This window comes from Eublepharis macularius, chromosome 3, assembly GCF_028583425.1.
Source record: "Eublepharis macularius isolate TG4126 chromosome 3, MPM_Emac_v1.0, whole genome shotgun sequence".
NCBI classification, from domain to species: Eukaryota; Metazoa; Chordata; class Lepidosauria; order Squamata; family Eublepharidae; genus Eublepharis; species Eublepharis macularius.
Window position 1 is genome coordinate 41,462,399 of NC_072792.1, and position 288,358 is coordinate 41,750,756.

At 42.4% G+C, this 288,358-nt stretch overlaps 8 protein-coding genes across 15 annotated transcripts in view; 5 read left to right on the forward strand and 3 right to left on the reverse strand.

Annotated features, from left to right (window-relative positions):
- Positions 1–21,864: 21,864 nt before the first annotated feature.
- On the forward strand, positions 21,865–69,867 carry TPP2 (tripeptidyl peptidase 2). 3 transcript variants are annotated; one of them, XM_054973474.1, is made up of 30 exons: positions 21,867–22,152; positions 26,053–26,181; positions 27,490–27,585; positions 28,007–28,111; positions 31,292–31,416; positions 32,813–32,976; positions 35,577–35,731; positions 36,378–36,454; positions 37,861–37,988; positions 39,813–39,912; positions 40,217–40,365; positions 40,593–40,708; positions 43,282–43,450; positions 43,624–43,781; positions 44,535–44,611; positions 45,608–45,714; positions 46,051–46,205; positions 49,054–49,170; positions 52,618–52,718; positions 53,646–53,742; positions 54,239–54,376; positions 56,005–56,249; positions 57,054–57,132; positions 59,962–60,000; positions 64,261–64,412; positions 64,550–64,646; positions 65,569–65,699; positions 67,448–67,655; positions 68,768–68,887; positions 69,135–69,867. In XM_054973474.1, the coding sequence occupies exons 1-30, from the start codon at positions 21,991–21,993 to the stop codon at positions 69,222–69,224; spliced, it is 3,786 nt and encodes a 1,261-aa protein (XP_054829449.1). In that variant the 5' UTR covers positions 21,867–21,990; the 3' UTR covers positions 69,225–69,867. The 3 variants fall into 3 exon arrangements, with proteins under 3 accessions (XP_054829452.1, XP_054829449.1, XP_054829450.1); XM_054973475.1 differs by lacking the exon at positions 59,962–60,000 and having other exon boundaries at positions 21,868–22,152; XM_054973477.1 differs by lacking the exons at positions 68,768–68,887; positions 69,135–69,867 and having other exon boundaries at positions 21,865–22,152; positions 65,569–65,710; positions 67,448–67,613.
- A 1,096-nt stretch (positions 69,868–70,963) lies between these two features.
- Positions 70,964–108,055, reverse strand: METTL21C (methyltransferase 21C, AARS1 lysine). Of its 3 annotated transcripts, none has more exons than XM_054973480.1 (5): positions 107,894–108,055; positions 76,243–76,367; positions 74,681–74,820; positions 72,504–72,621; positions 70,964–71,550 (listed from the first exon to the last, which is right to left on the reverse strand). In XM_054973480.1, exons 2-5 carry the CDS (start codon positions 76,355–76,357, stop codon positions 71,156–71,158), a joined length of 768 nt encoding a protein of 255 aa, XP_054829455.1. In that variant the 5' UTR covers positions 76,358–76,367; positions 107,894–108,055; the 3' UTR covers positions 70,964–71,155. The 3 variants fall into 3 exon arrangements, with proteins under 3 accessions (XP_054829455.1, XP_054829454.1, XP_054829453.1); XM_054973479.1 differs by lacking the exon at positions 107,894–108,055 and adding an exon at positions 79,550–79,624; XM_054973478.1 differs by lacking the exon at positions 107,894–108,055 and adding an exon at positions 76,708–76,817.
- A 22,090-nt stretch (positions 108,056–130,145) lies between these two features.
- TEX30 (testis expressed 30) lies at positions 130,146–136,867 on the forward strand. Its single transcript, XM_054974275.1, has 6 exons — positions 130,146–130,187; positions 131,085–131,148; positions 131,758–131,988; positions 133,419–133,470; positions 135,063–135,265; positions 135,918–136,867. The coding sequence occupies exons 2-6, from the start codon at positions 131,131–131,133 to the stop codon at positions 136,077–136,079; spliced, it is 666 nt and encodes a 221-aa protein (XP_054830250.1). The 5' UTR covers positions 130,146–130,187; positions 131,085–131,130; the 3' UTR covers positions 136,080–136,867.
- Positions 136,868–138,446: 1,579 nt separating this feature from the next.
- POGLUT2 (protein O-glucosyltransferase 2) lies at positions 138,447–158,892 on the reverse strand. 2 transcript variants are annotated; one of them, XM_054973811.1, is made up of 10 exons: positions 158,368–158,892; positions 153,499–153,704; positions 150,543–150,748; positions 149,372–149,449; positions 146,850–147,022; positions 145,094–145,331; positions 143,176–143,385; positions 141,623–141,712; positions 139,883–139,987; positions 138,447–138,604 (listed from the first exon to the last, which is right to left on the reverse strand). In XM_054973811.1, exons 1-10 carry the CDS (start codon positions 158,550–158,552, stop codon positions 138,587–138,589), a joined length of 1,509 nt encoding a protein of 502 aa, XP_054829786.1. In that variant the 5' UTR covers positions 158,553–158,892; the 3' UTR covers positions 138,447–138,586. The 2 variants fall into 2 exon arrangements, with proteins under 2 accessions (XP_054829786.1, XP_054829787.1); XM_054973812.1 differs by lacking the exon at positions 138,447–138,604 and having other exon boundaries at positions 139,881–139,990.
- A 2,495-nt stretch (positions 158,893–161,387) lies between these two features.
- On the forward strand, positions 161,388–178,120 carry BIVM (basic, immunoglobulin-like variable motif containing). 2 transcript variants are annotated; one of them, XM_054973670.1, is made up of 10 exons: positions 161,388–161,475; positions 164,928–165,528; positions 166,934–167,060; positions 168,938–169,033; positions 169,145–169,249; positions 169,857–169,951; positions 172,389–172,521; positions 173,532–173,615; positions 175,036–175,132; positions 176,759–178,120. In XM_054973670.1, exons 2-10 carry the CDS (start codon positions 165,045–165,047, stop codon positions 177,050–177,052), a joined length of 1,515 nt encoding a protein of 504 aa, XP_054829645.1. In that variant the 5' UTR covers positions 161,388–161,475; positions 164,928–165,044; the 3' UTR covers positions 177,053–178,120. The 2 variants fall into 2 exon arrangements, with proteins under 2 accessions (XP_054829645.1, XP_054829646.1); XM_054973671.1 differs by lacking the exon at positions 164,928–165,528.
- A 3,903-nt stretch (positions 178,121–182,023) lies between these two features.
- ERCC5 (ERCC excision repair 5, endonuclease) lies at positions 182,024–205,208 on the forward strand. Its single transcript, XM_054973669.1, has 16 exons — positions 182,024–182,072; positions 184,291–184,414; positions 185,079–185,254; positions 185,852–185,967; positions 186,078–186,170; positions 186,294–186,354; positions 187,352–187,495; positions 189,503–189,710; positions 191,326–192,270; positions 193,423–193,652; positions 194,242–194,361; positions 197,175–197,388; positions 199,726–199,870; positions 201,433–201,633; positions 202,895–202,979; positions 203,687–205,208. Exons 2-16 carry the CDS (start codon positions 184,327–184,329, stop codon positions 204,206–204,208), a joined length of 3,348 nt encoding a protein of 1,115 aa, XP_054829644.1. The 5' UTR covers positions 182,024–182,072; positions 184,291–184,326; the 3' UTR covers positions 204,209–205,208.
- Positions 205,209–211,538: 6,330 nt separating this feature from the next.
- Positions 211,539–231,563, forward strand: LOC129325987 (protein-lysine methyltransferase METTL21E-like). 2 transcript variants are annotated; one of them, XM_054974034.1, is made up of 6 exons: positions 211,544–211,624; positions 212,487–212,558; positions 213,604–213,711; positions 219,567–219,724; positions 226,126–226,243; positions 227,283–231,563. In XM_054974034.1, exons 3-6 carry the CDS (start codon positions 213,639–213,641, stop codon positions 227,702–227,704), a joined length of 771 nt encoding a protein of 256 aa, XP_054830009.1. In that variant the 5' UTR covers positions 211,544–211,624; positions 212,487–212,558; positions 213,604–213,638; the 3' UTR covers positions 227,705–231,563. The 2 variants fall into 2 exon arrangements, with proteins under 2 accessions (XP_054830010.1, XP_054830009.1); XM_054974035.1 differs by lacking the exon at positions 212,487–212,558 and having other exon boundaries at positions 211,539–211,624.
- A 50,220-nt stretch (positions 231,564–281,783) lies between these two features.
- The window catches only part of SLC10A2 (solute carrier family 10 member 2), an 11,416-nt gene continuing 4,841 nt past the window's right edge, over positions 281,784–288,358 (reverse strand). Inside the window, exons 4-6 of the mRNA XM_054974233.1 lie at positions 287,501–287,676; positions 285,309–285,466; positions 281,784–282,198 (exon numbers count right to left, since the gene is read on the reverse strand). Coding sequence (XP_054830208.1) covers positions 282,026–282,198; positions 285,309–285,466; positions 287,501–287,676 — 507 coding nt within the window. The 3' untranslated portion in view covers positions 281,784–282,025. The remainder of the gene's footprint in view (positions 282,199–285,308; positions 285,467–287,500; positions 287,677–288,358) is intronic.

Consider the following 288,358-nt stretch of genomic DNA (forward strand, 5'->3'; position numbering starts at 1 on the left):
GTTGCGATGGAAAAGGGCCATGGGCTCCTTGGAGGACGCATGGGATCTTCAAGACTACTATAATCAGAGCAGCTTGTAAAAAAAGCCACGGGAAGCAGGGATTGTCTTGAAAATCTTCAAGCATTCACGTACTGCACCGACTGCATAGAAGAGATAGAGGATGTGTCCAGGGGTTGTTAATGCAGAAAATGGCTTTTTTCCCACTCTTGACTCAAGACTCTGCAGTATTTGTCCACAAAGAGGAAATAAAACCTATGTGGAACCATCATGTTGAACAACAGACTACAAAAGATACCTTTACTTAGGAAAAATAATGCTGCCCATATGAAGCAAATTAATTTCTAGATTTGAGAGTTGCCTGGGGGTAGAAATTTGCTGTTGATTGTTCCAGGAAAATACAAACGTAATGGAGATTTGATAGGAGACGGTTTAGCTTCTCTGACCTGCACATTCCTTTTCATGGGGGAAAAAAGGGCCAGATCCAAAGGTATTCTGCGATGAGCATAACGGCATATGGTAACACTAATGGAATGCTACTCCCTTCCCACTTCAGAGCCCCCCCCCATGCTCCCCATTGCATTGTAACGAGGGTCCCTCTGCCCCCAGGAGAAGAGGGGCTCAGTAGAAGACTGAAAACAGGAAACTCCTATTCCATGAGTTTCATTCTACTCACAGTACTATGGATCCAGCAAATAGGCTCCCACCTCGACCTCTTGCTTTATATCTGAAAAGGCCATATATATGAATAAATACATGTGAATATCCCAGTCACCCAGAATCTGGCCTTTGACCATCAAGCAAGCAAGAACTACATAAGAAATGCTGTTTTATCAACAAACACAAGAGGGCACAATTGTACAACAGTACAGGTATTTCAGACACTAGAGTCTGTTTGGAGTCTCAGAATGTAGAATCTAGAAAGAAGGATGGATAATCAAAAACTACAACTTTTTCTCCTAATCTTTAATTCAAGGGCCTTATTCTTGTGAAGCCTGTGAATACTTCTATAATTTTTTAAGACAGGGATTGTGCACTACCATAAAATGGCTGCCACGCGAGATATCACAAAACAGCTGTCACAACAAGGTGCTGGAGTCACTCACAGAATACTGGCAGTTTCTAAGGGACAAGTTCTCCAGACTCACCCAACTCGAGTTCCCTGCAGCTACACAGCAGCTTTGGGGAGTTGCTATTAAAAATAATGGAGACCCTAAATGGCCTCAGAATGCTCAGCAGGGGGAGGAAGGGCTCCCCCCTCAAGCTGTTTCCCCCTGTCAAAATAGCAGGGGAGGGAGTCCCCCCATTTTTTCTGCTTTACATGGAATATTCTGCTCCACATGGAGCAGTAAAAACAGGGGGGGGGGACTCCTCCCATGCTATTGTAACATGGGAAAATGGCTTGAGGGGAGAAGGAGAAGCCCCTCCTTCCCCCACCAAGGCATTCTGAGGCCATTTGGGCTCTTTTTATTTTTTAACAGCCATTCTTATTTAACTGCTGTATGGCTGCAGAAATGTCAAGCTTGGCCCTAAACCAAGCATCTTTCCAGTATGAAGACATACATTTCTGAAATTTCTCCTTTTAGTTCTTGGTCAAGGATGTATCTGAAACCTGCCAAGGTTTTCCCTCAGGATCACACCTGGAGGTATATATGTTCAAAGGAATGTGGGACAAGAGGAAGGAGCGTTGTTGACACCAACAATGTTAGTATCATCTGTTGGCAGAGTGGCAAATAAGCAGCAGTAATGTTTAAAGAGTATATTTAGGAACTACATAGCAGATAGTAAAGAGTAGAGACAGAGATAGCTCCTGTCTATCTAACTACAAATCAAGAGAGAGTGGGGCCAGAGAGGAGAGAGAAGGAGGAGGATATTGCCCTGTTTAGCCTAATAGGAGACGAGATGAAATGACCTTTGACAGAGAAGAGAGGTGCTGCCCTCACATTCCTATCTAACTGATCTTTGCTGCCTCCGGTATGGCAGGGTCTTCTTCTCTTCTTCCTTCGTGTACACCAAACACTGCTATTTCCAACGTCATCCTGCTTTCTTTGGCTGGATCCACTCCTCAGAGGAAATAGTGCTATTGTAATCATTTACTACCTGTATTTGCCACAGGATTTTTTCCAGAGGATTTTTTATTTAGTAATGATGAAAATAAATCTTCAGTACCGTGAACAGAAGGACTACCATATTTCTCTTCTGCTATCAGCCATTTAGAAACCTGCTTGGTACTAGAAAGTTCACCACCAGCTTTTATATTCGCAGTTGGAAGCTGCCAGTATTCTCACCCTCTTCCTCCCAGAACGTCAAAGGTGCATCCTGATGCTAGCTTCCACACACTTCAGGCCCTCATTGTGGAGAAAGGCAGGGCATTAAATACATAAATACTTCCATAATTCCTCCTAAGCTTAAGATGATACAGAGGACAACAAGCTTAAAGTCTAATTTATGAATACTATTTTAAGTTTGTTCAGGGGTCATTTTGTAGAAAAAGAGCTGGAGGAACTCATTAGCATAACTCATTAGCATATGCCATGCCTCTTGCCAACACCGGAAGTGTGTCATTAGTATAATTGATTTGCATATGCCGCACCCCCTGACATCACCTATTCTGGCTGTTTTGGACCCAATCCTGGCTATTCAGGGCCGAAATTGGGCCCAAAATGGCAAAAGGGGGCTGAAAATGGCTGAAAAGGGGCCCAAAATGGTCAGGATCGGGCCGCTGATGAGCGGGACAGTGATCCACCACGTGTCAGAGGCCCGATCCAGGCCGTTGTGGCTCCAATCTAGTCTGAAACGGGCCCAAAATGGCCAAGAGTCATGTGGGCAGGACCACCTGACATGTGACCTCTTTGGGGAACTGCCAGAAATGCGTTCCTGTGCGTTCCCCCTTGAAATGAGCCCTGAGTTTGTTAGGAAACAACAAGATACAAATGCTTTTGATTAGAAAGATATAGAATCAAGTTCTGCTAATTTTAGTAGCACCTATGTGGAAAAACACCTCTCAAGAAAACCTGTTATGGAATCTACACACACTAATTTTCCAAAACAAAAGATTACACTTGAACATGTGGAAAGAAAACAATGTCTGCAGATCTTGGGTTTGTGGGGCCACATGTACTCAGGGAGATTCCAGGTCCCCCTACTCTGAATTTTCTGTTCTAGGACATATTTTTCTAGTCCTTTTATTTTCCTTCTCCCAGTGCTTCAGCTGGTTAGTGCAAAGGCACTGGCAAAGGCATTGTGTTAGCTGATCAACAGCACCAGGCAACTAGTTCTGAAAGTATTAAAATTAGTTTTTATTTAAGTTAATATTTTGATACACCTATTAGGTTCTGCCCTTTTTGCAATGATTTTCCATTATTATGCTGTAATCTTAGGGCCCCTCATCAAAACATTTTTTTTTATTTTATTGAAACATTTGTTGCAACAAATAACTTTCAAGCAATAAACATCGTTACAAATTTGATTGAAACAAAAATCAGTGTACAATACATAATTAGTCTTGTATCCTTATCAATTGTCGTAAAAATATCCATGTAATTACACAATTATACTACTAGCTTAATAGAAAGAGAGGTATCCATTGTTTGTTATAACTTGTAAGATTTTTGAGTTAGGCTGCAAATTATTTTCTTCTATGTATTCCAGAAATGGGAGCCACTTTTCAATAAAACCAGTATTTTCTGTAAAGTGTTCTGCATTTTGCATATCATTGCTTATTTTTTCTAAAATAAAATGATTCCAAACTTTAGAGAACCAAATTTCAATTGTTGGTAGTCTTTTTGATTTCCATACTGTCGCTATGGCACTCTTAGCTGCTATAAAGAAAGAGGCAATAAGCTCCTTTCTGGGTTTGGGGATGTGTAAATCAAAACATTTCTTGACAGTAACAAAAGATTTTATCGGATGTCATTACTTGCATGACTGGAAGTGACTCTATTCAGATGTAAAAGTAGGGTTTTTTTCTCCCCCTATTAGTAACATAGGAGTGTCGTTGGCATGTGTAGATAATCGATGATCCTCAGCCATATAGGATATATTGGGGGGTGGGGTAAGCAGCAAATCATAAGCAAATTGCAGAGCTGTTCTTCTTCAAAATAATGCTGACAAAATAATTCACAAAGCTATATGCTCAAAAGAAATATACACTTTACTGCTCACTGCGCTGTGGTGAACATGGCTTGAAAAACTGACACTTTTACTAATATTATATCCTATTAAAGTGGGGCTTGAAAAAAATCAATTCATTTCATTAACAAGGATATGCTGCAGTTACACATGGAGGCTCTGTGAGCAGGGAAGAAAAACTGTCACAAACGATGTCCCTTACTTCTGCAATCCACCGCACCAAAGGACTCGAGCTTAGCCCTGTTGAAGCACAAAAGCACCAGAGTAAGCTGCCAAGCACTAGGGCACCTCTCTTGTCAGTGAAGGAGACTGAGTAGTACAGAAGAACATGCTGTGACTGCCTTTTTAGGGAGGCTCAGCACCAAGTTAGCACAGACAGCAGTGTACATGAAGTTGGAGGACTTTCAAGAGTGGTTCCACATACTGAAAGACAGCATAGGCTGAAGAGTTCAGAGGCAAGCAATTGTTCTTACAAAATAAACAATGGGGGGAAACCTCTTGTGCTAGGAAAATGTGCCTGTGATGACGAAAGGGATCACCACAAGAAGCAGCAAAACTGGTACAAAAAGAAACAGCCTTTTTTGAAACGCCACCGAAACACATTGTGGAGTGATGAGTGCCTTAGAACATGTGCAGAGTGCTCTTCCAAAAATGCAGAGTAATCACAGGCTACTCTAACTGGCAAGCTTATGGTGTTAGCAGAGTAGCTTAGTCAGCACAGGACCAGGCTATAATGCATTTCCCAGGCTTTTCCCCTCTATCTAAGCTCTACAGCTCACTTGGAAAAGGGGAAGAATTAATCTGCTTCTTCCATGGCTCTTTCTTTTTTTCTCAGGATATTAGGACAGGAAAAAAATGAAAGGGAGAGGACAGAATTAATCTGTATTTTCTCCAGGTCCTCCTTTTTTCTTCTTAGGACTGGAAAAGGGGTCGGGAGAATTTACTTTCACTGCATTATTTAATATTGGGTTTAGTTAAGGCACGTTAACTAAACAAACTGCATGCTGAAAACATCTCATCCAAGTTAGAGAACCAACAACTGTTTATTTGTGTAAAGAAATACATTCACTTAAGATTAGTGGAGAGAGAACTGATCTAACTAGCTAAGGATGGCATTAGATTGAAAGTAGGCCATCTCTCTGAGGAGGAGACACCATGCTGCCTCTCCTGGTGCCTGCAGGGAAGAAGAGAGAGAGGAGGGGGAGAGAAAGGAAGGAAGTTAGTTCCCCTGGCAGGAAGGAGACTGATAGCAGCCTATCTATCTAACTGCTTCTATGGTTGTTGCCTTCCTTCTTCTCTGCTGGCAGTCCCAAAGGCCTGAGCAAGAGACATCGACAGTCCCTTCTTCCAACACCCCCTCTAAATGGATCTTGGCTCAGTGTACCAGGCCCATCGTCATTTGGAGAGCTTCAAAACGTTCTCTCTGGAGAGGTTTAGTTAAAACATCAGCAATCATTTCGTTGCTAGGACAGTAGACTAATTTAATAGTCCCATCTTTGTACAGATGCTTAACTATGTGGTACTTCAGGTCAATGTGCTTCGAAGATGTACTGACGTCTTCAGTTTGTGACATACGAATGCATGTTTCATTATCCTCATATATGATGACAGGTGTAGGTATAATTAGGCCTAGATCTTTAGTTATTTTGAGTATCCACTGAATTTCTCTGCATCCTAATGCTGCTGAAATATATTCAGCTTCTGCAGTGGATCCAGCAGTGATGGTCTGTTTCTTACTTGCCCAGCTTATGGCTCCACCACCATAGAAGATTATGTTGCTGCTTGTAGACTTCCTGTCAGATTTGTCCCTGGCGTGATCTTCATCCACGTGTCAATTTAGACATGTTGTGTGCTGGTAGCCCGAGTTTAAGGCTTGCAGTTTGCTTAAAATATCTTGCTAAAGCCATTAGGGCTTTCCAGTATTTCTTTGTGAGTTTGATAAAACTTTCTGCGCAATAGGCCTACTGCTGAATTAATGTCTGGTTGTGTCAGGGTTGAAATGTATAAGATCTTACCCAAGATTTCACAATATCTGTTCTCTTTGGGTAGCTCTTCAGATGCTTCAGAAGCTTCCATTATCTTTTCTCTGTATTTGAATGCCTAAATAGTTAGTCATGTTCCCAAGCTGTTTGATTGTGACTTCCTTACTCAGATGATCTACAACTTCTTTGCTGTCAGTAGAGTTCTCGTAGGCCAAAATTAGAGCATCAACATATACTAGAATATACGTCCATTGTTTATTTTCACATTGTGCGTATAGGCATGGGTCAGACTCACTTCTTTGGAAGAGAACAATGCCGTCCATTCAGCGAAACAAGCTGGGAATGATGCATTGACTTTTGAATTGGAAAATGGAACCTTTACACTACACATTATAAAGGCTTGTGAAGAAGCGAGGTACAGCGAAACGGGGTACCATCGAGGCTGGCATACCCGTTGCCATCCTCCCGCCGGGAGCCTCCTGGGGGAGCAACTCGGCGGCTAGAAACATCGTTTGCCGCGTGCAAGCGTCTTTGCGGTTATGAATGTTCTGTGTCTGTGAAAAAGAAAAAAGAAAATAGTGTAAATGCTGTAACTTTTGGTGGATCAGATTCTTATAGTGTACACCAACTGTTTAATGAAATTTGTATGACTGTGAAAAATAAGTACTATATGGTCTTTTTGGACTGGTTGTCCTTTCTTGGTATTGTCACTTCTTTGGAAGCCTGCCTTTAGAAGGATGTCATTTAGTTTGTTGTTCCAGCATTTTGCACTTTGTTTTAGGCCATAGGTTGGTTTCTGAAGTTTGCATACGAGATCTTCCTTGCCTTTTTCGATGAAACCTGGCGGTTGCTTCACATAGACTTCTTCAGTTAGGTCACTGTGTAAGAAAGCAGTCTCGACATCTAGGTGCTCTACTTGCATCCTCTTGCATGCTGCAACACTAAGGAGTGTTCTTATCGTAGTGTGTTTCACAACAGGTGCAAATGTCTTGTAATCCTCACCTAACCTTTGTGTATAGCCTTGGGCAACAAGTCTGGCTTTGTAACGTTGGATTTTACCTTCATTGTCTCGTTTCAGATTAAAAATCCACTTGCTCCCCACAGCTTTTTTATTTCTAGGGAGTTCAGTGAGTGTCCATGTGTTGTTCTTGTAAATGGCATTTAACTCTGTTCTTGCAGTTTGCTTCCATTCCTGTGCTTGAGCGGGTGGCAAGCTTGAGATGTCTGTCCAGGATTGGAGCTCCAGTTCTTCCTCAGCCCTAATCATCAGGTTTAACTTTGGGGCTGGGATACCTTTGCTGGAGCGTTCTGACTGTCTCAGCATCTTCTGTGTGGCTTTTTCGGGTTCCCTCTGCTCTTCAGGTGCTGTTGGTACATTTGGTAGAACATCTTCACTTTCCCCCTCTGGTTCAGGCACTGCTTGTTGGGCAGTTCATCTGTCAGGATTACATCTGGATTTCCTGATTCCCTCTCTTCTCTTGTTTCTTGGACGTTGGGGATGGCAGGATATTGGCGCTGCATCTTGGCTTCGTCTGGAGTTACCCCCTCTGAACCGTGAGGTTTTGCGTTCTTTTCGAAATGAACTGAACTGCTTACTATCACTTCCTTGGTCTGAAGATTCAGGATTTTGTAACCATTGCAGGTGGCAGCGTAACCTATGAATATGCCAGCCACTGCTCTATCATCTAGCTTGTGCCTATTTTCTTTTGGAACATGTGCATAAGACTCATTCCTGAACATGTAAATTTTTATTGTATAACAAACTTACCAGAACACAGCTTCTGTATGTATTCTCTGTAACACATGCACACATCCATACTTTTGCTAATGGTTAGGGCTGGAAACTTATTTATTACTTTATAACATGTATAGTGCAGAAAGAAGACTCATACCCACCTGGGAAAAGAGCAGAAAGTGGGTATTATCAGATTGGGAATGGTTTCAATGTTTAAGGGTGAGGCCTTGGTTTGCTGTGAACTATGTCATCTTTTCTAGCAAGGCTCCATGAGGAACTGCTGAAGCAGCATATGAGTATGGGGTTGGGGGAGATATGGCTTTTGTGATTTATTGGCAGGTACTTAGAGGATTAAGCCATAGTACAGTGGTTAGAGTGTAGGACTAGGATCTGGGAAATCCTACTGTGCTATGGAAACTTTCTGGGCAACCTTGAGTCAGCTACACACTTAACCTAACCCACCTCTCAGGATGGTTATTATGAGGACAAAACTTGAGGAGAAAAAATTACGTAAGCCCCTTTAGATCCCCATTGGAAAGAAAGGCAAAGTATACTTGAAGTAAATAAATAACATTCTCTGCATCTATATCTGTGTGATCAAATAGTTACCAAACTGATGAGTTTATTAGCAAGCTGCCACCTATATGGAGTGACAGACTATCTGTGATTGCTGGATTTGTTTTCATGTTGTGCTACTCAGGGTTGGTTCTCCTCAAAAGTCTGAGAAATCATGGCAAATGAAGAAGGTCCTTCCGGCAGTAGGGAAGGTCCTTCAGGCAGTGGAGGAGCAAAAAAGAAAAAATATCTTGCAGTATTTAAATATGAATGGCTGACTGAAAGTCAGTTTAAAAGCTGGCTTTGTAAAAAAAGACTCCAAAACAGCAGAATGTGTTTGGTGCCACCGAAGGATATCTGTGCGTTATGAGGAGAAAAGTACACTCATAAATCATGCTAAAGGTGTGAAGCACAAAGAGGCGGAGAAACTATATAGACAGACACCCCTAATGAGCACTTTCTTTGATAAACAAGATTCCTCTCAAGCAAATCAGGTTACTGCAGCTGAAGTGGCGGAAGTGTACCATAGCATCATGCACCATCACAGTTATGCGAGCCAAGACTGCACAAATAAACTGCTACCTAGAATGTTGCCTGACTCCAGTATAGCAAAAAAGATGTCATGTGGACGGACAAAAACCACCAGCATTGTGGAGAATGTGTTGGCACCAAAATCAGTAGAAATGTTGGAGGAGCTGAACGCAGCATACTTTTTCTCAGTTGTCTGTGATGCCTCCAACAAAGGAAACAGGAAATTCTTTCCTGTGACAGTTCGCTACTTTTCTTTAACAGAGGGAATTAAAGAAGGGTTGCTTGATTTTTATAATGATAATGAAGAAACCAGCGAAGCGATTGCAGTACAGCTCTGCAGTGTCCTACAGGACAATGGACTCACTTTAGACAGAATGACAGCTTACGTGGCTGACAATGTCACTAATGCCTGCTGTTGAACAAGTTCTGAAGTGCTGGTTTGCATTGAGGGCATACTTCCTGTCATGTGGGCAGGAAGACTGTGAAAAAATTGTGTGGGAAGGATTCAGTCCGGAAGAGGAGTCATCTCTCCCTCTATGTTATATATACTTTTTACATAATCTCATGGCATTGTTCTATCCTGTGGTGCAGAAATTGGAAAGTGCCAGTGTCAGCTGCATGAAACTCCATCATATTCTGCATATTCACCAGGAGAAAGGCACAGTTTTATGGAAGGTCTGCTGCTGCTATTCTGGTCAACATTTCTGCATCCCACAGGGCAAAATTCCAAAGAGAAGCAAACCAGACATTCTCACGGTGCATTGACTACCTTGAAAAATGGTACAATTTTGAAACATCTTTTTTCAAGGACATATCATCGCTTAACACTCCTGTGACATGGCAACCACTAGAGAAGCGTGTCGAAGCCCTTGATATTGACATAGATTGTGACAAGCTTTTCAATGATTTTTTTCATTTTGTCAAAATGCCAGGAAGAGATTGTCTCAGAGGAAGAGAAGATAGACCAGAGATGGGTCAAAGTTTTGAGGAAGATTCCAGACAGTGGTAACAGCCAAATGTTTAAGTTGGTCTCATTTGCACTTTCCATCCCTGTATCCAGCGCCTACTGTGAGAGAGTCTTCAGCTTAATGACACAACTCTGGAGCAAGGAAAGAAACCGATTGAGTGACAGCCTTGTGAAAGCAGAACTCCAGGTAAAAGTCAACATCAGAATGTCTTGTGAGGAATTCTGTGAGTTTGTAAAGACAAAACCAGAGTTGCTGAAAGCAGCAAGAAGCCAAGAAAAATACTTCTCATCCCAGAAGCAGAAAGCTGTAAAGCCATGACTGTTTCTCTTGTTCCGTTCATTTGTTTCTGTTGTTTCAGCTGTTCTAATTGTTAAATGTTTAAGCTAATTAAAGTATTTGATCTTAAAGCCATTTGTTATCTTTGCAGTGGAAGGAAGTTTAGGTTGTATAGAAAGCTTGTAAGTAATGTAAGATGGAGAAAAAGTGAGAGTGAGAAGAGATATAAGTGGCGGAATTTTAATTTTAAAAGCAGGAAGTGATAACAGGAAAGGGTGGGTTTGAGGGGAGTTCCCCGGAAGTGACATCACTAGATGGGGTGGGGTTTTGATATGGCATCCTGGAAGTGACGTAACAGAAAGGGGTGGAATTTAGGAATGACTTGGAAGTGACATCACAGGAAGGGGTGGGATTTAAGAATGACCTTAACGTGACATCACAGGATATGATGTCACACAGTGAGGTCACATCCATGCTAAGCACCGCCCCCAAAATCTCCAGGTATTAACCAAGTCGGACCTGGCAACCCTAGGCTGGGCCCATAACCATTATTGGGTTTAGTTAAGGCACGTTAACTAAACAAACTGCACCCTGAAAGCATCTCATCCAAGTTAGAGAACCAACAACTGTTTGTGGAAAGAAATACATTCACTTAAGATTAGTGGAGAGATAGAACGAATAACTGATCTAACTAGGTAAGGATGGCATTAGATTGAAAGTAGGCCATCTTTCTGAGGAGGAGACACCATGCTGCCTCTCCTGGTTCCTGCAGGGAAGAAGAGAGAGAGGAGAGGGAGAGAAGGGAAGGAAGGAAATTCCCCTGGCAGGAAGGAGACTGATAGCAGCCTATCTATCTAACTGCTTCTATGGTTGTTGCCTTCCTTCTTCTCTGCTGGCAGTCCCAAAGGCCTGAGCAAGAGACATCGACAGTTCCTTCTTCCAACATTTAATTGCTTCTTATTCCTTTTATACCATATTGCAAAGGCCATGGGTTGCAATAAATATGACCAGCTTCATCTTCAAAAGCCTCATCTTTTTGATTTTTAGTCCACTACTTCGCAAGCAGGGCCAGATCGAGGGGGGGCAGGGGGGTAGCCTGCCCCCGGCGCTGCCAAAGAGGGGCCGCCGGGCATGGCTGCCAGCTGCCCGGGAGGCTGAGTGCAGGGTTGGGAGACCCTCGCCAGCCCCGCCGATCAGGCGGCTGGCTGGCTTGCCGTGCACGCAGGACCTTCCAGCCCTGCGCTCAGCCACCAGAGTGGCAAGCCAGCTGCCCCAGCACATGCCCTCGCCGCCACCAGCTCCGCGGTTCACCGTGCGCTGGGGTGGCTGGCTTGCTGCACAGGCGGCACAGGGCAATGGGGCATGCTAACTGCGTGGAGGACCTCCTAGCCCTGCGCTCTGCTGGCTGCGTGGCAAGCCGGCCACCCCAGCACCTGGTGAGCCGCGGAGCTGTCGGCAGCGAGAGCGTGCGCTGGGGCAGCTGGCTTGCCGCGTGGGTGGCTGAGCGCAGGGCTGGGAGGTCCTGCGCGCACGGCAAGCCAGCCAGCCGCCCCAGCGCACACCCACGCTGCCGCCAGTTCCATGGCTCACCTGGCACTGGAGCAGTCGGCTTGCTGCACAGGCGGGCATGGCTGCCACCCTGCATGATGATGTCACAAAAGTGATGTCATCACGCAGTGCCGGGAGCGCGTGCGCTGTGCGCGCGCGCAGAGCACCCAGGCAAGGTTTGCCCCCAGGCACCTGCGTGCCTGGATCCAGCGCTGTTCGCAAGCCATACGTTCTGATGTCACAGAAGCACAGGGGGGCTCAGAAAGACTATATAAATCTGAAATTTATTGAGAGGAGGAATTAGCTGGCAATAGTGAATCTGATTGTTGGGAAATATATAATTCTGAAGAGGAAAGTATCTCAGAGCTGCCAGATGCTGGTTAAATGGTTGAGTTAATGCCTTCCTTTGCTTTATTTTTTTTTAAGAAAAAAGTTTCTGGTTTAAGTAACATTCCACATTCTACAGAAGAAAGTCCAATTCAGCCAGTGCTAAAACGTTTTTCAGCAACAAAATATGGCCAGTCATGGAGCCACTTTAACCCAACATGGTACAGACGCTGCTGGTTGGAATATAGTGTAATAGAAAATGCTCTGTTTTGCTTTGCTTATCCCCACTTCTCTGGAAAAGATGCCTGTACTGGTGAAAATGTTTTTACCCATAAAAGGTACAGCAACTGGAAATGGCTACTGATGATGATTCAGGACTGAAGCTGCATGACAGAAGTTCAGTCCACAAAGACTGCCTAGTGGCATGGAACAGTTACAACCACAGAGATTCAAAGGAGTCTCAGTTTTAGCCAGGGGTTTATTTCTGAGAAAAGAGTTGGTGGAACTCAGTGAGTTGCCAGCACAAGAGGAAACTCCTGGCGGGAGGTGGTGCCCCTGGTACCACATGCACGTGAGCAAAGTGTGCACATGCTCCCAGGACTGCACAATGAAGTCACTTTGGGTCAGCTGGAACAAGGGGAGAGTTTTTAAGGGGAGGGTAATCTAAAACCCCCCATCTGGAGATCAGGGGGCGGGGCCACTGGCCATGTGACCATTTTCAAGAGGTGCCAGAACTCCGTTCCACCGTGTTCCAGCTGAAAAAAGCCCTGATTAGCACAATTAAGTGATGTTCATAAAGAACTTATCAAAGAAGATTGACAGAGCGGTTCCTCAGTGGAACAGGCTTCCTCGGGAGGTGGTGGGCTCTCTTTCTTTGGAGGTTTTTAATCAGAGGTTAGATGGCCATCTGACAGCATGCTGATTCTGGGAACCTAGGCAGATCATGAGAGGGAGGGCAGGAAGGGTTACATCAGTGCTTAGTTCCCGTGGCCCCTTCTAACTTGCTTAGGGTAATGCCAATCACCACTTTGGGGACAGGAAGTAATTTTCCCCAGGCCAGTTTGGCTAGAAATCCTGATGGTGTTTTGCCATTTTCTGGGCATAGAGCGGGGCGGGGATCACTGGAGGAGGGATATTTGTGAATTTCCTGCACTGTGCAGGGAGTTGGACTAGATGGCCCTGGAGATCCCTTCCAACCCTATGATTCTATGATTCTTGCATCTAGTTGCAAAACACAATCCCAGAATCCAGTCTAAAATACTCTTTCTCCCAATGAAAAGTACACACATCATTCCATTCAAGATGAATTGTTAAGCATTGTGAGCAGAATGGTTCCGAGTCAACTTCTCATGAAGTAAAGGAAGCTGGATTCTTCGCCTTAACTGATGATGAAACTAAGGACATACATAAGCAGGAACAAATGTCACTACTAGTTCTTTGTTATTGCTACAGCAGTAATATATATATGAATGTTTTGTTGGTTTCACCATGTCATTCACGGGACCTATAATGGTGCCAGTGTAATAAGTGGAAACTAAACAGGGTGCAGGCACTGCTCCTGAAAGGTGTCACAAGCCATTTATATTCATTGTTTCAACCACAGGCTAAACTTAATTATTGTTGTTGTGTGTAAGAATATAGTTGTTGCAAACTTCTTTAGACCTCAACAACTGTCAGTGCAATACTAAGAAGAGTTCCTCCAGCCTAAGCCCATTGATTTCAATGGGTTTAAATTGGAGTAACTCTGCTTAGGATTGCATCGTGTATGTATTTGTATGCTGGTCTTATGTGCATCCACGTTTCATTGAATTGCAAAGACAAACAGAATTATTGAATTAAAAAGATTGACACTCGCTGGGTGTGTCAGATTGCATCATCTTTAGCTGTTAAATCAACACTTCCTCTAATTTTATTACTTCTGAACATAATCAGTAATGAATCAAATTCAGAAAGAAGTGTAGAGGCTTGTGGCATTCTAAACCAAACAGATTTTGGTTTTGTGTTTTGCCTAAACCTTTTTATAGTAAACTGCTTCTTGAGCTAAAAGTGGTATCAGATTAGTTGCAAAAGTCAGATTGCGATGTGGCTCAAGCTTGTGTCCTTGTTAATTCTCTTATTGATATATTGCAGGGTTCAGAAGGAACATTTCAGTAAAATTATAGCACATGTCAAGATGCTTAGTGAAAAAAATTCAATCAAAATGTGTAATAAAGAAAAGAGAATAAGCTGTATTCCGAAACAATTTGAAAGCGATGTTACTGAATTAAACACAGCAGAACGTATTTATACAAAAACTTACCGTGATTTTGGAATTCAAGTGTTTCTTCCTGTTGTTGATTACACTAGAGGAGATTTACTGACAATTGCATTCATTTGAATGGGGCTAGTGCTTTCAGTCCTCAGTGCTATTACTTCCTTGATCTAGAAAACCTCAGACCATTTGCAGGGCATTATAGCAGTGACAGGGACGGATTCGAAGCAGATCTCAGAATCTTTCACTAACTTGACCCCTATTTTCATTACACAGGGAGTCTACATGTTCTTCCTGCACTAGTTCAAAAAAAGTAACTATTTTCTAAAGAAAGTGTTCTAATTTTTATTTCAAGAAAATGTTTGTGTAATGATTCTTGTTTGATAGCCTTTTTCTTTCATAAACGAAATTTCAATTTGATCAACACATGCTATATGAAAACATCTTACCTAAATTGATCAATATATGACTTTTCATAAAAATGTGTGTAGGGTGGCTGTTTTAGCATGAAATATATTGTTATTTCTGTTTCAGAGGCCTTAACATGTGGGACACAGCTCACTCACTCACAGCTCACTTTGCCCCTTCTGTGCCCCTCCCGAATTTTTTTTTCTGGTGCCACCTCCACTCCAGGAGTTTCCTCACCCAGAACTGGCAATCCTAGCTACATCTCTGCACTTTTCTGATACAATCTGTTTATTATGTTTGACCCTGTACTTTCTTGGACCTGATTTTTAATCCCACTCTGCCTATTAGTAGCTGGGAGTGGACCTCACCCATTCTGCCCTAGATTGATTACTGTTTTTTTAAAACATTTATTAAAATTGATTTTAACTTCTTATAAACAATGATAATATTAAAGATAAACAACAATAACATTAAATAAAACCAGCTGTTGCAAGGTACAATATTGACATTCCTATATTATATATCTGTTGAGTCAGTAGCTCAGGTTATCTGTGCGGATTCTTTCGATGTTACATGAGATTGAAAGCTTTGTTGTCAGTTGTTCAGGAGGATAAGATGTATCATGATGAACCAAATTATTGAATAAGTTGTTTGTGCATGTCATTTGTTGATCTGTGAGGTCCAACTAAGGATGTACAGTCATGAGTGTTCATAAGATTTGAAATTTTCGTAACATCATGGTTTGGTACACTGGATTTCTTGGTTGTATGTCATTCTTGGCTATGTGCTCAATTAAGGGGAATTGATTACTGGTTTAATTGGATTGTTATAAACAGGCTTCTCTTTGTAACATTCCCCGCACTTTCTGTTGATTGTAGCTTTACATATATGCCTAACGAATGTATACTTTATGCTTCTGAAGATGTTAACTCATGAAAGTTTATGCTGGAATAAATTTTGTGCCACTGGACTCCTGATTTGTTCCGATGCAATAAACGCAGCTATCTGTAAGCCAGTACATACTTCTTTAAATAAACCATCCACTCATTTCTTGATTCAACTTCAGCATGAATTGTAATGCAAAGTGAATTTGCAAAGTTAATAATAAAACCAGAAGACATTAATTACTATGAGTATTCTTGCTCACATAAATTAAAGAGTATTCCCAGTAAGAAAATATTTGCAATAATTAGATAATGTGACCATTCTTTTGACTTTGGCTCAGGCTGCCCACAGGGGACAAACCCACAGCAACCAGACTCCAAACCTATAACAATGAACACATTCCTATACCATTCTACGTATGCATTATGATTCCATTTTAAATAAATGATTTACTGTAGTGCACTCTTCTCTCATACTATGTCCATCACAGCATATGAAAAAATTCTTACTCCTGACTGGATGCAGAATATCATGACTCGATATATTTTTTTTAAATAACACTATGTATTTCCTACGACAACTTGCTACGTCTGTTGTTTATGTATTGAAAGAGGGGTCTTCTAGGAGATCTCTAAGTGCCCTTGGAGTCTGGTAACCCTACCTATCACCCCTGGTTGCTCTGAGGGTGAAATGGAGAGGAGAATGATGTACATGGCTCTGAGCTCTAAAAGGACAAAACAAAGTTTGTCAAAACACAGCCATGTACAATTCAGGATCCTTAAACACAAATCAGTTTTACATAAACAGTAGCTTATTTCCCGAGATGTACTTGAAGAAGCAGCTGATAGGGATAAGGTGCTTTCAACCCTCCCTCCCCTCTGTCAAATTTTATGCCAATGCTAACTTGACCCCAACTGTGCTTTGTTTAAAGACTACAGTGTTGATGGTATGTGTGCCAAATTCTATCACCGCTCACAAATTTTATGCCATCACTTTTATTAGAACCAGCCAAATGGGGGCCAACCCCATTTCCCACCCACCGCCCCACCAAGCAGTAGCAGAAAACAGCTGCTGGCGGGAGGCCTCCCAGCATTCCCGGAGACCAAATAGCAGCCCTACCATTTTGGGTGAGAAAAACGGGATAAAAATGTTTAAATAAATCTACTGAAATCTAACATTCTACCCAGGATGCAGGAAAAAGGCCCTCTGATCTGGGCCTAAAATTTTTTTCTTCCTTTTCTTCTCCTCTTTTCTTTTTAAAAATCCAGCCTCATGAAGCCCAAGGCCACCTAGCAAGCTTTCATGAGAAAGTGGTAGTTTGTCCCTGGGTTTCCCCAATCCTAGTCCAACATTAACCACTACACCACACTAGCTTCATAATCCTCAAAAGAAGTAGTGTGTTATTTATCTTTCTGATATATTTATATGTCATTGTCTTTATTAGGGCAAACAGCAGCTTGGAAAAGGAGATATTTACATAGTAAAAACGGTGCAAGGGAAAAGGGTTCAACTTCCCTTCCACAGCACTGCAGTTCCATTTCTATAGCTGTTATTAAAAGAAATTTTAAAAGATGGAAATGCAGTCACAAAATTGCAATGTGTCATCTGGTTTGACCCTCTTATAAACCAATTCTCAGCTGCTTTAGGATTACAACTAAAAGTAATATATTAGAAATGCTTTAAGAGCGCAATGCAGAAAATAGTCAGCAACAATCCCAGCCTTTTATCTATTAATGTGTGCCTGCTACGTGCATCCAAGGATCAGCTTTAACTCATCATTTTGAACTGAGCACATGGCTCCCACCACTCCACTTTAAGAGTGGAGACTGTCTGAGAACATAAACAGTCATTTCCTGAATTTCAAGTATGGCTCCTTGATTTATGATGTGCTCTATGTTTTATACGCTGGGAGTTCTGCATGATTGAGTGAGACTAAATAGTTAAGTATCCACACCTCCAGAAATACTTTCGACTGAGTGTGTGTGACTGGCCCAGCAAGCTTCCATGAAAGAATGAAGATTTGAACCTGGGTGCTACCAGTCACAAAATGGCAAGCTTGTTGGATGGATCCCCTCAGTGTTTGAGAGCAAGTCCGCAGTACTTGGATGGGAAAACTTCCCCCCTGTAGCTTCCCAAACAAACCAACACCCAAAATGAAACTTCCCCTGCAGACCTGAGGCCTCTCTATGTCTGTCTCCCCTATTTCTGTACAAAACATCCAGCCTAATAAAGCGTTCTGGGGAACCTGAAAGCTTGCACATGATATTTTAGTTGATCCTAATAAAAGATATTGCATAACTTCCGTTTTTGGCATTTATTCACATGCTGTTATTGTTAGTGGTCAGACCTGCCCTCACATTACTAAGAAGACTTATGACTATGGAATATCATGTCCCTCTCCTCATGTGCTTTAAGCACAAGCAAGCTGCATGACTAAGATGGAAAACTACTGGAATGTAATCATGAGGTCAGACTAGCTTCAGCCCTCACCCTGGAGCTGTGCAGAAGTGAGTAATAAAAGGGTCTCCAGGAGCTTAAATTAACCTCGTCATCCTCCGTTCTGATCTTTCCTGATCTAATTTCCCCACCTGAGTCACTCAGGGACTAATGAGTAGGAATGCCCAATTCAGGTTTCTGATTCCGGTTTTTAACCTGAATCAGGCCCAATTTGTAAAGATTCGGGATGCCCGAATTGGCCCCAGCATTGCTGAGTCGATTCGGGAATCTTGAAGCAAAGCATTCTGATGTGACCCTCCTCCTCACATCAGGTGAAGAAACTGGCAGGGTGTTTGAAAGTGACCCTTTTCTTGCCACTTACAAGCAGCACAAAAAGGGGCACTTTTAGCTTCGGTGTGCTCCGAATCTTTACAGTGCTTAGCAGTGATTCAAATATCTGAATGTTTTCCCACTTTGGGTAATCCCGAAGTGGGAAACCTGAACATTTTTCAGGTGCACACCTCTACTGATGAGCCTCACCCGTCCAGCCATCAGGTGTCATCAATTATCTTTTTACACCTTTAGTTCCTCTCATGAAGGCATAATCAAGCCTTCTCAGTCCTATTTTCTCCATTCTGGAAACAGCTATCAAGCTATTGATTTTGGAAGCAAGATGTTAGTTTTGCCTCATATATTTGCTCTATAATTAGATTGTCTTGCCATGTGCTCAGTGTGTCTTGGGACCTCCCACAATGCACCCTCAGACTGCACATCTGAGTCTCCTCTCTCCCCTTTCATGAGACGCTGGCCAGCCATGCAGGTCCTCCATGGAACCTTCTCTCAAATCTCTTCTGCAAATGGTAACCCAACCCTTGAACTTCTATTCCCACTTTCCTCACTGTTTCTCTAGTTAGCTGTGTGTGTACTGTGTATTTTATGCCATTGATCTTTGTTATTTTATAAATTTAAAAACTCTTTTGGTCAAACATCTGCTTATTTATTGAAAGAGTTCTCTAGAGGAACAGATCCTCATATACATAGGTGCAAAAGATCCCTAAGTTAACCCTCCTCTCATAGGCTTCTCCTTGTTGCTAATTCTCCCAATTTACAAGGAGACCTTATTGGGTAACAGTATTTGTCTGGAAAAGTTGTATTTAGGCAATCAACACTAGGAACCTAAACAGTGAAATCATCATACTGAGGGAAGAAGAGGCAAAGTGTCTTGTTTATGTGGTAGAAAACAATAAACAAGCTGGTTTCACTGTGCAAGACAGTGGATACTGGATTGCTCCACAGATTGCAAAACAAAAGAAAATTGGTCCTAAAATGATAAATTCCACCAAAAAGTTCACCTTGGGTATCATTCTTTCCTATCTTAAACTACTCCACATGATGAATGTGAGGATATCCTCGAGGGTGGGAGAAATATGTATGCTGCCTTAAGGTCTGTAAAAAAAAGAATAAAAGTATGATAGGTAATTATAACATATACACATGGTTATTAAATGTATTTAAGCTTATTTAATTAAGGGTTAATTAAGGGTGTCATTTGATCACCATAGAACATTCACCATGCAGGTAAACAGGCTATTTAAATTCCTATATTAACTATATGTTTCATTTTATTTTGGCTATTACACTTTATTAAATGTGTCTCCCAAAACAATCACACAGAGCCAGAGCAGAGTTTTGAATTAGTAAACCTGCCAGAGTTTTGCTACACTGAGGCATGCCATGGTTTTTAAAACACCTTTAAATTTTCATGCACTTTAATTAATTCAAAATGAGGGAGTGTTTACTGGGGCAGGGTGGGTGGCAGTCATCAGCACGAGAACGGAAGTGGCTATACTATTCTCTTTATAGTCTTATGAGTTTTTTGTTTTGTGGGCTCTGTTGTAAAAAGCTCAAAATACATATGAGCATTTTTATTGTTTTTATGTCATTTCCAAGTAGGCAAACATCTTATTATTGGCAGATTGCCTATTTTATGTCTGGGATGGCAGAACTGTGGATCCAAGAATGGTTACAATATAGGAGCACTAGCTGAGTGTCTAAAGAGTTTTTAAAATGGGGCTGAGGACTTGTTTTACTGTGACAAAACTAACCTAAAGTATTATGATCTTGCTTTATATGGAACAAGAAATGACAAATGTTCAAACTGAATTCAGAAACTGGAGACACTAGAGATCATACTGCAAGTTTACAATGGTCACAGAAGCATAACCAAGACTTTCAGAAGAAAATCAGTTTGTGTCTTATAGAGTTCAGCAAAGTGAATCATGTAGCGCTATGGACTGTTTTAAAAGAAATGGGGGTGTCACATCATCTGATTGTTCCGATGCACACAACCTATACTCTAGACAAGAGGCTCCTGTTAGGAAAGAATATGGGGAAACAGAATGGTTTCCAGTTGAAAAAGATAAGAATGTATGTTTCTTGCTATCTGTTAAACCTATATGCAGAACATATCATAAGGAAAGCTGGATTAGCTTTAGAAGACAGTGCAATGAAAACTGGTGGAAGGAACATTAACAATTTGAGATATGCAGATGACACCATGTTACTGGAAGAAAACAGTGAAGACTTGAAAGGACTATGGATGAAGGTTAAAGGAGAAAGCGCCAAAGTAGGATTACAGCTGAACATCAAGACAAAAGTAATGACTACTAAGGAATTACAGCGCTTTAAAGCTGACAATGAGGAAATTGAAATCATTCAATATTTTCTATTCCTTGGCTCAATCATCAATCAAAAGGGAGATGGCAGACTGAGACTTGGAAGGGCAGCCGTGAGGGAATTAGAAAAGATCCTTAAGGGTAATGACTTCTCACTGGGGACTAAGATCAAGATAATTCAAACTATGGTATTTCCCATTACTATGTGAAGGTTGGATATTGAAGAAAGTTGACAGGAGGAAAACTGATTCATTGTGGTGCTGGAGGAGAGTTTTGCATATATCATGAACAGCCAAAAGACAAGTGGGTTCTAGATCAAATCTGGATTCTCCCTAGAATCTAAAATGACAACACTGCGGCTTTTCTACTTGGGTCACATGAGGAAACAAGACTCTCTAGAACAGTTAATAATTCTAGGAAAGGTAGCAGGCAGAAGAGGAAGACCGCACATGAGACGGATTCATACAATAAAGGAAGCCCCGGCTTCCAGTTTACAAGATCCGAGCAAGGGTGCCGAAATGTATAGAGATCGCTATTCCATGGGGTCTTCATAAGTCGGAAGAAACCTTACGGCATGTAACACGCACAAAATGAAAACAAGCTTTCCTTCTCCGTTGAGGTCGGCAACCCCCTCCCATTTCTCCCTCACCCCCCCCCCCCAAACTCTTCCTATATATATATATTGTTAAAAGCCTCTACCCCACCCTTCCCTCCTCAATCAGCACCGAAGAGCAAACAATAACCAAATCTCGCGCTACTTGACGTGGGCAGACGCCAAAAATCAAGCGCGGGAGGGGGGGGGACTGTATTTCATAAACGGCTGCAACCAACGGAGATAAAGATTTTGACGAGACATTCTCGTCATCCCGAGCCTTTCTTTCGCATTGGGGCGCGCCAAAACCAATCAGATTTCAGCTCCTGGCCGCGCCGCACCCGGATAGGTCGTTCGGTTTCGTTTTCGGCTGAGCTGTCTCTCTTATCCCTCTTGAGGGACAAGTTTGCGCTTGCGTGTGAGCTGTTCGAAGAGTTACTGTAAGAGCGTGCCGCTCCTGTTTTATTATTGGCTGAGACGGCGAAGGGGGGGGGGACACGCATGCGCCTGTGCTGCCTGAGAAGCACAGCCTCTTTCCCGTTCTTTTCATAGAGTAGCGCTGTTTCCTGCGCTTGGTAGAGCCGTTACGTCACTTGGATCTGAAGAGCCTCTCTCTCTCCCCCCCGCCCTTGTCGCTGTCGTGCTTGTGCCGTCGCTCGTCCCTCTGCCTCTCTCTCTCTCGGTTTTCCTAACATGGCGGCGGCCGGAGACGAGCAGTTCCCATTCCAAGGGCTTCTGCCCAAGAAGGAAACCGGCGCTGCCTCCTTCCTCTCCCGTTACCCAGAATATGACGGAAGGGGAGTCTTATTGGCCGTCTTAGACACAGGGGTGGACCCCGGAGCGCCGGGCATGCAGGTAAGGGGGGGGGGGGGGCGGGAATGAATCTGCTTCCTTTATTCTCATGTTTTGTTGAGGCCGGTAGCAAGGTTGGGGTTATCAAGGATGAGAGGTGGAAAGTAGTCGGTGACCCTGGAAGATGTGTAAAAAGTTGGTGAAGGAAATGAAGTGTATGTGGGGTGGGAGGGGGAGATGCCTAAAACGTTTTGGAGATTAAATTGTGAGGAAATTTTTATCTGGTATTCAGATTTGGTATGCCAGTGGGGGGAGTCAGAGAAAAAAAGTCCTCAAGGCCCTTCTTAGTGAAAAATAGCAGTCCAACTCCACCAGATTTATTGGTGTACTAGCTCCTTAAAGGCCACTTTGATTTCCAGGATACAAGCTTTTGAGAGTCAAAACTCCCTTCTTGAGATACATTTAGAAGTGAAACTTTGATTCTCAAAAGCTCATGCCCTGGAGATCTAGTAGTTCTTTAAAAGTGGTACTGGACCTGAATCTTACTCTTGTACTACAACACGGCTGCCCACCTGACATTATCTGATTTGTGGCAACCTGAAAGGTGAGCAGATTCACAGTGTCATTTTATGCAGAGTGACTTCAAGTTCTGTTCAGTTCAGGCTGAAGTTGGTCTGTGTAAAGAGTGCATTGGTAGCGACTACTGTTGGTTTTATGGCTAGCAAATGTATCTGGTGGCTTGTACTGAGTGCCACAGGAGTATCACAGGCCCTTAGCCCAAGGAGCATACAATTTGTATTTTGGTGTGTAAGAGGAGTGCAGGAATGAGAGTAGTAGAGAGAGAGGAAAAATTTGAGCAAATATTTCTGTTTTCACTAGGAAAATGTGAGGTACATGGGCTTTCTCTGTGGTGGCCCCTACCCTATGGTACGGCCTGCCTGAGGAGGTCAGGAGAGCCCCCACCCTCCTGGCTTTCTGCAAACAATGCAAAACTGAATTATTCAAAAAGGCCTTTTTTCTCAGCTAAGAGGGTGGTATTGTAGGAAAGGGATCCCAGATGTTTCGCTAATGAGTTAGAAACCATAGATTTCACCATTATGTTGCCTTACATATTATCTGTTGCTTTAAATATGTACTCCTATATCCTACCTGTGCTTTCTGTTGTTCAATGTAAGTCCTAGAATTGATTATGTTCTGTTTCAGCAGTTCCCCAACCCCATACTGGATCCTTGCTAATACTATATCTTTGTAAGCTTATATTCTTTGTAAGCTTATATTCTTTTACTCCATGGCATTGTTTATGGAAATGTTCTTGAAACTGAATGGAAATACCTGCCCTTGTCCTTGCCACTAATTGTACTAATCTCACACTATGTAATCCGCCTTGAGTTTCAGTGAGAAAGGCGGAATATAAATAAACAAATAAATAAATTTTTTTTATAAAGGCACATTAATTTTCTACTAATACATGTGCCTTAAATGCTTTTGAGCATTTGCTTGTGTTGAAGAGTAACATGTTCCTATACAATCAGAAATTTCTGAGAGCATTTGGTCAGGCAAGCTGAAGTTTGTCCAGTTTGTTTATTGGGAGAGTAGCATTCTGTACTTTGTGTATTTTATAAACATTTGCAGGGCTCTGTAGAGGAAACAATTCAGAGTGAAAGAACTTAGAGCCTGCAGCAGTCTGAGAGGAGGAGTATCATGGATCCCTTGCCTTTGAGGGTGGAAGCAATTTCATACACATGTAGAATTGTTCTCAGTAAAAGGTGTAGCATTATGAAAATAGTTGATATAGCTGTACAAAATGCAAGCAAGAACGAAATGCAGTTCTCCAAAATCTGGGTTTAATCACATACGCACACACGCACGCACGCACACGCACACACACTAGTAACTTTAATCAGAATTACATCTTGAGGGAACGCCTTAATTTATAATGGGCAGGAAGAGGATAGACCTTGTTCTGTGTGAATTGCGGGTGCAGTACATTTCTTGTCCCTGACAAATCAGATTAAAGCTAGTGCTCATGATGGAGCCCAGTGTTAGAGCCCATTGCTTTTAATGCTTTTTACGGTGTGGTCCTGTACAGGGTTGCTCCAATTGAAGCCCACTGAAATGAGTAGACTTCAATTGGAGTAACTCTGCATAGGAAGTGTACTGCTGGTGTTGCTGACTGCGCACATAGGTATGACTGCTGTTTTTATAGAGAACAAACTTGGTTATATCTAATTAAAAATAAAGCTTTTGGTGTTCCCATTCAGTTTTCTTTGTGATAATTGTTCCCAAATACAAGGACACTTCTTTCTTAAATTTTAGATCATTGGTGAAGAAACTGGCATGTGAAAATCACCAGTTCAGCAAACAAAAGAATGGGTTGGGCGTAGTGTAATTTTGTATTGTTAAGTCTAACTCTTGGGAAAACCTGCTCCTTATCAGATAATTAATGAGCTCTTATTCAAGTGTAGCGGGTGGATTTGGTGTGTGTTGTAATTACAGGTGATTTTTTTTCATAAGCATCTGGGTTTTCTGAGGGAAATGATGGATTTATGAAACTCCCTTCTTCCAGATTTTGATTCATTCCTTTGGGACTGGCTAAAATACATTTTTATGGAGGGAAGTAGGGTCTTAATGGACAGGATTAGGAAACGGTCGCTGTGAAGGTTTGGTGAAAATATACTGTTGCTACCAAAGAAGGAAAGAGCCCTATGGCGCAGAGTGGTAAGCGGCAGTACTGCAGCCCAAGCTCTGCTCACGACCTGAGTTCGATTCTGGCAGAAGCTGGGTTCAGGTAGCCAGCTCAAGGTTGACTCAGCTTTCCATCCTTTACCTTATCCTCAAAATTAAAATTACTATCATATTTTTTTTTATCTACTGATACACAAGATGTAATTTCCCTAGTCAAACTAGAATACTATTAGACTTTAGATTGGTATCCTCTTAGTTATCATTCTCTTCTCTATATAACATTTATTTTTAGCATAAATAAAATAGATTGTGGTCATATGGTGCAAATACGTGGAATTGGGGATGATGCACAAGTTGTTTATGTTGTTTAGTCCCTGTTCCATAAATAATTTTACTCTTGCTTTGTATTCTACACATTTCAGAATAAACCATGTGTACCCATCTATTGGGCTGATCAGTAACTAATGGTGACAGGTTTGGCGCTGTCTTCAATTTCCACCCTTATCCATTTGATAATAAGTAATCTCTCCTTTTTATCCTCTTGTTCTCTTAGAAAACTTTGTTATGGTATTACCCTTTCTGTCAAGGCCTGCCTCTGTTCTGCCATGATACTGGTCCTCATGATGTTGATGTTTGTGTCAGTGTCCTCGTTGCCTGTTTCTCAGAATGTTACCTCACTTCCTGTTCCATCTTTCTTAAATTTAATACCTGTTCCAAATCTGTAGCCATCTCATTATTAAGAAATGCTTGGGAAATTGTGCAGGTGGAAAATATTTTTGCTGTTAATTAATACTCCAGGGGAAATCCATCATGGGCATTATTCTCAAGTATTATTCTCAGCTTCCTCCTACGTAGAAACTACCTGGACTTTGCTGTCAGAACCATGCTACATTCAGATGTAATGGCGCACGCGACTGCGTGCACATACTTTTAAAAATGAGAACAAGCTTTGGAAGTGCTCCATCTGTCTATTTTGCCATTTGTGGCTTGGAAATGAGACTTTCTGGCTCACAATAATTCATAATATGTTGTATATTTGAACCACAAATTGTGGTTATATCTTCCTGCAAACCAGAATTAAACTATGAGCCTGAGAAATTCCAAGCCTTGCTCTTACAGCAACAAGCCATGATTTGTCATCTCTGAATGAAGCCATTGACTACTTTCTTCCCAAATCAGTCAAAAGAGTTCCCAAATGCTTTCTTTCAAGACTTATCATGAATATACATCATTCATAGTCATGTTAGATGAGTCTTCTGTGCTTTTATTTTTTTTTAGGTTACAACTGATGGAAAACCCAAGATAATTGATATAATAGATACAACAGGAAGTGGTGATGTAAATACCTCAACTGTTTTAGAACCTAAAGATGGTGAAATCATTGGCCTTTCAGGAAGAACACTGAAGGTAAAGGATATTTGGAATTAAATCTTGTGACCTCTTTGGTGTCATTCTCCGCTTTAAAATCCAACTACTTGCATCTGTATTAATAGAATGATAAGAAGTGACAGAACTGTTCAAAATCTTTCATTTTGCTGATATTTATTTGTAGATTTGTGATGATTAAAAATCAGGTGAGTGGGATGCAACCGAGAAAACAATTTAGCAGTATCTTCAGTGAGACAAAGATAACATTGCTAGACTAGAACTAACATTGCAACAATATAATAGTTCTACATAGATACCCTTGATCTCATTGATTTGTGAGCAGTGTTTGCTGAAACCAAGTACAGAATATAAATTTGAATTTTCTGCATCACTTCAGAAAGATGCTAAGGCTACAGTTGTAGAATTCTTACATCAGACTGCGCCCCGTGGCACTTCAGGCTTCTAAATGAAAGTGCATAGGATTGGAATGTATGTGCATTCATAAGAATATCTGAAGCAATGATACTTAGCGGCTTGGGAGGCACATGTGGCTGTTCTGGGCTTTGTTCCCCAATGTGACACCCACCCCATAGTTTAGGAAAATGAGCGCGGCTGTTGCCCCTTGGTAGGCAGGTGACCTCCTTCCCTACCTTAAAACAGCTGCTGATGCAGGAACTGCAGAACTGGTAAGCTGCAGGCTACAGGACATCCCTGGGATGGAAATAAAGGGCCTGTCCTGACCAACAACCCTCACCCATTTTCACAGCCTCTGTTCTCTCATCCCAGCACCAAGGCAGCTTCTGGAAGGAGAGCTCTCCGGCTGCATACCAGAAGAGAGAACAGTCACTTAGGCAACCACCTAGACAAAGAACAAGCTGACCAAAGTGGGATACTGGTGCTTTTACTCCCCTTTCTTGACCATCTTGCTCTACTCTGGGAGCCTTGGCAATCTTGTGCTCTTACCTGAGCTGCTGTTTCTCATACTGAAAGAACAGCGAGAAGGCAGAGAGGGAAGTCCTTCCCCTCAGTCCAGGTATGCCAGGACTGATTAAGGTTCAGCTGTGGTGGGGAGAGACAATTCTACATTCTCAGAAGTAATCTGGTAATTTGAAAAGTTATAGTTACAATAGAATACAAATTACAAAATATAACTATTAAATGTATGCGTGTATTTGGTGAGGTGGTGCTCAGTAGCCATGTGGTTCTTTTGGTTGATGGTAATTGTGATTGTGGCTCCCCAATGCTGCAGAGTGAGTACCGCTCCTCTAAAATCAATTGTTTATGGTTAATTGATACAAAAGGAGCAGACAAAATAATGGATTTCTAAATTGTACCTTTTTTTTCCAGATCCCAGCAGACTGGATAAATCCATCAGGGAAATATCATATTGGTTTAAAAAATGGCTATGATTTCTATCCTAAAGCCCTTAAGGAGAGAATACAGGTAATATTTATTTTCGAGATGGTGCCTTGTCTTAACTCTTTTATTCTTGGTTCACAAATAGACTATGCACTTGATGTGTTGTAGGGATTTCTTTGTGATCACTGTAGTGCTTTTGTCACTACTCTCTAATGGCTTTATGTTATTGTCCCTTAGTCTTGGTTCCAGAAGCTCTTTCTCTGTTCCAGTAGTCGGAGAGAGGGTCGCAGCTGCAAATGTGACAGCGTTCTCCAAGCTCTTGTGTGGCACCATTTTCCTTTCTGCATGACCTTAGCAAAAAGGGATGTTGAGGGGCTTGAAGGGGATTTTAAAAGCAAGCAGGGCTTTTTTCCTCCCATAGGGGTGAGACTTGTGGTATGAGACTTGTCTGTGCTGGAGAGCATGAGGATATTCACATTTAGAATCACTTTATCACCTGTTTTAGAAAGAGCGCAAGGAAAAGCTTTGGGATCCTGTTCACAGGCTGGTGTTAGCCGAAGCCTGTAGGAAACAAGATGAATTTGAGGCAGCTCACAACTCGCCATCGCAGGTTAGTGCTAGTTACTGCTTTAAAGTAACCATTGTATTTTAAAGTGTTCTTCAGTAGTTACCATAATGGCTTATTACATAGTCTTCTGTAATAAAAGTATGTATTTGTGTGTTGACTGTTACCTTTTACCAAATGTTATTCTTTTTAAACATACTTTGAATCCTTAATCTGTAGTCTGCTTCCGTACAAATGTATTCTTAGAGTCATAATGATATTTTATCCCTTTAATCATTACAGGATATAGGTTGAATAGAGTAAAGAATTCTAATGAAGTTGTTTTAGTAACTTTTCAACTTCATTTTATCTTGAGTATGGGTTACTCCTTGCTTTAACTGTGCTCCTAGATGCCCCAGGTCAAGGGTTCCTTCTGCCAGTTGCATATGGTATATGAGGATATGACAAGTGCATTTTTTGGTAATTATCTTAAGATCAAGTTACCCTTGGAGGCTGTTCTTTGCTAGTCATACAGAGGGCATTACATCTATTTCCCCTATCATGTACCTGCTACCACTGATTTCTTAAGTAACACTTCAAGGTCCTATTTTTGACCTACAGAGGCATTAAACAGCTTGTGCCCAGTATTACCTTGCGGGTTACCTTCTCCCTTACGATGCACACAACTATTCCTCAACATTATTCAGATGAACAGGTGAAGTTCTTCTCTTTAACTTTCTTCCTTGATGAGCTAACCTACTCTAATGGTACAAGAACTCTGGGACTTTCTCCTTAAGGAGGCAGTCTGACTCAATTTTTAAATCCTTTTTGAAAGATAGTGGAAAATTTTTAGAGACTGCTATGAGATGCTGCTGTATTACTGTGTTTCACTTCATATATTAATGCTTAATTTTATATTCTGATTTTTGTCATGAACTGTTTAATATTTGAAAGTAAAGTTCCTCCTACCCGTACACGTTATCCAGAAAAGTGGATGGAACTTTTAAAATAAAATATAAATTGTTTATGCATTGAGTAAGAGTTCAAAATAGTAGGACTTCCTTCTCCCTAATAAACAGGATGCTGAAGATGCATGTACATAAACGCAGTGTCCACATGCCAAACATGTTAGATTTAATCAAGACTGGTAGCCGTGTTAGTCGGTCTGCAGCAGTAGAAAAGAGCAAGAGGCTCAGTAGCACCTATGAGACTAACAAAATTTGTGGTAGGGCGTGAGCTCTCGTGAGCCACAGCTCACTTCTTCAGGTACAGCTAGACTCTGAAGAATACAGCTAGCTGTATCTGAAGAAGTGAGCTGTGGCTCACAAAAGCTCATATCCTACCACAAATTTTGTTTGTCTCATTGAAGTCATTGTCATGACCAGGGATCCTCTGCTTCCATCCCCAAGCACTGACCACAGCCATTTAGAACCCCTAGAAGCTTCCTGGAGGGCTCTCGCATATTTGTTGAGACTTTTCACTCTTCGGGTTTGTCCTGGGTGAATGTGCACACAGATAGTAAGCGCTCTTGACACAGGCTGGTAAAATATATTTTAAGGTTTATTCAAGAAAGTTTCAGGGAGCGAATGCCAGGCAGTTGCCACTCCAGACAAGCATAAAACAAATGACAGCTAATGTTTGCTGACTAGGGACTGACTAAAATTACTTAAGCTAGGTACCTTGCTTCTCTCACTGCCTGATATTCTCACCACAGGCTCAAGAAAGTCCAGTCCATGCCATGTACTTCTTATTACTCCGGAAGCACAGGGCACGAAGCAAACTTCTCACATACTGATGGAAAATAGTGAACAGAATGAGAGAGAGAGCAAAAAAACAGTCCCAAGCAGGCACCATTTCAGGCCTAATCCATGAGCCAGTGGCCAGTCAGAGCTCCGTCGCTTAATAAGTGTTGCTTGACTGCAAACTAGGTAGGGGTGTTTTGTGCCAGGTTGTCCCAAGGTTTCCAGGTGCATGTAGTTAGTAACAGTAAGTCTTCTCCTTAGAGCTGTAGTCTTACTTAATGGACAGGTGCACCTTGAATTGGACCTGGAAACAAATCCGGAGCCAGCGTAGATGAGGCAAGACTGGAGTGATAGAGCATTATGTTCTCACCACAAGGAACAGTTTGCTGTTTACTGCATCACATGTATGTCCCTGAACCAGCTCTAGTTGCATGGAAACAAGCCACTTATGTGTGAGTACTCGCGCAAGAATGGCAGTGCACATTTAAATGTACATACGGATCAAGGCAATGTGGTGGAGATACTTGTTTCCTTTCTTTATGAGCTATACGCATCTTTCCAAAAATGTAGGCTTTCAGGATAAACCATCTACTCATGTAGATGTGCATCAATAGAAATAGGAGGGCTAGAAAAAACTGAGAATATTTTATAGGGGAAAAAACACATGTTTTTTCCAATAATTTGTTATCCAGTAGAAATACTAGAATTGTTGATGGTGTGGGGGGTGGGGGACTCTCCCAATACAATAACTTGCCTTTCGGAATGCAAATGCTTTGTGTTCTGTGAAGTATATAAGATATTCAGCAGCATTAGCTAATGATAATTTTTTGCACACACATTGTCCGGTGGTGCTGTCCTCCTGCCCACACACCTCTCCCACACCAGCCCAGCCAGCAGCAGGCACCATCCTCAGGCTCTGCAGCACCACCTCTGGCAGTACCTCAGTTGCAGGTGCCTCTACAGACCTCCAGGCATCCTTCACACTTAGGCCAGCAGCAGCCAACGCCCAGGCACAAATCTAGGGAACAGCCTGTACCGACCCGGCAGACTCACCCTTCTGCTGCAGCTGCCCAGACAGCTCCACCTCAGCCTGGCCCACACGAGATTGCCAGGAGCACAAGCCAGGCAGGCACAGGCTCCAAGCTGCCAAGGGAGCCAGCCCCAGAACCAGCAGGGGCGAGCCAGGCAGAGGACAGAGCAAATGCCCCTCCCTGGGCTGGGATGGTGGGGCCAAGAGACTGCAGAGTCTAGTCAGCCCTCCCATCAGATAAGCTGGGAGAAGGGCCACTCAGTGAGGCTGGATGGCGATTGGGAGAATATCTAGTGTGGATTCCCAAGAAAGGGGGGGAATGGACTGGGATTTTTCCCATGCCTTCAGATTGTCTACAAAACTTGCATGCCAATTATTCCTGTACTTGCCTGTGTAGCAAACAATTCATGTGTGTGGCTCTCCTCGGCTGTGCAACTGTGTGCAGCCTACTTTACGGAGCTCTTCATCTTTCAGGAAAGCAAATTAATGAAGGAAGAGCTTCAGAGTCAAGTGGAGCTGCTGAATTCCTTTGAGAAAAAATACAATGACCCGGGTCCTGTTTATGACTGCTTGGTGTGGCAAGATGGTGAAACCTGGAGGTAATTTTTTTACGCTGTCTTGCAGTGTGCTTTTGACTGTAGAGGCTTGACATAAATAATGAACACTTGAGCAGGATTGACTTCTGCCCTACTCGCTTCTGCCTTTGCATGGGCCAATGAAGAAAGCATCTTGCTGCCGAAGTATGATAACTTCATTATGTACAGGATGCCTGAGGCAGGAGGAGGCTGTGTGCTTTTGTCATTCCATGTACTTTGTGCAAAGTGAAAGAATCAGGGTTGAAATCCTCCTCTTCCCTACATGTTACAAAGTAGGAAACGGGAGGGTGCTGATTCTTTTCTGTACCCCAAAAGTGGAGATGTTGGATGCCTGGGCATAATGAACGATTTCTCATTATTCTCCTCTGTCAACTTTTCGGCAGTGTATATTGGATGGGGAAAGGGAAGTGGAAGCTAGTGAGTGCATGTTCACTCTTAACCTCACCTGGTTGCTTTACTCCCGTCTTCCTTTCAAATTCTTCGGCGCTAACAAAAGCCACAGCCATGAAAGGGGATGAGCTGTGCCTATCAGTCAGAAAGAGCAGCTTTCAATGTTTCCTCTTTGCTAGATGAGGAAGACCTTGCTGTTTCTCCCAATGAAGCTCATCCTTACAAATGTTTTTACTAGGGAGTATGTTGTAAAGTTCAGTGGAACCTCTGCAATCCTATGCAGAATAAGTCCTGATTTAGGAGGACATGCATCTGAGCATGCGTGCATAGGATCATCTTCTAAATGTTCTCTGTGGTTGCAAAAGAACAACCAGCAATTCCTTCCCTCCTGTTTCCAGGCAGTCCTTTTATTGCCCCTCTGTCAGGCTTCAGTACTCACGGGAAATTAATCTGGGATTCGAGGCTAGGGATGGACTGTAGCTTTGGGGTCTGCTTATTGATTATAGACCAGCCAAACTGTGTAGGCCTCTAGTTTCAGTCTATAGTGTATTTTTTTGCTTTATCTAATGAACATATTCTCTTTTACTACTGCATGGTATGTCTGGGAACACTGCTGAGTCCTCCCTTGAGTTTGCTGCTTGGTTGCAATTCAAAGAACTCATCAGAATGCTGATTGCTTGTATGTTGTAATTGGCTTGTTCAAGCAGTGTTGCCCATTAGCCAAAGTGCACATTGGTGGAAGGAAGTGATTATTACCTTTTGTGTTTTTTCCGAATTAGGAGCATGGGCATTTGGGGACATGCCATAAAATTGGCCATTTCAGTCTAGGGGTCCGAAAAAGTACTAGGGACAGGGACAGACATGCCTCTGTCCCTAGGGACAGGGGCATAACTTGGATTCCTGCAAGCCCCCGTTGTGACTGAGTTGCAGAAGATGGATGCAGACGTCTGAAATCTTCTAGGAAAAGGAAACTGGTAATTGGGGGGGATGGGTCTCTTCTCTTCCATAGAGCTTGCATAGATACAAGTGAATCTGGTGACTTGTCCAATTGTACTGTTTTACGGAACTACAAAGAAGGTCAAGAATATGGATCTTTTGGCACATCAGAGATGTTGAATTACTCTGTCAATATTTATGATGAAGGGAACCTGCTCTCAATTGTCACCAGTGGAGGTAAGCGTAACTCCCTAAAAACACAAGCTACCTTCATTTTCTTAGATTAATAAATCTATAGCTTGGCCTACTGTGAAAGGTTACAGTGGGTTATGTTTAACAATGAGAACATTTTTTAAAAAATCAGTTGTGTTAATCAGTTAAAATAAATTTGTCTTAACTCTGGGCTTCAGGAGTCCACTCCATAAATGAGGTGGTATGTTAATAGGTGGCTTCACAAATGGTTCAGACACCTTTTAAGTACCCCAGCACATTGTTTGTAGTTAGTTAAATATGCCCAGACTTCCAGGGGGATTGCTCACAAGCCCCTTAACATAAGGAGCTTGACCACCACCACTCCCAGCACCTCCAGTGGCATTAAAAGCATTTGCATGTCTGCACATAAGACACAGACCAAAGACTATCCAATTCATAAGCTGTCTTCGGGAAGCTGTAGGAATTTCTACTAGCTACACATAACACTTTCTACAGGTCTTTGTCATGTTAATCATGAAAGGATTAGTTTCCTCCTTAGAGAGATTTTCTCCATAGAAAGCTTAGTTCTCAGAGAGGTGTAAAGTGTCAGAAGAGAAATCATAAACTGGCAAATCAGACTGGGCACTTCCTTTTCCCCAGGGTTGCTTTAGAAGTGGCCGATCCACAATGCACCAGTGCCTGCTTTTGCAGCATTTGATAGAGAAATACACAGCTAGGCCATCAGGAGCCTTGTACGCAGCTTTTGTTGATTACAAAATGGCGTTCGATAGCATCTCGCGCAACAGACTCTGGGTAAAACTTGAGCAGTCTAGAATAGATCGCAGATTGTTGGCCCTTATAAGGGCCTTTTATGAGGATAACCAACTCTCACTAAGATGCAACCCACAAGGGCACTTATCTCATAGGGTGCCAGTTAAGAGGGGTGTGAAACAAGGCTGCATACTCGCTCCCTTATTGTTCAATTTCTTTATCAATTCCATGACACAGTCCCTATCTAATCCGGATTTCCACCCTCCAGTCATTGCAAACAGACCCATCTCTACACTCTTATATGCAGATGATACGGTTATCCTGTCATATACCGAAGTAGGGCTAAGAAGAGCCCTCCGAGCACTTGCATCATATTGCAGTGATGAACGTCTCACCATAAATTTTACCAAAACCAAAGTACTTGTCTTTGGCAAAAGACCCACCTTACACAGGTGGCAAATAGATGGACATAAGATTGAGCAGGTAAAGGTATTCAGGTGTTTGGGAGTCGCATTCCAATACTCAGGTTCATGGGCTGCGCATCTCTCTCAGGTCACAGAATCTGCCCATAAAACAGCCTCAGCCATTTTGAGATTTTTCCATACAAAAGGAGGTGCTTACATTCCACATGCCTTGAAGGTTTTTCAAGGCAAGACAATACCTCAGCTTATGTATGGTGCTCTGGTATCCCTGTACAAAGATCACTCCAAGCTTGAAGTAATCCAATCAAAATTTTTAAGATCCTTATTAGGAGTGCCAAGATGCATCCATAATGCTTTGCTCAGGCTAGAGGCTGGATTAGTAACATTGGAAACCCGGGCCTGGTTCCATGCCATCTGTTTGTGGCTCAAGATAAAATTTCCCCCTTCAGGATTAACTCCTCTAATTTTCCTAGACAGTTTCCGTTCAAGCTGGATCTCAACAATAGAACATAAATTGTCACTACTGGGCTTCTCCAGCACAGCGCTGATGCACCTTGGCCATCAAGAAGCCAGAATGATGATCAAACAGAGACTGTGGGACACTTCTCTCCAAGTAGATAGAGCACGGGCCTTAAATGTCACGTTAGTGGGGAACAGAAAACAAAACTTTACTCCACCTAGCTATTTCTTTTCATTGGAGTTCCCAAAACATGGCAGAGCTTTCACCTTAGCACGTTTTAATGCTCTCCCATCTGCTGTCTTGGAGGGGAGATATGCTCATACTCCATATGCAAATCGCCTCTGCCCCTGTCAATCCGGGCAGGTAGAGACAATAGAGCATGTCCTTCTATACTGTAAGTTCTATCAGGAGATTCGGACCAAGAATATCTTACCAGTTATTGCTGCCTACCCAGGCAGACCAAGTCAGTCTTATTCTGCCTTCCTTCTAACTGATTCCTGCAAAGAAATTACTGCTAAGGCCGCAAGGTTCTGTGCCTTGGCTGGTGTAATCAGACAGAACATTATTACTTCCTCTAGAAATTTTAATTAAGGTTTTAACTATTTTACCCATTTTAGCACACTGATGTACTTAATTTTTAGACATGTGTAAACTTAACATTAATGTACTCTTACAGTTAATTTTATTCTGTTATCCTTTTAGCAGTTTGCTGTAATGAAATCACTGCTGAGGTAGCAAGATTCTGCACCCTGATTAGTTTAATTAGATAGACTACCACAACTCCCTTAAGAAATTTTAACCAATATTTAACAATTTTATGTATTTAAATATATTGCTCAGTTTCCTAGATATGCTTAGACATGTAATCAATGTATTTGTTATATATTATTGTATATGCTGACTCGAATTCTGATCCTAGATCGTAATAACAATAAAACTGAAACTGAAACTTCCCCAGGGTTGTCAAGCTCTTTTGAACGTTTGTATTTTAGGTGCACATGGAACACATGTTGCTAGTATAGCTGCTGGCTATTTTCCTGATGACCCCGAACGAAATGGAGTGGCACCTGGTGCACAAATTCTTGCAATCAAGATTGGTGATACAAGGCTAAGTACAATGGAGACAGGCACTGGCCTCATAAGAGCTGTAAGTACTGGCTGATTAGATAGATTAGTAGCTAATCAGGCTGCTCGGGGGATGGAACAGAGTTACATACATCAGCTTTGTTGTCACTTTCTTGTACCCTGTGTGTTGGCCAGGGAGAATCTAGAACCTCAGGCTGAAGCAGTGTGGTTAGATGCTACAGAGAATTCTGGTTTATATTGATGCATCTGAAGTGACTTTGCATAGCACTAGGATGTCATGTGAAGTGAAGGGGAGTTGGGGTACACATACAGTGCTGAGAGCAAGCCTTGGAAGTAGAATGGCAATGAACTGGGAGAGGAAAACTGGGAATGTTACTGGCCAAGCATGCCATTGATTGACACCTCTCCTGGGTGAAATAGAGGCACCCAGAAAAACAGGCCAGGAAGCAGATACAGTGTAGGAGCCATTGGCTGGCCATTTCTGACTTGAGTAATGAATTTCTGTGTAGCTTAAAATACAGAGAATGCACACAAGCACTTTTAAATGTGTCCTGTTCTAGACAAGTAGTGGCAAATGATCTTGTCTCCTTCTTTAACAGTAATCTCTAATCCTTGTCAGTCTTAACAATATTGTGGCTCATTGTAAGCAGATGATGTCATGGAACACAGTGAAGTGATGAATGATCAAGTCTAACCTTTTTAAACAGATGATAGAAGCAATAAAATACAAGTGTGACCTTGTGAATTATAGTTATGGAGAGGCAACACACTGGCCAAATGCTGGGTGAGTAGACTCTGTTTTTATTACTATAACTCTCTTCTTTATCAGGGATGGCCAAATCTTTCAGATTTAGTATCCACTTTGGATCTTTTGGGTAGGAATTTATAGGGTAATCAAGGGCAGTTGTGAGATAGTAAGTTAAAGAAGGAAGTGTAGCAAAGAGGTATGGATCTCCCCGACAGATATGTCAACTAGCCAGAGGTGGGTGCGGGGGGGGGGGAAGCCTGTACTCATATAACTGAGGATTTGGGGCCTACAGGATTGTTACTGGACTGATTCAAAACCTAATAATACTGCTCCTTTGGCTTGAAATGCTTTGTGTAGGAAATAACATCGTGTTTAAATCTTGTATTTGTGTATAGTTCAAAATCTTCTTGACAGTACAACTTTATCTAGTAGCTGATTCATGGTTGTAGATTTGGTTCAACTCCTACTCTAATCAATTACTTCTGGGTTGAACAATGTTTAAGTGTTGGACAACTTGCTGAACAGGATTTAATTATATTCCCAAATGCTTCTGGATTAATAGACCCAGTCTGGTTGTCTGGCATCATTTTCCTGAAACTCTCCTACCCATTGTACACTTTGTAGTGATGCCACAGGGCTGCGTAGATGGCATTAAGTGCAAAGAAATAGGCATCAAGCTACAGAGTTAGCCAAGTGCAAAGAAATAGGCAACAAGCTACAGAGTTAGCCAGTTAGCTATGAAATGATGTTTAGGAAGGCCACAGCACAGCATATGAGATTAAAGTTGTCCACTTACTTATAACGTATGTATATCACATCTCTCTACAGTGTGTCTGAAATTGTTTCATATAATCAGCAAAATTAAGGTTGTTGACATCAAAGCTACAGTCAGCAGCAAAAATCATTACAGTGTGCGGTATGCACAAGTCTAAAGGAAAATAAAAATAGCGGAATGCTTGTTCAAATAGGTGCATATTTTCACTGCTGCCAAAAGAAGGCAGGGAGGAGGGGACATTCCGGAGACGGGGGGCAGGGGGGTTGACAACAGAGAAGGATCCCTCTTGTGACAATTCTTCTCGCTTCACGTAGAGCAGCAACACAGACAGGAGACTGTGGTGCATACCTTGGTGTCTGGGGGAGGTAGCCAGCTAAGTGCCCTGGTCCGAGGCTGTGTAGAGCTGTATAAGTTAAAAACAGAAGTTTGAACTGGATCCTGAAACTGTTAACCAAGATAGGTATTTTTAAACTGGTGTGATACATTGATGATCACTTCAGCCAATAAATAGGCAGCTGCATTCAGAAGTAGCTGAAGCTTCCGTGCTATCTTAAACAGCAACCTCTCCTAGAGCACACTGGAGTCATCTGCAAGTGTTTTTTCGTAGGTGGGGGAAGAATAGAACTGTTGGACCACCTCGTTCTAGCATCTTTTTTTTTTTTTTAAGGAGAATATGTGAAGTGATTAATGAAGCCGTCTGGAAACACAATGTAATCTATGTTTCAAGTGCGGGGAATAATGGACCTTGCTTATCCACAGTTGGATGCCCTGGTGGGACTACATCTAGTGTCATAGGCAAGTAAGCTGCATATGGATCAAAAGAAAGTAGTATTTTTATTAAGATACATCTTTCTAATAGAAAGCTTAACTAAAACCGTAAATCTCTGTAAATCCTGCTCTCAGATCACCTGTTTCTTCTCTAAAATCTTGTGTGTGGGCTTAGGTTATGGCTGTCACGCTAGGAATTGGGTGGCTAACTTGCCCCCTTGGAGGTACTGTTTGTCCTAGTTGTGGGAGGGGGGAAAAGGTTTTTTTAAAACTAATGGGGCGAATAGCACTGTCAGGGAGTAGGGACAGTTGCTGAGAGAAACAGTCCTGGCTCATCACAGCTGTAAGTGTCCCACCACAGTAGCTATTTATAGAAGCTTAGAGATTGGAAACCTGGTCATTGATCGATGTCTTACCTGTATATAGTGAATGTAGTGAATGAAAGTCATTTTAATTAAAATGCTGGTTATTCCCCCCCCCCCCCTTAACCACGGCTGGAAGTATAGGCATACTGTTGTGCTTATAGATGCAGAGGAGTTAGCCGTGTTAGTCTGTAGTAGCAGAATCAAATAGAGTCCAGCAGCACCTTTAAGACTAAACAACTTTATTGTAGCATAAGCTTTCGAGAATCACAGTTCTCTTCGTCAGATGCATCTTTTTGTTGTGCTTATGAAATTAAGAATCTCATATTTGCTATTGAATGCCAAAATTCCTCCCCAAACAATCAGTTTTAGCTGCCAGGTAGAACAAACTGAGAAACTTTACCAATAAGCAATATAGTCAGAACTGCCAAGAGCTGTGGAAGAAGCCAGTCATCTGCAGTCAGGTAACTGCAATTCATGTTCAGGAATGGAATTGGGGCTAGGAACCTTTAAAAGGTGCATGTTTTTAAATACTATTCCTAAATCTTTCTCGAGGGCCTCCCACAGAATATAACCAGAATAAAAACAACCATGTGTTACATGTAAGTGATAATATAAAAAAAACTGAAATCTTCTGCTTGCTTATTCCAGATGCATGTAGTGCTAAGGATGTGGCAGAACACAAGTCATAACTTAGCATCTAAAATTATTCACTGAGGCTGTAATTCAGAGAAAGTGAATTCTATAGTCACATTGCCGCAGGCAAGGTCCTGCCCTGACCAACCTTCTAAAGTGAGATCTATAGCAAAGCTACTGAGGTTGAACAAATATGAAGGCTTATATGGTAGAAAAGATTCTCTAATTAACTCTGGGTCAAGCTGTTTATAAGTCGTCATGATAAGATTTAGTTTCACCTGGGAGCAAACTGATAACTAATGTAGCTGGACAAATTTGGTGTAATGATCCCTGTAACTAACCCCAACCAAAATGCGTACAGCTAATTGGAATCATCGTTTTCCAGGGCTGACTGTCTCAACAAATTTTTTGCAAAGGAGGGCGTATAGTAAAAATATTAGGTATAACTCATAAAATGCGACCATCCTGGCCACAGCTGCTAACTGAGCATTTGAGAGCAAAGCCAGGTCCAGGTTCAAATGACCTTTGGTTTTATGTGTAGGTACCACATTTTTAAAAGCCCAAGAAGTAGCTATATCACATAGGCCCAAATACATGGATAATTTAACAATAGTAATGTTGCTTCTGTTTTCTACAAAACAACATATAATGTAGTTCAGTATAATACTTAAGTAGAAAGAAGCCACTCCGTATAACTGATGTATAAAATTAAACCAGACTTCTTGAACTGTTTTCAGAACTGTTGACAGTTTTTAATGTCAAAACTCTGACTTGAATCTATAAAGAGAGATCCTTGAACTGACTGTAGCAGATGGTAGATAGCTTGATCTTAGAAACATATCCAAATTTACAGGTGTTGGTGCTTATGTATCGCCTGAAATGATGGTTGCTGAGTACTCGTTGCGAGAGAAGCTACCTGCTAATCAGTACACGTGGTCGTCTCGAGGACCTAGGTAAGTGATGTGAACTCACTGGCGGGATATCGCACTATGTTATCTTGCATTCCCAGCTTAACAAAGGCTTGTAAGCACACAGTGGTGAATTATTACTTGACAGAGATGATCATTTATTAACATATTAGAGGGGGATTTGGTTTATACATTTAGGAAATAACTTGGAGGTGGTACCAAATGGGAGTTAGAAGGGGATCCTGAATGTCGGCTTTCTTGGTTCTAAAGGCAACAAACTGAATAGCTTGGGAGGTCATTGGGGGTTTGTTACTTTATTAACTTTGTCTTCTTATCCTTTAATCCTCAGTACGGATGGAGCTCTAGGAGTCAGTATCAGTGCTCCTGGAGGGGCTATTGCCTCTGTTCCTAACTGGACTTTACGAGGAACACAGCTCATGAATGGCACATCTATGTCTTCGCCCAATGCATGTGGGGGCATTGCTTTGGTACTCTCAGGTAATGTGTACAGTAAACCTTTTTTAAACTAGAAAGAAGCAAGTTATGCTTCATTATGTCTGTGATGTAATGTCCCTTTAATAGGCACAGTCTCCATTGTGCTGGGAGACTGCCCCTTTTAAAGGGACGTTACATCGCAATGCCAAGGGAGCATTTCATAAGGTTTAAGGGAAGTTGATAAAGAGCTGATCTCTCTCAGTGACGTCAACCACTCATTTCTGTTGCAGGCCTCAAGGCTAATGATGTGCGTTATACTGTTCATTCAGTCAGGAGAGCACTTGAAAATACTGCAGTGAAGGTGGAAAACATACATGTGTTTGCTCAAGGTCATGGTATTATTCAGGTACTTAAGAAATTGAAAAACAGTGTCCGTCGAAGGCATGTTGCTAGCAACTCTGTTTGCTTATAATTAATAGCTATATCTCTGTCGTTCTGATCCATCATTTGGTGCCTTGAATCACTTTCTCTGCACCTCCAAACTTCTTGTTTTAATTTGTTGCTGTTTCCTGTTTTGTTTCTTTTTCAACTGGCTTTCATTAGAACTAGAGGTCGGTTACTCAGTATTGAAATTGCAAAATAAATAGCAAAACAAAATACTGAATTTAAACTGTGCTCTACACAAGATGCCTGAAATGCATATGATCATGTGAATTTGCTGTACTGGTTTGGCTTTGATAACAGCTTGTTTTATCATGTGGGTGGAAGTAGCTTCCTTGTAAGCAGGATTTGAAAAAAAAAGTTTTGTTTGTAGCAATATAGCATTGCACTATACCTCTTGTCAGAGGCAGCGTTTAAATCCTGAAAACCATAGATGGAATATATAGGATTTATTTTGTTTACTCCCCACTTGGACGGGATTCTTGGATATTTGAGACCTACCACCAGCTTGTATGACCCTTGCCCTTCCTGGTTGCTTAAATCTGCTGGGGTGTGATGGCGGACTTACATGGGAGACAGTAAATTCCTCTTTGAGAGAAGGTGTGATCTCCCCAGCCTTGAAGTGGGCAGCTGTGTGTCTGCTCCTAAAGAAACCTACTCTGGACCCAGGAGAGATAAAAATAACTATTGTCTAGTCTCAAATGGGTCCATTCTTGAGCAAGGTTAGCAAACTAGTGCTGGCTGGGCAACTTCAGGGATTCCTGAATGAAGCAGACTGTTTGGATCCATTCCAATCAGGTTTTAGTCCTGAACATGGGACTGAAACAGCCTTGTCACGCTGTTGGATGACCTGCATCGGGAGATGAAGAGTGTAACCCTGTTGATTCTCCTGAACATCGAGGCAGCTTTAGATATCATCTGTTGTGGTATCCTTCTGGACCGGCTATTGGAGTTGGGATGAGGAGGTGGTTTCAGTCCTATGTTAGAGGAAGGTTTCAGATAGTGGTGTTGGAGGACTGCTGCTCTGCCCCTTAGCCTCTGGCCTTTGGGGTCCTGCAAACTTTTGTCTCCCCCCCCCCCAAGATGTTTTAGTATCAAAAGAAAACTGTTGGGAGAGGTCATCCACAAACTTGGGCTAAGTTGTCACCAATATGCAGTTGATACTCAGCTCTGTCTTGCACTTCCAGCAGATCTCAGAGAGGCTATAGAAACCATGAACGGAGAATTGGAGGCAGTTTTGGGATGAATGAGGTTTAACAAGCTGAAACCTAAGCCTGAGAAAATAGAGGTGCTTTTGGTGGGGGTGTTTGACCTAGAAATCTCCTGTTCTGGAGGAGGTTTATAGCTTAGGGGTGCATCTGGACCTGGGCATACTGTTGGAAAAACTAGTGGCAGTGGTGGCCAGAGTTCCTTTCACCAGTTTCATTTGATGCGACAGCTGTGGCCCTCCCTGGGTGGGAAAGATCTGGCTAGTCTAGTGCATCCCCTGGTAATATCTAGATTAGTTTACTGCAGTTTAATGTGTGTGGGGCTACAGTGGAAGACTGTCTGGAGCCTGCAGCTGGTACAGAATGCTGCAGCCAGAACGTTGATGGGACTGGATTGTAAGGAGCATATCACTCCCATCTACACTGACTCCCAGTTTGCTTCTAGGTGAAATTCAAGGTGTTAGTCTTGACCTGTAAAGCCCTATATGGGTTAGGTTCAGCATACTTGAAAGATTGCCTTCTCCCATATGAACCTACCTGTTCGGTCATCTTCAGAGGCCTTGCTTTGGGTTCTCCTGCCACCTGGGGCTAGACGGGTGGCAACCTGAAAAAAAGCCCTTCTTGGTTGTGGCGCTGAAACTTTGGAAATCCCTCAATCCAGGGAGATTTCTCTGTTTTCCTGTTATCTTCCGCCAGTGAGTACTCCCAGTAACATTGGCCCTGGGGTCTTTGGTTGTGTTTTTAAATAAAATACTTTTTCAGTGAATGTATGGCTCCTAAAAGGTACTTGCACTTAAAATCCATCGTAGATGATGCTTCATCACACATTGTTCCTTAAAGTGAACAAGCCAGATGGCTCTTCCTTGTGAGAATGTAATAAAGCAGCTTCTATAATAGAGACAGACTTGACTGGAAATTGTAACAGAGAATATATCAGTGATCTCTAGGCCTAAGGGAGTAAAATGGTACCCTGAAACTTAGTTTTGCAATTGTATGCTGAGGGCAAGAGCAGGGGTATGAGTATGTAGGTGTTCTTGCTCAGAATAGGTTAAAATACGTGTTTAAAACTTTCTTCTAAAAACATGGTATGAAAAATGGGGGAGAAACCCACAAAGTTGTAACCATTTAAAAAACCCCAGTCTATACAATCTAAAAACTGACTCAAATAAGAAATACTTCCAAAAGACAAGAAGGTGTTGGTGGTCTTTCTTATCAAGCTGTATCATGAATGCCAGTTGAGGCTGATTCCATACAGGTATGATATTATGCTCAAACGAATACTTTTGATGAACTTCCAGATTTTGAGCTGATCTCTTTTTTTAAAAAATAGGTTGATAAAGCCTATGACTACCTCATCCAGAATTCATCATTCACTAACAACATAGGTTTCACAGTTACTGTTGGCAACAACCGTGGAATTTACCTCAGAGATCCTGTACAGGTTACTGCACCTTCAGACCATGGAGTTGGCATAGAGCCGTTCTTTCCAGAGAATACAGGTGGGAAAGGAGCTACTTGCTCCATGTATTTCATGTAATGTATGAGGAGGATTTGATATGAGCTTATGTACAAATGCATTGCACAGTGCAAGAAAACTAAAGTATAATTCCGTAGCTGTTTTTGTTGTTGAACTGATGGATTAAAATTCCAAATTTGCATGTTCTTGTTTCAGAACATACTGAAAGGATATCTCTCCAGCTTCATTTAGCTTTAACTTCAAGTGCATCCTGGGTTCAGTGTCCTGCTCACCTGGAACTCATGAATCAGTGTAGACATATTAACGTTCGTGTTGACCCTCGTGGTCTGCGCGAAGGAGTTCATTATACAGAGGTACTTGTATTCCGACCTTATTTATTTTATTTACTTCATTTGTACCTCTCCTTTCTCCCAGTGGGGCCTCAAAGCAGCTTACATCATCATCATCCTCTTCTCCATTTTATCTTCACAACAGATGTCCTGTGAGATAGGTTAGGCTTAGTGTGTGTGACTGGCCCATGGTTGCCCAATAAGCGGTTGTGGCAGAGGAGAAATTCAAACCTGGGTCTTCCAGATTTTAGCCCAGCTCTCGAACTACTACACCACGCTGCCTCTTTTAGTCTTGTTGATGGAACTTCTACATTTCATGAACTTTGTATCTGTCTGTCTTAACATTTTCTAAGCACTATGGACTATAACCTTCAGCTACCACCAGCATTGATGGAGCATTATACTCTGCACCATCTTCTCCTTCCTGTACAATATAGTAGTGCCTCTATTCAATGTGTTTCTTACTTCCAGTTGAACCACTTCAGGGATCTTTGTGTAATTATAAGGATATGGGGGTGGTAAGGAATTCATGCGGTATTGGTGAAGACGCATTATGACAGTACTGCGAACAGACAAAGCTCCTAGTCTGTCAAAAAGAAAAGAAGGGGAAAAGATTACATGTATTTTCTTCATAATTCATAGTTTTGACAGGTACAGCATTAGTTTATATTATTCTAAGAAGTGTAATTGTAAAAGCTCAACACATGACAGCTTAAGTATATCTTCAAAAAGTTGAAGCTTATTTTCTAAATATAATTCTTCTGTGGTTTTTTTTAGGTGTGTGCTTATGAAATATCAATGCCTAATGCAGGTCCTTTGTTTAGAGTTCCCATAACTGTTGTTATACCAGGAAGGTAAGTGAGGTTTTATTGCTTGCAGTGTTTTGTGAATGTAAATACTTGTGGGAAGATCTCACCTCAATCTTCTTGCATGAGCCAAGTTTTCTGTGTAACCCTCCAGCACTACCAGTAGAAAAAATGGGAACTGTCCTTGCTTACATCCTGTAGTAGTTGCACTGCAAAGGTGGGAACCTCTATGGCTCCCAAAACAAAGAGCTGCTAGGCCTACTTACATGAGAACAGGATTCTCTGAGCTCACTATGTGAACTTGAGCATGCCACAACATCTCAGCCTCGCTTTTCCATCTGTAAAATGAGGATAGCCGATGTCACAGGAAATAATTACTTAATAATTAACAGTGTACAAATAATTTTGCTAGATGAGACCTAATGTCCAGGCTAGTTCATCATTCAGCGTTCACCACTGGCAAGATGAATACTTCAGAATCAGGGCATAAGACAGCATTCCTCCCTTGCTGCATTTCTCAGCATCTGACTTCTAGTAGTAGAAGGAAAAGCTTTTGTTCCTGTTACATATTGGTGCCAAAAGGCTATGGTGTAAAGGATGCCACCTCCATTTTAATTTTTGGTAATAGGTAGTTCTAAGTAAGAATCGAAGTCATAAAATTGCTGTAGCTGTAATCGAAGTCCATTTTGAAAAAAGATGCTTGCTTTTCATACAGCTGTGATTTAAAGTAAAATGAAATTGCTCGCTTTAGGGCTCTTTAAAACAGTACACACGTTAAAACAAGGCAGCCTAAAACACTGAGGGAAACTACACAAGATGCCTGGGCCCGTGTCAGGTCCCACAAGGTTCCCTGGGTAATGTAGCCTTACAAAGAACAGCTGCTCAGTGTGATTCTCCTCTGGGAATTCTCATTCTCTCTTGCAAAAAGCCTCAGCAGGACCCCAACACTTGAAGAACACGTGTCTGGCATCCTGTGTAGTTTGGCTCACTGTAGATCTCTATGAGAGTTTTTTGCAGTTTCTGAACCATGTTTTTTATTCACAGGACAAATGAAGCTTCACACTATGAACTGAAATTTACTGATGTTCATTTTAAACCCGGTCAGATTCAGAGGCACTTTATTGAAGTTCCTGCTGGAGCAACATGGGCTGGTAAAGAAAATAATTTGCTATATTTTGTGGGACTTGAAAATTTGACCAGACAAAGCAATGGGGATTTTTTTGGTGGAAAGTTGTTTGCATTTAAGACCTCCATGGGATGCTTTCCATGTACGTATGGTAATCGAGTATATTGATGTTGTAGTTCTTAATATCATTAATTCAGTGCTTGTTTACATTTTAGCTTTACAAATATTGGTTGATCAAGGTGTGTGGCATGCAGTGCTTGCAAAATACCACTGGTTCTGATGATATGTGCTAGTTTCCATGGGAATGATCCAGAGGCCCACATAATTCTAGTATTAAAGTTGTGACTCTCTCCCTATTTAGAAGTAACTGTGTGTTCATCATCACCTGACGTGACTGCCAAGTTCGTTCTTCATGCAGTTCAGCTAGTGAAACAAAAGGCATACCGAAGCCACGAGTTCTACAAATTCTCCTCAGTACCAGAAAAGGGATCAGTTACTGAAGCATTCCCTGTCTTAGTAAGTTATCTTGAGTTCAGAATCAAAACAGTTACAAAGACTGCAGTGTTTAAACTAGTAAGGCAGTGATGAAAGCTAGTTTGACCCAATGATTGATATGCTAAGCTTGGGCTTAGTTTTCTTTAGTTTCAGAGGATAATGGGAAGAGTAATAATAAGTGGGTACGAGATCAAATCAAGCCTGAATTTTTCCTAGAAGCTAAAATGACAAAACTGAGGCTATCATACCTTGGTCACATTATGAGAAGACAAGATTTCCTGGAAAAGTCAGTAATGCTAGGAAAAGTAGAAGGCAGTAGGAAAAGAGGAAGACCTAAAATGAGGTGGCTTGACTCAAAAGAAGCGACGTCCATCAGTTTGCAATGTCTGAGCAATGTATTGTCGAAGGCTTTCACGGCCGGAGAACGATGGTTGTTGGGGGTTTTCCGGGCTGTCTTGCCGTGGTCTTGGCATTGTAGTTCCTGACGTTTCGCCAGCAGCTGTGGCTGGCATCTTCAGAGGTGTAGCACCAAAAGACAGAGATCTCTCAGTGTCACAGTGTGGAAAAGATGTAGGTCATTGTATCTACTCAGGAGGGGTGGGGTTGAGCTGAGTCATTCTGTAAGAGTTTCCCAGGGTGTGGAATGCTAATGGCGGGAGGCTTCACTGTATCCCGAGGCGGTTCTTTTGCATATGGATTGGTGCTTGATGTGCTAATCTTCTCTGCAGGGCTATTGTCGGGTGTGGAGTGTTTTGTTGGCCTGGTGTTTTTCAGAACTGGAGCCCATGCTCTGTTCATTCTTAAGGTTTCTTCTTTCCTGTTGAAGTTTTGCTTATGCTTGTGAATTTCAATGGCTTCCCTGTGCAGTCTGACAAAGTAGTTGGAAGTGTTGTCCAGTATTTTGGTGTCCTGGAATAAGATACTGTGCCCTGTTTGAGTTAGGCTATGTTCAGCCACTGCTGATTTTTCAGGCTGTCCAAGTCTGCAGTGTCTTTCATGTTCTTTTATTCTTGTCTGGATGCTACGCTTTGTGGTCCCGATGTAAACTTGTCCACAGCTGCAGGGTATACGGTATACTCCTGCAGAGGTGAGGGGATCTCACAGCAGAGATCCCCTCACCTCTGCAGGAGTATACCGTATACCCTGCAGCTGTGGACAAGTTTACATCGGGACCACAAAGCGTAGCATCCAGACAAGAATAAAAGAACATGAAAGACACTGCAGACTTGGACAGCCTGAAAAATCAGCAGTGGCTGAACATAGCCTAACTCAAACAGGGCACAGTATCTTATTACAGGACACCAAAATACTGGACAACACTTCCAACTACTTTGTCAGACTGCACAGGGAAGCCATTGAAATTCACAAGCATAAGCAAAACTTCAACAGGAAAGAAGAAACCTTAAGAATGAACAGAGCATGGGCTCCAGTTCTGAAAAACACCAGGCCAACAAAACACTCCACACCCGACAATAGCCCTGCAGAGAAGATTAGCACATCAAGCACCAATCCATATGCAAAAGAACCGCCTCGGGATACAGTGAAGCCTCCCGCCATTAGCATTCCACACCCTGGGAAACTCTTACAGAATGACTCAGCTCAACCCCACCCCTCCTGAGTAGATACAATGACCTACATCTTTTCCACACTGTGACACTGAGAGATCTCTGTCTTTTGGTGCTACACCTCTGAAGATGCCAGCCACAGCTGCTGGCGAAACGTCAGGAACTACAATGCCAAGACCACGGCAAGACAGCCCGGAAAACCCCCAACAACCAATGTCTGAGCAAGTTTGTTAATGATAGGACTTGGAGGTCTTTCATTCATAGGGTTGCCATTAGTTGGAGGCGACTTGACAGCACATAACACACACACACACACACAATAATAAGCTATTTTACATTTACATCTTGCAGGTTAGTTGTGGAAGACCAATCAAGTAGATATTGTAAGGCAATTATCTGCATTGTCATGAAGGTTCTTGCATGAAAATCTTACATTTTTGAAGTGATTGAGTTTTGGTGTAGTGGTTTGGTGAGCCAGTTTGGCGTAGTGGTTAAGAGCACGGGACTCTAATCTGGTGAACCGGGTTTGATTCCCCACTCCTCCCCTTGAAGCCAGCTGGGTGACCTTGGGTCAGTCACAGGGTCTAGGAGCTCCCACAGCCGCACCCACTTCACAAGGTGTTTGTTGTGGGGATAATAATAATATACTTTGTAAACCGCTCTCAGTGAGTGTTAAATCATCCTGAAGGACAGTATATAAATCAAATGTTGTTGCTATTAACTATCTTAATAATACTTTTTCAAAAAAAGTGAGAATGTTAAATGTTTTAGGTGTATTTGAAGATACAGTCTCCCCTGAAACCATCAGGTATCTGAGGACTGAAATGTGGGAGACTAGGTGTGAACTTGTGGATCACAAGAGATTCACTTACTAGCTTCTCCCGCATTCTAACGGGTGGATTGCAAGGAAGGACAAAGCCTAGACTAAAATAAGGGATAATTACTCATATCATATTATCTTCTTTTATGGATTGACATATAACAACTTGAAAACATTATCAAAATTTAGAAGGCTCATTATGTTGATGTATTTTCCCCATGACCTTTTCAGCTATACTTAACACAATTTCCTTGCTGCTATTTTAACTTTTTTTTGTTTTTCCTACACTTCATGAAAAGACAGCATATTATGTTGTATATAACTTGGAGCCCCAGGCAGGTTAGCCCTTCTTGAATAATACCTAATGCCATTAGTTATTTGTTTCTGTTTTAGAAATTGCCAGAATAGCTGAGCCAACCTAAACTTTTTTTAAGGAATGACAACCAAAGTATGTGACTAAATCTTTTTCTTCCCTGTTCCATAGGGTGAAAGAACTATTGAATTTTGTATTGCCCGTTGGTGGGCAAGCCTCCATGAGGTCAGCATTGACTACACCGTTTCCTTTCGTGGCATAGTTTGCACTGCTCCTCATCTAAACATTGTGAGTCTCATTCCCTGCCTTCCATTTTGCTTTGGTAAATGTAAAGGCTAAAAGGCTGTAAGAAGATGTACTTTGGAGAACAGTGATTTTATACTGTGCGAGTTCTGTATTCAGAGTAGACATTTCAGAGATTCTGAATTATATATGAACCACAGTGGTTTGTAAAACCAAGTTTCCTGCTCTGGTACATAATACAAATTACCTGACTGGATGACCTATTTAACCCTGCCTGGTAGACATGCAAGAAACAGGTTCTTCCATTGTTTTACTTGTCTTCCCTCATAACGGCCAACAAGACAGCTAACAGACTAAAAACATACATAGTAAAATCACATTTTAAAAACCATTAAAACTAACAAAACCCATACATTATTAAAACAAAGCAATATGCACTTACAAAACCAAAAAACAACCATTAAAATATAGGGCAGGAAGGAGGGATCATCACTAAGGGAACACTAAATGAAGCAAAAGTCTTCACCTGCTGGCAGAAAACAGCAACAGAAGGGGGTGGACAAGCGTCCCCGGGGAGAGAATTCCAGAGTTTTACTGCCAGGACAGAGAAGGCCTTCTCCCAGATTGCCTCCTGCCTAATAAGAAGGAGGCACCCAGAGCAGGGCCTCTGAAGATGATGGCAGTGGTTGGTTAGGTTCATAAGGGAGGAGTTTATCCTCAAGCCATTTAGGGCTTTAAAGGTTAAAACCAGCACCTAGTGCCCGGAAACAAATTGGTGCAGAATATTGAAGCCAGGATTTTAACTGAAGTGGGTCATAGATACCATATCAGTCCAGTCTTTGCCCATCTACACTGGCTCCCTAATACTTTTCAAGGGCAGCCCCCCCAACCAGTGCATTGCAGAAATCTAATTGAGATGTAAGCAGGGCATGCACCATAGTGGCCAGATCTTTTCTGCTCAGGAAAGGCTGCAGCTGGCTAACTAGTTGAAGCTGGTAAAAGGCACTCCTTGCCACAGCTGCCACCTGCTTATCCAGCAATAGGCCTTATTCCAAGAGCACCCCTAGACTTTGGACCTGTTCCTGCAAGAGGAGCGCAACCCCATCCGGAGTATGTGACACCTCAAATTCTGGGTCAGACCTTCCACTCACCAGTAGCACTTCAGTCCTGTTGGGACTAAGTTTCAGTTTATCACCCTGTATCCATTTCAAAACTACTTCCAGGCACTAGTTCACGCTTTCTGCAGCCTCCCTGGGATTGGCTGGAAATGTGAGGTACAGCTGAATGTCATCTGCATATGGGTGACAACCCAGCCCAAATTTGATGACCTCATCCAGTGGTTTCATGTAGATGTTGAAAAGCATAGAAGACAAGATGGAACCTTGTGGCACACCACAAGTCAAAGGCCAAGGGGCATAGCAGCAGTCACTGGTACCTCCTTCTGAGCCCTGACCTCCTGGTAGACCCAGAACCACTGCAAAATGGTGCCTTCCAGTCCCAGCTCAGAAAAGCTATCTAGAAGAACACCACGATCAGTGGTATCAAGAGCTGCTGAGAGGTCCAGAGTAGTCAGCAGTCTCTGCCCATCTCCTGGTGCATCTCACCAGGCTGTTTGTCTCATAACCAGACCTGAAATCAGACTGGAAAGGATCCAAACAATACTTCATGGCTACACCAATTAAGTAGTTTAATAAAGCTTTTGTTCACCCCTCTCCTGAAATCTCTTTGAGCCCCTGTTGGAAAGTGGAGTATAAGCTCTTCAATATGTAGGTGGTTATGTCTACTTTTAACCTGTTGTTTAGACTGTTCATTTGGTGTATAAACACACAAATCTGCCTTAGACTGAGTCAGGCTATTGGCTTATCAAGGTCAGTACTGTATACTCTGCCTGCCAGCAGCTCAGGTGGAAGTTTTTCACATCACTTACTATCTTATCCTTTTATCTAGAAATGCTAGAGATCAAAACCAGCACCTTCTGCATGCAGAGCAGGTGTTCTGCCACAGAACCACTGCTCCTCCCCATAGCAGTTTTTTCTTGTAAAGATGAACGCCGTACTTTTCTAACCATATTTTGTCAGTTTTAGGTGGGTAGCTGTGTTGGTATGCAGTAGAGCTGCAGGATTTGAGTTCACTGGCACCTTAAAGACCAAAAAGATATTCAGGGTGTAAGCTTTTGAGAATCAGTGCTCTCTTCTTCAGACACAAGCAGGAATGGAGATCCCTGACCTTTTACATCTCAGCCAAAAGGTGGGTGGGGTATTACAAGGAAGGACATCAGGATGCAAAGATACAATGTAGCTTCATTAGATGGGAGGGTGTAGCAAAAGACCAAAGGATGTACCTTTAGATTCTGACTTCTTCCTTTGCCAGACTTCCCATTTAACCATTGCATTGTACCTTTACATCCTGATGCCCTCGCTTGTAACACCCTGCCTGCCTTTTGGCTGGGATATAAAGGCTCAGAAATCTCCATTCCTGCTCCTGTCTGAGGAAGAGAGCACTGATTGTCAAACGGTTACACTTGAATATCTTTTTGGTCTAAGGTGCCACTGGACTCATTTTGTCAGTTGTTGAATCTAAATTTACTGGCTTCAGTATGAACAGATGCAGTGTTTATAAATGTGTCTGGTAATTGCATGTTTACTTGTATGTTTCTGGAATTATGTAGAAGCAAGTGTATGCAGTTTAAAAAAGGGATTTGTGTTGATACTTTGTAATAGAGGTGGGCACGAGCTGGGAAAAAAACCAACCGTGTGGTTTGTGGTTCATCCCATTTCACGAACCATGAACTTTCACGAACTTGCCCCAGTTCATGAACCGGTTCTTGGGGTTTAAGCGGCACGGAAAGGGGCATTTCACGCCCGCCAGCTTGGGTCAGCTGCTTGGCGGGGAGATCCCCAACAAGTAGCTGATCAGGGGGTTTAAATGCCCCTTTCTGTGCTGCTTTGCAGCAGCAGGGAAAGGAACATTCCCCCACCAGCTTGGATCAGCTGCTTGTCATGGAGATCCCTGACAAGCAGCTGATTGGTGGGTTTAAATGCCCCTTTCTGTGTTGCTTCGCAGTGGCAAGGAAAGGGGCATTTCACCCCCGCAGGCTTGGATCAGCTGCTTGACAGGGAGATCCCGGACAAGCAGCTGTTTAAATTCCCCTTTCCGTGCCGCTTTGCAGTGGCACGAAAAGGGGTATTGGGCTTTTACACAAACCAAACAAACTGGCAGACTAGTTCTTGGAAGTTCGTGGAAAATTGGCTTCCATAAACCTCTGGTTTATGAAGCCCGAACCGGCCCAGTTTGTGACAAATTTTAGTTCGTCTTGCAGTTCGTGCCCATCTCTACTTTGTAACTTTACTCAACAGTTAATGCCTTATCAGTTCTGCATTTCCATTATTGAACTGAAATGTCTTTCCTTTAAATGGTTATGTATAGATCACATAAAATTCACAGTTCTGATGAATAGAAAACAAACCATGACAAATATTTTTATATTTTTAGCATGCTTCAGAAGGGATTGTCCGCTTTGATGTTCAATCAACACTGAAATATGAAGATATTGCTCCTTGCATAAATCTCAAAAGTTGGGTTCAAACACTAAGGTACAGTGTGTTAGTTTTTTTTTTTTAAATTGTAGCCATTTTGGTCCACACACAGACAAGTTCTTGGGGGGACTGTATGATGGATTAAGTACACCATTTGTCAGAAATCTTTTTAAAAGTTTTGACAAACGGTGTGCATGTTGAGACCTAAGTGCATGCTATGTGAATCTTAAAGTAGTAACATCACATGTAAAGTTGAATTCAAAGCGCAGTTTCAGCTATCAGAAGACCCTTCTGTTAGTGGAGTGGAACTTCATTGCTTACCCTCCCCCCTTCACTGCAGCCTGCTGATGTTCCTCAGATGTTCTTCAGGAGGGACATGGGACCCTCAAGAACAGCCTGAAGAACTAATTATGCATATGCAATGGAAGGGGGAGCTCAGCAAAAAAACACCCTACTCTTCTGCTGGTGGAAACGGACCTTGGATCCTACGCAGTCAGAATTAAGTGCAAATAATCTTGGAGCTTTTTTCTTTATTGGTGTAAATTAAAAACTCATGCTAGGAATGATGCCTTTTTTTAGCAAAGTAAGGCTTATGCTCAGATTAATCTGATAATCAGTTTACACATTGTTGTTTATAGGTGTATAAATAAGTTTCTTAAATTGGAAGGATGTAAGTGTTCTGATGCTTCTACCAGATTTCTTGATTCATAAAGTATTTCCTATGCAATTGGATATGAAAACAATAAATTATGAATTTGTGCCAATCAGTTAAAATCTTCACACACAATGAACATGTTCTGTTATGCCCTCTAGCAACTTGTTGGACGTGGAGGGCTACATCAGAAACTTGTTAATTTAACATGTACCAGAATGACTTTGCTCGCATGCTCATGTGCTTCTTGATGTTGTGACATTTCTGAATTATGTTTAGCATTTATACCTTGAACTAGCTGTAAGACTTACCACTGTTTTGTTGAATCACAGACCACTGAATGCTAAAATAAAGCCGTTAGGACCCCGAGATGTTCTGCCAAATAATCGGCAATTATATGAGATGATTTTGACATACAACTTTCATCAGGTTAGTATCTTTTTAACCAGAATCCCAAAACAAATCATGTTCTTAAACCTTGATATGGCTGTAGTACATTTTGTTTAGCTAAAACCAGTTCAAATCTTTTCTTTAGGAAATAATACCTAAAATGTCAGTGTGTGCGACAAAATTTTTTCTATGTATTGTCGAAGGCTTTCACGGCCGGAGAACGATGGTTGTTGGGGGTTTTCCGGGCTGTATTGCCGTGGTCTTGGCATTGTAGTTCCTGACGTTTCACCAGCAGCTGTGGCTGGCATCTTCAGAGGTGTAGCACCAAAAGACAGAGATCTCTCAGAGATCTCTCACTGAGAGATCTCTGTCTTTTGGTGCTACACCTCTGAAGATGCCAGCCACAGCTGCTGGCGAAACGTCAGGAACTACAATGCCAAGACCACGGCAATACAGCCCGGAAAACCCCCAACAACCAAAATTTTTTCTAAGTAATATTACTATATAGCTGAAATGCACTCTGATTTTTTTCCAGCCAAAGAGTGGGGAAGTTACTCCAAGTTGTCCTTTGCTTTGCGAACTCTTGTATGAATCAGAATTTGACAGCCAGTTATGGATGATCTTTGACCAAAATAAAAGGCACATGGGGTCAGGGGATGCCTATCCACATCAGGTATGCAAGGATTTCTACTGCTGTAGGTGGATTCTGTAGACCATAAAATGCTTTTTTTCTTCTCCAAGTTTTATTATTTTTCTAAAGCTGAGAAGTTATGCATACCTTTTGGGGGAATAAATATCATTGAATTCAGTCAGTCTTATTTCTGAGTGAACTTGATAGAATCAGCCTGTACAACCACCTCAGTGCTTCATTAATGTCTTTTTTCATTATTTTTGAACAAAAGTAATGTATGAATGAGCAGTTTCAAAATGTGGCACAGGTTAAAGAAAACTGCTTAGTCTCACAGTTGATTGTTTATTTTAAAAAGATAAAATGGTAAAATCTGTCAAATTGCCTACAGGGCAGGACGTGTATTCCTAGGGCAGGACATGTAAATCAAACCACTTGTGTTTTCTTCTTCCCATTATCCAATGAACATCACTGCAATTCATATAGTGGGCTAAGTCAAAACTATGCCAGAGCTTCAGACTAATCTCCATAAATTGTTCAACGCTGTTGCAGTATTTCCTTGGGTTGGAATAGTTTGGAAGAATCCTTAAAGCTAAACAACATATTCAATTAAGGTGATGGCCAAGTTATGTGCTAGGACTTACTATTGTGCCACAACAGGAGCTAAAGTGTTGCTCAGAACTAAGCCATATTGGAGGCATCCCTTCCTCCAACGTCCCTCCCCCTCTCCCATCCTAAGGGAGGGAGCAGTGTACGCCTGGATTCCATAATGGCGCGGATGTTGTAATTGAAAATTGTAGAGGAATCCCCGAAGCAACCCATTACCCAAAAAGCAGTGTCATCTTAGACTGATGAAGCAGGAGGGTGGATGGGATGACAAGAGGAAGGCTTAACAGACTTGCAAAAGAATGTCTACTTGATTGAATGATAAAAAGGATTAAATCCTGTTTTGTGAGGCTTTTTTATGAATATTGTCATTGGGGCGTGCTGGGTCTTCAGATGTTAGTGACTGGCCTTAGTTGTGGCCCAAGCTAACCTGATCCCGTTAGATTTTGGAAGCTAAGTAGGGTTGGCCCTGGTTAGTACTTGAGTGGGAGACCACCAAGAAAATCCAGGGTCACTGTGCAGAGGCAGACCATGGCAAACCACCTCTATTCATCTCTTGCCTTGAAAATCTTAAGGGGCTGTCATAAGTTGGCTGCGACTTGATGGCACTTTACACACACATGGGGTGATCTACAGGCTTTGGTGGAGCATGCAAAACTTTGGGGGCAAATGGGTGTTGGGGATTCTCTGCAGAAAGAGCGGCGAAAGAGGGGAACATGCCCCAGATTTAAAAGATAATTTAAAGCGCATTGGCTCTTTAAATTATCCTTTAAAGGGCTACTATATCAATCGGTGATAGTGGACGTGGCCTCCAGATGTCCCGACTTACTGCAGCAGGTTTTAAAATTTGAAAGTACAGATGCACTGTGGACCAGCCCCCTCTCCCATCATTGGGAATATCCAGGAGTTGCTTCCATATTATTATATATTACCAATTTTATGTTGGAAATATTTAGTTCTGTATCAGGTTGGTAGTATCTAGTTGCACACTTCTAACTAGAATGTTATGCTGGCTTTATAGAAAATGAAGATGGGTCTTTGCAATAATGAATAATTTCTTTCCTTAGTATTCTATGAAACTGGAGAAGGGAGATTATACCGTTCGGCTACAGATCCGTCATGAACAGAGCAGTGAATTGGATCGTATCAAAGACCTTCCATTTATTGTCACCCACAGACTATCTAGTGCCCTGAGTTTAGATATTTATGAAAACTACAGCCAGGCTCTCGTAGGGAAGAAGAAAACAAATAGTCTGTGTTTGCCACCAAAGCACAGCCAGCCTTTCTTTGTTACATCTTTACCAGATGACAAGTGAGTAGTATTTGTCCTGTGTTCTCAAAATTGTAACATATAAAAATTTTTAAATGTAAAACATTCTAAGCCTTCAAAAATCAGGCAATAAGAGTTCAGATTATCGGTTTTCCTATTTCTTAGCAGTGAGCCCCTCTCAGTCAAAAGATGACTGGTGCTTTTCCTATTGAAGAAGTTAGTCAAAGGAAAGTAGCCATCACCGATGGCCAACGGGGACATAAATTTATATTTGAGCAAAGAAAAATAGTTTGTCAGGGGGAGGGGGATATTCGGTTCTTCTCCCACACTGGAGACTCGTAGTGGCTTACTAACTAAAATATAATTCAGTACAAACATAAACAAAAGTTGTACCACTCGACAAGCTTCCGGTGCAGACATCAAACAGGTGATGAGGATGTCCTAGGCTGGTGCAGGTTCCACCAGCCTGACTCTCATGGGACCACAGGCTGTTCACGTACCTCTAGCAAAACCCCGACTTTCGGCATCTTGCAGAAAGGGAAGGTTAGTCCCTTCATTTGTCTCGGATGTTCTCAGTTCCTTCCTCTGCAAGAGCCTCTGGCTAAGCTTAATTTTAAAAGATGTCTTGAAGTAGTACTGACACTCTCGGAGACAGATACTTAAAAATGTATACAAGTGAAAGTTTAAATTTTGATTCTAGAGATCTAGAACTATAATGTGAAATGGCTGAATTGAAGGATGCATCAGTTTGTGTGTGTGACCTGTTTATACACTAACTGGTGAAATTGGCGTTGAACCTTAATAGCATCTAACTTCCTAATTGTTCTGTACTTTCCTGACCCTTAGAGTGCCTAAAGGAGCAGGCCCAGGATGTTACCTTGCAGGATCGCTGACGCTTTCAAAGACGGAAATGGGAAAGAAAGCGGTGAGTAAAACAACATGAAGGTCAAAGTTGTGGGTTTTCCACACACCCCCCCCAAATGGTCATTTGTGAAAGTTTTTGTCATATGTTAACCAAGATGTTAGGAGGATTTTTTTGTCTATACCTTTATAAGGCTAGTCTAGAGGCTAATGCAAGTAGTGTGCGGAGGATGGGGTTTTAAAGATATTTTAACCTTCAGATTCATTTGGAAGTCGCATTTTTAGTTTTTCTAGAACTTCCAACACTTTCTATTGCAGTAAAGTAACTGCTTGTACACTGTTGCAACGTGCTTGACACATGGCTTCTATTATTATCCAACTATATATTTTTTGCCCTTGTGTCTTTTTGTGTGTGCGCATTTTGCTTAAAAATATTTTGTGGGTCACCATGGCTTAGTGAAGGAGCAGACGGTCCGAAATGCAATCCCTGACATTTCCAGTTAAGAGGGTCAGATAGTAGGTGATGTGAAAGACCTTTACCTAAGACTCTGGAGAGCTGCTGCCAGCCTGAGAAGTCAATATTGACATTTATGTGTAAGCAAGAAGCTTCCAGTAAAACAATAAAAATTGCTCAGAACACACTTTGTTCTCATCTTTCTTGATACCATACTGGCATGACATCTCCTTTGCCATACATAATAGTAGAGGCTGTATAAACTGATCTGACATCCCTTAACAACATGTAGCAAATTAGGGAAATTATTTTTCTGTTCTGAATTTTCAACATTAAGAATGCAAACTATTAAACTCTGCCATTGAACAAATGAAACTCCGTTCTCTTCAACTGTATACAAAACCAGTTTAAGTGAACACAGGATATGCAGGAAATGTGCTTTCTGGATTTTGCCTAGCTCTTTTGGTTGTAAAGTACTTTTCATTTTTTCACTTCTACATTTTTGAAGTGATTTCCTCAGCTGTTCAGTTACTCTTCCAAAATCTATTAATGCTAAGCAAGGACAGGTAGTTATTTTTTTAAAGTCCTTAAAATCCCTTCATGCTTAAATTGTTGCCTAGGTCATCCAAATGATGCATGTATTATAGAAGGTTTGTAGGAATTATAGTTGAATTTCCACTGAAGTTTGCTTAAATATAACTTCCAGAAAACTCAGCAGCTTAGCAGTAACTTCAAAAAATCCATCTGCTATCCAGAAATTCTATTAACTTCATGCTGGTCTTCTCATTTGCTGTGCAAAAGGTCCAACCCCAATCTGTGTGCAGTGGGGAAAAAGTATCACAATATCCTTTATAAAGCACTGAATCACTTACCAACTCTGCTAGCCATCCGTCTAGCCACACAGAACAAAAATAATGACCAGGGTGACAGAACGGAGAAGGAAATAACGCCAGCAGTGACTGAAACAGGGTAGTGCTTTCCCCCACTCTCCCTTCCTGTGGAGTCCAATGCTGGTTTGTCATTGCCTTCACTATTTTAGGAATGTTTGCCTGTATGGATGGAAGTGGAATCTGATGACCACAACTGGTGGCAGATGCAGTAGCAAAATTGTTCAAAGCTCTTCATTTTCTCCAGGCTTCGGATGTTTTACTTGCCAGTGTTGGTTGCTTACTTCCCTTTTTGGTGCAATGCAGCCACTAGGTAAAATGGGTCAGAGTTCTAACATATTTTTAGAAAGGTACTAGCAAGGCCAGCATCAACAACCTTACTTAAAGCAAGGGATGATCCCCTGGAGTGAGGATGCAAATTGCTCTCAAACTTGCACTTAGGACAACCTATTTACATTTGAAGAGGTTTAACTTGCTGAATTTATTTAAACTTAAGAAGTGTGTGGCTTGCCTCGTCTTTGTGCCATTTTGGCTGCCAAAGACAAGTGAAAGATACCGTCAATACTGGTGGCTAACTCCGACCTGCTGCTTGTACAAAAAAGAAGCCACTTCTACTCGGTGTGGGGGGTGGGGGGGGGTTATTTCTAGAGACCCCCCCTCTTTCAGCTGCAGCCTTCCATGCTCCATCAAATTCATTTCCAAACATCCAGTTAGGAGGATAGGGCACCGCAGCAGGAAGAGAGAGGAAAGAAAACCCTATTTTTTCCCCTCAGCGGAGGAGGGTGTCCCCCCTCCCCCCATTCTGCAGGAGAGCTGAACCAGTGATCTTGCAGAGTTCTTCCATTTCCAATGAGAGGAGGATCCTCAGGATAAGCTCTGCTTGCTCCACAGAAGTAGCTCGCTCTGAGAGTAGAACTTGGTTCTTGGATCTCTCCCTCTGTTTTGTGTGCTAAAGCAATTATAGCCCCCGGTGTTGGGTATCAGATGACTGATTATGGGCAAGTCTATGGGTGTATATAGTGGCCCGGGGAAATCAGTGAACTCAGATTGGCTTGATACGCTTCAAGTGATGCTGTAGTATGTTTAAACACAGTTGTGTTGAGTATTGTCATACGGTGGTGCGCTCTTATGCCAATCAGAAGTGATTTCAGTGGACCTTAGAAGAAAGGAAAACTGGCATTTCAATTTAATGAATGTTAACTTGGGCAGAAAAAAACAGGAATAAGCTTCATTAATTACCTATAAAAATTAATGTTGCCACAGTAACTTAATGGTCATCATCTGTAAGTTAAGCAGTCAATTTAATGTTGTTCAGTTTGTGCCTTGAGTGACTAATATTTGCCCGTTTTCTTAAAAATAACCTCTGTGCATAGGGCCACATTATTTATATTTTTAAAAAGCTAAACTTTTTGCTTTCCAAGCATGCTTTGTTAAAAGTGAGACACTAAGATAAAAATCCCTTCATGGGGAAACAAGAACGTGAGAGAAGGAGGTGTCTCCATCCTATAGAGTTTGTGCGTGTTTTCTTACAGTGTGTTGTTCTAACTCCCAGGGGCAGTCTGCAGCAAAGCGACAAGGAAAGTTTAAAAAGGTACTGAATGTCAGTTTTTGCAAGATGTACTTAAGTCTCTCTCTTTTCTTTGCATATGACTTGAAAGTATTATACAGAAATATTTGTCTTCAGTTGTCTTTAAATACAGCTTGAACAGTGTTTTGCTCCTGAACCGTTCCTCTTAGAATAGTACAGTGTATTTGATTAAGCAGATTATCGTATGTCCTATACACATGAGCTGCTTTGTGTAGACTGGGCATGCAGAGAGGGAGAGCAGGCACGAGCTTGTTGGCCCTGCCTCCACATGATCACTAGTCCGTGAGCACAGTGCCGGTGTGTAAAGGGAGTGTCCGTGTGTATACTCTCTTCCCATGATCAGCAGCATTTGGAAAGCAGTGTCCTTTATCATGGATAGAGGACGCAGACTCTTCCTCCATGTGTTCACACCGTGTAGACAACCTGGTGATTATATAGGGCAGGACCAGTGTGCTTGTGCCCAGCTCTCCGTCTCCTCACACTCAGTCAGCATGCAGAGGGGTTGTGAGTAGAGGGCTATACTAATGTTTATACTAACACTTCACCCTGCAGATTCATATTCTCAAGAAAATTCCTATCGGGTACAAACTTTGATGGAGAAAAAAATCCTTCTCTTGTCTAGTTAGTACACCTTTGCTTTGCCTTTCCTCCAAAGAGCTCAGCGCAACATATGCAGCTCTCCCTTCCTCATTTTATTCTCACAATGGTCCTGTGTTAAGTGAGGTAGAGAGAAAGAGACTAGCCCAAAGTCACCCAGTGAGCTTCATGGCAAAGCGGAGAGATTAGAGCCCCGTCTCCCAGAAAATAGAGCATCACTCTGACCACTACAGCGCACCAACCTTCGCTCCTTCTGCTTAATTTTCTGGGAATAGATCTAAGAAAAGGCAAGTAACACTGAGACAGTTTCTGTTTGAAAGCTCTGCTGTGTTGGTAGCATAGTGAATGAAAATTCATAGTGTAGTAAATTCATAGTGAATGAATTTCTGCTACCCCATCCTCTTTATGGAGAAAGCCCTATTTTCATAAGTCCTCTTCCCAGCAGTTTTGTTAAAAACTAGAAATGCTAATAAGCTTCATTGAAACGGAGAGCACAAAATACAGGCTGAACACTTCCATTTTCTTTGGCCACCTCCGTCAATGCAATCTTCAGTAATGGTTGGATGTCAATAAAAGTATAAGTGCTAACACAATCAAAGCCTTTACATTATTGCTTGGGTTAACTGAACCAGTGAAGAGAATACTGTCATACACAAAAGAACATGGAGTTAGCTCAGTTTACTGCATTTATTTCTGTGATCATTTAAAAATGTTTCCATCTCAGAATCCCATTCTGCATTATGGAACTAACAGGTGTACATCTTTGAAGCCTGTAAGATTTTCAGAGAGAGAACGTATACAAAGCATTTTTCACACCTGGTGTTTACATTTACCGTCCCTGACAAAATGTGCAGGTCTCACTCACCCTATGACTAGGTTCAGTTATGACCACCAAGAAGACAGGTTGATAGAACATCTTGCAAATGGTTTGTAGGCATTGCATTTAAAAGATGTATCTATTGGCTTTCTTTATACCACTGGAATTCTATTTGGAGAGAAATGTGGAGTCTTCTCAGGAAGCGCTTCATTAGAAAGTGGGAGGAAAAACAGTTTCCACCCACTGCATTGTGACATGTGATGATATCAGTTGTGTGATATTAACTAAGGTGACGGTAAAGTTCAAAAAGGTTAGGATGGAAGAAATAGAGGCTGATTATCTGTCTTGAGGTAGCAGGCAGCAAACTTGCTCAACCTCTAGTCATCATGAACTGGACAAGAGTCAATGTGAATGACATTAGAACTAATCATATCGTTGACTCTTGTGCAGTTCAATAGAACTAATCATATTGTGATAGTCAGTCTATGTTCTGTTGTAGGATTCAGTGGGGCCCGGTAATCTTCCCCCTCACAGTGATGGCAGTGTTGTTGGTAGTGGTAAGACTAACAGGAATAGTTTTAACTGCTTAGCATTTTGTGGTTAAGATTACTATTCTCAGGTGTAGTGTGCTAGGTGCTCCGTTGTTGAGGCTTGTGTGTTCCCGTCTTCTAATTCTAAATTTATTTAATTTAAAACGACCTTGCGTGGTCCTCCAAGTGGAGTCTTGGGACCAGATTCCTACAAACCAGAGTGGAAAAACTTGGGTTCATTGTGGGGCGAAGGGCATGCTTTCATGAGAATTCTGTTTAATCATCAGTTCAGATGTGGAGTTCATTAGGAAACAGGACTAAACTAGATGTGAAGATGGTTAGGATTTCTGATAGTGTGAGTGGTTTGTGTGCGTTGATTGGGATTTGTTTTTATTTATCCCCACATGCCTGCTCCGTTGGGATGGAGAGATGGGTGCAAATACTGTACCTGTCTCTCGTCCTCCACAAAGCTATTTACAGCTATAGTGGAGATGGAATTTATATCAGGGATGCTGCATGGAAGGAAAGGATTGATCCACCCCTCTTCTCCAACATTACTTTTCTGTTCTTCTAAGTAGCCACATTGCAGTGATTTTCACCAATGAGTAGCAATAAGGTGGGAAATCATAATCATAGAGCCATCCTTAGGCACTTAGACAAAGAAGCTGCTGCTCACCAGGACCCTGGGGTCTGTGTGGGGCACGCAGCCAAGGTGAATGAGTGGCTTGGGGCTAAAAGTGTGTCAGCCCTGATCCCCACGATAGCAGATGCATGCAGAGCTCACCACCCAGGTGATGGGAAAGCCCTACCTGTCCGTGTCTGGTTAATAGAAAATGAGAGATATCATGGGTGGGAGAGACAACAAAGTATGGGAAAACACTAGTACATATTTGAAGCTGTGTACAAGTGATCGCCAAAATTAAGTGTTAATGCATTTCTTCGTTAGCACTACATCTAAGTGGGTTGCTATTCTTGGTTGAGTAGAAAGACATTGGTATGACATTATCTCTTGCCTCCTGAATGAGTGGGCAAATAATTTCAGGAAGTGTATTCTCTTAAAACTGGGTCTGGCTCATACTGACCTTGATTTACAAAACTTCCTGTGGAACAATTTGAAATCCATTCCTCTAACTGTATGTGGACTCTGCCATAGAAGAGGTTTTAATCAATGCCTGTAACGAGCATAATTCCACACACAGGAAAGCAGGCTAAGATGGTAGCAAGTTCATCAACCTTGTAGTAGTGTTCTGGCTTGCCAAATATTGAGAAGGTTGTAGAACCTAGATTATTTTTTATCCTTTCTGCACTTGTAAAAAGTACTAATGAATATTGGTAAGGATAGTGTTTTTTTTTTTTAAAGGATTGTTGTTTATGGTACTGATGATTTGCACGAGTGTTTCTTTGGCTCCAAATATGCTGGAGGTATAAATAAAAGCAAACTAATAATAAATACTTGCTATCTAAACTGTGTAAGTAGCACAAGGCTCTCCAATCTTATTTATTTTATGTATTCACTTCATTTATACCCCGCCTTTCTGCCCAATGGGGACCCAAAGTGTTGTTGTGAATTCTTGCATTTACCCGTTTTGGTGAATTCACATGCTTCAGATATGCAGGGTTTCATTTGCCTCGTTCATTTTGTGATAGGTTGAGACCTACTTTTAATGCTTGTTTTTTTAAAAAAAAAAATTGAAGGCAAGGACACATAGAACAACTCTTCCTTTCATTGTAGAATAATATGGAGTGCAAAGATGCACCAAGTTAAGGGGGAGAATTATGATTATTTAGATTTCTTTAGGGGTCAGTTATGAACCCAAAAGCAAAAAGCATATTTTATACTATTGACTTTTAGTAAGGACAGGATTTTATTATGGACTGCTAACTCCCCTTCCTATCCAGTCATGTGAACAAAATGCTACTGTATTGATGCTGTAGGTATTTGTTTTAATTTTTGCTTTTTTCATTGGTTCTTTCTACAGTTTCTTTAACAATAGACCTGGGGTGGGGGTGCATGATCCACAAATCCAGTATAAAAGAGTGTATTTTAAACTACCTTTGGCCTTCTGAATTCCCTGGTAAACATTTCACACAAGTCTACAGACTGGTTACAAGTCTTACTTGGTCATAATTTTGAATCCCTGGATGAATGAATATATTTACTCAGACTGTCCTTGGCTGCAAAAACTAATCTTTTCTTCCTGCAGATATTGCAAGCTGTTACGTAGATAGCAACTCCCTTTCCCTACTTTAGGATATGTACATTGTGATAGAATGCTGCTGTGGGTGTTGACCAAGCGTCTGTCCTTTTTCCTCTCCTAGGATGTAGTTTCAGTTCATTATCATCTGATCCCATCGCCAGTAAAAAGTAAGAATGGCAACAAAGAAAAGGAGAAGGAGCCCGAAAAAGAAAAAGATGCAAAGGATGAATTTGCTGAAGCGTTAAGGGACCTGAAGATTCAGTGGATGACTAAGTACGCTCGTGCAGTTCCTTTGCTGTCAGATCACATCCTTCACAGAATAAACAACTACGTTAATGCAATTTATATCCCATAGTCCCCCATCCCAAAATTGGTCAGTCAGCATTTTCACCATCACTCTTCTTCTCTAGGCTTGATACCAGTGATATGTATAATGAATTGAAAGAGGCCTTTCCTAATCATCTTCCTCTGTATGTTGCAAGACTTCATCAATTAGACTCTGAAAAGGTGAGATCCCGTTCTTTTTAAAAGCGGACTTGTAGAGTTAAGTCAGCCAAACAGCTGGATTCGAAAAATAACTCTAATACTTGGACTTCATTGCCTTGAACTTTGTTCTCTCTGCAGTCTAGCCTTTTTATTTCTTCCCTTACAATCCTGTAACTTGATGGTTTGATTGCTAGATTTCAAACTTTGTGTATTGAGTTCATCAAGGTTTAACTGATCAGAGCCACAAAGCTTCACTTGTTATGTATGAACGGTGCTGGTTGCGTTCCCTCAGCAGTCCTCAGTTGATGCTGTTGTTGGCAAAAGGTCTAAAGTTATGCATGATACCAGTAACCCCATGGTTTATAGTGTACATCCTCCAGCGCACAAATTTGGTAGTTGCCTGTATTGCAGCTTCGTTAAGGGGATTTTTTCATTTCTGGTTTCTGTGCTCAGGTTGCAAGACACCTGTGTTTCTCTTAGCTTAGTGCTCTTCCCCTTAGTTTCAAATCTTAGCTGATTCCATTTGAAGGATTTGCAGTTGTGGAACACAAGAGTAATAAGATACGTTAAACAGTTGTGAAAATGTCCTCGACTTTTCCTCCGTTATTGCTGAAAATCTAGCAATAACTTACCAGTATTTTCTTGAACATCTGGGACATTGCAACGGATGCTTCAGCTAGCAGGCCAGTGTGCAAAATACAAGCTGTTCTTCTTGAAGGAATTTGATGGATGACTGTGCATTTCCCAGTATTGTGGGGCATAAATGCTGATTTGGGTGCTGCCAAAAGGTGAGCATGGCAGGCATCAAACTGAAAATTGATTTGCTGTCTTCTCAGAGAACCTTCTCAAGGCAGCTGTTTTATGTATTATGTCTTCTGTTACATGAACGTTCCTTTCCATGTATGTGGCGAGACTTTCATGTTAACTTTCTTGTTTCAATTAGGAACGAATGAAGAGACTGCCTGAAATTATTGAGGCTGCCAATACAGTTATTTCGCATATTGATCAAACAGCACTTGCAATTTATCTTGCTATGAAGACTGATCCCAGGCCTGATGCTGCTACTATAAAAAAGTACCTAACCAGTAAATACTTTTTTTTCCTCGCATCTTATTTCTGCAGTCTGCATTGACTACACTCCTCTTGTGCCTCTAGAGTTCTTAAAGCAATTTTGCTTTCAAGGCTGTTCATTACAGTAGGCCTTAAACACATTTAATTTGGTGTGGATTACTTCGGAGTTGCTTCTCAGGCAGGAATGGTTGCAGGCTGGGGATGTATTCACATGATTTGTAATGATGTATGACATTAGGCAGATCTTCTGAAGGTTTTTTCCCCCATTTTTTGTTGTTTTTTGTTGTTTTCATGCTTACTGAAATTGAAACATTCAGAATAATTAGTGGGAAAGTGAGATTAACACAGAAGCTATTTCATTAGGAATGAAGTTGGCATTCTAGTGGGAAAAAACCCAACCTGACCCCAGAAAAAGAGCCAGCATTTCAGTCAGCAGTCCCCCTGAGCTGCTCTGTCAATCATGACATAACAGCATTCAGCATTCTCCAAGTCAGAACATGGCACGTGGATGCACTCCCTGTGCTCTCACCGCCCAGCAATCACGTCTTCGTTGACGAGGGCTGCTGCCCCTGAGGGTAAAATCTGATTTAATGTTTGGAGAAACTTTGTAATTGTAAGACCAGTTGAACAGTGGAATGAATAAGGTGAAGCTAGACGGCTGCCCATTGGGAATTCTCCGGCTTTGGATTTCCCTGCAGCAAACAGGGAGTTGGAGTAGGATGGCCTCGACAATGCTTCCAAGTCTGACTCTCTGTCTCTGATCAGTCTCCTTGGAGATACTCGCTGGAGAAATATTGTTGAAGCCAGGAAATTCTTAGAATGAATGGGGTTGCTTTGGTAGTTACTAAATCGTCTCGGGGAGATTTCTCCCCAAAGGGCCCATCATTTGTTAACAGAGCAACTGCTGTAAGGTTGAAAAATTCTTGTACTGAGCAGTGCTGCTCCCCCTGCCTTTCAGTGTTGTCCATCCCAGTTTCTGCAGACTAGCTTTGACATCCTAGTCATTCCCAGTGGTGAAGGCTCCCAAATGTGCCTTACAGGGAAATCTAGAGTAAGGGCAGTGAGCCTAAGATTGTCTTTTGGCTAACTCTTGCAGTCATCAATAAGGACAACTTCAGAGGAAAAAGCACTTCAGAGTAAGCCCAGAGTGGAGATTCTGAAATGCCGTTATTAATAGTGCGTGTTCTCAGATTCCAGGAAGAACCACTGTATCATGCATTTCCCTGGGCTATACAGCATAGTGAAGGGAGTAGAGCAGTTATTTTATCACTGAATGCCCACGGCCTCCCTTATCTGTTAAGTAGCCTGCATGTTTTTGAAAAATAAAGCCATTAAAAGGAGAGGTGGGTGTGTACATTTCTTACTCTGAATTCTAGGTGGAACTGTTTACTATTCCATCTGAAGTTTGATAGAAGAATAGCATGTTCTAAAACAGTGAGAAGTAGATTCAGTTTGTGCTCACTAGAAACTGTGCTGTGTATTTTGGTTCCTTCCAGTTAAAGAGAGAGGTTTTTTTTTTTTTAACTTTTCCAATATCAGTGTCCGTTTAGACTGAAGTTGAGGGGGGGACGTGTTGTGTGTGTTTGGGGGAATGTTTAATATACCTGTCAGTTACCTCAACTGTTTGGGCGTAACGGAGGGAAGCTGTCTTCATTTAAAGGCTAGTGCGAGTTTGTGAATTTTAAGCCCGCTGACCGCAAATGAGTCTGTTGCCGTGTAAATGCAGTGGTTCTTTTCTGTTTCCCGCTTAGCGAGATGGACAAGCAGAAATCTACATTAGTAGATGCACTGTGTCGGAAAGGAAGTGCATTGGCTGACCAGCTTCTGCAGTTGCAGGCCCAAGAAGGGGCAGTGTCGAGCGATACAGAAAGTAAGGACGACATCCAGGAGAGCTGCTTGGATGCTCTGACAGAAACCTTTTGGGAAACATCAAAATGGACAGATTTATCCGACTCCAAGGTAAAGGGGCGCCATGGGAGGAATCAGAATTACAGATTTATACAGTTGAGACGAATGATCTTCCATATGCTGTTCTTGCAAAACCCATTTGCATGTGGTCTAAATGACCAGTAATTTGCAGCTAATCCGTGTATTGTAGCATCCCGCAAGAGAAGATGGCTAAAAGAGTCATTATAATATTTCATAACATGTAGTGTAGTTTGAGGTTGCTCTTGGTTTGGAAAAAAAAATCTCCCTACTGTGCCTCTGCTTGCATTTTTTCTATGATTGAAGCCTTTTTAGTTATTCTGAATTTGCACTGTCAACACAGACAGCATGTTATATGTTGACAGAAGCAAATCCCTGACTGACACAGAATCTGCCTGTTTTCTCTGCTTCCATGTTTGTTTTTGGGAACATTTTCACTGCACTGGACAAGGAGAGTACATGAATGGTATTGTGCCAAATCGTGGTTGCTTTAGTGGAAACTGTAAACATGGGAAGAGGTGAAAGTTGAATCGCAGGACAGCAAAATTTAAAAGTAAAACAAAAATGTATGTGTCCAGGATGCCACATGTCTATAATTGTATCATGATCTGAAACACTAGCTTACGCAAGCGAATTTTTACTACTTATAGATAGTGAAAGCATACAGCAAAATATGTAATTGAAGGTCTGACTTGGAGCCTATGACCAAGTACAATGCATTTTAGTCTCTGCAGTGGAATGCACCAACACTCCATTTGTGCAAAACCACACAAAAAATATGCATTGAGTGTTTAAACACATTATTATTCTTTCTCCCTCCTCCCTTGTTCCACTGGGCACCCAGCCTGATTAAAAGTTATGGAGAACTCGGAAGCTTGCATAGTGTTGAGATGTTAGTTGGTTGTAAATAACAGTATTGTCCAGCATTTTAGCTTTTGAATTTTTATACAGACCATTGTAGCTGTCTACAGTGTTTAACATAAGACAAGAGAGTCTTAAGAGCTACATGAAACATTGTGAGACCCACAATCTTGTGCTTCCAATTCTTCCACATCTTGTATAATATCTGAAGAAGAACTTAGGCATATTAATTTTGCAGGACTTGGATTCAGCTTGTGAAGCCTTTTATTTTACACACTTTCTAGGTTTTGCCTTTTGCCTATAAACATGCGCTAGTAAATAAAATGTATGGGAGGGGCCTCAAATTTGCAACAAAACTTGCTGAAGAGAAATCAACCAAAGAGAACCTGAAGAACTGTATCCAGGTAAGCCGTGATCATTATATCCTCTAAAATAAAGCTACGTGAAAATTTCACTTGCATTTTAGGAACTATAAAACCATACTATACTTACTAGTTTAGAGCCCCAGTAAATTAGACGGGTGTGTTTAATATTACTAGCTTCTGGTGTGGTGTTAGAATCCCATAAAACCATGAAAACCAACCTCTCTGTAGAGAAAATAGTACATCTCAAAATGAAAGAACTTTAATATTTTTTTCCTTTTTTCTTCAGCTAATGAAGTTGCTTGGATGGACTCACTGTGCATCGTTTTCTGAAAATTGGCTTCCTGTCATGTATCCACCTGATTATTGTGTGTTTTGAAATACCTGCAGTTGTAAATTTGAGGTGCTCATATAGACCGGATATAAAGATATATGGTGATCTTACTGGAATGCATGTTTTCATCCATTATTGAATGCTTAAATTGTGTGTATTAATCAAAGGACAAGGGATTGCAGTATCTGTGTGCGCAGTCTAATGAAATCTTTGTGGGGTTATGCTAGAACTGAAAACACAACAACCAAAACCTCTTGCGTACATCACATTGCTGGCAATGGATGTTTTAGTAAGGCCAGCACAAAGGATTAGGAAATGAAGAGTTTCTTGCATGTGTATGTGATTCTTAAGTGTTTATATTTTTAACCACAAGCCTGTACAAGCTGTTATTTTTACAATGAGCTGTGGGGTTTTAACATGTTTAAGCATAAATTTTCAATTGTATGAAGGCCTTAAAAAAGCTACATCAACAGTAGCTAAAACCTTATTTATTAGACTTAATTGTAATGAAACTTATCATTTGCAAAAGTTTACAATTTGAATTTTTTAAAAACTTTCAAATTCACAAGAAGTGTATTCTCAATTGCTAATGCAAAGGTGCTCTTGAATATCTTCAAGTTGGAGATATACTCAAATATATCCATGTGAGGCAGTGTCAGGATAAACTGATACATGTATAAAGTGTCAAACAGTTAACACTTAATCAGGTATTGTAAACTTATACATATATATATGTTTAATAATGTTTGGAAAAATGTAAAACTGCAGAATAAATGTGCAAATTTCAAGATCAAAAACTTTCACTCTCATATTTCATTTTTTAAAAATTGTTTTAAAATAAAACAAACAAAACAGACCTGTCCTGATTTTTCAGAATACATATGCGAGGCATTAGGAATTAATTGATAATTTTATAGCAAATGAGGTGGGGGGAGTGAGTCTGGAGAGAGTTTTTTCCTCTCCCTGTCTTCCATAGCTACCCAAAACACTGCTTCTGAGCATTGGGGGTGGGGTGACCTAGGAGAACAGCATAGAATAAAGAACGGGAGGTAGCTAGTCAAGTGGGAAGTTCTCTTGGAGATTGTGGAAACCTCTCCCCTCTTGTTTGAGAACACAGAGGACAGTGGTGGATTCAGCCCTGTTATCTAATACCATATTTCACTTCACGGAGGTCAAGTAAAAATGTTTCCAGCAGTGTTGCAAATAGTGGTCACAGCATATATTTTATATACCATACTGGTTAATGTTAACTAATTAGTTATGACTTGAAACGTGAGAGGTCACTGATGTAGGATATTAGTCTGTTTCTCACATGTACATCCTACTTTCAACACTCCTGAGTAAATATTTACTATTCACTTCAACAGAAACAGATTGGTTATTTGGTAGTAACTACAGAATAGTAATACCCATTATCTGCAGTTGGCTTGTTCTTGTATTTTGGAAATATGACACACACACACACACACACAGGTTTTGGCAGTCCCGACTTCTCTATACTTCAGCGAGTTTGGATTAATGCCTTTGTGCCATCATATGGACCATTATATAGAGTAAAAGTGGTCCCCCTCCCTTTCAGTCTTTCTTAAGCAACAATGGATGGTGAATGCTAGTTCAGTCCAACAATTTGATGAATATCCCAGCAATGTCCGTAATGAAAGGATGGAATTGGGTAAAGTGCATGCTTGCAAATTGTCGTGGAAAAATTGCATCCACAAGGGAAAACACTGCTAGCATCTGTTCGCTTTGTACCCAGCCCATTCCAAAAACACAGAAAGTCACAATTAAGTATTCTATGTTTATGTAAATGGTTGCAAATGGCCAATTGCCTCCTCGTTCCTTCAGGTCAGGAAATAGAGCTTCAGCGCCTCACTCCCTATCCCCCCTTGTGGATTAGGCCATAGTAAAGCAAAGAAGTTACTGTAAATTTTAAATTGCAGAACACTGAATTAAGGTTCTGGTATACCTTCCCATTTTTAATTTTCTCGCATTGTACCTTTGAACAATTTGACATTTGACTCTGGAAATTCTGCTAGTTGTGTGATATTGAATATGTTGCCGAGTTTGTCCAAAAAATCATAATCTGTGCTGAATCTGAATTTGTTTGCCCATAGCAAGCTTGTCCCTGGCTGACACAAGTAGCTTATTGTGTCTAACAGTTGATCCAGAGCAGTGTGGTGATACACAACATCAGTAGCCACAATGAAATCATAATGGTGGGTTCGCTTGGGGAAGTCTTCACTGAGGTTTTCCCCCCACGTCAGCTCTCTTACTTCAGGCTTGTGAATATTCATACCCCGTGTGTTTTTTGTAATGTTGAATTCCAGATTTTCAAGGACCTCAGGCAAATCAGTAGCTGTGACAAATGCACCTGAAAGAGAATGGAACTGTTCACAGCACGGATCTGATTTAATAAAGCGCACCCTGCTTTTCAAGCTGTGGGTCTCCGTTAGTGTATCAGAGTAATAATACTTGCTTGACCACTGCAGGAGCGAGCCACTCATATAGTATTAGTCCTTAAATGAGTATATGCCATAGCCTCTGGATAAGAATTCTACAGAACACCCCTCGGCTGAGTGAAATTAAGTAGCGTCATCCACATGTCCACTTGGTCCACATGTGAATTTGCACCTTCGAATGACAACTTCCTACAGGTCGAGGCTCCTGGGATTTCAGTTTCAAAGATTTTATTTTAAGGGTAACAATTTAGGATCTTGCTAGGCAGACTCCTACAGCTTAAGTAGATGCAGGCGTTGTGAATTTCAGTTTTCGATGGCATAATTAACATAACTCTCTGGGGTGTAAAAGCCTGCGTTAGGTAATTTTATAGCACTTACTATGGTCACTGAGAGATGAAAAAGGTATCAAAGTACAAAATACAGACTTGCAGGAAAATGAAGACTAAGTCAATTTAGCCAGGTAAAGCTGTAAAAATAGGAAGAGAAAGAACCAATCTTAATGCCGCGTTTGAGACTTGTGCAGCTATTACTTGTAAGGGCTCTGGCTTCAGGTGACAGAAACCAGCTCTCTCCAGCTACTGACTCAGCCACTGAGGTGTAACAGTGTCTCACGTCATTTCAGTTGCTGAGATCCTTAAGCTGTCAGCATCGGCATGCATTGCCTAAAATCAGTGATCTGCGTTAACGGGAAGGGATAAAGAGAAGCAGAGAGGGGAAACTGAATATTTATGTAGAGGAATATTGCATGCAGATACAGAGAATACGGAAGTGTGTAAGTGAACAGAAGTGTGAGAGAAGGAATGGACACAGCAGGGTACTACATGCAGCCTCAAAACCAGAATACTGATTTAAGGTTATCACCAACCTAATATACTTGCCACTATGGACACCAGGCCTGTCCCAGCTCCAAGTTCTATCAGTTTTTTATCTTTGAGGATGATTTCTTGTTGATCTGATTCCAGGTACTGGCACAGAGCAAGAGCCTAAGATGATAAATGCCTGTTTTAGTAATACAGTTTTAAAAATCTAGCCGTACCGTACATGGCGTGCGGTGAATGCACCGGTTTTCATATGCAGCATTACTGGCAGTACTTTTTTGGCTCTGAGTGTAAATTGAGCAAATTATTGAGGAATGCAAGATGCCCGCCACTTACGATGGATCTATTTAAGTCTTGTTAGAAATTGAACTTCCTTTTTGTACTCATCCTGTCATGAACTAGCAGCATACTATGATATAGAAAAAGGCCATTGGCTTGCTTTTACTCAAAACCATCCCCCCCGCCCCGCAAAAAAAAAAGCGGGGATCAGAATAGCCATGTTTCAACTGATGAAGCTACAGAAGTGAGTCGCCAGGAAATTTATACTGATTTCTGGAATTTCATTGCCTAGTTTCCCTTCTGTGCAGACACCCACTGCTGAGATTGAGGCTTCTGAATCTGTCTCCATTGCTTTCAGTAATGTTAGTGCCACTCTTACGAAATTTTATTTTAGAACGTTTGGAGAGGGTTGTATTAAAAACGTGGAAGAGGAATTGTGTTTCGAGGAGACAGTGGTCCCATCGTCCGTCCGTCTTGCCTAAAGAGCCATCTTTGGCCTATGTGTGCCTTGTAATATGTGCCTTGCACTGTATGTGAATCTGCCTTGCCAGCTTGTGCTAATTTTCGCTGATGCAGGCTTTTGACCTTGTGCTGGTACTTCCCCTGTCCCATTCACGGTGCAGACAGGGGTGTAAATTAGGCACCTGGCCCAAGGGTGTGGGGATTACTTGATTAAGGGAGGCCTGGGCAATCAGACCTTGAACCGGTGCCAAGTGCTCAGACGGCCTCAGACAAAACGCCTTGACCCGGACAGCATTCTGTGGCCTTGGAGCTCTTCCTTTCCTTTGATTAATCACCCTTCCCTTTAATCATCTCTCGGCTAGGGAGGTTGATGAGGCTAGGTGGGTTTATGTATATAAATCCAAGGGAGAGACAGCCCAAGCAGAGCCTCGACATGGACTCCGCTGCAGCAAGTGCTGTACAAAGCTGGGCCGAAGGAGTTCACTCTTTGCTGTTCGGGGCTCCCAGCACCTTGACAGAGTGCAGTGCATTCGGTGGTATCCTCTCTTTCCTTGTTACTCTTTCTGGGGTATGGGTGGCTTGTTACTTGGTGTATTACTTTTGGAGTACTTGTCTCTTTCTCTTGTATTGTGTTTGTGTCTTGTGGAATAAACTTTTTCTTCCTTCAACATCTGTGTGCTTATTGTGTCCAAATCCTAAAAAAAAACGACCTGCCCCTTGGCAGAACAGGGTGTTTAGAAAAACAAAACGAGTTCACACCATTTTCTCAGTTAATCTTAGTTGGGCATAAATGTGTTTAAAAGGTTGAGGGTTTTTGGAGTTGGAAAAGGTAATTCAAGATAGATGGTTGTATTTGGAATCATTGTTGCACAAAACACAAGCAGGGTAGTGGGTAACTAGACAGTTTTGTGATACAAAGTGCAAAGTAATCTAGTTTTTCCTCTTTTCTTGCCTCTTATTTTTCCTATTTCTACTATGATAGTCTAGACTCTTACCTGAACATGAGAAATCCATGGTAAAGGAAACTTGGACTTGCCACTAGAGGGGAGAGTCTGACACTTAAAAACTCAAAATAAAAGGTCACCTTGGTGGCAGTTTTTTTGGCATAATTGAGAGAAATTGCTCAACTTTGTGTTTTAAGGCATTACCACCTGCACATCTTCCTTGCATTTCTGTGCTCTGTAATATATTTAATATAGTACAATAAAGATCTTCCTCTGTTTAAGAAGACTGTGTCAAAAGGTTTCTTCCCTGTGTGCCTAGACACTTGTTCATGGTTGGAACTCTGCACAAACTGCTGGTTAAAAGGAAACCCAAAAGCAGAACCGAAGGATGTATAGCCAAGAGGAGTGTGAGGAATTGTCCTCTATTACAGTCGCAAGCACACGTCTTCCCTGTGGCTATAACAAGCTGTATCAGGCAGTCCATCATAAAGAAGCTCATTTGCTAGAGTGATGCTGATTTTTTCCCATGCAAAACTTACCCCAGGCCACACTATGGCTCCAAAGTTTTCTATGGATTCTTGAATAGTGATCTGGTGCCCAGCATAAAAATAATGTTCTTTGTCAAAATAGTGAGATGCTTTTGGAACCCATTTCTCCAACATTTTAAAAATACGTGGCCCTGGGGAGAAAGAAGAAATTACGTATGAATGCAAGAGTATAATTACGGCCTCGCATTTACTGGTATCTGACGACAGGAGCTTTGACTCTCCAGTGCTTACACCATGAAGATCTTGGTCTTTAAGGGGCTCTTTTACTGCAGACTAGCACAGCTACACCTCACCCCCCCAAAAACCTGGCTCCCAAAGAGGATTTAAACAAAATGGACTGATCCCCCTTCCTCGAAAAGCAATTCCTCATGATGTTCTCAAAGAGCTACAAACTTCATTAGGATTAAGAGAATCCCCATGTAGATTACAATGTAATAGCATATAGGAAAAATGGCTTTGCTCAGATACTGAGAATCAGAGGACCCTGGTGGGCAGTGGGGTCTTAAGGGCCTACATCTGATAGTTATAACGTGCGTGTGAGTGTGTGTACATGTGCGTATGTGTGTTAATTTTCCAAGGTCTGGCAAACCTGGTACAAATATGGAGAGAGTGATTTTGTATTCCCTTCTAAAGCTGCCCCATTACAACCTATTTGGAGCAGCTTGTCAGGGGGAATGCTCAAGTGGAAACCATTTCTTTTGGCAATTCTGCTCAGTCCAGGGATTAAAAGATCTCAGCCATGATGTATGTGAGTGAAATGAATTTGGTTCAAAGTTCAGGTTACGTACACTTCTTTTTAGACTGTTATGGCTTGGATCCATCACAGCATTTCCACAGATGGAAGGTTTTCCACCCACGGAGAATCACTTCCCTGCCTCCCTCCACTTCTTGTTGCAGTCCAAAAATGCCACCCAAAAGAAGGCTCCAGAGGCATAGGGGACTCCAGGAACAGCATTGGGGGGCCTTGGGGGAAGGTAAGAAAATTACATTTCCAGAAATCTTTCTAGCCACAGAAATGCTTTGGTGGATCCAAACCCTAGAAAGTGATCAAGGAAATGATCTATCATATAAAAATTGCTCGGTTTACAACGCAACTGCTCTAATCTCCAGTTTAAATTAATTGGACTGGAACCTTAATTTGGGTTGGACTCAGGGCCAAGCTACACATGACGAAAGACACTTGCCTGGCAAGTGGATTGAGTGGAGGGCAAGTGAACAGGGAGAAATACACTTGCCATTCAAGTGTCATTTGTCACTTGTAGCTTGGCCCTGAGCCTCACTGGCTCTGATTGGAATCCTAGGAACACTTCTCAGGAAACATGCATTATTTGGGGCTGTAAACTGCATAATACATGAACTGACATATAAAAAAGATCATGATGAAGATGACGGACGCACGTCTGTTCATTTTCACATTTGCATTAATGTAAGTATGAAGGGGGCGGGGTTCCTGCATGGGGGAACTAAAGTGAGGCTATCTCACAGAAAATATTCTAGGAAGAACCTGTGCTACCCATGCTTCCTTCTTTTGTTTGTTTTAAACAAAGCACAACCTGAGTCAGTTGCTGAATAGTCAATGCTCAGTTCAGAATCTTCTCCAAGGCCTTCCTCCTCTTCCATTATTACTTGGGTAGCTTTGGGAAACAACTGGTACTGGGTTGAAAGCATTTTGGGAATGCTGTGGAAGGAACAATCAAACTGTAAGGCATTTTGTGCTACAGAATCTTTGTTTATAGTCCACCTTTCTCAGTGAGACTCAAATTACACAGTGCAGGATTAATACAATAAACGGCTGGGAAGCTCAAACGATGCAATAGGATATGGATAGCATAAATCTGAACACAAGTATAAATCAGAATACAGAGCTGAAACAAGCAATTTGACATAACATATTAAATGATGTAGAAACTAACCAGCTGGATCGTACCTGCATCAACAGATAGTATCCAGTAGTACAGTCTACAGTCCCTTTAACACAAGCATCTCTGAACCATTTCCTCAGAACACAGCCCTATTACCTGTGTAAAAATGCTCTCCTGAATAATTCAGTTTTGAATAGTAAGCAGAAAGCCAGGAGAGTGAAGAGATTTCCTGACCTCCAAATGCAAGCCATTCCACAAGGTGTGGGCCACCACAGAGAAAGCGCATGTATAGGCAGCTGTTGATTTTGATTGGTGCCGAGTCCAGTATCACTCTTAGGCTCTTAATGAAGTCTGAGAGGGTCAGTTGAACCCCATCAAAAGTGGAAAGCACTTTCTTCAAGCTCTCCACCTTCCCAACTTGCATCACTTCAGTCTTGTTTGGGTTCAAGTTCAAGTTCAATTTCATTTCCAGCCATTGGAGCACAGCTGTCAAGACTTTCACTGCATCACCAGGACATCCAATTCCAAAGCTACAAAAGGTTGTACATAGAGGTGGAATAACATGGGAGATAAAATTTTACCCTGTGCAACTCCACCAGATTCCACACTGAAGATAGCCGGTCTCCGACCACAACCCTTGGAGTCCACTCCATAAGGAATGGTTTAAATCTGTCCAAGGCTCATACCTTATACCTACTTCTGCCTCCAAATGCCTAAAGAGGATGGCATGATTTACTGTATCAAACATTGCAGACAGTTCAGGAAGAGCAATAAAGAAGCATGGACTTTGTCTACACTCAGACAGAACTTGTCAAGTAAAGCCACTGAAGCTGTCTCGGTCCCATAGACAGCCTGAAACCAAACTGAAAAAGGTCCAAAGCTCAAACGTTATTCAAGAAGATCTAGGGTTGCTCTGTTACTGCTCTCTCAATCCCTTTGCCCAAAAGGGGCAGATTGATTGATTTACAAGAGACATCAAGGGCTCATTTACACGGTCTCTACATACTTTTAGCAGCCAAAATGGGCACGGATCCAGCGCACAAGTAGTGGCCTTCACAGATGCCAGAATCCTGTCAATATCCATTATTGTAACTCGATCAAAATGCAGACCAGACAGTGTATTGAGCATTTCTTTCCCCTCTTTGATATTACAGCTGGCATCCAGAGCAAAATGTATTCTTACTATTTTATCAGCAAAAATATTTGCAAAGGTGTCACACAGCTAATTGTGTGTTCCTGAGCCTTTAAAAGTTCATAGATCCAGAGGAATTAGCCGTGTTAGTCTGTAGTTGCAAAATAGTAAAGAGTCCAGTAGCACCTTTAAGACTAACCAACTTTATAGTAGCATAAGCTTTCGAGAACCACAGTTCTCTTCGTCAGATGCCGATTGATGCATCTGACAAAGAGAACTGTGATTCTTGAAAGCTTATGCTACTATAAAAGTTGGTTAGTCTTAAAGGTGCTACTGGACTCTTTAAAAGTTCAGATTTAGCAGTCAGAAGATGCCAAGATACCTTAAATGACTGGGATGGTCATGAATCAGCTGACGCAATGGCTGCAGAGAGATAACATTTCTTTGCCACTATCATGCCACTTCGTAGGTCTTTCAATGCACTCTACAGCAAGGTCAACAGCAAGGTCTATCCGAGTCAATGTGAGTTTTCCACCAGCATCTTTCTAGACATCTTTCAGCCCTGTTTAGTTCACCCAGTTCAGTGGTGAACTCAGATTAAGAAAAACATAGGACCCCCCCTCCCCTCCACACACTTCTTGCTATCAGATTCCCAAGGAACTGATCTCCTATGATGACCACTAGATGTCCTCAAAAGCTTATGCCAGAAGAGTTAGTCTTGAAGATGCCTCATTATATAACGCTGCTGTTTTACCCTCCAACAAACTATCAATGCAGTCCTAAGCAAAGTTACAGCCTTCTAAATCCATTGAAGACAAACGCCTTAGGAAGATGTGACTCTGTTTAGGATTGCGCCGTAAAGCAGCTTCTTCCTGGATTGAAGGCTTACTCACCTGTTCATTATCCAGACTGAAACCTGGGTTTGAAAATCTGTTTTTATTTCCATTGCTTTGGGGACCCAAAATAGCTTACGGTATCATTCTCTCATCCTCAATTTTAAACTCATAACAACGACCCTGTGAGGTAGGTTAAGCTGACAGTGAGTAACCAGACCAAGGTCACCCAGTAATCTTCAGCGGTAGAGTGAGATTTTGAACCTGGGTCTCCCATATCCTAATCTGACACTTTAACTTCTCCACCAATGCTGGTTTTCCTTTCTTTCGCTTTCATCAATGGCACATCAAACAGAAAAGCATAAGCCAACAAAAAAGAGTCTTGTGACAACTAAAAGAGCAACTGATTTATTCTTGCATAAATTCCATGAGTTAGGCCTACTTCAGCTGCTGCTCTAGCCCACAAATACTTTCACTAAAATATCTTTGGCCTCCACAAGACTCCTTTTTTTTCTTGCTGCAATAGACTACCCCCCTGCAGAAGCATAAATGACACTCAGTCCAATCTGCCTGAAAGTTTTACTGTGGAAGACCAGGGAAATGAATAGAATCTGTGAAAGCAACTTCTCAATGGAAACTTTCCAGGTTCATCTCTTCATGAGTTTCTGACTTGTTTCAGACTTTTATTTCTCATCTTTCATTTTGACTCTTATGTCCATCTGAGTGCACGGCTTGTTTCATTCTGATACTTGGAAGCTTGTATTTTCATCTTCCAGGCCTACAACTAAGAATCTTCTGTTCGCAATAAATCTTTTGAAAGAGTATCTTTCAGACCCTTTGAATTTAAGCTTAGCACCACAAGTGATACATTACTGGCTTGTTACGCTTCTTGCTTGACCTTGCAGCCACCTGTTGAACATGATACATCATGCACATTAAAAATAAGCATGCAATTTCAAGTCCCCATCACATTATGTATGCCTTGGTTTATCTACTCATCTGCAAAGAGAAAAAAAAGAATTACTGGTTTTACCTGGAAAGTGAATAAATCCAGACTCCAGTGACTCAAATGCTAAACTGAAGGATTCCCAAACAGCTTTGGTGCCTTTTATAAAGAAGGTGTGCTAAAAGATCTCTACTGGAGGAAGGAGGCGGGCTCCTGACCATGTAGGGATTTATAAAAACCTTTAAGCAGAGACAGTAGTTGCTGTGATGTCCTTTCTCTGCATTTAAACTAGCGGGAACAAATGGGATCACCTTAATGCTTCTATTTTAGCTAAAGAAGTAAATTGCTACTGTGATGTGTAATAATTAGGGGCATATTGGACTCAGGAGCACAATCCCTATTCGATCTGTGGACAGATTTTCTGCTGGTCTGTTCCACTGTGCTGCCTGCTGCTGTTAAGTAAACTGAGATTCATAACTTTTAATTCATGGATATAAAAACAATTGAGGTTTTTTTTAACTAACCTATTTCAGATAAAGTTTCCAGTGATGAGGTCATGCATTTTCTTTGTGTCTCAAGGTAGCTTATAATTCCAAAAGATACAAGATACACGAAAACCCCATTTACCCCAGCCCCAAAGATACATTTGCAGCTTATACTCAATTAAAAGCCCTCACCAATAAAATAGCCTTACCACACCTCCTAAAAACTTCTAGAGACAGCATCCCCCACCTTCTCAGAAAATAGGAGCCATTCAGCCACCTGAAGTGGACGAATGACTAGAAGGTGGCAATTGGAAGACTGTAGTTGGCCCATGAGAACATATGGGGACAGACAGTCCTTCAGATGGGTCCCAGGCCATCAAGGGCTTTAAAGGTTATAATCAGCCCCTTGAATTGAACTCAGGGCCAAGCTACAAGTGACAAATGGCACTTGAATGGCAAGTGTATTTCTCCCTGTTCACTTGCCCTCCACTTGCCCTCCACTCGATCCACTTGCCGTTCAAGTATCATTCGTCACTTGTAGCTTGACCCTCAGACACAACTGGCAGCCAATGTAGCTGTTTTAAAATTGGTGATACCTGTTCATAGTAATCAATAATCATGCTGCCGCATTCTGAACCAGTTGTAGTTGCCAAGTTATCTTATAATGACACAAAGTAAGGACATTTCAACTGCCTTCGTTGTTAATGCATTAGTGCAATTTGTAGTTTTGCTGGCATGGAGCTGCCTCTTTTTAACCAACCTCTTTGTTATTGCTATTTCTCCTTATTAGCGGAAAACCTCACATAACAGATGACACGGGCCTCCTGCCAGAACCATTGCTCTGCTTCATGGTGCTATAATGCCATGCATTATGCAGTAGCATCCATGTGAAGATGTTGCTTATTGAGTAGAGTACATGCTTTGCACAAAAAGAGAGAGAAAGAGCTCAGGTTCAGTTTTTGGTGTTTCCAATTAAAATATCCCAGAAGATGTTTGAAGTGGTCTTTGTCTGTGTGAGAGCCTGTGATGAGCAAGGACGACAGACAGAGAGCAACCAGGCTGCCACCTATGCTTTCTGTTTGCTCTTCCTGTCTCATTTATTTGGAGCATGGCTAGGAGGTGTGAGCCCTGAAGTATTAGCCATAGGGCAGGAGCCAAGGGTTCTTGGTTCTTAGCCTGTGGCCCATGCTGTGTGGCCTTGGACAACTGGCCTGTTGGATTCCAAACCGGCCCAGGGATACAGTTAGTTCTTGTTATAACTCTCATTTGTATGTTTAAATTGTAATTTTAATTTAATCAAATTGCATTTTTATTTGTCGTAAACTACTTTTGATTCTGCTAGGGAGGAAAGCAGCTAATAAATATGCTAACTGATTGATCAGAAAAGATTATACTGAGCTTGCTAGATCAGTTGGCTGAGTCAGAGTCTCTCTACACAAGACATCTTACATGGGGATGCTCAAGTGACTAGTGGAAACACACAAAATGAATTACACATGACGAGCGCTTGATTGGTCTTGCAAGCGTCCCTGGGAGTGGTAGTCTAATCCTCCCCCTCTCCAAGCGACTGGAGGAAAACCAAGCAAAGTGGATTTTCTTGCAAAGAACAGCTGCTCGACTGGAGAGATTCCCTCTTTCAAAAATCCAATCGGCTGGTTTTCCTTCAGGAGTTCAGAGATGGGGTGGGGAGGGGGGGAGATGTAACAGGACCCTGCCGGGAGAAGAAGAATGAGAGAAACTGGCTTTCTCTCTCACTCGCAAAACACCTCGGCTTTTTTCCTGCCTCTTGTTATGTCGTTCTGAACCTCCCCCATCTCCATCCCAAGCTCCCAGAGCATTTTTGAAAGAAAGAGAGGAGAGTGTGAGAAAGTTCCTCCAGTTGCAATTCTCCCCGGCTGAGCTGAGATTCATATTGTGTGGCTGGTTTTTTTTTTAACTACAATTTCCAGAGATCTTTGCATGATCTGACACTCGCCTGTGCGTCTTGTGTGTTTTGACCCTTACTTTCTGTGTGGTCTTACGTTCAAGTGTGCTCTGGCTTCCTGGCAGTGCATGTGTATCCACAATGGGAGAACAAGCGTAAGAACTATTGTCGAAGGCTTTCACGGCCGGAGAACGATGGTTGTTGTGGATTTTCCGGGCTGTATCGCCGTGGTCTTGGCATTGTAGTTCCTGAACTACAGGAACTACAGGAACTACAATGACAAGACCACGGCGATACAGCCCAGAAAATCCACAACAACCAAGCATAAGATCTTTCACTTGAGCATCCCCGTGTAAGATGTCTTGTGTAGAGAGTCTCTCAGCACATAAGGTGTTTCCTTATGAAGGAAAGTGGTGTATTTGTCATGGAGAAAGGGTGAAGTATTCTCCTGAAAGCACATTTCTATCCTTGCTTACTGAGTTGGTCTGTTGAGTAAGATGTGCTTGTAGCCAAGTCAGATACACTTCAAGAAAATCCTCAGAAGCAACAGCAAACATTTACTTTTTGCAGGAAGATTTGTAAGCAATGAAAGCACAGGGAGAATTATGTCAATCTCCAGTCTGGCCCAATGAAGTGGATTCTTAATCCAACTGTTGATAGTGGGGAGATTTGTAACCTTCATACTAAAGTTTGTTCCTGTGTTTAAATAGCTGTTTCTTTTATAATGAATTACACTTTTTATTTTATTCATATGTTCAAAAGTTTTTATTTTGTGTTTGGTGGGGGTGTTCATGGGTTATATACTGAAAGAAGTGGGGGTGGGTTGCAAGTTAAAATGACTATGAAACCTAATTTCTGCTGTAGCGTTACGGTTACTGTAGGTCAAGCTAGAAGTGACGAGTTACACTGGAATGGCAAGAGAACAGACTCACATGTATTCCTTCCTGTTCACTTGCGCTCCACTTGCACTCGAGTGGAGTGCAAGTGGAGCGCAAGTGAACAGGGAGGAATATGTGCGAGTCTGTTCACTTGCCATTCAAGTGTAACTCGTCACTTCTAGCTTGGACTTCAGTCCCACTGGGTATAGGAAATCCTGTGTTCTAGCCTTCCCTCTGTTATAGAGCTCACCGGGTGATCTTGAGCCTTTCAGCATAATTGACCTCACAAATCTGTTGCAAGAATGAAATTAAAGGGAAGAGGATGACTGGTCTCTAAGGAATGATCTCGTGGAATGAAAGGTGGGATTAAATGTATTAATGAAATCAGGAAATACAGGATGCCATAAAGAGGATCTGGAGAATTTCTGGGACTAACCCATACTATTTCCAAAAGCTTTGGAAATTAACAGTCAAGGATAGAAACGGGACATTGGAAAATAGTCATGGAACAGCAAAAGAGGCAAGCAGGGGGAAACTGGCAGGAATGGGAAGAAAATGGTAAACGTGTAATCTGAAAATAATCTGAAAGGGCCATTTCTTATTTTTTCACCAGCACATAGGCTGATTCCGCACACGTTGGATAATGCACTTTCAATGCACTTTATCCATCATTTGAGGTGGATTTTTTGTTCCGCACACAAAAAAATCCATTCCAAATCATCTATAAAGAGGATTGGAAGTGCATTATCCAATGTGTGTGGAATCAGCCAACTAAGCGCCTAGTCTAGTGTTTCAGAGTAGAAAAAAAGTTGCTCCTGGCTTCTGGTTTTTGGGTCTAGTGCCAGATTTTCTGTGAGCCTGTGGCATTTTGTTCAGGAATTCTCTGAACACCACCAACTTCAATAAACCTTGGAATCTGTAGCAGCCTGAAGTTTCCATTTATGGCACTGAAATTGGAATCCTGTCTAGAGGACCAACTTCATACCACCATAGCTTGTGCTTTCCAAGGCATTCAGTTAAAAATATAATGATGAACAGATGCTATAACGTTTTGATGCACAATGTCCTCCTTAAGGCTTTGTCTCAGCTACTTTCAACAAAGAATGTGACACTTTTAATGCTGGGGTACATGATAGGAATCAAAATGAGGAGTAGGGGGTGTGCTCAGTTTTGGACTGCAGAATGTTATGTTCCTGAAGAGCTCAGCCACTGTGCATTTCATTTTCCACATACAGCCTGGTATAGAATCTTCAGCTAGGGATTACCACTTGGAGCTACACCAGAAAATGAGTATATATCACCCAAATACCACAACTATCAATTGAGTGAGTGGCAGCTTGTCTTTGCATCTTTACTGGAGAGTATTTGTTCCTCTTGTGTGCCTCTCTATAGTCCTGTTCATAAGTTACAGTGAACACTCATACACTTGTTTTTTCTTAACAACAACAACAACAACAACATTCCATTTATATACCATCCTTCAGGACAACTTAACACCCACTTAGAGCAGTTTACAAAGTGTATTATTATTATCCTCATGACAATCCCCCCATGAGGTGGGTGGGTCTGAGAGAGCTCCAGGAAGCTGAGACTGACCCAAGGTGACCTAGCTGGCTTCAGGTGGGCGAGTGGGGAAATAATAATTTTGCTTATATATCACTCTTCTAGACAGATTAGTGCCCGGTTAGAGCAGTGAGCAAAGTCAGTGTTGTTAATATCCCCAAAATACAATCAGGGAGCTAGGACTGAGAGGAGCGGCTGACCCAAGGCCACCTACTAAGCAAATTGCAGTAGTGGGTTTTGAACCAGCAGAGTGCTGATTCACAGCCCTGCCACTTAATCACTGTGCTACAGCAACTCTCATGCCGTAGCCCTCCTTATACACGTACTGAGTAATTCTCATATTACATTCAATGCATGTTCAGCTAAACGGAATGCATGTTGGTTCTTTCTTACAAAGAAGTGTACACATGTACATACAGGATGTACGTGCATTCACTGTAACATGTGACCAGGGCTACTGCTCAACCCCAGCCTTCTGCTCCTGCATTCTGAGCATGTTTGGTGTGTTTAATTCCTCTGCTGGTGGTTCTCTGTTCAGCCACGGAATCTCACTTTGAGTGATGCATGCCACACCTACTGTGATCCTTGCCTGCTGTGGACTGGCTTCTCCTCATTTTTTACCTGAGTACCCCCACAAAGCAGCATATCTACCTATGAAGATGGTGAAGGTGGAGAGACAAGGGTTGTACTTAGCCAGATTTATGGGGCAGAAGCTGAGTCCCAAGGCTATCAGACCTGCCTGATAATAGCACTGGTTCAGAAGGCATGGATGGGATTAAGCCACAACCATTGCCTTCTCTCACACCGTCGTCTCCAAGAGTGGTGCCAGCTCTCCTCCTTAGTTGCTTGGGTGGAGAACCAGTACTGTGTGGACCAAGCAACACGGTCAGGTGTGCTGCAGATTTCCTACACTCTAGGCTACCAGGTAAGAGCCCTGTGGTGCAGAGTGGTCAGCCGCAGTACTGCAGCCCAAGCTCTGCCCACAACCAGAGTTTGATCCTGGCGGAAGCTGGGTTCAAGTAGCTGGCTCAAGGTTGACTCAGCCTTCCATCCTTCCAAGGTCAGTAAAATGAGTACCCAGTCTCCTGGGGGTAAAGTGTAGATGACTGGGGAAGGCAATGGCAAACCACCCCATAAAAAAGTCTGCCAAGAAAACGTTGTGATACAACGTCCCCCATGGGTCAGTAATGACTCAGTGCTTGCACAGGGGACTACCTTTATGTTTACCTTTCAGGCTACCAGTAGCTGCTCTGATCACCCTTAACTGCATTACATATTTAAAAGTCAGGTCATTCCCTATCCTGGAGATTTTTTTTTAATTAAGACAGCAACGATTTTATCATGTTATAGTGGTTAGTCTGTCAGATGAGATTTAGATCCAGGTTCAAACTCCCACTCTGCTATGGATGGTTGCTGGGTGACCTTGGGCCACTCACACACTCTCAGCCTAGCCTACCTCACAGGACTGTTGTTTGTTATTTATTTACAAAATATATACCCTGCTTTTCTGCCCTGATCAGGGCCACTAAGACAGCTAACAAAAACATACATGATAAAAACACATCTTAAAAACCATTAAAACCAAACAAGAACACATCATTAAAACAATTAAAACCAAACTAAAATACACATACAAAGGCCTAAAAACAACAATTGAAGCAAAAGGTCAGAAGGCGGGATCCCTGCAGAAATGCCAGATGAAACCAGAAAACTTTACCCAATGGAAGAAGATGACATCAGAAGGGGACAGACAAGTCTCCCTTGAAAGAGAATTCCAGAGGTTTGGTATCATGATGGAGAAGGCCATCTCACAGGCTGCCACCCACCTAATCTCAGAAGGCAGGGGTAGCTGAAGCAGTGCCTTTGAAGATGACCTTAGCAGTTAAGTAGATTCATAAGGGAGTAGGCAGTACTTCAGGTATGCTGGTCCTAAGCCATATAGAACTTTAAAGGTCAACACCAACACCTTGACTTATGCCCGGAAACAGATTGAGAGCCAGTGTAGATGGGCCAAGGTAAGTGATATGGTCTCTATGACCCATGAATAGCCTGGCAGCAGCATTCCTCACCAATTGAAACTTCTTCTTAAGGACAGTATCACATAGATTGTTCTGAAGATAAAATGGAGGAGAGGATAAGGATTTAAGCCACGTTGGGCTCCCCATTGGCGAGAAAAGTGGGGTATATGAAATAAATTCTACATCAACAATTTCAGTTCGAGTTTGTCAGTTCTGGGATAACCTACCCATTATATGTAATAGCCTGACTGCCTCCCCCCACACTTGCACATAATTCTCAGTTCTGTGGGAAGCACTGGTGAATTTTCAGGGCACTGTCTTTTTTGGATATGTTATTCTGTTAAGTACTACACACTTTGATAGTGAGACATAACTAAGAACTGTTAATAGAATATCTGCATCTTTCAACCATTGTTTGGCTTTCCCACGAAGATATCTGTTAGAAATTATGCACTGAAATGTCCAGCAGACATCTTAATAAAAAACACTGTAAAAAACACCGTAAAGACCACGGCTTGGATCTAGTCAAACATTTCTGCAGGTGAAAAGATTTCCACCCACTGAGCATGACTTTCTTCCCCCTTCCTCCTGCATCCCCAAATGCTCCCCTCTCCCCACATCAATGTTTTTCCTGGACTCTCAGAAACAACACTTCAAGGGACATCTTGGGCTACAGCAGGCTGGTGGAGGTGAGGAAGTCACACTCCAAGGATGGAAATCCTCCCTTGTTTTGCTGGATCCAAGCCGAACAACAACAAAAAAGGAGTTACTCCACACGAGGCCAAAAATGCATCTAAGATACAATTCAATAAGGCTATTTTCACCCTTACTATCTTTTCTTCTAGCTTTGTATACGTTGCATCATGTTAAAGTAAATTCCTAGCACAAAGCTGTAACTTGGGTTGCTGAATCAGTAGAAAGAGGCTTAGGTCCCATTCTATGTACTCAACACACAGAAGACGGTAGATTCAATTAACAGAGGCCAGCAGTGCATCTCGATAGAATTACTCCAATCTAAGCCCACTGATTTCAATTCAGCATAGGATTGCACTGAAAACCAACTACGTGTAGGGTACTTAGAACTTTGCAAGGAAAGGTAGCCAATGTAGTACATGGTTTCCATATCTGATTCCTGATTTATGGACAAAACTGGCAATACTGGCTGTGAACAAATGAATCACACCACACTGTTCTTTGTTTAAACTAACAGCCAAATGGTCTCCACAGGTAGATGCTTGAATCCAAGAATCGGGACAACTTGGCTGCAAAACACGTGGTTCTGAAAACTTGTGTAGTCACCGCCATCTTTGCCACTTTCAGAAGAAGTAGCCAGGCAAAGCCATGCAGGGTTAGCAGCCAGAAGCAGCAGGAGACCTGGTGGGTGGGCTTTTATGCACAGGCTGGGGAATTTCAAAGGGGTCAGTCATATTGGAGGGGACTGTTGCCTTTGGGATACAGGATCGTATTATTTGCTTGCTGTCATTTCTGAAAAATATTAGGACTACATGTAATTTTATTTTATGATACAATGTAGTAGCCATAAATCACAGTGTTGTTTGTCTTTTGTTTTTTTTACAGTGTGATCCCAGTTTGTTTTTCTGCTCCATTGAGGTGGTAAGCATGGGGAACTGGGGAGACGCTGCTGCTGCAGTAAGAGCCGTGGCAAAGCTCGGGGGACTTCCAAAGGGGTTGGGCGGTTTGGGATGGGGGAAAATGCTGCTGGCACCTCCACTGAAGGTGGCAAACATGGAGTTGCATGGGAGGGAGCTGTGTGGTGATCCACCGCTGCTGCCAAGCTGAAGGTTGGCCATGCTGAGGAGAAATGCTGCCTCCATTGAGAGAGCAAACATGGAGGTGGGCGAACTCCAGGGAGCAAAACTGGTGTTGGCTGGCCTGTGGTGGCAGGAAATGCCACCACTGCTATTGAGGCAGCAAGGCTTCTCGCAGGGGCCCCCACTAGTAAGCCTCTGTTGTCAACTCTTGAAGTAGAATTCATTTTGGATTCTTGACCACAATCCTCAGAAGGATTATTTTTATTATATTAAAAACATTTCCATGCTACACTTCCACCCAACTCAGGTTCTCAAGCCCTGCATTGCCTAGCCTAACACCCTTGTCATGAGAATGGCCATTGAAATCAGTGTGTCACAAGCCTAGGAACAAAGCAAGCTGAAGAAGTTTCTCCAAGTTATTCATATGCTATAGACAAAAGCAACACACTCCATGCCCTGGGAGAAAATAAAGACTTGACCCTGCATATGGGAAGTCACTCAAACCCTGAATGGCAGCAAATCCATTGGATAAGATCACGCTGTCGGTATGTTTATCGGGGATTATTTAAACCCAAATGTACGCTCTGTTTAGTTTTACTGCTGCCTATGAAAACATTTGCTTTCTGTGGAGCGTATTTCTTCAGAGGCGATGATAGACACCTCCCAGGAAAGATGTCCCAAGGGTTTAGCTCAGATCTTGGCAAGCCTCACATTGTCATGTTATTAGTGCATGAAATGAGAAACACAACATGAGCATAATATGCTAGGAATGAAACAGGCCACAACGACGTGATCTGGAAAATACGAGTATGGATTTGTATGGATTTTTCAGCTCTATCTGTCATCTTCGTACGGATGTTACCAGCTCCTCCTGGATCCTCTCATCACATTAATCAGAAAGCAGTCTGAGTCTCTTAATACAAGTTTTAATATCATCGTATCTGAGATCACCTATGGCAGGGAACACCAGAGGCTGTGCATGCTTGTGAAGCAGAGAGCGGGCACCTCTGCAAAATGCTGCCATGGCCCTGGGTGACAGATCCAACCCCAAAATGGCTGCTATTGGAGTTGGATCCAATCACAAGAGGCTGGGAGGCTCAAAGCCAAGCTTGCTCATGTGATGTTTATTTACACTGGGGTGGGGAAGGGGGGGAGCTAATAGCCTGCCAGATAGTCTGTCCTAGATGACAGCCTCCCTTTCTGCTCCTTAGACTCTCCAAAGATCCTCTGATCAATCATCTACAAAACACAGACTTGTTTCTCTTCCGCTGTCTACATTGCCTACTGCCAAATTGTTTCTGTTAGTGCCCAGTGTTTTGAGCATGAAAGGAAATGGTTGTATGAAAACAACTCCTTGAAAATTCTGTAGCCATCTTTTCTTTGGCTCTTCATTTCCTATCTGCCCATTTTCTATCAGGTTTTATGCCAAACTGCTCTGTGGATGTTCAAAGAAGAGTTGTTACTGTGATGACACCACGGCTAGGGTGAGATAAGAAAGAGGTGCCAAAGCTCTGGAGTAAAGATGGGCACAAACCAGAAAAAAACCAAACCGTGCAGTTCATGGTTTGTCACATTTCACGAACTACAAACTTTCATGAACCTGCCCCGGTTCACTAACTGGTTTGTTTGCTTCATGAAAACGTCACATCCAGGTCAGCAAATTGTCACTTCCGGGTCAGCAGAAGGTCACTTCTGGATCAGCAGAAGGCTTTCAGGAAGTCAATCCCCTGTTGCCTAGGAAACTGATTGATCGGCGCCAGGCTGTCTGCAGTGACAAACCAAAAAACCGAACCAAATGAACCAGCTTAAATTTCGTGGCGGTTCATCAGAAATGGGCTCTGATGAACCACTGGTTCGCGAACCACAAACCAGCCTGGTTTGTCACGAGCTTTGGTTTGTATTTCAGTTCGTGCCCATCTCTGCTCTGGAGCACTGGGGAAAATCCAGAAATTATCACAAACATTATCAGGAAAGGAGAAGAGTAGGTAAGTGTGTCTCATAAGACCTAGCTTTAGTCAAAACCACACCAAGAATCCCCCACATTTCAGCCACCTGAGTGGTGGATATTTAAGGAGGATGGCTATTAGCCAGTAAGGGTCACTCTAAATGTTACTTCCTTCACAAGTTTGCCACAGAGCCAACTTGGGCTTGTGCAGACACACAGCAGCTCTGGGGAATGGCTTGCATTAAAAAAGGAGAGCCCAAATGGACTTGGAAAGCTGCCATCTGGGGAGTTAAACCTCTTGCCTTTCTTCCAAGCTCTTTTTCCTATGCAAAAACAACACTGCCACATGTGCACACAATGCCTCCACATGCAGCAGACACACAGAAGCATTACCACCACCACCCCGCACTGCTTTTCACAGGGAAAAATGCTTGGGAGAAAGGCAAGAGCTTTTCCTCCCCCAGCAGCAGCTCTTTGAGCCCATTTGGGCTTTCCTTTTTTAATGCAAGCCATTACCCAGAGCTGCTTTGTGTCTGCATGAGCTCGAGTTGGCTCCGTGGTGAACTTGTGAAGGAAGTAACATTTAGAGTGTCCCTAAAGGAATTTCCACATCCAGAGATACCAAGCCTCTGAATACCACTGCTGGGGTGGGGGGGACATCAGGGGAGAGCCTTGGCCTCTATGCCCTGTTTCCTGGCCCTTTGGGGGAGCTGGTTGTCTGCTGTGTGAAAGAGGATGCTGGTCTACATAGATCATGGATCTGATACAGCAGGGCACCTTAAAAGTTTTTAAATATTCTTCTTTGAAAATAAGAATGCTGCAAGTTGTTCCAGTTTATCTGGTTGATAAGATTGTACAATGCATGCAGGTTATTGGTACTTGAACAGACATTGAAAACGCATGGTTGATTTCAGTGGTGGAGAGTACCCTCAAGTAATAGTTATTTATGGCAATTTCTAGGAGGAGGTGGTTTGCCATTGCCTGTCTCTGCAACCCTGGCCTTTGTTGGAGGTCTCCCATCCAGTTACTAACCAAGGCTGACCCTGCTTAGCTTCTGGGATTGGCTCACTTGGGCTATCCACGTCAGACCATAAACTGGGTTTTCCCCCTATATATAACAGGCTACTGAGAGTGGTGTTGGTGCTTGCTGTGGCACAAGACTGAAGAGAGCTGGGTGAGAGAGTGGGAGAGGGGAGGACTAGTGACGGGCTGTGCCCCTTGTACTCTTAATGTGATTGTGGGGAATTAAAGACTCAACACCCAAGTTTGTCAATGTGGTTTTACTACTACTAAATAGAAAAACAATGGAACGGCTACAACGGCACAGACTAAAAAGAATACAACAAAAAACAGATAGCAAAACAAAGGGATGTTCATTTGCTCTCACTCCATATTAGTTATAAACCATACACAGATCCAGAGGAGTTAGCCGTGTTAGTCTGCAGTAGCAAAATAGAAAAGACACCAGCAGCACCTTTAAGACTAACCAACTTTGCTGTAGCATAAGTTTAAGAGAACCACAGTTCTCTTCGTCAGCTGCATGGCTATACACAGCCATAGCCAGGAAAACAACATTGATCTCCTAGTTGTGGTGACATTTTAGATGTTCCTAGATGTGCTGGTGTATGTGTAGGTGTGAACGCAGAAGTAAAAGATACAATCTGTCCTGAAGAGCAAAGGGTCCACGATGGGCAATTTCCAAAAATAGTTCCAAAAGTGTAGACACAGGGAATCGTGTCTAGCTGTACTCACAAGCTGAAAAAGGTGCCTGATGAACGAGCATGGAGAGTGCACAATGTACTTTAGGAGCATAGTAAAAGAACACACACACAAAAAAGATAGGCCAAGAAGAAGGAAGGTAAAAACCATTTGTTAGACTCTGTAATTTGAGCTGGAAAAACGAGGCCAAAATGTAAGCAAAAAGTAAGGACCAGAAAGAAGGCTGAAAGAAGGCCAAAAAGTACCCAGCAAGTACCTGTTGGGATGCTATCTTTATACTCGGGAGCACCTATACTTGATGAAAACTAGGTTAATTAATATTGACACTTGATACATGTCTAAGTTCCAACTGGGCTATTTGGATTAATTTGGGACAGCACTAGAAGTTGGGTACTTGAGTGTGGTTGGACAACAAGGGGTGAGTGATTGATCAAAGGGGTTGAAAGAAGAGAGATACCAGGGAGATCAGGGTTAGCAGATTCTCTTAATGGGAATCTTTGATGGTAAATAACGTGTATTTGATCTGTGGTTCTGTTCAGGTTCTAAGGAAAGAAACAGTTACCTTTGTAGCTTTGGTATACAAAATGGATCCAAGTCCTATAATATAGGATGCATGTAAGTCACAAGGAACTGCGATCTTTATTAAATCCTGAGAGTTACCTGTCTATTTGAGGTTTTGCGTGGGAATCCACCCTACTGATATGACTTAAAAGCCATTCAATTAACTATCGGAACAGCAGGTGAAGTTTCTGTGGTCATAAAATGCAGATGCGAGGAAGCAAAACCAGCAAAATCCTTTTATTCTCAAGCCTGGACACTTTTCCTTGCATGCGGTGGGGGGTGGGGGAGGAGCCTCAGGCCATGTTTCCAGAACATTGAATTCCTCCAAGGCCCCTCAATTCTAATGTTGTGGGTCCACAGACCCAAGCTGTGCTTAACTCTTGGAGGAAGCTGGCAATGTCTACTAGATACCCCCCAAACCCACAGTATTAAAAGATGGGCTTGCCATCAGGGTATGAGCTTCCCTGTGGCAAAACGCTTGCTCAAGGTGGTGATGTTTTAATTCAGTGCTTCAGCATATTTCATAAAATGAATGGCCGGATCTAATCTTTCTAGAAAGAAGACTGTATTACATGTATACTTGATTCGTACATGCAGTAGTTTTTAGACCTTTACTCAGCCGGATGCTGCAATGTCAAATTTACACTGGGGATAAATTAATAAACAAGTCATACTACCGGAGCTTAAGTTGAATGCTTGAGACCAACGCCTAAAAAGTTTCCTGAATCAATGCCAGCATTATGGATTGAAGGCTGTGAATAGACATGGCCTGTCGATCAAGTGCAATTCCTTATTTAGACATGTGAACAGGGAACAAAACTGACAGGCAGAATAATCCCACATTATTGATCTAGACTTTATTTTCACCATAGGCATCAACATTCCTGTGACAAATTTCCAATCTCATGGTCATGAAACAATACTCACCATATGACCGAGGGATGTTATGTAATGTTGTGACTGATAACATAGATCAGAGTGGGAAAATGGACAGTCTTTGATCAGGAGGTCAGACATTTGTTCTGTGATACAGATCTTCATGGCAAAAGCGAAGTCTGAATTGGCTCATAGTAATCCCATATCTCCAATACATTCTTGAAATGACATTGAAGACATAGTCTAGTAGATGTTTGCTTATAATTATTCTAAGGACAAATGTATGTGGTGTGGAAGATCCATAATCACACTTTAGGCCATCTTTTCTTTACTTGTTTGGGGCTGCTAATTTGATTGGCAAAGATCCTCTAGCACCATTTCTCTTGTTTAAATTGCTCCCCCACAGATACAGATACAGATACAGATGCAGTTTTTCTTCAGCAGAAAGTAAGAGTAGCTGTGGAAGAGATCAGGGAAATAGCTTTAAGGGAAGGGCTCGACAATCAGCTAGCTTGCAAGACTGTAAAGCATTACGTTCAGACACGTTGCATTCGCTCTCTGACGGATATGAGAGACTTTCACACAGTTGCTAATTGAAAGCAGTTGAGAATTGTAGCTTATATGACCTGTCTTTTATCACTTGGAGCCAACAGTTTATTTGAGTTTATGTGTTGTGGTTTGTATATTCTCAATCCAGATGAATAACTATGTATAATGGATGTGATGGATTCAATAATGATGATGATGATGTAATCAATTTATTTATCACACTTCATACTGTTGTTGTACTGTTGTTCATTATTATTTTGAATTGAGATAAGATTGGCTGTATTGCTGACATAGAGAGCCTGTGTTTTTTCTTCCTAATTTTAGGATTGCCAGCATGTAGAGTTCTTGTGCATACTGGCTCGTCGTCTGCCGTAGAGACAGGGTGACAGGAAATGATGAACAAGATGAATTTTTGCATGTTATACAGGTACACAAGTCAATGAAGCCCTGCCAAATAAAAGAAGCCCATGATCCTCAAAAAATGTGGATGCTGTGTGATAAGATATTTTACAAAGACTGTAGTCTGTCTGTGTGTCTGCCTCTGCCTCTCTCTCACTCGTATACTTTTGCATCCTCTGTGGAAATATTACCAGTGCAGCGAACAGTGTAAACCAACATGCATTTCAGATATGCTGTTCCTTTGATCCTATTATTTCTAATCTGGCAAAGAACAGCAATATGGTATTTAAAGCTTATGGAAAGTGAGCCTGTTGTCCCAACAGCTGTTTAGGCAGATAAAAGGGGAAAACAGAAGTAATTAAATTACAGCATTAGCATGGAAATGCGTAAACAGAAATGAAGACTCCCTGAAGTTTCTCTCAAGGTGAAGGACTTTGAGATGGGGTGCCTGAAGTTTCACCAGTTTTATAAAGTACTTTGGGAGGCAAACATAACATGCAAATACTGAGATGCATACTCCTCTTCAGCAATTGAAAGGGGCTTCCCTATATACATTTCTTGGGGACTTGGGCATGCTTGGTGAATCTGATCCACACAAGCTGCTCTATACCTGTGCCACCCCTACCACAATACCTGCCCATGTTGGGGTTCTGGTGAAAAAAGTAAAGTATGATTCCAGAAGTGGGAGGGGCCCTGGCTCAGTGGTAGAGCATCCATTTGGTATGCATGAGGTCCCAGGTTCATCTCCGGCATCTTCAGTTAAAAGGATCAGGTAGCAGGTGATGGAACTTGGCCATTTCCACACGGCTTACCTTGTTCTGGAAAACAGCGAAATCTCACATGAAATTGCGCAAGGAGACGCTGTTATTGCATCTTGTTGCGCGATAACAGTGTCTTCTCATGTGATTTCGCACGATAACAGCGTCTTCTCGCATGATATTGTGCGAGATTTTGCTGTTTTCTGGAACAAGTTAAGCCGTGTGGAAATGGCCCAGGTCTCTACCCTGAGACCTTGGAGAGACAGAGTAGACAATACTGACCTTGGTAGACTAATGGTCTGACAATCTAAAGCAACTTCATGTATTCATGAGTAGTTTTCATATACAGCTAATATTTTAAACTTCCACCCAAAATATTGGTTAGATCTCACAGAATCCTTTAATTTAAAAAAAATCTAGCCCAAAAGGTTGCATGCAGTTAGAATCCTAAAATCATGGTCATGCATAGCAAACTATTTGAAGTTCTCCTTTTTGTATTTAGATGTGTTTACTAAGCCAAAGGTTTAGAATTTCTTTCTCCACTTCACAGGGTTCTGCAACTGAATGCCAGCTGCTGCTACTCGGTCATGTGCCTCTCATTCCATTTTATAAAATAATAATATAATATTTGATTTATATATCACCCTTCAGGATGACATAACACCCACTCAGAGTGGTTTACAAAGTATGTTATTATTATCCCCACAACAATCACCCTGTGAGGTGGATGGGGCTGAGAGAGCTCTGAGAGAGCTGTGACTGGCCCAGTTGGCTTCAACCTGAGGAGTGGGGAATCAAACACGGTTCTCCAGATTAGAGTCCCATGCTCTTAACCACTACACCAAACTGGCTTTTCCATGCCTCTGCTCTTCTCTCTGCTCCCTTTCTGTTTCTTTATCCTCTCCCTTCCTTCTCTTTCTCACCACCATGAAACCTCTAGTCTGCCATTTTCCTTCTTCAGTACGTCTCCTCCAACCTTTCTCTACTACCTTCTTTTCCATGTCACTCTGCTCCCTAAATTCCTTTTCCCTTTGTAAAATCTCCCATCTCAGCTCATGTACACTTGCCCTTTGCTTTAGACATAAATGAGACATGTATCTATTTGTTTACTTCATTTATACTCTTTCCTTCTCCCTAATGCAACCCAAAATGCCATACGTAGCTATCCTCTCCTTTCTCCTACCTCAAAGGGTAGTTGTGAGGATAAAATGAAAGAAAAGAGAACAATGTAAGCCACTTTGTATTCCCACTGAGGAGAAAGATGGTGTATAAAGGAAATAAATAATAATACTAAGAATTTTGCCTGGATAAATAAAGCAATAATCAATCAAATCAATCAGGATTCACAGGGCCGCAATTATTTTTTCTGAGTATGAACAAGAAACACAAGATGAGACATTCCTGGAATGTGGCATAAAATCCATGGTGCTAATCAGGTGTTAGGTTGCCTTGCCCTTCTTCTATATCAACTTCTCATTTCCATTCAAAGGTATACTATCAGTTTGGCACGTTCCCTCCTCCCTTCCCAGCTTTTAAAAATAAGACACTATGAGGCAAGTTGCATATGTAGCACAATTCTGTAAAGGGAAAGTGCAAAGCCCTTCTCAAGATAGCAGCAAAGACATCTTAGGTTAGATCTTTGTGATTCATATTCCCAGAGGGTTAACAGATAAATGGTTATGCCTGCTACAGCAAAATATCACCTTTTTCTCATTGTACACAGCAAATTTGTAACAGAATTTCCTTCAGAGTTACAAATCTCTATCCTCTGGTGCACAGAGAGAGAGAGAGAGAGAGAGAGAGAGAGTCACTATAAAGCTTAACTATTAGTTATGTAACATTTTGAGAACTGTATCATATACACCAAAATTTTCTACATATGACACAAGGAATGAAAAAAAGAAGTTGGTGGTAAATAGAGTTTTTAAAAGATCAGGAACAGTTGTCAAAATTAGAAGGTGCTAACATGCTGCTAGTTCAGCCTGCTTTGAGCCAGCTGTGGTGAGCAGAAAGAGGTAAAAAATGTATCTCATAGACTTCTCCCTGGGATAGCCCAGGGAAGCCTGATCTCATCAGATCTTGGAAGCGAAACAGGATCAGACTTGGTTAGTAATTGGATGGGAGATCTCCGAGGAAGACAAGGGTCTCTATGCAGAGGTAGGCAATGGCAAACCACCTCCGTTAATCCTTTTCCTTGAAAACCCCAGTAGGGGTTGCCATAAGTAAACTAGGACACGGCACTCTCAACTACCAGGCTTGTTCCACTGCTGACTGGGTACTTACAGTTCCCCTGTGGTTCGGCTTGCTCCCAACCAGTAGCAGTGAACAGGATAAGGCAACTGACATATACGGTTACCATCTTCCCACAGTGGGCAGGAAAACCCCACCAGTGCTCCCTCATCCTATGCTGGCACTCAGTGGGGCTACAGGGGAAAAATGTTGGGGGAAATGGCATCTCGTAATTAGACATGGGCACGAAATGGAAAAAAACCCGAAATGAGAGGTTTGTCTTTTGTCATGTTTCACGAATCGCAAACCACGAATGTTCACGAAATTGACCCATTTCATCAAACGATTTGTTAGTTTCATGATTCGTCAGAACTCTTCACTTCAACAGCCCCCTTCAGAGATGCCAACCTCTCAGGGAGACTTCAGCAAGCTCTCTTCCACCCACCCACTCAGTATGGCCAAGATTGAAAGAGTGTTAGCCCTCAAAAGAGCAGAGAACGAATTGAGAAGACACAAAGACGAGCAAATAAAAAAAGGGGAGGCCTAGGCCCCAGAGCCAGGCTAAGGCCTGAGGCTAGGGTGGGGTGGAGGAAAAAAGGCACCCTCACCCAAAGACCTTCCCACAGCAAGGCCAAGAGCTGGAAATAAGAGGCTTCTTTCAGTCTCTTTTAAAGCAGCAGCAGCTAAAAGCACAATTCTTCATCCACTCTCTCTCACTCCAATCCCAGCAACAGGTCCTCCCTCTCTCTCTGTCTACTAGGACTGAAACATGAGGCAGAGAGAGGTGCCTTTTATAAAAAATGCTGACATAGAGCAGAACAGGAGGTCTGTGGTTGGCTGACAGACCTGCCTAACAGGGTTTGGAGGGGTGAGATTGGTGTGCCCATGGCTCTCCAGATGGCTAGGAGAGCTGCCAATCAAGGGTAAGTGGGCTATGATTGGGGTTTCCAATGGCAACAAATGGTCTGGGCCCACTGTTGCCCAGGGATCGACACCAGCCTGTCTGAAATTACGAATCATTCACAAAGCGAATGAAACAGGCCCCAAAGTCGTGAATTTCATGAAAACCATGGCCCCAAAAAACACGGTTTTGCAGCACATGAAATGGCCCATTTCATAATGAAATTTGTTTCATATTTCGATTCGTGCCCATATCTACTCGTAATGCAGCAGCATCATTTCTAGCTGAAAAACTGGAAGTCAAACCAAAAGAGGCTATCAAAGATGCTCACCCACCCAAACTTGCCAAAAAAACACAAATGAGCACTGATGCAGTGAACTAAATTCTTCACACAATGTTCACAAAAATAATTTAGTGAATTTGAGAGTAATATACAAGAGTGAATACAACATGTGAAATTCTAAAACATCATAATCACTGTAATATCATCACAATCAATTACACACAGCAAGGTGTTACAACACCGAGTAGCATGTGTATCCTCAGAAAAGGGAAGAATCCCAAGAGTTCTCTTATGAGCTGTCTTCAGTCAGTACACTGAGGATTCCCGCTGAAACCGCGGGGGCAGATGAAAAGTCCCTCCGGACAAAGTGGAAAGGAGCTGGAAGACTGGGAGGAGAATGGAATGTGCAGGTGGAGAACAGCAACCGGGAGCCCCCGAGGGGGACCTCCCCGCCCAACAAGCCTCCGGGTATCTCAAGCTTGTTTCATGAGCACTTCTTCACGGGGCGTGGTTTCTCCTACCACGATGGTATTTCTCCGACTCTCCCACAAACTCTTTCACGTGCTGAAACTCTGCGCACTTCCAGGGACCTTGCTGTGTGTAATTGATTGTGATGATATTACAGTGATTATGATGTTTTAGAATTTCACATGTTGTATTCACTCTTGTATATTACTCTCAAATTCACTAAATTATTTTTGTGAACATTGTGTGAAGAATTTAGTTCACTGCATCAGTGCTCATTTGTGTTTTTTGAAAAACTGGAAGTGACATCACCATGTTCTGTGATGCTCTAGGAATCCTCCAGGTCTTTATGGTAAAAACACCATTAAGGTGCTTGCAGTGCCACTGGGGCTCAACTTGCTTCCAGAAAGCAGCAGCACATGAGAAGAGATAATGAGCATGGCTTATGCCCATTGTCACCTTTCAGACCTGCACCAATGTTGGCTGGGTCCAAGTGATCACATAAGACACTCATAGCACCAGTAGGAGTTGGCTTCCTCCAAGTGGGCAGCAGAAAAAGGTGACGGGCATATCTTACATACGTGGTCACTGCCTGGATTGGCACCACTCTTGGCTAGACCTGAGTTATCTCTTGTGGCACTCCTTGGGGTGACAAAATATTTTGAACCAACCCCTTAAAAGGTAAAGATAACACATTCTATCAGTGCAACATTGCATCAGTAGGAAGAACTTCACTCACCTAAAATGCAGCATTTTTAACTGAGCAGAGAGGTATCATATAACTGGTGAGAGGTTTACCAGAGCACAGAGGGGCTTGGGGTGGGGGATGGCATTGTGTGATGCTGCAACATCATTAATGCCCCAAAGCCCCAGAAGTGATATCACCATGTTCCGGATACACACTAGGAATCCCACAGATCTCTATGCCAAAACCATAGAAATGTTCGGGATTCCTAGAACATCACATCACTTTCAGTTTTTTGGCTGGAACTGATATTGTAGCATGTGCAGCGCTGGCTTTATTTCTGCCCTTTTTCCTCCCACTGCCAAATTTACCAGTGTTGGGCAATGGGTCACTGTGATGCACAACTGTCTGCAGGCACTTGGCAACTCTAGATATAACCCATAGTGTTGGATCCAGAGAAGTGTGAATGGTGTTCCACTTGTGCTGTGGGCCTTTTCCACTGTCTCCTCTCATGGTAGCTCCCTGCACCCCTCCCCTCGGCTATTTTTAAAAATTTATTTAATTTTATTTACTTCATTTATGGCTTGCCTATTTCAATGAGACTTACACCAGATTACAAAATACAGAAAACCATCCAGACGCCACAAGACAGCCCATAACAATGCATCCAGACGAGGATTACAAAAGGTAGCCAACAACACAAACAGAAAACTGACTGAGGCATGACTAAACAAAACAGGGATCTGATCATGGCTCTGTCATGAATCATGTTGTTTGACCCTAATTATGAGCTTCTGTTTTACTGAACTGATTCCACATTCAAGGATTGCTATGAAAGGGGTGCATTTCTAAACCCCAAATAAAACTGACACTCTCATCCAAACCCACAGCAGATTTTTTTTAAAAAAACACAAAAATGTTATGTTATGGTTGTAAATTAGGGTTTCCAGCCAAATTCTTCTGCAAGTCTCCTGCAACTAGCAGGAGATGCATTAAGGTAGTGGGTGCCCTCACCAGCAACATACTGACATTACCAGCGAAGCTCTGACATCACTTCCCATGCGACCAGAAGTGATGTCTGCACCTTTCCAAAGACATTCCTTAACACTTGGGCAAAATGCTATGATTTAGCCATAGAGTTTTGCCGAAATGCTAATGCATCCTTGGCAACATGCTATCACTTCCAGTCACATGGGCAGTGACAACAGTGACACTGCCCCTCTCTCATTTTCTCCTTTATTTTTCTCCTGCTGTTCAGCTGAAATGTTGCAGGAAGGGCCTGCTGGGGGCAGGGGATCCCTCACCCCCAGCAGGAACCCTTGGAAGCCTATTGTAAATTGAAATACTGATAAATATACTTTCTCCAGCCCTCTTACAAAATGCAGGTTCACCTTTGAAAGAAAGTTGATTTGCCAAAGTTTACTAAACACCTTCCTATCTGTCCTGGATCTCCTTCGCTATGTAACAAACTGCAAGTCAATCTTCAGGTTCCATGCAAGTGAATCCCAGGAAAGAGAAATGGCTTAGACAGTTTATGATCAGCAGCTCAAATGACTGTCTTAGGAGTCCAATCCAACACTACACCATTTCATATAAACAGAGTGATAGCATATTTACAAAGTGAGGACTGGTTTTTCATTTCAGTACAGCAGCCAAGTTAGACATTGCGAAGATAACTTGATGGTCTCAAGTGGGAGAAAGTGGACGGAGGCCTACCTTGCTCAGGACAGCTCTCATTTTCTCATTCCAAGTTCATTTTCTCATTCCCTTCTATCTGAACTAAGTGGAAAACAATGATCTAATCACTGTGTGCTTCTGAATCCTCAGCTGGGGACTGCCTCGCAAGAGAAGTTCCCGCAAATGTCACATAGCTTTGGTTACCAAAATACTGTTGTTGTTTTAACTGGATTTGCCCTATGACTTGATCAGCAGCATAAGCTAAGAGGACACTTTTTCCCATAATTGCATTGCCACACCCGGAAAACATGGTATTTCAGCTTCAAGTGGGTAGCCGTGATGTTCGACAGTAGAACAGCAAGACTGGAGTCCAGTAGCACCTTGAAGACCAACTAGATTAGCAGGGTATATACTTTTGAGAGTCAAAGCTATCTAATGTATCTAACAGGAATCCCATTCCGTTAGTGGGGGTTGAAGATCCCCTCTGCCAGCATGTGGGCCATGGGCTGGCTCTGGGAATGCTCCTGCGCTCCATAGGGGGCTGAATCGGGCCTGAATCAGGCCACTGCAGAGCGCGGTAGCACTGCTACGCTCTGCAGTGACCTGATTCAGGCCCAATTCAGTCTGAATCCAGCCCAAATTGGCCTGAATCAGGCCGCCATGGAGCACAGGAACTGAATCCAGCCCGAATCTGGCCACTGCAGAGCACTGGATTGTTCCCACGTGCCGTAGCAGCCTGAATCTGGCTCGATTTGGGCCAAATTGGGCCACTGCAGAGTGTACTGGGCTGCCTGGGAGTGCACCCCGGGAGGCACATTCCCCCCTGCCAGCCAGGTAAGCAGGCGGCGGGGGGTGAAGGGTGGGAGCGGGGGACCCCTTGCCACCAGTAGGAGACTGGCATCCCTACCTGGGAGTGACATCATTGCACCACCTCAAGAGCATTCCTGCGCTTCGCTGCAGGCCCCCACACCTGCACAATGACATCACTTCCTGGAAGTGATGTCATTGTGCAGGCACGGGGCTTGCATGCACTCTGCACATGTGTGAGGAAGCTCATAGGAAGGCCAGAAAGGTAAGTACTGGGTCCCTTGCCTCCCACTGGGAGGCTAGGAGGACCTGGTAACCCTATCAGATGAAGGGAGCTTTGAGTCTCAAAAGTTTACACCCTGAAAATCCTGTTAGTCTTCAAGGTGCTATTGTGCTTGTGTAATGGAATTTCAAGCTGCTTTTTCCTGCACAGGAGTAGCCAGGAAAAAAGAACAACTTGGAAATCCTTCCAGGTATCTAGACAATAAGAACAACAACAACATTTGATTTATATACTGCCCTTCAGGATGACTTAACACCCACTCAGAGTAGTTTACAAAGTATGTTATTATTATCCCCACAACAAAACACCCTGTGAAGTGGGTGGGGCTGAGAGAGCTCTGAGAAGCTGTGACTGACCCAAGGTCACCCAGCTGGCTTCAAATGGAGGAGTGGGGAATCAAACCCGGTTCTCCAGATTAGAGTCCTATACTCTTAACCACTACAGCAAACTGGCTCTACACTTGAACTGTGCCAAAGAGCATCTTGATCAAATCTTGCAACCCTCATTTTAGTAAGCCGCATTTGTGATGATATTAATTCACAGTTCTAGCTTACTCTTCTTGTAAAGCCTGGTTTACACATACAGCAGAAAAAAGTGGTGGAATCTTGAGCTGATAGAATGAGCTGTACCATTTTGGGTGATGAAGGAGGGGGAGTCATAGGGTTGCCAGGTCCCCTTATCCTCCCACTGGGAGAGGAGGGTCCTGGTACTCACCACTTTTTTGCTCCTTGTGTGCCTGCGTGATGATGTCACTTCCTATTTGGAACCCAAATTGGTTTGCTGAGAAGCCCAGGAGCACTCTCAGAACGTGATGATGTCATTCCTAGGAGTGATGACATCACGCTGCCCTGGGAGCACACCCAGGAGGCCTGTTCCCCTGCCTTTCCCCCCCACCAGCTAGGTGAGTGGTGGCAGGGGGCAGAGGATAGGAGAGCAGGAAAGTGCAGGGAATGAATCCAGGAGATCCAGAGTGTGGAGGAGTGCACTCCGTATGGAGCTCTTCCTTGTCGCACCAGGAATGATTTCATTTGATTTTCATCAAATCAGCCCCCTACAGGGTAGGGTTGCCAGCTCCAAGTTGGGAAATTCCTGGAGATCTAGGGGGTGAAACCTGGAGAAAGAGGGGCTTGGGGAAGGAAAGGACCTTGGCATGGCATAATTCCATAGAGTCCACCCCTCAAAGTAGCCATTTTCTCCAGGTGAACTGATCTCTGTGGCCTGGAGACCAGTTGTAATTCCGGGAGATCTCCAGCCACTACATGGAGGCTGGCAACCTATTACAGGGGCATTTCCTTCCTTATCATGCCGGGAATGACATCATTCCTGGCATTACAAGGAAGAGCTCTGGAAGCAAGTTCCTCCCCACACACACCCACGACCCCCCCCCCAGGTTTGGCTCCAGGGAACCCTAAGTGGAACCCTAAGCGGAAGCATGCCTACCATCAGCACAATGACATCACTTGAGGAAGTAACATCATCATTCCCCTGCTGTGCACTTGCCTGGGTTGCCTGCTAGTCACCAGACTGTTTGTCACTTCCCGCCAATTGACAGCAACTGGTGGCCTGAAAAGACAAGGCCCAGAAAGCTCCAAATACTGAATATAGGATTGTCACCATTTATTTTAACAACAGCCTTGTGAACCTGTGTAGATTGAGAGATTATTTATTTATTTTATTTACTTTATTTATAGCCTGCCGTTCTTGCTGAGACTTTAGGTGGATCACACTGGTCAAATCCACATTACTCATTCTAAGTCGCATGTTCCCTGCATTCCCCACGCAATCCCAAGTGCCGGTCACATTGCCTCATTAAACAGACGCATTTCTTTTTTTTATTTATTTATTTTTATTAACTACATTAACTAACAATACAAAGGAAAAAAAGGGGAACAAGGGAAGGAAAGAAAAAAAACCCAACAACAACATATAACAACTACACTACACAGAATGCTTTCCCTTCATACTGCCATTATTAAAAAAAATTAAAGCTTTGTATAGTGCTGATGGAGTGGTTGACCTTACAAAATGCAAATTACAATTCAAATTCAAATTAAATTTTCCTCCCCCTCCTGGGTCCCGGACGCAGTTCTCTCTGAGCAACTGCAGCCGCAGTGCTCGTTTCCTCCCCCCCCCCTCAGACTTCTCCTTTTCTTCTTGCTTGGTGCGCTGAAATTCCGGATTTTTGTCCTCAAAATCCCTTAGTTGATCTTCTGATAATATCTTGTAAGCTTGATCTTTATGACTGAACCAGATTCCTTCTGGAAATAGCCATTTGTACTTTATTCCACGTTCCCTCAGAAGAGCTGCGAGCTTTTTATACTTAAAACGTCTTTTCCGAACTAAAAATGGGACGTCTTTCAGTATCTTAACTTTGTTACCCAAAAAGTCCAAATCCGCGTTATATGAATTGTATAGGATAGTGTCTCGGATCCTTTTAGATGAAAAATCGATGATGATCTCACGAGGCAGCTGACGCTTCGTTGCATATATTGTCGAAGGCTCTCACGGCCGGAGAACGATGGTTGTTGTGGGTTTTCCGGGCTGTATTGCCGTGGTCTTGGCATTGTAGTTCCTGATGTTTCGCCAGCAGCTGTGGCTGGCATCTTCAGAGGTGTAGCGTAGAGGTGTAGTGTAGCTACACCTCTGAAGATGCCAGCCACAGCTGCTGGCGAAACGTCAGGAACTACAATGCCAAGACCACGGCAATACAGCCCGGAAAACCCACAACAGCTTCGTTGCATATTTTGAAGAAGCCTGGCGGACTTCCAAAATGGCGCTTTTAACCTCTTCTTTAGTTGCCTTCGCGGGTGTCGCCAATAGTTCCGAGACCAGACCCCATAAATCCTCATTTTCCTCCTCTTTCACGTTCTGGAGGCGCAAAATTGTCTGTGTTCGTTCCACTTGTAGCCCGATCAGCTGGTTCTCCACCAGCTTTAACTCTTTATTCGTAGCCTTCACGAGTGACGCACTTTCCCAAGCAGACTTCTCTGCCCCCCCCGCTGCTTCCTTAATGGTTTTCACTTCGCTCTCAGTTAAGCCCACCCTTTGATCTGTTTCGTTCAACTTGTCAACAAAGGGTTTTATGGCTTCGATAACCGCCCTCCGCACCAATTCCTCGAGCGACTCTCCCTTCCCCTGCAGGGCAGCCGAGATTGACTTGCCCAGAGCGGGACTTTGTTTTTTCGCTGCCATTTTAGGGGGGGGACCGCCAGCCAGATTCTGAAACTCAGCGAAGGGGAAGAACGAGCCTTCTTAGCTTCAGATCCCACCACTCCTTCGCGTGCGCTTGTAATAACAGAAGGGATTTGCTTACTTACAGGCTTCCGCCTAGTTCTGCTCTTTGCCGTTTTCCATGGCCCGGCAGCACTCGAGGCGCCGCGCACGTCTGCCGGCCTCCATAGGGACAAACGGGCAATTTACCCCCCACATTGATTTTCGGGGGGCTCTTCCCACAGCGTCCCGGACCCTGCCTCCCTCACTGGGAGTCTTGGGGGCTAATCTTCGCAGATCAGCCACCCGGTCAGGGTGCTCGGGCGCTTCCTCCCGGACCTGCGGAGAGGAGCGTCCGACATGGCCGAGAAAACGAAACCGCCTAAAAGACAAGGCCCAGAAAGCTCCAAATACTGAATATAGGATTGTCACCATTTATTTTAACAACAGCCTTGTGAACCTGTGTAGATTGAGAGATTATTTATTTATTTTATTTACTTTATTTATAGCCTGCCTTTCTTGCTGAGACTTTAGGTGGATTACACTGGTCAAATCCACATTACTCATTCTAAGTCGCATGTTCCCTGCATTCCCCATGCAATCCCAAGTGCCGGTCACATTGCCTCATTAAACAGACGCATTTCATTCGCATTTCTCCCGAATATGTGGTCACAGGTTTTTAACGGGAGTTTCACAGTGGCCGTGAACGGGCCAATGCGCAATTTACGTGGTTTTTTTAAAAACCACCCCCCTTCCTGTTTCTCCGGCCATTCCGAGAGTTCCTATTGGCTGATTCAACTTGCAAGTGCTCCGTAGTCTACAAAAGACTGTTTTTGACTTCATAGCATTGGATTTATTAATTATGCTGTTTCTGAATCAAATCTGGTAGTTTGAAAAATCATTTTGGGGTGAATCCACCCTCAGAACGGACTCGCGAAACTTCCTTTTTAACTGTTTTTTATTTTTTTTATGTTATATTACTGTAATATCGAAATTACGAAATATCGAAATAATGACACTCCAAGGAAGTGAAACTTCAGTAAAATTCAGGCACTGAACTGTCCTGCATAGGAAATGCCCACGAAAGCTTCCCACATGCTTCCAAATTTCCAAAAAAGAAACGGGAGAGAGCCATCAGTGCTGTCAGTGGGGGAAAGAGAGGCATCATTATCTTCAATGATGTTTCTTTATAAGGCAAGATCGAAATAACAGAAAAGTGCACTCAAAAAAATTTTAAAAAATGGGCGGGAAAAAAAGGTCCCGCCCCAAAAAGCGGTTTTCGAGCGGCCGTGTGACCGGAGGGACGTGCGAGAAAGACAGATTGGAAGCAGGAATGTGAACGAAGAGGAAAAAATCGCGGATTGGAGGCAAACGGAAGATATCCAGTAAACATGCGGGTAATGGGTGAATGTGAATTCGACCACTATGTACATCAATGCAATCAATAGGATGATAGATATAAGCAATGTAATAGGACTAAGAATTGCAGAATTTTGAAATGGAGCTGCCATCTGAACAAAGCAAAAGCATTCAACACAATATGTTTAACAATACAGAACATGGTATTACATCAGTAGAAATACAGTCTTTTTTGCTTGGACCAATCTGCTATAATGCAGCCCTATTTCCTTTATAATAATACCCTCCTGAACAAATCTTGTCTTTCATAGTTTTGTGGATTACCTAACCAGTCTAATGACTGAGAAGGGATCTGAATACAAGTCTTCTTGACCTAGCTCTATAGTGGCTACACCAGAGTGGCTTTTAACTCCCCCCCCCCCATGCATTTCAGGCAAGTACATAACCCAGTAAGGGCCACATCTGTTTGCCTAAATGGTAAACTTATTTCATGGTCTGAGCCAATGTAGGAAAAATGTTGTGTGTTTTGATGTAATATATATTGTAATACAGAACTGGAACATGCAACTTTGTCAATTATCCGTCCCCTACTCCCTTTTCTCCACAAAAGCATAATAGAAGTAACCACATTAGCTAGTCCTTCCCCTTCCCCACCCCCTATCAGCCACTGGTGGGTAACTGAATGACACTAGACAAAGGAATCCCCAGTGGATTCTGGGATAACAGGTGCAGTTAGGAAGGAAGCAGGAGAAGAAAGACCACCCAGTTCTTCAAGGATTTGCAGGAATTCATACAGAAGTGAATTTGTTCATACAGTAATAAGAGTGTAAACTCAGCACGAATCAGTACTGAAATATACACATACACACACACCCTCCACCGCCTGCCCTTAAACAGTGGCCTCTTGCTCAGCACAACAACAGTTTTCAGGGTAGAAATGTATTCAGAACTTTAGACTGTTGTTTTATCTCCTGTGATTATTAGCAATTCCTTCAAGCATGATTCTGAAACTCAGCGAGCTTGGCCTGCAGTAATTCTGTACCATACATGCAGAACATCACCACAAGAGGGGAAGCCAGGCCTACCTGTAGATTTCCCTTTTCTGGCAAGGGCAAGGCCTTTACACACTTCTGTAGAGTTGTACAGAACACTCGCTGGCAGCTGTGTATTTATGTCTGAGAGCCCGGCTCTTCAGACGAAGCGGCTTCCACAAACCAAGGTGGCTGCTCCGTCATCTCTCGATAGCAGCAGCTGCAGTGAGGCTAGGAGTGTTCAGCTCCCACTCCGTGCTCCCCCCTCCCCAACACATGCACATCTTAAGTGTGACTTCTCGTCCTCCTCAGTCACTACACTGAGCATCTATTTAAATCCAAGGGAGATTAACATAGCGGATCCCACTTTGCCAAGTTTGCAGTGAAATTTTACTGTCAAGAAAAGTAATCCTGTGAAAGATATTTAAGCAGACGGCATCCAGAGGGTTGGAATCATTTCTGTTTTATTGGTCTAGAGTCATTCGTGAGCTGCCAAACATAGAGGATTGCTGGGTTTAAACCCTGAAAAGGCTCCCATAATAAAAGAGTTGCAGGAAAAGAAAATCTATATATTTGTTTAGTCCCTTTCTCTGCTACATTTCAGCCGTATTTAACCATGGGCAACAGGAAATTGCAAGCAGTATATGGTAAAGTACTAATAAGATTGGTCACCCCACGAAATAAAAGAAATTCATGAGGAGTATAAAGGCTTAGGGAATGAATGGTGAGTCAGGAGGTCACTGCGCCAAATCTCATCTCAGCCACAAGCTCACAGGATGACCTAAAGCAAGATTGCCTTACACTACAGCATCAATCTGTCACCAGCAGCAGCCTTTAGAGATGGTCATACAGACTTATCCTGCAGGGTTGTTGCAAGGAGCACAGTGGTAACATACAAAAACACAGAAAGTGCTGCTCAAATATTGAGTGTTTTAAAGGGACAGTAAAATTGAGCTCAACTAGTGCCCCCATAACAACAACAACAATAACAACAACATATGTTGTGTGAAGTTTGAATAATAATAATTGTGGTGGAATGGGGCCTTTCCTCCCACTGGTAGACCCTGCTCTGCCTACCCCTTCCTTTCTGCCTCTGGCCAGGCACCTGAAGGGGCTGTCTCCCTTCCCTGTCTCCGGGTATTCGCTGCCACCACTGTCCCTGTATGGGGTCCTGGTTAGGCGGGACAGCCTCCTAACCCCCCTCCTCTGCTAGTGGGCCCAAGTGGTTGGGGGACTATGTGGAACAGAAGAGCTTTCCTCCATCATCAATTCCAAAACTCATTTATTGAACTGCTAACTATACACAGGTAAATAAACAGTGAACAGAAAGACTAATAAAACCTAAACAGAAACCCCTACTCTGTCTCCCTCATGCCCTAATTAGATGTTGTGTAGGGCAGGCCCAATCCTTTGATACCTGGGGTTACTACCTCTCCCCTCAGAGCCATCTCTCCCTCAGCTCTCCAGCCACCAACTGTCAACTTCCAACTCCCACTGACTCACTCTCCCTCCAATCACATTCCACTCCAGAACTCGCCCCTCCCCTCTGCAGCCCATAGAAAGGTAACTCCAGAAACCACAATGACGTTTCTCCACAACAATAACGATAACAATGACAATGACAATGACAACAACAATGACAACGACCACGACGACAACAACAACAAATACACCAGACATAACAGTTGTGGGAAAAAATCAAAAAGTTTGGCTAATTGACATTGCACTTCCAAGAGAAGCCAGAGTTGATGAAAAAAAACAAGAAAAAATGATTAAATATAGAGATCTGGCAATAGAAACCATCCACCTATGGATGAAGAATACAACAGTAGTCCCCGTTGTCACTGGGAACTATTTCAAAAAACTTCACAACTTATATGGAAAAACTGCAGCTTTCTGATATAACATCTACAGAACCGCAAAAGATGGTGTTACTTGAAACAGTGTACGTTTTACACCGATACCTGGCTGATACTTAGGTCTCTGGCGGAAACTTGTATCAGCTCAGCAAGGCCAGTCAATGACAACATGTGATTGTTATTATTGTTTGTGTTGTGTGAAATTTGAACAACAACAACAACAACATTCAATTTATATACGGCCCTTCAGGACAACTTAGCACCCACTCAGAGCAGTTTACAAAGTATGTTATTATCCTCACAACAGTCACCCTGTAAGGTGGGTGGGGATGAAAGAGCTTCAAGAAGCTGTGACTGACCCAAGGTCACCCAGCTGGCTTCAAGTGGAAGAGTGGAGAATCAAACCCGGTTTGCTCTTAACCACTACATCATTTGTGCAATAAACAACTACGTTGGTACAATAGACAGCCACATAGTTCATTGGGTGAAGTAAGGGTGATTTTACTTATTTATTTCAAATGAGTGCCCCAGCGTCCCAATATTCTAAGGCAACTTCCATTTCTCTAAACTATCCAAAAGAAAAAGAAAAAGAAATATTTTTAAAAGCATCATACATAAAATGTAAAATATTGATTGAAGCAGGATTCCTAATCAGACGGAGAGGCCCCAATGTCTCTGTGAGTCTCTCGCCAATTGGCAATTTTGGTAATAATATATTTTGTAAATCTCTCTGAGTAGGTGTTAAGTTGTCCTGAAGGGCGGTACATAGATCAAATGTTATTCTTATTTTTATATTATTAGCAATTAGTAATACCAGTTTTGTATAGTGGTTAAGAGTGTGGTTAAAACTCTAATCTAGAGAACCGTGTTTGATTCCTCGCCACTTGAAGCCAGCTGGGTGACCTTGGGTCAGTCACAGCTCCTCGGAGCTCTCTCAACCCCATCTACCTCACAGGGTGATTGTTGTAGAGATAATAATAACATACTTTGTAAACTGCTCTGAGTGGATATTAAATTGTCTTGAAGGGCGGTATATAAATCAAAGATTATTATTAAGATGTATTACAGCACGGGTCCCCAACCTTTTTGAGTTTGTGGGAACCTTTGGTATTTTGAGAGGGGTGTGTGTGCACAAGGCTGAAACATTTTCTGGGGGGCCCAGTACAAACTTGCAAAATGCCCCCCCCCCACATCAATATCACACTCTTATGAACCATAAAAAGTTAGTTATGAAATTACTGTTATTCTACATTTCTGAAAAATGTCCGCTTTTGCTGCTTTCATTTAATCACATTGAGCCTGAGAATCCTACAAGTTTGCTAACTATTTTGTAACCTTTTTGGTCACTACAAAGGAATGATCTTATTCATGTCTTTAAAAAATTCAAATGGACCAACATAGCTGCAAAGATTAGGCCAGTTAACGAGTCAATTTCTCTTGCAAGTACACAATAGACAAGATGACTAGATGGCTTAAATGTTCTTGCCCCGTTGTAGAACACCTGCAATTTTGGATGAGCGCTAGCTTGCTAAAACTGTTTTCATGGTAACTGGCAGTGTACAAAGAATCCATAGGGCTATGCACACTTCACTGAAAATTAGTTGCTGCAAACTCAGGTCTCTATACTGAAATAATTTTATCTTGATTTGGTTCATCTGCTTTCCTAGTTACTGTATTGTTGCCTGACTGCAGATAGGCCTTGTCTGATTCGAAAAACTGGAGGATAGATTGGCATCCTTTAGCTTCTTCTTGTTCCCGTTCTTTTCCTGTCTATGTTTCTGATTTGTATTTATAGCCACCACCAGACAGGGCAGTACGGAGCATGTGTTTTTGTGACTATGAGTGAATTAGAAATTTACATATGTTTTGGACCTGCCAATCCCACCAGAAGTAGCACTACTTGCTCTCACTTTCTTTTCATGTTTTGCTTTGCCCTTCTCATGTTTCACTTTGCCCTTCCTAGCTATGCACAAGGAACTCTGGACCTTGTAGTTCTTATGACGGACCATGGCAAATAGAGGAAAACAGAATCTTTGTGTCTGAGGGCCAAGCTACAAGTGATGCCTGACACAGGTTGGACAGTTGTCAGCTTCCCTCAAGTTTTGATGGGAAATGTAGGCATCCTGGTCTTGCAGCTTGGCTCTCCGACTGCTGTCCAATAGACTTTTCAACTGTCACTTGTCCAACATTCCACCAAGCTGCCTACATTTCCCATCAAAACTTGAGGGAAGCTGACAAGTGTCACTTGTAGTTTGGCCCTCACTCACTATCCTAGTTTAACTACATAAGCACATGCCCTCGATTCTAGAGAAAGGTCTCAGGCTGTCCCAGGCATGTTGCTTGAGACCCTAGCTCTAACACTGCTTCTGATTAGCTCCAACAAATCTCACAAAAGATACAAGGAAATAAGTCTCTCTATATATATCTTCAGGCATGATCTACAGTTTATCCTCAATTTTATCCTCATGGTAATAAGGAATTATGGCCCAGGTTGTACCGCTCTGGACCTCCAGACCTCATTAAAGTGAACCTCGCCCATGTGGGGGCCCAGGGTAAGCGCCACCCTCAAATGACTGTCACAGAAGTCAGAGGCCAATCCAAAATGGCTGCTGTAGAGGCAGAGCGAAACACATCACCTCTGTCCTCTCTTTTCAAAAGGATTGCATCATTTGCCAGGCAATGCCACTGAAGACATGAAGCTAGCTGGCTGTGGATAACAGGTTAGCTTGGCCTTTTGGCTAAGATCAAATGTATTATCTGTACTTTTGTTGGATGCATGGTCCAACCACTGGGAGGACAAGCCTCAGAAAGAGTGGGTGGGCTTCTACTCCTGAATATTTATCTCCCATCATGCAACATCCTATCTCCCTGGACTCTTAGAACAAAGCATCCTCTCTACTTTGGAAAAGAAGCTCTGGGCAAAGTTGGTTAGGCCTGAAGAGGGAATAGAACCACACACTGAGCAAGGAAAAGGCTTCCTGGTTCTCTAGTGGCTGGGGCTGCTATTGCAGACATGGGGAACCTTTTCATTTGAATGAGGGCAGCAAATAACAAGCCCACGGGTGCCATGATGGGAAATCTTGCCTTATAGGATGCTTGCAAAAAAGTTCTCTCAGCAGATCTAATGTCATCATTCCTGGGTTCCAACTCTGGGGTTTGTCTCTTTGGTTCTCTGCTTTTCCAAAGGAGGTAGAGCCTGGGAGGAGTCGAGCCAGGTAAAGATGTACTTGAGAATACTAGCATGGTGTAGTGGCTACAGTGTTGGACTAGGATCCCAGAAACCCAGGTTCAGGTCCCCATTCTGCCATGAAGACTTGCTGGGTGACCTTGGGTCAGTTGCATACTCTACTTCAAAGATTTGTTGTGAGGATGAAATGGAGGAACTGTGAGCCACTTTAGGTCCCCACTCGGAAGAAAGACAGGGTTTCAATGACATGAATATATAAATACATTTGTGCAATTTAATAAATGTAATGAAACCTAAAAACAAACAACGGCTAGGCTCTTCCCTAATATTTGTTTTACTCTCCTTGCTTGTAGCAATTGCATATCATTATGTGAATAACTACGTCTGCTTCAAATGATTTGAGATATCCTCCAGAAACATATGTTTATACTTTCCTTGATATGGATGATGAAACCGAGCTCATGATCTCATAGAAGTCATGTCTGATAGACTGTCTTTTATATTTTGCCAAATCAATATTCTAAAACTTCAGCATTTGTAAGCTCTTTCAGGTTAGTATCAGCAGGCACTTTGGATCCAAGCCAATAAGAATGGCCCAACAAATTTCTGATTTTCCACGCTGGCAGAAGCAGGAAAGCTGCCTGGCATAGTCCTTCTGATGAAAACTGATACCCAGTTTAATGAGGTCAAATTGCGACGCTACTATAGTCCATGTTATGGATCAGGAGAAACTGTGCCAGGATCTGCTTGTATCATGGCATCTCTCACAGCCTCTCAATAGTTGTTAAAATAAATACTGCAGACCAAGGAGCAAGTGATCTGGGGAGTGTGACTAGAGGAGAGCATATGTTTTCCTGTACCATTTCCAAGTACACTTAGTATTTTGGTAATGGAACAAGAAATTGCAATTCTTTTCACTAGTAACATTCGTTATTTCAGGGTGGGTAACATCTGCCTGGGCATGCAGTATTTCTTTTATTTGAGAACTTGATCTAGGCAGCGTGCAGAACACAATGTGTGTGGTAGGCAGTCAGACAGGATATAAACTGACAATGCTCCTTCCCTCATAGAAGCTAGATTGCAAATGTTCTGTTAACTTTGTTCCCTGAGCTGTTGGAAACTGTGCAACCATTCCATCATGAGTGCTGGAAGCCACAAGCTCAATACAATATGGAAGGCATAGGATGGCAGGAATTGTATATATATTCATACTCTATATCACATCTAATATACTACGCTTATTCAGAATTCAGTAATCTTCGTATATTGCCCATTAGATGATTCCTCATATTGATCGTATCGACCTACACTGTGCTTATTAGATGTCTCTTTGTATGGAATGTTATCGACTTACATTGTGTAATCCACTTTGAGTCTCAGTGAGAAAGGTAGACTATTAATACAGGAAATAAATTAATGCATTTAGAGTACTTCCTTCCTTCCTGAGACCCAAGGCAGCCTAATGTCTCATATAAGCAGGGTAGCCACTGTCCAGAGCTAGTCTACAGCAGACTGTGCAGTACTAAAATGGACAGGATTTGGTGTGTCACGTATATTGTAAATATATCTGTGCCTTTAACACTGTAGTAGATTGTGACAGGATGATATTTGGTATATGTGTGTAACTCCTTTGAAGAAAGAAAGTACTGTTCTTTTAGGAGTCATGGGAGAAAGGCAGTGCTAAAAAAGCACTTCCTTCAGAAGATAGGTCAGAGAATATAGACTTAATTGTACTTAGGGATGTTTTATAGCAGGTAGGCAATGCTAGCTGGTGCCACTTTATTAAGGAAGCCCAGAACTATATGCAACATCCTGGTGAAGTTCGACTGCTGTTAGACAGTCACAAGTTGGGAGATCTGTTCAAGCCATCATGGTCCACCTTACCACTTTTCACCCCCTTTTCCTGCCCCTTTGCCACTTTCCCTTTTCCACACTCCTATTCCACTTTTGCATTTTTCTCCTTAGGATAAAATTTTTACCAGCTACTGTTATGATCTTTGAAACATGCATTCCTGTTATCCAAAGAGAAAAGGACAATGGAAAGTCCTACACAGGGCAGAGAAGTGGCTGAAACTTGGGAGATGTCTGCTCTTACAGTTCTTGAACCCAGTTTAATCAACTGCAGCTCCTTGAAAGATCAACACAACCTTAGTAGCATTCTGTACAGTGCTCCTGCTGTGACGGTAAGTTGATCAGGCCTTTGGAAACTTTCTTACAGCCTGCCAAAAGAGGTTTTTTTCAGTTCAGGGTATACATAAAGAAGCCATCAATCTTTAGTAAGGGTGGGGCAGGCAAAATTAGCTACTTCTAATCTGCATATCTTCATTTATTTCCAACTATGGAGATCAAAACTGCTAAGAGTAAAGTTATTACTCTTTAAAAAAAATAGTAAACTCACGAGTGGTAGGAAAGGGTTGGTTGCACAAGGATTTTTTATTATGCCACTACTGTAAGACTGAGATTATCTATTTGATCGGATATGTAATTTCTGATTTACTTTTTTTGATATATTTTAATTATTATGTTTCTGTTAGTATTGTTATTATTCCCATTTATTGTAAACTGCCTTCTGTATATTTGGAAACAGAAAGGTAGGATATAAATAAGTAAAATTATCAACATATCATCTAGTCCAACACCCTGCACAATGCAGGAAATTCACAACTACCCCTCATACACCCCCAGCGACTCCTGCTCCATGTCCAGAAGATGGCAAAAAACCTCCAGGAGCCCTGGCCAAACTGGTCTAGGGAAAATTGCTTCCTGACCCCATGGTGGTGATCAGCCTTTACCTGGATGTGTAAAGAAGAGTCACGAGAACTAAGCACTGGTGTAACCCTTCCTGCCCTCCTTCTCATGATCTGCCTAAGTTCACAGAATCAGCATTGCTGTCAGATGGCCATCTAGCCTCTACTTAAAAACCTCCAAAGAAGGAGAGCCCACCACCTCCCGAGGAAGCCTGTTCCACTGAGGGACCGCTCTGTCAGGAAGTTCTTCCTAATGTTTAGCCGAGAACTCTTATGATTTCATTTCAACCCACTGGTTCTGGTTCAACCTTCTGGGGCAACGGAAAACAACTCCACATTATCCTCTATATGGCAGCCCTTCAAGTATTTGAAGGTGGTTATCATATGACCTCTCAGAGGTCTCCTCTCCTGGCTAAACATACTGAGCTCCTTCAACCTATCCTCATAGGACTTGGTCTCTCCAGACCCTTCATGATTACTTATAGCAAACAAATAAAATGTACATATGTGTTCATGCATCCTTATACATGTTTGTTGATGCATCTGAGAGCCCCTGCCTTTTCAGAGTGTAACATGCGTATTTCCTGCAACCATTGTAATCTGTGGAGTTGCCCTTAAAGTCCATAATAGACTAGCATTGAACCTATGAGAACCAATGTGATGTAATAGATTAACAATGCAGTCCTAAACAGAGTTGTGCCATTTAGCCCATGGACATTCCCATTAATAGACAGAAGGAGGTAACTACTTAGGATTGTGCTGAAAGTGGTGGACTTGGACCAAAGGGAATGAGGTTCAAATCCTGCTCAGCTGTGAAGCTCATTGGGTGACCTTAATTTGGTTTGATCTGAAGACGACCTTCATCTATGTGAGAATCTTTCTCTGATGGAAGGCTTCCTCTTTTGAAGAAAGTATCAGGTGAGTAGCCATTAGTCTGTAGTAGTAGAACAAAGATCAAGTCCAGTAGTACCTTAAAGACCAACAGAATTTTCCAGGATATATGCGTTCATAAGTCAAAGCTCTCTTCATTAGTTGTATCTGATGAAGTGAGCTTTGACTCTCGAAAGGTTATACCCTGGTCAGTTTTGCTGATCTTTATGGTACTACTGGACTCAAAGTTTGCTATTTTGGAGAAAGATACTCACTTGGAATAAGAAATAATTTCTAACTCAATGCCTCAGCTCATTCAATCTCACAAAGTTGTTTGGGAATAGAATGGGAGTGCCCCATGTATGCACCCCTAAGTTTCTTGGACCAAAAAGAAAAATAGGGAGACAGAAGGAAAGAAAGCCTTGCTCATTGGAGTGGTCAAAGTTCTGTGCAGCTGCAAAAAAAAATCAGTATGTTTGAAGACAGAGGTACTTAGTACTTACATAAAAATTTCAAAAATAAATAAAATTCCCAAACAAGATCACAATCCGGCAATAACAAAATAAAACCTCGCAGTCAAAGATACTACTCTCAGATTAAAAATCCTAGTGCAGCAATTACAAGACCACTAGCCTGGCGAAATCACCCATTCACAAAATGCAGCTTTCCCCTGGAAGACACTAGCCACCTTCTCTATGCCGTCCATCATTCATAAAGTACCAGACAAAATAAAATGCATTACTTAAAGCCAAAGGAGCGTGGAACATGTGTGAGAAAGTTAGCCGAGTTAGCGTCCCTCTGACATTAACATCAACCTTAGATCTTCTCCATGGAGCGACATGCACAAAATTTCTTGATCAGAATTACGATCGTAGACGAAGGGAGGGGTGGAGGGCTTGATCTGTTTTCTGAGTGAGAGTATCAGTTTGTATGGCAACTGCCCAGAAAACCAAAGGGTAGCTCTTTTTTTTCTCTCTTAAGCTTCTCACTGAATTGCTCAAGAGGCGAATGGTAGACATATGAGAGGCACTTTGAAATCCAAAGCATGTCTCAAGGCTTCATGCATAAGATCAACCAGGTGATCTAGGAAAGACCATGGATATTCCAGAGAAGTCAGAGGTTAAAAATGGACGTGTTTTACCCCCCATAAATAAAGAGTGGTGTGATAGTGAGCCATTTGGAGTCGCATACCTCTTTGGAAAAAGACCTGTTTCAGTCCTCTTATGAACTCGTGCTTGTCATAAAGTTCTGATTTATAAGCACTGGAAAAGGCGTGCCAGACATGTCTGATGATCCAAGCTGTCATGGGGATTCCAAAAATCCACTGTCCATGCAGTATTTTGCGGCAGGATTTTGACCTGGCACCAGACAAACTCTTGTAAATAAAGGAATACACTCAGAGCCTGACTTAAGATGGAAGCTTAATCACCCGACACAGTTGACCTTGCATAGCAACAGGCTCAGCAAAGAAATAATTATTTATTTATTTTATTTGATGTATACCTCGCCCTCCCCACAAATGGGCTCAGCGCAGCTAACAACATTCATAAAATACGTTAAAAATCACAAAACCATAAAATCAGTAACAATCTTTAAAAAGTCATTAAATCAGTCCAGGCTCAGGCTATTTAAACAAATATTTGGGAGTCCGTATATGGGCATAACAGATGGCCGAGGGCAGCCCCAGAAAAAGTGGTGGTCTTAGATGGAAGAAGGAGGATACCTGCTGGCACTCAGCTAAAGGCCCGGCGGAACATCTCTGTTTTACAGGCCCTGCGGAATTGTAACAGTTCCTGCAGGGCCCGGATCTCCAGCGGGAGAGCATTCCACCAGGGCAAATAAGTAATCTTTAGAGAAATATCAAATGGACTGCGAGAGGACAGCACATAGCCAAAGGTAATACTTTCACAAAACCTGAAAAGTTGCAAACATCAATTTCTAAAGTCTACAAATTGCACTAGGGAAAAAATAGAATAAGGAAGCGAAAGAGTAGGATAGAAAACAAGAAATGGGTTTGCAGAAGGTGTGCAATCCAGAAAAAAAACAGGTATCCTAGACACCTTTGGTGACAATGGGGTTCACTTTACAGTTTGATCCACTGTATCCATACTAAATATTCTCATAAGCAGTTTCTAGAAAGGAATGGTTTCACACAGAGACCAGCTTGTGTGGTTTTCTTGTTGCTGCCACTACAGCGCAGTGGCAACAAGGCTTCCCCATGGCAAGTTTTGCTGCGATTTTCCTGCCCCAGCAGTGGTCATCCCCTTTCCCCTTGGCCAATGGGGAGATCAAAGGGAAATTCAAACCACTGGTAGGGAAGCTGAAAGAACAACACGGATATACAGTATCTGATCAGGACAAAATATAGGAAAGATGGAAAAAATACACTGAAGAAGTTCACAGAAGAAATAGAAGGATGACAGATTCCTTCAAAGAAGAACCTTTTGACAAAGAACTTGCAGTCTTAGAAAGTGAAGTGAAATGTGGGCCGTTTCCACACGGATTACCTTTCCTCGGAACAACCTGGAACATTGTGCAAAAAATGAGAAGATCGCGTTTTCTCATCGCAAGAAAACGCGATCTTCCGCATTTTTTGCACGATGTTCCGGGTCGTTCCGAGGGAAGGTAAGCTATGTGGAAATGGCCCTGCATTCAAAGAAATACGAGTAACAAATCACCAGAGGGAGACGGTATACCGATAGAGCTATTTCAAACATGTCAATTATCAGTAATAGTAAGCTGTATAGTTTCAGTTGTGCAACTGGGTATCATGTACTGGCTTTTTGTTGACTTCTTGCTCTGAATTTTTAATTTAAAAAGGTTGCTGACCCCTGTATTAGATGCTCTTAGGTGATATTTATTTGCCATTATAAATGGCAATCTCTATTGCGAATTACTCATCATACTGTGAGTCATTGCATGGCTATGGATGTCATCACGCTTCTGAGTCCAGTTAAATGTTAAAGGTTTTGTACTTTGGGTTCATAAGGTGCATAATTTCACTAGAACAGCAGTACATTTACTTCTAATTAGCTTTGGAGGACAAGGTTGGCCCTTTTCACATTGCTTACCTGCTGCCGGAATGTCACAAAATATCGTGCAAAAACTTCGGAAGATAGCGTCTTCTCGCGAGAGTTTTGCACGACATTGCACAAAACTCTCGCAAGAAGACGCTATCTTCTGAAGTTTTTGCGCGATATTTCGCGACGTTCCGGCAGCAGGTAAGCAGTGTGAAAAGGGCCGTTGATACACCCACACCAAATGTACTGTTGCACCAATAGTGTAGGTAAAAATGTGATGTAGCAGAGACTCTGTTCTGCAAGTATGTGGAAGGGCCAGAACCTTTGCAACTTATCTTGCAGAGGCAGAAGTCCAGAAGGGGTTTGTTTACTGGCATTTACTCCACTTAGTTCACTGAGAGTACAAGAGGGAACAGCCATGAAATGCTGTTAGTGGCCAACTCCCTCTTCTCTCTAGTGCAAGGTATCAGTGAATTATAACAGCTGTTGCTTGTACACCAGTGGGTGCATCGTGTCATATAATACCACCATAGGAATGTAGTACCCTTAAATAGGGGAGTGACAAATTTATAGCAGCAAAGAGAAATCTCTCTTGCAGCACGCAGTGTAAAAGCATATCCATCACCCAGCCTAGTTAAAGAAATAAAAGTTCTTCTGTTCTGACCCAGTTTGCTTGCTCTTGAATAAATGCAATGAATAAGATAAAATCTTCTGGGCAAACTAACTTACTTCTTTTTGTGAACAGAGGTGTTTACCAAAGGATTTGTATCTGCTCTTCTGCTGCTTTTTACATTCCATTATTACAGAAATATTCTGTGCAAGCAGAAGCTATACTGTTCTTGAGGCAAGACAGCAGACTGTACGGGTTCGTTTCTATGCAATATTCTCAGATGATATTGCATTTTGAACTGCACTGAAGAGGCACTTGCTCAATGTTCTTGTTTCCCCACAATAGTAAAGGACATATGGGAGACCTGCAAGAATCACTTGCGGGGGGGGGGGGGGACATGTCCTATCTTTCCCCCCTTGTCTTGCTCACCAGCCTGCCTGCTTCCAATGCTACTGCTTCTGCCTGCCTGGTTCATGTGGACGTGGTGGCATGGGACAACAGAGGGTGCAGCAGTGGGGGAACAGCGGTAGAGGGGGGGCAATTGTGGTGGCTTCCCCTCCTATTTGCCTGTTCCAGATGGCTGGCCTGCTTGTGTGGCTGCAGCTCCCCCACCTGCCCATCTTGTTCAATTAGTGGTGGGCACAGCTCCTTCTTTTAAAAAAAATGTTGGCCATGTTCTCACAACTTAGCATCATGAGATCTAAGTATTTTTGTTAAAATGCTGCATATTAATTTGTTTCCTTTTTTATTTTTCTGCAACTGGGGGGTGGGGCGTGTATACCCCAGGTGTGTAGAGAAACACCCCCTGTCTGTACCTAGCCTGAGTGTTTGGGTTTTTTGATCAGCACAGAGGCCAGGTTCAGAGTTACATCTATGACAAGTGAGGGATGATGATTGGAATCCCATTCCTCCTTCCTCTGTACCTTCTGGGCCAGCGACTCTCTGGCCAGCCTGCTGTGCAACCACCACTAGCAATCCTGGCTCATGGGCTGTGCGGGGAAGGGGGGCAGCTCCTGCTCCTCCTCCCCTACTTGGAGATGAGAGGTGGTGGGGGCTTACATTGGTGGTGGAGGGGGGGGCAACAACTCCTCTTCCTATGTCTGCCTACTTGCCAGCAGCAGGACTGGTGTCAGTAGCAAACTCTCTATCAGCTCTGTTCAGCTGGCTGCTACCCGCCTCATTCACAGTCTGGGGAGGGATTTAACCCCCACATTCATTTTAAAAAAGGTTTTATATTTCTTTCAAACCTGGGCAGATCACCCAAGTTTGTAGGGGGAAAAAATCCTCCTCTCTACATGGCCTAGGATTGCCAGGTTCCCTCACCCTTCTGCAGGGACCTGGCACTTACCTGGGGGCAACTTCTTCTTGGCAGGCACAATGACATCACTTCTGGAAGTAACATCATCACATCCGGCAGCAGGCATGCTCCTGTCCTTTGCGCCTGGCGCCTGGCGGGAGCACTCCCACTGCATGCTGGCCCAGGAGGTTTTTTGTCTCCCAAGCCTGCTCCCTGGTCCTTCCCCCCACTGGCCATGTGGGTGGCAGCAAGGGCAGAAGCTGAGAGTGGGGGGATCCTCTGCCCAAGTGGGGGACCTGGCAGTGCTAACATGACCCCAATCCATAGATCTAATGATCTCAAGCTGGGACCGTGGTGAGAATTAGATATAACAATGGGTGAACCACAAAGATTAGCATGGTGGGTCTCATTTTCCTCTCCCCCACTATTTCCTCTTTCCCTTTCCTGAAATACCTCATAGCTTCTCCCCTTTTCCTGCTACCTTCTCTCCTTCCCACTCACCAGCCAACCTACCTTTTATGAGCTCCCCATCTTCAGCAATATTTATTATTTATTTACTTCATATATATCCCAGTAGGGAAGCGAAACAACTTATATCATGTATTGTCGAAGGCTTTCACGGCCGGAGAATGATGGTTGTTGTGGGTTTTCCGGGCTGTATTTCCGTGGTCTTGGCATTGTAGTTCCTGACGTTTCGCCAGCAGCTGTGGCTGGCATCTTCAGAGGTGTAGCACCAAAAGACAGAGATCTCTCAGTGTCACAGTGTGGAAAAGATGTAGGTCATTTGTATCTACTCAGGAGGGGTGGGGTTGAGCTGAGTCATCCTGTAAGAGTTTCCCAGGGTGTGGAATGCTAATGGCGGGAGGCTTCACTGTATCCTGAGGAGGTTCTTTTGCATATGGATTGGTACTTGATGTGCTAATCTTCTCTGCAGGGCTATTGTCGGGGATAGAATGTTCGGGGATAGAATGTACTGATCAGATGGGAAAGCTTATGAAAAAGCATAACCTTCAAGCAGTATTCAGACCCACCCGAAAAATACAACAGATGCTACGATCAGCAAAAGACAGTAGAGACCCCCTCACCTCTGCAGGAGTATACCGTATACCCTGCAGCTGTGGACAAGTTTACATCGGGACCACAAAGTGTAGCATCCAGACAAGAATAAAAGAACATGAAAGACACTGCAGACTTGGACAACCTGAAAAATCAGCAGTGGCTGAACATAGCCTAACTCAAACAGGGCACAGTATCTTATTCCAGGACACCAAAATACTGGACAACACTTCCAACTACTTTGTCAGACTGCACAGGGAAGCCATTGAAATTCACAAGCATAAGCAAAACTTCAACAGGAAAGAAGAAACCTTAAGAATGAACAGAGCATGGTTTCCAGTTCTGAAAAACACCAGGCTAACAAAACATTCTATCCCCGACAATAGCCCTGCAGAGAAGATTAGCACATCAAGTACCAATCCATATGCAAAAGAACCTCCTCAGGATACAGTGAAGCCTCCCACCATTAGCATTCCACACCCTGGGAAACTCTTACAGGATGACTTAGCTCAACCCCACCCCTCCTGAGTAGATACAAATGACCTACATCTTTTCCACACTGTGACACTGAGAGATCTCTGTCTTTTGGTGCTACACCTCTGAAGATGCCAGCCACAGCTGCTGGCGAAACGTCAGGAACTACAATGCCAAGACCACGGCAATACAGCCTGGAAAACCCATAACAACCAACTTATATCATTTTCCTCTTCTCCATTTTATCTTCACAACAGCCCTGAGTGGTAGGTTAGACTGACTGTGACTGGCCCAAATTCATCCAGTGAGTTTCCAAGAAAGAGTAGGGATTCCAACCTGGGTTCTCCCAGGTCCTAATGTAAAACTCTAACCACTATAACACACTGGCTTTTGTGGGATGGCTGCTGTTGAACAGTAGCAAGCAGCCTGGCCTGGGTAAGTCATGCAAGTTGGGTAGTAGCAAGTAACCTGGTGGTTGCCTCTGGGCCTGCCCCTGATAAGTCTTCCCTCAAAAGCCAACACAGCCTTGGAAAGGCCCTGCCTCCTCTCCCTGCCATTTATCGTTGCCTTTTACTGCCTTTTAACTGTTGTAGCATAGTGGTTAAGTGATTGAGCTATGAATAAACACTCTTCTGGTTCAAATCCCAGTACTGCCATGTGTTCAGCAGGTGACCTTGGGTAAGCCCCAGCAACACCAGGCGTATTGTGGGGTAATAATAACACTGGCTTTGTTCACCACTCTTGAGTGTGCACTAATCTATCTAGAAGAGCAGTATATAATCACGCTGTTACAATTATTATTTTTACTGGCAGAAACCAAGGCTTGAAGTCTGGCAATATTATTGAGCATTTATTAAAGCTACAGGCAGTGCTTCCATCATCATCATCATCATCATCATCATCATCATCATCATCATCATTTTATTTTTCTGCAAATCTTGAGCTTTCCCCAGCTTTGTAGAAAAATCAGTCTTGAATGTCCATGGCCCCAGTTTCTGGATTTAAGTATCCACAGATGGGGCTATGTTTAGAATTAGATATATTGATATTAATATGGCTGCCTGCTTTCTGACCTGTGTTCTAAGAATTCTGTAACAATAGGTATCGGTAATACCCAGGTAGGCGGAGTACCATACTCCCTGTCTTCAAAATCCAATAAGTATCTAGGCTCAATAATTATTGAATATCCTGGCTGCTGATTATATTGACCTAAACTGTGCAATCTGCTTTGCATCACAATGAGAAATGTATACTATAAATAATGCAATTTATTTTAAAAAAACAAGACCAGACACCTCTGTTGTGGTGCCATGGACTGGCATGATTTCTGCATGGTTAATAAATGTACGGAGAAATCCTGGTTTTCATCAAATAGTCTTAGATAGATTAGATAGTCTTTTAAATCCTTTTCTCTGTGTTTGTATGGGTTATGTCAAGCACATTATCAGTTTCTGCTGTTATGCAATATATTATTCCTAGGCAAATAGTATGCATGAAGACATCACGTTAAGTCAGCTGTGAGGCAGAGAAAGATCTACGTCTGTCATCAAAGTAAGCCCAATTCAGTTGCTTAGGAACTGACATGTTTTGAACAAGGCTGTCAATCTTGCAAGTACATGACAACTTTATATGAAGTAGTTCTGTTGAAAAAAAGGTCTGACTGAGAGATGACAAGTGCAAAACAAAAACGGTCACTTGTTTTAATTTCTGGAATGAATTCCAGTGCTTATGCCTGATTCAGAGGCTCACAGTGCAATCCTAAAGACAGTGACACCCTTCTAATCCTACTGATCTATACACCTATATGAGGTTGCGGGATGCAAGCAACTGTAATACTACAGTTGCACATGCCTATATATTAAGAAAAATATACTATTTTTTAAATGCAAACAATTCATATTTTAATCCCCACGCGAAATACATATTTTTCACAGGAAGCAAAGAATATTGAGCCCTGACCTGGATAGCCTAAGTAAGCCTGATCTCATCTGATCTCAGAAGCTAAGCAGGGTCTGCCTTGGTCAGTAATTGGATGGGAGACCTCCAAGGAAGACCAGGGTTTCAGAGGCAGGCAATGGCAGACCACCTCTGTTAGTCTCTTGCCTTGAAAACCCTTCCAGAATACTTTCCACCACCGCCAAAGAAAATTGAACAAACTACTTCACTTCCCCTAACTACCACTCTCAGTTTGCATATTCAGATGTATAAACATATTCTAGTATTTTTTAACTTTAAAAAATTCTGAAGTTAGTAACTTTGGTCTTTATTTAGCCAGGGGAAGAATAAACCTGCCCATCTTTTTTTCGTGCTGTGTATGGTATGTTAGTATTTTGATTATAATCCTTTAAAGGTGAGAATGTATATTATTTATGACTAGAGCCTGGAAACTCTTCGGGGATTGTATAAACACTCAGAACTAAATATAACTGTGGAAGCAGTCTACATATCACTGATCAAAATAGATAGCATGCATACTGGTTCAAGCTCCTTCGAGGGGACTTCACTGAAATAGTTTCTGAAGTGATGCAATACATGGTAGATAGAGAACTTCACCAGCACTCCTGTTCCTACAGAATGTACTGAGGCTGACAAAAATAAGGTCTGGCAGATTATTACTATTACTAACTTTATTTATAGCCTGCTGTCACACTTGGGCTCAACGGCACCTCAGAGGACAGGGCCACCCATCACTTGGTGTTTCTCCCTTTGTCCTCCTCTCTCACCATTAGCTGCCATATAAGTGTTGTCCCTTTAAGATGCATCTGCAGTTCCTTCCCCGGGTTTGGAGCCTGCATGCTGGCCCCACTTCACTTAGGGAGGAGGGGGCACTACCGTCTATTTAAAGTGATTTAAAAATGCCGCAATGGCTGATCCTAATTAGGGCTGAGGCGCTCTTATTCCCCTCCGAACCTTTTCAATAACTGGGGGAGAGGTGCAGCCATTTTGGCACTTGGAAAGGTGCGCGGAGGGGGGGGGGAATGCCTCAGCCCTTGTAGCGTTTTAAAATCATTTTAAAATGGTGGTGGCATCCCTGTGGTGGGCATGAGGACACTAGGGATGCCATTCCCCCCGCTGGGGGTGGGGGATCCCCCACTCCCACCCTCCATCCCCAGACTCCACTCACCCGGCTGATGAGGAAGGAAAGGTAGGGGAACGCTGCCCTGGGCACACTCCCGGGGCAGCATGAAAAGGTCACCTCTGGGAATGACATCATCACACCACCCCGAGAGCACTCCTGCACTTCTCAGCAGGCCAATTTTGGCTCTAAACGGGCCAAATTGGACTTGTTTGAGGCCCAAATTGGCCCACTGAGAAGCGTGTATGCACTCCCATGCCTATGTGATGCCACTTTCTGGAAGGAGCACCTGGGAATGCCAGGAATGCCAAGGAGCACTTGGGTACTCGGAAGCGGTAAGTATCGGGTCCCCTGCCCTCCCAATGGGAAGATAAGGGCACCTGGCATCCCTAGAGGACACCTTCACATCTAGTTTGACCCTCATACAATGGGGAAAGCATCTAAGATGGTGCTAATTATGACAAAAGCATACATCTAAAACAAACATTCTCCCCTTTTCAGAACAATTATTGTACTGAGTAGTCAAGCCATGTCAAGTTTATTATTACAGTCTGCGACCAGTACATACACGCTACTGAGTAGTTCAGAATTTTTCTATCAAAGTCAGTCTCTCTCAGAACATGCAGTAATATATTTTCTAATAGTTCTTTTTTCCCCCTTGGCAAGGTTCTTTTCTTTGATATTTCAGCCACAGCTAATTTGGGAAGGATCATTTTGAAGAGACTGATAGCAGCAGAGTTGATCTCGTGGATGAACTTCCCATAGGACTTTTGGATTTAACTCTTGGTCTTGACAAATTCCACTACTATGAAGTCAGTTGACATTAAGATCTTTGGACACGTTTATTTCCCAGCAGGCATTAAACCATGACCTAAGCAGAATTCCAATGGGTGATCACATCCCAAAATAGTTGACTCGTCACCTGGCCTATTACCTTTTACATGTTGACAAAGAAAGCTTCCAAGAAAATTCTAGAAACTCTTTCCGTGATACATAAATAGTTATATCTAAACTTTTTATCCTGTATACCTAGATTGTTGACTGGAAAAACACTATTTATTTCTATGTAAGATCCTTACAAAAAACTTCTGAGAGGCTGCTTAAACTGACCATCTTGAGGAACTCATGTTAGGGCTAAAATTTCCTTGTGTAAAGAATATATTTCTTATTTTTTTAAAAAAGGTAAGCTTAAGGCAATGGCCTCCACCTCTTACATCTAATTTCACAATCTAGTAGGAGTCAGCTGCAAAGCTCTCTTTAGCTCTGACTTGCACAAACATTGTCAAATGCCAGCAGTTTGCTTCAGAAAAAGCAGTAAAGTACATTGTTTCTGCACTGTTTACTCTGCCATCTCACTAAGGCAGGTGCCCTCAACATCGGGCCTGTTGACATCTAACCTGGCAGCTGCCAAATGTTTTGAGAAAGTGGGTGGGACCAGGTGAGACCCTTGCCCACCACAGTTTCTGATTGGCCACTGAAGATCTGATTGGTTGCGCAGATTAAAATAAAGTTGCTTTGGTGGAAGTTGCCACCACAGTGTCAGGTTTAGTCTATTGTTTAAATTACCTGTCTTCTTCTTGCACTTCTTGTGTGTGTGGTTTTGTCTCTCACAGCAGCCATTTTGTGATTGTTGGGACATGGGTGGCATGTTGCCCATGTCACCACATCACTTCTGGGTACAACCCAGAAGTGACATCAAGAAGCTCTAGGAATTGCCAGAAATGCTATTGTTTGTACCATAGAAAACAGGGGAGGAGCTGTGGCTCAGTGGAAGAGCCTCTGCTTTGCTTGCAGGTTCCACCTGCAGCATCCCCAGTTAAAAGGACCAGACAGTAGATGATGTGAAAGACTTCTGCCTGAGACCCTGAAGCACTGCTGCCAGTCTGATTCAGTATAAGCCAACTTCAAGTGTGTTCATGTGTGTGCATGCCCATTGTCACTTCTGACTTGTCCTTGGAAGTAATGTACCAGCATGGAGGCTGGCAGTATTTTTTAATATTTTCTCCTGGGCAACAGCAGCATTGGAGCTGGCAACCCTACCACCAAACTGTGTCAGAATTTCTTAGGTGCTTACAGGCTCAAAAAGGATGAGGACCCCTGCATTAAGGAATAAAATACTCTTCTTCACAGGGTTGTGATGTCCCTCAGGAGGCCAAACCACAGGGACAGGGCCTTGAGGACAGGAAGTGGCCGGTACTTACTCTGCACGCACAAAACTTAATGTTTGAGGTCAGCTTTTAGAGAATCAGCCCCCTGCACGACTCACCTCTTCCTTGTTGCACTAGAAATAACGTCGTTTCTGGTGACATAGGAGCGTGCATACCCATTTTGGTCATATGCCTTTCAGGAGGAGTGCACATGGTCAGCCAGTTCCCTGTGCTGTCCCTGCTGGCAAGGTAGAGTTTCCAATTGCTTGCTGATGGCAGGCAAACTCCTGGCAGTTTGCCCCATTGTGCGATCAGCGAGAGGTGGCAAACTGCCTGGCGATCACTTGTTACCGACAAGCAACCCAGGCAAGCGCCCAGCGGGTGCTCGCCCAGCATGGTGTAACATCACTTCCTGAAGTGACATCATTGCATCGGCCACGGGAATGCTCCTGTGTTTCGAAGGGGCTGATTTTGGCCCCAAATGGGCTTAATTGGCCCCATGAGAAGTGTGGGAGCACTCCCATCACCGGTGCGATGCTATCATGTCAGTGTCAGGAGTGTGTGTGCGAAGATTGTCATCCTGGCGACTACCAGGTCCAGGTACCCCTTCCACTGGAAGGGTATAAAGACCTGGGAACTCTGTAGCAAGGTGAGCAGTCATGGGGGTAGAGTTGCCAGCTCTAGGCTGGTAAATTCCTGGAGATTTGGGGGGTGGAGCTTAGAGGGAACAGGGTTTGAGGAGGGGAGGGAACAGGGTTTAATGCCATAGATTCCACCCTCCAAAGCAACCATTCTCTCCAGGGAAACTTATCTCTATGACTCAGAGCCAAGCTACAAGTGACACCTGACACAGGTTGGACACTTGTCAGCTTCCCTCAAGTTTTGATGGGAAATGTAGGCATCCTGGTCTTGCAGCTGTAATGGAGAGCCAAGCTATAAAACCAGGACGCCTACATTTCCCATCAAAACTTGAGGGAAGCTGACAAGTGTCCAACCTGTGTAAGGCGTCACTTGTAGCTTGGCTCTCAGAGATCAGTTCTCATTCTAGGAGATCTCCAGTTACCACTCAGAGGCTAACAACCCTAGGTGTGGGGCAGCAGCCGGCAGTGGCTGGCGGCAGGGGTTCCCTCACTGCCATCTGGGGACTGGCAACTTGTTCAGTTATTGAAATAAATTAACATCCCATGAATGAAGTCAATCAATTAATAATTACTATTGAATTAACTAAAACTTGATTCCACATTCAGCCATAAAAGCATCCTGGACAATCAGTCATTTTCTGTCAAGCCAACCTCACAAGGCTGTTGTTGTTTCCAAAGACTGGGACAGGGACTCATATATGATTCTGTGATAAAATGTAAGATTAAAATGGGACATGCTTGACTCAGTAAAGAACGGTTTAGGATGCTCATAGATAAACTTGAGACATACAAATATATTTATAAAGGTCATAAAGTCTCAGGAAATTTATATTTGAAGTTCACAATTGTTTATTAAATACTGTAATAAAGTAAAACCATGAAAAAATGCCAAGTAAGGAGTTCTGGTCTGTATCCCCCCTGAGCCTGCTGGAAATGTGGGGAGGGTTGTACAAACTTTAGTGCCATAAGATATTAAGTATTCGCATTATTTACTATGTTTATTATGATTCTGATATTTTACATGTGGATTCTATGCATAATTTTTTTAAAAAACCTGAGGCTAAAAATATTACACCACCCCTCTACCCTCATCCTTCAAAATCAAATCCTACGCAAAGCAAAAAAGGCGCGCTGCGAGGGATGGGGCGGAGCGAGAGGCGTGGTGAAGACCGAGGCAATGGCCCCTTTTGGGGCCCTCCACCGTTCCCCGGGGTGGGAAACGGGGAAGCGAAGGAAAAGCGCAAACGTGTTCTCACATCTGGACTACAACTCCCAGCGTGCACCTTATTTGGCTCTTTCACAGGAAAGGGAAGCCTAGGAGGGGGAGAGGGAATGGAAGGGCAAGAGGAGGAGGGGAGAGGAAGGTCTGCTAGCGGCTGTTCTGAGGGAAATTTCCTTAGTTAATTTTTTTACAAAGTTTTAAATAGTTTATTATGAAGGAGGTAGCACGCTGTCTGTACCTAAATTGCATAGTGGTGTTGGTCTACTTCAGCAGCAACAGAACAAAAACGTTGTAGCCTTTGAAGCACCTTAAACAAGTTTATTGAGTAGTGATGGAGTAGAGTCCACTTCGTCTGGTGCATGAAGTGTGTCTTCAGCTGGTAGATGCCAAAGGCACTGAAAGTCACAAATACAGAGATGTGTAACTTATACAGGGCACAGGGCGGGGTCTTGTTTCAACCCATTTACTTCATAAATAGGAGTATTATTGCGTCAAGGGGCGCCTCAGTCTGCCTGATGTAAAGGAACCAGTGCTGTTCCACGCATTATTCGCACTGCTTCAATTTTTGCATCACTAATTTTTTGTATCTGTTTTATGTTTTAGTACATAATATGTTTTTAATACATTATATACTTTTAGTGCATTGTTCTGATAATTTCAGGAAGATACTTTCATTCTCAAAAGGAGAAATTCTTATGCACAGGAGAGGAAGAATCTATAGACTGATGAGTAGACAGGCATTAATTGAGCCTTTGTGGAGTCTGAGACAATATACTGGAACTCCAGGGTCAAACCTCTTGAAATCTTCCATTTCGTTTAAAAGTATTGGGAGGGGAGGCTCAAGATTATGATGCTGGGCCAGAAGGACTTGGCCTTCCCTTTACCCATTATTACTTTTAAAACTGAAGACATCCAGGGGTCTGATTATGGCTTTCTCGCATCTTGTGTAATTGTGCCCCAAGCAGCCGGCCACATTTGCACATGCAGAGCTACCTTGTTGGATTACAGTCATTTTAACTTTTGGTTACTTTTATTTTAGTGACAGTGGAAGATATCTATGACATTGCAAGTTTGCAAAAAAGAAAATGGATAACTATACAGAGGTATGCTTATAATGTAGATAATATTAAATTTAAAGAACCTATTTAAAACAGTCTTGATGAAAATTATTAAAATTACTAGTACACAAAAATTCTTATTAGCTGGCATTTAAATGCATGCCAAAAGACACTAATCATCTGGGGAGCATAAAGTTGCAAAAGTATGTGATTGATGGGAACAGAGAAAATTAGATCTAAATAGACTTAAGAAACTGAGGGTCTGTGAAGAATCTTTGGAGGGAGGAAGAATCTAGAAATCTCCCCCCTCCCCCCCAACCCCCAAAATATTGCCCTCTGGGAATTTATAAGGTCTCAGGGACTTGAGACCTTGACTCCTCCCTCCCCCCCTTCTTTACCTCATTTTCAGCTGCTTTTGATGTTCTATACTTAAGGAGTATATTCTGGCCATGTTTGGGGTTTTGACTCTGTTTGATTAACTTACTAAGTAATATTTTTTCTGTATTCTTATCTTGAGTGTAGTTTTTCTTCTTTTTATTAATTAATAATAGTCTTCTCCTATGTCAAATTTGGCTCGGGATAACACCTTTAGAAGGACAGTGTGTGTGTTCTGGATAGAAATATGTTTATTGATTTCAGTATTTTTATTTCTAGGCTCAGGTGAAAATACCTTTTGGAAGCAAGTATCTAGATGCTGCTTTTTCCATCCCTGAGAAGATTCTACCACATGCTGTAATTCTTACTCATGGAGCATCTGGCGATATGAATTTTTCTCATCTGATATCTTTGGCAAACTACCTTGTCTGTCATGGATTTCTGTGCCTTAGGTTTACCTGCAAAAGCCTGAACCTTGTCTATCGAACTAAAGCATATAAGGCTGTTCTGGTACGAAAAATCCACATGTTGTTTTCAGGTCAAGAAGTGCAGAAGTTTCAAGTGTACTGATTATTTATATCAGTATCAAACCAAATAGTGCCTTATAGAGTAACAAGAAATAATAACTAGCCCCTGCTTCAAGGAACTTAAAATTTAAATCTTGACAGAAGGGAAGGAATAGGTTCACTTTTATTCTTAAAATCATAAATGTGAACATAAACCTAGTCTTTATTTCAGTTATGATTATTAATAAGAGAGCCTCTGTAGTGTTGTGATTAGACTAGGATCTGGAAGAACCAGATCTGAATCTGCACTCTGCCGTGGAAGCTTGCAGTGTGACCTTGGGGCAGTCATTTTTATTTAATTTTTATTTATATTCAATTTATATTCTGCCCTCCCCACATCAGCAGGCTCAGGGCAGATTACAACTAAGTTTAAAATCATTTATACAATTTAAAACCATAAAACCATTGTCTGTATCTCATCCTAACCTAACTGAGAGGGTTCTTGTTTGGGAGATAAGGGGGAGAAGGATTTTATAAGCTGCCGTGGGTCTGCGCTAGGTAAAAAATGGGGTAGAAATACCTCACATTTATATAATTTGTAGTCTGTGCTTTCCTTTGAGCTTGTTTATATGGCATATTCTTTAAAGTGCTTTTTACAAGTAATTGTACAATTTTACAGTTTTCTTGCATGACTAATCCTTGTGAGTTGGGTTTTAATTAAATAAGAACAGAAGCTGAAAATGAATTCTTGCCCTTACAGGGCAATCCTAAGAAGAACTACTCCAGTCTAAGGGCATTGATTTCAATTGAACTGTTAGCCACCCAGCTCTCCTCTCCTGCAGACCACTTTAATTCTTAAAATCATCCCCCTGCTTCACACATAATTGGGAGAGACCGAGGCAAATTGGTCAGGTTTTTATTCTGTGGTCTGATCTAAGTTGTTTCAGTTTCCCTGCATACAAATCAAAAAGAGTCCAGTAGCACCTTTAAGACTAACCAATTTTATTGTAGCATAAGCTTTCGAGAATCAAGTTCTCTTCATCAGATGCCTGATGATCAGGCATCTGATGAAGAGAACTTGATTCTCGAAAGCTTATGCTACAATAAAATTGGTTAGTCTTAAAGGTGCTACTGGACTCTTTTTGATTTTGCTACTACAGACTAACACGGCTAACTCCTCTGGATCTACTGCATACAAATGTGAGTGTACTGCAGGCATTTCCTGTTCCATTCTTGCATATTTGTTCAGTTGAAGGTTTGTAAAGCAGACTTGGCATTTTGCGTGTTGCCATGAGCATCTTTTAAGAGAGATCTTTACCTGCTAGACAAATGTGATACAACTTGCTTGTTTTCTTATTTACTGATAGACCTATTAGAATCTTTACCCTTCAGTTGCTGAAGCAATTAACAATGTGTGTGTTCCTCCCATTCCAGGAATATTTAAGATCTTCTAGTGACTATAACATTTCAGGCGTTTTTCTTGCAGGTAAGAAATGCGTTTAGTCTATTGTAAAATTCTACTGATTTCAAATTAAAATCCCACAGTCCACTATTCTGTTTACTTGGAAAATAAGATGAGAAATGTTTTTTGATTGAAACCAGAATACTTACATTCCAGGATCTTTAGACTTTGTGCTTATGTTGTTTTAAGGCACTGGAACTCAAACATAAACAAATAATTCGTTCCAATCACCTCCAAATTTTTAATTGATGCCCAGGCTAGCCCAGTCTGATCAGTTCTTGGAAGCTGTGCAGGGTCACCAAGAAATTCCAGGGGTGCTATGCAGAGAAAGGTAATGGCAAACCTCTTAATGTCTCTTGCCTTGAAAACCCTATGAGATCATCATAAGTCAGCTGTGACTTGATGGCACTTTACACACACAACTCATTTGCCTCCTATTTGCTAAGGGGCATGAAGAACATTGTGCAACTGCAAGCCTTAGTTTCGTTGCAGTATTTATGCTTAAATTCCTATTTAGAATTCAGTAGATAGTCATGGGTTGGGAGCGGGGGTGGGTGGGTGGGTGGAACTAGACAACCTTTGGAATTATTGGCTTGAATCCCAATGAAAACTACCATTGACGGAAGGAATTTCATCAGCAGAGCACAACTTCTTTACCTCCCCTCTCCTGCTGCAGCTCCAGATGCCTCCTCAAATGCTGCCTCCTGGATGGAGGACACCAGGAAGAGCATGAGGGGAGAGTCAGAGGTCTGCAGTGCAGGGTAATCAGCAAAATCACATCCCCCCAACACCTTTGGAAATGTTCGACTGGATCCAGCCTGTTGATTACAGTGTAGCTTATTGGATTCAGTGATCAGCTTAAAAGGCCAATACAGCCTTTCTTTTTAGAATAAACATTAGTGCCATGACCATGCAACCTCCATTTTGTTAGCATTAGTCTCTACACCTTTGGTCCATAACCACGCCACCTGTTCTGCTAAACTCCAGGAGGTCAGGTAAACCATTGTTTAAGAATTGTTGTGGTAGGTGTTTATTGAGCAGAATAGGCAGAAGCAGACCATTTTGAATGACTGAATTTTAATCATGAAATAAAATATCCAGCTAGCTTGGCTGTGGAAAGCTGCCCTTTGGCATTGTTTGTTCTGAGATTATTAAACACTTAGATTCAATTGAAGTGCTGCTGTTTGGCCTAACCTATGGACAACCGGTAATCTCAGCCTGCAACTTTAACCTTCCAGAAGTGCCCTAACCTTATCTTTCCTACTATCTAAATAAATAGCCAGTTTGGTGTAGTGGTTAAGAGCATAGGACTGTAATCTGGAGGACCGGGTTTGATTCCCTACTCCTCCACTTGAAGCCCGCCAGGCGACCTTGGGCTACTTATGGCTTTCTGGAGCTCTCTCAGCCCCACCCACCTCACGGTATTTTGTTGTGGGGATAATAGTAACATACTTTGTAAACCGATCTGAGTGGGTGTTAAGTCATCCTGAAGGGCGGTATATAAACTATTCTTATTATTAAATGTTCTTGAGTATGACTTTGACTGCTTGCTTGTGCTCCAGTTCTAATTATTCTACTAAATTCCTACCTCCATTTTCTTTCCTTATGGGATCTAGGTCGTTCAATGGGTTCCCGTGCTGCTACTTCTTTGACACGGCAAGCTGATCAAGATAACGATAGCTTCATTCAAGGGCTGATATGCTTGTCTTATCCACTGCACCGGCCAAAGCTTCAGTCCAAACTTCGAGATGAAGATTTATTTTTTATCAAGTCCCCTGTGCTATTTGTGTCTGGCAGTGCGGACGAGATGTGTGATAAAGTGAGTTCCTCTGTGCATTAGAGCAGAAGGGGAGGATATAACCTTATTTAAGTGTGCAGTAATGACGACTGAAAAAAAATGCCTTTCAAATATTGAGTAAAGGGGGTTGTGGGCAAGAAATTTTCATTTTTGAGTTACACTTTCAATTAGTGGCAAGTGAAAAACTTTTCCTTTCATTATATTCACGTTCATTTTTATTTCTCAGTACTGATTCGCCTTTGGGAATAATGTAAGTGCATTTTCTGCTTTGGAATTTATATTCATCAAGGATATTGTATCTTTAGAATTTAATTTTGACAACTTATTTAATTTAGATAACATTTAATTTAGACAGCATATTTAATTTTGACAGGGGAAGTCGTTTTTCAGAATATTTTCTTCTGTTTCTCCACCAAAACGCAAGTTTGATACTGTTGCAGGGCTCTGTCCTTACTTTTGCTGGTGTTTAAGGGGTTTTTGTTCTCCAAATCATGCCTCTTGCATTTGAAGTGACGTAGTAGTATATTTAATACTAGCATTTAAGAGGGATCTTTCCTATGTCCAGAGCTATCCTATGTCAAGAACTATTGATTGCTTCACCCATGCTGTGGAATTGAATTTTTCATGGATCTGAAAGATAACTCTTATTTTGTTCTGTCATTGCTTTAAATAGAAATTGTTGGAAGGAGTTGCAATGAAAATGAAAGCACCTCAGGAAATCTATTGGATTGAAAAAGCAAATCATAGCATGGCTGTAAAAGGACGAACTACAGAGGATGTCTTGTTAGAAATAAACATCCAGGTTTTGTCTTGGATCAAAGAAGTCATTGCATAAGAACATATACTGTTACTAGTACACAGCACCTGCCCAATGACTATTTGTAAATGTGAATGATTAATAACACCATTGGAGTAAAAAAATCCAGCAACCCAGAAATATATTGACGTAACAAACCTGCTTATCTTCCGTGATTCTACTGTAACGGTGTATACTTTTTGCCTTTGATAATGTGTTTTTCAGTATTAAATAGTTAATGTTCCACACAAAGAGAAATTTTACTCTGATTTTTATTAATTTTTTTCCTATATTTTATCCAATTTACTTATGCAGAGTAGCTTTGTTTTGCAAACACTGTACCACTGTAAAAACACTACCATTCCACTGTGTGGCAATTTAAGTTAATTTGTTTTTTGAATACGTTGTTTAACCGAGGAGCGAATGTTTTCCTCAGTTGCTTTAATAATATGACGGGAAATGATGATAACCAAACACAAGTGGTTAACATATCATAACATAATAGATATTTTACAAAGTGAATGTAAAATGAAATCAAGAGAAGATTTGATTACACTAGGATGTAGTGGTCAATGATTCTTCTATGCACAACTATTTGAAAAGTTTAAAGTTGATAAAAGGCTGTAGGGATCTTGAACACATTACCAAAAAGGATATCCTACCTTAAAACCCAGTCTATCTGAAACACTCATATCCATAAGATTTAGCTATCTTAACAGTGTAAGATGCCTAAGGTTATTCTCTGTTGTGTGCAATATTCAGCCATGGAATGCGTACTGACATCATTAGTAGAATGTTACTGCTCATATCTCTTTATTTATTGGCACTGATAATATGACTTGATATCTGTAATTCATTCTCAGTTATATTGTAACTCATATGAAATGTTAATATGATGTGTTGTAAATCTTAGAATCAAAAATAGAGCGGTGAACAAGTTAGTGTTGTTATTATCTCCACAATACAACTGGGGAGCTGAGGCTGAGAGGAGGAGCTTACTCAAGGCCACCTACTGAGCTCATGGCCGTAGTGGGATTTGAACCAGTAGTGTGCTGATTCACAGCTGAACCACTTAACTACTATGCTACTGCAGCAGCAGGGACCAGTACAAGGATAAATATGAGTTTTCAATCATGTTGAACTGTATGTGTCCTGACTAAAATGAGAATTACTCAACGCACATATAAAGAACAATTAAGTTACACTACATGGATTGTAGGTGTGCTCGCTGTAACTTGCAAAGAGGGGGTCAAACCATGTGTTTTATAGCTAGGACTGGGGCGGCACTACATACAGAAAACATGAACAATAACTCAGCTGCAAAGTAAAATAAAGAATGCTTTGCAATGGATCTTCTAAATTGACTTGAAGGAACAATTTTTCTTCCGATTGAAAAGACAACCTGCAACTGCTGGCCCTGCTTATTAGCGGCTGAGTGCTGTTGGGTAATTGGAAGCCCAGTGCAGTTTGTCAGCCATCCCTGTAAAAGAGGCTTTCTTTGAACAGCTGTTCCGAACAAAAGAGGCTTAAAAGAGAATACAGAATTAAGCGAGCTTATTATTAACCCTGCTAAACAGGAGCTAGTACAGTTTCATTACATTAGCCAATTATTTTAACATTTATTCTGAAGCACTTCCGCCTGTCAATTTTCTTAGCCTCGCAGATGGTTAGAAATGGCAGTGTTTTCCCGAGTTCCTCCCCAACCTCTTTCGGACTGTTATGGAAGACTGTTATGGATCGTCATCTCCTATGGAAGCCTTACCTGGATAATGAGGTCTTTTTTGCACATACCCTACACTGCTGGAAGTACAGCGGCCACGAGGAAGAGGGAATTCCAATGACATGGCACTGCTACAGAGAACACCCTCCCCCCCCCCCGCAAGGAACCCTGCTGCATCCTGTCCTTGTTGGCATTTCATTGAACGGTAAAGATAGTTCTTGTTGATAGGCCCATTTACTGGTCATGCTGCTAATTTTTGTGCCATGTATCCAACTATACAGTTCTGTAATCTTAATGGAAATCATCTGGAAAGAATTTTCTTCCCATTTTCCTGCTCCCACTGCAGTTTCCCCCTTGGCTGACGATGCTGTTCCTGAAGCTCTGTTAACTCCAGGAACAAAACTTCAGGGAGCTGAGTGGACTGCAGGAGGAAAGTCCTGCTCCAGAACATTAGGAAAGGCACAGGCTGCATAAGGTAAAAGGTTCTCCTCCCATGGTAATGCCTGAACAATCCCTTGTAGTTTGTGACATATGGCAATGGCACCAACTTCAACCGGAAACTAGAAATCTTTCAGAGGTAAATATACAAATCAGTGGATTGTTAGATCCACATATTGGATATTTTGGTTGTCAAACACAAGGCTCAAAGCTTTGAAGAAGTCTAACACACATTACCACACTTTTATAGAAAGTATGTTTATTTTTTAAAAAGATAAAAAAACAAGGTTTTCGTAATACTGCTCAAAAGAAGTCATCCAGACTATTGCACACCTTGTCTTCCTGTTCTCCTTTGAAGATACCTAAAATCCAAAGCTGTTTCTTTCTGTTAAAGTTCTTCTTTGACCTGTAAGAAAGAAGGCAACTCAGTAGCTGGTGCTTCCACTGTTAAGAAAGCCTCAAATAATTCTTGCTTCATTTTAATACTGTTCTAGACATGCTATTCTGCTATACAAATTAGTCCACTAAGGTTTTGTACAGACGAATGAACAATAAAATCCTAATCAATGGTTTCTGAGGATCTGTGGTTATTCCAAACTGCTGGAATGCATTATGCCCCCTTGCTTGGTTGGGGCAGAAGATAACCACTTTTTCCCCATTTGTACTTGGCTAAAGACACAGAAAACAGTTCTAAATTTGGGCTGCCGTCCGAAAGAAGGCGTCTTGGCACTTCAAGGATTCTGCTGTTGGTACGAGACCAGCAGTGCAATCCTAAACACAGTACCATCCATGTCAGCCTACTGACTTTCAGTAATTCTGCCCTATAGTTCTGCGTTGGGGGTACCACTGCCTGCTCAGCTTGTAACCTGCAAACAGATACACAAATACCAGAAGAGATTTCTTTGTGGCCTGTGCTAGCACGTGTCAGAGTCCCACTGAGCCCAACGGCCAAGCTTGGCACAATCCTCAGTCTTTTCACTATTCCCACTCCTCCTTTCCTGTCTTAACAGAAATATATCCAGATACAGGGCTTCTTTTTCCCCAGAGATGAATGTTTACTCGCACATATACAGGATAAAAACCAGTGCATTTGGGCAACATTTTTGGTATGAGAGCTAATGCGCTTCCTGCTGGTCCGCTTCTGCTTCCATGATCACATCTGGGCTCTGTTTGGTCAAGCTACAGTGCCATAAAATGTATTATGGGTATTAGCTTGATGCACAAAATATTGATTTGAATATGGGACCCTAGAGATTTCCTCTGCCTTCTATTCAGAGGCAGGGACAGCAATTTTCTTCCTAAATTGACCTAGAATAATTTTTAAAATTTGATTTTCTGGCTCACCCTTGAAACATAACTTTAGTAGTAGGTCTGAACAGCAGTCCTTTGAAAGAAACAACTGTGTTTAGTGCTAAAGCTTTTTCCTGCTTCCAAACATTATTTACCCTGCTTCCAAACTGTATCATTAGTTCTCTATCATGTCATTAGAATCAGAGGTATGAAAATCCTTTTCTCCTTCCCTCCTCAATATATGAAAAAGCAGGAAGAGACTTGGCTTTAACACCTGTAATGAAAACTGTGTTCCCTAACTTAGAATTGTATTGTAGGAGGCATTGAAAAGGAAAGCAGAGCATCCATCAGACTGTAAAGTCAGCACCCTGACATGTTAATGTCCATCCTGTACCTTTTTTCTGTGGCAGTTACAAGGGAAGAGGTCATCACTCGGCTGCTCCACTTTCTCCATGCCTTCTCTAATTTTTGGCTCATTCACTTGCCGCGTGGCATAGTCCTACTTGAAAATAAAGAGGTGGGTTTTTTTAAATCTTCCAAACAACATCTACCGTCTTATATTGATCCATCTGCAGCTGATGAAATTTCCCATGGTCCAAGAAACTTGCTGAAGAGCACGAGATACAGTATCACAGAGACCGTAAGTCGACCCGGCCCCATCTGGTGACTTGCTGAAATATCAATATCTCCGTGTTAATGCAGAGACATTTTCAGCTGTGTTCTGGGAGGGGCTTTCTGCCGCTGGGTTCTTTGATCGCCGTTGATTGCTGCTTTGAGGAACATATCCCGCTACATTAGAAAGGCATTTGTGCAATCTGGAATGTGTCTCTAGCAAAATGCTAACATGATTTTTAGGGCAGGCCTTTCTCACAGGGCTTACCAACCCAGTCACAGAGTTTGACAATTTAAATGCATCGACAGAATTTTAATAATGGCTGCCCTTTAAACAGAACTGTTTTGAATGAGGGTGGTGTACTGGTTTGAGTGTTGGACCAGGATCTGGGAGACCCAGGTTCGAATTCCTGCTGTGCCATGAAAGCTCGCTGAGCAACTGTGGGCCAGCCACACATTCTCAGCCTAACCTACCTCATAGGGTTGTGAGGATAAAATGAAGGAGAAGAGAAGGATCTAGGCTGCTTTGGGTTCCAATTGAGAAAGAGTATAAATAAAATATATAATAAATTAAGTTACAGCTTAAACAACATGTAGGCTGATATATTACCACTGTCTATCTTGTTATGTATAACAAATTGGGAACTGGGGATTGTGGATGCCTATATACTATGGAAATAAGATTTCCTGAATGAACTCAGCCAATATCTTATCCAATGACCATCTTGCAGAATAACAAAATCTCTATCATATTAATAATTATGATGTAGATGAAGAGGGAGATATATGTTACAAAAGCTCATGTATGTGAAGTATTTCTCAATGTGCTTTACACAGAGATACTGTACCTACCCCGCTCAGATTTCTGTCAGGGAGTGGCGTGACACTTAGGGTCAAAGGTAGATAGCACTCTTTGCCTTCCCTGTAAGTGTTCCTGTGTTGTGCTTTGCTTTTACTCACAGGAGGCAACAACAATCATCACGTATACAAGATAACAAAGGTTCGCCGGCTAAGCATGGTTTCCTGCCTGCTGATCCTCTCCACTGATCACAGCCGCTACACATCAACCTAGCTTTTACCTGTGGCACCTGGCCTGGATCCCATGAAAAACTTCTTTAGCTGGAAGGATTTCCGTCAGCAGACATGCAACCTTCTCACCTTCCTTCTCCTACTATAGCCCCAAATGATTCCCAAATATTGCTCTTCAAGGTAGCAACCCGACACAGGGCCTTCCCAGCTGTGGCACCACAATCAGGGAACTCTCCTCAGGGCTATTAATCTGTCATTATCTTCTGCCAGCAGGTGAAGAATTTTTTGTTTTGTCCAGCATTCCTTCAATGATAATTCCTTCCTGCCATAGGGTTTAATTACTGTTTTATGTGCTTTTAATATGTGCTTTGTTTTGATTGGTTTTAATGTTTGGTTTTAACTATTAGCTGCCTCAGCGGCCCTGACTGAGCAGAAAGCTGGCATATAAAGTATGTAAATAAAACAAGTTTTAAGCAGTCAAAGAGGGACTGACCTGGAAAAGTTTGAAGTAGTAGCAAAATATATGGTCTCCCATGAGGTTATTTCTTGCAAACTCTTGCCCCGCTTTTGCAATATTCTTTGCCTGACGGAGAGAAAAGAAGGTATTTTAATATATCAAGACGAGAGGTTGGATCCGGTGTATCGTAAGTGCAGCTGTGTATGCAGAATGCAATTGCCCCCGTATCCCCCTTTCTGCTGCAGCTTGCTGTGCTTTCAGGAATCTGGCTTCTGGGAATGGAGGGGTGAGTAGACCCCTCTAAAAAGAGCACAGGCGGCCAGCAAGGCTTCCATAGTGTGTGGGAGGGAGGAAGAAGCAGTTAGAAACCTGGCCCAAGCGGAAGTGCAGTTCATTCTAGTGGAATGAGTTATAGGTGCCAACACTTGCCTCCCCCCCCCCCCAAGTATATGCATCAGTCGCCTTGATTTATTATTGCACCTTTTGAATGTTGACAATAAAGCGACAGAGTGGATTGCCCTACTAACTGAATGCATATCTGAACTCTAGAGGAGGCACTGAACCAAGAATGCACAATTTCTTTGGCTTGTCAAGTGCATTGTATGACTACTGCTCACGGTGAAGAGCCCAATGAGTGATAATTGGTGGGTCTAGTTGTCTCGGAGCCTACCTTTGTTGGCAAGATCTTTAGATGCTATAGAGACTATCAATACAACTGGCTATTTAAAAATCTTTGTGGGAAAAGTTTAAGCAGCCATTCAACTTTGCAGAGCGTACAAGCAGGAGCCACCAGCCACTACAAGCTGCTAACACTAAAAAGCTTTCCTTCCATTTGGGTGGGGTGGGGGTGGCATGGCTCAGTGGGACAGCACCTGCCTAAGATCCCAGGCTCAGTCCCTGGCATCTCCGGTCAAGCGGACCAGGTAAGAGTTGATGTGAAAGGCCTCCACCTAAGACCCTGGAAAGCTGCTGCTAGTCTGGGTAGCCAATACTGAATTGGATGGACGGGTGGTCTGATTCAGTATAATGGCAACTTTATGTGTTCTTATTGCTTTCATTATTTCTGCCAGCACCAGTGAACTCATGAATCCAAAATGCCGGACACTGCTTTTCTGCTGCAAAACAGCATCAGAAAGGAAAAAAATTGGAAGCAGGGTGGTGGTGGTAAGCCCTCCGGCTTAGCCCTTTCCCTTCCCACCATTTTTTCCCTGCCACTCTCCTTTCCCCAGGTGTTCTCCTCCCAGCTAACATCCTAGACTCACATTTCCATGTCTTGTTTGGATCCAGAAGTTCACTAACATACAGCCTTCCAGGACTAGAAACGGGGTAAACTATAAATAGAGTACTTTCTGTGTGCTGTGTATTTTCACTCTATATTGGTGGCACATCAAGACAGAAAAATCCATGAGTGACCACTGAGTCCCCTCCCCCTCAATCTATATCTTAATGAGGCCTGGACTTTAAGAATGCTATTCAAAGGCATTTCTGCCTGGTTTGTGATCAACCACTTGCCTAAGTCCCAAATATTTTTGTGGAATGTTTGCAAATTGGTAGTTTTTTGTTTTTTTTTAAACCAAAGTATATCTTACTTCTTCATCATGATCTTTGGCCCACTGCAGTTTCTCTAAGAGATCACTTAGGTCATTTTTAAATGGAATGTAGTGTTTCCAAGGTTCTAACTCGTTATAAAAATGCTCATAGTAGATGGAATCCTGCTTTAGCACGACGCTGTTTCCTGCTAGAAGATAAGGCAGCCTGTATGCAGCCACTGTGCCATCAATATTAATTTGGTATTTATACTGCAAAATACAAAAGGGAAGTTAATAAACACACAGCTTGTCAATTTTGTAAATACCTCTTTCCTCCACCAAACACTGATAAAACCAAGTGCTTGCAGGTTGCAGACAACCCTGGGTTTATTTCACATATTATTCAGCAACAAACTCTGGTTTCCCACCAGGTGTATACTTGACAGGGAGTTGAAGCCAGTCTTAACTCCTTTATTTACTTTACACTTATTATGCTTAAAATTTCTAAATCTTGAAAAGTAAAGTCCAAAGCAGCTGTTTATTACTTTTTGAGTCAGACTAACAGTAGCCAATTTGTATAGCTCTGGGACTAAAACTCATCAGAGTTTCCTACAAATGTGGTTAAATTAATTAATTACTAAGTTTGTCCTTTAAGTGTAAAGAAAATACAGGTCTTTACATCTACTGATAACTGTGGTCTGTAATGGCAGATAAACTTATATAAAGCAATCAAGGAACAGCATAGATGAAATATGATTCAGATATTAATTCTCTAATTGAAAGGCCACCCCAAACAGCAGTGTTCTATGCAGTAACATTAATACTAAGCATAACTCAACTTAGGGGCAGGGACTATTTCCACATTAGCACTAGCCACCATCAGGGACATATACTGCAATTCCATTGCAGATGTGCAGATTCTGTAATTCCATTACAAATGTTCTCCCTGCAAGTGGACCACCAACTAAGAAGAAGGCATGAGCTTCACCTAATGTACAAATCAGCCTGGAGCTACTTATGGTGTACTACTTATTGTGTATTGTGGAATTTGAGATACTGTCAGGTGCTCAGGATTACCTGTCATATTCAATACCCCCCTGCAGTGGAAGCTGATGTTGTTGGGGTGATTCTGTTATTTGAACCTGGGGTGGGAAACTGGGAACAGGAGGTGTTTGTTCCTGTTGTAATCTCTCCCCGAGCCTGGGAGAGTGCTTGACCTTGAGCAGTCCATGAATCACACAGCCTGTTTTCCTGCCTGCAGAGTTAGAGGACTGTTAGGAGAAAGGGGGGGGGGATTAGTAGCTGCCTTGAGGAACCTATATCTGCTTGATACTTGTCTGTAGCCGCTAGTCCTAGCAAGGATGGCGTAAGAGTATGAAACTGGCATCTTATCAATAAAGAACTTTTACTCATGAAGTGAAGTCTCTTGAGAGTTGCCTGGCATCCTTACAGATACATGGTTTAAAAATTCAATCAGCTGTGAAACACACTGAATGGTTTGGAGCTGATTATCATCTCTGAGCCTAATAAGGATGTTATAAAGATTTTAAAAAACGATGGTGGGAGAATCATGTATGCTGCACTACAGAGAGCCAGATAAAAATGTGATAGAATGAAATCTCTACTTCCTCCATTTTGGTCACAAAACTGCAAAGAAGGAAAAAATGAGAAATGTCCCTCTGCAATTTTTCTTGACATGCTTGACTAGATATCATAGCAAGTGAGAAAAAAAAGAATGTGTTTACTACAAGCAACTATGGCTGTACCAAATCTTTTTCATAGGTTTCAAAAGTTATATTCCGTACATAGCCTCAGGGTACAGAACAGAGTGGCTACCCCAGCAAAACATTCATCCCTGGTTTAGAATAGAAACCCTCTATTTCTGTGATCAGAACAGCTGCCAATCATCTGGATCAACTTCAAAATATAAATGTTTTTAAAATGTAAACGAACTGTTGTATATTTACTGACACTGTACCTTGAAGAAATCAAAAAAGGATATGTGCTTCACAATAGGGCCATATAGACTTTCATCATGCTGGAAAAAGAAGAAGTTGGTAAAAGCTGCATCAATGATTTCTGGGAATTTTCTGCTTATCTTGACTAGTTCGAGCCTCTCTTTACGACTGTCTCGACCTCTCCAGATTGCTGTAATGTTCTTTTCTTCCCATGGTGGCCCAGTATTTGCTTGAACAGACATCATGTCCAGACTTACTCTAGAGTAGGAAATGGAACATTTGTTCTCAAAGAGTTGCTCTTAAAAAAAACAGCTATTTTTTTCAAAATGCAATAACAATGAAAACGTTCTGGGTCTATCTCTTCTTACAGCAGAATATCTTTCCAAGAAAACAGTCCAAGGAATGCATCTCTTTAGCTGGATGTGCTTTTCTCTGGAAAAGCAAATTACATTAAATTCCACTGGGGCAGGAAACTTAAGAAAATACAAGATTTGGGTGATTCAATTGTGAAATGGGCATAGCAGGGTCAAACATATATACCTGAACTTTAATGAACCGCTGCTTTACTAAGTCATGGAAAACGGTGTTTTAAAACCATACTGGGCAGAACAGTGAGACACTGATCAAGTTTTAGAGAACCACTTCATGCCTTCTTGTTTATGAGGTACTGGCAAAGAATGCTACATTAGGCAGATCCAGAATCTTTTAAATAAAGACTGCATACGCAACTTAAATTTACTTAACACCAATTTGTCCTTAACACCAATTGAACTTGTCCTAAGAATGTACTCTTACTAATAAATGTAATGTATATTGGTGGGGATTCTAATGAAAAAAGAATAGATCAAACAAGACTGAAATTTGCCTATTCCTTGTTTGAAGGCAGAGGTCCCCAACCTTTCTGGGCCTGTGGGCACCTTTGGAATCCTAACTCAAGGTAGTGGGCAAAATCACAAAATGGCTGCCACAGGAGGCAGAGCGAAATACAAAATGTCAAGGAGTGACGTCATGAGTAACTCTTCAATAATTCAGACAGAGGATCTGTTTAACAGGATGCCTTTTAAACAAACATATTTTTAAAAAATATTTTCTTGCATACACCCATCTTACCTTCAGTCACGCAGTGAAGATCCTTGTGTTGTGGTAGCCGCTGTTGCTGAAGCAACTTTTTAAAAGCCTGCACAGCCAATCAGATCTCCAGTGGCCAACTGGAAGCCCTGCTGAGCAAAAGCCCCAACTGCCCACTTTCTAAAAACCCTCAGCAGATGTCAGGAAAGTTGTTGGCGGGAGGCATGGCAGCCATGGGCAGCATGTTGGGGACCCCGTTTTAAGGGATACAAAGTAGTATTTTGCAGCTGCCAAGGGCAGATGGACCTTTCAGTCTGACGTCTGCTAAACTACTCCCATCCATACTGGAAATATGGCTTTTCCTACAACAGCTTTCGCTGAGGGAGCTGAAATGGCCTCAGATTGGAGGCAGGAAGGGGGGGATGGGCCCTTACTCCTCTCCACCCTCCAGTGGAAGGTTCTGACAGTCATGGATTTTTCTCATGTTCCCCTTCCCCCCAGCAATCTTTTCAGGGTTGCGGGACCCGTGTGGACTAAGAGCCACACAGCTTGGGATGCTGCAGTGGGGAAAGGAAAGGTCTGCAGGAAAGATCCACAATCCTTACGTCCACAGACTGCAAGATCCAACCCATTGTCAATAAGAATAATTTCAAAAAGTAAAAATCACTAATGTTACAGTGAATCAAAACTGTAAAAAAAAAGTCTTACCGGCCCATTGTTTCTAAAACAGAATCTGTCAAGTCATAAGTGGGCATTACGATATCTTTTGAATCAGTGGATCCGCACCAGGAAAATATGGGATGGATGTTCTGAGAGGATTTCTTTTTCTCCAAAGGCCAATCACCCAAATTGACAAAAAACTCCACATCAGGCATTTTTACCTAGGACACACACAAGTATATATGCAGAGGAGTTAGCCGTGTTAGTCTGTAGTAGCAAAATCAAAAAGAGTCCCGTAGCACCTTTAAGACTAACCAACTTTATTGTAGCATAAGCTTTTGAGAACCACAGTTCTCTTCGTCAGATGCATGGGGGGCAAGAAGAAACTGGTCAGATATATAGGTGGAGAGGGGAGGGTGGAGTAGATGCAAACAGTAGCTTCTGATATGGAGATCAGTTTGCTTCTGTTAAGGAAGTCAGTTACTTCTGATAATGAGATAACCATTCATAGTCTCTATTCAAATTCATATGTAAATTTGACTCAGTCAAGCTGGGATTGAATAGAGACTATGAATGGTTATCTCATTATCAGAAGTAACTGACTTCCTTAACAGAAGCAAACTGATCTCAGTATCAGAAGCTACTGTTTGCATCTACTCCTCCCTCCCCTCTCCACTTTTATATCTGACCAGTTTCTTCTTGCCCTCCATGCATCTGACGAAGAGAACTGTGGTTCTCGAAAGCTTATGCTACAATAAAGTTGGTTAGTCTTAAAGGTGCTACTGGACTCTTTTTGATAAGTATATATAAAACTCTGAAATTCCACAGGTATCTAATTGTTATGCATATTATTTACACAGCATTTGTTTCTTTATTTATATCACTCTATCCCTTTATTTTAGCTGGGTGGCTGAAGCTAAGACAGAAGGAGCAATCTTAAAGCAGGTTTACTCAGATGAAAGTCCCATTTTATTCCATGGGGCTTGTTCCTAAGAAAGTATTCTTAGGACTGCAGCCAGAGTGACTTAAGCTGGGAGGGAGAGGGGCTTGCTTAAGCCCACCCAACAAGTTCATGACGGAGCTACCATTTGAACAAAGGTTCTCCAGCTCAGAGCTCATTTTATGGGCTGGTAACCTAGCCAAAGTTGCTGAGCTTGTCTGAGAAGCAGTTTGGGCTGGCTTTTCACAGGCATGGGAAAAGCAGATTAGTTGCTGTATTTTAACATTTTGTAAAAAAGTTTGAGGTAAAGAGAACTATGTGCTTCAAAGAGTAATAGATCCCAGTTCTATAAGAGCACAATGCCATCTGCTGGTCTACAGTCCACAATGAAAACATGCAGAAAATTCTTAGTAAACCTAATAAATTTACCCTGTTCAGTATCTCATTTCTAGGTGCTGCCAGCTCTGTATATCATTACATTTTAGCCTGAAGTTATAATTTATAAGCTATATAATTTATATATAATATAATTTATGAACTTTATAAACTATATAAGCTATTATTTCATGTTGTAAAGAGATAGCACCACCAAGAAATAAGATACTGTACAGGGTACATTTTGGCATGCTAAGAATTTTCTGATGGAAAAAATTAAGCAGATAGCTTTGAATTTTAAACACCATCTTACAGTTTCCCTTTCTGGGGGGTAACTGTAAGGTAATTAACATGCTCTCTCGATGGCAGCTTCTAAGATGCTGCAGATTTCAAAGAAGACTTTCTTTAAGTCTGGAATCCGGCAAGGATTATTATGCATGCTCATCACTCTGAAGATTTTTGCTTTCGCTACTCTCATGAGTACAGTTAGTTTGCTGAAATCATCTGGTTTTGTTTTAGCTATCCTTATGACGCACCCTTCAGACATCTTTTTTTTTAATGTAGGCCAGGACATAAAGGGCCATACAGCATGTTGTGCATACAACAGAGCTTTTCAAACCCTCCATTCCCGTTGCAGCCACTGGGGGAAAAAAATCTCTTCTGAAAGCTAAAGGTGCAGCAGTCTGGGCAGTACAAGAGGCTGCAACAGAGAGGAGAGCTGGCCACCCCTCCAGGTGTGCACAGAAACATCTTTGGCACACGGAGGAAATGCTTTGGATCTCAACCAAAGTCTCCTATGAGGTGCTCTGAAGGTTATCACCAGCATTTTTAACTGGGCCCCAATCCCAAAATGGTAGCTAATCTTGGGAACATTTTGCAATATTTTAGTTAGCTTTATTCAATTAAAATATGGCTTTTAAAAAAAGCCCATTCAGCAAGTTAATGGTGCCCATAGTAGAGAGTCCAGTAGCACCTTAAAGACTAACCGACTTTATTGTTGATTAGTCTTTAACCAACTTTTTTTGTTGTTGTTGAATTTTGTGGGGCTATGTCATGCTATTTATTTATTTTAATGTGTGTTTCTAGACTTTAATTTTTTGATCCTTTGTTTTTATAGCCATATTATTTTATTGTGTTGTATGTACAACACACACAAACCTCCTGACAAAATATGTGGTATAAGTATTTATAATATTTTAAAATACATTTTAGTACTTGTTACTGGAAATATATGAAGCTTATGAGAGACACTCACTTTTCTAGTCAAAGAAAGCAGGATGGCGTCCATGAAAATCCTAAAGCCGACATGTTCACCATGGGTTTTTATATAAACCTAAAACAAACCAGAAGATGCTGAATACATTGTTTTTTTCCCTTTCAAAACATCATCAAATCAAGCAAACTATCTGTGTCCACTTTTTATAACATGAAGACCGTGGAACTCAACAGGGCAGGATATATGGGCTGCCAAGAAGTCTGTCAGTGCTGTGACTTCAGCCGCTTTTATTTAACAAGAGTGCTGGCGAGCAACAGCAGTGAATCAAGTTCCAATTAGGAGCGTTCAGTAAGGATTTATCACAGAGGACTGGCATGTTTCACAGCATTAGCTGGAATTCATGGAATTAATGCCATCAATTAAAAAAAGAAAATTAACAAGCAACCTTTGTAATGATAGTGCCAGTGGCATCATAAACTGTGAAGGAGGTCCAGGCACCAGGGCATGAAGCCAGCTCAGAGTGCCAAGTTCCCTGCAATGCCTTCTATTGTGTAGTATTAATACATCCCTTCCTGGGACATGAATTGCCATTCAGGGCAACCAAACACAGTTTTCACACACTGCATAACTGACTTTGCTGTCATAGGCTATGATGATGGCTTCCCCCCAAAAAAGAATTAGGGAAATCTAGTGAGGACAGGTTTATCAGTAGCCATTTGACCATGATAGTGAAATAAAAACTCTAGGTTGGGAGGTGGAACACTGCAAAAGGAGTTCCTTTATACCCTTTCCGTGAGGCTCTAGGGTTATGCAGCTGATTGCTCTTTGAAAAAGAATAATTAGTGGACTTTGGTCTCAGCCAGCCAGTTTTCTTGGGTTTTACCTTTGTTGTTTCTGGATTATTAGGCATTCTTTAATCTCAAATTTCCTACTGGCAACACTATCGGAAGAGAAGATGCTTCCACTGACATTTGCTGAGATACTCCTTGCCTCTCTGCCTGATTCCTTCCACTCCAACACTTCCTCACTGTTCTTTCCAACTGGCTGCCACGTGTATATGAACACCAGCCGGCCTCTTCTATCTTGCTGAAACTCCAGGTTAGCTGTAAACAGGGCCCACAACAGGACGACCTTCTGTCACTCTCCGAGGACATTTCCGCACATTTACTCACAGAACAGCCACTTGATCAACAGTTGGGACAGAGGATACCTTGTTGTCTTTTATGGTATAATGGCACAAGCTCTGTCTCTGGCCAAACCGCTGTGGAATTTCTTTGGCGATCTTATCAGGGTCTACGGCAGGAAATTGTGCCAAGTCTCTCTGGATCTGTGGAATGACTTGAGGGCAGCTCATCTCTTCCAGCCAAGCACTGCCGTCTTCCTGAGGGCAGTCACAGTTCTCATGATAAACGGGACCTGTATAAAACAAAATGTATGATATAAACCATGTGTTATATTTTTGGGGTCAATATATTTGGTTCGAGGGGTTGTTGGAACAAAAAAGCTATAGCTATCCTATTCCCACAAGGCAGTTGGTTGCCACGGACACTATCCTGTAGCGGAAGTTCTGCAGCAGGTATCTAGGCAGCTTAGACAGGCTCAGGGAGGTCTGGACTTAAGAAACTTCTAAGCATAAACTAGGAACAATGGAAAGTGTTTTGACAAAGATGACTGGCAAGGTTTTAAGCATCAAAACAGATGATCCATGATCAGATCTTTCCAGCATTTCTTTACATTGGATTACAATCATACAGGGCCCTTACACAGATTGGGACCAAGTGGAAAGGAGGAAAGAAAATTTAATCCTTTCAGCCACATAGTTTTGGAAATTGAAATCAGGCTCCCCTTCCGGTAGAATTCCGGAGACCAACTCCACAGCAGCGTCTGGGTCATGAAAATAACAGTCTCTAAACAGCAGAAGTTAAATCCAATGGAAGAGATTTAAGCCTGTACTTAACTTCTGCTGTTTAGAGACTGTTATTTTCATGGCCCAATGATTCCAATGGACCAGTGAGACGCGATGAGCTCTTTATTTTGGCTTTGTGTCCTTTTATTGTATGTTTGCCATTATCTTAAAGATGCTGCCTAGACTCTGAAACAGCGTAAGACACATTTCTGGAGCAAACTAAAAGTAAATAAGAATTTCTCAAGATCTAGAGGCCAGTAATCTGAATATAGCATCCTCAAGCATTCATTCCAAACCAGACCATAAAGTGTAGATCAAAAATCCATACAATGGGGCCACAGACAGACAGCGAGGATTTCCCTACAATCCTGAGGGAAGCACCAGGTTTGCAGAAAAATATGAAATGGAGTGGGAAATACACTGAGGGTCAGAGAAATCCGAAGTGATAGTCATAGAAGCAATGTCTGCTTCTTTAGTGGGCCACCAAGATCTCACAAGACCATTTCTGGAGATTGCTAGACAACCTGCAACAAATATTGCCAAGGATTCCAGGCTTCAGTTAATATGAGTGGCAGGTTTGGGGGAGTGGTGAAACAGACTTGAAAAAGTAAAAGATAGGAGGAAGGGAAGATGTAGCTGGTGGGGATAAGAGCAAAAAAAAAAAGTAAAAAGAGAAAACTGAATTTTGGGAAAGGGGACAGGAGAATGATGGATGAGGGAGGGGGCAGAGGGTGCCAGTGGAGAAACAGAAAAGAAGGAAGGTAGGTGGGTGGGAAAGAAGGAACAGTGGGAGGCTGCAGGAGGCAAAGAAGAAAAATAAGAGGGAGAGAGCACCCCAAAAGTGCTCACAGCTCCCCTCCATGTTTTTCCTCTAACTGTTGTGCAACATTTGCAAATTACATTGTAGTAATAGTATAATATTGTATTATTTAAGGAAGTAAAACGTGGATAAATGTGAAATCTGTTCCAGAATGTATAAAAAATTCTGTGACTCATCTTAAACTTCAGTAGGACAGAACAAAAACAACAACGATGTGCTTATACACCACACTTCTGAACAGAGAGGTTAACAGTGTTATTATTATCCCCACAATACAGCTGGGGAGCTGGGGCTGAGAGAAGTGGCTTGCCCAAGGACACCTGTAGAGTTCACAGCAGTAATGGGAGTTAAACCCGCAGAGTGTTGGCTCAGAGATCGGCACTATTCCAGGGCCAAACTGGGTGTTACTTTTAATTCTTGGCCACCACAGGGACTTGCAGTCAAACAGAAGCAGCAAGTTCCTCTGTAGAAACTTACTCTCTCAGCACTAAAGGGGCCTGTTTCAGAACGGAGCTGCAGTGCTGCGGAAGTGATTTCCTACAAGAAACTTGGAGCTGCTGTCTGACAGCAAGTCCTCATGGTCAGGGCTTTTTTTCTGGGAAAAGAGGTGGTGGAACTCAGTGGGTTGCCCTCGGAAAAAATGGTCACATGGCTGGTGGCCCTGCCCCCTGATCTCCAGACAGAGGGGAGTTTAGATTGCCCTACACGCCGCTGAGCGGCGTGGAAGGCAATCTAAACTCCCCTCTGTCTGGAGATCAGGGGGCGGGGCCACCAGCCATGTGACCATTTTCAAGAGGTTCCGGAACTCCGTTCCCCCATGTCCCTGCTGAAAAAAAGCCCTGCTCGTGGTAGGTATGAGTTAAATGTAATGTTTAGTTTTGCCCTAAGACAGATAGGTGTATCATAGTGTCTTTTAGACTTTTGATACTTGGGACACAATTTTTCATGAATTAAAGACTGGAAGTTCATTTAATTATTTCACTCAATGTGATGATACATTTTTTCCATTGGTGCTCAGAAGAATGGGCCAGCAACTCAGTAACTTGAGGAGATAGTAATGTCTCCTGGCAGCCATGGCTCAGGGACTGGATTATGCTTTCTCGGTAAAGGTGATATTTTTGGGATCCCCTTGCACATCAGCTACAGCATGAGCAGCATCTTGGTGTGCCCTTCCTCACTGTCCATATATTGGCAGACAGAACTACAAAGCTGCGCAATGCTTGACAGACCAATGTTGCATGGGACCTCCGCAGTGAAGGGCACAGAGTGAGGGATCCATCCAGCAAGGCTGCTTTATTTTTCCAGACATACTTCAGCCCCCCTAGCAACACAGCAGTGTGCCCCAACATATAACTGGTCTATCACAGTGGCTTTAAACAGCATTTGGTATTAGCAGTTTTGAAATAAGTCAGTGTCATATCATGAGACCCATTTCTGTACCTTTTAAGATGTATGGAGATTTAGCAACGTGTTTGTCTTTGGTTTGAACCTCAATCTTCAGGCTTTTGTAGCTTGCATACATTCTGTACCTCACAATAAAGGAGCCATCTTTCCTGTCCAATGTTTGCACACCGACCCGTGTGAACTGCTCCTCAGGAGCTGTGATCTTCACCTGAAAGGCATTTTCACCTGGAGAGACAGTAAACCTACATACAAGAACAAACACAACAGTGAAGACCAATTCAAACAAGCTTTCTTATGTATGGAACAAAGACAACGGCAGTGAGGAAATAAATAGTTTTCTAACCACTACAATGCCAGCCTAGAACTGGAAAGCTTTTTCTGAAGTGAACGGCTTTCATATAAAGCTGAACTACTTTTTAGCCACTTCATATTCTGTGCCACTTTGTATTCTGATGTCTATAATTTTATATTTATTGTTGTGTTTTCTCCTGCCTTTCCCCTGAAAACTTCAAGCAGCCTATGTGTTTCTCCATAAGTGTACTCTCACTTGTTGGGAAATCTGTGCATGTGGTATTTGTGGGCCTATTTTAAAGCACCTCTTCAATTGAGATGGAGTGCTGGTCATTGCTGTTGATCCTCATATGCATTAACTAACATCGCAACCAGGGCTTTTTTTCTGGGAAAAGAGGTGGTGGAACTCAGTGGGTTGCCAGAACAGGGGGCAACTCCTGGCGGGAGGTGGTGCCCCTGGTACCACATGCACATGCGCAAAGTGCACGCACGTTCCCAGGACCACACAATGACATCACTTTGGGTCAGCTGGAACAAGGGGGAAATTTTTTAAAGTTTAAATCGCCCTCAGTGAAAATGGTCACATGACTGGTGGCCCCGCCCCCTGATCTCGACAGAGGGGAGTTTAGATTGCCCTCCATGCCGCGGCCATGCAATCTAAACTCCCCTCTGTCTGGAGATCAGGGGGCGGGGCCATCGGTCATGTGACCATTTTTAAGAGGTGCCGGAACTCTGTTCCACCATGTTCCTGCTGAAAAAAAGCCCTGATCGCAACCTAGTCAGTATCTCATGTCTTAAGCTGCATGTTGCTTGAGAACGCTGGAAGCACTGGGCAAACTGGTGAACACCTTCATGAACTGAGGGCCAAGCTACAAGTGACAAATGACACTTGAATGGCAAGTGTATTTCTCCCTGTTCACTTGCCCTCCACTCAATCTACTTGCCGTTCAAGTGTCATTCGTCACTTGTAGCTTGGCCCTGAGTTCCTCAACGTGGAACCCTGACAAGCTTCTGAGGAACCTCAGCACCTCTCAGAAGACAGCCCAAAAGTCGCCATGGTTTGTTGATGCAAACCCGGATGCTCTAACTGAAAACATGGCACAGAAGTATTTTGAGTATTTCAATGTCGTGTGATATCCAAACAGCAGAACAGGCATTTAAGTGTTTTATATGATCCTTGTTGTCTTGGGGGAAAAAATAGCCTGATACACGGTGAAATCCTAAGCAGAGTTACTCCAGTCTAAGCTCATTGAAATAAATGAGCTTAGACTGGAGTAAATCTGCATAGGATTTCACTGTCAAGGGCTGATCCTTTTGCCAAAAAAAAAAGAAAAATCAAAATTACACTTCCCAAACCATTTACTTTAGCAAAGAATCCAACTAGGGGTGGCAGGAGCAATGAAAATACCTACTAAGGATTGCTAAAACTTTCTAGTGACATTTATTGTGTGGATAGAAAGGACAGGAGCAAGCAGTAGTAATAGTAGTAGTAGTAATAATAATAATAATAATAAATAAATAAACAGTAGAGTGAGTTTGTTCACATCACTGAACAAGCCCTCCCTCCTCTCAATTTCCCCCCCAGACTTATCCTTGATTCTCTTTCTGGTTTGGGTTACTTTATTGAATAAAAAATATCAGAGAACTCCACTGGAGCATAATGTTTAAGTAAAAGATAGTACAGTTGCAAAGCTCAAATCCCCAATCTCAACTAAATGACAATCTTATTTAAATAATAAAAGCCCCATCCCTGCTATTTAGGTAGCACTGCTCAAATCCCCAATCTCAACTAAATGACAATCTTATTTAAATAATAAAAGCCCCAACCCTGCTATTTAGGTAGCACTGCAGTCACAAGAATTACATATATTATGCTACAAGGCTTGAACTACCCAAGCCACTATTTGATCTATTCATTTATACTCTGCCTTTCTCTCCAATAGGGACCCATTCTCCTTTCCTCCATTTTATGCTCACAACAACCCTGTGAGGTAGATGAGGCCGAGAGTGTGTGGCTGGCCCAAGGTCATTCAGCAAGCTTTCATGGCAGAGTGGGATTTCTGCCTGGTTCTCCCAGATCCTAGTCCCACACTTTTAACCCCTACAACATGCTGTCCATCTATATAATCCCACTAATTTGTAGGATCCGACAGCACTGGGGGAAGTAGCAAAATGCAATTAAAAAGCAAGAGTCCTGTAGGTTTAATTAATACAGTAGTAGATATTCAAAGCTATGCGCAATCAATGCAATAAAGTTGCAACCATCCTCATGGGGAACTGGGCTTCTACACATGGACTGGCTTTAGTGGAGGAACAAACACTGTGGAGCAGGAGGGAAACCTGCAGCATCAATGAGGCATTCAATGTGCAGAAATAGAAGCGTTTGTAACCCTATGCTTCAGATTTTCCTGTTCCAAGTGCAAAAGAAGAACAACTATGTTTGCACTCGAGATTTTCCCCCCAATGAAGGTAAGTTTCAGGGCAGCTTGATGCGACGGATCCCAATAGTGGAGCCCCCTACTCAGTCCACTAGATCTCAATTGAACCAAGGCAGCAAGTATTGGCAAAAGCAAGGGAAACGTTTATTGAAGAAAAGACTCAAATAAATTGACGCACTCCAGGCAAGTCTGACAAAGTGCCTATCTCACAAAGAGATCACCCATTCTTATACCTTCCTACAAACAAAGTCATCAGAAAATTGTTTACAAAAGCCGAATAGATTACAAAAGACAAACAAGTTTATGACAGTAATTTCTAAAAAGTTAGCAGGTCATACAGACTAGAGGGGTGACATTTCGCACCCATCTGGCACCTCTTGTTATCTTTAAAGGGGGTACATCCATGATTTGATAAGAGATTACTGGAACATCAAAGCCATAATGTCCAAGCGTTTTGGATGCTGCCTCCTGTTCTAACTCCAAACACCTCTTTGATTTACTTGCCTTTTACCTACGTTGCAATTCCTAGAGAGAAACGGCGAAAGTAGGGAAAAGGGCAATTTAGGAAGCAGGCAGCTGAAATTCACTCCCATAATGCCCTAGGGGGAAAAACAGGCTTTAAAAGTTATAGCTAAAAACTTCATAATTATAAAAATTCCTTTAACACTTGATACATTGTCTTTTTAGCTAGATAAATACGATATTTTAAATGTACATCTAAAAGTGAAAACTGGGAAAACTTAGATGTGCAAAAAAACCCCACTCACATTTGACTAAAGAGAACCTTCATATTCAGAGGTAACAAACCTCTGAATACCAGTGCCAGGAGGCAACATCAGGGGAAGGCGCTGGCCATCGTTGTTGGCCCTCCAGGGCAACTGGTTGGTGATTGTGTGAAACAGAATGCTAGACTAGATGGATGACTGGTATGATACAGCAGCACTCTTCCTAAGCTCTGATGTTCTTAATACAGAAAGACTTGTGAGGGAGCTGTGGCTGGCTGAGCTCCTTGTTGACTGTCCACTCACTGGCAAACCCAAGTTTGCCACTGCATTCTGGCCTTCAGTTTTTTCTTTAATTAATAAAGTTGTTAGGGGAACTAGCAGGGCTTTTTTTCTGGGGAAAGAGGTGGTGGAACTCAGTGGGTTGCCCTCGCAGAAAATGGTCACATGGCTGGTGGCCCCGCCCCCTGATCTCCAGACAGAGGGGAGTTTAGATTGCCTTCCACACGGCATGGAGGGCAATCTAAACTCCCCTCTGTCTGGAGATCTGTCTGGGAACTAGCATTATTTCAAATTTTAAAATGTTTTGGACTTCTTCCAAAATCTGGAGGGTCATGAAAATGAATTGTCCATAGAGTTCAACATCTGAAAGATGAAAACACACCTGAGCTGTAACACCTGAATTTGGGTATTTGCCCACTCCCCTCCTCCCATAATCCAATTCTCCATTGCTGAGAACTCTTCCTCATCTGTTGTATTTGTTTCTTCTGCAAAAGTTTTTAATAGTTTTAGGATAAACAAAGGAGGTCTTTGTCCTTTTGGTTAAAGATAACACTTAGGAAATAGTGTTTAATCAGCAGTAAGTCGTCTTTATGAAACTGAAGGCTATGCAGGGCTTACTGCCTTACTAGTCATGTGTGTATATGACCAAAAAAATGTCCCAGAAAGAAGATGCTTCCATTCTCCATTCAGAGACTTCACTTTTAGAGGCCTTGGGAAAGGAACAAGTGAACATTGAAAAATGGCAACTCTGGCAATTCATGCTAACAAAAGAGACTCCTCCAAAGGTAAAAACAATTATTTAGGGAGATAAACCTGGCAAATAGGAGCAGTCGAAATGAATGCTTTTCAGATCTGCAAAATCAGAAAGCCCATGTGGTACAGCGGTCAGACTAGGATGTGTGAGACTTAAGTTTGAATTCCCAATATACCATGAAAGCTCATTGGGTGAGCTTGGGCCAGTCGTTCTCAGCCTTACCTACTTCACAGGGTTGTTGTTGCCAGTCTAAAAACAAGGAGAGGAGAATGCTGTTGTAAGATGCTTTGGGGGTCCTTGGGGGAGAAAAGCAGGGGTCTTAAATATCTAAATAAATCAAATCAGGCAATTTATTTCTCCTTCAATCCTCACCACCCAAATTTTAAAGCTTTTATTTAAAGTAACAAACAGCACTTACCTCTTCCCCTCAGCGTCCACAGACTGGATATAAAAATACCGAGCAGGGAGCACCACATCGGCCCTGAGACCGGGCCCCCATACTACAGTATTCTCCGGACTGAGCTGGCTTCCTCCAGCCGGCTCCCCAAGCACCAGAAGAATTGTCCCCCAAGGCAAGCAGCAAGTCAGCCAAAGGCTAAACATTGACAGATTTTCCCCCTTAAGAATCACAACAGAATAAATGCCCTGAGAGCAAAAAGGGGCCCTGCAGCAAGGACGACGACGTGGGAGGGTCTCAGCAGGAGGAATTTCTGCTCGGCTCCATCTCGTCTGAACTTCCAGCCCAGCTCAATCACGTTGCTCTGCCTCCATACGCGATACCGCAGCGGCGGCTTCGGCTTGGTGCGACTCCCATGGAGGGAGAAATAAAGGTAAGCAACGGAGCGCCTCCGCCCGGTTTCTTTGTCTCGCCCGCTTTTACGCTCGCCTCTCCAGCGGCATCTTCGCTTGAATCCGACTGCCGAGCACCAGAAGGGAAGGGAAGGGGACGGGATCTTCGGTCCCACGGAACTTCTTCCGAATGAATGATCGCCTGGAGTCACAGGCCGGGCTCAACAGTCATGCTGGGTAATGTAGTCTCGGAGGGCTGGAAAGCGTTCGCGAAAGCCGGCCGAGGGGATGGCAAGCAGAAATCCCATTCATCGGAGAGGCGCTTCCTCCCCAGGGAGCTCGTAAACATTAGCAGTTACAAAAGTCCAGAGTTGGGTTGTGGCACCGGGTGGGAGAGACGGGGCGAAAAAGAAGGCATATCAAACTTTGGATCGAATATTTACTCCTCGTTGAAAAGAAAGGATGGAGTTATTTTTTTAAAGTTTTGAAAGTGAGGAATAGTTTACGGGTGTCCTAAGTAAATATGCCCTAGACTTTTTTATCTGAAGAAGGGAGCTCTGACTCTGGAAAACGTATTCCTTGAAAATCTTACTGGTTTCTAAGGTGCAGCTGGACTCAAATCCTGCTGTCCTCTAATCTGCGGGACTGGAGAGCCGGGTTTGATTCCCCACTCCTCCACTTGAAGCCAGCTGGTTGACCTTGGGCTAGTCACGGCTCTCTGGAGCTCTCTCAGCCCCACCCACCTCACAGGGTGTTTGTTGTTGTGGGGATAATCATGACATACTTTGTAAACCGCTCTGAGTGGGCATTAAGTTGTCCTGAAGGGCGGTATATAAATCGAATGTTGTTATTATCCCGTGTTGGCCGAGAAAGATCTTGACTATCCTGGGCTGCCACAGACTGGGGGTAAGGAGACAAGAAGTAATCATGCATTTATTTCTGGTATTCTTTCTATACATACCTACTTCCACAATTTTTAACATGATTTTTCTATCCTTACATAAGTCAGAGTTCAATAGTAATCATCTAAGGAAGTGAGCTCTAAAAGCTCCTGCTGGAATAAATGTTGTGAATCTTTTAAGATGCCGTTGGGCTCCTGGTTTGTTTTCTGTCCTCTGTGGACCTACTGCAGAAGATAGCCAGGCATAAGCGGGAGGGGGGATGGAGGAGACTTTTGTACTTCAGTTCATTATCCTTTAAAAACATCAGGAATGCGGCACCCTACCAGAGTTCTTTGCATACACATCTATTTAAAAATATTTATATCCCGCCTTCCCTCCTAAGAGGCTGCTAACAAAGCAACAGTTTGCAAACACATAACATAAACACAATAATGCTGTTCACAAATTACAGCGCAAGCACACACAATCCATTTAAAGTGTACACTTAGTTATTCTTTGTATGAATGTTAAGTAAATATCATGTTATAGTCAGCACATGTGCAGCTGAATGTGTGATTCAAACCACACATTTATCCAGGTACATTTATCTTGGTTTCATTCATAAAACGAATGCATGTTGGCTCTTGCTTACAAACACATTCAGGCAGGATGCCCATGTGTTCACTACAACATGTGAAAAGGGCTTCTCCATCAGCAAGATAAAAACAGCACACAAAATAAAAACTGTACAGTCCTGTGCAGATTTACTCTTGTTTAAGCCCATTGAAATCACTGTATGTGTGCCTTAACTCTGATATACACCTGGCCTGCTGAATTTCTAACAAATATATTTTGTCAACGTATATTGAAAAAGTTTTTTTCCTAAAATAGAGTTTAAAGAACATGTGTTCAAGGGGCCTAGGTAATCGAGAGACTAGGATTGCTCTCTTCCATGGCAAGACAGTTTGAACCATACTTCCTCAGAATGCAATGTAGGACTCCCAGCAAAGCTGCACCAAGGCTCCACATGCCCTCTGCTTAACCATTGTGCAAACTCCTTACAATAACGGCCAAGTCTCTGGAGAGACAGCACATACATTGTCTAAATAAATTATAGGATTTGAGTCCAAGGACACATTAGAGACCAACAAGATGTTCCAGGCTATAAGCTTTTGAGAGTCAAAATTCCCTTCTTCAGATACAGGGAAGAGTGGAGATCCTTGAGCCTTTATATCCGTTTGGGGGTGAAGCAGAGGAGAGAGTCAGGATGTAAAAGCACAATGCATCTTGAGCAGAACAGAAATTAGCATCTGTAGCGACTCACTACTAGTGAGATAAGAGTCTTATATCTCTATTCGGCGGCATTGTGTTTTTTAATGACAGATGTATGCTCATTTATTCTTTTGCCTAGGGACTGACTGGCTGTTTGTCCAATGAAGGGAGCTCTGAATCTCAAAGCATGCACCCCTGAAAACCTTAAGTACCGGGCGCGGGACTCAAATCCTGCTGTTCACCTGCAGACCAACACGGCTACCCGCCTGAAACTTTCTAAATAAGTAGCCCCAGAAGAAGACCCCCCAGCCTTCACCCTCCCCATCAGCCTCGCTGGTTCTTTCTGCAGGAACGCGCGCGAGCGAAGGGGTGTTTGCGAGGCAACCAGGCCGGCCATGACAGCCTCCTGCATGCCAAGGATTGGACGTTTGGGCCGCCCATAAGCCTCCGGGAGCGGGGCGGGCCTTGCGTGAGGCGGCGCAGGTGAGGCCGGGGCTCTCCGCCGCTTCCTTTGGGCAGCGGCGCGGGCGGCGGATTCCCTCCACCTCAGCCAGCTGTTTCCAGTCATGGCCGCCGCTGAGCAGGTAACGGCGGGCGCGGGAGCTGAGGCGGTTTCCCCTCAGGCCTCCTAAGCCAGTCCTGGTGCGGAACGGCTCGGTAGCTTCCTTTACAGGGGAGGGGGCGAAAGCACTGAGGAAGCCAGAAAACCCCTTGTGCTAATGGCCGCCCACCGCGATGGAAAGGAGAAACCCCCGGGGAGGGGGGAGGTTTCCGCGTTTGCAAAAGCGGGATTAGGCTGAATTTTTGGACGGTTTGCCGCCTGCTGCTAGCAGAGATTCCTAAATAGGGAGCCTCCATGTTCAGCGGAAGTCTACCTGTCAATACAGAATACTCCAAGGCGATCAGGCGGGCAGTGGAGAAGTGGGAGAGATCCTGCCCTAATGCCCTATTACACACGGAGGCATAAGGCTTGGGTGCTGTTAGGGTAGGGGACTAAATGGACTCATCTGGTGGGGTTATTCGGAGGCAATTGAGATGTTTCCTTTGCTTGTGATTTGAAAGCCTTTTCCTAGTTTAAATAAGTTCTAAAACACAGCTCCCCCCCCCCCGCCTGCCCCAACCTATGGTCTAAATACATAGTATGAAATTTTGGCAATAGTGTAATTTGTATTTTTCCCAGTTCTGTTGGCCATGGATACTTTACAAGGTTCAAATAATTTTAACAATATAATTTTAACATTTAATAATGATTTAAAAACTTGTAGCCTCTCTTCGCTCCATCTAGATAAGCAGCATTATATTGGTTGTGATAATATCTTAGCTTCTTTCCTCTTTCCCTTTTCTGTTTTCCATATCTTTAAAAGGCTGTTTATAGAGTTGCCAGATGTTTACAGAAAAGGGCAGTCAAAATAACCAAGGGGTTCAAGCATCTTCCGTGTGGTAAATTTTTTTTAATAAATAGCCTTCTGAATTTATTTTTCTTCTGACTCAGAACAGCTGAAGTATTTAGGATTGTAGGACTTAAACTGGGGTGGAGGGGGAAGGTGTGTAAAGGCGAAAAAGATGTGTAAAATAACAATTGGTGTGGAGAGAATGTGTGGCTGTTTCTCCATATTATAGTAGCAATGGTCTTCCTGTGGAACTTTTAAAATCATTCCTAGGCAGACAACAAACAAGTATAATTCTACTTTCTTTTCAACATGCAATTAATATATGGAATTTCTTGCCACATGGTCTAGCGAGGGCTGCTAAAATTAGATGGCTTTGCCAAAAGGATTAGATAAATCGACAGAGAAGTTTACCAGTGACTGGCAACACGAACAAGCAAACACACTCCTCTCTGAGGTATTGCTTCAATAACTAAGTAAGACTAGTAACAGACTGAAAATGGTTGTGTGTGTGTTCTTATATGTATTTTGTAGGTATAGTTCTATAGGAGAACTATAGAAATTGGTACTGAGTAAAGATAATATTAGTGGTATAATAGTATTTATATAATGCTTCTGAGTGCTCAAAGTACTTCACTGGTATAATTTTGTTAAACATGATAAAAGTAGTAGGTTACTTAGGGAAATTGAGTTAAGCAGTATCAGGATGGCTGCATGTTAGGTTCTTCATAGATCCAGAGGAGTTAGCTGTGTTAGTCTGTAGTCGCAAAATAGTAAAGAGTTGGTTAGTCTTAAAGGTGCTACTGGACTCTTTACTATTTTAGGTTCTTCATACAATCATTGTTGCTTTGAATCTTTAATGTAAGAGGACATTCTTTCATTTTTTTTAACAATTGGCAATCTCAAAATGTGTTACAACCTGGCTCAGGGTGCCTAACTTAATTTACAGAAACGTGAATACACAAGGGATAAGTCTCAGATCTAATATAGTAGTGCAAAAAGTGGCTATTAGTTGTCATTTTCTAGAGTGGCAGATAAATATATTATAGGGGAAAGTGTCAGTGAAGGGCTTTTGTTTGACATACAGTGCTTATCCAAATATGTGCACGTACACACACAAGAAAACTATACATGTGTGTTGAACACATGCATCACTATAACTGTTGTAGTGATACGTGCTATAGATGAGCAAAAGAAAGTGGCTCTGCCAAACCTCACCACTGCCACTGCTTTCTGGCTCAGAAGCATTTAGCAGTTCACTATTAAAAGGATAAAATACAATGACGAACCATGGAACATTAACTAAACAGCATTAAATAATGCAACAAACATTGAGAACAACATCAATTTTTAGTTGTCTTCAGTTCAAGGCCTTCTCGAATTAAAAAAGTCTTTCCTATTCCAGCAGACCTATAGAGATAAGGTCTGTCTTCTTGGTGTCGAGAGATCCACAACCTGTAGGCTTCAGGTTCCCACCAGCAGGACTTCAGACAGTATGCCGTATCACAGAAAGTCTCCATTTCCATCAGTCGCAAAGCACCAGCAGGTCAATTATTGTGGTGTGAAATATTGTACAAAAGCTTCTGCGAGACGTCTTGAAACGGGAATCTGTTTTGCATGGCAAATGTCCTTTTGTTTCCCTGTGACATTTTGAAACCAACAAAATTCTCAGGGTATAAGATTTAAAGATACCGAACTAAGGGAGCTTTGACTCTCAAAAGCTTATTCCCTGAAAATCTTGTTGGTCTTTAAGGTGCAACTGGACTTGAATCTTGCTGTTCTATTGCAGACAAACATGGCTACACACCTGAAATTAGTCTCCCTGTGATGACTCAAAATGTCCCTGGAATATACCAGCACAAATAATATCTTGTCTGGAAAGCACTTTCCAGGGATTCAGCGGTCACTTATTAGAAGCCATTTTCAGAACTGCCATGTCATAATTTTTCAGTCACTGCAGTCCTGGAGTTGTCCTGGAAACAGAATGGAAAATCTTACTTTATACAAGATATTCTCATATATCTATCTATCTTAGCTAGATGGTAAACTGAGGAGAACTGTGATCTGATATCCCGACGTCTTTAATTTTCTTCAGAAGTAGCCGTAAGGGCCCTGGTTTGGGGCTTTGTGTGCTATTTTTGTAAGAGAAACTCTCCCCAAATCTCCCCAACTATTTTTGAAGCATCATTAAAAACCCTTTAAATCACATTTTACCCTGATTATGGGAAGAATGCACCACATGCAATCCTCTGATACATTATCACCATTTTGTCTGAAATGTGTATTTTCATTTCCAGAAGAATCCTTATTTTTCCAGGATTCTGGTTTGTGCGTACTGATGCTGAAAATAATGTGTTGCTCTCATTTTGTATGAAAGGGATCACACATTTAGCGGGACCACATGTGTGTTTTCCCAGTATGCATGGTAAAATATACAGATATTTGAGGATGTGATCCTCAAATATCCTACCTCTTTGAAATTCTGTACAATAAGACACAATTTGTCCGTTTTTTCTTCAACGGATGCCTCTTAGGGCACAATGAGGCATCCTATGAAGACAAAACTGACAAAGTGTGTCTTACGGTATAGAATTTTTGACATGCATGTTCTGTCAGCTGAAAAATATATCAAGGTCTCTTTATTTCAGGAACTTCAAAATCATCCTGTGAATTTGGAGACAGCGATATAGACAACATCTGGGACCAAAGGAGTAGTGGCCCACTGCCTTATTACTGTCAAGAAAAAAGCTTTATAGACTCGTTCAATGCCTAACATTGCAGACTCTCACTTAGAGAGTCATGGTTCTGGAGAAAATGAGCATGGATCTGGAAAAAAAACTTCAGAAATTAATCATCATGGTACCATAAAACCATTTTGTGCTTCAGGTACCTCTGTTGCTTCTTTGAGATCCAGCGGAGACAGGCATTATCCGTGGGGATGTCCCGTGACTCACACCAGAGAGAAGTTTTACACTATCTGTTCAGACTATGCTTTTTTAAACCAGGTGACATCTATTCGCAAAAGCCCAAGTGCTACAGTTGGTGCCTGCTTACAAGACAATGCTGCCTTAAACGTTGGAATTAATTCTTCTGGTTTTATTGGCATTCGAACCGATGCATCGGACATAGTTTATAATGAAGATGCTAACCTGGAAAGTTTGTCCAGTAGTCTTGGGAAACTTCCACTGGCATGGGAAATTGATAAATCTGAATTCAATGAGACAGCCCCAGATTTGAAGAACAGAGCAGGTACATGCATAATTCTGTTTATGCAGTAAAATGGTTCATGAAAATATCTTTGACTCAGAACATTTATGTATTCAGCTTCCTATGGCTAATGTATATGGATAACATTTTTAGTCATATTACTCTGGTTTTGACAATATAGTAGTGTACAGTAGAGTTCATGATCCACGAGTAACTTACTTGCTATATAAAAACTTAAAACCTAATATGGACCCTGCTCACAGGCTTATAGTCTGAAGAAAATAGAAACAAGAATTAGTGACATGAACAGGTGATCATTTTTACCAAGCAGGTAGATACGCTCGTGTAGTGTAGTGTTTAGAACACTGGACTGGTACCTGGGAGACCCAGGTTCAAATCCCCACACGGCCATGGAAGCTTGCTGGGTGACCTTGGGACAGTGGCACACACTCAGCCTAACCTACCTCACAGGGTTGTTGTGAGGATAAAATGAAGAAGGGAAGAATTTTGTAAGCCACTTGAGGTCCCCATTGCAGAGATAAGTAGGGTATAAATGAAGGAATAAGTAGGTGGCTGTGTTGAGGTCTGTAATATCTTCTACTTATTTTTGTGATGGTTGACCAGGGCAGACACAGTAATGTCTGCCCTGAAATGTTCAAATCAGAATTTTTAGAATGGTGAAATTAAACAGAAAAAGAAGTGTCATAATGGGGAATGAGTACTGTACTCAGCTTTAGCTAAGCCAAAGGGTTTACAGAAGAGGTGGGTTTTGAGAAAGAGTTTGAAGGAAAATAGTTGACATGCTGTAGGAAGGAGTTCTGAATCACAGAAGGTTACCAGCTCCTTCTCTGAAACAACTTGAAACCTTTCTTTAACAGTGATGGCAAATGTTTTTGAAAATTGTTAGGCATGACTGACTTCAGTAGTTCACACAAAAGTACTAGAGTACATAATGCCCTTACCTTAAATAATACTGCTGTTCTATCTTCCAGATATTGTTTAAGTCAGAAAACTATTTTGGAAATCTGTGTGAAATTTCAACTCATGGTACTGTTTTTTTGGTTAGTCTTATTTAAAGAAGTGTAATAAAGGGCATAAACCATCATTATTGCTATATGTATTTTATGCCTTGGCAAAATCAACAGTCCTCTAAAATCTTCATTGTAGGAAGAGTCTTTAAAATGTGTTCAGAGCCTTCTGACCATAAATCAATGGTGTGTATGCATGTGCTTTGCGAAAGTTTTTGTTCATGTATTCCTACCTCTATTATGCTTTCTGGATATGTTTCTTCTGTACCATAATTCTCTGCCAAGCCTTTCTTGCCTTTCCAACAGAACTCTGTTTCTGACAAGATTTATTATTGCATCTACAATAAACAAATTAAGCATTTTTAATGTAATAGATTGTCTGGAAGTTATTGATTTATTTTAATAATCATTTTTTGCAGGTAACATGAAGAAGCAAGGAACAAAGAAATTGTCTGTAGAAAAGAAGAGTAAACAATACAGAGATTGCCCGCAGCACTATGCCCTTGAAGAAATAAAACAACGAAAAGTGTTAGATCTTCGAAGATGGTAGTACTCAAATGTGACCTTTACTACTACTGCAGTTTTGTGATACTTTAGCTGAATTCTTAACACTACTTTATTTTATTTGTATTGAATGTCATTCATACTATAGGGAGAATGCTCAGGTGAGAGTAGTTTTTAGCCCTCTGGAGATGAGATTATGACCAGTGAAATCTGTATGTGTAAAGGGGGAGAAGCTATAAGCAGCCAATCCAAACCTATGCACAACCACAGGCTCAAAAGCATAATCTGTGTTTATAGAAAGCATATGCCTGTAAGTAGAGATGGGCACATTGGGTTTCTGATTCGGGTAAAATACCCGAATCAGTCCCGATCTATAAAGATTCGGAAATCCTGAATCAAAGCTTTCCGAAGCGTTCGTAATGCTTCGGAAAGCTTCGGGGCTGAGTTTAAAGGGCCCCTTTCCTGCCACTTGCAAATGGCGTGGCCCTTTAAACATCACCCCACCCCCCAGCCCCACCCACCCCCCACTTACCGTTGCCTTTCAGGGCCGCAGAGCGGCGGAGGAGGCGGAGAAAGCCCTTCCTGCCCCTCAAATGGCCGCTGTGGTGGCCATTTGAGGGGCAGGAAGGGCCGGAGGCGGCTGCTCCAGCCTTCCCCACTGCCCTGCAGGCTCAGAGGAGGCAGTGCGATGACAGAGGAGCCGGCTCGAGGCCATCATAGCCTCGTACATGCTGCCGCCGCCACTGCTGCTGTGGCGGCAGCGGCAGCCCGCTGCCCAGCTGATCACCCTCCCCTTCTCCCTGACGGTCAGGTAAAGGGGTGGGGGGTGGAGGGGTTTCCCCAGGGGTGTGTGGGAGGTGGGGGTGGGGGAGTTGCTCCCTCTCACTTCAATATGCTCCGAATATTTACGGAGCATACCGAAGCAAGTAAATACCAGAATACCTAAGCGGCTTGCACACCCCTACTTATAAGCTGCATACTTGTGATCTGGAATGTTCACAAAAGCACCATTCTTTGTCGCAGGAATGTAGTTGGGGTATGTACATTTCCTAAACAAGCAAACTCTTTGTTCAAAATCTGACAATTGTGTAGTTGGAAAGGCTAGCATATTCACAATACCCCCCCCCCTCCCCAATGTGAACAAAATAGTTGCATTCCAAGTATCATGTTACTATGGCAATGCACAAGAATCTGGCTAGTTGCTGCACTTGTGTGCATAACTTGTTCCTGCTTCCTCTCTTGTCACTCAAACATTTGTTACTTGTGGCCTGGTGCCTGGATTTACCACATTTTCCCCCTCAGGTTGGCAATCAGTCAGGTTCATACAAAACGAGTAAGGGTCTACATTAACATAAGGTCTAAACACAGATATATTTTTTTTAAAGTTTAGGTCTTTCTATTTTAGCCTTCTGTCATATTAAGGTTAATCAACTTTTGTTAATGAGTTTTTAAAAACAAATGCAGTGCCCTACTCATTCATCCATTATTTTTATGTCCTTTTACCCAACTTCTGGATTCAAAAAAGCGCTACTTTGATTTCTACTTGAACTGTTTTTGACTGTAAATTACCTTGTTGCATTTAGATGCATTTATCTGTTCTAATATTGTTATGGTTAGTAATGTAAAAAAATCCTTCTATAACCTGCTTTTGGTATGTTGTTGTAGAAAGGCATGATTTAAATTCCCTAAACAAATAAAATGAACTTTTAACTTTTTCCCTTATTTTAAATTAGGATACTGGTTCTCTTGAAAGCTGCCGGCTTTTCAGTTGTGAAGTAAATTCTACAACTGAACATAAGTGTATGTTGCTCTGTATATTTTATATATGGTAACACTGAAATTAGAAAATATTTTTTCCTATATGTCAGTTTATAGTTATAACAAAATCTTGATGTGACTACTCTAATAACTTTTCTTAGGTACTGTATAAGTCGGCCACAATATAAGACATCCTGTGGCATTTCTTCTCTGGTATCTTGCTGGAATTTCCTGTATAGCACAATAGGAGTAGGAAAGTAAGTAATTCCTACAGAAACTATTTAAATATATTTATTTGGGAATATGTCTTACTAAGATGCACCCCAATCCTTGATTATAATTCTTTATGTTCTCATTTTTCTACTCAGCTTACCACCCATAACTCAAGAAGAAGCTTTACATATATTGGGTTTTCAACCCCCTTTTGAAGAAATTAGATTTGGTCCATTTACTGGCAATACTACTTTAATGAGGTAAAATGATTGAAATGTGTCATTATTATGTGAACTGAAAATGTTTTTATTTTGCAGATATTTGTATGGGTATCCGTATTACTCTGCAGAACTCAGTTAATTGGATAAAGCCTTAGTGGATGTTTTTGTTCATGAGTGTTAATAAACATTGTCAGAGTTTCAGGCGAAATCTGTATTGCGATACTTCTAGCAGGGACTGGTTGAGCTGCTGTTACATCCTGTAAGGTCAGGGCAAATGAAAGTTTCTTATTGGCTGAGTTGCTCTGATGGTGCAAAGGGGCAAGATAGCCAAAGAAGCTAGGGGAACTGAAGGGAGGGAGGTTTTTTCCTTATTGGAATTGTGTGGGGCAGAGAAGAATGTTGGAAGAGCCTAGGAGCAGGAGGAAAGCTGGGGGACAAAAGGGCAGAGGTGCTGTGGTGAGGGTATCTGGAAAAAAACAATCCAGTCTTTTGCTTTACATTTATGGTGGCATTCTTATTACAAAGAGACTAAGCTTGAACACATGAACACCTTCCAAATTCAGATGGGCAGAAATAAAGGGTTAAAATGTATTGACAGGTGACATTTTAACATTTAGATTATGAAATGCTATACTTTTCTTTTCAGGTGGTTTAGACAAATTAATGATCATTTCCATGTAAAAGGATGTTCATATTTTCTGTATAAACCTCATGGTAAGAATAAGACAGCGGGAGAGACTGGTAAGTATCTAATCTTAGAGATTCTTTTCACAACAAACGTGTTGCAGTGTAGTAGTCCCAAAACCAGAGAAAAATAGGATGTGTGTCTGGGGCAGGGGAGAGGGACTGCAGGTCATACAGAAAGTAATTTCTGGATTTTGTAGCATGCCTTTTCTTTAGAAACTTCTTCAGGAAACATACTTGTACAATTGCTGGCTGCTGCACTGAACCTTGTCCTCTAAAGGGGGGGGGGGCTTTCCTATTGAAGTAAAAGAAAAGGCAGCTGGGTTTCCTTCTGCTCATTTCATCTGTGGTCTTTTCATTCTCATGTGGCCCATCTGGTAAGCAGCTTGACGAGACCAAGATGACAAGCAGTCTTTTATTTTTCAGTTAACCAGAGAGTCGGAACAAGTGGCAAAAAGTGGCACTCTTTCTTTGCTTGGTCTTAGATAAGATCACATGTATGCAAGGAGGTAGCAGGGTACAAATAACAAAATGATAATAGTGAGGCAAGTGCAACTTCCTTTTTCCTACAATAATACCTGTTACCCAAATAGGAGGTCTCCTTAATTAGTTGGGGGAATTAGCATTAAAGAAGACAAGGTTACTAGGAATCTCCATCAATGTTTACAGGGATTATTCCTATAGAGAACGCTCAAATAAATCATGCAGATGTTCAACTAGAAAGGGATTTTTATTAAAAAGAAATAAAAGACAAATGTACAAAAAACACACACACAACATGCATACAAGGCTAATTAAGAAAATCAGGGAGGAAAATGGGAGAAAACAGTTTCAGGGAGTGCGATAGTTACCAGTCTCGAAGAGCAGGGGTACACAGAGGCAGCAAAATGACCAGCATTTCATGAAGAGGAGTCTCAAGTGATCTTGAGGGTGGGTGTATGGATCCAGAACACACACACGGCTGGGGAGCCCAATTATAGGGCAAAATTCTCTGGGACAAACTTGACATCTTGCTTTCAAAAACAATGGCTTAATGGTTTGTCCGGAGGTAGAACAGTAAGTGGGGAGAGGTTTGATGTTTCCTATCTAGGTTAAATTATAGGTGAAAATATTGCTTGATGACCTAATAAGCACCAGATGGGAAAAACTACCAGGTTTGCTGAATATCTTTGAGTAGGGTAGGTGGTTGAGGGGGAAGTGTAGCAGGGCATCGATGGGATTAGACAAGGGTTTTGTTAGAAAATCTCATTATCTCTGTCTCTCCGGGGTGTGGAGGGGCCATCAGTCAGTCAACCGCCTCTGACTCATGTTTGGGTAGTTTTTCAGGCTCCTGCCCAGTTGGTATCTGCTCTGGGTCAGGCAGTGCCTTGGACTTATGAGTAGAGATGGGCACGAACAGCAATATGAACAAAAAAAAAGCCACGAACAGCCCAATCTGCTGTTTGTGAACAAGCTGTTCGTGAGGCCCTATTCTAAATGAACAGGTGGTCGTTGCAAGCCTCGTTCATTGCTGTTCGTCAAGCCAGACAGTCTGGCACCTGCAATCAATTCCCTTGGCAACTTAGGCAGGGATTGTCTGAACTCCTGCTGTTGCCCTGGAAACCCCAATCTAAGCCCAATTTAGCTTGATAGGCAGGTCTTCCTTTCAAGTGTGGAGCTCTAAATTTGTTACAAGGGAGCAAAGATCAGGGGGAAGGGGGGCTCCCAGCTCTGGTTTTGCAGACAGTGAGGGAGAGAAAGTTGCTGTTGGCATTTTGAGAGAGAGATAGGGAGAGTGCATTGGAGCTTGAATTTTCTTTGTGTGTGGTGGGATAGGGATCTACCCCTTCAAGTTCCAGGGCTGCTGCCAGGCTCTGGGGCCAAGCTATTATTTATTATTGGTACCTTTCCTGCTGCCTGCTCAGGTCAGGTTTCTGGGAGTGGTGCAGTAGGGATCTTGATTTGGATAATGGCTGGAGGAGAGCCTGCTGTTCCCCATGAACAGCCAACCACGAACATGTTCTAGGGCCATGTTTGCGGTTGTTTGTGAGTCCCTGTTTGTGGATGGCAACGAACAATGAACATCATGTTCGGTTTTTTTCCTGTTCGTGCCCATCTCTACTTATGAGGCGTATTTCTGATGTTCCATCTATAAACTGCCCTCTTAGTGTGAGGAAGGGCTCTGACTGCTAACATATCTTCCTATAAAATACGATGCCATATTTGAACAGGCACAAAATATGAACTTGTTAGAACAAAATATAGGTTATCTGTGGACCTCAACTGTTACAGATTAATGTGAAAGTCAGTAGAGTATGTTGAGTCAAGACATCTGTGGGTGAGTTGTCATCTGGGCATAGTCCAAGGTGCTGATTTTGACATAAAAACATAAATGCCTTGGATTGCATTGTTGTCTATGCTTAATTATACACTGCATGGGATATGAGCATTATCTGTCCTTTCTGATCAATATCGACCTTGTTTGGCAATGAGTTCTGATTTTTTTATTTTGTAGCTTTTGGAGCATTGTCAAAGTTAACACAAGGATTGCAAGATGAATCAATGGCCTACATCTATCATTGTCAAAATCATTATTTTTGCCCAATTGGATATGAAGCAACCCCAGTAAAACCTGCAAAGGCATACAAGTAAGAACGTCATGACTTATCTGCTCCTTTTATGTCCAAGATTAAAATGTGGGCTACTTTAAGTTCTTGTGCTCTGGGAAAATAGATACTTTTGCAGGTGTGAATTCTGGAGCATCACTTAGAAGAAAGAAAGGAGAGATAGTGTTGAATTTTTCCGTCTTTTCCCTTTTTCCCTAGTCTGAACTGTTTGTGTGCTAAGTGTCTACATACCTTGTAATAGGGTTTCTTCTTCTAATGCGTCTGTCCTTGATTTATTTTTTTAACATACATATATGCATATTAGTGAAGGATATAAGCTTGCTTTTGTAGCACAAATATAAACAAAGGCTATATCAAAAGCAAGTCAGTCCCTATGGGAACTTCCCAAGAGCATCATATACCCATTAAAAATAAGCAGTTGTCTTGTGGCATCTTAAAAGTGCAACATGTTTTTATTCTGATATAAACTTTCCAGGATGCATCTGATAAAGTGGGCTCTAGTCCACAGAAACTTATGCTAGAATAAAAACGTGCTAATCTTTTTAGTGTGTTGCATGACTTGTTTTTGAATCCAACGGTGCTCTTATGCTAACATAGTGGCACCTTGGGTGTGTGCGTGTCCCATTCTTCCCTCCTGTTACAGATTCCATGTCCACCCTGTGTTATTTAAGGGGGTCCATTAATTCCTAGGAGCAGAATTTTGGAGGGTGGAGTAGGAGTTCTGTTTTGTGTGTGCAAAGTGCCCTCAGTGCACAGCTGACTTATGGCAAGGCTTTCAAGGGAGAGACAGAGGTGGTTTGCCATTGCCTGCCTCTGCAGAACGACCATGGACTTCCTTGGTAGTCTCTGACCCAAGTACTAACCATGGTTGACCCTACTTAGCTTCCGAGATTTGATGAGATCTGAATAGCAGTAAGCTGTATCTGGAGGGAGTTTTGTTATACTTGCAGTAATCTGGTTCCCCTATATTAACAAAAGTTAGTCCTGGTATAAATGTGTATGGCTGTTTGTTTGTTTGTTTTGTACATCAGAGGGCCTCTCTTACAGCAAGAAGTTGAACATTGGATACTGATTGGTGAACCAAGCAGAAAACACCCCACCATTCACTGCAAAAAGTAAGTTAGCACATCCTTGTGAGTTTACTAGATACACTTGTGGTAAAAATTTAAGATACATAGCGTTTTTTGTAGAACGGTTCAAAACATAAGTCATTTCTCAAGCATGTTTTGAATTTTCCAAGTGATGATAAACTTTAACTGCTTTACACAAAAAACGGAAGCTCCTCTGTGATCCTACCTACATTACATACCTGTAAATTCATTTTAATCTTAGCTGGGAGGCATGTTCTTCGAAGACACTGGATTTTATTCTGTGACATATTCTGACTCCAGAACTTTCCTCCTACACAAGCATTTTTCAGCTGACTTAAGAACCTTGTATCAGTGGTGTAGTATCTTGCATTGGCAGAACAGTCATAGGATATAACCCAATGTCTTCTCTAGAACATAGAAACTTCCAGGTTTAACTGTGTAGCATTATTCAGTGTCAAGAAAAAATTAAGATGCATGGGAAATTTAATAAAGCTTCTTTTGGTGGAAAATATATATATATATATATTTTACAATTGGCTTTAAAAAAAAATCTGTGGAATATGACGTGATGACTGTTCATAGTCTTGTCCTTTGTTGCAAGAGAAGAACTATGATTGTCATGTATGTTCTACTAAACTCTTGCTTGGGTCTTATTTTTCCTCTGTGTTCTCCTGAGCAGTCTGAAACCATAAGGCATATAATTTTTTATTTGCTTCAGCTGGTTCACCAGCTACAGCCATTTTTTAAAAAGTGTAATCTGACCCTAGTGATCCACACTGTGATCACATCCAAGTTAGATTATTGTAATGCACTGTACCTGGGACTGCCTTTGAAAATGGTTCAGAAATTTTGGTTGGTCCAAAATGCAGTGGCCAGGGTGCTGTCGGGTTGTTACAGGAATGGTATCATGCCTACGCTGAAAGATCTGCACTGGTTACCTATCTGTTTCCAGGCGCAATTCAAAGTGCCAATTCTTGCCTTTTTAAGGCCCTAAATGACTTGAGGCTAGGATACCTGAAGGAATATCTCCTCCCATACTATCTGGCCCGCCAGTTAAGATCTGCCTCTGTACCCCCAACTTCAGAGGTCAAGTAGGTGGAAGTTAACAAATACAAGGTGTGGTGGCACCTTGCCTTTGGAATGCCTTGCTCGTTAAGGCTCACCTGGTGCCTACCTCCTTAAGGTTTACCTGGTGCCAGGCTAAAACACATATTTGTTCCCAGGCTTTTATTTAGGGGCTTTATCTTAGCTTCTCTGTGGTATGACAGTTTTTATGTTGCTTATGTCCAATGGGTTGTGATGTTTTTAGTTGTAAGCCACCTCAAGGAGGATTCTGAAGAGGCAGTATAGAAATAAATAAAAATAACTATTTATGTATTTGCTGCCTTAGAATATGCATGTTAACTATACATAGGATTTATAACCTTTTCATCTTACTGTGCAGGTGGGCAGATATTGTAACTGACTTAAATACTCAAAATCCAGAATACCTAGACATTCGACACCTAGAAAGGGGTCTTCAGTATCGAAAGACAAAGAAGGTAAGATTGATTTACATCAATGCAAAGTTGTGCATGTGCTTCCTGAAGTAATGTTCATGAAACTTAAGTTGCTTAGCTTTAGGACCCTAGCAATGTGAAAGAATCATTGTGCGAAGGACTTGACAGGAGAAAAATTAATCTCTATTTACCTAAGCGCATGCAAGAAATCAGAGAATCTAATAGAAGTGCAGTTACATCTAATGATTGTCAGCATTTTCTATACCTAAAATAAATGGACGCCAGAGAAAGAGTATTGGTGTCACTCTCCAGTTACCTAATAAGAGAGATAGAAAATACATGTATAAGACTAAAGGAGACAGATTAAAACGCCCCTGAGGAAGTCTGTGGGACGAAAATCAGCGTTTACAAATAGCCAGCCCCAATTTGGGCGCCTGCGTGGGAATGCCAATTCCTCTGGCAACAGCAACTGATAAATGCAAGCTGTAAAAGGACAAGCTGCAAAAAGAAAAGAGCATTACTATGAATGGACCCTTAATTACTACAGTGTATAAAGAATGAAAAAGAATGGATTTTTAATTACTTAACTTGCTTCAGTTATCTGGAGTCATGTCTTTATTTATGTAAGAGTAACCATTTGTTACTTTGAAAAAGAAAAAAACTTTTTGACCCGGTTGGGGTGTCCCCTTTCTGTTGTTACAAAATAAATGGAAGAGCTGATGTGAATAAATTAGGGGGTTATTTCTTCATGGCAAATATTTTTCTTAATATGTCACTTTCAGCTAAAGTTGGCTAAACATCCCCTATGCCTGAAGTGCTGTTATTCTTTTTGACTACTTTTGAAGAGTCTGCCACAAGCATGCCTTCTGTGACTGCTCTAAAGATATAATCGGTTATCTTAGAATTATTCTTTTTGCAACCTTTTCCTGGTTTGCTTTTTGTAGGAAGATGGGAGACTGAGGGTATTGTTTCACCCCAAATCAGATTTGTTGAGGAGCAGAGCTATTCTGTATGATAACTGTATGCTTTTATGCCTTTGCGCCCTATAAGGAAGTACAGAATCTTACCTTGGAGCCCACCAAAACATTCTGCAGAGAGAAATTCCCTTCTCCATCCACTGCAGCCCAAAATGCCCCTTGAGGTATTTATTTACTTCATTATGCCCTGCCTTTCTCCCCAGTTCAGTCTGAATGCCATTCTCCTCTCCTTTATTTCATCCTCAAAACAATCCCGTGAGGCAGGTGTCACTGGCCCAAAGTCACCCAGAAGGCTTCCATGGCACAGCAAGGATTTGAACCTGGGTCTCTCAGATCCCAGTCCAACACTCTTAATGACTACACCACACTGTATGGTCTTGGGGAAAAGGATAAAATCATAACACAAAGACTATGGTATCAAAGATAGTCCTGCCAATTTTAGAAAAACAACTTTTCTTAAAAAAAAAACCCTTTTAATGTGTAAGGTTAATAGTGGCCTATTAGTGGCCAATGTTTGAAGCCTCCCTCCAGCCTAAGGAGCCTTCTTCCTACCAAAACTGCTCTTCTAGCAGAAGAGCTTCTTGAGTTGGAGGAAGGCTTTGTATACTGGAGGAACTGCCTTCACCCTAAGGTTGGATACTGTCTGGTATTTTTTATGTGGTATTTTTTAATGTTTTGTCTTGATTTTTAGGCAGGGGGAAACCTTCATTGCATCATTGGTCTTCAGAAGCTCCACTGGCAAAGGTTTGGTCCCTGGAATTACCCATTTGGAAATAGTAGGTCAGAATTGCATGTACAGTCCCAGCCGCAGGGTATAGCCAAATCTGAAAGTGAAGACAACATCTCAAAGAAGCCGCATGGGCGTCTGGGCAGATCTTTCAGTGCTGGCTTCCACCAAGAGTCTGTCTGGAAGAAGTTGTCTCATCTTCATGAAAGACGGAGCAGTGGCTTTCAGAGTTACACAGACTATGATGGGAATGACTAAATGGAGTTACTTGTGCAATTGCTGTACCGTGAAATATATCTTTATGATGTGGCGAGGTTTGTTATGCACAGAGGATGAATAGAGAGGAACTTGCAGTACAGGATACAATCTCAGCAACATTTGTTGCATAAAAAAACCTGTGGATAGTTGTGTGTGGGATAATGAGAAGTGTTTTATTTTAGCGCAAAGATAAGCACAGAATATTGTACACTTACAATCCAGTATAATCAGCCATTGATCTATGTTCAGACAGTGAATACAGAACAAATCTAGATCAAAGACAATGGGGGTTATTATTAGACAAAATATGTAATATTAAAGCATGAGATTTGTTACTTTTCAAAATTATTTATTGCCCATATAGTGACCAATGGCAGTAAATGTATAGAGTACATCTAGTTTTTAAACAGTTTTCAGTAATGCAATAAGGACATCATGGTCCACTTCTGAATTTACAAAACCAAATGTTTGTCAAACTTCTGACATTATTTGGTGGTCTCCAGTTGATGTCTAATGTAACATAGTTCTGTATGACTAAAGTTTGTTTGCATTGACTGGAGGGTGCCTTTCTTAGCAGTTGTAGGTTATAAGCCCAGGGACTGTAAGGGCACCTGCTTGTTCCTTTTTGAGATTAGGCAGAAAACACTTTTCACTGCCAGGTGTATACTGGTCGAGTACCTTTTTGTGTGAGTAAATTGAATTAACTTCACATTTGGTGAGCTGCTTTGAAACAAACCTTCCCACCATTGTATTGTTTGGACTACCAAATGAACGGCCCAAATTGCAGACTTCTGTTTTACCCCCCCCCCCCCTCACACATATATTCACATTTTCTAGATACTTTTCACTTTGTTAATTGTTCTGTTGTTTAAGAAAGGGGATACTTCAAGTGCCGAAACACATTGACAGCCCCAGTGATATACCTCTTTGGCCAGCACACTGTTTGTATCTTTTCAAATGATCATGTTAAATAGCTTTATTTAGAAGTATATTTTACTCTCATAAAAAATAATGAAAATATCAGTGGGATCAAATGTCATCTTGTTTACAACATAATATGTTTATAGGTTTGCAGTTAACCAAAATTGGAAACTTGCAATGTTTTTTTTTTCTGTTTAATAAAATTATTTTCTAGTTTTATCATTTGTGTATGGTCTAAGAAAGTTTCTTACTGAACAAGCTGGTTCTTCACAAAACTTTATTTTCTTTATCGGGAAGAACTCCCATTGTATTAAATCTTCCCCTAACAGGGAATAAATAACTGCACAACAAGTAAAAAACAGTATAGTGGCGGTCCAGTTACCTGACCTGCTGTGATTGAGCTCACCTAAGGAATTTTGCCAGAGTTTCTTGCTTTGAAGCCATTTCTGTTTTCATGGAAGAAGGGATGCTATAGCTTTGGTGCCGTTTTCTGCCTCCACTCCTGTAGAGCTGGATAGCTGAAAGTGATTGGGCTCAGAGTAGGTGGCAATGGAGTTTTCTGATATTGCTGCTTGTCTTGCTAAGGGAAGTTGCTTAGCGCTGGAGGCATAACCACTGTGGGTATGGTTTCAGGGAAAGCAGTACAAAAAATCATAAATATAAAAGAGTGCATAAGTATTTTCTGTTGCCAGCTTTAACGGGTAGTATTTGACCCTTGCAACCAATTAACAGATTAAGTGAAACAAATCATGCACGTTTTTAGAATAATCATTACAAAATCTTTAGGAAATGAAATGTCAGTTTTAAAGGGTTTGATTTCTGGTTACTGCCCTGTGGCGCAGAGTGGTAAGCTGCCCAAGCTCTGCTCACGATCTGAGTTCGATCCTGGTGGAAACTGGGTTCAGGTAGCCGGCTCAAGGTTGACTTAGCCTTCCATCCCTCTGAGGTTGGTAAAATGAGTACCCAGTTTCCTGGGGGTAAAGTGTAGATGACTGGGGAAGGCAATGGCAAACCACCCCATTAAAAGTCTGCCAAGAAAACATCGTGATGCGACGTCTCCCCATGGGTCAGTAATGACTCGGTGCTTGTACAGGGGACTACCTTTACCTACTGCTAATTACGTTTCAAACTGTGGTTTTAAATATTTTAACAAAGAGCACCATATTAGCATTTATCCCAGGGCTGAGGCTGATCTTAATGTAACCAACATTTAAGGTTGGTGACAATGGGGCATGTCATTGAAATTCAGGGTAATGAGAATACCCCACGACCTGTTGCTCACTAGTACATTTATTTATCTCAAGCAATTGCTTACATCTTCCTGATTCATGTTACCTTTCGGTTTCTGCCTTGACTAGTTAAATTGGATCACATGGGAGGAAGGCATGCTTTTAATAGGCTCTGTGGGCAAACATTCAGGACCAGAGGTACTAGCTGTTTCAGCACACAGCATTTGAAGGGTTAGTAGCATGATTGATTTTTATAAGCAGTTGTTAGGTGTATTGGATGAAAAGAGAAAATGAACTTTTCCTAAATTTTTGTAGAACAGCTGCAGGTGGGTACTGTGATCTGTGGTATGCAAGTCTAGCTCTTCCTTAATTGTAACATTGCTAGTCAGGAAATGGATTCAGGGCTAGACCGTATTAGCGACCTAGTGCACCATCTGGCCCAAGGTAAGCTCTTGTGTATGGTCTGAGGAAGTCTGGCACGAAACATGTTTGTTCTTTGCAAAACATTTATTTGCTTCATGGGGAAGAAAAAATTAGTGTATCTTGCATCCTCCTTATCTCCCCAGTGGGAACCTAAGAGTGGTTTACAAAAAATGAAATACAATGTCAAAGCAATATAAAGTATCAAAAACCTTGGCCTAGTACTTACCATGTTAGTCCAAGTTCACGGACTGTGAGAAGAGTGGACAGCTGCACAGTGGGGCAAGGTTAATTGCTAAAGCAATCAGTAATGTGAGGGTCTATGACTGTAGAAAAATCAAATATATATTCCAAGTGAGGTAAGGCTTGGTGCTTCATGCTACTGGTGAAACTTCTAATATTTAAGCAGAAGGAATAACAATATACCAACAGTTGGGAAATAGGAAGGGGGTGTCTTTTGGCAGGAGGCTAAGCAAACCAACTTTAGATCCTTCAAACTCGGATATTCTCTGCACCACAATAGATCTTCTAGCTCCCCTGCAGCTATTTATGCAAGTGTAAACTTTATCAGTTGACAGCTGCCCATTCATCATGTGTTTAAACTCTTACAGGTTCGGTTTATAAACTAGAGTTTTCATCACTTCAGGCACCTTGCTGATAGAAGAGGCATTAACCTCTTTTCCTGTAACGCAATTGTATGTGGGGGTTTGGTCCTATGGCTCCTGATGATGAAATATTAGTGCTCAGGTACAGCAAAGCAAGACTGATGGCTTTCCCCGTGTATAGTCAACACCTTGTTTGCAATGCCGGTGTATATGAATTTGCTTTAGTGCTATAGCAGGGGGGCAGCCTTCGTGGGAAGTGGGTGCAAGTAGAGTCCGAAAGTGGCACCTCATCTTTGGAATTCCCTCCCCCTTGAGGCTTTCCTGATGCCCACTTTCCTTTTAAGCCAAAACATTTCTTTTTACCCAGGTTTTTGAGGTCTATCTTTCAAAACTGTTTTAATGGTCTCTTAGCCTGAAGACGCTTTTATCCATATCCAATTAGATTGCAGTTTTATGCGCTTTTATGCCTTGGCTTGCTTTTATTGGCATCTTTTATGTGTTTATTGTTGTGAGGTGTGATGAGCAGGTCTGGAGAGGTGGCATACAAACTGTCTAAATACATAAGTGCTGTTTATCAAGTAATAGGGCAGTAGGTGACTCTGGCTTTGTGTTTAGCCTGCTAAGTAATCAATAGAGTGGCACAGGAGAAGAGCAAGGAAAAATGTAGGCTGTTCTACGGTTTCAGGTGTTTTAAATAGGAAGCTGAGCAAACTTCAGTAGAAGTGGAAGCATCATTGCTAGAAATACGGAAAAAACTCTTTTTATTATAATATATTGCTAGACGGAACAGTTTCAAGGCCATGTACCCAGCTCTGCAGAAGGCTAAGTTAAGACTTAAAGAGTTAAGTATGCCTCAAGTACTGATTCGTCAGAACATGGTTACTCATAATTAGCGATTGTATCGGATGCCTGTGAATGGAGTTTGGTATCTCTTAAGTTCCCATAAGTGATCCTGAGGTCCCATTCACATGTTAAGCATCATCTCACCTGAATTTTCCACCAAGGTACCTTGACCTTGCATTTATTCCTTGCTCTCCACCGTACCTGCTGATGTATAATTATTGTGTTAGGCTTCACTTTTTCGAGGGCATGTTTTAAAAAACATCATGTGCGGAGCAGCGCTAAGTTCTGGTTTTACTAGAACTCCCAAAATATTGTGTCTGCTCAAGGCTATGCCAGCTGAATCTCCCAGTTGCTCTTCAATCATCCCGTGACTATAATCATAAAAGATCTTTGCACGTCAGATATTTAACCTTATTAAATCTGCCCCATCTCTACTCTCATTTTAAAACTGAAATAACCGAAGGTGCGACTTAATGCCATGCTCCTAGTCAGAAACGTTTCTTTTAAATAAAAATGTTTTATCACCCCTCTTGAGAAAGAGTGCAGTGTGAATGGAAAGCTTGCACGCCAGGGCTAATCATAGTAAAAATGTGGTTTTACTATCCCCCAAAATCTTTAACTTGGGTCGAGAGATATTGGATATGAACCACAGAGGTCTTTGGGGTGCTAAGCGCCTATAAATGATCTCCTCTTATGGCTGCAATCCTGTCCACGCAAGCAGAATAGCTATCTCCATTAGAAGCAGCGGGATTTAACTTTCTAAATAAGGCAGACAGAAAGTAGGCGTGTAGTACACACATTTTACTCGCGCTTGATATTTTGGCATATAGGTTACTTGCACGCTTCTCAATGCAAGGAAATTACAGAGCCTGGTGGCTCAATCAATAAGAACTACGTTTCCCAGCAAGCACTGCACTGTAAAAATGTGCGCAAGCGCAACAGGAGCAGCCCCTACCTTACGGAAGGAGTAGGAGGAGGACTTCTCATCATGGCGGCAATTTGGTAAGGGGCTCTTGTGTTCGGTGCTGCCTCGACTCTTCTTGACTTATTCCTTCCTCTGACCTTTTAAGTCTCTAAGCAGGATCCCTTCCTATTTCTTTGTATTCCTTTTTCTTTGTCTCAGAAACTGGGCTTGTGTGTTTTGTGCCTGTCTCCTTCTCTTTGCACAGGGACGTTCTAAATAGCGTCCCTGTTCTAGCTATACAGAATATCTGATTACATCCCTCCCTTCTGTTCCAAGAGGGTGGCGTCCGTGGTTCTCGCCGCTTCTCTTTTTAAAAAAATCTCCCCAGCAACCCTGTGAGGTAGGCTAGGCTGGGCCAAGGTTACCTGGTGAGCGTCGTGGCTGGGGGGGGGCGCAATTTGAACGCTGAATCTTTACAGTGTGAATTTGATGCTCTAACCATTTTGCAGGGTGCTTTCATGTAAGCTCAGCCTTTCAGCCTGGTTTTGGTTTAAGGACATTTATTTATTTATTTATTTATTTATTTATTTATTTATTTATTTATTTTATCGTGTTTATATTCCGCCTTCCCCGCAAGTAGGCTCAGGGCGGATAACAACATTAAAACATTTAAAACATTTCATATAATTAACGGCACCAAAATGATCATCATTATTGATAATCCTATGTATCATGGTTTGTGCCATAATGATAAAAAGAGTTCCCTGCCTCAAGGAGCTTACAGGTTTACATGGAAGAAATGGTGACTGGAAGCAGGGAAAATTCTGTGAATTCGGTTCAGCTACATAGAGAATGAGTAGAGTTCCTGACACTGTCAGTGAGTCACTGCAATAAACTCCCAGCAAGGGGAGGGGGTGAGTGAGGTGTGTAGAAAGCCCTGGGCTCACCCTCTTGCCCTGTCTTTGCTGAGTAACTTCTCCCAGTCTAGCTGAAATCTGGCCTCACCTGTCCCATCCCTATACTGTGTTGTCTGTCCTTTGAAGCTTTTCAGGTAGGTAGCTGTGTTGGTCTGCAGTAGAACAGCAGGATTTGAGTCCACTGGCACCTTAGAGACAGACAAGGTTTTCAGAGTATAAGCTTTTGAGAGTTAACACTCCTTCAGTCTGAACAAGGGAGCTTTGGCTCTTGAAAGCTTATAACCAGAATATCTTGTTAGGCTCTAACATGCCGCTGGATCCTACTCTTAAAATAGCTTCTGATACCTGCTTAAAGAATCTTGTAGTGGCTCTTGTACTTTAAGGGATGTTACCTTAGAAGCGAAGGGATAAGACTAGTCTTTTGACTTCTCTGCTGTGTCCGACTCTGCTCTTATCTTTCCAAGGCCTGCTATTTTCTCCTTCACTTTTGTAAACTTGCCTTTTCACAACCTCTCATTTACCACTTCTGTGGAATAATTATGTGACTTGTCACAGGAACAAGAATGCAGGATTGAGCCTTTATATTAACATTGATAAATACATTGCTATATGTTTCAGTATGACCGTGTGATTTCATTTCAAAAGGAACCAAAGTGAAGAATTGCTCCTTTTCTGTGTTTTGGAAAGTGCTAGAAATCCAGACTTCAGCTGTCATGCTTGTGTGGCTCCTTGGCAAATCTGCCTTGCTCCTGGTTACATAATAGAAAGATAAACATCCCAAATGGGTCCTTTTAAAAGTAGGTGCTTTGTCCTTGTAAAGAGGAAACACTGGCCATTCCACTAAGCAAAGTATGGGGCCTACCTTCATCTTAAGTGGCTCTTCCATTGGAGAGTTGGAGGAATGATTGCTAGGCTGGAGGAACTTCCTTTAGCCTACCGTAGGATACTCTTTATTAGCTGCAGTGGTGCCATGCTGAAAAGGCAGCTAATACAAGAAACATTCCTTATGGTAGTTCTCATGAGTTCAGCTTGTCCTGAGTCCCACAAGAGAGCAGTTATAACACCCTTGAAGCCATTTTGGCTGAGGAAAATAGAGTAGAGGGGAAGATGGATGCCTCTGTCTTCATCCAAATCTGATCATGCAGTGATTGGGTAAATGAACTACCTGCAGCTGCCGTGCGGCTAGAGGGAAAGCGAATTGGGACAGGAGAACCCGAATATGACTTGTGGCCAAACATCTTGTATAGCTTGGTTCTTACAGTGGATTAATGGCTCTGGATCACTCTGTACCTAGGAGGCAAATCGTGAAGAAGCTTCCTTTGGGCTATGTGTTTATGTACCCCCTCCAGTTGTCTTTATATTTGATGTACTAATTTTTTTTAAAAATTGGTTCCTACAGATTTTTCCCCCCTCCCATCAAATTAACAAATCAAAGATGGGAGTTCAAGGACTTTGGAAACTGCTAGAGTGCTCTGGACGGCCGATAAACCCAGAAACGCTGGAAGGAAAAATTCTTGCTGTTGGTATCCTTTATCATTAATCAACCTGGAGTTTACCTGTATATTTGTTGGATCAGGATGCATTTTCCCTAGAGGGCTGCTGCTGGGGACCAGTCCTGAACATGGATGCCAGCCACACGCTTGTAGCTGTGCTTGTTTCCTTGGGAGAGGTCAACTGCGCAAGAATCTGGTCTGCGTCAGAGAAACGAGCACGTTGATACTCTTTCCAATCTCTGTGTCTAAACCATTTTTCTAACGCATTCAGTGTACAGGCAAATACTTTTTTAAAAACAGAAAGAATAAACTTTGTTAGCTAATTTTTTAAAAGCTGTAATAATTTGTAGGATTATCAGCTTGTTGCATTTGTTTTTTTCCTGAAGTTATTGAAAGCTGGTGTACTATTGTTTGCAGGGGCCCTGTGAATTTTAGAAATTACATTGCCTTTTCTTGGTTGTTAAGAGGTGTTCATGTTTCCTTCCAGACCCTCCTTCTGAGCTCTTCCAGTTTAACAGGGCTAGATGTGTTAATCTATTGTAGAAGAGCAAAAAAATTTCTTGTGTTGCAGATTTTTCTTGGGGCTTGAGCTCACTTTGCTAAACGCAGGGCAATTTAAACATCAAATATATTTTCATTTTGCTTATGTATGTATCGGCCTGCTTGGTTGTCTTCCTATGATGCACTTCCTAAGATATAAGCATTTGGTTAAACCAAGCTGTCAAAGGAGTCAGAGACAACCATGGAAATTCCATCCACAACGCCCATCTCTTGACTTTGTTTCATCGACTCTGCAAGCTGCTGTTTTTCCGGATCCGCCCCGTCTTCGTTTTTGATGGAGAAGCTCCGCTTTTGAAGAGGCAGACTTTGGTATGTACTTCTAGACATACAAGTTTGTCTGAATGCATTGCGTGAGATTTTGCACACAGACAGTGTGCTATCCTATCTTATCGCACATTTTAGAATCTTAGGAAACATAGCCGCTAAGTGGAGACATGGAAGCATCAGTCCTTGACTGCAGCAGGAGTTCAACCCAGGTCCCCCAGGGCCAAACCTAATGTGTTGTGAAGTGAGTCATTTTGGGCCGCCTTAAAATACTGTATAAATAGAATATAGTAAAACTGATCATAATTTATTTCCTCCCAAAAGAAAAGGGTTAATCATAAATTCAGTTCTTTGATAACATGAAATGAAAGCTAATATTAGAGAAATTCACAGTGAAAGCATGAAGTTATGCTATCCATGCACTCCTAAACAGAGTTGTACCCTTCTCAGGTTTTCAAATTTACTTAATTCAATTTTTAAGCACATTGAAGATTGCCTGTAAGTCAGGCCCTCGGTCTGTCAGGCTTGCTATGGTCTGTCATGACTGGCAGAGACTCTCTAGCATTCAAGGAAAGAGGCCTTTCACACCACCTTCGGAGCCACAGCTCACTCCCTTTTTCTTTCACAATAATACTGCTGTAGGCTAAACGAAGACAACGGAAAGAAGTAGCAGCCACTGACTCCAAGAAAACTACAGAGAAACTTCTGAAAACTTTCCTGAAAAGACAAGCAATTCAAACGGCTTTAGGAGGCAAGAGGCAAGAACATAACCCTTCTCTTCCTTACGCCGTGTGTTTGTTTGTGTGTGCGTGTGCATGTTGATCCTGAATATCTACAATTGTTAATGCTGTGTATCCTGTTTTATCAGAAATGATCAGTTCCCTAGTCTTTCAGATGTGAGAAGAGAAGAAGTAGATGATATCTATGCATTACCTTCTTTACAAGAAGAAGAAAAAAATAGGTGAGTGAAGCCAGATGAATAGGAATGCAGGCATTCTTGAGGGAAAAAAGAGTCAAAATCTTCTTGGCTATTTATGGGAAATGTATTTATAGTAACTGAGCACTTTTCCTTTTGCGACCTTAGCTCTGAAGAGGAAGATGAAAAAGAGTGGGAAGAGAGAATGACTCAGAAAAAGATACTGCAAGTAACTCTTTTAGCATAATTGTTGACATTCTCTAGTATCGGACCTTCTAAATTCGTAAGAGAGAACAAGCTGGATGTGGAAATGTGGTTGCAGTTAAATTCTACAAACTTGTTTGAATTGAAAAGCAGGTAGCAGTGCTAGGAGCGATCTGGACATGAGACCTTTTGAGAGCCGCCTCTGCTCAGCACTGGGCAAGAGGAACTCCATGGAACTGTTTTTGATGGAGGGTGCTGCACCAGTTTAGATGCTTTTGAGTTTTTCCCCTGCTATCCGCCAACACTGTGGTACGTTTGTGGACCTCCCCAGCTTAGCTCCGATCTTTCTCAAACCTGCTTTGCTCTGAAATTTTGGGAAAGATCGCAGCGAAGTCTGGGGGGCTGTTTTGTGGGCGGAAAAAGTTTGAATTTTTTTGGTCCCACCCACATTGTAGTCATTTCCTCTTCGTGCTGCAGAGGGGTTTTCCCCCCCTTTTTTAAAATCAGTGGTTTGAAAAGTAAGTCTCTGTCACCTTTCCTTGTGGAGATATATGGTGGGAAAATCTCTGCAGTATAATGCGCTAGAGACTGACCTGGGAACTCTTGAGAACCTGATGCATGTGTTAGGCTAAGAATCTTGCCTTTTTGGCTAAACGCAAGTGTGTAGTATGTATTTATTTATTATGATGTATTAATATAACAGTGGTAAATGGTCAACTTGAAAAAAGAAAATGACTAGGAAAACCTGCTGTGTGGAAGTCCCGTTGCTGCCGTGCTACAAGAGCACAGGGTAATTACATAGGCCTGTCCTCATGTGGAAAACACCCGAGTCAGACTGTTGGTCTGACAAGTTTAGTATTGTCTACTCAGACTGCCAGCAGCTCTCTGGGGTCTCAGGCAGAGACCTTCCATATAGTTGTGTGCACACTTACGTTATTGTGTGGTTCAGGGTTCTCATATTTAAACCATTGACCTCACAAAACTGTATGTTTTGTGTCCTGCCATTGTTCTATCTTATGTAGGAAGAATTATATGGAAACCCCTGCTCTGTAGATGTTGAGTCAGAAGACTTCCAGAGCCTGCCTCCTGAAGTAAAGCATGAGATCCTTTCTGACATGAAAGCATTCACAAAACGAAGAAGAACATTATTTGAGGCAATGCCTGAGGTAACTCACAGACCTTTCTTTACCTTTTCTAGTCAGCAAAGCTTGGCCACTGTTAGAGTGTAGTAGATAATTCTTGGAGTGTAGTAAGTAGACAGTCAAGAGTAGTCTGGCCATGATTGGGCCAGATATTGAATTCACTTAACATTTGAAGTATTTCACTTCAAATTTGAAGTAGCAAAGCTTTGTTTTACTGATCGTTGACAAGACTGCCCATGGAGATGATTTGCAATCGATGCTAGTTCATTTTTAAGCTAATGTTTGAGAGCACAACCATATTTTTATACGTAACATTGTTTTCAACATGTATCACTTGTGATCCTCTGCGGACATAACTTTAAGGGGTTATTCCCACATGTTTAGATCGCTTTGATTCCTGTGACTAAAAATCTCAGGATTAAGAGAGAGCCTGCGTAATGTAATGGTTCGAGGACTGGACTAGGAAGAGACACGAATGTAATGGTTCGAGGACTGGACTAGGAAGAGACACGAGTCCATGTCCTCACTCAGCCATGAAGCCTCATCGTATTCTCCTTTGGTCTGTAGTTGTGAGAATAAAATGGTAGGGAACCTTAGAGGAAGAGTGGGGTAAAGATGTGTAGGTACAGTTTTAATATGGAAACGGTGTACTGATGGTGCTTATTCGTAATCATAAAAGGGTTAGTGGGACTGCTGATGGCTCCTTAGTATAGCAAGGGTTTTATACATCAGTTAGTCCTGAGGCAGTCTGCTGTCTTTACATATGCATGCACTGTCAAGTTGCAACTGGCTTGCAGCAACCCAGCAAAAGTCTTTCAAGGCAAGTGAGAAGCAGAGGTGGTTTGCTATTGCCTACCTCTGCAGAGTCTTCCTTGGAGGTCCCCCATCCAAATACTGACCCTGCTTAGCTTCCCTAGCTGCCTTCCCTCCCTGTCTTTAGGCTACTGTTTTAAATCCACCTCTGTTCTCTCTTATAATGCCCTGTGCATAATTTCACCAGATACCATTTCCTTAATGTTCCCATCAGTGTTGGTTAAATTGGTAGAAAGTGTTATAAATACAGAATCGCTAAACACACAGAGGAATGAGCCTTGCTGAAGAAAAATTAGTGTGGCTTCTGTAAAATGACTTTCTGCCCCACCAACCTCTTAGAAATCTTGGAAACTGTATTGATCCTAGAAACAAGCATGTAGACTGAGTTGAACTGGTAGAAGTCACATACCTGAAATTCCAAAAAGGTCCTTGGCAAAATATGTCCCCAAAGGCCTCTCAGTAAATTTAATAGTCATAGGATACGAGAACATGTCCTTTCATGGACTGGTAACTGGTTAGAAAGAGGTGGAAAATAGACCCTTTCATAGTGGTGGAGGGTCAGGGTTTTTTGACCTGGAACTGAGGGGTTGAATAGCGAGGTAGTAAAGTTAGCAGAGGACTTCTAAAATTTCAAAAATTGGTGAAAACGCAGAGGGTTTGTGAGTGGCTTCAAAAGAACCTCTCCGAACTGGGTCAATGGGCAGTGAACTGTTACGTGAAATGCAGTGTAAGGAAATGTAAATTCGATGCATATCGAGGGGGAAATTCTCTTTTCACATATATGCCAAGAAAATAGACCAAGATAGACCAAGAAAAAAGAAAGCCAGTTTAGCATAGTGATTAAAATGTTGTACTGAGATCTGAGTTTAGATTGCCACAGTTCCATGATGTTTGCCAGATGACCCAGTCACATTCTCAGCCTCACAAGGTGGTTCTGAGAATTAAAAAGGGGAAGGAGAAACAAGTGGGGGAAAGGTGGAATAAAGACCTCACGACAGAGCTAGATAGGAAAAGGTCTTGAGGTTGTGATGAACAGTTTGCTGAAAACATTGATTCAGTAGGCAGTCGCGATTTTAAAAAATCCGTTAGGATTATCAGGAAAGGGCGTGAGAATAAATCTCACAGTGTAGTAATGGATATATTTGCCTTGGATATATTTACCCTGGATATACAGAAAGTACAACTTACTCAGATGGTAATTTTTTTTTTTAATTAAAGGAGTCCAGTGACTTCTCCCAATATCAGCTGAAAGGGTTGCTTAAAAAAAGCAGCCTGAATCGACAACTAGAGCATGTGGAAAAGGAGATGAACCAGCAGTACGCCGGCCAAATCCAGAGCCAGTATGAGAATGATGGGGGCTTTTTGAAAGAGGTCGAAGCCAGGAGGGTTGTGTCTGAAGACACCTCTCACTACATCCTGATAAAAGGTAGTATAACAATAAGGTTCTTTCTTGAGTGACCTAGGCCGTTTCCAGATGGCTTACCTGCCTCCGGAACGTTGCGCCATCTTGCGGGGAAAACGCGAAATACCGCGTTTTCTCGCACAAGTTTTGCGTGATGTTGCGCAAAACTCGCGCGAGAAAATGCGATATTTCGCATTTTCCCCGCAAGATGGCACAACGTTCCGGAGGCAGGTAAGCCAGCTGGAAACGGCCCTTCTGCATTCATATTTTAGTATACATATCTATCTGTAATATTTCTTTCTTTCTTTCTTTCTTTCTTTCTTTCTTCATTCATTTGTTTATTTATTTGTGCCATTTATTTATTTATTTGTGCCATTTATATTCCGCCTTTCTCACTGAGACTGAAGGCGGATTAAATAGTGTGGGATTAGTACAATCAGTGGCAAGGACAAGGGCAGGCATTTCCATACAGTGTCAAGAACATTTCCATAAACAATGTCATACGGTAAATGAATACAAGTTTACAGAGACGCAGCATTAGCAAGGATACAATATGGGGTTGAAGAATTGCTGAAACAGAACTTAATCAATTCTAGGACTTAAATTAAACAACATGACGCACAGATAGTATATAGGAGTACATATTTAAAGCAACAGATAATATATAAGGCAACATAATGGTGAAATCTATGGTTCCTAACTCATTAGTGAAACATCTGGGACCCAATATTTTTATCCCTCCTTTCTGCCTCCCACTTTTTTTTGTCCACACAACCTGGAGGTGTAGGTTACACTGAGAGGCAGAGTAACTGACTGACACAAGGGCACATAGTGTGCTTTGTGGCTGAATGGAGATTTGAACCCAGCTCTCTCCAATCCCAGGAGTCAGCAGCCTATGGCTCTACAGCCAAATGTGGCTAAATACAGAAGAAATGATGGCTCTTTAAAAAAAATGGTATCTTTAAGATAAAGTATATTGAAGGTGTAGGTGAGATGCTCAAATAACTGATAGGAGGAGGAAGTGGCAGGTGGAGATTTTTATGGGACTAAAGAGCTTCTTAGAGAAATGTTATAGAAAGGGAAATGACAGAGGTGAACAGCTGTCAGTAATTCAAGTGTGAACCAAGCAGAGATGTATGCCAGTGCATACAGTTACGTAGGGTGCTCTTGTGTATATTTGTTACTTCTTATGAGAACGTGTGTGTGCCCCCCTTTTTAATAGTAGACTCACAATAACAAGTGTTTGGGCTGCCGAAACTTTTATGGTTTATTACTGAACATGTCAGTTATTGGTAATGTGTTGCTTATTTTCTCTTATGCAAATAGTCTTTCTTATACTGGCTTTTCTTTGATCTCTTGCTCTGAATTTGACATAGTTTAACTCCTTCATGTTAAAAGGGTGTGGATCCCTACTCTATACCACACTGTCTTTTGAAATAGAAAAAATACATTGATAAAATGTTTAGGAAAGCTTTGTGTCCAGTTACACAAAGGCATTATATGATACAATTAACGATACTTATATGATACTTACGGAAATTTAAACTTAGTTAACTTCAGTAAAAAAAAGAGATTTTGTTCAATTTTTGCAGTCCTTTTTACTAAACATATAAGAGTGGCTCTCTTTTCTGTCTTCCAGGCACACAGTCCAAAGGAGGTACCCCCAGAGATCTGGCAACAACTTCTGCTGACTGTTCTTCCACAAGGCCTCAGGATGCAAAGCTCGGTACTAGGACCGACAAGTCTTTGGTCAATGTAACACCACCTCCATGTGAATTCTTGAAGACTGAATCCACCAACAATACCGTCCCCGCTCCACCTTCTCCCAGAACCATGCTGGCAATCCAGGCTGCCATGTTGGGAAGCAGTTCAGAAGAGGAGATGGAAGACGAAAAGAAGCATCAATTTGAGTTCGATAAAGTCAGGACTGGCCCTGTTGCAGAGGCAAGCAGTGTGTCACCCAGAACACTGAGGGCTATTGAGGAAGCTTTGGGTGAGGAGGAAGAGGAGGTTCAGTCACTTGGGTCCAAGAATATCCCTGGAAGTCAAGCAGGACAAGTGTTGGTGGACAAGCTTCTCACCAGTAGTTCTGATGAGGGGGACCAGGAACCTGAAGATCAGAGTGAAAAAGAACTCCCAGTTCTATCTACTGGGGAATCAGAAAATGAAATCCTTAACCCAGAGGGTAAACTGGACAAAAAGAAGCACACATTGGAAACAGGTATGAGTATACCTGAAGAGACAGGTGTCTCTTCTGTGGTCGAAGAACTGTCTTTTCATTCAGCTGAAAAAGAAAGAGGTGAGGACAAACGGGCTTCCCAAATGGATGCAAGTTTTCAGCAAGATGACAGTGTGATGCAGCAGCCTCTGAGGTCTTCGATGCAGTTGGCTGCCCTCAGCCCTTCAAATTGCACAGCGTTGGACCCAAAGCATGGAAAAGTAGAATGTTCAGGAGCCTCAGTTTGCCAGCCAGCCAGGAATGCTTCTGACGTGCAACATGCGCTTTCGTTTATTCCCGAAACAGCGAGTGTTTGTGAGGAAAGGACGGAAAATCAGTCACTATCTGAAGAGAGCGATTCTGGTGGTATGCCGGCTTTACATATATAAAGTCAGAATAGAGAGGTAGTAATTTGATGGGAAAATATAGGAGTGATTTGGAGGAACTGCTTAATCAAGGAAGCTTGGAATGTTGTATCTTAGAGAAGCTGATTAAAGATTATGTAGCAAGTTATTTCAGGTGCGTTTTCGGGTACTATATGTATTTTTTGTTTGCTGTTACTGCTTTTATCTCATTTTTTAATGTTGTGAAATGCTTTTGATAATTACAATGATATGTGAGTATTTTAAGTAGTATCTCGTCATAGCGTCCAAGGCACGTTAAAGCAATGATGATGCAATATGAAAATAGAGTGTCCAGCCAGAACGTAGCTTCCCACTTCTTTTAAAAGGGAATGCTTTCATTTTATGTTTTGTATGTGTGTGATGTGCTAAAATGATAAGACCTTCTCAGTCTCTTTATACTTTGCATGTGGCTTTTGTGAAATACACAGAGTTTCTTTTTTTCCTGATTGTGCAATAATATCATGGTTGCTCCCAAATTCTGCTTCCCCTCCCTCCTGTCTCTGTCCCTCCCACCCACCCCCTTTCTGCTTTGTCCTTCTGCTACCTGCTGCTTGGATATTGTAGCGCCTAAGAATATCACAGTATAATAGCGGCTTGTGCTGAAGAAAATAATAGGTGAAGATTTGCAAGCAGTTATGTTCTGCCAAAAAAAGGCAAGCTGTGTTAGTTATTTCTGAAAGGGCTATTCAGTACAGAGTGGCTACATTTGCTTCTTTAATGGTCTTCTTTAATGGGAAAAAGTAGGGAAATCATATCCTGAAGTTCTTCAATGCTGGTCCCATAATTACACACTCTTACCGATCACATTCCATTCATGTAATACAAGCAATTGCCATAGACTGTGGCTTCCTAGAGGAGGGAGTTCTCTTTGTAACAACTAAGTTCACTCTGGTAACAGGTGGAGAGATTTCTATCCTAATAATAAATACTTCCTTTAAAAAATACTAGGTAAAGAGTAGGGCTAACTAAATTAAAACAAAGAGGAACAATGTTATCCCTCTTTAACTTCTGGGGCAAGAACAGAACAATAGCTAGAGTGTTTTGGCAAACTAAAATTACTTTTTAATGGAGAATAAAGTACCCAATCTCGATCTATTTTTTTTACACTGGGCAGATAGCTTCATCGAAGTGGGTGCCGAACCAAGTAGTGACTTTCAAATTGAAGCTGACCAGGAGGAAGAAATGGGGGCTGCCGCTTTGGTGGCTGTGAAGGAAGGCCTTAAGGGTGCCCCTGAGAAACTTCCAGAAGATGCCGGTGAAGATACAGAGCTGGTCATACAGGAAAATGTGGAGACCAGAGGCAAGGAGGAGGAGGCAGTTAATGAATGGCAGGATATCAGTATGGTAATGATTTTGCTCTCCTCTATACTGAACGTATATCAAGAGGTGTAGGATATGTTCAGAGTGCCAGGAAAGCTTGATGCTTCAGGCTGCTTTCATTTATGCAATGGGCAAAAAATGTATTATTGGGCTCCGAAGCAGACTGAGACAGGGATGAAGGCAAAGAGAAAGGATTCAAAGTCTTTAGGTGAAGGGGCTATGATCAGTTGTCTTTGCAATGGATTAAGAAATGTCCGTCTGCTGATGCCTAACAACACCCTACCTGCCCAGGTTTTCAAGGCGTTTCTTGTAATCATGAGAACTAGAAAGTTGTTCATTTTTAAAACTTAAAACTGGTGAATAAAAATTCCAAGTACCATTGATGCATACTTGCACCCCTGAGCTGGTTTTCTGGGGGTTGCCCAGTCTTCCAGGGAATAGGTTTCCGACAGTGCTGTTACACCCTTTGAAGTCCATTGCAATCAGTGGGCTAAGAACACGTATCTCTGCGTAGGATGGCACTGTGACTGCATTAGCACTGTAGGCTGGGGTATCTATCATTTTAGTGGAGTGGGTTTAAGAAAACATTGATTTTTGCTTTATATCTTCATAGGAAGAATTGGAAGCCTTGGAGACCAACCTTTCAGTTGAGCAAAACACACTCCAGGCTCGGAAGCAGCAGCAGGAGCGTATTGCTGCCACTGTGACTGGACAGATGTTCTTAGAAAGTCAGGTACAGGTTTATTATGTATATATTTAGGGGTGTGTGTGTGTGTATTCATTTTTGGTTGCTGAAGCCCTGTAGAGGTTCCTTTGTACAAACAGGTAGACTGACTTGGGCACGATCATGCAGCAGTGGGAGTCGAGTCTCTTTTCCAGTTCTTTTTCTACTGGAGTCACATTACATGCATTTCTCTTTCCTTGCCTTTGTTAAGCAATTATGATGCTCAGTCCGTTTCAGTCAAGAATTTGGTGGGTAATGTGTAGATTGACTACATTTACACAATAATGTATTTTGTGGGAAATTATTTTACTTACCCCAGTGTTGTTTTGTCCAGAAGGTGCATGCCCAGGAAGAGGGAAAGGAACTATTACAATATATTTATATTTTGCGAAGCAAGCAAAGCAAATGGATATTTTCATTCCTACGAGGAAAAATAGTCATCATTACATTGTTAAGAAATGCCAGTTTCTCATGTTAGTTCCCTGTGGTCCCTGTATGATTTGGAAGGCCTTAGACAAATTGTTACTCGGCTAGAATGGAAAGATACTTTAAAGTGGCTGATTATCCAGTGGGTTTCTTTTATTGCTATGCAAACTAAATACATTATTTTGAATCAGATTGTTGATAGAGCTGTTACGGGCAAGAGGTGTGTGAAAATGAATTGGGTATGGTCTTTACAGCATTAAAAAAAGTGAATTGGATCAGTAAAAACAGGGGAAAGAGCAATTTATTTAATGTACTGCCCAGATTTGCATTTGAGGAAAAAGAAAAGAGAAGACTTCATATGGTTTTTATAGGTAGGAAAAATGATAAATGGAGTAACTAGTTCTTCTAGAGCGTAGCTAGTTTTTTTTTAAAAAAATATTTTTATTAATTTTCCATTTTTTAAATATAACAATAAAGAGTGTAGCTAGTGTTAAGAGACGTATCACATAACCATAGATATAGCAAGCTTGAGAAACTGTGTATTAGAAACACCTGTCCACAAGAGATCAATTTGCATCAGTCACATGGCCAGTAGACACAAATAAACACAAATATTACCAGTTGGTATTTTTCAGCAAAAGAAATGGTACGCTCAACCTAGCCAACTACCATCTTTTATGGAAAGTTCTGTTACAAGAATGCAGTAGGTTTCAGCGGCAAGTTTGAAGTCTTTGCAGTGTATGCGTTCAGTAGTGCCTCCTGCGGAAATGACCTGGTGGTGTTTTTCTTAATGCAGTTACTGCAATGAGTAGCTGTTGCTGGAGCCAGAAAAGTTGAAGGGATCTGCCCGAGTTTTTCCTCTCTGAAAAGCTAACAGAGATTCCACTCTGGAAACAGAGCGCTGTATGTAGATAGAGGCTATCCTTTTATCCCGTAAATGGGGATACCATCCTGCTGGTAGAAACTGTACCTTTGTAGATATCCCAGATGGCGTTTGCTTATTTTTTACCATTATATGGAGTTTCCGCTTGTATATCAAAAACAGAAAAATCCCTCTAGTGGTCTTCACTGGCAGAAGAGACAGGAGAACGTGACTTCTGCCTCACTCCTCCTCCTTGCTGCGGCCTTTTGTACTGTGGAACATTTTGTTTGAGGGTCTCCTGACCCTCGAGAGAGGGTTTCTGGGGTAATGGCCGCCTCCCCAAGCTCTCCTTCTACTGATGATCCTGTTAGTGTCAAAGCCTTAGTCTCTACATAGGGGCTTTATAAGGACTTGTGTTTTGAGATCAGCAGTGCCCATTGCAGGATAAGAAATTTCTATGTCATGCAAAGTACAGAATGAGTTTTATATAAGGAGTGCTTCTGATAGAGAAGTAATTAACCCAGTTTATTTCTTACAATGACATACCAAAGTGATAACCAGCTAAGATGGATTAACACCTACCTGCACCTTCTCCCAAATATTTTACTTTTATTTTATTTATTGAATTTGTAGCCCACTCTCCCCAGAAGCAGGCTCAGAGCAGATAACGGTGCGGAGCTTAGCTTAGACACAATAAAACATAACATGCATCTTAAAATGGTGATGTATTTCAGTGAGATTGATTCCATGACTCAGGTAATTTTTATTAGATGCTTATCGCTTAATGATTGTACTAGAGAGACCTTGGTTCAAATCCCTGCTCAGTTATGAAGCTCTTTGGGTGACCTTGGAACAGTCATTACATTGGATCCAGGCTGGTTTGGGTCTGCAGTGGCAAGAACTTCTGCCTGCAAAGCATGATTTTCCCAACCCCAAATAGGATTCAGGTGGTATTTGGGGCTGCTGTGGGCGTTGGGGAGTCATACTTCACAGGTAGAACTCCTTGTTCCAGCAGAAACGTTAGTCTGGATCCAAGCCACTCTCTCTTTGCCTAACACATCATAGCTCCTTGGAGGAAAACATCAAATAAATAGCATGATGATTTGCATTAGTTGCATCATAATTCAAACACATGAATATGCCTTAGACCAAGCCAGACCATTGGGCTGTCAATCTAAGTCTTGTCAACTTTGACTGGCAGTGGCTCTCCAGGGTCTCAGGTACAGAGGTCTTTCACATCAACAACCACTCAATACTTTTAACTGGAGATGCTGGGGATTGAACCTGGCAGCTTCTGCATGCAAAGCAGTTGCTCTACCAGTGAACCACAGCCCCTTGTTTGCATCAAAGAAACAGTAATAGTGTAGGTGGTGCTGCTGTCTCAAATGCGATGGCTTTCTATGGACTCAGTTCACATGCTCAGCTACAGGTGATCACGAGGATAGTAGTCACTCAGTGCACATGCCTCTGTAAACCAGCCCCTAGGAAGACCACATCAGAGATCGATTCAACATTTTTCTGCTCTTTTGTGTAGGAACTTTTGCGCCTTTTCGGCATTCCGTACATCGAGGCCCCGATGGAGGCAGAGGCTCAGTGCGCCATTCTGGACCTCACTGATCAGACCTCTGGGACCATCACAGACGACAGCGATATTTGGTTGTTCGGAGCCCGGCATGTTTACAAAAACTTCTTCAGTCAGAAGAAGTATGTAGAATATTATCAGTATGTGGACTTCCAAAATCAACTCGGTAAGGCCAAAAACCTTGATTATGTGTAATTTTCGAATCCCTGAACCTTTTCAAAGACGCCAGCTTGGATCCACTGTAGGAGTTCCACAGGTAGAAGGGAGAGAGTGAGTTTTGCTGACTCTCCCCCTGCAGACCTCTGACTTCTCGCTCATGCTGTTCCTGGGTCTCCTGTCCCTCAGCAGTAGCATTTGTGGAGGTGTTTTGGGCTGCAGCAGAATTGAGGAAGAAGTTGTGCCCTGCAGATGAAAATCCCTTCTGTCTGTGGAAATTACCCATGGACCCAAACCATCATCTTGTTAAAATGGTCTCTATCTATCAATATTATCTCGATTTACGAGCAAATATTTGTTTATTTGCTGTGGAATTTAATACTTCATTTTCTTTTCCCCCTCCTTTTGGTACCATCAAGTCACAGCCGATTTATGGCAACTCCTGCTGGGGTTTTCAAGGCAAGAGATGTTCAGAGGGGGTTTATCATTGCCTGCCTCTACATAGAGACTTTGGATTTCCTTGATGGTCTCCCCTCCAATTATTGACTATGGCCAATGTCAGTCCCTGGCAGATAGATCCCCCAAGTTCTCCACAGCAACCACAGGTGTATTGGTTGAAGTAACTTGATTAGAGATCCATCAAGTTCAAGGTGCTAAGACAACAGGATTGGCAGACGTGACATAAATGGGGTTGGCAGTGTTAGTTAATTCCTGCCTTCAGGACAGTGACCGTTCTGGCGCGAAGGAGCCAGGGCAGGGTTGAAGGGGAGAAGCTAGGTTTAGGCTAGACAGAGCAAAGAATGAAATCATCTCAGTTCCCAAGAAGGATACATCTCCAGCCGGCTGCAGCCGGCATTCAAGGACACTTGCTCCAAGCGGCAGGGAAAGGGAAAGTAAATACTTGCAAGATAACCCATTAGCTTAGCATCAATAAGAAACTTCCCATGCCCTCAGAGGATCAGCACATAACACAGAATACGTACATGGCAGATATGCAGGATGGCATATATGACAGCCAATCCTGCTTAGTTTCTGATGAGATTCGGCTGCGTGGACTATCCAGGTCAGGGCTTTGTGTAATATAGCCCACCTTTAAAAACAACATGATAACAAGGATTGTAAAATACTCCTTAACGACTATTTTAATTATTGTATTGTCACTTTTTTAAGCACAATTATTTTACGCACATTTTTATCATTAAACATCTTGCACCCATTTCCTGATGATTTTTGCTAGTGACTTAAGCTTCTTTGCTTGTCCGATTCTCAGGTTTTCAATAGTAATATACATCCAGATGCTTTCCCTCAGAGTTCCTTGTTTGTTGTTGACAGCTCCACTGTTGATGATGCACTTTTACTGTCCAGAGATGTACCCTGGCTGGATTATTTTTGTGTCTGGTTCTTCTGGACCCTGGATTAACATCCTAGTCTTTCTGAGAGAATATGCAAGGACTGATATTTTTCCTTCTGACTCTTGGAATTAATCCTGTCTGTTCAGAACTTGGGGAAGTTGATATATGGTATCATTTTAGATAGAATACCTGTCAGACTTCTAGTGCTAGCACTCTGTTTAAATGTGTACATTTGGCTTTAATAGCCCCTATTCTTGTAATAATACTTTAGATTGGTGTCTAGCATCCAGGGATAGGGTAGAATAAATAACACATTCGTACCCATCCCAGGCTCTTTGAGGTGCCATATAACTGGACTGTTAGATCTAGATTTCGTTTCCATGCTGCTTCTATGCAGTCTTAATGAGTATCCTTTCTTGGTAAATATGTGTGAATGCAGGAGAGCTTCATATTAATTTCGAAAAGTAGTCCTAAGCATCACAGTAGCTCTTACAGTGCCCTGCTGGATCAGACAAGTGGTCCATGTAGTCCAGCTTCCTGTCTCACTGAATGGACAGCCAGTTGCCCAGGATGGCTAACAAACAGGATAGGGACCAAGGCTTTCCCCTGATAATTGGAGATTGCTGTTATTCAGTATAGCTGGCATCCATGGATGGATTTTCCTCCTTGAATCTGTCTAATCCCCTTTTAAACCTCTATGATCGTGGCCACCACTATATCCATGGGCAATAAGTTCAGACCTCTGGGCTCCGTGTATTCACAAATGGTCAGCAAGTCTTTAACCTTGGATGTCCAGAACACTTCCCAGCCCTGCTGCTGGAGACCTCTTTGATGAAAAGACTGACTCTGGTATCTCACAAAGAAATAAAGACAAAACTTTATTTCTGCTACTACCAGTAATTCCTTTCTGTGTCTATGTTAGCAAAGCTAATCTTGTTGGAATAGAATCCTTAAGACAGCTGTCAAATCTAGTTTTCTCATTCTTTCCCCCTTAGGTTTAGATCGAAACAAGTTAATTAATCTGGCATATCTGCTTGGTAGTGACTACACAGAAGGCATTCCTAATGTTGGTTATGTAACGGCGATGGAGATTTTGAATGAATTTCCTGGGCGAGGAATGGAGCCCCTTTTCCAGCTTATGTAGGCAATTTTCCATGTTTGTTTGTCTTTCTCTCTTCTCCTCTGGCGCAGGTTCTTGCTGTTGGCCACCACATTATAATGGGTAGGATCTGATTCTCACCCAATGTAAAGGCACTGTTGCAGTCTATTTGTGTGCCTTGCAACATTCTGTGGCTGTAATCTAAAGAGCAGACATGTGTGAGAAAAATACATGTGCCATATGAACACATTCTGTCTTCGTTGATTTCCAAAACAGCATGGGGTGTGGCTAGCTGCACCTCCCAGAGGAAGAAATATCACAGTACTGGGGCAGCCACAGAAAAGGCCTTGCTACTCATAGGCATGAAAGGAGTGACTTGAGGATTGTATTACATTTTTCTGGGGTATCAGTTGAGCCTTGAAATCAACAATATATGGCTTGGGTGTTTGTCTACTGTGAGTTTTGTGTAGTTTGATCTTATTAGCCGTAAACTAAAAAGCAGACATTCAACTTAGGACCAAATAAGATTTTTTCACCTCCTTCTTTGTTCAGTGATAATGGTGATAGTGATAGCCTACAACATGCATATTGTGTTAATGTTATTGATTCGGTAGCAACTACTTACAGTTTGAATAGTCTTTGGGAGCATATTTTGTGTAGCTGCGTGACACAATTAATTTGGAAATGATGAGAAGTCAAGATAAATCTAGGTTTGAACTTAGCCACGCCCTAGATATGAGGAAGAAGTGAATTTGTCCAGGCAGAAGGGTCAACCCATAGAGAAAACAGGACAAAACCTCCACTATTCATAGAAAGATGTCACCTGCTGTATGGTAATATTTAACAGACAAACAGAAGATCTCACATCAAGGAAGTAGCTCTGTACTCGAGTGAGTGAAGGTGGATGAAGAGAGAGAGAGAAGAGAAACCATTTGAAAGTCATATTCCTGAATTAATTCCTAAGGGAGCCTGCAATGTCATACATGTTACATATTTAATTACTTCCTCTTGCCTACATGCTAGCAGATGCCAGCTTTGCATTAGCAAAATATTGTACATGGAGGAGGACCTTGTTTGGTGATCATAGACAGGTACAGTTGGGGGCAGATGTTTCCCTGTGGTATTTTGCATCCAGAATGCTTATGGCTTTAAAGGTCAAGACCTGTACCTTGACCTGGGTCCAGAAATGTATTGCAAAATGAAGTTGCTGTAATAAGTGGCCCTTTCTTTGTACCTGCTGAAATACTGTTCAGATTGTTGAACAACCTGAAGTTTCTGGACAGTCTTCCAGGCTGAACCTCATCAGTACTGCCATCACTTCAGCAGCTCACCTCAGATGCAGCTGCACAGGCCCATTGCTGGCCTTAGCAATGCTGCCAGCACCTCAGTTGCCTAGGCAGAAAACCACCAGCCCTGTCTGCTGGGGTGCGGGCTCCTTTCCCCTATTCAGTAATTACCCAGTGTTAGTAACGCTTTCTGTACCAGCATTTATATATATAAATACATATATTTATATAGCCAAGCCGATAACTTACTGTGAACTCTTGTAAAGAGAGGGGAAAAAAACAGCCACTCTGTTTCTGTTCTGTCATTTTTCTTTCAGGGAATGGTGGACTGAAGCTCAAAAGAGTAAGAAGACATGTCCCAATCCGCATGATACTAAAGTGAAGAGAAAATTACGGCAGTTGCCGCTCACGGCTGGCTTCCCAAATCCTGCAGTAGCCGAAGCTTATTTGTACCCAATTGTGGATGAGTCCAAGGGATCCTTTGTCTGGGGAAGGCCAGACTTGGAACTGATCAGAGAATATCCTTTTTTCCTCCTCTGTGATTGTCTGATCTCCTGTCAACCAGATTATGAAGGAAAGCAGCTTCAGCAGGACAGTTTCTATATAGGCAAACTTTCCAATGGGCTTGCGTTCTTTCCCTTTCCTTCCTTAAGGGAGTGCAGTTCACAGGGTCAGTGAAATAATTAGTAGGGGGGGTCAGAGATTTCTCTCTAAATACAAGCGGCATCCAAAAGCAGGTAATAATAATGATGATGATGATTGATGATGATAGTAATAATAATAACAAGAAGTAAGCTGTGGCTCATGAAAGCTCATACCCTTCCACAAATTTTGTTAGTCTTGTAGGTACTACTGGACTCTTACTCTTTTCTACAACAACATTCTATTTATATACCACCCTTCAGGACGACTTAATGCCCACTTAGGGTGGTTTACAAAATATATTATCCCCACAACAACAATCACCCTGTAAGATGGGTGAGGCTGAGAGAGCTCTGGAAGAGCTGTGACTGACCCATGGTCAGTCAAGTGGAAGAGTGAGGAATCAAACCCTGTTCTCCAGATTAGAGTCCTGCCGCTCTGCTCTCACTTTGTGTAATTCCTGCTGTGGATCAGGTCAGATAAGCAAATGCTGTTTATTAAATGGCATTGGGCCTGAAATATTGCAGTTATTATTGTGTGCTTTAATGCAGAAGTCATCAGAAGTAGAGAAGAATGACAAAGCTCTTTGTGTTTGAGAAACACTGCAGAATCACAATGATTTGAAATGATTACAGCTAAATATTATAGTCACATTAAGCCTTTGAGAATTGTTAGGATTTTAAAATGGGTCCCATGCTGCTCCTACCACAACTTTGTGAAATGTAGGTCACAAATACTTTCCCCCCTCTTTGCTTTATTTATAGCCCACCTTTCTTACTGAGACTCAAGGCAGGTTACAACATTTTTTAAAAAATGCAATAAAAATAGAATAGTATATTTAGTAATCAATGCGGTAAAAACTGCATTAGAAATTTGGAAAACTGCAATAAAAACTATACATACAACAGTGCAACAAATCAAATTACAGAAGTTAGGGAGAAAATGCAACAAACAATAATGTATAAACAACAAAGCAGTAAAACTGCCAAACAACTTTTCCCCAGCCATTAAAGCTACAACCTTACTCCCTCTATAAAAATGCCTTCCTGAACGGTTCTGTTTTACACATCCTTACGGATGTGCATTTAGGGAATGTCCATGCATCGTTTCTGTTGTTGACTCTTTAACTGTTAGCATGTTTTGCCAGAGTCATTTTGGCTGGACCAAGTTGAAAACAGATGAAGTCCTGCTGCCTGTCCTCAAGCAGCTGAATGCTCAGCAGGTATTACTGAAACACCAAAATGTGTATGTTTCTGGGTGGGCATGGCAAATAATCCAAATGGGTATTGTTTGAATCCACTGCAGATGGACGAATTTTCCACCTGCCAGTACAACAAATAAAACTCATTAGCAGCAGTCTTTGTTACGTGAACTGTGGCCATAGATTCTGCACTAGCTAGTCTCCACGGTATATTCCAGCACATCACAAAATCCTTGCTTGTCGCTGTTTTTAGCTCTCTGCCTGTTCTTTCTATTGAGTGTTTCTCATTTATATCTCTCTGTTCTATTTCAAACCAGCCCTTCCTAAGACAGCTTACAACAAACATGTAAACATGGTTCAGATGAAAAAAGACACAAAAAACACTGTCTAATAAGTTTTTAAAAGATCTAAGGACTAGATTGACAAAGAAGCAGCCCATATTAAAAAGCTACTTGTCCAAAGCTAGTCCTGAATAAAGAAGTCTTCATTTTCCTGCTCAAAACATCAGTAAGGAGCTCTACAATGGAAGGACCACAACCCAAAAGCTTGTGATCTGCATTCTAGTGAATCTTAGCTCTTGGTGGATGATAACTCGAGGGGAGAGCTTCCAGTAGATGGTAGTTGATAGAGGGGTTAAGATGTGGCTTGATGGACCCAGGCCTTAGAGGATTATTTTTTTTCCCTTTTCCTGCTATAATTTTCATGGTAAACATTTGTTTCTGTTGTAGACGCAGCTCCGTATCGATTCCTTCTTCAGACTAGCGCAACAAGAGAAGCAAGCCATCAAGAGTCAAAGGCTTCGCAGGGCTGTGACTTGCATGAGGAGAAAAGAGAAGGATGAAGAAGCAAGTGAAGTCTTGGAGGCTACGGCAGCCATTACAGAAAAGGAAGGGAAGAAGCAAAGCGTGACTGGAATCCAGAACCGCCGGGGCAAGAGGAAAAAGCTGTCCAAACAACAGGGCTTTCTAGGGGGAGGTTTCATAGGGGAGGTGCAGCTGTCAGAGCCATCCAGTGGGTCATCAGGTAACGAATCAGAGCCTGAAACTTTGGGTGGCTGTTCCAGAGAGAAGAGCACCAAGATGCTCAAAACCGTGAGTCCCAGTGCTGCTAAGGACCATGAAGCACCGATGGATGAAGCAGAAAATAGTAGCTCCAGCACAGAGGAGGGAGTGACAATGGTGACTGCAAGGCCTGTTTTTGAGGGCAAAAAGGCAAAGGGTTGGTCTTCAAGAGGAAGAAGAAAGAAATAACTTCATTAACTGATATGGGCACTTCTTAAAAACTTTTGTAAACAGCACCATGAAGTTGTCGCCAAAAAGGATTAATCATCCCCTTCTGACTCCCCCCCCCCTCCACATTTGTATATATTGGCACTATTTAAACAAGACCTTTTTTATAGAGCAGTCATGCACAGAAATATGTTAAACTTCTTTAAAGGACTAATGTCAGATTCTCTCCCTTGCAAGAAAACTTTCATTAGAATAAAAGTGAGTCTGCCTCTTGAGAAGTTTCTGAAGGTGATCTTTAATATAGAGGTTTCTCATAGCGGAAATGGAATTGTTCTGTAATGTCACCGATCTGTCACTCAGCTTCACGCATCATGAAATGTGATAAGCGATAAGTCGCATCCGAACCGTCCCGTGTCTGCATTCTGCTAGAAGGAATATTTTGGGCCACTTCAGATGCTTCATTCCCTATTACTTGCCTATATTGAAAATCATTTTAAATGTGACATTTAAGTGCAGTGTTGCGTCCAACAGCAGTGGTGGTGCATGGGAAATGGAGAAGGGGAGGGATATGTTGGTCACTTATCAGCCCGGCGTACAGATTTGCTACACTTGATAGTCTCTTAAACCGATTTTGTTTTAAAATAGCACACTTTTGGAGTAATGCAACTTTTTGTTGGAGTATGCCACTTCAGGTTTGGTACCTTTTAGAAGGTGGATTTCCAAGTCAATTGTTGCAGAAAGAAGTTCGCTAAAATTTACTTTTATTAGGCTTATTCAACAACAAAAAAAATCAGGTCAAACTTTAACTCTCTGCCTTAGAATACCAGTGCCTGAAACATCATTTATCAAGCTTACAACTTATATAGCAGTTATATAATAATAAATACACCAACTTATTCTTTTCCTTCTCATCCATAGCAACAGAATCCTTAATTATTTTTTATTATGACATCATCTCATGAGCTTCTTTTGGGATCGTTATAATGGCTGATGTCTTTTGCTGTAGTGTAGTCCCCATGCAAAGACTGTACCACCTCAGCTTCTTGTGATCTTTTCTTTTAAAAAAAGATTACTATGACAGATCAGAATATTGTATTTTAAGATATTCCCTTTCTGATGTGACCAGGTTTCACACAAAATGGGTTTCAATGTCAAACTAGGAAGATAGTGGTAAAAAGCAGATATGAAGTGCCATAAGTTTACCAAACACAGGCATTGTATTTCTTTGCCTGCTGGTTGTGTTATAAAGTAAGCTAAGTCAGGCTGAAGTCTTCTTCATTTTGTCCAAATTAGAACTTGTTTACTGAATAAAATTTTAACAAGCAGAAGAGTGCAAAATGTGCACTAGTCTTCCTTTCATTTCTGCTGTTGGGAAGAGTGCCAGCAGCACCTGTGTAGTGGCTAATTAAGAAATCAGAGCATGGGTGAAGCGAGAAGTATTGCTAAGGTTATGAAAAAGACAGAAAACAAGAATTCCCTGGGTCAGAGGACAAGAATTCCCTGGGCCTCTGAAGAAATGACAGCATCTAAAAACATATGTAGCTATGATCACTTCAAAGCGATCTTTCTGTCGGAGTTGCGGAGCCAAAGATTGCTGTTGGGAATACCAGGCTAGCCTTGATCTAACCAGCCATTGGGTTGGTAGGTGGCAGATGAGCTGTTGGTAGGATAGGAAGGAAACGAGTCCCTGGGGGGCTTGCTTGGAAGCATGAGCTGGATACCTGATGGCTTTCAGGTATGTGATATTCTGAGGTGTCGCTTTCACAGAAGCTCTGGCCATCTCTGGGCTCAGGAGAAGGGGAAAGAACAGAACACTCATCTCCATGGTGGTTCCTGCCTCTGTGACTCTGCTTTAGTACTACGTAGAATTTTATGTTTTGATTTGGAAGGCCCAAATGACAGTTGGAATTTTGTAATTCTACTACTTTTAAAAAATAATTCCAGACAGTTGGCTGTTTTAGTTTGTAGGAACAGAAGAAAACAGGAGTCCTTAAAGACTAACAAAATATACCACAAAATCTCATGCTGGAATAAATTTTGTTAGTCCTTAAAGTGACATGCTTTTAGTCCAAAGTTAAAATCGGTTGGATGTGAACACATGAAGTTGTGCAGCTTCATCCTTGCACACCCATCTTCTGTTCACTTAACTGCTGATGGAAGAATCCTTGAACTTTGAGCCTAGGAAATTAGAGGAATAGATTGCTCTGTTTCTTCTCTACAGCTTTAAGAAGGATAGATAATCCTTCCCCAAGCAGGATCTTTTAATGCTTCTACAGAGCAGAAAGCACTTTGCTGCTAAGTATTTTATCTTCTGAAAGTCCAACCAATATATACCCTGAGCTGCCGTGAAATTATCCTACCTGCTTTGTGAACATGAGCCTTGAAGGTGACCTTCCCAAGAGTTTGGCCCATCGTTCTGCCAAGTGTAGTATTTCATAACAGCAGCAGCTCCGTTCTCTGAGGCGTGAGGTTTTATAGAACATATCACACCTGTGTGCTCTCCATTAATATCAGTTGCTGAGCACAGTACAACCCTATCAGTCCTTCCTCAAGTCTCCAGAGAGATGTCTTTATTATTGATTTGTCCAACAGTTGCATCAGTAGTCTATTCCAGGATTAATCCCTGCAAAATTGCACACAGACCCTTTGTTCAGACAACATGACAGTGTAATCCAAAGACTTATGGGAAAGCTATGTGTAAGTCCTATAATTAGAGCATTCTGTTTTGCGCGTGTGATAGAGAAACAAAGAGACTGGCTAAAAAGAATCTGACAGCAGATACAGTGTATCGTATCAGGTATCTTAGATGTGAGATGCTGATATGAAGGCATTCGTGCTAATAAATATAATAGTATGCCTCATTCTGCTTCAGTGGGATTGATCTTTTCCTTGCCATTGCAGCCCCCCTCCAATGTTCCAGAGCATTAGCTGATTCCCCGCCTGCCCTGGACAGGATTTTGGGAGGTGTAGCAGCCTACAGAAGGAAAGGGAAGGTGGAGATTTGCTGTTTGTATATTTAGCACATTTTAATTCTGCCCTTCCTATCAAGAGCTCAAGGCTGTGTATATCATTCTCCCCTTCTTCATTTTATCCTCACAATAACCTTGAGAGACCTGGCCAAAGGTCACCCAGCAGACTTCATGGCTGAGTAGGATTTGAACTTGGGTCTCTCAGATCCTGGTCTGTCATCTGCATCTGATTCAGGCTCACACAAGCTTATGGAGGAATAAATTTAGTCTTTAAGATGCTACTGGACTCCTGTTTAATCATTCATAGCAAATGTGCATCTGGATACAGGCGTGAAACCATAAACAGGATTCAGTAGAATTGTATGGATATGGAATTCTCGGCGTGAGACTTAAGCCCCATATCTTTTTGCCGTTTAGGACTGGAACTGACTTCCTGCAAACAGGTTCTGGAAATAGAATTTTAACGCTGGATGAGAAATTGATAGAATACATTTTAAAAAATGAACATTTCCAGTCAGAATACATTTTGACAAAATAATTTCCGTTCAAAGATGGTCACAATACATAGTGGACACTTATAGCAAGTTAGCAGCATGATTGATATTTTTTAAAAAATTACTCTTAATGGAAGTCAGAATATTTTTCAACAAATTAGAAACCCCTAACTCTTCAGCTTAACTGACCAGAATACAATAAGCAATATTCTTGTCAAGCTTTGTGCGGGCAGAGAAGGGAGAGCTTCACTCCCTGTAACCATACAACAGTTTCCTGCAGCAGTCAATTCTCTAACACAACAACAAAAACTCATTAATGCTACTCAGTATTTTCTACCAATTTAATCTTTGCTACTATTGCAACATTTCCAGAAAGCAGGGCTTTATTCTTGTTCGTGTAACTACCATAATCAAAGATATCTAATCTAACAAATAGGGAATTCATGGTAGATCCTAGATACCAAATGTGGGAAGAGGCAGACACGTGTGATGTGACTAAACCACTTAACAATTTTTAAGTTACAAGCTGCATCCTGAATTATGTTTTGAGAAGTGATTTTATATTTTGCCCCAAACATTTTAAAAATAGTAAAATTGCTCTGTGAAGTGTGTGTGTGTGAGAGAGGGAGAGAGAATGAGTGACTGGTGGTTACATCACAAGCAACAGCCAGTTGATGCCTTACATGTGTGGCTTTTCCCCCCATTTCATTTTTCTCTGGAAATGCTACAGCTCCTCCGACTCACCAGGGGCCCATTTGCAGGGCGAACAATGATGGCTCCTGCCACAGTGCCTCAGCCCAGCAAGTTCCCCCGGCCCCACATGACCACATGGGAGCCAATAGCTGGGAAAGATCCGGCTGGCCAATCAGCTGGGGCGGGTGGGCCTAGGTGGCCTAGTTTCCCCTCAGGTTTGCCCTGGGCCCACATGTGATTTACTGCAAGCAGGGAGCAGCGGCTCCCAGGCAGGGCTCATGACTTCAGTGGTAACTTCAGCAGCACTGTGGCAGTGACTTTGGCAGCAGCTGCAGTGAGGCAGCAAAGCAGGAGGCGGCAGTGTGCAGCAGAAGTGAGGCATGGACCCAGCCTTGCCTGGATGCTGCTGCGGGAAGCCTTGTTGGGTTGACCAGCAGCGCGGGGGTGATGCCCCAGGGAGTGGCTTCCTTTCTTCTTGGGCGCTCATTGTAGGATGCAAAGGTGTGGGGACAGTCCTCGTCACTTGGGGGCAGCAGAGGGAGCTTCGAGGCTCTGGCCTAGGATCTGCACTTTGCAAGGGCACTTTCCTGGCTGCACTAAACAGGTGTGCAATGGTTGTCCATGCTACCCAAAAGGCCAGGGAGGGCAGGCTCCTAGCATGGGGCTGGGGCCCAATGCCAGTGGCCTCCAGTTGGGCAACTCCTCCACAGGGGAGCAATGGCTGCTGGGCTGGGCTACCTTGCAGCCACGGGCAAGGTGGGAGGGAGCTTGCAGCTTGCCAGGCCAGCACAGAGGCCCTCCTCCAAGCTGCACCGTACAACAGCTCTTTAGGGCCTTGAGCTCCTTTCTGAGAGGATGAAAGAGCTGGGCACCTCCGTATCCAGGGCTGTGGCGGAGGCTGCTGCCCCAGGGCCTGTTGAGGCCCCTTCCTGGGCCGTAAGGCTGCCAGAGGGACGGGTTGGATAAAAGGGTCCAGGCGTGGCCCATCACCCTCTAGCAGTAGATCCAGCAGTCCAGCCAAAGGTTCCCACATGGGCATGGTAAGTCAGGCAGCACGGGATCATCTGGTGAGTACTCTTCAACGGGAGAAGAGGGGGACCTTGCCGACGATTACTGGACAGGGGCTGCCCATGTGCCCGGGCTGTCGGCTTGGGCCGTTCAGCGCAGGACCAGTGGGAGCAAAGGGGGCTCCAGGCTTGAGGCTGCTTGAATGAGGGAGGTGGGATGCCTCTGTGTTCCAACTCCCTATGGGGATGATGAGCATCCCCTGAAAGTTCACTGGCCTCCAAGGTCCGCAAGAGGATCCTTGATGAGCTCTATGTGAACAGTTTTTTCCTAGTATGTCCTGAGGTGCAGGGTGGGCAGAATGCACCTCCTTACAAATGAAACAAGAAGGGATCTAAAGGGGAGGAGGCAGAGCGCTCCTTTGCTAATTGGTTGGAGGGCTATACTATCTTCATGGGGGTTGTGCAGGTGAACTACCCTGAGAGGGGGTGGCAGCTTTCTAACCATCTGGAGAACATGTGCGCACAAGCACTCGCCGGGGACACCGTGGCCATGGATTATGATGATGCGTTTCACAAGCAGGTGTCTCATAACACCAGCACTCGCTGGGACCTTATCAGTCACAAGTTTTGGTTGGGGCTGGTAGGCTCTTACATCAAGGGCAGGGCTGTACCCTTAAGGCAGGCAGATGGGGCCCCAGGCACAAGCAGGCTCAGCAGGTCTGTTGGGAATACAACCAAAGTAAGTGTCAGAAACCTCACCCATGGCTCACATGCCCTCAGTCCTGAGGTGGTCAACAGCCCTTTTGGGGAACCCTCCCCCTCCACTGCTGTCCACAAGGAAGAGGAGAGTCTGCTGGGGCCTGACTGGTCTCTTCCAGAAAACAGTCTCCCCCGACTGGCCCTGGGGCTTGTATTTCCTACCATCTGCAAGGTGACCCTCCATCCTTTGCTGGACCTTTACCCCAATAGAGAGGCCACCTCCTTTTCTTGAGATGGGTTTTCTGGGGGTGGGGGCGGGATTGTATCCCCTTCAGGGGTCCCAGGGTGGCCACCATCTCCAGCAATCTCAAGTACACCAGGAACTTGCCAGTAAGCTGTAAGCAATAGAAATTGTGGCTTTTTATCTCCACACTTGGTCTCCTTGTTGTCTGTTCCCGCCCTCAGCCTTGCACTTCAAGCTGGCACAGCAAACGGAATATTCATGTTCCTGAAATTCAAATACTTCTAGGAGAGTCCACTATAGGGTTGCCAGGTCCCTCTATCCTCTCAGCGGGAGGATAGGGGCCTGGAGCTTCCCCTCGCATGTGCACATCAGCGTGTGTGCACTCTGGCGGCAGCATGATGATGTCACTTCCGGATGTGATGTCACCACGCCAAGTGCTCCTGCGCTCCGATTTGGCCGGTTTGGGGCTCCTGCGGCCAGCGAGAGGGGTGGGAGCGTGCTCATGGTGCGCGCTCCTGAGATGTGTACCAGTGGTGGGCATGCTCTGGGAGTTTGCCCCCTTCCATCGATCACTCAGCGATTGGCAGATAAGGGGGCAAATCCCTGGGAGTTTGCTTGCCACCGGTGGGCACCTGGTAACCCTAGTCCACTAACAGTCCCAGTTTTCATTATAAACCACTTTCCTGGTAGGATTTGCTACTTCTTCAGTAATTTATTTGTTCAAGTTAGTTTTAAAAAAATCTGTCAGGTAATAATTTCTGGGATCTCAAAAGCTAATAAACATCTTGCCCCCCATTTCAAAATAAAACTTTTCTAAAGAACGAAGATATGTACTGAACCAGGAAGTGTGTTCCAAACTATAGCATATTCACCCTTTAAATCACAAGAGTGTGAAACAAACAATGTTTAATGTTTTTTTTAAAGCTTTCTTATTGCTGCTCTAAGTTTTCTTTAAAAATATTTTATTTGGGAGTGTTAAAAATCAGAAATAGGATGTGTGTTTTTTGCTGTGTTTTATTATACTAATTTGAAGCTGGATGGTGAAGTGTATGTCTTGTATAACATGACATCTGTCACTTGGGATATCTCGCCTTCCCCCTTATGTAAGCGTGCTGAGGGTAGATTTGTCCTCCCAATGAAATTTACAGGGCGTATCCACTTTGTTCATTCTGCAGCCGTCAGGATTTATTCATTCATCATAATGGGCTGCTGAGGTTATGTTTCAAACTTTACTGCTTTTTCCTCTGGGGCATGAACTAAGTACTGGGAGAGAGAGCCTGCGGATTTATAGTCTCCATTTCTGAAAATCTGGAAGAAAAAAAAGAGACTAGGTATGTTACTGAATCCATTGGTATATTCTTTTAAGATTCTAGGCATCACAACGTTTATTTTAAAGTACAGTTTTGATTCCTCTGAATGCCTTCAAACCTTTCATGGGATATATTGCATGTTTAGGTAAGGAATTGTTCCAGTCTGAAGTAGTAGTAGTACAGTTATTGGAAAAAGGTATACAAAAAGCCAGTCAACTGGGTAACCTTTCTGAGTCTTGCAGGTTATTTTGGGATAATGGTATGCTATCAAAGTAAGTGTTTGTAAAAGGCTATGATACCTTTCATGCGCATGAGTGATTGTGTAGCTAAGAAGTGCTGTCACTTAAGGAGTTGCAAGATTACCTGGCAAGCTCCCTCTGTGCCCCTCTACAAAATCAAGGCTGTAGCTGAACGCTCCCTCACCAGCCAGTAAGTCTCAGTGAATTCAATGTAGACAGGCATAGAATCAAGCTTCACCTATCACGCCTATCACAAGGAACTGTTTGGGTTCTTACTAGCTGTGTAAGTGCTCTTAAAATAATAATTTCCCACTGCCACCACAGGAAATAGCTAGTGCAAAATTGCTGGGAATATTTCAGTGACAGAACACATAGCAAAATGAATAGCTGTTTGGGGAATGCTTGCTTAATACAGTTTTATTCCACAATAACTACCATTTCAGCAGTCAGTCATTTGTGTCTTTGTTTAACTCAGCACAGCAGGCAAGCAAGTCCTTTCGTGTTAGAGTTGCTAGCTGTGAGTTGGGAAATTCCTGCAGGTTTGGGGGTGGGGGGTGGAACCTAGAGAGGGTAGGGGTTGGGTAGGGACCTCAGTGGCATATGATGCCATAGAGTCCACCCTCTAAAGCAGCTATTTTCTCCAGGGGAGACCAGTTGGAGATGACCAGTCACCACCTGGAGGTTGGCAACCCTAAATAAACATCTGTGGCTAACAGGTACCTTCTACAAATTAATTTGTTGCCTTGGTCAGTTAACTAGTCCTGGGAATGGTGAAAAATTTCTGGTGCTCTAAACTACTGTGAAAACTTCTTTGCAGTAGAAAAGAGCAAGAATTCAGTAGCACCTATAAGACTAACAAAATTTGTGGTATGAGCTTTCATGAGTCATAGCTCACTTCTTCAGATACAGCTAGAATGTAGTGAATGTCTACAATTCAGATCATGTTAACACTCACATGTGGGAGTTTTAACAATCCCATACAAAGGGTTGGATGGATCCCCTGGAAAATTTCAACTGATGGAAAAGTTTTCCATCAATAAAGTAGAACTTCCTCACTTGCTCCTTCCAAAATGTCTCCCAAACACTTTCCTTGGGCCGAAACCTCCTTGATGAATGGCATTGAGAAAGTTGGAGGCCTGCAGCAGGTGGGGGACTGAGCAAAAATCCCCCCCCCCTTCCATCAGTGGAAATATCTGCTGGATCCAATCTTAACATTTGTGGATGTCTGAAATGCCAGGAGACTCTAATATTGATAGACACCGACATGTGAAAAATAGGCATTCAGTTGTACAAGTCTAAAAAGTGGGAAAATATGTTTCTATTTTTGGATTATTATTTGGGATTGTCTGCATTTGTATGCAAATATTAACATTTCACTGTCTATGTATACACACTCTCACACAATTTATAAATAAATCTATTATTTCTCAGAGGGTTTCAAGATTTTTCATAGGACATTGTAAGTAACTGCTGGTACAGTGAGAAGCTGCATGTTAGAGAAAGTGAGCTAGGTGAAGTTCATTCATTCTGCCTCGCTGTCTTTCTATGACTGTGACATGCAATTGCCTGACTTTAGAAATATTTTAGACTTGAGGAGATTGCTACCCATACCTACCAACAATCAGGGCATTGGAACATTATTTGCTCTAGGCTGTTAATTGATTAAATGATTGACGAAGAAAAGCCATGGGTTCTATATCTGTCTTGGCTGTGTTATAGATCCTCTTTTAGGTTGGTTTTTCCCCCTGTTTTCATTTCTAGGACATATATCCTGCCTCTCTGGTACATCGTATGAAATGGATTCAAAACTGTCACAACCCAAGCATTTTGAATCAGATGAATTATCTCAAATGCCAGAACAGAGAAAAGGTAAATATTCTCCCCTTGTCCTCCCTGGTTTACAAAAGCCAGTGTGGTATGTTGGTTAGAGTGTCAGATTACAATCTTGGATAATAATAACAACATTTGATTTATATACCGCCCTTCAGGGCGACTTAACACCCACTCAGAGCAGTTTACAAAGCATGTCATTATTATCCCCACAACAAAACACCCTGTGAGGTGGGTGGTGCTGAGAGAGCTCCTAGAAGCTGTGACTGACCCAAGGTGACCCAGTTGACTTCAAGTGGAGGAGTGGGGAATCAAACCTGGTTCTCCAGATTAGAGTCCCGCGCTCTTAACCACTACAATACCTTCTCTGCTGTGGAAAGTTGCTGGGTGACCTTAGGTCAGGCAACCACCCTCAGCTTAACCTATCTCATAGAATTGTTGTGAGGGTAAAATAGAGGAGGGGACAGCAGACTAAGCCACTCTGGCTCCTTGTTGAGTAGAAAGGTGGGGGTATAAACCAAATAAATCAATTTATGTATGCTGCTGGCTTGCCAAGAATATATGCTTATTTACTCTTAGGGAATTTATGAGTAAATATAGATAGGTACATATAAGTGCCAACATCACACCTACAGTGTATAAGTTCAAATAATCACAAACCGCTTCTGTAACTTAAGTATTGAGTGGTATACTCATAGTTACAGATAAATATAAGGATGAGCTATGCACTTATAATAAAGAGTTGCACAGTATTGTGTGTGTGTGTGATTAAAAAAGAAAGAACCATTGCAAGGAAACATCTCAAATGCCTGGCTCTTCAAAATCATGACAGGGTGTAATTTCATATGGCCTTATTTAAATAAATGTGACCTGCTTACCCCTAGCATGCTTTTTCAGCATCTTCCAGATTGATTGCTGTCCACTGTAAACAAGATGTTCCCACATACTGACATACGCCCATGGATGTGGAGGTACGAGGATTGCTAGTCTTTAAAGTGGTCCTTCTAGCTTTAATATCAGTCTGATCTGCAGCAATTTAACAGATGACATTATTTAACCTCCATGCCATCAAAAACTTCAACCTCTCAATTCTTCATTTAAAACAGGACATCCCCCCCCCCCCCGCCCCCAGCCATTTAGCAACTGTATTAGACATGCGTGGAAGCAGTTTCCTGGTTACATCGCCAGAAGCAGTTGTGGGGTGGCTTCTTAGAATGCAACCAGAGCCAATAAAACAAGGTGGAGCTAATGTGAACTCAGCATTTAGCAGTTTTTGGTTTCCTTAAAATAGAAGCAGGAAAGAGTAGAAGGTGGACCTTTAGCAGTTTCTGAGACTATGATAGAGTGACAAATCTAAATAAGGTAACTAGTGAATTTATGTAGCTTTGGTAGGGGGCCTGAGAGGCTGGTGTAGAATATACACACACACTAACTCCTTAATCTGCTAGTTCAGACACGGGCATAGTGTTTTATATGTGCTGTATCAGAGCTTCAGTGCAATCCATCTCCGACACAAGGAGTGTCCTTAGCAGGGTGAGTAAACTCCTGAGGACAACTGAGGTCATCATGAGTGTGACCTGGGGTATTTTTAGCCAGGACTCTGCAATACTTCTAGTTGTACTAAAGGAACTAGGCTGGAGAAGGGAGGCTGTATACCAGTTGTAAGGCAGGGGAATTTCTTTTTAAGAGTAATATAAAGGGGATAACAATAAGATCAATGCAAACGTGATAGTTTTAGACAAAATAATCATGTAGGAGTTATTGCTTCCTTTCTCTCTGCATAAAAATCTTTTAAACTTCGCTTCATGCAGATCTTACAGTAGTCTCCAGCTCACAAGAACTTGGGCTGTAATGAACTTTAAATAACCAGAAAATTCTTCCTCTGTTTTTGCTGCCCCAGACCCACATGGATAGCCCCACTGGAATCTGTCTCCTGTAGATATGAGGTACTCTAATTCCAAAGAAGTCATAATGGCCAACCGCAAGTTAACGGGATGGAGGGATAAATCTCCTCTGTACGCCAACATAATTTGTTTAAGATGCATAATTTTGATTAGTATGTCTCTAAAACTACTAACATGAACAAGTAGTCAATAAGGAATGGCAGGTCTTTAGCAGGATTCACCTTTCTGCAGAGGTGGCATATAAATGTTCTGAATAAATAAACATGCTTTGGTTTTATATACATTTCCATCCATTGGGACTGTGCCATGTCTGTTCCTGTTAATATATAAGTTTGGAACCTGAAAAACATTTCTGCTGATGGAAAGGATTGGGCGGGGGGAGGGGCCCCAGAAACAACAAGAGCTGGAATCTTAATCCTTCAGTGGGACCAGAAATCAGTGAAAATCACCCTCTTCCTTCCACGTGCGGAAGTCTTCTGTAGGATCCAAGCTATAGTTAACGTAAATGATAAATATTGTGGCCCTCTTAACCATACTCTTAGAATGAAGACCGTGTATACATTCTGAAATGTGGAAGTGATCTGAATACATATTCACTGCATTTTGAACCATTGATTTGCCAGAGCAGAAGATATTTTCAAGGCTTCGCCCACCATATTTAGAGCGTCTGTCTTCATTCTGGTGTCTTAGTAGGGGTTGGGGCTGCTGTCCTTCAGTGGGCCTGTTCTTACTTGACTGACTGATTCCAGGAGGCGGTGCTTGGGGGACTGCTGTTTGGCCCTGTGGACTTTATCGTGTTCCCCGTGCTGTTTAATATTTACATGAAACCACTGGGACAGATCACCTAAGGATTTGGAGGGAGGTGTCACCACTGTGCAGAAGACACCCTGCTCTACTTCTCCTTAACAGTGGAGACAGGTGGAAGTCCTGAATAGGTATCTGGGATGGTTGAGGGCCAATAAACTGCAGCTCAGTATGGACAAGCCTGTTGGTTGATGGAGAAGCTTCTCAAGGTTGTGGAGCTAACCCGTCCTGGTCTGGAGAGGTTGCACTCCACTTGAAGGTTTAGGCTCAGAGCTTCTGGGTGCTGCTGAATCTTGGATTACAGTTGGACGCTCAGGTTTCCTCTATGGCATGTAGCACCTTTCATCAGTTTGAGTTGATATGCCAGCTACGGCTGTTTCTTAAAAAGCATGACTTGGCTACGGTGATCCAGGCTCTGATCATATCTAGGTTAGATTATTGTGGCATTTTTGTTCAGGCCTTAGACTAGCAAACAATACCCTTCTTTGCAGCAGGGCCAACAGAGGGGACAGCTGTCAGGGGGCGTGAGTTCTGGTTGGACCTGGTGCTGCTGAATCCTTTCTCATGCATGTCCTGTGATGCCCGCACTCACATCCTTCCATTGTCTGCTTGTGAGTGCTTTGCCACCTTTGTTCCAAGCTGCATATGCTGCTTAGCACTGAGGGAGAAGGGCAGGTGGGTGGCGCACAAAGCATAAGCGATCATGGTAGCCATAGCAGCACCACTCCTAGCTGCACCCATCTTGTGTGCAGGCAGTGTGGGCAGCTGTGACTACAGGGGGTGGGAGAGCTTGTGAGTGGGCAAAGGAAGGATGCACAGGTGGATGGGCAAGAAGGGGGGCTAGTAGAGGGGGGGGGCTGAGCACTCTCCAACCAATCCACCTAAACCTGGAACTGGCCCTGACTTCAATTTGAATTATGATCAATAGGTTGAGGATCAGATGGAGAAGGGTGTCACAGGACAATTTGCAAATGCTCTTGAATCCCAGATCTCAAAGAACTTGATAAGAAGGCTTGAGGAGCTGCTCACTGTGAGCTATAGGAGCTGAGAGTGCTCAAAAAGTTTCCTCTGAAGGAGATCACACTGAGAACAGATGGAGTTTCTGCATAATTACAGCGAATGGGGGTGGATGAGTCCCAGTTGCAATTTTTGGGAGTGAGTTGCATATGAGGCAGTAGAAAACCAGTATGGTGCTCCAACAAATAATTTCCCAAACATTCATCTCTGAGCACGGTATCTGTAAGACCATATGGGAATCTGGCAGAGAGATTGCACTGATACTATGACATCACTTCCAGTGTGATCTCATACTGGAATTCAAGTTACAGTCTGAGAGATCAGTACCAATGTGGCAAGACTACCAACTTTATTATACAAAGATATGTAGCTATGGAAGTATGGATAACTTGTTGGGATGTGCAGAAAAAGAAATATGGCTGTCTCAGTGGTCTTGTGAAGTAATAAACCTAGGTGTGGACTGCACCAGTTCAGATGGCAGGTGAGTGAGTGCATAAGGATATTCCCCCTCCACTGGTTCTGCCTGCTGCTGGTCAGCTGGGTAGCAGAGATGGGGGAGAAATACAAGGAAAAATGGGAGTGGTGTCACAGTGACAGCATAACATGACTTCTGATGTCACCCAGAACTGACATCATTGCATTGGCAGTCGACAGGACAGCTTTCATCCAGTTTGGGCAAATGTTAGAGTGTGAGCCCAAGACAATGATATCATTGATATAAATGAGATCACACTGGAAATGATGTCATAGTATTGGTGCAATCTCTCTGCCAGATTCCCATATGGTCTTAGAGATACCGTGCTCAGTGATGAATGCTTGGGCAATTATTTGTTGGAGCGCCATACTGGTTTTCTACTGCTTCATATACCTCTCAGTTCCTGGACTGCTTTTGCTGCTAAGAAGTTTATGTAATTTCTAGGTTAAAAAGAATGTGTTCGTGTTGTCAAAGAGCCAGGTTAAATCAGGGCACGTATCACCACGTTGTCTAAGGCTTCTGTGGCTGTGCTAATTGCAGCTGCTTGAAAGCACTTCAGCAGGATGCTTGAGGGCATAGATGGATTCCTCACCTTAAGGCCTTGCCCTTTCCCTGGTTCTCTTGCTCCACAGGTAAGGTCAGATCATGTTAGTCCTTAGAGAAGGGATTATTATATTTAGGGAATTTATATGCTCCCTTTCCAGAAACCTGCTCAAGGCAGCTCCCAGATTAAAAAAAAAATACCACAAACAACATAATTTATCAAGACTAAACAACATAATGACCTAAATTATGAATCTTGAAGCAAGCAAGTAAAAGACAAGCAAATAAGGAAAATAATATTTTTTCAGGAAATAAAAACACTTGAATAATTTAGGAAGCATTTCCACCCCTGTTTGGGGAGATAATTTGGAGATGAATCTTTAGTGGGACATCAGCTTAAGTTCCTAATTGTTTAAAGAATCAGGGGTAGGTGAGCTTTTTGGGCCAAGTGCCCCTGTGCAACCCCCCCCCCCCCAAAATGGGGAAGGGAAGGGCAAAAAGGGCTGTACCTGGCTAGACATGGAAGAATAAATTGAGCTGCCCACATTTCAAGGACCGAGAGATGATGATAAGCATAAATTACTTCCACTGTTTCCCCCCGTGCTGACATCTCCAGTTTGGATCAAACAAACTCTGTCTGGCCTCCAAACCTAAGGTAGCACACATCCTCTACCTATTTGCTGTTTGGGGTCTGCTACTACCAACCCAAAAGGATGATGTAGTGGCAAATGCCTGCAAAACCATTGGGACCTGAGGAGAACATGCAAGATTGTGCACGGAGGGTAGCTAGGGGAGAGTCTTGTTCTTGGCTACTTTGAGAAATATTCCACCTGTCTTCTCTTTATTACACTATTGTAACTTTTCTAATTGGTTTCTGAGTCTCGCTGAAGTTGAGCGAAGAAGAAATAAAATTCTATTATTGCAACTTTATAAATAGAAATCACGATGGATAACAGCTCCAGTGGGCTACATATATCACACTAAACAATTCACCACGTTCCTGGATAGTAACATAACTCAAACAGTTTGGTATTTAAGAGGGCAGCCAGTCCGCAGAGAGGACAGTGATGAGTTCATTATGCTATCTTTAGGTGAGCTTGGCTACCTCACTTTGTTATTACGATGCACTCTTTTCATTGTTTTATTACTAGGAAAAAACGGAGATGAGCAGATAGTCGCAGAAATCATGAGAAGGCGTTTTTCTCCTTCACTGATAACCACCCAAGCTTGGGAAGGATTCCACTTTGTTGGACAGGAGATAAAGATTACGGAAGCCACTGACAGTTATGGAGCTGTGGTCTGGCCGTCGGTACTGTAGTCATTTTTGGTCTTGGGTCCCAGAAACAAAAGCACTATCAATGGTTCTGTATGATTTCTACCCTTTAAATCTTGTAAACATAAATCCTGATGAAAACTTGACTCTATCTGGAGCTTAAGCAAAGGGGGATTAGAAGGACATTGTCTCAGCAGCCCTGTTTACGTCTTACAGTGAACCCACGCGCAACTTGTACGTATGTGTGTGCCACTTTACAAAGGAAACTGGGGACCAGTGCCTGGATAAATGTATGAACACATGTTCAGCTGAACATGCATTGAATGTAACAGGAGAATTATTCAGCATCTGCATAAAGAACAATCAAGTGTACATGGATTATATATGTGTGTTCACTGTGTTTTATGAGCAGGGTTACCGTGGCGCAGAGTGGTAAGCTGCAGTACTGCAGCCCAAGCTCTGCTCACGACCTGAGTTTGATCATGTTGGAAGCCAGGTTCAGGTACCCAGCTCAAGGTTGACTCAGCCTTCCATCCTTCTGAGGTCGGTAAAATGAGTACCCAGTTTCCTGGGGGTAAAGTGTAGATGACTGGAGAAGGCAATGGCAAACCACCCCAACAAAAGCCTTCCAAAAAAACGTCGTGATGCGATGTCCCCCCATGGGTCAGTAATGACTCGATGCTTGCACAGGGGACTACCTTTACCTTTTTTTTTTTTACCATGCATCAATCACTTATGACATTTCTAGGATTCTCTGATATTTATGCATCCTCTGATGTTCATCCCATTCAAAAGGTAACCTGCGTGCTCCGGGCCCAATGGGCATAAGCCTGATTGGTGTGTTTATATGAATATGACTTTAGTGCAGATGCAATAGCTTCAGGTGGGGACTGGACTGCTCTGCTCTTAAAGTATGTTAAGCAAATGACCTTAAGCCTCTTATCTGAAAGCTACTTGAGAACCTTTTAAACACTTGAGCAAGTAATCCTTGGTTTTCTTGCTGCTGCTTCTTGTTACACAGCTTATTTAACATATTGATATCCTGCACTCTCAGCTGATGCTGTGACCCACATTAGCCGTTAGAGTGGCCGGCCTGACACCAAGGGCCAAGCTACAAGTGACGAGTGACACTTGAATGGCAAGTGAACAGACTCACATGTATTCCTCCCTGTTCACTTGCACTCCACCTGCAAAAGTGAACAGTGAGGAATACATGTGAGTCTGTTCACTTGCCGTTCAGGTATCATTCATCACTTGTAGCTTGGGCCCAAGGCACCCCAGCTGACAGAAAGGGCTTGTTCTGGTATGGGAACCAGCTCAGCCTGAGGGCCAGGAGGCATCAAAAAGCATCCCAAGGACTAGCAGAGTGACCCGTGTCCAGTCCAGGCAGTCCTATTTTGAGTTGGGGATGGCTTGCCTTCTCGGGAGCCACCCTGTCCAGGCAGGGGGTTCTCTTGGTTTGGTGGCAGGTCAGTAGTTTGGAGCAAAGTAGGGCATGGGTCTGGTATTTGGGCCAGGCCTTAAAGACTGTGCTCTGGATGAACTGGGGGTGGCCAGTGGAGATGGAGGAAGAGGAGGGGTCAATGGGAGATGAGGGAAGTGAGTTGGCTATGGCTGTAGTGGTGAAGAATAAATTCATTGGATTGTCTCATGCGTCTGAAGTTCCTTTTGGGCACTTGATGAAAGATGGAGGGGCATCTCCTTCCCAGCCTCCTGCACTCCAGGTATGGCCATTGGTCCAAACCCAGATAGATCCACAGTTGCCCTTGAGGCGGCTTCATTCCATATTTTCCCTCATGTGTGAAAATGGCCTTCCTTCTTCTCTGTCCCTGATAAAATCTCCCTTGCCACCTTTCCTTGCAGTCTTCACACTTGCTGTTTTGTGTAAGTTCATCTACTGATGAACCTCTTTGATTCCTTCACCAACTCCCATCTTCCATGCTGCTCGTAGGCCTCCTTGACTACGTTTCTCCTATTTTCTTTACAGTCCTCCTTTTCTAAGATTACTTCTTGAGTAACTGACTGAAGATTTTGAAAAGTCCTGTTTCTCTCTCTGTGTGTGCTGTCAAGTCTTAGCTGACTTATAGCAACCCCACAGGGTTTCCGATGCAAGAGGCATTCAGAGGTGGTTTGCCATTGCCTGCCTCTGTGTAGCAACCCTGGCCTTCCCTGGTGGTCCCCCATCCAAATACTGACTAGGGTCAACCCAGCTTAGCTTTCAAGATCTGATGAGCTTGGGCTACCTGCCTGGTCAACAAAATAAATAGATTTATCCATCAGCCACAATAGCAACGGTTGGTTTTGATAAGGCCTTTATCACCCTTGCAACAAACTTTGCTGTCTGCATCGTTATCCATTTACTTTTGTCAGCAAGTAATATAATTAGTCTCTCATTATCCGCTCTCCCTGGATATTGTAGTAAAATATTCCCAAGATATCATTCACATTCTAATGCAAATCTTGGCCAGTAAAAGACCACATGGCCTAGATCCTCAAAAGAATTCTGATAGCAAGTACAGACACATTCTTAATATGAGATTGTGTTATAACAGCCTCTTATCATCACTAATTTTAAGGTATCCAACCGTGCTTTAGTAAATGTTTTCCTATGCTTGGAAATAAGTAATTCAGTAAGATAGGATGGAAGAGTTGAAGAAGGACGTGCAAGTTGCTTATAAAGGGGAGCTATTCTCAAGGTAATTAACAGCATCATACACCTGAACGCTTATTTCTAGCAGCCTTTATTTAATTAATTGCTTTGCTGCAAAGAAATCAAGTCCTCTTAAATAGTGTTCTGAAAATCCGAATTACCAAATTCAATATATAACTCCGTCACGGATTGCTTTACCTTCCTTGTAAGCCATGGTTAACCCAAACCAAATTTTCAACCAATAATTAATAATAACCAAATTATTCAAAAAGGCGTTTGTATTGTAGGGAGGGGGTCTCAGATGCTTGGCTAATGACTTAAGGACCAGGACCATAGACTTCACCACAATGTTGCCTTACATACTACCTGTTGTCTTAAATATGTGCTCCTATGAGCTACTTGTGCTTCATGTGGTCTGATGTCAGCCCTAGAATTGCTTATATTCTGTTTCAGCATTTCTTCAACTCTGTATTGGATTCTTGCTAATGCTATGTCTTTGTAAAATGTTGTTTATTTATCCTATGGCATTGTTTATGGCAATGTCCTTGAAACTGACTGTACTAATCTCACACTGTGTAATCCGCCTTGAGTCTCAGTGAGAAAGGAGGACTATAAATGACATAAATAACTAAGTAAATAAATAAATAATTTTATGAGCTGAGACCGATATTGGCAACAGGGCCAATTCTGATCTAGTTACTGCTGGTGTTGAATTAGGGACTGCCAATAACATACAAGTAAACTTATTCAGAATAATTTCCAATGGTTGTAAGTTACCAGTCTCTCAAACTGGAGCACCATATAGTATCTGGACCTATAGATTTCTAACCTTGGACCTATTGATTTCTAACTTTCCATTGCTCTGTAGAATGTAAGGATATTGAGTATAGCTTTTTCGAATTTCCTCTTTGCATACTCGATATGCTCTAACCTGGAACAAGAACTATGAAAAATTACCCCGAGATATCTAAAAGAGGACACTTGTTCTAACAGTTTCCTATCCATCATCCGTTTATGAAAATGGGGCCTTTTATGAAAAACTATTATTTTAGTTTGTCATAATTGACTTTCAATAAATTGTTCTAACAATAGAAGCTGAACTTTTTAAAAAGTCTTCTAAGGCCAACTTGTGAATAGGATATAAGTAATGTCATCAGCATAAAAGAGTAATGAAACACTTTCTCTCCAGCAGAGATTTAAAGGGACATTACAGAAGTCATTCACTCCCCCCGCCCCCTGACTGTCTTACCAATTTCTTGTCAGCTCTAACACTTCCACAGCCACAGTTGCCACAGTCTTGTTTGTGGGTGTTTTACCACACCTTTTATGCAATGTCTTGTACACTGATATAGTCCCTACCAACCCTCTATAAGCTCTCTTCTCCATGGTAGGGAGACCTCTTTAGCGACATGGGTCAGGAGGATATTATTTGAAAGCAAATCAAGGACTCCTCCACTCCTTTTTGGAATGGAGTCTTTCCAGTTCTTCTTTACTCCTATTCAGGCCACTAATGCTAGGTTGTATCCACTCGTACATAATTTTCAGGGTAAACCCATCATTCAAGTGCATTCAAAACATGCACAATCTCCCCCTTTCCTCTGATTGAATGCAGTCCAAATCAGTTTTTCCAGACCCAAACCAGACATGACAGCATCCTTGTAGCTGCTATGATTCTAAAATACCACAAGCAGTGCGGCACTCTTGTCCCCCCTCCCCCCGGCACCTTTTCAAGTGCTGAAATAGCTGCAGGGCTGTGACCATTTCAGCACTTGATGGGGGCAAGGCCAAGAGTGCCTCAGCCTGCCATACTGCATGCCCAGTCAGGATCCAGCCCTCACAACATTTTTAAATCACTTTAAAATGGCAGCCGCCACTCTGTGGTGGCCACAAAAGTGTCATGAATTCAACATAGTTTCAGGTAAGTAGCCGTGTCGGACTGCAGTAGAACAGCAGGATTTCAGCATTTGAGGTACAAAAGCTAGGTGGTAGTAGAACTTCTCTCTCTCTCTCTGTGTTATGTGCCATGAAGTCTTCTCCAACCTATGACAACCCAATGATTGAGAGGCCTCCAATACATCCTATCATTAACAGAACTCATCTAGCAGATGAAAAAATCTATGCCTGTTTTGAAGGAACATCTGCACACTGCCTGACAGAGCATCTAAGTGTGTGTAGTATTTTAAAGCTGTGTCTAGAATCATTTAAACAAAGCTAATTTTATCAGTAAACACAAAAAGATAATGGGAACAGGCAGTTTAGAAAAGAAATTATAAGATAATTATACTACTTTATTTTAGCTCAGCAGGCACTGATGGTAGCTTGCTGAGTCAGCCCTTGAGGCTTAAAAGGTTGCTAAGCTAAGAATTGGAATAATGTCTGGAATGCTCTCATGTTAATATTAAAATTATATCCTTTTCTCCCAGATGGGCAAAGTCTGCCTCTTATCCATACGTGCACAGACATACAAAATCTTCTCCTCCTCCTCCTCCACTACCACCACCACCACCACCAAAAGGACAGTTTATGTGTTTGATTTTCTGGCAGCAATGTGGGAGGACGCAATGGGCGCACCTTGCTCGGGGTAACCAAATACCTTGAACTGCCCCTACCCCTAAGGTAGCTTCTGTTCTTCCCTTAGGACTTGTTGGCAGGCTCCAAGAGTCAGGACTCTAGTGAGAGGATCAGGAGTGGCGTACTACTAAGTGATACCCAATCATTTACAGAAACCTGGATCCATTTGGAAATGCCCCCTGTTTAACTAGACCCTTTTCTCCTTCAGTCTCTTTTCCTAACACGGTCCCCAGGTTCTATTTCTGGCAGTATTGTGGTGTGGAGTTCATGGGTATCCGTGCTCCTACCCTCAGAAGCTCCCTCATCCCTCATGCTCTGGGCTGCCCGAAGTGCTGAGGCTTGCAGAGCTGCCCGTTTCCTAACTGGCCTGTTTCTAGCCCAGTGCAGCAGGCCTAGGGTTTTCCTCTGTGATGGTCTTCAACCTGTGGATAAAAGGAAACCCATTGAAAGTGACCAATACTCTGTTTTTCACCAGTTGGAGTTCTTACAACATGGACTTGTGATCTCAATTAATTTTATGTATTTATTTATTGTATTTATATGTATATTTATTGTACTTGCACTTAACACTTTAGCACTTTGCACAGTCAAAATATGAAAATATAAAAATTTAAATATTTAAATATGCAATATTGTTAAGTGTTGAACGATTGTTTGAGAAGTGTTTTCTCGCCCCGTTTTTTTTCTTGCTTTAGTTGTCCTACGTACCTGGGCTTTCTCCCTCCTTTTGTTTGTTGTCTAGCCTCCAGATAGTGGCTGGAGATCTCCCGGAATTACAAGTGGTCTCTAGGCTACAGAGATCAGTTCACCTGGAGAAAATGGCTACTTTGGGGGCGTGGACTCTATGGAATTATGCCATGCCAAGGTCCTTTTCCTCCCCAAACCCTGCACTCTCCAGGTTTCTCCCCCCCAGATCTCCAGGAATTTCCCAACTTGGAGCTGGCAACCCTAGGCCTCTCATGCCCCATCAGCTCCCACAAACCCTTATGAGATCTAGCAGTTTCATGCGACTTCAGAGGAATTTCAGACTGTGCCTGCAACCTTGTTTTCCCTTCCTATTTCCCTGGCTGTGTTGTTGCTGTTGCAGCAATTTTCCTGGTGGCCGCTGCCATGGTGGGCTTACAGCCATTGTTGTTGCTGCTGTTGATAATGAAGTCATTTCTTGTTTACTTTTCACTACCGTTTCCATGTTAATCTACTTCCCCACTTCCCACAGGCTCTTGTTCTGTGCCACTTTTTGGAAATGAATGTGAACTCGTATAACATGGTTGACAAAAATGTCATTGAAATTGGAGCAGGGACAGGCCTGGTCTCGATAGTGGCTAGTTTCCTTGGTGAGTAGCATCTACTGCTGTCCTGGAACTGGATGAATTTTGTGAATGTCCAAAAAAGGTGAGATAATTCCTTTTTAAATATTTACTAGTGTGTCAACATTCACCAGTATATCTCTGAGTGTCTGGGCATTCATAGACATTTTTGCAGGAAGAATCTAGGATGCACCACATTTTGAGCATTACATATAACTTGCAAAAATTGTATTGTTAATGAAAACAAGGGGAATTGTAGATCAATGTTCTTAATTTTTTATTTAATATTATTTTTAAAAAGGATTACAAAATTTAAATTGACTCATACAAAATCAGCGCAAGTATCAAAATAAAACCAAAATCATATACATTAATTGGTACATAATCCATTAAAGCAAGCGCATCATAAAATTATTCAAATAATATCATTTTCAGAAATTTATAGACATATAAAATGATTTCAGAAAACGATTCATGAAAATGATTCTTTTTTTTTTTTTTTGAAGAATGTGGATTGGACTGTCTCAGCTCTTTTTCATATTTTCACTACGCTACACCCTACACGATACATTTCTGCAGGGGAATGCACTAAAAAGGGAACGCAGACAAGCTCGGAATGGCACCCCAAGGGGAGGAAGTGTTCCTGCCTTCCCCCAGGCCATTTTCCTGCACAAAAACAGCTCATGGAGGGGAGTTATTTTACCGACTTTGCTGATCCACATGGAGAATCTGTGCACAGCCTTGGGAGGAGGGCAGGAACCTTTGCTCCCCCTATGGCACTGTTCTGAGCTTGCGTGAGCTCTCCTTTTTAAAAAAAGAAGCAGTTCTTCTCAGCTGAAGTGTGTCTGCAGGGAGCACGTTAAAACCAGTGCCGGCCCGTGCAGAAATGTATTGTGTAGTGAGACCCTAAGCATTTCTTAATAGCTGCTGGGTTCAGTCGTGCTAGTTCTTAACTATTGATAGCAGTTATCAATAAGGACAGAGTTTCTGCAAAAGACATACCTGCTGCTTCTTTAAATTATCCCACAAGAATGACTTACAATTCTGTGCCTCCCTTCTTTCCCAGGTGCCCACGTGACTGCCACTGACCTGCCTGAAGTGCTAGGAAATCTTCAGTACAACATTTGTAGAAACACAAAGATGCGATGCAAACATCAGCCTCAGGTGAAAGAACTATTTTGGGGGGTTGACTTGGAAAAGAAGTTCCCCAGGTCGTTGTGCCACTTTCACTACATCTTGGCTGCTGACGTCGTCTACCACCACCCTTACCTGGATGAGCTCCTCCTTACCTTTGACCACTTGTGTAAAGAAGATACTGTCATCATCTGGGCCATGAGATTTAGGCTGGAGAAAGAAAACCAGTTTGTGGACCGATTCCAGAAGCTGTTTGACCTAGAAGCGATTTCTGATTTTCCCAGTTTAAATATAACCCTGTTTAAGGCAAAGAGGAGACATAGAGGGAAATGGTCTCCAGTTACTGCATCCTGATTGTTAATTAACTGGTTGTTAATCTAACCTGATAGTTAGCTAGGCTTAAGGCCAAATAAGATGCAATGCAAGGGGGATCCATTACCAGATCTCCATATGGTGTCTTACGTTAAAAGCAACAATAGGGAAAGAAATTGGATAGGGATCATAGCAGAGGTATTTTGTTTTGTTTGAAACCTTTTCCCCAGTGTCATTTTTCCATTTCGGAATACCTTTCTCTCCACGATACTTGCCCTGTGGGGGAGAACATTCAGATGCCATTTAGGGGTGTGTGTACGTGATTTGCAAGAGTAAAATTACATGGGGGGAAACGGTTAAATTCCCCTCTCTGTCTGATTTGGGTTCCCATCAACTGCTTTCTAAACAACAGAAACAAACATGTAGGGATATCCAAATAATTTTGTACCTACAAGTGTGTGTGTGTTTTGGCATGATAGAATGCTTAATTTGTTTATCTCTCACTTGTAGTCTTAAGGTAGTCTAGTCTCTGTGTGTGTGGTGCCCTCAAGTCCTAGCTGACTTATGGCGACCCCTGGTGGGGTTTTTATGGCAAGAGACTAACAGAGGTAGTTTGCCATTGGCTGCCTCTGCAACCCTGGTCTTCGTTGGAGGTCTCTCATCCAATTACTAACCAAGGCCAACCCTGGTTAGCGTCTGAGATCTGATGAGATCAGGCTCACCTGGGCTATCTAGTCTACACCAGATCTTTTCAGTGAGCCTGCTGCTGCTAATATGTGTCAGCTCTCAGGTTCCTGCTTGCCTGTATACAGGGGTCATTTCGTAGAAAAAGAGCTGGAGGAACTCATTAGCATAACTCATTAGCATATGCCATGCCCCTTGACATCGCCGGAAGTGGGTCATTAGCATAACTGATTTGCATATGCCACACCCCTGACGTCACCTATCCTGTCTGTTTTGGACCCAATCCTGGCCATTCAGGGCTGAAATTGGGCCCAAATCAGCAAAAAGGGGCTGAAAATGGCTGAAAAGGGACCCAAAATGGTCAGGATCAGGCCGCTGCTGAGCGGGAGAGGCCCAATCCGGGCCATTTCGGCCCCAATCCAGGCCGAAACGGGCCCAAAATGGCTGAGAGTCAGGTGGGCGGGGCCACCTGTCATGTGACCTCTTTGGGGAACTGCCGGAACTGCATTCCTGTGCGTTCCCCCTCGAAATGAGCCCTGCCTGTATATATGCAGATGTTAGACTATAGATCTGAGGACATCATCAGCTCTTCTTTCTCCCAACCAATATGGAGTGAAACTGCACATGATGTCATCACACAGACGGAGCATCCTTGGTTGCATCCACACAGAAGATTTGCTCCACCCTGGGGTTTTTCAGAGCATCCACATGATGGTACCCTCTTTATTCTGTTATCTTCCGTTTCCCCATGTTTGCCCTGTGGAAACAGAAAAATTTTGGTGAGTTCTGGCTTATACACTGTCTCATAAAACTTATGATTAATGCGCTGAATAGGGGTTTTTAGGAAAGAGTGATGGTGGAATGTGGCAGGATATTTCTCTTACGTTGGGCATTTCTGATGTTGCAAACACAGTAAGTAGCAAAAGGAGAAGCTGAATTAGTTTGGCCCCTGCATAGGGATCAGTTAAGCGTTTAGGAACTGTGATGCAGTGTTTAATTCTATTTTTAAAAGTATCATTGGAAGGGAAAAGCATGTAGACAGAACCAGACATATTTGGCTCTGCCTACTTTTGGCTCTGGCTACCATCAGTCCCAATGGGTACCAGTCGCGACTCTCTACTATGAATTTTTTAGAAGGCAAAAATCTCTCCAGTGGTTTGGGTGGAGGGGTTTGGCAGGCACAAGAGAATAGGGAGCAGAGAATAGAGGAATCCCTATGTTGATGCTCTGTTGTCCATTCCAATGGCAATGAGCCTACAACAGAGAATTGGCAATAACCCACGGTGAAGTGTTCTGGGAAACTAAGAGCATTACAACATTATGTCTCATTGTTGTAGCAGGGTACACGTTGCTGTCTGAGAGAGCAGGGGAAATCAAAGGTCTGCTGTTTCCAGCACCTGTTGCGGCATAGTACGTTAGAACAGTATAATCTTCTGCAGGAAACAGCTATTATTTTCAAGTGAATTGCATGATGTGAAAATGAACAATGCGTATCTGCTGGCAGCTATTTCCATTTTACTTTCTATGACTCATCCATTGTACTTTTGCAACTGCTCTCATTGTCTCCCCCTGCCCAAATGGATTGGGGGCAGAAGACAGTTTGGGATATTTCAGCATTTGCCATTGTTGGTTTAGGGTGGGATGGGGGGTGGGGTTAGAAGTGCAGTTGGACTTAGAATTACAACCCTCCATCACTCTTTTCTCCTGCAATCATTCCTGTGACAATTGTGGCTAGTTTACAGCTGGCTTCCTTTGGCAATTTCATATTAAATGAGGTATCTGGCCTGAACTTTTCTCAGTTCCTTTACCTTTGCTCCTTTCAAAATGCACCTTACTGGGTTCCCTCCCAAGCACATATCGGTTTTTTTTAACATTTGTGCAAGAAATATTTGGTCGTACTGCCACCTAGTGGAAATATGGGTTCAAAACAAGGTCCCCCCCCCCCCCCCCGTTATAAACAGACAAGCAACTGAACATTTGTCAAAATACATCAAGGCAGAAAAGGGTCTTCTAAAACCAAATCTGTGACATTTTAAAAAACTTTACATTAGATATGTATCAATATGCAATTTACCTTCTTTTATTCCAACAAATCTTTTATCTTGCCTGATTTTCACAGCCAATACTTCTAATGCAATAATAAATATTAGTGGAGATATTGGACATCCCTGTTGGGTTCCTTTAGGTATTTCTATTTTCTCTGTCAAAGAACCATTTACAAAAAAGGCAAAGAAGAATATAAAATGAAAACTTATGCAGATGATGTTGTAATATCAGTAACAAAACCAAATGTTTCCCTGAAATATGTAATGAAGCAAATAATAAGATTTGGACAATATTCTGGATATAAATTGAATAAAAAGAAGACAAAAATAACTTGACTACTAGAGAGGAACAAGAGGAGATAGAAAAAGTAACAGATTCTGTTATTGCCAGAAACTCAGTTAAATATTTGGGAATAAATGTAATGGGACAAATTGATAACCTATATAAAGATAATTATCAAAAAGTTTGGACAAGCATTATCGAAGATTTGCAAAAACGGGAAAAATTGAAAATCTCATGGTTCGGGAGGAACTCTGCTGTTAAAATGAAAATATTACCAAAATTGAATTTCTTGTTTCAAATGCTCCCAATTTATATAGATGAAAAGATTCTTTTAAAATGGCAGAAAAAGATAAATGATTTTGTATGGAGCGGAATAAAACTTCGAATAAGAGTTAAAATATTACAAGATGAAAAAAGCCAAGGTGGTGCCAAATGTTAAGCAGCCGCAATGGTCTGGTCTGGACATCAGATTGGATTATACATCTAAACAGAAGACATATAAAATTGGTGACAATTGATACCAAGGAAGGAATTCATAATTATTTATGGATTAAGAAATCATTAAAAATCATTCTAAGACAAGATGCCCCCATATTGTGAGAGATGAATTACTAAAAATATGGTTTCAATGTAGAAACAGATTAAGCCCGCCAATTTCACCATTGACATTACAAGAAATAAAGGAGACTATAAATTATGAATATACGATGGACAAACATGGAAAAATAAAAATATGGGAAGACATTTAACCCCAAGGAAAAAACATCCCATATTTGATGTATTATCAAGGTGTGATTAAACTTAAAGAACAACTATCCAAAGAAGATGCAGAGGAGTTAGCCATGTTAGTCTGTAGTAGCAAAATCAAAAAGAGTCCAGTAGCACCTTTAAGACTAACCAACTTTATTGTAGCATAAGCTTTTGATAATCACAGTTCTTGCATCTGACAAAGAGAACTGTGATTCTCGAAAGCTCATGCTACAATAAAGTTGGTTAGTCATAAAGGTGCTACTGGACTCTTTTTGATTATCCAAAGAAGGAGGACGATTAAGAGAGAAAACAATGTTTGAACAACTAATCTGTGGAGAGCCAAAACACCTGTTAGGAAAAGTATATAACATGAAACAAAATCGGAACAGGTCAAAAATTGTATGATTAAAAGGATGCAAAACTTTGGTGAAAATATTTCAATAAGTCTATGGGAAAATTTATGAAGTAAAGAAATTAAATTTACAGATCGCCAAATATTAAGAGAAAATGGGCATAAAATGTTTTTAGATGGTATATTACTCCTAAGGATATTGCAAAAACTAGTAAGGATTATAGCAGAAAATGTTGGAAATGTCAATGTATAGATGCAACTTTCTATCGTAAGTGGTAAATGTGTAAAAGGACAAGAAAATAGTGGATAAAAATACATGAGGAAATGCAAAAAATATTGAAGTTTCGCTTTGTGCTGGACCCTAAAAATATGTTATTAAATATTTTACCAATTAGTATAATAAAGTATCATAGTGAACTTTTAAAATATATGGTGACAGCGGCGAGAGTAATCTATGCAACAAAATGGAAAACAAAATCTTGTCCAGATATGACTGAATGGATTACTAAATTGTACAAATATGCATCAATGGCAAAATTAACTTCTTATATACATAATAGACCAAACCAAGAATTTCAGAAAAAAATGGAAAGCTTTTTAAAAAATATATAGCTGTAAACTAAGGAGAATTAAGTATAATTAATATTAAAATAGATCAATTGTTAAATTAAATAGTTAAATTAGTAAAGCTAATATGCTGAACATAATAAGGTTGAATATAATGTTGAATATAAAATTAAAATATAAAGTGTTGAATGTAAAATATTTTAAGTATGTATGGGGATGGAGAGGAGAAATATAATGTAGTTCCTACTATGTAGTTCCACTACTCTGATTTATATTTTGTTTTTATCTCTTATGTATTGTTCACTATTTATTGTTTAAATAAAAATATATAACCAATATGCCATTTACCTATGCTTTCCGGTTTGAGGATTGTTTCTGCATTGGTGATGTACCAGAGCACAACATTGTGCTTATCTTTGTCTACATTTTCATTCCATGCTAGACATCCTCTCCCATTTGGGCTTTGCAACAAATCAAATCAAATCAAATCCTTCTTTGGACTGGCCCTGAGATAATTACACAGTCCTATCAATTTTAGAAAGATATTTCTGAGACCAATGAGAGAGTGATATAAGTAGAGAGGCCATAAAGAGGAAGATGGTCGTGCTGTTTCCTTATGGCTGTTACTGCCCTTCAGCATCAATGGAACGGATAAAGCTGGGGTGGGGGCAGGGGGAGAGTCAAAGAAACTTAAATAACCGCAGATGAGTTGTGCTGCTGAATGTATTTTTAAAGTTAGCAAACTGTGCAAAGCTCATTAAAACAATATTATGGATGAGGCTTCCTTAGCTAATCTGTGAAGAAAGAATTGTGGTAATGGTTATGGGGGGGAGGGAATCCCCATAAAAGAACAAAGAGACAGCACGCATTCCTCAGTAGCATAGTGCTTAGCAGTGGCATCAACAACCCCTTTTTTAAACTAACATTCTTTATCAAGTTAACCAAAATTCTGTTTTTTTAAAGACGCTAAATTTCACCGCTTGAATACAATATAAAGCAATGACTCTCTCAAACCACTTCAGCTCTCTTAAACTATTACATATTCCCAGCTTGAGCTTCTACGACACTGAGAGCCAGTGAAGTGTAGTGGTTAGAGTGTCAGATTAGGATCTGGGAGACTCCGGTTCGAATCCTTGCTCTGCCATGGAAGCAAACTGGATGACCGAGGGCAAGTCACACCCCCTCAGCCTAACCTACCCCACATGGTTGCTATGCTGATAAAATGGAGGTGAGGAGAATAACGTAAGCCACTTTGTGCCCCCATTGAGAAAGAAAGGCAGGATATAAGGTTATAAATGATATAAATAAATTAAAATAAACAGCTAGATGGGACATGGGAAATCAATCAGGATACCCCCCCTCCTCTTTTTTTTGTTCTAAGCTTGACCGTAACACCTGAGGGACCCTGAATAAAACTGAGTAAACAGCAGCAGGGAAGAGATGTGTTTAACCCTGCCCCATTTGGAGGATGTTTCACCCTGTGGGGGAAATAAATGTTTGGGAGGACATTTAGACACGGAAAACAGTTAAAACACCCCATGCCCATTGCCCCTCCCCCACTCTGTCTAGCACTTTGGAATAAGCCGCACCTCCCCCCCGCCCCCCCATGCACACACCTTTGATCCATGCCAATAAAGGATTTCCTGCATTTGGAATTACAAGCTGAGCGGAGTGTTGTAAGAGTTCCAGGGTCATTTTCTATGTGTGTTTTGTTACAATCATTGAATAAATCACAGTCCCTCCACCTACTTCTATATATAAAGCATTTACTGCTTTTGCACTGCTTTCTATTGCAGGTTGTTTGTGGCGGGATACAGTGAGGGCAACTTTGTTGGATGCCCCCAACTTCTAGTATTGTGGGGAGGGAGAAAAAGTTCTCTGTATCCACTTCCTTCACCCCATGCATACTTTTATAAATTTCTGTCATATCGCCCCTTAGTCATCTTTTCTCTAAACTAAAAAAACCCTAAACTCTTCAGCCTTTCCTTACAGGGAATGTGCTCCAACCTATAGGAGCTCATAATGCAGAGATTAAATCTTCAGCACGTAATTTGAGGTTGTTTTATCTCTGTTTTGACTCAGGGCTAAAAGGATTGGTGATAGCTCTTCTTTGTCTCTCTGAATCTCTTAAAACATTCTTTTAAGCTTGGCTGATACAAACCATTAAATGATTAAAGCAATAGCATGCTGAGAGTGTCAGGCCCATTCCATCAGACACCTAACAGATGTTTAGATCTACAGAACCCGATATGTTCTTTCCTGCTTTTGTGCCTTTTACAAAAAGCCCTCTTTTTAGATTATATATAGAAGAGGTGGGGGAGTGGCTTTGTGATTGTTACAAGACTCAGCCAATCAGCATGCTTCATGGCAGCCTCAGAAAGGAGGAGGGCTGTGAGTCAGCGGTAGAGCATCTGCTCAGCACACAGATGGTTCCAGGTTCAATCCCCGGCATCTCCAGTTAAAAGGACCAGGCAGTACGGGATGTGAAAGACCTCAGCCTGAGACCCCGGGGAGCTGCTGCCAGTCAAAGCAGACAATATGCTGATGGACCCGCAGTCTGATTCAGTATAAGAGAGCTTCATGTGTCTTTGTGGCTCTAAGAAGGGTCAGCCATTCAACATTTTTTACACAGTGAGTTTCTACTAGAAACAGGAAGAACCTTCCATCTAGGAAGCTCAACCATGTAAATAGGCTCAAGGGCACCCCTCCACTCCACTTTGAAAAGTGGAAAGGATGAGCTTTTCAGCCTTACTTAAATAATTTGGAACAATGGGACATAGTGCTTCATATGTTGGATTGGTTCATGCGTCTGCTAGTCGTGACTATCTAACCTTTACACAAATCTTATTTTATAAATCTTGATCATATTCTTCCAGATACTGGTGCATGTGCTCTTATCAAACAATCATGGTGTAAATGTCTGCTGTTAAATGTTGCATCAGAATGAGTTTAGAACTGGCCTTGGGCAATGGTGGGAAACAGTAGCTAGCCGTTTGGCATGCTGTGGTTACTAGTGGACCAATGCCATTTTTATAGTGCTATCCCAAGCAGGCCTATGCAAGTCTATTCAGTGGGACTTTATCCCTAGAAGTGTTTTTAGGAGTGCACTGTTCTTCTTTGGTTAGTCTCCTGGTTCTGTTGTATTTGCCATGGTGTTGAATTGGATTTCTGAGAGCAGGGAAGACTTGGAAAAAAACAGGCCAAGCTTCTACTTCGAAAAGGGGAAGCAGGTGGGCCCTCCAGTATACACTTTTCCCAGTGCCCAACAATGTCTTAATGCAGCCTTGGAGGTTTCTCTTTCAGAACTAAATGGCAAAAATTGCCACATATGAAAACAGAAGAAATTATAGCCCAATCAGTTTGTGAACACAAAGCCAACCCAGTTGCCCTTGGACTGGCACCAAGAAAGCAGAGTCCAAGGCTGAGAAGGTGGACCAGGATCTCTTGCTAGTACTTGCCACTAGCCAGAAAAGAACAGTCTGAGAGCGGGACCACAAGTGACGCCTGACACAGGTTGGACACTAGTCAGCTTCCCTCAAGTTTTGATGGGAAATGTAGGCATCCTGGTCTTGCAGCTTGACTATCTGACTGCTGTCCAATGGACTTTTCAACTGTCACTTGTCCAACATTCCGCCAAGCTGCCTACATTTCCCATCAAAACTTGAGGGAAGCTGGCAAGTGTCCAACCTGTGTCAGGCGTCACTTGTGGTCCTGCTCTGAGCTGTGGTTATGCCTCTAACAGCAGTAATGATCAGATTTTTTTTTTAAAGATGGAGGAGGGAAGCATAATCATCTACAAATGCCTGCAGATCAAACTGCTGACAATGAAACACGATGTGGGAAAGAAACTGGCAGGCAATTCTAATTGTCATGTTGCCGGGGATGAAGGTTCCACTCATCTATCAGAAAACAGCCTACTAGCTTCTTCTGTGAGGCTACAAAAAACTCCAGGACATGCATCTGAAGTTATCGTTTGCAGCCATCCTCTTGGCATGGCACACTGCACAGCAGGTTGGACCTGTACCTGATCATTCCCATTTTCTAGTAGCTAGGAAGAGAGTAGAGGAGTTTGAGGGAAGCACTTAAATACAGGCTGAAGGAAGATATAGGAAATGGATGGACTGGTAAGGATTAACAGAAAGCGATACGGCAGGTCTTAGAAGTGGGTAGAAAGAAAAGGGATATTCTCACAGGTAGATCAGCAACCTTTAGACATGGAACAGTTAGCAGCAGGAATTTTAAGTTCAGGTGGTTTCCCCCACCCCCTGCCAAAATGTTGCATTATTGTAAACTTTTATTTGCTCTCCCTTCTTGGCTAAACAATGCAGCTCTTAGCCCCCTTTCTTGAACTCTGAGCATTAATGATTTAAGACAATAGCAAATGGAAGAAAGCTGTTACAACTTATTTTTAAAAGTTTCCCGTTCTGATGGACAGGAATGAAAATGGTGACCCTTCTCCACCAGCCCGCCCCCTCCCCATGAATGGGTTTTATTATGAAGATTTATAGACAGGTGCATTGTCAGCTGAATTTTAATTAAAAGATATACCTGCTAAAGGAGCAGTTCAATAATGGTCGCTTTAAAGTCAGGCCTCCCTAGTTTGGAGATAATACAGCTAACATTTCAGCTTTGATGTAAATCCAAGATACTCTGGATGCATCTCCTGTCTCTGGTTCCCATCCAGTATGTCACACTTAGATAATGATCAGGGTTTGGTTACCACTCTAAAAAGAGCTTTTATAATCAGGAGGGTACCGTTATGAAGAATTGCCATTAGGCGGCAGTATAGCTCTTTCCCCAAACTGACTTTTTATTTGTCAATAACAATTTAAAAAAAAAAAAAAGAAACAGAGTTCTAGAAGGACATCAGTAGTATAAACAGGATAAAAATTCAAAGGAACAAATACAGCAAGATACGATTTGCAAAAATGTACTGTCAGAAAGAATTATTTCAAGCAATATGAAATTTCTGGGGGAGAAAGCGGGGACTTACAGTGCTCGAGTGAGCCAGAATGAGGAAGCAGGCTTTCCCAGTCTATAATATTTTGTCCTCTGGATTTGTTAGGTTCCAGGACCTAGTACAGTAGAAGAGTTTTCTGGTATCTGTCCTAGTGTCCACTTATTTGAGCCTTGTGTCTTGTGAAGTGTACACATTTTTGTTCAGGGAGTGTATTCATTTTGTGGACTCTTGTGCATTCTATGGATTTTAGACCGCCTCCCATGGGTGTCTAGAAGTGACAGCTACATTTTGCCTAGTCCGCATCCATGTCAAATGTGCAGACACATACATCCAGGCATCCTTGATGACATTTTTCATCCTGCAAAGCTTTTCTCCAAGGATATCACAGCGCATGCAGCGCGTGACCTGCCATTTCACACCCTGCAGCTGGTGAGGGTCATCTTGAACCGTTGATCAAATACTATGGCACATTTATTTATTTATTTAAGTACAGTTTCTCATCTAACAAACAAGAATGCGCTTCTTGGCTTTTCAATCACCATAGGACAGGCTCTTGCAAAGCTGAACTGCTGAAGTTAACAGCAGGTGGAAAAGAGCTGTCAGTAATGTGCAATATGGTGGGTGGGGGGGGGGAAGGCCTGGCGTCAGGATAGGGTTGCCACAAATAAACAAGAGTGTCCCGATTTTCATCTATGAAACGCTAGAAGGCACATTGCTGGATAGAGTCACAGAACAGCAAGGCCACTGGAGTCACCAGCTGTCATATAAGCCAAGTGAAGGGGGGGCAGGTGTTAGAAGCCTCTGCACTGTCCACAGTGAAGCCTTTGCATTCACATAATCACCAGGGACCTCCAGACGAAACATTTTAAAAAGCAAGATTCTCTCTCTCTCTCTCTCGGTCCCCTCCCCTCTCTTGTTAATCTAATACACATTTTAATGATTAGGGGAAGATTCTCTAAGGTAATGGCTCCTGCAAGGTTAACAAAAATAAGTCCCATTAGGGTTTTTTTTTTTTTAATTGTGATTGGAATATTTAGCATTCTGTGCTGATGTCCAGGAAGCAGCAATCAAAGCAACTGAGTTCAGAGAAGATGATACTATTTTGTGATCCATACATCATAATCGGCCCATCGCCATCTGATTAAAACGTGTAGGTCATAACTCTTTTAAAGGAGTTTGCCTGCATGAGTCATCATTCATGATCTATTTGCTCTATTTGCCTTTCTATTGGGCCATTGTTCTCTACTTGCAGTCTGAACTGCTTTATTCATCGGCGGGGCAGAGAGCAAAGCTAATAGATGATTCTGCCCACAGCTGAAAGTTGGACTAGATAGCCTTGCTCAGCTTGGTTTCCAGTGTTACATCACGGCAAATTGCTTTCTATCAATCCCTCTCCCCTTTCTCTTCTTGTATTGGCCAGTCAATGTTCAATGTGTATTACAAAGTGAATTTATGATGTGATACATTACAGGGACTGCCAACATCAAACAATGGTGGGATCTCCAAAGGCACTTAAAGAGAAGATTGATGGTGGTTTTGGAAAAGCCTGGAATTGAACAGAACCAGAAGGATTAATTCAGAGAGAGCATTAATTTTTTTTTTAAAGAAAAGAGTACGATCCCTGCCAAGGATAAGCACTTCTAAGTCTTGTTTATATTAAAGGGAGAGACTTGCTTAACTCAAGGGTGAATTAGCATGAGTCTTGAAAGGGACATTCAGAGATAGGTCAGGAAGCAGCCAGATGCTGAACTGAACTGAGCAGTGGTCGAGGACCCCAGTCCTTCTACCCACCTGCCATGGACAGACCATTGCAGAGGGGGGGAAGGGAGGAAGCAGCAAGGCTTTGTTCACCGCTCTGAGTGTGGCATTAATCTGTCCAGAAGGGTGGTATATAAGCACACTGTTATTATTATCATCATTTTTATTATGATGCCTGGATCCTGCTTCATGCCTGGATCCAGCTCTAGCTGAGAATCTCATATGGCTATAGATGGTCCGTCAGAGGAACGGTGAGAAGTCACCTGGCACCCCTCCATTCTGACTGCATCCACCTCCCACTGAGAATCCTTTCCTTGAGAAACGATTTCTATTTAATTTGATTTGTTCACTCCTTTATAACCCCTCCTTTCCCCCCAATGGGACCCCAAAAATAAAGTACAATGCAGAAGAAATAAACAGGAGAAGGGAAGAGCCAGTTTGGTGTAGTGGTTAAGAGCGCGGGACTTTAATCTGGAGAACCGGGTTTGATTCCCCAGTCCTCTGCTTGAAGCCAGCTGGGTGACCTTGGGTCAGTCACAGCTTCTAGGAGCTCTCTCAGCCTCACCCACCTCACAGGGTGATTGTTGTTGTGGAGATAATGATAACATACTTTGTAAACCACTCCGAGTGGGTGTTAAATCATCCTGAAGGGAAGTATATAAATTGAATGTTATTATTATATGTAGAACAGATTTTCCATTCTTCCCCTCTCTCTTTGCCAAGAGACCTTTCTGCTGGCCCTTGGCTATGACCCTCAGGGTAAAAGTCAAAGGCCAAGAACCTTTTGGCTCATTATGACCCTCAGCCACACCCAATTTGGTGTAGTGGTTAAGAGTGACAGGACTCTCATCTAGAGAACCGGATTTGACTCCCCACTCCTCTACTTGAAGCCAGCTGGGTGACCTTGGGTGAATCACAGCTTCCTGGAACTCTCTCAGCCCCACCCACCTTACAGGGTGATTGTCATGAGGATAATAATAACACACTTTGTAAACTGCTCTGAGTGTGGCATTAAGTTGTCCTGAAGGGCAGTATGTAAATTGAATGTTGTTGCTGCTGCTGCTGTTGTTATTATTACTACTACTTAAGAATCAGCACGGGAGATACTCAGCAACGGTCATACAAACTTGCAGGTGTCTTCCTGCAGTCCCTCTTCTTGCTTTGCCATCAAGTGTAATTTTGATTGCTATGACCCACTTTGGAAAGCTTTCTTTTTGGGGTTAAAAAGCTGGATAAAGAGATAAGAAATAAATAAATAGCTCCCTCATGGAAATCAATAGGACTCGAAAGAGACTGAATGTTTCTTGGATTGCTCTCTCTGTCTTCTCCTTGGCCTCTGATTGTGCTTTTTCACACACAAGCCTTAAATCAGTTAATCTCTAAATGGGCCTATAATGTGAATGGATAGCAACCTACATTGTTTAGAATTCACAATAGATTTCTCTTCTGCTTTCTGTACCATGTGACCGTTTGCATGTGGCATAAATAGAACAAGAGATGCCCAAGGGGGGTTATTTATTGTGAAAATAGGTTGAGGCAAAAAAAAAAAGTTAGATATTCTTCAGCAATGAAATGAAACAGACAATTGAACAATTATTTAAAAACACTGCAGAAAGCCCATCACTGGAGGTTTTTAAAACAGCCATCTGGCAATAGATTCTGTCCTTTCTTAAAAAAAAATCAGATGATCCGGGTATGGAGAAGAGAGCTAACAATAAAACCAGAACCTTACCACCAGCTGGTGACTATTTGCACTTACAATATCAATTAATTTCCTGGTTTTGCTTTAGCAAGGGAGTTTACAAACCTACAGCTTTCCTTTAGCACAACAGAATTCTTTGACACAGCACCTAGTTATTCACCTAGAACTTGTGGCCAAAGTTGCTAGCTTGTCCCCAGCTAGCACCATGCTGTCCTTCCTTGATAGGCTCACATTTGCTGTCTTATATGCTTCCCCCTCCCTGTCCTCTCTTTGTGATCAGATGGCTGATTCCGCACACGTTGGATAATGCACTTCCAATCTTCTTTATAGCTCATTTGGAATGGATTTTTCCATGTGCGGAACAAAAAATCCACCTCAAACGATTGATAAAGTGCATTGAAAGTACATTATCCAACGTGTGCGGAATCAGCCAGTGTTTGCGATTGAAAGGCCAGAGGAATGGAAGGTTTGGCTATGAACAATCACCATATCGTGTTGCAAAGTTATTAAGAGGGCCGGTTCATGTGTCACAAAGTCCTTGGGGCTGCCAAGACAGCTTTCAATCAGATGTGTTCTGGGAGTTCTGGGCTTAAGCTTCCCTTCTCGTTTTCCCGACTTGAAACGCAATCCTAAGAAGAATTACTCCAGTCTAAGGCCATAGATTACAAAGAGTAACTCTGCTTAGGATTGCACTGTTAGAGTACTGATGTATCCCTGTAGTTATATATGGCATACACCCTACAGCCTCTTCTTCTGTTTCCTTACAGGTGTGGCATTGCTGCAGCCTGTCTCCTGAATTTCATGGTTCTGTTGTTACTGAGGCCAGGTCTACATAAGAATGAGGTGATAATGAAGTGGCAGAGTGGCAGAATGGACTATTCTACTTCAGACTGCGGGTTTCACTTTTTCGAAGTTCCCCTATATTAACAATTCCATATAATAGTTAGTGTAGTCCTTTTCTCCTTGATGTGCTAATTTAATTACAGGGATTTTAAAACGTTTTTAAAGCACCACTCTCCCCATGTTCTGTCTGAAATGTTGCTGCGCATTGTACCCCCTCAGGATTCTAACACCTCATTCTGCTCCATGGGTAGGCCAGACTCATCGAATCCCTGAAGCCACAGGGGATAGGCTGCCAGAGTAGTTACTTCACACACCGCTGTTGCCTCTCCTGGGAAGTTTACAGCTGTGGCAAGGGAAATAGCCCCATCATGGACTCCTCCCCCATAAGGCAAAGCGACCATGTTTTAGCTCCCTTCTCACTGCAGTGTCAGAAGAACGGGCCCACTTCCCTGCATACCATGACCCTTCTTGTTAGACCAAGAGAACTGTCTTATGGGATCAGACCCGGCCTCATCTACTCCAGTGAGCAGCTAGGGAGCCATAGGAAGCTCCCACTGGGTGCGGAAGTGGTTGTCCTTGTGGTGTTTCAACAACTGTATTCCTTTAATCGGGGCCAGTGTTTGAGACTGTCCTAGTCCAATCCAGGATTTGGTGTGGACAGCGAGAGGGGAAGGAAGTGATGGTAGCTGCAGCTAGAGGAGAGGGAAGGAACGGAATAAAACTCTTGCCTGTTGGAAACAATGCTGCCTCATCATTCCTAAATTAAGGTCACAAGAGTCCTCTCCTGTTGTCCGTCCCTAGCATCTGCTATATAAAGCTTCTGTACACAGAGGGTCCGTTTTAATTGTCTACCCACAAGGTCTTGCCTAAAGGAATCACCTCTGCGCTCTTCTGAGTTGTTTCGCTGTTGTGCCGCTGGAAGGGCCCTTGTGCCTGGTCTGGCCCGCTTTTGGCTCCACGCACCAGATCATGGGAACAGATTCTGAAGTTCATTTTGAAAATGTCAACAGGCAATCTCATGCCATGCCCCAGCTGTAGATGCCCTGACATAAAAAGCAGAATGCATTCTGGCATCTCCAGGGGTGTCATAAACCTGGCACGGACTCAGAGAAGTCTTGCCAATAAAAAGAGCATAAAATAGCCCTGATGGATAGGACCAAAGGTACACCTAGTCCAGCACTTTTTCTGTTTGCCTGTGTTTGAACAGTTCACGTATGTTTGATCATATAATTGCACATGAGCCATTAAATGCTGTTTTTCTCATCTGCTCCTCCAGTCCACTGCCATCGCTGCTTCTCCATCTGTTGTTTGCTATGTCCCTGAAGTATACAAAACATTAATGTTGTTCAGTTAATGACTTAGAGTTCGTCAGTGTCTCTTTTTGCTGCCTCATTCAGTGATCATTAATGGCAAAGGCAGGGCCGAATCCACATTACCTCCGCGCGTCCCGGTGTTGCGCTAAATGTCCGCGAAACACCCGGAAGTATAGCGTCTTTCAAGCGCGATTTCTGAAATCGCGCTTGAAAGACGCTATACTTCCGGGTGTTTCGCGGACATTTAGCGCAACACTGGGACGCGCGGAGGTAATGTGGATTTGGCCCAGGTGAACTGTTGGCATCTGGATAAATTTGCTCACGTATATCCTCACCCATCCTCATGGGCATTATTCTTATCTCAACACCTTTCCCTCCATAGCTATCAAATTCGTGTTTAAACATGTTTGACTAACAAAAGAGGTTGTCTTTGGGCTATGCAGCTTGTCTGTTTTCTTGGCCCATTATGCCTGCATGATCTTAGCCCTGTTCACAAGTTACATTGAATGCATGTACAATCCATATATAGTGTACACTTGATTTTTAAATAATACATGCATTTTAAAACAGAAACACGCAGCACAGTATGTGATACAAACCCCACATTTATCCAGATACTGGTCCTTATTTCAATTGCAAAGTGAAAGTGCATTGGATCTTTCTTGCAAATGGAAGCACGCACATACATGCAGGATGTACATGAATTCATAAGCCCTGTTCACATGTTACAGTGACATCCCACCTGTATGAATGTACTTCTGTCTGTAAGAAAGAACCAACATGCATTCACTTTATGAATTAAGCCAGGGACCAGTACCTAGATAAATACAGGGTTTCAATCACACATTCAGCTGTACATGCACTGACTGTTACATGAGAATGATTCAATGCACATACAAAAAGCAATCAAATGTACACTTTACATGGATTGTATGTACATTCGTTGTAACTTGTCAACAGGTCTGTGGTGTTTGTTAATAGGAAAAGAAAGCAAACTGTTCAGATTGGGAATATTTCACACATGTGCAGCCTTACTCCCTCATGGGAGTTGTAGTTATTTTTCGAGGGAAGATGGTATTGGTTGCAAGGCAATCAAGTTCCAAGCATCATGGTAAATGAAAAAGTTGATAGTGTTTGTGTCTGTCCTCAGTATACCTGGTTGAAAGCACCACAATCTATTTTTCAATCTTCCAAGCAATAGGAATGACTATGGCAGACCTCCCAAAACAGGTTTCCTGAAGAAAATAATTCTGGGCCACAAAGGGCCCAGCATGAGTGGAAACACCTTTGATGTTAACATTCCATCACTGCTTTGGATGATATTCACTCTTATCAAATATAACAGTAGCACTGACAAAGCCAGAAAAATGGTTATCGATCACCATATTTCAGTTAATATGATATACTGGATAAACTATGCATAAAACCAATGTAAGACTTGGAATGGCATAGAAATCTGCCGTACAAGCACGGACAGTCGCTTAAGTATCTTTCTCCATGCTAAAAATTCAAGGCATGATCCAAGCAAAGTTAATCACTTTAAACATCCAATGGGAAAATGAAACGTATGCTGAAACAATTCTTATTAAAATAAATAGAACTTCTGTGCTTAACCTTTCTTGGGTTGTGCCCATAATTACTGCAGCAATAGCAGGAACCTTGAGTCGATTGGCCAATAATAAACCAAAATCTGTTGGCGTAAAGGAACAAACTAAATATAATTGCTTTATATTGTTATTCACTTTTGAAGGCCAAGAACAATTCCGCTCTGGAATTCCCCATTGTCAAAACTATACTAAGGTTGTGCACATTTTTTTGTTAAAGTTGTCATCTGATATGCTCTCACAAGAGCCCAGAAGCACTGTACAAAGAGGAACTCTTTATACAACAAGGAAATGGCAAGTCATTGTATTTTTACATTTGCTGATGCCTTTCCCCCCCCACAGGGGTCTTAAGTCTGGTTGCAGCAATGTTTCACATTTGTGATATTAGTATTAACAAATAAAAGAAACCACAGGCACTGGTTTTAAAAGATGGGATATTATTTATTTATTTCATGTATTTAAAACGTTTGGATGCTGCCTTTCTACTCTAATAGGTCCAAAGCAACAAACAAACAAAAACAAATAACATTAAAACAATGGAGGTTTTGGGTTGCACTGTTGAAGGGCCATGCTTCTTTAGGAATTACGTTAAGCTACCCAGGTTGCCTACTTTGGTGAGCCACTACATAACACCAACTTTCATCCCTTACTGCTATTCAACAGGGTTGTTGGGGGGGAGGGGGGGAGGGATGGGCAAAATAACATCTCAAAACAGCACTTCCAGGTGGAAGGGATGTCCACCATGTCATCTGATGCTCTAGGATTCAAACCAAACTCTATGGTTTTTAACCATAGCCGCATATGACCCACCCACCCCCAGTCTCCCCACCTTCCAGTCTCAAGGTCATGAGGCCTGTTTTAGAAAAGAAGTAGAAGGTTTTTTATTGTAAAGGAATTCCATACTGGATAGGAAAGGTAGAGACAAATGTTCTCTCTCGCTATGTAAGATAGAATGGAAAGAGATTACATAGAACACATCTTGTTCACATGGTGGTCAAAGAAGCAGGAAGAGAAGGAGTAAGCTGGAAGGAAGGAACCCCTAAGAAGAGAATTCTGAGTAACAAAGAGACAGCAGCAGAACAGACAATTTATTTATTTATTGCATTTCTAGACCACCCTCCCCGTCGGATGGACTCAGGGCGGTGTAACAACATACAATTTATAACATACAGTTTAAAACAATTAAAACATTATAAACAAACATTTAAAAACATTATTCCATGTGCAATAAAATTCCTCAAATAGTGGGTATAAATATTAAAATTCAACTTTTTAGGCGCAGGGCTTGGCTTTTACATAATGACCTGTGTCATACTTTATGAGCTCCTGCATGGGTGGTGGACGGTCTTCAGTGGTATGGCCAGCAAGAGGACAGCCTAGCCCCCACCAAATGCCTGGCGGAACATCTCCATCTTGCAGGCCTGGTGGAAAGATAATAAATCCCACTAGGCCCTCGTCTCCTCAGACAGAGAGTTCCACCAGGTCGGAGCCAGGACTGAAAAGGCCCTGGCTCTGGTAGAGGCCAGACGGACCTCCCTGGGGCCAGGGACCATCAGCAACTGCTTATTAGCTGATCGAAGTGACCTCTGATGAACATATGGAGAGAGACAGTCCCGAAGGTATGCTGGACCCAGTCCACATAGGGCTTTATAGGTCAACACCAAAACCTTGAACCGGACCTGGTACTCAACTGATAACCCATGCAGTTGATGGAGGATGGGTGTTATATGTGCCAAGATTGGAGCTCTGGCAACCACTTGTGCAGCTGCATTCTGAACCAGCTGCAGTTTCCAGATCAAGCCCAAGGGAACCCCCGTGTAGAGCGAGTTACAGTAGTCTAATGTGGAGGTGACCGTTGCCTGGAGCACTGTTGTAAGGTCATGGGTCGACAAGTAAGGGACAAGTTGCCAAGCCTGTCTTAGATAGAAGAAAGAGGATCTAACAACCGCTGCGACCTGTGCCTCCATAGACAGGGAAGCATCCAGGACCACCTCCAGGCTCCTAACTCTCAACATTGGTGTAAGCGGCACTCCATCGAGAGCAGGGAGCCGGAATCCCGCACCCATAGACCCTAGACCCACATGCAGGACCTCCATCTTCATGGGATTCAATCTCAGCCGGCTCTGCTTCAACCATCTAGTCACAGCTTCGAAGGCACGTTCCAGGACATCTTGGGCAGAGTCAGGCCGTCCGTCCATCATCAGATACAATTGGTTGTCATCTGCATATTGATGGCACCCAAGTCCGAAACTTCATACCAGCTGGGCGAGGGGGCGCATATATACATTAAATAGCAAGGGGGGAGTATTGCCCCTTGAGGGACACCACACACCAATGGGTGGTGGGATGACAACTTCTCCCCCAGTGCCACCCTCTGTCCCCGACTGTGGGAAAAAGAGACAAACCACTGCAAGGCCGTCCCTCGTATCCCCACATTGGCAAGGCAGTGGATCAACAGATCATGATCGACCATATCAAATGCTGCTGATAGATCTAACAATATCAGCAGCGCTGACCCGCCTTGATCCAGCTGTCTACAGAGATCGTCCATCAGGGCGACCAGTAATGTCTCCGTCCCATGTCCTGGACCGAAGCTGGGCTGGAAGGAATTTAGGGATGAGGAATCATTCAGGAAGACCTGCAGCCGCTCTACCACCGCCTGCTCAGTCACCTTATCCAGGAACGGGAGGTTTGAAACTTAGTGGTAACTGACCGGGTCAGCAGGGTCTAAAGATGGTTTTTTCAAGAGAGGCCTAACCACAGCTTCCTTCAACGCTTCAGGAAAAATGGCCTCCAGGGCATCCTGTAGCCCATCTACATTGGCCTTCACCAGCCACGAAGGGCACGGGTCCAAGGAGCATGTTGTAGGCCTAACTGCTCGCAGGATCCTGTCAATCTCATCCCCAGAGAGTGGGCTGAAATGATCTAATATTATCCCAGAAGGCGGCTAAGGGGCCTCCAGTTTGCACACTGTATCAATTGTAGCTGGGAGATTGCAGCGGAGAGACAAGATTTTATCAGCAAAAAAGCTCTCAAAAGCCTCACAGCCAATATCCAAATTTAAATTTTGACGGTCCCCTCCTGACAAGGAGACCAAATACCGAACCACATTAAACAGTTTTGCTGGGCGTGAGCTAGCTGATGCAACGGAGGCTGCATAAAACTCTTTCTTTGCAGCCTTCACTGCCATCTCATAGGCTTTCATAAATGTCCTATAGGATGCTCTTGCCTCTTTGTCGCTCTAGCAGTCTCAGCTCCTGCTTCTTCTGTTGTAGCTCCTCTGTATACCAGGAAGCTAGTTTGGTATGGGGGCGGAGAGGGTGGCGGGGGGCAATTTTATCGTTGGCTTTGGAAAGATGGACTTGCCAATCTTCCACCAACTCATCCAATGAATCGCCAGGGAGCATCGGATCCCACAGAGCATTCTGGAAGCCAATTGGATCCATGAGTCTCCGTGGGTGAGCATAAATAAGCTCACCCCCCTTGCAGGGGTGGAGTGGGATCTCCAGCCTAGCCTTCAGGACCACGTGGCCTGACCATGGCACCAACTCAGTTGTTTCTAGTACCACACCCATCCCCATTCCAAAGATCAAATCCAGCATGTGGCCTGCTTAATGTGTAGGGGCTGAAACAATCTGGGAGAGTCCAAGTGTGGCCATGGAGGACACCAGGTCCACAGCCCAACTAGAGGCATCATTGTCAGCATGAATGATGAAGTCACCCAACACCAATAGTTTTGAGTGCTCCAAGGTCCATCCAGCCACCACTAGAGATGGGCATGATCCACATTATGAATGGAAAAATCCCACAATAGCGGCGATTGCGCGATGGTGACCCGGTGGATTGTGATCATCCATGGCCAATGATCCAGCGGTTGGGAGAGGCCTGGATCGGAGCGATCGGGCTCGGTTCGGGGATCCAGACACTCAGGCGCCAGCAATCTATTCCCTTGGCAATGGAGCCAGGGGAATGCCTGAGCTCTGTTTGCCCTCCTTCTGTCGCCCTGGAAACCCAAATGGAAGCCCAGCTTTCCTTGATCAGCAGGGCTTCCTTCCAACCACGGAGCAGCAAAGCAGTCACAAGTTGGGAGAAGACACCCAGGGGAGGGAGGGGGAAGGGGGTGTTCTGTAGCCATGGGCACTCCAATCTCATCCCTGCAAACCCTGATAGGCAGCTCTGACGGCCAAACACAGACAGCCAAACACAAACACAGATGCCGCCGGCATCACCCACCGTTTCTGTATCACTGGGAACAGCGGGGCGCCCCTCCGCTTTTGCCTCCACGATCCACGATCCATGGCTCGGGAACGGGAGATGCTCGGTGCGGGTTGTTAATTCGGGATCGTCGCTGGCGCCAATCCACGATCAGCTGGTTTGTTAATTTTTTTTGGATCGTGCCCATCTCTAGCCACTACCTCTAGCAGATGTAGCAAGGCATCTGCTGGCATGCTAGGCGGCTGGTACACCATACAGATGGCTAAACTCTCCTTGGCATCCCATGCCAGACCTACACAATCAATGCCGGCGATCTCCGGGACGGGGAGCGGCCTGAAGGAGAAAGACTCTTGGACAAGAATCACCACCCCTCCCCCTGGCCTTCAGGACCACAAGAGAAAGGATATTTAGCCTTGCCCCCTCTGAAGAAGCAATGTGCTCTGTACTTCTAACATTAAGAATGCTGTGCAGACTGGGCTTTACTGAACTGTATTAATACAATGTCAACAGGCAATCTCATGCCATGCCCCAGCTGTTACTATTGGGTAAGCAAAGAGGGTGGGTGGGAAGGGAGCTCAAATGGAAATGAACAAGAAAGCCTTTTGTTATAACTAACTAACTAACAAACAAACAATGAAAGCATAAAATATATTTCATGCACTCCATCAAGAGGCAATCACCACTGAGGTCCACTGAAATGAATGAGCATTCCATTGCAATCCTGTGCATGTTCCACTGAATGTGAGTGTACTAATTTTTTTTTAAAAGTATGCACAGGGAAGTAGCATAATTAAGCGTAAAGTCCATTGAAAGTAATGGTATTTGCTTCCAAGGGAACATGGTTAGGAGTGAGTTCCATAGCATTTAACTATTTAATTAAGACCCATTAAGTTCTATTGGACTTAAACTAAGTCACACAAATGAGATGATCTCATTATAGTGCCATCCTAAGCAGAGTTACACCCTTCAAAGCTCATTGATATTAAAGGATTTAGAAGGGTGTAACTCTGCTTAGGATCGCACTGCAAATATCCTAAGAGTAACGTAATGTAGAGGAGCCTAGGTTAGAAATCTTTGTTCAGACATCTAGTTTTCTGTGTACAGTTTCTTTTTTATAGATTGAGGAACAGTGAGTTACGAGATTCCCAACCTGCAGTCTGAATCAGTACAGTCAGGAACAGCTTTAGTATTTTATCAGCTGTTTGTGTGATGTGAACTAGACTCCCAATGAAATTTTTAAAATCTTGCTAGTTCTCTTCGCTTGGGCACCCAAACACCTGATCACTTTTCAAATTATCTCACTAGATAGTGATAATATCTTTTTTGCCAGAGATACTAAATCCTTTGATCAAGAAATGCGTATGAGCTGCCATTTAAATCCTTGGAGGCACTTTGATGTGTGCAAGTAGATCCCATGAGATGAGCCTTAGTCATCCTCTTTAGTATCAAGTGTAATTCCAAGCCTACCATGAGAGCCTTTGCATATGCTGGAATTCTGTGTGTTAAGTGGAGGTATTAGAAGTGTCTGGATCAAGTTGACGTTCTTCAAGGGTATCAAAATAAGAGGCAAATACCTAATCATCTATTACAAAGAGGAAGTTTAGATTAGTAGGTTTTTAGATATGATGGATTCAATTCAGAGATTTCAGAAGCACCATGTGAAGTTTCCATGCTTCCATACAAAGTCACTCTTTAGCAGCTGCTTCATCCCGTGATGCACGAGTGACATAGTCCAGATAAACGGGCTGCTGAGAAGCTGAACAAGATCAGCACTGAAAATTAAGAAAACTGAATAGCTTGGATTCATAGATCAGGCTCACCTGGGCTATCCAGATCAGGGCACACATGTAATTAAACTACCTTAATTTAAAATACAGGATAATCACTATCCGATGATGAGTAAAAATGAGTAAAAATGTAAAAAGCTGGGCAATTAATTTTGTATATTGATGCCTACTTATGCCTATTGTTGTTCTCCTTATTCATATTATTATTATCGATCTTCTCACCTCAAATAGTAAGTAGGAGCCCAATGGTATTTGCTTCCAAGGGAACATGGTTAGGAGTGAGTACCATAGCATTTAACTATTTAATTAAGACCCATTAAACTCAGGCTGAATTTCTTATCCATAACATGTGGGCATTGCCACTCTGTGAGTGCAGAAGAAATCACGAAGCTTTTGCTGTTCAGGAAATTTCTGGAGTGAGGTGCCATCTGCATGGCTGCAAGATGTAGGAAATGATTCTTTGAGTGAAGGTTAGTGACTGCTTATCCCGGCCATAATTCAGAGTTGTAAGTATGCTTTTGAAATGGCCAGAGACATCAACATATAAAAATGCAGTAAAATCAGTATTAGTTCCTCATAAATTAAATTTTGTGTGGGTTTTCCTGTGTAGCAGCCTGCCAAAGGTTCACCGGGTGTTGTCAGAAATTGTCACAGATAGGATACTTAATCTGTTTGCTTGCTGTATTAAATTAGATTTTTTACAGGTATTATCCTCCGTGAATCAGTCAGGCAGGAAATCAACCTGACCTTTTATGAATTGGTTTATTGGCAACCCCATTCTAAAGTAACTGACAAGATTTTATGAAACACAATTAATTAATAAGGTAGGGCAGAAGTTCTCCCTTTGAATTATTTTATCTACTTAATACTTTCTGCTAGAGATCACACTGGTGACTGTACACCCCATCAGTTTGGGGGCTACATCATTCATTATGTATTCTTCATACAACAGCCCCTTTCTCTGAGTACTGCCTAAAAACTATAAAAAAATTCTATTTGAGAACTATTGGCTCAATTATAGCTTTCTGTACAACTGCACTCATTCCCTAGGTGATAATTGAGGCAATCAGTTTCTCATTATCCAACTGATCTAGCTATAGCATTTTAATTTTAGAAATTTCATAATTTCTGGTTTAATAGCTGATGACGTTAGCGTAAACATCTGTTTATAAAATACATAAGTGATTTCCTTACCCAGTTTGACACATTGATAGCTGCATCGTGATCTGTATCTTTAACAATCAGCTTCCAGCAAAGCACAATACTTACATGTATGACAATCTTAAGATTTATCTTGTTCTTTAAATTATTTAAATGTAGAGGAATATTCTGGTATCTTTGTATATATACTAGTGTACTAGGTGCCTTTAATTTCTGTGGAGGAAATTAAAGGGATTACAATCAGGGATGGGTTTGGTGCCCCAACCAGATGCTACTGTCTAAGGGAGCAGGATAAACTTTTGCTTCAGTTCATGCACTTCCAAGCAAGTTCTGCTCTTCCAAAGAACACTGGCATGGTAAAATGTCATCCCAAAGAACATAGCCCTGCCTTGGCCCCATGGACTAAAGACCTTTTCTTGCTTTCCAAAGCCTGCAGGGTAATCCTGAATCTTGAGCACCAAGCAAGGAACAGAGGTTTATTCAACACAGTATTCAGAAATGAAGCTGATTTAAACCGTTAGGAATGGGTTTAAGAGAAACACACACGCCGCTACCACCACATTTTCATGCAAGTGGTACAGGTTGACACAGTTCTTAAAAGTTCCAGGGAGTGCCATCAAAGGGATTGCCTCTACTTAAGTGCTTAAGCCTTGAGCAGTTCTTAAGATGACCTTCTAAATTCCAATAAACAGTAGCACTCAGGAATGGTTTATTGCAGGCTGTGGTGCTCACAGTCATCATTGATTCTCTTGAACTTTGGTCCCTATGGCTGTTTTAGTAGATAATAGGAGTTGATGAACTCAGAAGGATAGACTCTCTCAGGAATATTGCAGTGACTTGAAATCATTACCTTCACACAATTTCTTTGATATCAACCGTAACTGCTCCCTCTTCCTCTTCCTCTTGGATATGCCATTATTTCTGGGATACCTTGAGAGACAGCAACATGATTTTGTCCATAATTTTTGTTTTTGCAGAAAATGTAAATAATTTATTACTGTCTCTTTATTGGTATGTTAAAAACGAAATGTGATCTTTTAAACTATGTGTTTTGCTTTTATACTCTCACATTTTAAATCAGAGATGGGCAACTGGTAGACTGGGAGGAAAGGTGACATGGTATAGCTCGATCTTGTCAGATCTAGAAGGGTTGATACTTGGAGGGGGGAACACCAAGGAAGACATTGCAGAGGAAGGTAATGGCAAACCTTTGCTTCTCACCGGCCTTGAAAGCCCCTAGCTGGGGTTGCCATAAATCAATTGTAACTTGACGATGCATATGTATGTATGTCACTGGTGGACCATAGGTTAGTTCTGATTTCCCAGGCTACATTGTTTGGTCTCTAGTGGTGTAGCCAAATTCTAATCAAGGTTTGGTAAACATTTTGTTCACAGTTTAACTTTTAAGCAGTAAATGAAACTGTGTATTTTGTATACATTATATTGTTATCGCAGAGTACAGAAAAGCAGCTGGTGACAAAAAGTCAACAAAGAAAGGAAACAGCTGGAAAAGGCTCCTCTGTTAGAAAAATGGAGGCATTGCCAGCGTACGGGTGGACTTGCAGCGGCTTTTTTCTCACGTGGACTGCAAGTATGGGTGCTCTTTGTGCATAAGACTCATCGGTACTGATAACTGCAGCAAGCACTCAGAAGTTTCTGTATGCTTGGGCTGGTTATTATGTTAACCAACAGAGCCGTTCAAAACATATTGGAGGCAGTAGGGTGTAAGGTATTCCCTAGGAGTTTAAAATATGCCATTCTCATGTTTGCACATATTGAAATCAATGGCTACTCTGACAAAATGGCCTGAGAGTCTCGGGGGGTATTCTTTTACCACAATCTGCCTCCAGGTCTAGCATGAAGTCTATGGCATGTCATCAATCATCAGTATTTGCTGTATTGTAGAAATAGGATTCCTCCGATTGCTTCTTTGCTTCAGGGATAAAAAAATAGTTCAAAGGAAGTTGTCTCTCCCCCAATCTGTGAACAAATTAATTCTCTCACAAACGTATATTTCAATTGGAAGCGCCAGAACAGCTTTTAAGTTCCGCTCTGGAAATTTCTTATTTAGATTTCTGTGAGATGAAGGGGAAGAAAAGACTCTGTGCTTACCCAATCTGACAGTGTTGTTGAAAGAAGTTCTAGTGAGTATTCATAATAAAGCATAATAGATTTAAAAGCAAAGGACTGTGCTAAAGGCATTTGGGGAGAGATATAAGATGCCAATTTACTCCTTCGTATATTTCATACTTTAAGGGCCATTTCATCCATTGCAGAAGAACACTCCCAAGTGAAACACTCAGCATTACGTTCCCAACTCCAATACTCTGATAAGTATTTCTTGTATGAGGCAAATCTTTCAAACACTTGTCACACTTACACGTTACATTTTTAGGTGTGAAAGAGCTTAGCTTCGTTTGGCGTTTCCTCAGTGATCCTGGATGTTGGCATTGAGCTACTTGACACCATTTTGAAAGGGTAGCTTAGCTCTTTCCCTCGCCTGAAGGTGGTGATGACAAGCAGAGCATTTTGATGACTGTGCCACCCACAGCCATCCTGCAGTTCCCTCTTTGAACGGGACCTCAGAGTAGGTTTAGTTTTGATCCAGAATTAAAAGGAAGTTCATGAATGTGGGTGGGTGTTTTTAAATGAGTACATTTCCTCATTCCTTGTGATGAAAAAAATTCCCCTGTGGACGCAACCAGATTTCCTCTGGGCCCTTCCTTGTACCACTGACCTAACCCACATATTATATGAAAGCAAATAATATGACATGGCTGTTGGCCTCCTTGGTGTCTGGTGCCATGGGATTTAGTTTTCTGCCCCCTTTTGGTAAAGGGGATGGAATCAAATCTGAAGATAAGATTTGTCAAGTTTGCCAAGTTTGCCCCATATTCTGAGGATCATTTACTTCAACACCTTCATGTGATGTATAAAGGAGCTAGTGAAAGCTTTACCTGGCTTTGAAATGCAGGATATGAAAAACTGAATATCTACATCCTGTCCAGCTGTTAAAGACTCGATTCCTGTTCTTAAAAACGGTGGCAACCTAAAAGCAAGGCTGATTCCGTCTTCTGTCAAAGCCTGCCCTTATGTGAGCAGGCACTGGTTAGCTAGTCTGCATATAGAATAAAACTTGTTCTTATCAGAGGAAGAAAAATGTTCCTTTTGTAAAGAGTTCTGCTACGTGAAAAAAATGATCAGATTTGTAAACAAGATTATTACTTCTGGGAAAAGGCAGTCAAACGAATGTGTTTGTAACTCTCAAATCAGTTTATGGAAAAAAGATTCAAGAATATTTATTTTGGGAGAAATTGACTTGCTAATGGATGTGCACAAATCATAGGGACTATAATCATGGAACAGCAGCAACAGCTATTACCATAATGCTGAAGAGGGATAGAACAAGATTATGAGACCAGCAATAGCAATGGGTAATCTTGCTAATTCGGGAACTTCTTGATGTGCCTAATATCATTGGGGGTGGGGGTGGTAGCATGTCTCATCTCTCAGACTTCTCATTAAGAAGTATATGACTAATTCTGGGATTGGGAAACGCTAGCTGCATTATGTTTACCATACACATTTTCTATTTTTTAAAACTAATAATTAAAGAAAAACAGAATGCACTACAAAGTCACGTGGTAGAGTGTGGAAGAAACTTTGGTGGTGGGAGCAACAAGGACTTGGGAGAAAATGGAAGGAGGGGGCTGCGTTGGGTGCTGCAAGTCATATACTGCTCTTCTGATGGAGTAGAGTTTCTAGATCTAAGAGCCCTCTTGAAGAGACTCTGAGCCAAGCTACAAGTGACGCCTTACACAGGTTGGACACTTGTCAGCTTCCCTCAAGTTTTGATGGGAAATGTAGGCGTCCTGGTTTTACAGCCTGGCTCTCCGTTACAGCTGCAAGACCAGGATGCCTACATTTCCCATCAAAACTTGAGGGAAGCTGACAAGTGTCCAACCTGTGTCAGGCATCGTAGCTTGGCTCTCATTTATTGGGCCTATTCCTACTTAAACCTGCAGCAAAAAGGGGAACTGCTCCTGAGAGAATGTTTGTTCCAAAGTGATAAAGACTGGATTCAAAAAAAGATTTATTTATTTATATATAAAATATATATGTACAATGCACAGCATTTAAGCCTCTCTTTCCTCTCTTTCCTCATTATCCTTCTACAAGTCCATAGCTTTCCCCCCATCCCCTCACTCTTGAGATAATATACTCAGTCCTTCCAGAGTATTCCATAACAACCAGACACTTCTAGCTTTGTCTTGCAATGGGGTAAATCATTACCCCGCCCCCCCAAAGCCTCCATTCAGGAATAAAAATAAAACATCACAAAAGTCACTGTGCTCCTACCAGGCAAATACTATCAGAAACCAAAGGCACAGCCAAAGGGCACCGGATTGGCATGTATCCATGCCACCTCGTTCTGACGAGCTTATTGGTACAATATTCTACTTGTTTTATATTTTCCTTACTAGTGGGGAATCAGAAAGATACTTCTCAAGGATTATAGTCTTTGACTCTTTTAAGTTCCCACTGGTATACTTGCCCAGGTAGCCTTGTAGAGTTTAAGGATTCTGCTCCCTTGTTACTGGCGAGTAAATCCAATCATACAGGTCTCAGATTGTATACCAACATGTTATTCTTATTCATCTTCAGTTAATTTTTGTTCTTTAATGATGTTACTGTTTTTCTTTATTACTGTTTTGTGTGTTCAAGTCCTTTTTATTTATTTATTTTTATTTCCTTTATAGATTTATTTTTATTTACTCATACCTCACTTTTTCCCCTAGTGGAACCCAAAGCAGCTTATGTTGTTCTCCTCTCCTCGATTTTATCCTCATAACAAGTTAGGCTAAAAGTATGTAGTGGACTCAAAGTCACCCCCAAGTTTCCATGATAGAGTAGAGAGTTGAACCTGGATCTCCCCAGATCTAGTCAGACAACTGTAACCCTTACATCAAGTTGTTCTGTAGTCTTTTTCTAATATTTTATTTATTTCCATTGATTTCAATAAGAAACATATATTTGGCTATGTATTTGGTTCAGGATGTGTTTTTCAGAGATTGTAGCCTTGGCATACTGGTTTTATAGTGCATTCAAAGCACAAATGCAAGCTCAAATTGTTTATTTCCTCATCCGACCAAGATGACATTCTAAGGGATAGACTACAGTCTAGGGTTGTCAGGCATGGGCTGGCCATCGTCAGGAAGTAGAAGGAGGTGGGACCAGGGGTGCTTGTTCATTGTATCTGCACAATGATGTCACTTCCAGCATGACCTGGAAGTCATGGCATTGCATTGGGGCTGATTCTTTAGCACTTGGCCCCGAACATAGAGGGTTTTTTTTGAAAAGTTTCACACTGGAAGTGATGTCATCATGAAGGGACAATAACTGTGTGTGTTGTCTGGCCTGTTTCCACTTGCTGATCAGCTGAGGATCAGAGGGCAGCTGCTGGAATTTTGGAGAGACTGCCTACCATAAGCAGACATCTGGGAATCCTAGATAGTACCTATTACTGAAGAAACCCTCCTGACAAATTTCAGATGGACAAGAGAAACCATTCCTGTTTTTTATGTAGTTAAAGGCACAGACATACATTTTTGGCTCTAGCGTTTCCCACTTTGATTGGAATGAAGTTTGGTCAAGACATCTTCCTGCCAATTTTATATTGTAAAAAAAAAAGAGCCTCATTTGATAAGCGATTAAAATTCTTAACCTGTAAAGTGAACACAAATAGGTGTTTGGCAACCCCAAGAGACAGACAGAATAGGAAGGCTTGAGCAAAACCCCTCATTTAGCAGATGGGAGTCCCAAGCCTGTCTTCCTCCTTTGTACATATGTCCATCAGACAGATGGTGTCATCCAGGCTTCTTTCTGAGTTATTCATTCTAGGCTTTTGTCCATCTGGTGGCAAAAAAATAATTACAACATAACATAAGAATGTTGATTTCAGTCGAAAAGAATCTGAATACATTCTTTGGTCTAATTATTTTTTATGTCAGCATTTAAGGTCCGTTTGGCAACCTTCCCTACAACTTTTATACTAATTGGCCTGAAGTATATAAAGTGATATCTGATTTTTTTAAAAAAATCCATCCAGGCTAAAGAACGGGGAAAGTTGAAAGATGTCTAGCCTCTGGAGGTGTGATCTCTGCTACAGGAGCCAAGCTGCTAAAGGGCAAACCCTTCTTGTCTCCAAGTTAAATAAAGACACAATTGGTGTTAACTGGTTTCCAGAAGCTCCCAAACATGGACATGAATTGGCCTTGAGAAGCAAGTTATTCTCAGTTGCTTCTTGTTTGTCTTGGACATTCAAACAGCTATTTTCTACCTTGGCAGCTGTTGCAGACATCACCTTTATGTAGTTTAGTATGATTTCCACCTCAGGTGGTTTTTCTTTTCCTGTATAAGTGCAGTAGTTTTGATTTGCTTTTGCCATGTCTGTATTGCAGTATGTGACATGCATTCTTCCATCTGTTCCTAGATGTGTGCTGAGACACATACCAAGTGAGGACAAATACATGAGACGATTAAATTCCATTGTGCAGTTACCTATTTTTTGTGTGGCATGTAGTGCAATCCTAAGCAGAGTTACCTCCTTCTCCAGCTTGCTGACTTCACTGGACTGTGAAGGATGTAATTCGATTTAGGATTGCACTGATGGTATCTTCAGAACTGCTTGTATGAAGGGTGACTGAAGGATAGCACAGTTTTTCTATTATATGCATAAAATATTTTTAAAATTTTCATATACATTGCATATATTGAAATGAAATCAGAAAGAAAATGAGCACAGGAGGATTTATTTATTTATAGTCTGCCTTTCTCACTGAGACTCAAGGCAGATTACACAGTGTGAGATTAGTACAGTTAATATCAAAAATATTTCCCTAAACAATGCCATAGGGTAAATAGACACAAGTTCACAAAGACATAGCATTAGCAGAAATCCAATGCAACATAGTGCTGAAGTCTATGGTTCCTAACTCATTCGCCGAGCATCTGAGACCCCGTCCCTACAATACAGCCCTCCTATCTGAGTAAAAAGCAATACAATAAAATGGAGAAAATACAAATAAATGGAGAAAAATATAGAAATATACTCTGGAAATGGCTTGCACATGACAGAAAAGAAGATAGAGCTTATATATTGAAACACACAAGATAATATGGTATTTGCCCCCACAGTCGGAATGAAGAGGCAGACACAAGTGCTGGGGATTAAATGGCCACTTTATTGAATTAAAACAACATATTTGTCAACATGGCAAGGGCCTAACTAGTGGTACAGGTCAGGCCCTGGGGTCACTCTAGGACCCCACCCCGACCTGTTTGGGCGATCCACCAACAGCCTCGGGGGCGAGCCATCCATAGTATGGCTGTGACCCAGCCGGCCTGGCAAGGTAGTTCACCCCCTTGAAGCTCCCTGCAGCCGTACAGCTGCAGGGGAGGACTGGCTTGTCGACGGGTTCCCCACCAGGGCATCTGACCTTGCAGCTACGCCGTACAGCAGCCAACCGCTCCTGACAGACCCCAATTCCCCACCAATGGGGATATGCCAGGGGTGGTCACCGGCCCGCTCATTTCCCCAAATCCTAACCTGCCACTGCTAAGGCCAAGCCTCTGCTTAGGCCTTCACGCCCCACAGGAGGTGTAAAGCCACCCAAACCCTTTCCACGCTCCCTCCAAATAGTTGTTTCACCATCTCCTCTGTAGAGGTAAGCAAACATGGCACAGATTTGCAGATGGTAGACATTACAGTGCACCCAATCCCCGTCCAACCTCCACACGTACCAAAGACGGGGAGCATTGAACAATAAATCCCGTGGCCCATGCTCCTGCCGCCCCCAGCGGCAAAACCTTGGGCCCCGCAACACAGAACTTCCTGTGCATAGGCAGGGAAATGCGCGCACAGACACCACGGCCATGGGCCCGAAACCCAACCAAACAAGCTTATAGGCACCCCTGCCAAGCTGAGTGCCCAAACAAAGCATTTCTAGCTTCTTGCCACCCTGGCAGTGAAGCTTGCACATACAAACCAGTTCCAGCATCATGGAGCCCCTGGCCCAGACCTGCAGCAAAACCAAACCAACACCCTCACCGACTTTACAACCAAACCTGAGAAAAAAGACAACTGTTAACCACCAAAAAGAAAAAAAAGGAGGGGCCAAAAACAGTAAGGACCCGCTTGATACGCTGACTAGGGCCTCTTACCTGCCTGCTGTTGTGCAGGACCAGAAACCTCAGACCCCCGCTTCTTGCCCTGATTCATCTGCTTACATGCCGTAAAGGCATGGGAACCTCCACAAACTGGGCACACATGGTGAAACTTGCAAGGGTCCTTAGTACAAACCCCTTGGTACATGAAATCCCAACAAAGCGTACGAGCTGCAGGGGGCTGATCCCCGGGAGTGCGAGTGCTTGCAGGCATGGAGGACCAGTGGACCAGGTGACCACTATTAGATCGATCACTGGCATTGGGCAGAGCTGGGGACCTGACCTGCAGCCAGAACTGCTGGTGGACTTGATCCCAAGGCAATGACAGGTTAAGGGTGGCCCGCATCCGGAACTCTTTGTCATATTGCAGCCAAGCTGCACCGGCAATTCTGAATATATTGGAAAGGGGGGGGGGGCTGTCCTCCAGGGCTGAGCTCGGGCAATAACTCCTGCATAAATGAGAAAGCCTGGCAACCAGTTTGCCCAAGTCCTGTCTACCTTGCGGCATTTCAAGAGCTCCTTATCACGCTCCTCAAGGTCCTCCTTGTCCTTTTTTCTAGCTCTCTAAAGAGGAGGGTGAACACATCCACATACTCCCCTCTAAGGATGTTCTCCCTAGTACCCGGTGTAAGGTGATCCCCAAGAGGCATAGCAGTGTCTCCAAAGGGGAGTGCACTCAAGGGTACCAACTCATAGGTTGACCACAGGGCACCATAATACGCACCCCAAGGAGAAACCCAGCCCATACCCATTTGGGACTGAGATGGCATGGGCGACCAGCAGGCCGTGCCTGGAAATTGGCCTGAAAAACCTGTCTGCCCCCACTGGGGCCATAGGCTGTTAGGCCCCGCAACTTGTGACTTACCAGTTTGGGTACAAGGTACGTAAGGCGTAGTTGAGGGCAAGCAGGCAGCAACCTGGCCCCAGGGCCCCTGTGGCCACGTGGACCCCTGGTGTGGCAATGCTGCCTTATCTTCAGCTTCTGTAGGTTGTACAGCCACCACCACTGGACTAGACTCCCTGGACCATCCAACGCCATCACTTGCCATAGCCATTCCCTCCAGCAGCTGAGCACCTGTTCCATCACCTTCAGGTACCACTGAAGAAACACCCATGGCAGACGTACCCTCAAGAGCAGAAATATGAGACACCAAATCATTAAAGAAGACAGTGGAAGATGCCATCTGTACTGTCTTTTTGTGTCTGGCCTAAGTTTAGCGCCATGCGCTCCCTTGGCCCACTCTAGTGCGGCAATATGTTCCAGCAATTCCTGCCTGCTAGTGCCAGCATCCTCCTCGTCAGATGACGATAAAGCCACCGGGGGCCACCAAGAGGCTGGCTTTGCAGGCTTTTTAGCAGGCTGCTTGCCCTTTGAGGGGCCAGATCGTTTTTTGGGAGGCATACTAACCCCAACCCGCACCCACAGAAGTCCTGCTGTTCTTAACCACTATATCAAATTGGCAGTCTAGCAAACCTCTACCAAGAGCGCTGCCGCTCTTGACCACCACAATAACCAGGGCAGGAAAGAAGTGTGCCAAAGTCCTCCCAAGTCCTCCCCAAAATGGCCCCAATCTCACTAAGCTTAACAGATACCTCAGGCAACGATCCCTCAGCCACCAAGGAGATAATGCTTGGTCCTGGGGATGGCCACCCGGGCACTCAACCCCCCTTATCCCAAAATGGCTGACAGGGCTCTGCAAAATGGCCACCAAGCACGCCCCAGCGAGTGGCTCCCAATGGGCACTAACACCAACTAACAATGAAGGAGTGGGGGGCAAACCACCCGTGGTCCACAAATAACAAGGCGACCCAAGGAGGGAAGCCCAGGGGAGCCGCATGACCGGCAGTGCCTAAGCCCGGCGAGCCATGCCAAGAAGTCACAGCTCCCAAATTGCAGTGAGCCGCGCAGAAAAGACGCCCCTTGGGCCCCTGAGTGGCAGAATTGGGCATTCAGCACCCACTGAGCAAGGAAGGAATGGCGGGGCGGGGGGAACCACCCACAGTCCACAATACCCAGGTGACCCAAGGAGGGAAGATCAGGGGAGCCACAAGGCCTGCAGCAAGACGCGGCATGAAAATTGTAGCGAGCCGTACTGAAAAGACGTGGCACCAAAATTGCCACTTGGGCCCTCTGTAGAGGCACGCCACACAGCTGCGGCTCTGAAATGCTCCAGTGGCCACCTGTAAAGCGCGCTCGCAAACGCTGCTCCTGCTGCAGCAAAAGCCTGCCAAGTGGTTGCACTCAAAAAGGCGCAGTGCTGTGTACAGCGCTGCGTCGGAGTGCTACGACACTCCTTTGCCTCAGCAGCTGCTGCGGCAAAGCCCAACGCTAGGCTAAAAGGCTCCGGCCGCAAGCAAACCCTTCTCCAGCGCAGCCCTGCTCGTCGCCTCCTCGGCCCCAATGAGCCCCACTGCGCTCCCTCCATTCCTCGTGCCAGGAGAGCTGAGACATGTCCAGCTACACCCAAGCACGAGGCGCACTGAGGTGCTGAGGGGAAGAGCAGCAGTAAAGATCCTCTGAACCTCTGCCCCTTGCACACTTCCCCCATGAGAAGGGAGAGTGCCGGTGCTGCCTCCTCCTCCTCTGGAGGGGCAAAGCACAGCCCCCAGCCATAGTGGCTGCTGCTGCCAGCCAGGAGTGCTGAGTAAAAATGAGAAAATAACATTGGTATACTTCTTGTACATGTGCAGCAACAAGTATCTGTCCACCAGTATCTTCAGAGCAAGGAATGTTTACAACTTTTAAAGTGGTTCCACTTCTTAGATACATTGGTGGTTGCATTTATATGTAACAATAGTTGGCGAAAATTGTCCCCTCTCTTGCGCCAACAGAAAAGGACCATAGAAGCCAACCCACCTTTTATTGTTATGGAATGAACCTTGGAAAGCATACTCCTTTCCCCTACCAGCTTCTTCCTCCCTGTGAGTGTGGATCAGAAATTAATAACCTCTACATTCATGACAAACCAGTATGCAATATCACCTATGCTTTGGAATCTTTGGGAACAATCCAGAGTTTGTGAAAAATTATACTATGTGCAAACTGCAGTAAAAGAACAACCCATATTCTACTGGTGCAAAAATTTCCACCTGAGGAGCATGATTTTTCTTCCTCTCCCCTTCTGTGGCAGCATGAAATGGCCCCCAGTTTTGGGGGCATTTCAGGCTGCCATGGGAGGAGGCGAGGCAAGAAAATCATCCTCTGTGGGTAGAAGTCCTTGCACTCATGGATATGTTAGTCTGCATCCAACTCTGAATGTAGAAATTATTGATTTCCCAGCTCCTCAACAGGAAGAGGATGGGAGCCTGAATATTTTCATTTCATTCCTGTAATGACAACTCATGGTATGAATGTAGTGATTATAAGGAAGGACTCTCAAAAGCCCATTCTTGACATCATCCTTAATTTATTTTTCTCTTCCATTTGTATTAGATTTTTTTAAAAAACAGGACAAAGGAAGAAGAGAATGCAGTAGTTGATTGTGTGTGTTATGTGCCGTCAAGTCACCTCCGACCTATGGAGACTAGAGACGGGCACAAACCAGGAAAATACCGAACTGTGTAGTTCATGGTTTGTTGCATTTCATGAATCACGAACCACAAACTTTCACTAACTTGCCCCGATTCACGAACCAGTTTGTTTGGTTCATGAAAACATCACTTCCAGGGCAGCAGCAGGTCTGCAGAAAGCCCATCCCCCCTTTGCCTAGGAAACTGATTGATCGGCACCAGGCTGTCTGTAGGGATGAACTGAAAAATGAACCAAATAAACCGGCCTAAAGTTTGTGGCAGTTCATCAGAAATGGGCTCTGATGGCAATTCGAAAATTATTAGAATGGGTTTCTTTTTATTGGAAGAGATGGAATCTTTACCATATGGAGTGAAGTATTAGCTAATTGTTAGCTTAAATTTAAGTGGATTTGGAGTTAATAGATATTGGTAAAATTAATAAAGTAGATATTTTATTTAATTGTTAGCTTAAATTTAAATATATCTGAAGTTAATAGATAGTAATAGATAACAGATTTTAAGTTAATAATAATAGATCTGAAGCTAACAGATAGAGCTTAGTTTAACAAAGCAGAATGTAAACATGATATAATGAGTTATAGAAAAAGGGGATAGATTAGGAATAGATTAAGATATAGGGTTGGAAAGCTGTTGGAAGTCCTGAAAAAGGGGGGAGGGAAAGGGTGGGGTAAAATGATATTGAGATGTTATTTGAAAGTTGTATGTATTAATATTCTCACCTAATAAAATTTTTTCAAAAAAAAGAAAAAAAAGAAATGGGCTCTGATGAACCACTGGTTCACGAACCACGGACTGGCCCAGTTCGTGATAAGCTTTGGTTCGTATTTCAGTTCATGCCTATCTGTAATGGAGATCTTATGAAGGAAAGACCTCCCAAACATCCTATTATTAACAGTAGTTGATTAACATATTGAATATACAGTACCATATCACTCAAAACCCTGATGAGATAGTTATTTAATATTTTTCTAAATAATAAATTCCCAGAGTTTTACTGATGACTTACTTTTGATATTCCAAAGCTTTGTTCTTACATTTTTTTTATTTTGCCATACTTGCATATTCAACTATTTCTTTATTAATATGCCCACCTTTCTTCCGAGCATTTTGGAACCTAAGGCTGGTAACAGAAATATAGAAACATTATTAAAAACGGGACAAAAATAAAGATTAAAACAGATCTAAAATATACATTAAAAACCAATCTAAAAACACCTTGCTATATTTAAGCTCCAGCAAGGAACAAGAGCTTATAGCTATCCATTTGTTCAAGCATACAGAGGGCCAAGCTACACATGACGAATGACACTTGAACGGCAAGTGGATTGAGTGGAGGGCAAGTGAACAGGGAGAAATACACTTGCCATTCAAGTGTCATTCGTCATGTGTAGCTTGGCCCTGAGAGGACCAACTAGTGGAGTAAACAGGAAGTACTTAATCAGGCTGAAAACAAAAGAACAAAAAGAAATTACAAGATTAAATTAAAGGCATCCTTGCTGAAGGAGGCTTCCGAGCAGATGTCTATGAAGATGGTTCTTATAACAGTACAAAAAGGTCAAAGGCAGAAATCACAGTTTATTTGATAAATTTATATACTGCTTGTGGAGAAATGCCTTTTACTTTGGGGTTCTAGCCAATATTTTGAGGTTTGGGGCTTCCAAAATGCCCTCACTGGGTTTTAAAAGGTTTTTTTTACTGTTGGCAGAAGACAGGCAGGAAGGGGGAAGATGATTGCTCCCAACTTAGTATCCCTCATCTCATAAACTGCTCTGAAGAGTACTCAGCCCTCAAAGCTTTATAAATGTAAGTGGCTCTCCCATCAGAAGACAATGAAATGGCCAGCTTATACCTCAAACACTTGGAAAGTGAGAGGAACCTGGGATGCAAGAGGCTAGATAGAATCTTCCTGGAGACCTCAGGAACGAAAGATTTGTCTCACAGGGAAGTGGGAAAACAGAGGAGATATATTCCCTTGTCAAGGAGAAAATGGGGTCCATTTTGGCTGAATCCAGCTGGAGATAGCTTGCAGGAAGGAGCTCTCATGTAGGACTGCAACTTGAATAGCAGCCAATGCCATGTGGAAGAGACAAAGAACATGCAACCTGAACAAAGTGTCCAAGGTAATGGGAAGCTTTTAGAACACTGTAACTCTGAAGTTTAAACAGAACAAGATCAGCTAGGGCATGTGTATGGCTGAGGAACAGAGGACTGAATCTTTGCACTTTTCTTTGTGTACTTTGTTCTATCCATCACTGTGCAGAGTATATGCACGGCCTTTTCTTTTTCAATAAATCCTTTTTAATTTTAAATGCTAGTAGATGCTCTCCCTATCACATAGACCACCTCCATTTGAACATGCTCTCTAAAATGGGCAGCAGGGGAAATGAGGTGGGTGATTGCTAAATTGCTGTTTCCTTGGAAATGTTCAAATACAGTAAGTGATCTCTGCAGTACCCATTTGTTGGATAACAGGTAACATGGGCACTAGGAAAAGCTGTTAAGCACCGATACAGACAATAGTGTAGGAGTGCCGGCCGTCCTGGTGAGAATTTCCGAAAGTACCATCTGGGGACAGTGTACTAAAGGAGAAGAGCAAGAGAAACCCTCCAAGAGTTGGGCAGACTTGGAACAGTGATGTGGCCCTGTGCGTAGACTCAGGACTGACTTCTGTGTGCCTAGAAGACTCAGGGGGCCAAAATGGAATGAAGCTTATGGATCAGCCTACCATTCCATGACAATTAACTTATTCCCAAGGCAGTTTAGAACAGAACAATCTAATATAATAGTGCAATTCAAATTAAAACCAATAAATATTTAGCAGAACTACAGGCTGAGCAGCAGCAGGACAGAAAATGCAAAGCCACAGTCTCATTAATAGACCTGGCAGAATAAGAAGGCTTTCTGCTGTCCCTAAGAGACAATAAGGACGCAATCCTAAGAATACTGACCTAGCCCATTGAATACAATGGGACTTAGTTCTCAGTAAACATGCTTAGGAGTGCACTATTAAGGTTGGGGCTAAATGAGCTTCTTGGGGAAAGGACATTCTACAATGCTCTACAAACAATGGCCCGTTAAGTAGAACTCAGTTATACATGCACAGAAAAGATAAAAGTCCCTCATGTGTTTATAAACCTGAAACTCACCAAGCCACTTTATGGTTTGCCAACTGTTTGGAGAAAATATATCCCATTCCTAGGCTTAATGGGATGTTATTTATCAGGTGACATTATTTACTTCATGCCATGAAAAGCTTCAGCTGCCCATTTCCACCCATTAAGTCTCTATTAAGGGGACAGGACATTCGTCTCCAGGCTTGCTGGAAATCCTGAAAGCCAGAAGTTCAAGATGATGATAAGCAAATCTGTACGTACAAACCCAATAGTCAGACCAGCATCACATGGCATGCCTCCTCCACTGCCTGAAGTGTGGTAGGAGGTCACACCAGACAGAGTAACTGAGATTTTAATCATTTATTTAGATATATGTAGCCTACTTTTCTCCACAGTGGTAGACTTCTGTTGTATCCCAAAACAGAGGTGGGAAGAAGGCAACTTAATGCCCACTCAGAGCGGTTTACAAAGTATGTTATTATTATCCTCACAACAATCACCCTATGAGGTAGGTGGGAGAGCTACCTGCTGTGAGGTAGCTGAGCGAGCTCTGAGAGGCTGTGACTGACCCAAGGTCACTCAGCTTTCAAGAGGAGGAGTGGGGAACCTTTGCCTTTTTGAAGGGAACCTTTGACTTTCTGAAAAGGAATCCCTGTGTTGCAAAGGATTCTGGGCCATGTTTTAGCTACACAATTTGCTCAGGAGATTTACTGGCTGGGCCATTTGGGGTGCTTTATGATTTGAGTGCAACTCACTCCTCGTAATTGTACATTGAAAGAAAGTTTGGTAGGGTTGAGAAAATTGTCTTTCAGGAAACTATACTTGCCATTACAAATCCTCTCATTGAGGAACCTTCAGTAAATATTTATTTTATTTAAACCATTAAATATTGAGAAGCTCCAGGGATCCCCAGAACACAGCACTGGAACTCCTGCTAGCACTTATATAGAATAGTAAGTTTATAATTTATGGCTATTTTTGTTTATTTACTATATTTTCCACTCTCCATTGACCAAACCCAACAATATTACACTGGTCCTCTTAGGAAAGAATTCAATGACTTTCTAACCCAACACAAAAACTGTACTTAGCAGACAGATACAAAAATACACATTACATTTGCCTAAGAGGGCCTGAGATTGCTTATGTGGCAAGACAAAAACAGAGTCTAATTTCTCTGGTGTAATTTATTTTTTTAACGGATGGAAAATCCATATGTTGTATGGCAGGCAATTAACAGGAAGGTGTAGGATTTTAGACGACTTTCCTTGGGCTTGTTTTTCTTTAACTTACAGGTATTAAAATCTTCTCCCAGTATCTTTTACAAAATCTAGATCTTGCTTAAAGCTTAATAGACTTTGACTGATGTTCAATGTTGTTAAGATAAATTCTCTTAATTCCTCTTTACCCAGTTTCTCCCTGAAATCCAACACTCCTTTCCCACTTTTTAGGAATCTGCAGTCAGTTTAATCCATTTCTTTCTGATCAAAGAGAAATTTGAAGAGAGGAGGGGCAGGAAGGAAGGCTGTGCAAAATTTCAGAAGTTCACTCTGTAGATGCTCAGAGGCAGGCAATTTTTTTCCAGATCTTCCTGTCTTCCTGCTAGAATACCACCTTGGGATATATAAAACAATGGCAAGGGCTGAAGTTTCACAAGAGTGTCTTGATTTATCTTCAAAGAGAAATAAAAGAGAGATGAAAGAAATTCTGCTCTTAAAAGAGAAAAAAGGGAATAAGAGGAACCAATGGCTATATCTTAAAAAATGAATTTCAGAATTCCCCATCCCATAACAGCCGTACTTTTAATGTGAAATTGGAATTCACGGACACAAACCATACAACTCTTTTAGGATGGCCTGAGAGTTTTCATATGTTCAGCTAAACTCTTTATTTATAACACACCAATTGTACCAATCGCATCACTCTAATTTTGATAATGAAAAAATGTTTCATTCACCTACAGTGCCATTCTGAGCAGAGTTACACCCTTTTAAGTCCACTGTCCTCAACAGGGTTAAAAGAATGTAAATCTTCTTGATGATGGCATTATGTAGACATAGCACTTAACCATGATTAAGCATTATGCATGAATACCTAAAACATGTTCAGGAGGATTGTTTTTCAACCAGGATGTAAAGGTTACAAATAGAGATGGGCACGAACTGAAATACGAACCAAAATTAAGCATGAACCAGGCTAGTTCTTGGTTCGTGAACCAGCGGTTCATCAGATCCCATTTCTGATGAACCGCCACGAACTTTAGGCTGGTTCTTTTGGTTCATTTTTTGGTTCTTCACTGCAGACAGCCTGGTGCCAATCAATCAGTTTCCTAGGCAACAGGGGATGGACTTCCTGCAGAGCTTCTGCTGACCTGGAAGTGAACTTCTGCTGGCCTGGAAGTGACCTTCTGCTGCCCCGGAGGTGATGATTTTCTAACCTGGACAAACCAAATGAACCAGTTCACGAACTAGGGCCAGGTTCATGAAAGTTCGTGGTTTGTGGTTCGTGAAATTTGACAAACCACGAACCACATGGTTCGTTTTTCCCCTGGTTCGTGTCCATCTCTAGTTACAAATGGAGTTGCGAATCGTGGTTTTTGATAACCCTGGTTAAGTCTTAGATCTATGTCAACCAACCTGTGGTAGATCATTTCCCTCTTTTCTCAGGCTCTCTGTAATCATGGAAGTTAGCAGTTATTACTGTTGTCTCTCTGTATGTGCCTTCTCAGGGCATGGCTTAACACACACACACACACACACACACACACACACACACACACACGCACACACACACACACACACACACACATATATAAGTCCATGTTTTCTCACCATTTTTGAGATATAACGATTATGACAAATCACAATTAATGCCAGTCATGGTGATGAATTCTCAATGCTTGTGAGTTTATCGCTAAAGTCATAGAGGATTTCTGCATGAATAAAACATGTCAAGATGTGGGTGAGTGGGATACATTGGATAAAGTGCTAAGAAGCCCATAAACCTGTACACTTCGTCCTGCATCCTTGGCCTGCTGTTCTGCAATTCATCCCACATACACAATCCAGTTAATTGGTCAATATGTGGCCTCAAGACTGGGAATCTGTGGCTTCTTCCTGTCTCCTCACATCTGGTTAGTGTTCAGAAGCACATCTTACACAGATTTGCTTGCTCTGTTGAAAGTGTCTTTCTCTCTGTCGTTCGTATTAGGCTTGGCTAATACAGCCATCTTTAAGGACAACAAAACATTTGACTATAGATGAGTGTATCATTAGATTCTTAAATAGGACACTTATGGATCTAAAGACCTGATACTTGGGGTCCTTTGTTCAAATTCCACTGATTTAAAGTGGGATAGTTTGACTAGATGTCTTAGTATAACAACATGCAAGAACTGCTGCTGCATTTTTCTGATTATCACTGATTCAAGGTCTGGGAAGCCATATCTTAGAGAGAGTTGATAACTGAATGTTAGTGCACATGCTATGCAACCCTCACATCCCAGGCACACGAATATTGTGAACCTCCTTGAAAACATTTCTGTGCATTTCTGTGCAAATTTATTCCAATCCACTGAAATCAGTACTCTTAGGCTGATATAAATGTTGCAAGTCAGTAAATAAGTCTCCAGTTCAAAGGGCCTTAATGGAATGGATGGGAAAGAGCCAATCCCTCAGGAGAATGCCCCCCCGCCCCAACAGAGCACTGCAGGTTATAAGAGTAGATACTAGTAGGCTATATGGACCAGTGGTCTTGACTTGGCATAAGTTAGTTTCATAAGATTAGAGCCCTGCACTGGCTAGTGTCACTTAACAACATTTGCAAATTAGTTGAAATGGTAGAAATTCCATTCGGATGACTGTGGAGTTCAGCCTTGATGCTTCGTTTTGTCATATCATATGATGTAAAAAGGAACTCCCACAGTTTCCCAAGGTCTCTCAAAAGCCTGCATAAGGAAGTGCCTCAAATGTCCCTGACTCTACAGAATGTCATTTGTTTAATGCCTTATGTAACCATCCCACGCATATGGTTATTTTGCAGTTTATAACTGTAATTCAATTATACATGATCTGCTGAATCATTACGTGGTACTGGAAAGCTATGTCTTAATATGTGATTCCTGCCTCCCCCCCCCTGATTTGTAGCCTCATAAAATGCAATAGCTTTTAGAGTGCGTTTTAATGGCAGATGTGCACACTTGAGTATTCCGTTACAGCATAGCTGGGCAAAAGCAGGTGGGGTGAGATGTGTAATGGTAGGAACTTGGAGGGCAACACTATTCAATAAATTTATTTATTTGGAATATTTGTATCCTGCTTTCCCCCCTGAAGAGATTCCTAGATTCCCCTCAGTCAATGCTGGCCCCCTGAAGCTCTCTCTGAAGGAACACAAACTTTTCTAATCAACCTAGACTTCCCCTGAAGATTTTCCTCAGTATAGTCCTCACAGACTGGCACTGGCTACTGGAGGTTTCGTCTATATCTTGCACTTTTATGTAACTTAAGGTTTTTGCCTCCACCTCCCAGTTTACTTTTTCTGTGAGCTCCGGCGAGGGTACTCAAAAGCCCCTCAGTCCACCTTCACTGCTCTGTTTGCAGTCTGTGAATGGGGTGTGTATGTGTGTGACTGCTTTGGAGGATTCTCCCTCCACCAGGAAGGCTGCAAAAAAGGGATGAATTATTTGTACCATTTAACAGAAGCAGTGCTCTTTCGGTGCTATCTATATTATTGAGTGAAGGCATAAAGCCTTACTCTCACTGTTGTTGTTGGTTTCATGGCAATGTCAAAAAATCATGTGGAATTTGTAGGCTTTCCAGGTTGTTGGGTCTTATCAGAGCACTGACTTGACTTTTCTTTAAGGGGCATTAGCCCTGGAGGGAAAGGGGGTAATCCTGTTTAACATTCTTTGAACCCTGCTGCACTTTGCCTCAGATCTCTCTGAGCTGGCCCTGCTTAAATAGCTCTGAGCAGGACCCATTACCTCAGTTTCCCTTCAAAACATGTCCCTGTTTATTCGACAAACAGCCATCTTTGCAGCTGTCGAGGCATTCAGAGAGAGCTAGGGAAGTTGCCCCGGTGTCAGCTGATGATAGCAGATGCTGTTTTCAGTAGCATGTGTTGCATGCCAAGTTTATTCTGTCAGGGCTGGACAGCCCTTGGGATAACTTTTGCCGTGGTTCTTGCTGTCTTCATGGTTGTACAGGGCTAGTATGTATGGTGTGGTTGCCAACCTCCAGGCAGGGCAACTCGGTGGCAAATACCACACTGGAGGGAGACACAATAAATAAACACGATTAAGTTTTATGAATATATAATTTTTTGAAAATTATTTTAGGTAAAAAGTGACTAGTGCTTAATAAATATGTAACAGATTATCTCTATAGAAAATCAATAAATATTACAAAATGACAAATTTACATAGGTGTTGGCTGAATACAAAAAGCAAACTCTCGTATATAAATCATGTTCTTTGTATTGCAGATGGTGTAGCCAAAGAAAGCTGCTCGAGGAAGCCCAAAAGTTCAACAGGTAAGTGTTCCAGTAATTCAAATGAGCAAATGATGCTTATTCTTTTTTCTTTTTCCAGGTGGAACTGTGAAGATGGAGTAAGGACCCAAAAGGATCCCCTTGCCCAACCAGAGGACGGTGAACAGATTATGCTTGTTTCATGTACACAACACTTCCTCAGGGGTCAAAAATCTGTCCACCGAGGGCAATAAATATTTCCAAATCAATTTGAAACAAAATTTAAACACATTTATTCGGTGTACATCAAGGCAGTGGCTCAGCCTCCCAGCAAGGGCTGAAGTTCCCCTGGAATGACAACTGATCTCCAGACTATTGAGGTCAGTTCCTCTGGAGAAAATGGCTGTTTTGGAGGGTGAACTATGTGGCATCACATCGGTGCTGAGCTCCCTCTCCTCTTCACACCCTTCTCCCATCTCCAGAAATTTCCCACCCTGGAGCTGGCAATCTTGGCAACTGCCTGACTTCCTTTCCTACAGAGCTGCCTCAGGAAGTAGCTCTGGACACATCTAAAGTCATTACAGGACAAAGGGGATTTATTTACTTAAAACCAGGGCTCATTTTCAGGGGGAATGCACAGGAACGCAGTTCCGGCAGTTCCCCCAAAAGGTCACATGTCAGGTGGCCCCGCTCACCTGACTCTCGGCCATTTCGGCCCATTTCAGCCTGGACTGGGGCTGAAACAGCCCGGATCGGGCCTCTGATGGGTGGTGGATCACTCTCCCACTCAGCAGCAGCCCAATCCTGACCATTTTGGGCCCCTTTTCGGCCGTGTTCAGCCCCTTTTTGCCATTTTGGGCTCAATTTCGGCCCTGAATGGCCAGGATTGGGTCCAAAACAGCTAGGATAGGTCATGTCAGGGGGTGTGGCATAAGCAAATCAGTTATGCTAATGACACACTTCTGGTGATGGCAAGGGGTGTGGCATATGGTAATGAGTTATGCTAATTAGTTACTCCAGCTCTTTTTCTACAAAATGACCCCTGCTTAAAACATTTATAGTCCATTTTTACCTCTGAAGGGTACAAGATGGCAAACAGCAATAATATAGAACTGATCCATTCTACCAAATTAAAAAATACAATATACAGCACCAGCAGCTAATAAAAAGGTGTAAATCGCAGAGTAAAAATAACATGCAAAACAATATAAAATGTAAATAGTGTTGAAAATAGATCATCCAAATTTCACAGTTGCATTTTATATATATAAAATGTAAAAGGTGAGAAAAACCACAATAGTCCAAAACGAGGGCAGCAACTGTGAACAGTAATTTAACAAAGTAATAATGAAACAGAAATGTCTTTGCATAGTGTTGAAAACAACAACAACAAGGTGTTGTAGAAGCAACATAATGTGAGCAGTTTTAATAATGTAAATACTCATTTAGGTCATATTTAGTCCTTGAACAGTAATCTATGCTTTCTGCTTTTCGGAGCATAATGAACACTTCTCTTGTTTCTTCCCCAGCCTCTTGTTATGCTTCCTTTGTGGCCCCAAGGGCAGTGGAATGGGGCAGGAGGCAACAGAGCACAAAGACACCACACCCAGGTTTGGAGGAAAACAGCCATCAGAACATTGGTGCAGCATATGGCATAGATCCAAGCATCAAATGGCACACAGGCCATTTCCTGGCACCCCTCCCCACCCGGTCTGCTGGGAGCAAACTATGGGGGTGCCTTAGGGTGTGATCCCCACCTGGGCATAGCCACATCATGCCACCTGGGGACAAAGCAGGATGATGGCCCCGAAACTGGGCACATCCTCTCAAGGCTTTCCCCCAATATTGCTTAAGGAGATCCCCAAAATGGGGCACAGTCTCCCAGCTAGCAAGCCACCAGGGGTTGGGTACCTGGCCTCCAGTGCAGAAAACAGCCAGAGTGTCCCCTCCCTCCCTAGCCATCAGGAAATGATGCGTATGGGTACACCTATCTTGAGGCCATGAGCCACAGTGGTGAGATTTCCCAATAGGGGCTGCTGGGGACCTCCTCCCTGAACCTACATTCAGGCACCCATCCATGGCGTGGCAAACCAGCCTCCCAGTAAGTTGGGAAGCCTTTTTTGTGCCTGTAAGTTACTTCATGTATTTTGAAGGTCACTCTGCTATTGAGCCTAGTTAGTTATTGCTTTTGCAATCCTATTGTTACAGTAAACTTTACAGAATGCAACTCTGTATGAGTAGGACTGGCTTATTTCCCCAACTCTGCTAATGTGAGGATGGTGTCAGATGAGTGTCTTGAGGATTATCCTCAGTTGTGATAGCACCAGAGAAAAGGTCTGTTCCAAGACTGAGCCTCCACGCAGGGCTCAGTAGATGACCTCAGTGAATGGGCTGGACATAGGTTTGCCCACTGGGAGCACTTATGGGGAGGGAGCATTTGTGAGGTGGAGACTGGAGAAACAGCATCATTCTGAGTGAATGATGACACAGCTGTAGCACCCGTGCTGAGAGCTGCTGTACATAGTGGTGAAGTGGTAGAGCTGTGAATTGACACTCTGCATGTTCAAATCCCACTACTGCCATGAGCTCAGCAAGTGGCCTTGGGTCAGCCACTCCATTCAGCCTCAGCTCCTTAGCTGTACTTAGTAATAACACTGACTTTGTTCACTGCTCTGAATGGGCACTAATCTGTCTAGAAGGGCAGTATATAAGCACACTGTTGTTGTTATGTAACACTCTAGGAATCCCCCCAATCTCTATGGTAAACAATATAGAGATTAGGGGAATTCCTAGAACATTTGTGACTCCATGACATCACTCAGCAGAAGTGATGTTACAGTGTTACATGATGATGCCCCCCTACTTTGCTTCCATCACTCCAGTGAACAAGGGCAGGGGCTGGAGTAGCAGAGTAAGGAGGTTGCCTGCCAGTCTAGCAGGACAATATTAGAATAGACCTGTCTTCACTCTGGCATCCTTTGGTTTAAAATAGGAGTGGGGTTGGGGAATGGTACCCAGCTGCAGCAGAAATGGTAATCTTACTTTCCAGATAGGGTTTCCATTTCCCCAGGGTGGGGCTGGGGATTCAGTGGTGGCTGGAGATAGTGTTGCCAGTCCCCCAGTGGGAGCGGGGAGTCCCCCACTCCCAGCCTCCTCCCCCGCCACTCACCTGGCCGGCAGGGGAAAATGTGGAGGAAGGATCTCCTGGGGCACGCTCCCATTGCAGTGCCATGATGTCATGGCCAGCGCAAAGCCCGGGAGCACTCCCAGGGCCTGTGCGGTGATATTACTCCCAGAAGTGACCTCATTGTGCTGTGCTGGGAGCGCACGCGAAAAGGTCAGTGCTGGGTCCCCCCACCCACTGAGAGGGTAAAGGGATCTGGCAACACTATTTCCAGGACCATGGACAAGTATGAACTGAGGAAGGAGGGTTTTCATGCAATCCTTTGCCTCCCTGAAATGCATCTCCTTCAAACTTCAAAAGTCTGGTGAAAACTTTGGGTTTAGACCTAATCCTGATAAAATTTCTTGTATATCTACTGGGAAAACATCCCCAATAGGATGTAATCTTTTCATCTGAACACAGGAAGTTCCAATGATTGCTAAGGAGACTAACCAAAATTCCCCATGTCGGGGTGCTTTTATATGGGAAAAGATTGAGAAACGGAGCTGAAGCCGCACAGACGTGTGTAGTTCAGTTATAAGCCCCAGCGTCACGTCCCCCTTGAACAAGAGACATAGTCCTGGTATTCTGAGGTATTGGTTCAATTACAGTTTGTGCGGACTGAGTTGACTATGCCCATCCTTCATCCAGACCTATGGAGCTGAAAAGCAGCTCAGGAGCAATGGACCTAGGGGAATGATAAATGGCTATATTTTAGAGAAAACAGAATTTACTGAAACAGGATAGCTTAAGCTGGCATACTAATAGTGCAGAAGTCCCATTGATCTTGATAGGATTTCTGGAGTTGAGCTGGAAATAAGAATGCTTTTCAAATATGAAAATTAAACACGAGTCTTTGTTTTCTTTGACATGTCATGAAAACAGTCCAAACACATTGGAGATTTCCATTTTGGACTGCCAGCATGGTAGTGATGGACAAGGTTTGGGGGAAATTTGGGTTCAAATCTGTGATCAGCCATTGAGTGTCCTTGGTCCAATTTCTGTATTTTAACCTGTCATAACAAATAAGGCGGTGATGAGGCTGAAAATGAGGGATATTACTTCAAATTACCTAGATGGGTGGGATTAAAAATGTAATTGATAGTAGAAGTTAGTAGTAAATAGGGGTATTTTGGAGTAGTCCTGGTTTGGGCTTCCAATTTTGTGACCAATTATTGCAGCTGTGACTTTAACAACAGTTCGATGGGCATATATTAGCACACAATAAGAGGTTATCTCCATGCTGTGAAAAGCTTCACCTGCTGATTTCTGCACACCAACCTGCTGTTAAAGGCACAAGGGTAGGGCAGGGCAAGGTGTTCTTTTCCGGGTCCCAAGCATCCCCTCGTTGTGGCTCTGGCCCTGTGACTCAATTAAAGCATTGCTCCCATAAACATAATTGATTTTCAGCACTGGGCTTTTGAAGTACATAGGGTTTTTTTTAAAATGTCAAGTTTAAAAAGCAGTTAAGTGCCTAACTCCTCTTCTCAGATCAATGTTACCTTGTGCTGTAAATGAGAGATAAGACATCTATACAGAAATCAAAGAGAACCTACCATATAATTTAAAGTACACTCATCCTTACTACTTATCAGATAAGTTGTGCAGATAAGAGATATGCACTTTGCATTATCAAAGGTACAGTAGGCACAACACACTGCCAAGATGTAGGAGGAATTTTTTGCTTTTAATTCCAAAGACCGTACACAGATTTGAAAACTTCAGTCCTATGCAAGTTTACTTGGGCATAAACCTAATTGAACTCAGTAGGGCTTATTTCTGAATAAATGCACCCAGGTTTGGGATTTAAAAATGTATAGTTGGGATTTTAAAATGTGTGATTTTTTAAAATTGGCAGTTCACTGATGTGTAGGACTAAGAAAAATGTGTCATTAGAAATATGTGTCAGTTGGAAATTCTTCATTGCTGTCAAAAGGCATTTTGTTTATGTTCCCAAAGAACTGACCCACATTTTTAATTTTTCAGGGGAAATATTTCTTGTGTGCTACCACATTTGAGCTAGGGTTGCCAGCTCCAAGTTGGGAAATTCCTGGAGATCTGAGGGTTGAAACCTGGAGAAAGTGGGGTTTGGGGAGGGAAAGGACCTTGGCATGGCATAATTCCATAAAGTCCACTGCCCAAAGTAGCCATTTTCTCCAGGTGAACTGATCTCTGTGGCCTGGAGACCAGTTGTAATTCCAGGAGATCTCCAGCCACTACCTGGAGGCTGGCAACCCTAATTTGAGCCCACACATGACTCTATTCCATCCATAACTCTCAGAGATCATGGGGTGGGGGGGGGGCGGGGAGATCCTTCTATAATGACATGAATAGGCCATATTATGATGATGGGTGGGTGGCCTTTCCTGGATCCCTGTAAAATGTGCCCATTTCTTCTCCCACTCCCAAGTTTAGGACTTGGATTAGGTCTGCAGATTCAAGATGGAGACCTTCTCTGCTCTAGTGCTAGAAGTCTCTGCTAAGACCAACCACCAGTTTCCTTCAAAAAGTGTTAGTTCTTTTAGAAATCATCTGTTAACTCTGCCATTCTTTCTCAAAAGTGTTATTTTACAGTACTTTGTTTTTTTATTTCTAGGCTTATTTTATCTCCTTGCAAACCACATTGGGGGTGTTTTAGAGCTGTGGTGGGGACTGTATTATAGATGTCTTTAAGAAAATGTGGACCTCTACAGTGTTGATGGTGCACCCTTCAGGGCATCCACTTTTGGGCCTTTACGGGCCTCAGTCCTGAGAGGGGAAGGGTTTCTGATCACATGTGTTCTTCCTTCTGTCTCCTCACTGCTTCCCTCAGCAGCTAGCTAGGCAAAGGAAATGCTGGGGCAAGTCCTACTAGGCCTGAAGTAGGCCCTATTGGCTACACCCACCCTGTCTCCTGTTCCTGCCTCCTATGAGTCATGCCCACAGGAAGCAAACAGAGGGCATGGCTGCTAGTCGGGCACAGCCTTTATTAAGACCAGCCCTCAGAGCCCTGCCTTTCTTTTCTTGTTCCTTCAGTTCAGGGAGTTTCTCCATCCTGCTGAATTGGCTTGATGCTGGGCCTTCCTGCTGCTTTTAGGGGTGTGTGTGTGTGTGGTGTGTGTGTGTGTGTGTGTGTCAGTCTTATGTACTGGCTCTTTAAGAAGTAGTGTTGCCAGTTCTGGGTTGTGATTCCTGGAGATTTAGAGGGTGGATCCTTGGGTTAGGAGGGGCAGGAAATCAACAGTAGTCTTGCCACTCCCCTGCCCCCACCTGCCACCCCCAGCCCCGCTCACCTGGCCAGTGGAGTGGGGCTTCCTCTTTGCAATGGGGATGAAGCCCAGATAAGTAAAAATTGGATCCAAGCAAGTGATTTTTACTGAACTGGGATTCAGCATTCGCTGCAGCTCCTTCGTTGTGCTCATATTCCAGTGTGACAGGGGAGCTGCGGGTTATGCTGAAGCCCAGTTCTGTAAAAATGATCTGTTTAGAAGTGATTTTTACTGAGCTGGGTTTCAGCATGACCCCCCAGCTCTTCTTTCACGCTCATTTTCCAGTGTGAAGGGGAAGCCATGGATCGCACTGAAGCACAGTTCAGAAAATGCCAGTTTGGTGGCATTTTTTACTCAACTGGGCTTCAGCGTGTCCCACAGCACCTCTGTTGCCATTGTGAAGAGGAAGCATGTCATTTTCTGGTGCAACAAGGGAGCTTGGGAGTGCTGCCCACTCCTAGCCCCTGAACCCCTTCTTGGATCCCTGGTGTCCCTGGCAAGCCTACTCAGAAGGATATAATACCATAGGGTCCACGCTCCAAAGGAGCTATTTTCTCCAGGGGACTGATCTCTGTCATCTGGACATATGTTGTAATTCTGGGAGCTCTCCAGCTAGGGTTGCCAGGTCCCCTTACCCTTCCAGCGGGAGGGAGGGGAACTCAGTACTTACCTCCTCAGCCTAATTGCATGTGCATGCTCTTGGTGCAGTGACGTCACTTCCGGGAGTGAAGTCATTGTGGAGGCCTTGGAAGTGCTCTGGGGCATCATGTTGGCCTGATTTGGGGCCTCCGAAAGGCCAAATTGGCCCGATGCAAAACCCAGGAGCTCTCCCGGGGCCTGTGCAATGATGTCACTCCTTAGGGTTCCCAGGTGCTAGTTGGTAGCAGGCAAACTCCTGGAGATTTGGCCCCTCATCCAGTGATTGATGGGAGGTAGCACTAGCAAGCCACCTCAAGGTTGCCTGCCACTGGCAGGCACCCAGGGAACATGTGCTGTGCGCGTGCTGCCTGGAGGTGCAGCGACGTCACTTCCAGAAGTGAAGCCATTGTGCGGGCTGTGGGAGTATTCCTGTGCTTTGTTTGGGGCTGATTTGGACCCCAAATGGGTTGAATTGGCCCTGTCTGGAGTGCGGGAGCACTTGCGTGGCCAATGCAGCGACACCACTTCTGGAAGTGAAGTTGCTGCATCAGCCCCGAGGCGCACGCAAGTTTTGTGCACACACGAAGAAGGACCGAGTGCCCAGCACACGGTAAGTGCCAGGTTCCCTACCTTTCCAGTGGGAGGGGAGAGGGATCTGGCAACCCTATCACTCCTGGGAACGACGTTGCACTGCTCTGGGAGTGCACCCTGGGAAGCTGGTTCTTGCACCTTTTGCCCTGCTGGCCAGGTGACAGGGAGGAGGGAGGCTGAGAGTGGGGGACCGACAACTTTATCTCCAGCCAACACCTGGATATTGGCAGCCTTATCTCTGAATGAACTGTATGGAGCCTACAACGTCACCTAGAATCCTTTGAAAAGTGTTTGGGGCGTCATAACAGATAAGTACCAAATGTGGAAGGAGTTCCCCAAAGCAAGGAAATTTTGAAAACTTGGAACACATGGACGCCAGTCTCAATGGACCTATTTTCATAGAACGTTAACCTTTGTCAGGATTAACTTTGGTTGGTGCCCACATCATGTACACAAAGTCGGCCTCCATGTACCAGATTGGCTGCTCTGTAATTAATTTAAGAAAGCAAATTCTGTAAAGTGTGCAGTTTCATCCTTGTTGTGTAATACAGAATATAAAGTTTGTCTCTCAACACTTGGCCCACAAAAGCAATTTATTCTTTATATCATGCTTGGTATAATTTTTTTTCCTGATTAAAATATGTTTTTAAAATGTATAGTTTAAATTGCCCAGTAACATTATCACATATCATAACACTCAGAAGGATGATAATCAGTCTTTTCCATGTGTTGGAAATTTGGCTGAAAAGTGGTTCAGCCAAATGTTCCCTTGTCTATGCGTATAGAGTTATTCATGAAGTACCAACTGCTGGGTCTGAATGCAGCGAGAATTCGAGATGAAGTGCTTGTCCTTTCTGTTGCGGCTTTAACGACAATGGAGGCTTTGACGACAATGGAGAACTTGTAGCCGATCTGTTTATGATAAAATGTTGGGACCAAGTACTTTGACTGAGGTCAGTTTCTACTGGCTATGGACAGTCTATCCCTGCAAAGTCCCAGATGAGAGACTGTGAGTGCCAAAAACATTTTGAACCCTGGCATATCACACTTTTGAAAAAGAAACATGGATTAAATGGCACTCTCGAATTCTTTTGTCCAATTCAGAGGTGCTTACATCTTGTAAACTATCACAGACCTTTCTACAGTTAACTAAATGCAACAAAGCTTTAACCAAAAGAGGAGAGTCAGCAGCACAGTCCATTAATTTATTACAAAAAAAATGGCTGGACAGGTTTACAAGAAACACAGTCAATGTGACATGTGCAAAATGAAGATATGAATCTGCAAAAACTCTGGTGGCTGTTGCTTTCCTCTGTATGCCCATCTTCTTCTTAGTAAAGAGTCCAGTAGCATCTTTAAGACTAACCAATTGTAGCATAAGCTTTCAAGAGCCACAGCTCTCTTTGTCAGATGCATCTCAAAAGCTCTGGAAAGCTGTGGTTCTTGAAAGCTTATGCTACAACAAAGTTGGTTAGTCTCAAAGGTGCTACTGAACTCTTTACTATTCTGCTACTACAGACAAACACGGCTAACTCCTCTGCATCTTCTTCTTGTGAGGCATGTTAGTTGTTAGGGAAGGGTGAAAGAAAAGGGTAGGGCTTGGTGTAACTGGTGCTTACAGGACACCGATTAAAGCAGGGGAATGCATTGATTAAAGAAGGGGCAACCTAAGTATCACCTAGGCATTTGGGGACTGAGGGCCAAGCTACAAGTGACAAATGACACTTGAACAGCAAGTGGATTGAGTGGAGGGCAAGTGAACAGGGAGAAATACACTTGCTGTTCAAGTGTCATTCGTCACTTGTAGCTTGGGCCTATGTCTCCAGTGAAAAATTACAGGTATTTCAGAGAGTATATTACCTTAATCTCTCGTTTAACTTTCTGACAGTACGTCTCTCACCAACACTGGTGAAGTAGTTTAGGAGACAAAGGTGTCTGAGACAACCAAAGTGACCCACTTTGCTAGCCCCAACCTAGATCCTGAGTTCATTAGCTTGATTGCACTCAGGGTTATTTGTAGTCCTCTGTATATTGTTTGAACTAAGGTAATAGATCTCATCACACAATCAGGGCTGGATGAAAAAATGGAAGCATTCTTATGTTTAAGTTTACCAGTTTTATTCTACTTTGCCATATCCTACAGGGCAAAACATGATATCTATTGAAAAATCAAGATCAAAAACAATTTCCCTCCCCAAGTTTCATTCAAAAGGAAGACAAAATGTCAAGGGATCCAACTATACATGAATAATTTAAAAGAAACACAGTTTCTGTACAAAACATTTCCATGTGCAAAATAGTTCCCTTCAAGCAATATATATATATATATATATTACAGTAAAAGTTCCAGCAAAGCCATTTTTTAGATTTTCCCGTTAGCCGTCCCTGACATGTGGGTTTCTGCATCTTCCTCCTCTGACTTAAATCCTCCGTTTGTTGTTGAGTACATTGGTGCCGGCAATGCCGCAGGTTCACTTTCTTCATCAGACAAGTCTTTCTTTCGATTGGCAAAATACTTTTTGTGTACCTGATAGCCTAGGAATAACATGGGCAGGAGTTATGGGAGGCAAGTTTGCACCCTAATGTTAATATTGCAACAGAAATGCTATCCTAATATGTCAAGAGCTGGTTAGAGTTGATTTTGTCTTTCCTGGCCATCATTTACTTGAGGTAATTAATTACTAATGGTTAGGAAATATTTCTGAAAGGGCAATGTACATGAGGTTCGAGAACAGCGATCCGTTTGTGTCATTCACTGCTTTTTATCAGAGAGAGCCTCAGTTTTTTGGTCTCTATACCTGGTAATCATTGTCTCTATTTCATTCCCATTTTTGGCTTTGGGAGATTTGTTACAAGAATTGTCTTTTTTCTGGGTGTAGCTCCCTACCCCTGGATCTCCAGGAATTAAATATCTAAGAGAAGGACTCTTCTCTTAAGTGCACATTGATCCAAATGTGTCCACATGAATAATAACACACCACGCAGCACAGAGTCTGCCATGTCACATAGTACAGTTGCTGAGTTGTGTTTCGAACACATAGTAGATAATATATTTAGGGCAATTATATTTCTCAGATTCTTTTCCAACTTAAATAACAAATATCTACTTGTCTTTTAACACAGAGCAGGACAAGCTTTTGTAGTATGGTTGCCAGGTGCCCCGGGGCTCAAAGTGGGGAATGGGGGGTGCGAAAAAAATGTCACGCTGGAAATGACATCATTCCTGGTGCAGCATGGAAGTTACAGGTCATACCAGGGGCTGATTTGGTAAAAATTGCCCCCCCCTCATCTAGCGTGTGGGGCTGGTTTTGATCAAATTGGCCCTTGGCACAACCCTGTGCTTCCACATTGTTCTGAGAATGAAACATTGTGGCGTGTGCTGGCGCCTGCTACAGGGGTTTATTGGACTCTGTTCCTACACCTCCCCCTTCCCCCCGCTGGCCAGATGAAAGGTTGTGGGGGCAGAGGTTGAGAATGGGGGATCCTCTGCCCCTACCATGGGGCTGGCAAATCCATTTTGCGGACTGAATGGAACAGCATAGAATAGCCAAATGGACCATGGAAGGAGCTCACAGAAAATCCTTTGTGAACAGAGCTGGCCCCAGCATGTCCTTATTTTCTTGTTTGGCCTGTTGGACAGTATGAGGTGTGTGCATGTGAGTATGGCAGAGAAAATTAGCTCTCTTGCAGGTGGAATATATAGAGCTAGAAGAGATAAGAAGATTGGTTTTTTAAAAAGGTGATTTGAAAGCAGGTGGAGCTATGGCTCAGTGACAGAGCATCTACTTGGCATTGAGAAGGTCCCAGGTTGCATCCGCAGTATTGCCAGTCAAAAGGATCAGGCAGTGGGTGATGTGAGAGACCTCTGCCTGAGATCCTGGAGACCAGTCATAGACAATAACAACCAACATGGACCAAGGGTCTGATTCAGTTTTGTGTGTCCATGTGCAGGATCCAGGATACTCAGAGCCAAGCTACAAGTGACGTCTGACACAGGTTGGCTCTCTATTTAATTGAAGTTTACAGAGCGGCAGTCTATGGGAGGGAGAACATGTAGTCGGGAGGGGAGTGCAGGTGCTGGGTGTGTGTGTGGGAGTCTGTAAACTTCAATTAAATGGAGAGCCAAGCTGTAAGATCGGGATGCCTACTTTTCTCATCAGAACTTGAGGGAAGCTGACAAGTGTCCAACCTGTGTCAGGTGTCACTTGTAGATTGGTTCTCAGATGCTCCAAAGGCATGCTGTTTCCTTTAGGGACTTGATGCTCCAGGAAAGACTTGTACTATCATTTATGTGCTTACTTATTCTCCAGTGCTCAAGAACATAAAAGGCAAGCCTTGGAAGCCTGTCTGGCGTGCTTTCCCTATTACATGCCCCACCTCATTAATAACTAACTACACTTTAAATATAATTCAAAACACATGTTTATGCTCATTGCTAATATTTTCATGAATGCTTGGAATACATGACCATTCTGTTGGGGTAGCAGTCCTAGATACGATTCAGAGTTTGTTTGTTTGCAGTGACATTTGTAATGCAACATCACCGTATAGCATCACCTCTGTCATCAGAGATCATTCCTATCAGCGAAAACAATTACCCAGCAAGATAACTCAATCACCAGAGATTCTGATGCACACATGGGGCATCCAGGAGAGACACAAATCTTGGTAGCCGTGAGGAAGTTTCTACTTGTACAACAGAAGTGTGTGCATGGAGTATTTTCCAACATAGGAGAGAATGTGTAGCCTGTGCACGCACAGAGTTCTGTATATGCATTGGAGCCTGAGAGTCTCTCTATACGAGATGTCTGACACGTGAAGAACACGTGTCAGAAGGTGCAATGTTAGCCGGGAAGGGTAGTTTAAAAAGACAGAGCTGGGGGCAGGGCAAAGGTTTTGCTGTACACTGAAGCTGTATGAAGGGGCTGTGAAATGCCAGAAGGGAAATTTCAGCCCATTATAACCTCTCTAGGTCCAAGCCCGGCCCTGGAAGGCAGCTCCAGCCCATTTCCATTCCTTGCTGCTCTCTGGTTGTGATCCCACACAGTTTTAGACTCAAGAGGTGAAATTGGCAGAGCCTTTGAAGAGGCAAGATAAAATTAACAAACCCTCTGAGGAGCGATCTCTGCCAACTCTGTCTTTTTAAACTATGCTTCCCGGCTAACATTGCCTCTCCCTACACTTGACAAACTTGTGTAGAGAGACTCTAACTTGGGCTTTTGATCAATGTATCAATTCATTGCAAAGTCCCACTTGCACAGCCAACAGCCATGCAGATTGGAATGGGGAAGGGTCAGGACAGGCAGTTCAGAGATGCTGTGCGGCCCTCTGAGCACACCTGAAAACTGAAAATGAAAACTTATGTCCCAGACGCCCTCATTTTGCCCTTCTAAGACTGTTATGTTTCATCACGTGTCATATTCTGCATTTTGTTGTTGTTGCAAAAGTACAGTATGACTTGCGATAATTATCTTGCATGGTCTGCATCAGGGAGACTCTCAGGATTATTAATTAATTAGTGATTGATATTGAACAGCCCAGAGCTGCTTGATTTTTGGGTCTCTCTCTAACAAAACATTAAAAAGAGTAATCTGAATATTTCTTAAAGTAAGATATTCAAAAGGGATCAGCATAATGTGGCTCACCTCCCAAGATTATTCCTGCGAAAGCTAGCTGGAAAATACTGTAGATGAGTGGGAAAGTAAACATTAATGCCAGTTGTTCAGGGCTGAAGGAGATCTGCACAATTGTTGTACACAACTGAGTGTTCTGCATCCCTGTTTCCAGACCCACTGTTCGACATCTACAAGGAATAATATATGCATTTTAAAAATACGTATTCATTTATCACATATAACACACACGTACATCACAGGAAGAGCGTTGGCCTGTAGGCACCATTCTCTTGATATGCGCAAAATTACTAGACATAGCACAAGAAGTTTGAAAAGGCCGATTCCTGCAGGCAGTCTAAAACTGCCTGACACAATAAGAGGGGTAAGGAAATTGGACAGGAAAGGGCAGAGAAGGCTGCGGTCCAATTCAGTGATGATTCTACTCATTACATTCACAGCAATATATAAATTGTTTGGTAGACAGGTGAATATTCCTTAAGAATCCAGACCGAGCTTCCCCGCTGAGCTGTCCAGTCCCCAGTTGTTGTATTCTCACCTGCATACTGAATACACATCTTGAAGATGTCTGTGGACATCTTGAGCTGATCTGGGGCCAATTATATGACACATGAATGTATGACTAGTATTCCTTTTCATCGATGAAAGATGGAGACATTAAATTGCAGATTTAACAGTAAGTGACCTTCCGGACTATACTGCTGAGTGTAAATTACATTGCTATCCCACTGCCCCACACATGTATTTTATGGGTGCTCACACCTGCTTGCGTATCAAAGCCAGGCTGCTCTGCATGCTACTTGTGTAGATTGTCTGTACTTCAGTCCCTGATCTGACCACTTAAATTGACTGTCCTTTCTTTGCAAATTTCTCAATGACAGCACAAAACTACTGAAATGCCCTTGGAGGTAATCACAGACTGACTTCCCAGAAATATCCAAGTGTTGAGGTAATTAGTTAATCTTGTGGGAATGATACGGCAGATTTGCTTCTTCACTGCACCAGGTAGTGGCCTTGGGTACCAAAGCTGCAATGGGGTACTAGGGGGAACCTGATGTCAAAATTAAAAGATATTTTAACAATATTTTCAGCAACGGAAGAACTGTGTCAAGTTTACATGATGATGATCTTGACAAGATCACAACCCATCAAAAAATGATAACCTTCTCAAAGTTTGCTTTTAAGCAAGGTGGGCAGAAGTAAGAGAACAAAAAATCAGCTTATATTTCCTCAGATCTAGTATATATGCTATACATAAAAGTCATCGTTATAATGTTTACAGAGGGGCAAGGTACATATGAAGCTGTCTTATACTGGAGTCATAGCATTGCCATCTTTAGCCAAGTACTATAGGAGTAAAACGGGCTGTCCAAGTTTGGTGTTTTGTAAGTCTTTCATGCTACCTGAGTTAATTGTAATTGGAGATCGGGGGGCTGTACTTAGTATCGTACTTATTTATTTAGCTATTTAAACTTTGCTTTCCTCCCCATTGGGAATCCAAAACATCTGACAGTATTATTCTCTCCTCCTCCGTTTTAATCTCACAGCAAACCTGTGAGGAAGGTGAAAGTCTGTGGCTGACCCGTTAAGCTTCTGAGGCAGTGTGAGGATTTGAATCTATATCTCCCTGATCCTGGCCTGATGCTCTAACCAATACACCATGCTGGTTCTTCTTCATGCACGGCATATGCTGTGCTACTAAACTCTGGCTCTTCCAGGAAAATTTGAGAAGCTGTGAAATAAATCACAGAAGATAAAGATCTCATGAGAAGAACTAGTCTTTTCCTCTGTGTCATCCAGTCCGGTTTCCTGTTGCTGATTTTTTTTTTTAAACTGAGAGCCAAGCTACAAGTGACGAATTACACTTGCCTGGTCTGTTCACTTGCCAGGCAAGTGTAATTCATCACTTGTAGCTTGGCTCTGAGGGTCATAATCTTGAGTCTTTTCAGGCTGGGGCACTTTAGTGTAAATCATGAGAGACATCAGGTATCTTGTTTAGTTAAGGAACTAGAGAGTGACCAGAAGTCATAACTGTAAATGTTCCTTCTACACAGAAAAATAGCATCTGACCATTTCATGGTTAATTGAATTCTGATGAGTTAATTGCAATGATGAGCCTTTAAATAAGAAATTCAATTGTAGATCTGGTTATAATCGCTTATGACAAGTGGGGGGAAGAGTGTGAGTAGCGGGATAAGATTTACCTGTGCCAAGGCTGGCCGGCTAAGCGAGCTAGGAAAAAGCCTAATGAATAGCCAGCGGCCGGAAAGATGGTTCCAACAATCCAGAGTTGAGGAGTGATGGTCCAGGATCCTTTGTACAAAATTCCTCCTACTACCGCTATGATGACAATGAGAACTGCGCCGCTAATGGAGCCAAGCTAAAGGAAGAATGATAACATGCAGGGGTTTAATGCAATGATCCTTCAAGGGTGGTATCCACAGTTGTACTGGACTTTCCTCTGGTACGGAAATTTCTCACCTGTCCTCAAGATGGTAGCTTTGGGACAGCCCACCCCAGGTAGCAGATTTTGTGGTTGTATTCAATTTTTCAATTTTATTTTTATTCAATTTTATTCACTTTTCAATTTTATTCAATTTCAATTTCATCCAATATTCAGTAAGTTTATTAATGTACTTTTAAAATCAAAATAGATTTTGTGCCCCGTATATCAGAATGTCTTGGGACGTCTCTAGATCAGAATAAAGTACTGTTGGATAAAACAGGATAACCTTTCTCTTTCTTCTGCTCTTCTTTACATTTAGGATGCTCTAATAACTCAAAAGTTCTTAAAAAAAAGTTAATCATCTTGAGTCCTCAGGGTTGGACAGGCTAGAAATTCCATTAACCCTGACTTCAGTGATTTTAAAGGGATTTAACTCTGTTTAATATTGCACTGTAAATTACTAGTAAAAGGAATATTGGACTTCAGTCTCATTGTACCTTGAATTTTTAAGGAAGTCTTTGAGTAAGTGGTTGTTGTGGGTTTTCCGGGCTGTATTGCCGTGGTCTTGGCATTGTAGTTCCTGACGTTTCGCCAGCAGCTGTGGCTGGCATCTTCA

Excerpts from the sequence above, each read along its gene's own strand:
- ERCC5 (XM_054973669.1), top strand. The coding sequence starts at position 184,327 with ATGGGAGTTCAAGGACTTTGGAAACTGCTAGAGTGCTCTGGACGGCCG. Across the intron at positions 185,255-185,851 it reads TTTTGAAGAGGCAGACTTTG|GCTAAACGAAGACAACGGAA; the intron begins GTATGTACTTCT and ends ATACTGCTGTAG. Across the intron at positions 189,711-191,325 it reads TCACTACATCCTGATAAAAG|GCACACAGTCCAAAGGAGGT; the intron begins GTAGTATAACAA and ends TCTGTCTTCCAG.
- POGLUT2 (XM_054973811.1), bottom strand. The coding sequence starts at position 158,552 with ATGTTTAGCCTTTGGCTGACTTGCTGCTTGCCTTGGGGGACAATTCTT. Across the intron at positions 150,749-153,498 it reads ATCTCCATACATCTTAAAAG|GTCCCGTTTATCATGAGAAC; the intron begins GTACAGAAATGG and ends TGTTTTATACAG. Across the intron at positions 147,023-149,371 it reads TGCTTTCTTTGACTAGAAAA|GTAAAAATGCCTGATGTGGA; the intron begins GTGAGTGTCTCT and ends TGTGTGTCCTAG.
- METTL21C (XM_054973478.1), bottom strand. The coding sequence starts at position 76,802 with ATGGCTTGCATTTGGAGGTCAGGAAATCTCTTCACTCTCCTGGCTTTC. Across the intron at positions 76,368-76,707 it reads AGGAGAGCATTTTTACACAG|CATTCCCAAAATGCTTTCAA; the intron begins GTAATAGGGCTG and ends TTCCTTCCACAG. Across the intron at positions 74,821-76,242 it reads CTATTCAGCAACTGACTCAG|GGCCACGTATTTTTAAAATG; the intron begins GTTGTGCTTTGT and ends CTTTCTCCCCAG.
- BIVM (XM_054973670.1), top strand. The coding sequence starts at position 165,045 with ATGCCTAACATTGCAGACTCTCACTTAGAGAGTCATGGTTCTGGAGAA. Across the intron at positions 165,529-166,933 it reads AGATTTGAAGAACAGAGCAG|GTAACATGAAGAAGCAAGGA; the intron begins GTACATGCATAA and ends CATTTTTTGCAG. Across the intron at positions 173,616-175,035 it reads CCCACCATTCACTGCAAAAA|GTGGGCAGATATTGTAACTG; the intron begins GTAAGTTAGCAC and ends CTTACTGTGCAG.
- LOC129325987 (XM_054974035.1), top strand. The coding sequence starts at position 213,639 with ATGGATTCAAAACTGTCACAACCCAAGCATTTTGAATCAGATGAATTA. Across the intron at positions 213,712-219,566 it reads AATGCCAGAACAGAGAAAAG|GAAAAAACGGAGATGAGCAG; the intron begins GTAAATATTCTC and ends TTTTATTACTAG. Across the intron at positions 219,725-226,125 it reads GAGCTGTGGTCTGGCCGTCG|GCTCTTGTTCTGTGCCACTT; the intron begins GTACTGTAGTCA and ends CACTTCCCACAG.
- TPP2 (XM_054973474.1), top strand. The coding sequence starts at position 21,991 with ATGGCGGCGGCCGGAGACGAGCAGTTCCCATTCCAAGGGCTTCTGCCC. Across the intron at positions 52,719-53,645 it reads AGTTGGGTTCAAACACTAAG|ACCACTGAATGCTAAAATAA; the intron begins GTACAGTGTGTT and ends GTTGAATCACAG. Across the intron at positions 53,743-54,238 it reads TGACATACAACTTTCATCAG|CCAAAGAGTGGGGAAGTTAC; the intron begins GTTAGTATCTTT and ends ATTTTTTTCCAG.
- TEX30 (XM_054974275.1), top strand. Across the intron at positions 131,989-133,418 it reads AAGCATATAAGGCTGTTCTG|GAATATTTAAGATCTTCTAG; the intron begins GTACGAAAAATC and ends CTCCCATTCCAG. Across the intron at positions 135,266-135,917 it reads CGGACGAGATGTGTGATAAA|AAATTGTTGGAAGGAGTTGC; the intron begins GTGAGTTCCTCT and ends TGCTTTAAATAG.